Source organism: Loxodonta africana, chromosome 1 (assembly GCF_030014295.1).
Source record: "Loxodonta africana isolate mLoxAfr1 chromosome 1, mLoxAfr1.hap2, whole genome shotgun sequence".
NCBI classification, from domain to species: Eukaryota; Metazoa; Chordata; class Mammalia; order Proboscidea; family Elephantidae; genus Loxodonta; species Loxodonta africana.
The window spans coordinates 17,739,839-18,028,196 of NC_087342.1; the positions used below are offsets into that span (position 1 = coordinate 17,739,839).

The 288,358-nt window shown below is 42.5% G+C and overlaps 6 protein-coding genes and 1 long non-coding RNA gene across 13 annotated transcripts in view; 1 reads left to right on the forward strand and 6 right to left on the reverse strand.

Moving 5' to 3' along the window:
* Positions 1-4,214, reverse strand: part of LOC135233020 (uncharacterized) — a 21,540-nt gene extending 17,326 nt beyond the window's left edge. Inside the window, exon 1 of the long non-coding RNA XR_010323725.1 lies at positions 3,467-4,214. This is a non-coding gene — a long non-coding RNA (uncharacterized LOC135233020). The remainder of the gene's footprint in view (positions 1-3,466) is intronic.
* Positions 4,215-42,080: 37,866 nt separating this feature from the next.
* On the reverse strand, positions 42,081-62,083 carry ZDHHC19 (zinc finger DHHC-type palmitoyltransferase 19). Its single transcript, XM_064267146.1, has 8 exons — positions 59,551-62,083; positions 59,072-59,193; positions 58,429-58,568; positions 57,246-57,418; positions 56,498-56,603; positions 49,281-49,366; positions 48,760-48,964; positions 42,081-48,116 (listed from the first exon to the last, which is right to left on the reverse strand). The coding sequence occupies exons 1-8, from the start codon at positions 59,673-59,675 to the stop codon at positions 48,018-48,020; spliced, it is 1,056 nt and encodes a 351-aa protein (XP_064123216.1). The 5' UTR covers positions 59,676-62,083; the 3' UTR covers positions 42,081-48,017.
* Positions 58,597-98,549, forward strand: SLC51A (solute carrier family 51 member A). 3 transcript variants are annotated; one of them, XM_064296164.1, is made up of 10 exons: positions 58,597-60,690; positions 70,487-70,680; positions 71,345-71,439; positions 85,423-85,577; positions 86,640-86,713; positions 87,149-87,307; positions 87,892-88,003; positions 88,271-88,417; positions 89,830-89,935; positions 90,444-91,437. In XM_064296164.1, exons 2-10 carry the CDS (start codon positions 70,643-70,645, stop codon positions 90,578-90,580), a joined length of 1,023 nt encoding a protein of 340 aa, XP_064152234.1. In that variant the 5' UTR covers positions 58,597-60,690; positions 70,487-70,642; the 3' UTR covers positions 90,581-91,437. The 3 variants fall into 3 exon arrangements, with proteins under 3 accessions (XP_064152234.1, XP_064152203.1, XP_064152218.1); XM_064296133.1 differs by having other exon boundaries at positions 87,892-88,417; XM_064296148.1 differs by lacking the exons at positions 89,830-89,935; positions 90,444-91,437 and adding an exon at positions 97,947-98,549 and having other exon boundaries at positions 87,892-88,417.
* On the reverse strand, positions 91,559-150,779 carry PCYT1A (phosphate cytidylyltransferase 1A, choline). Its single transcript, XM_003412947.4, has 9 exons — positions 150,650-150,779; positions 128,750-128,876; positions 110,524-110,623; positions 103,931-104,047; positions 103,150-103,301; positions 100,950-101,028; positions 99,465-99,607; positions 97,275-97,463; positions 91,559-96,291 (listed from the first exon to the last, which is right to left on the reverse strand). The coding sequence occupies exons 2-9, from the start codon at positions 128,864-128,866 to the stop codon at positions 96,085-96,087; spliced, it is 1,104 nt and encodes a 367-aa protein (XP_003412995.1). The 5' UTR covers positions 128,867-128,876; positions 150,650-150,779; the 3' UTR covers positions 91,559-96,084.
* A 2,758-nt stretch (positions 150,780-153,537) lies between these two features.
* DYNLT2B (dynein light chain Tctex-type 2B) lies at positions 153,538-169,403 on the reverse strand. The gene is made up of 5 exons (XM_003412946.3): positions 169,214-169,403; positions 166,111-166,244; positions 159,221-159,290; positions 156,438-156,501; positions 153,538-153,682 (listed from the first exon to the last, which is right to left on the reverse strand). Exons 1-5 carry the CDS (start codon positions 169,324-169,326, stop codon positions 153,635-153,637), a joined length of 429 nt encoding a protein of 142 aa, XP_003412994.1. The 5' UTR covers positions 169,327-169,403; the 3' UTR covers positions 153,538-153,634.
* Positions 169,404-181,472: 12,069 nt separating this feature from the next.
* Positions 181,473-193,293, reverse strand: TM4SF19 (transmembrane 4 L six family member 19). 2 transcript variants are annotated; one of them, XM_023551675.2, is made up of 7 exons: positions 192,879-193,291; positions 188,066-188,173; positions 186,534-186,636; positions 186,093-186,300; positions 185,208-185,285; positions 182,515-182,684; positions 181,473-182,234 (listed from the first exon to the last, which is right to left on the reverse strand). In XM_023551675.2, the coding sequence occupies exons 4-7, from the start codon at positions 186,270-186,272 to the stop codon at positions 182,054-182,056; spliced, it is 609 nt and encodes a 202-aa protein (XP_023407443.1). In that variant the 5' UTR covers positions 186,273-186,300; positions 186,534-186,636; positions 188,066-188,173; positions 192,879-193,291; the 3' UTR covers positions 181,473-182,053. The 2 variants fall into 2 exon arrangements, with proteins under 2 accessions (XP_023407443.1, XP_023407442.1); XM_023551674.2 differs by lacking the exon at positions 186,534-186,636 and having other exon boundaries at positions 192,879-193,293.
* A 12,878-nt stretch (positions 193,294-206,171) lies between these two features.
* Positions 206,172-278,570, reverse strand: UBXN7 (UBX domain protein 7). 4 transcript variants are annotated; one of them, XM_064267296.1, is made up of 13 exons: positions 278,443-278,570; positions 253,329-253,476; positions 250,242-250,309; positions 238,832-238,909; positions 237,780-237,845; positions 236,269-236,381; positions 225,353-225,499; positions 222,739-222,829; positions 221,936-222,063; positions 220,739-220,816; positions 217,078-217,471; positions 216,868-216,947; positions 206,172-213,144 (listed from the first exon to the last, which is right to left on the reverse strand). In XM_064267296.1, the coding sequence occupies exons 1-13, from the start codon at positions 278,513-278,515 to the stop codon at positions 212,983-212,985; spliced, it is 1,626 nt and encodes a 541-aa protein (XP_064123366.1). In that variant the 5' UTR covers positions 278,516-278,570; the 3' UTR covers positions 206,172-212,982. The 4 variants fall into 4 exon arrangements, with proteins under 4 accessions (XP_064123366.1, XP_023407440.1, XP_064123457.1 ...); XM_023551672.2 differs by lacking the exon at positions 238,832-238,909; XM_064267387.1 differs by lacking the exon at positions 220,739-220,816.
* Between the last annotated feature and the right edge of the window lie 9,788 nt (positions 278,571-288,358).

Here is a 288,358-nt window from a genome sequence, read left to right on the forward strand (position 1 = left end):
AAAACTGATCATTAACTTTATATAAAAGGAAAGAGGCCCCGATAAGTAACGCATTACTGAAGAACAAAGTAGGAGGCCTCACATATACCTGATCTCAGAACCTACTACACAATCGTGGCAGTCAGAACAGCCTGGTACTGGTACAACAACAAACACGTAGACCGATGGAACAGAATTGAGAACCTGGATTTAAATCCATCCACCTGTGGTCAGCTAATCTTTGACAAAGGCCCAAAGTTCGTTAAATGGGGGAAAAGGACAGTCTGTTTAACAAATAGTGCTGGAGAAACTCTATATCCATCTGTAAAAAAATAAAACAGGACCCATGCCTCATACTATACAGAAAAACTAATTCAAAATGGATCAAAGGCCTAAATATAAAACCTAAATCTATTAAGATCATGGAAGAAAAATTAGGGACAATGCCAGGGGCCCTAATATATGGCATAAATAAGATACAAACCATAACTAACAATGCAAAAACGCCAGAAGATAAACTAGATAACTACGAGCTCCTAAAAATTAAACACGCTCATCAAAAGACTTCGCCAAGAGTAAAAAGATTACCTACACACTGGGGAGCCCTGGTGGCGCAGTGGTTAAGAGCTCAGGCTGCCAACTAAAAGGTCAGCAGTTCAAATCCACAAGCCGCTCCTTAGAAACCCTATGGGGCAGTTTTACTCCGTCCTATATACGAGTCGGAATCAACTCAACGGGTACAGGCTGGAAAAAAATGTTTGGCTATGACTAAGATGGAAACCCTGGTGGCGTAGTGGTTAATTGCTACAGCTGCTAACCAAAAGGTCGGCAGTTCAAATCTGCCAGGCGCTCCTTGGAAACTCTATGAGGCAGTTCTACTCTGTCCTATAGGGTCGCTATGAGTCGGAATTGACTCGACGGCACTAGGTTTGTTTCTTTGGTTTCATGACTAAGGTGCTGCAACACCGTAACAGTAAAAAGACAAATAAATTTTTTTAATCCAGTTAAAAAATGGGCAAAGGGTATGAACAGACACTTCATCAAAGAAGACATTCAGGCGGCTAACAGACACATGAAGAAATGCTTGCTATTATTAGCCATTGGGAAATGCAAATTAAAACTACAATGAGGTACCATCTCACCCCAACATTACTGGCACTAATAAAAAAAACAGAAAACAAATGTTGGAGAGGTCGTGGTGAGATTGAAACTCTTATGCACTGCTGGTGGGAATGCAAAATGGTACAATCATTTTTGGACAATGATACGGCACTTCCTTAAAAAATTAGAAATACCATACAATCTAGCAATCCCACTCCTAGGAATATATCCTAGAGAAATAAGAGCTGTCACAAATAGACGTATGCACACCCATGTTCATTGCAGCACTATTCACAATAACAAAAGATGGAAACAACCTAGGTGACCATCCACAGATAAATGGATAAACAAATTATAATACATACATACAATGGAATACTACACAATGATAAAGAACAATGATGAATCTGTGAAACATCTCACAACATGGATGACTCTGGAGGGCACTGTGCTGAGTGAAATAAGTCAATTAAAAAAGAACAAATGCTGTATGAGACCACTAGTATAAACACTCAAGAAAATGTTTACACATAGAAAGAAACCATCTTTGATGGTTATAATGGAAAGGATGGGTAGGGAGGAGAAATTATTAAGTAGCTTCTAGGTAAGTGGTAACTTTGGTGAAGGGAAAGACAGTATACATTATAGGGGAAATCAGCACCAAGGCAAAGTCGTAGAAACTTTATAGACACATTCAAACTCCCTGAGGATCCAGTTACTGGGTTGAGGGCTGGGGACTACGGTCTCAGGGAACAGCTAAGTCAATTGGCAAAACATAAAGAAACTGTTCTACACCCAACTTTGGTGAGTAGCATCTGAGGTCTTAAAAGCTTTTGAGCAGCCATCTAATTATGGTGGCACAGGTTCCATCCAGTCTACTGGTCCCATCTAGTCTGGAGCAAAGGAGAATGAAGTAAACCAAAAACACAACGGAAACATTAGTCCAAAGGACTAACGGACCACAAGTACCACAGCCTCCACCAAGCCTGAGCTCAGAACATCTAGACTGTGCCCTGCTACCACCACCGACTGCTCTGACAGGGATCACAATAGAGGGTCCCAGATAGGGAGGGAGAAAAACATAGAACAAAATTCAAATTCACAAAAAAAGACCAGACTTACAGGTCTGACAGAGACCAGAGGAATTCTGAGACTGTGGCCCTTAGACACCCTTTGAACTCAGTACTGTACTGAAGTCACTTCTGAGGTTCACCCTTCAGCCAAAGATGACGCAGGTCTATAAAACAAACAATAACACATGAGGAACGTGCCTCTTAGTGCAATCATGTGAATCAGACCAAACGGGCAACACGTGCCCAGAAGCAAAGACAGAAGGCAGGAAGGGAAAACCTGACGAATGGAAATGGGGAACCTTGGTGGAGAAGTGGAGAGTGTAGACCAATGTCACAAAACAATGCGAATGAATTGTTGAATGAGAAATGAATTTGCTATGTAAACTTTCGCCTTAGGCACAATAAATAAATAAAGGCATTCAAAGTCTTGGGGGTGGGTGGAGGGGAAGTTCCTTATCTTGTGTGATTCAGTCTTGATCCTAAAATCTGAAGTAAAAGATGAATCCCCAAGTCCAATGAAGCACATGAGAGACTTTGTGAAAACACTGGAGAATGGTTTCCTTACGCCAAGGCAGATACCCTGAAGTCCAGCAGGGGACTGTGGCAACATTCCCAAACTTGGCACCTGTAGCCCTGTGCCATGAAGCAAAGACAACACCAACTCTGTGTGAAACTATAGAGCAGGGAAACACACAGTCAGACCTGCTCACATATTTATACTCCTGAACAGCGGGCAACACTACACTCCCTAGGCATCGCCGGTGAGGCGACAGGCCAAGTGTCGCAGTCACCAGCAAGGCAGTCATCCATGGAGGTTGATTAATGAGTTTTTGTTTAAAAAAAAAAAAAAAAAAAGACAAACCCCCACCACCACCCCCCAAAACAACCCACAAGCCTCCACCACCAACCCCAACAAACGAACAAATAAGAAACAAACACAATTCCAAAAAAAGAACAAAACCTGCAGGAGGCAACGAGCCCTGGTGGCGCAGTGGTTAAAAGCGCAGTTGCTAACCAAAAGGTCACCAGTTTGAATCCACCAGCCGCTCTTGGGAAACCCTACGGGGCAATTCTACTCCGTCCTTTAGGGTCACTGTGAGTTGGAATCAACTCGACAGCAATGGGGGGTACGGGTATAAGGAAAACAAAGACTAGAACCGTCGAGGCATTGAAAGAGGAAGTGATGGGGAGGAGAGGGTAGAGCAAAAGAGAGAATGGTAATTTTTTGAATGACTAGACTATGAGGGAGGGATTAAGTGACATGTAAAACACAAAAGACGTGTAAGGCTGAGGATGGTGAGGCTTTGTCTTACGTCCTTTGGGTATGTTATCAGGAGGCACCAGTCCCTGGAGGAGAACATCATCCTTGGTAAAATAGAAGGTCAACGAAAAATAGGAAGACTCTCAACGAGATGGATTAACACAGTGGCTGCAACAATGGGCTCGAGCACAGCAACGGTTGTGTGGATGGTGCAGGACCAGGCACTGCTTCATTCTGTTGTTCAAAGGGTCTCTATGAGCTGGAACTGACTCAACAGGATGTAACAATAACAAAACACAGAAACAAAAAAAGGTGCTATGGGCTTTCAGCAGAGAGTTATATCTTGGTGAGATCAGGAAAGCGTTTCTTGAAACTAGGTGTTGAGGGTAATCTTGACTATTGAAGGCGGTAACCACAAAGAAATTTCCATTACTGAAACCAGAAAGACTGAGAGATGGAAAAGACACATTTTAGGTGGAGTTAGAGGAAGAGCAGAGGCATGGAAGGTTTTTATTTATTTATTTTTTTAACCTGCCTTCTTGATTTTAAATAGTGCAACCATATCTTCAAAGCAGAGTTAACGTAAATATTTTTTAAATGGAGCACTTCAATGCTTTTGGCTGAGGAGGCTCAGAAAGGGCAGATCACAGTGAGACTGAGGCAAGCAGATATGAGGGGCCATAAGAAAACAAGCAGCAACATGAGTGAAACTTGAAAACACGCTAAGTACAAGAAACCAATCACAAAACATCACCGATTACATGACTCCTTTTCTATTCATATCTAGAGAATAGGCAAACCTATAGAGAGGGAAAGTAGATTCGTGGTTACTAGGGCTGTGGGAGATGGGACGGGGCGTGACGGTGAAGGATACAGGTTTATTTTTGAGATAGCGAATACGTTCTAAAGCTGGTGGTCATGGCACAACTGAACATAATCAACGCCATCGAATTGTACATTTTAAATGGGATGTGAGCCATCTCAATAAAGCTGGTTTTAAAAAAAAGAAAATGAACAAAACACTACTCACACACCAAAAAAATTCCCTATGAGGCAGTTCTGCTCCGTCACATGGGGTTGCTATAAGTTGGAATGGACTCGACAGCACTCAACAACAACAACCATAACAAACCATCTCTCTAGGTTTTGCACAACCCGCTGACTTGATGGCAGACCTTCTTTCTCCTTTTATCTAAGAAAACCAAAACACCAAACTGTTGCTGTCAGGTCGATTCTGATTCATAGCAACCCTATAAGACTCTGAGAACGGCCCATAAGGTTTCCAAGGGGTGGCTGGTGGATTAAAACTGCTGACCTTTTGGTTAGCAGCTGAGCCCTTAACCACTGCACTGCCAGGGCTTCTGTACCATCTAAGAGGATAATAAAATGAACTAGGACAGGGTCAAGGGTAAAGCCCTCTGACCCACCACTCAAGTCCACCTGACTTGTTGACACTAATTAGCATTTTCTGGATGTGACTGTCCAATCAGCCATGGAGCAACCAAGCGATATCACTTTTCATCTCCCCTGAGCCCCGGTGGCACAGTGTTAAGCGCTCGGCTGCTAACCAAAAGGTCAGTGGTTCGAACCCACCAGCAGCTCCTTTGGAAAAAGACATGGCAGTCAATTTTTGTAAAGATTTACAGCCTTGGAAACTTGGATTCACAGTTCTACTCTGTCCTGTAGGGTCGCTATGAGTTGGAATCAACTCGACGGCAGTAGGTGGGTCTCTTTTTTGACTTGCAGCCACTGATGAGTAGGTCAGTCAGAAACCTTGCTGAAATCCAGGTGGCCACATGCATACACCCTCCCCTATAAAAAAAAAAAAAAAATTGATCTACTATCTCAGTCTAGAACAGTAGTGCCATCAGGACCTGTGTCTGCCCTCTCCCTCTCCACCTTTGAAAGATCCTGATAGCATCTCTCCCTGGAGGAAGAGGCCAGAACGTCCAGGTTATGGGGCTTGGGGTAGATGGGGGTCGGGGGGGGAGCATAGAGTGGCACGGTTAAGAGCTTGGGCTTTGGAATGAAACAGACCTGTGTGACTTTGGACTAGTTTACTGAACCTCTCTTGAACCCCATTTTCTTCATCTGTAAAATGTGAATAATAAAATCTGTCCTTGGGTGGTGCACATGGTTAACATGCTCGGCCGCTTACTGAAAGAAAGTCCTAAAAACCACTCATTAAAAACTCGGTGGAGCACAGCTCTAGCCTGACACACCTGGGGTCGCCTTGACTCAGAACTGGCTCGAAGCAGCTGGATGGCCTGGTTATCATCCTTCCAAGGATTAAATGACAGACATCACCCTGGTAAAGTCCTTCGCCCCAAGGAAGCAGTAGCTGTTGCTGTCCTGGCTGCTCCCATCGCTGTTGCCTCCCTGGGAATCAGGTCCAACTAGATCTGAGTCAGATCTTCATCTTACCCTGGAGGCAAGTTGCTTTACGCCACCAAACCTCAGTTTCCACATCTGCAAAATGAGGAACCTAACTCTTCTGGTATTGTGAGTGCTGAGCACCCCCAGCACAGAGCCCAGGCACAGAAAACATAATAAATGTTAGCTTCTTTCTCTTCCCTCCTCGGACGAAAGAGGTGATGCTAGTCTGGCAGGACCTGCCCTTAGGAAACTCAGGGTGGCTCCTTCACCTTTGCCCTCTTTTCTATGGCCTTGGGGGGAGGCTTTGAATTTTATTTTAAGCCTGTCTTTAGAGAGATTCTAAATCATTTTTAAAATGGTTATAATTAGTGTATATATATATATATATCTTTGTCCAAAATAGTTATAATTAGCTTATATATATATATGTATATATCTTTGTCCTTCCACCAGTTCTTTAGAGAGACCTCTCAAGTCACTATTTTTATTATCCCCATTTTATCCATGAGGTAACTGCAGTGCAGTTACAGCCCTAAGGCCACACAGTAGCAAGGTTTGGAGCCAGGCCGGTAATTCACACCCTCAAACTCCAAGCTGGAGCCCTGGTGACGAAGTGGTTAAGAGCTCTGCTGCTAACCAAAGGGTTGGCAGTTCGAACCCACCAGCTTCTCTTTGGAAGTAGTTCTCTTTGGGGTAGTTCTACTCCTGGTTAGATACGAGTCAGAATTGATTTGACGGCAATGTGTTTGGTTTTGATTGGAACTCCAAGCTTGGTGCTTTTCCTTTACAAAAAAATTTTTTTTAGATTTAAAAAATAAGTTTAATTACATGAGCAAATGAATTTTCATTAAAATGTTAGAATTATAGATAAATCTGAAGTTTGTCTATTACTTTTAATCCTTGTCTTCTCTCCACCACCCCAGAGGTAACTACTATTTATGGGTTTAATGTGTCTGTTCCAGAACTTTAATTTACATTGCTTTATTTAGTAGAAACCTGTTGTTGCCCAATTAAGATCCGTGCCCTGGAGCAGTTGAGCCAATGAAACGTACTCCAAGTCAGAAAGAGTGAGAAAGTTTATTTAGGAGGTAACAGCAAGGGGGAATCCAGCAGCATCGCAGGCGGTCTCTGTGGAGTCCCAAAAGGCATTTCTACATTAGAGCTTATATATGATTTTTACAAAGGTTAGAGGTGGCTTTGTAGCCAAGAGATGGCATGGCCAGATGGGTTATTCATGACAAGGTAATTAAAAGAGACTCTTTATCAGACTAAAGACGTACATGCTGGACGTCTTAGCAGGGTAAAGATATACATGCCAGACACCTGGGCTCTAATTTTCCGGTGGCGGGGTCGTAAGTCACAGGTAGCCGGACAGAGCAAAACAAAGTCATTAACAAAAGTATGGAGAAAGGAGCAGGCAGAGAAAGGAAAAAAAAAAACAGAGGCTCATCATGGCGTTACTTATGTCAAGCTCTCAGTCACTCATTCTGGATAGGAGAAAACATGCTGGGGGTATTAGGATCACACTGTACAAAATACAATGTATTGTTTTGCGTGTTTTCACATAAATGCATCACGCACTACCCGCGGTTTGGCATCTGGCATTTTTACTTCACAACAGGTTTTGAGAGTTTTCCCTGCTGAAACACGTAAGTCGGATTTGTTCCTTTAGTTCGCTGCATCCCGTTGTTGAGCAATCATCGAACGCACCACACTTGATTTATCCTTCCTGTGTTGATAACCCCGTGCTCTTTCCCGATTTCACACAGCCTGTCCTTGTTGTGGGAGCCTTGGTGGTGCAGTGGTTAAAGTGCTCGGCTGCTAACTGAAGGTTGGTACAGGGGCTCTGTGGGAGAAAGATGTGCAGTCTGATTCCCTAAAGATTACAACCTTGGAAACCCTATGGGGCAGTTCCACTCTGCCTTATAGGGTCGCTATGAATTGGAACTATACTCACTCAAAGGCAACGGGTTGGGTTTGGTTTTTTTTCTCCTTGCTGGGGGGATGGGAGGCCATTAGTGGTTCAGTGGTAGAATTCTCACCTTCCCTTCGGGAGACCAACCAATGTGATTTCCAAACAATGCACCTCCTGTACCAGCCACCACCCGTCTGTCCGTGGAAGCTTGCGTGTTACTATGATGCCGAACAGGTTTCAGTGGAGCTTCCAGACTAAGATGAACTAGGAAGAAAGGCCTGGCAATCTACTTCTGAAAATCAGCCAGTAAAAATCCTATAGATCACAATGGTCTGATCTGCACCTGATCATGGTGATGGCACAGGACCAGGGAGCATTTCATTCTGTCGTGCGTGGGGTCACCATGAGTTGGGGGCAGGTTTAACTTGCTGGAGCCTTGTTGAGGAGTCCCTGAGCTGGCTTTCAGGAAGCCTTCTAGGCTTAGGAACTTCCTCTGGTTGGAGAGACCCCCTCATGAGAAATTCTCACTTTGAAGGTGAGGCCACTGTCAGACCCTGGCTGTCTGGGTTCAAGATCAAGGACTTCCCCCAGGCCACCTGCCTCAGGAGCAGGAAGGGCCCAGCAGAGCCCCAGGAGGAGCCTGGGCTGGTTCTCCCCACCTCCGCTTGCTCTCAGGGCTTCGACTCCACAAGCCCCATTAACAATGAAAGATAAAAGAGAATAAAATAAACACATTAAGTAAGCTAAAGGTCACAGAATAAAATGGCAGCAGTAGAACAATAAAAACAAGTGACTACAGTGCAAACTCAAAAACACTAGGAGACAACCCTTTTCTGACTAGGGCCTCGATCTAAATTGTTGTTGTTGTTAGGTGCCGTTGAGTTGGTTCTGATTCATAGCGATCATACAGGACAGGGTAGAACTGCCCCATAGGCTTTCCAAGGAGCACCTGGTGGATTTGAACTGCTGACCTTTTGGTTAGCAGCTGAGCTGTTAACTACTACGCCACCAGGGTTCCATGATCTAAATTAAAAAAATTAGGGCTTATCAAAAATGAGGCAATGCCTGTGGACAGCCTGAGGCTGGAGGCAGGGAGCATTGCCCTAAGAGAGCAACCCCTCTTTCCTGCAGGGATACTTCATTCCTGACGGAATTGAATCTGGGGTTTTCTTGACCCCTACTCCCAGTTGGCGAAGAATATTGAATATACCATGGGCTGCCAAAAGAACGAACAAATCTGTCTTGGAAGAAGTGCAGCCAGAATGCTCCTTAGAGGGAAGGATGGCGAGACTGCGCCTTACACACTTTGGACAAGTTGTCAGAAGGGATCAGTCCCTGGAGAAGGACATCATGCTTGGCAGAGTACAGGGTCAGTGGAAAAGAGGAAGACCCTCTACGAGGTGGACTGACACAGTGGCTGCAACAATGAGCTCAAGCATAACAACGATCGTAAGGATGGCGCAGGACCGGGCAGTGTTTCGTTCTGTTGTGCATAGGGTCGCTGTGAGTCAGAACCGACTCGACGGCACCTAACAACGACAGCAACACTCCCGGTTAAGGCCTCTCTCCATGGACTCCCAACTTCCTTGCCTAACTTTGAAGACCTAGGCCATCCAGGGTCTTCTTCCAGATCAGGGGCTACACAGTGGAATCGCCTGGGGAAATTTAAAAACAAAAAAACAATCTCCCAGCTCTACTCCTGTGGTTTGCTGAGACATCTTTTGGGCTGAGGAGAAGCCAGGAATTAACACTACACTGATTTGTAGTGTTTGCCAATTTCTGTGGTGTAAATACTCCCACCATGGCTCCCGAAGGTTTAACGACTGCCCACTATATTGAGAAATTAGTAGCTTTTTTCATTTTCAAGAAAATATACACCATGTTTGTTCACTGAAAAATCATAGCTGCTTGAAATTCATTAAGTTATTCATACCAAATAATTTATAAAGCAACTTTCTTAAAACCCTTTCAAAAAGTTTGTAGTAGAAAATATTTAATGTGGGCTGGGGGTGCGTTTTAGAGCCCTGGTGGTGCAGTGCTTAAGCACTTGGCTGCTAACTAAAAGGTCAGCAGTTAAAATCTACCAGCCACTCCTTGGAAACCCTATGGGGCAGTTCTACTCTGTCCTATAGGGTTGCTATGAGTCGGAATAGGATCGAAGGCAACTGGTTGGTTTTTGGTAGGTATGTTTTAATATGTTGGATATGATATGTGTGAGACTTGCAAAAGGAAGTATTTCCAGGACTTCCGGAAGGAGTGTGAGAGGAAGTGGGTCCCGACTATCAGGAGGTTGGTGACCCAGTAACCACAGAAATACTCCTCTGCAGGGTCCTTAGGGGTTCACTGAGCACTTTCATAGGGCAGGTATTGTCACTCCTGTTCCATAAGCAGGGAAACTGAGATTCAGAGAGGTAAAGCAACTTGTCCAAGGTCACACAGCCAGATTTCAGCTCCAGACTTCTGACACCAGAACTAGTTCTCTTTCCAAAACACAGAACAAGGTCCTCCAAGTGGAGTTTGAGGCCTCCAGGCTCAAGTCCAGAACTTCTAAAGATGGGGTGCCTACTCTCTTTGCCCCCTTCTTGACCCTCAGCCAAACCCTGCAGGCACTGACTTGCCAGACCATAGGTTAATCCCACCTGAGCTATGAGCACTCAAGAGGGGAGCCTGTGATCCCTGCAGCCTCCTGGCCACCCAGGAAAAAGCCTTAATTACTCTGACACCCCAACAAGGCTCCCCAGGAGAGGACAGGAGGAGGTGAGGGGAGCCAGGAAAGCTTTCAGACCTGCTGAGGGTTCAGGTGGCATAAGGAGCCATGTGAGGTGTGGCTTAGCACCCTCCAGGCTACTTGGTGCCAGAGCTGCTGATCCCTGGGCAGGCCCACACAGCTGGAGGGCTCCCAGCAGCCAGGTGTTACATAACTTAGGAGGTCAGCTCCTCCATCACCCAGGCTGAGCGGCAGCTTCTGTGGTGAGAGCTTTTCCGCAGGGATGGGGGCCATTCACGCATCCCGCTCCCCAGTGACTCGCCCCCAGGGTCTCCTTACAGCTCACCCCTATCAGTGGCAAAGCTCTAGACCCTCCCAAACTGGGGAGAGGCTGAGCTCCCCACTTTCCTGTGCTGGGAGGGGCTGAGGCCTGCTCAGCCAGAAGTGCAGGAAGGCCCCAGGAGGGGTGAGCCTGGGGAGAGGCAGAGAGAATAAAACCAATGGTTCCCCCAATTGTCACCAGCTACAGGAGGCCGCTCCAATGAGAGGCCAAGGGAGTGTCCCAAAATAGCCCTGGGAGCCGCCTGGGAGTCCTGGTCTCCAATGTCAGACACTGAGAACCCTGTAAAGGCTTGGTTCCCATACCCTCATTGGCACATCCCCTTGGAGGCCAGCTGGGCCATAGCAAGGGAGGAAGAAAGGGCAGGCTCCCTGTGAGCCGACAGGTGTCTGTCCTGTGGCAGCCTCTCCTGTCCCTAAAATTGCACAGGAATTCAGCACCCTCCATCTGGCAAGAGCAGATGGAACTGGGCAGAAGCAGACTGCTTCTAAACAGTGGGTCTCAGCGCTGTGGCTCTTCATATACCAAGAAGACAAAATAAAAGACAAGGTGCCAGGAGGGACTTGTATGATGTGTTTGTATGTATGCTTGTATGTGTGTATGTGTGAGTGATATATGTGTATGTGTGTGCTTGTGTCTGTAAGTATGTTTTTGTAATCTATGTGTGTACATGTATGTGTGTGTCGTGAGTGTGTATATATGGGAGGGTGTGTGTGTGTGCTTGTGTTTGTAAGTGTCATGGATTGAATTGTGTCCCCCAAAAAACATGTGTCAACTTGGTTAGGCCTTGATTCCCAGTCCTTGTGTGGTTGGCCTCCATTTTGTGATTGTAATTTTATGTCAAAGAGGATTAGGGTGGGATTGTAACACCCTTACTAAGGTCGCCTGACCCAGTGTAAAGGGAGTTTCCCTGGGGTGTGGCCTGCACCACTTTTTATGTTAGGAGAGTTAAAAGGAAAGGGAAGCAAGCAGAGTATTGGGGACTTCACACCACCCATAAAGCAGTGCCAGGGGAGGGCACGTCCTTTGGACCCAGGGTCCCTGCGTGGAGAAGCTCCTAGTCTGGGGAAAGACTGATGAGAAGGTTGACAGACAGAGAAAGGCTTCCCCTGGAGCTGACACCCTGAATTTGGACTTTTAGCCTACTTTGCTGTGAGGAAATAAATGCCTGTTTCTTAAAGCCACCTACTTGTGGTATCTCTGTTACAGCAGCACTAGATGACTAAGATAGTATGCTTGTGTTATATATGCGTATGTGTGTGTGCGGTGAGTGCGTATATATGTGTGGTGTGTGTGTGTATGCTTGTGTTTGTGAGTATATTCGTGTGATGTGTGTGTGTGGTGAGTGTATGTATGTGTGTGTAGGTGTATGCGGTGTGTACGTCTGTGTGTATGTATGTGTGTATGCTTGTGTTGTGAGTATGTTTGTGTAATGTATGTGTGTGTATCTGGGCATTTATGTGCCATGAGAAGTGGAGAGCAGACAATGACTCAGAGTGTGTGACTGGAAGGTGATTCAGGGGAGGGGAGAAATCGACGGAATTGGGAAATTGAGGTCAGAATGGATGAGGGAACTGAAAAATGGGAACAAACCTGTGCGGTCAGAGAAAGACAAGGATGGTCTCAAGTTTCCCACGGCACAGGGGAAATGAGGGGGAGGATCCCTGAGAGGCAGCCCACCCTTCGTCCAGGGCTGAGGGCATCTGTTCCCACCAGGAGACACAGCCAAGAAGGGTGAAAGCAGAAGGGAGGACCGTGGAATAAATACGGCTGTGAGTAACAGAAAACTCAACTTGCAGAAATTTAAATAGTGGTTTATTTAACTCACGTAATAAAACATCTGGGAAGTGGACAGGGGCTGGTGCTCAGCAATGTCAGTGTTGGTATCTCTTGCCTTTCCCCAAGGAAATTTGGTTGTTGTCGTTTCAAATATCAGGTACCTTTTCAAAGGAAGAAATGGGACAGAACTGTGTCAGGCAGCCTGTCCTGGGAGCATTCCTTCCACTTAGGTCCTATTAGCCAGAACTGCTCACATGGCTCCCTTAGCCACAAGGGAGACTGGGAAAGCAGAGCACAGGGTTACCATGACTCATGGCATAGGTCTAGCTGGCCACTCTGTTGCCCCAAACAAAATTAGGATTCTTTTAGTAAGGAAGGAATGCCGGGGTGTCACAAATGGTTGAGCAGTCAGCTGCTAACCCAAAGGTTGGCAGTTCAAATCTACCCAGAGGCGCCTTGGAAGAAAGGCCTGGTAATTACTTTCAAAAGATTGCCAAAACCAACCAAACCAAACACACTGCTGTTGAGTTGATTCCAACTCATAGCAGCCCTATAGGACAAAGCAGAACTTCCCTATAGGGTTTCCAAGGCTGTAAATCTTTACCAAAGCAGATTGCCACATCTTTTTCCCATGGAGCAGCTGGTGGGTTCAAACCACCGACGTTTTGCCTAGCAGTCAAGCGGTTAATCACCACCAGGGCTCCTTCCCAAAAGATCACAGCCATTGAAAACCCTATGAAGTACAATCTACTCTGAAACACATGGGGTTGCCATGAGCTGGCATCAACTCAATGGCAATGGGTTTGAGTTTTGGCTTAGTAAGGAAGAAGGGGAAATGGATATGGGGAAGCCAACAGAGCTCCAGAGCTGAGACCTTGGGTAGAGAACATTTTTGGTAAAGGCTAGAATGTTCTTATTTGCACAATTAAGATGATATTCCAAAGTGGAGCTAAAAGGATCTCCAGAATACTGCCAGCTCCCGCTTTCCGAATTAATTAATCTTCATTAATTGTCTCATTTGATCTTCAAAGCAATCTTATGGGGTAGATATTACTACTGTTTCCACACTGCAGATGAGAAAGGAGAGTCTCAGGCAGGTTAAGAAACTTGACCCAGGTCACACAGGCAGTGGGTGGCAGAGCGGGGTGGTTTGTCTCTAGAATCCTCTTTCCACCACATCACGCCTTACAGGAGCACATGTGAGTCAAGATTGGACGGCTCTAATGCAGATATACCTTAGCTTTTTGGTCCTGAACTTTTTGGCTGCTACTTAGAGGAAGTTGTCCCATCCCTTCCTCACTCAGTCACTCATCTTTGGCCCTTTCCCAAGATCAAACCACCAGCAAGGAGGCCTTTGAACACAGGCACATCTGTGTTTTGATCCCATTCTTCTACTTGCCCAAGGTGGTTTGGGACAAGCTACTTTACTCTGTGAAGATTTAAACAGGGATAATGCCTCCTTTGGAAACCCTGGTGGCATAGTGGTTAAGTGCTACGGCTGCTAACCAAGAGTTCAGCAGTTCGAATCCGCCAGGCACTCCTTGGAAACACTATGGGGCAGTTCTACTCTGTTCCATGGGGTCGCTAGGAGTCGGGATCGACTTGACGGCAGTGAGTTTCGTTTGGCTTTGAAATGTCTCCTTTAGGGGTTACCGTGGAGCCCTGGTGGCACAGTGGTTAAGCACTCAGCTGCTAACCAAAAGGTCGGCAGTTCAAATCTACCAGCCACTCCTTGGAAACCCTGTGGGGCAGTTCTACTCTGTCCTATGGGGTTGCTATGAGTAAGAATCAACGCAACGGCAATGGGTTTGATTTTGGGGTTTTAGGGGTGGCTGTCAGATTAAACAGGAGGTAAAAAAGAGTCCTGGTGGTACAACAGTTAAGCGCTCAGCTGCTAACCCAAAAGTTGGTGGTTCAAACCCCCAGCGACTGCATGGAGGAAAGATGTGGTGATCTGTTCCTGTAAAGGCTACAGCCTAGAAAACCCTATGGGGCAATTCTACTCTGTCCTATGGGATCCCCGTGAGTCAGAATTGACTTGACGGCCCCTAATAACAACAATGATGGATTAAAGTACACAGCAGAGTGAGTAAAAACAGGAGGTGTTGGATAAATATCTTTCCTTTCTCAAGACTGGCAACGCGAAATTTCACCTATGGACCAGCCTGGTTTTCTAGAAACCAAGATTGCATCATTTCCTATACACATTTTTCTCATAAAATCCAGCACTTCAAAATCAGAAGCCATCTGTTTTGTTTTGCTTTGCCATTTAAAACATTGACTTGGCTTGAAGTCTTCCGTCATCACTTGACTGACATTTATTGAGCACCTACTAAGAGTGGGGTCTCTGTGGCTGAGACCCCTGGCCCTTGCCTCTGGGAGTTGACTGTCTAGTTGCAGATTGGCACTTGCAGGCAAATAACTAAAACAAGGCAGGGCACAGCCAGAGCTGTGGAATGGAACATTCAAAATGTGGGTACTTCAAACTCCAACTGGGTGCTTTGAGGTTCACTGAGCACTTTCATAGGCCAGGTATTTCACCTGTGGTCTTCTCATTCCTTCCCTCCAGGGCAGTCCTCCGGGCTGTGGGAAGAGGTGCCAGCAGGACCAGCTGGTGGTACAGTGGTTAAAGCGCTAACCAAAATGTCAGTGGTTTGAACCTACCAGCTGCTCCACAGGAGAAAGATGTGGCAGTCTGCTTCGGTAAAGATTTACAGCCTTGGAAGCCCTATGGGGCAGTTCCACTCTGTCTCGTAGGATTGATATGAGTCAGAATTGACTCGACAGCAATGGGGTTTTTGTTTGTTTCTCGTTAAAAAATGATCAACAATTTTAATGACAGCAGAGCTTTAAACCAAATGTGGAGCCCTTCTGAGCCCCAGGCCTATGAGGCGGCACAGGTCCCAAGCCCACGAAGACTCTGGGTCGCCACTCCCTGACCTACTCTGGCCTTCAGTCCCTGCAGAGAGGGTAGTAGCTGACCCCTGGGAGGTGCAAGCACAGGACCGATCCTGGGAAGATGGCCAGCGGCCTCCCCCAAGCTAGTGACCATGTGTCATGCTCCCCACTTCCGCCTGAAGAGTCATCCCTGTCTGGTGAGAGTCACTGGCAGGGAACTGGTTTTTCACGAGCTGGGATGGACGGCAATTTCCCTAGCCTGTGACACAGTTACCCCAGGACAGTCCGAGGGCTGTTGACAATGGCCTGCCCCTCACTGTGTCTTCTGCCTCACCACAAACCATCAGCAGAAGGCTCAGAAGCAAGGAAAAGGAATGGGAGCCACTGTTTGCCAACAATCCCAAAAAAAGGAAGTTTCAGGGACCGGCCCCTGACCCCCGGTTTCAGTCGGGTGCCATGGATAGGAACCAAAATAGGACAAATAATAAATTGTATTGTGCACATAGACATTTACAGTGGGCACCAGCATGAAAGTGAGACACCTAGTGACATCCTTGGGCTGTCAGAGGTCAACAGGGCCATCCCCCTGCCTCCAGCTAGTTCAAGGCAAATGCAGAAAGCTCTGTGATGTGGAGTATGGCTGGGGCGTCAATAATTTGGGATGCTGCCTCGTGGGTCTGTTTGGTAATGCTTGGCTGACATTGCTGCTCTCTGCCTGCTTCTCTGTGGCCCACTTATGACTTATTTTTACCCTCCTGGCTGGGCTCCCTGTTCTCAAGACCATGGAGTCTCCAAAGTCACAGATCAACAACAAAACAAAATCGACGGTAAAGATGACATCTGGGTTATTTTTCTGAGTACTAAAGAAATATTCGTTTAAAATCTTGAATATATAGAAAAGATAAAAAGGTGAAGATGGGAGCAAATGTAGACCATTTCCCAAAAAAACAAACCAGTTGTCAAGTTGATTCTGACTCATGGCGACCCCATGTGTTGCAGAGTAGAACTGCACTCCATAGGATTTTCATGGCTGTAATCTTTCGGAAGCTGATCACCAGGTCTTTCTTCAGAAGCAGGTTTGGGTGGGTTCGAACCACCAATCTTTTGGTTAGTAGCTGAGCACTTAGCCGTTTGCACCATCCAGGGACTCCATAGGCCATATGGAAACTCATAAAATTTACCCAAAAAACTCACTATCCAGAGATAATTGCTGCTAATGACAGCCTACATTTTTTTCTATACTTTGAACATATATGTGCGCATAGACCAATCTATTTGTAATTGATATCGTTTAATAAATACAGCTATACATACTGCTTTTTTACTCAACAAATTATATTTTCCAAATCTCCTGTAACATGACTTTTAATGGCTGACTGGTATTTGATCATATGGGCATAACATAACTTATTCAGCCAGTCTTTAATTACCAAGCACTGAGTTTGCTCAAAGTTTTCCAGTCTTTTATACAATACTGTGATGAGCAGTGTCTTAGTCATCCAGTGCTGCTATAACAGAAATACCACAAGCAGATGGCTTTAAAAAAAAAAAAGAAATCTATTTTCTCACAGTCTAGTAGGCTAGAAGTCCAAGCCCATGTTGTCAGCTCCAGGAGAAGGCTCTCTCTTGCTGTCGACCTTCTCATCAGTTTTCCCCGGACTAGGAGCTTCTCTGGGCAGGAACCCCGGGCCCAAAGGATGCGCTCTGCTCCTGGCACTGCTTTCTTGGTGGTATGAGGTCCCCAGCACTCTGCTTCCCTTTCCTTTTATCTCTTGTAAGATAAAAAGTGGTGCAGGCCACATTCCAGGGAAACCCCCTTTATATTGGCTCTGTGACGTGACCTTAGTAATGGTGTTATAATCAGCTGGGGGTCAGCTGGGGCCACCTTTTGACTCAGCCTAAGTGGCCTCATGCCAACATCCTGGCACTCAGCAGGACCCTGCAACACTTCTCTCCAGGACAGCTGGTCAGATCCCTGTTCTACAGCAATCTCAGAAAACCAGGCCTGAGGCTTACAGTGCAGGCTGCCCCTCAGTGGGTGGGCAGGTGGGTGGGTGGCCTGCTCTCAGTCAGAGAGAGACAGATGAGACCCAGACTTGTGGGGAAGGGGCCCTTCACTGAGCACCAACTGTGTGCCAGCACTGTGCTAGGCACCCACTTGCTCATCTCCCTCAGTCCTCAGATGGTGCCGGGGACTTAGGCGTTAGCGTGGGTTTTTGCTCAGATAAGTACATAACTTCATGAAGGGCCACACCGACAGCAAACAGCAGAGTCAGGACTCCAGCCGAGGTTGGCCATGAAGCAGCTGCAATGTTCTAACTGCACCACGTGTTCCCATGGGCCTCTTCGACACACTTAAGTTTATATAAAAAAGAGATGCATGATTGTATGTTCATATCATAGTAAGGCACAGCGAGCAAGAGAGACGTCAGCCAACTGCTTCAAGAGGTCGCAGGGTGACCCTTTCTAGCTCTAACGCTGAGTCTTGTGAATCCTGGAGTTCTGGTAAAGGTACAGAGTCCAGCCTGAAGGCCAGCAGTCAAGGACCCTGATAAGGACCACAAGGAGGAGGCAACAGCTGTGGGGAAGGGAAGACCACTGTGCTGAGGGCGTTTGAGGACCTGGGTGAGTCTTAACCTCTCTGACCTTAGCTCCTCACCCGTAAAATGGGAAAACCCTTCTCAACCACTTCCAACCACCAACCATTTCCCTTCTTCCCTCTACAGCAAAACCTCTCCAAAGTAGTCTACACGCATCTCCAGTTCCTCTTCTCTGATTATCAATTTCTTTAGTTTGCACTTTACTATGGATTATTTCTTAAATAAAATAACATATAACACACTACGTGTTATTAAAAAAAAAAACAAAAAACCCAAGCCCATTGCCATCGAGTCGACTCCAGCTCATAGCAACTTTAGAGAACAGAGTAGAACTGCCCCATAGAGTTTCCAAGGAGTGGCTGGTGGATTTGAACTGCCGACCTTTTGTTTAGCAGCGATAGCACTTAACCACTACACCACCACGGTTTCCATTATGTGTTATGAAGAATATTAAAACAAACCTGTGCACTTCCCACTCAGCTTCAGAATAGATTACAAATCACACATCCCTCCCCCCCCACCCAAGATGGACCACTCTTCCGAATTTAGTGTGTATCATTTCCTTCCTTTTCATTCAACTTTGTAGTATTTTTGTCTTCTAAATTGTATATAGCAGCCCTGGTGGTGCAACGGCTAAGCGGTTGGCTGCTAACTGAAAGGTCGGTGGTTTGAACCCATCAGCAGCTCTGCAGGAGAAAGATGTGGCATTTGGCTTCTGTAATGATTACAGCCTTGGAAACCCTAGGGGCAGTCCTATTACGTCCGATAGGGCCACTATGAGTTGGAATTGACTTGACAGCAACTCTACATAGGTGTTCCTGGGTGGAGCAAATGGTTAACTTGCTCGGCTGCTACCTGAAAGGTTGGAAGTTGGAGTCTGCCCAGAGGTGCCTTGGAAGAAAGGCCTGGCAATTACCTTCCAAAAAATTAGCCACTGAAATCCCCATGGAGCACAGTTCTACTCTAACACATGAGGAGTTCCCTGGAATCAGAATAGAATGGCAACTGGTTAAACTTGAGACACATGGTATCACATTATATGTGTTCTGCCATTTTTTTTCATTCAAAACTATATTCTTGAAATTCACTCGTTAATGAATGAAGCTGAGATCTATTCATTTTCTTCGTTATGTTCCATTACACGATACACCACAATTTATCCATGTTACTTTGAAAAGCTATATGGCTTTCTTACAGGTTTGTTTGTTTCTGGCATTACAAAAGGTGCTGCCCTGAAGCTCTTGACCCTGTGTGCCCTGAGAGGGGAACTGCCAACTCAGACAAGGGGGCAAAGGCAAGTCTTAACTGAGTAGCAACTAAAAAACAGCAACTAGCGGAGTCATAATACATGAGGCAACATAATGCTAACCATTAGTGATCCTATAGGACAGAGTAGAACTGCCCCGTAGGGTTTCCAAGGAAAGGCTGGTGGATTTGAACTGCTGACCTTTTGGTTAGCAGCCTAGGCTCCTAACCACTGTACCACCAGGGCTACTGGTCTCTAAAGAGCTGGTTCTGATCTACACTCTTGCCAGCAGCCAGGGAGTGTTTCCTCTGCCCCACATTCTTGTCAGCTTCTGACATGGCCTGTCCTTTTTATTTTTGCCTGTGTGGTGGGTGTGAGCTGGTATTTATTTGGGGCTCTCATTTGCATTGTCCTGATTTCCAACGAAGTTAAGCATCTTTTTATATGTCTATTGGCCACATATATTTCCTTTTTGCAAAAAACAAAAACCCTGGGTGCATTTTCCTTGTCCTTTTTCTGATTTCTTTGCAGGTGGTTTTATATATATAGTCTAGATTCTAATCCTGAGTTAGTTATATGTGTTATAGGTATCTTCTCCTATTTTATACTTTTTTGCTTTATTTGTAGTGTCTTGTGATGAACAGATACTTTTCATTTTAATGAATAGAATTTTTTTCATCTTTTTCATAACCATTAGGGCTTGCTTGTTTTTTTTTAAGAAATTCTTTTTACCCCAAGGTCACAGAGATACACTCCCACTCGCCATTCCTCTTTTTCTCCCCCCACAGGGTTTATCAGCCTCAGCACTACTGACTTTTTTTTTTATTGTGCTTTAGATGAAGGTTTACAGAACAAACTAGCTTCTCATTGAACAGTTAGTGCACATACTGCTTTGCGACGTTGGTAACCAACCCCACGACACGTCAACCCTCTCCCCTTCTCAGGCTTGGGTCCCCTATTACCAGCTTTTCTGTTGCCTCACGCCTTCTCATCCTTGTCCCTGGGTTGGTGTGCCCATTTAGTGTCGTTTTGCTTTATGTACCTGTTTAATTTTTGGCTGAAGGGTAAACCACAGGAGTGGCTTCGTTACTGAGCTAAAAGCGTATCTGGGGGCGCTACTCTCGGGGTTTCTCCAGTCTCTGTCAGGCCAGTAAGTCTGGTCTTTTTTGATGAGTTAGAATTTTGTTCTATATTTTTCTCCAGCTCTGTCCGGAACCCTCTATTGTGATCCCTGTCAGAACAGTCAGTGGTGGTAGCCGGGCACCATCTAGTTGTGCTGGACTCAGTCTGGTGGAGCTGTGGTAGTTGTGGTCCATTAGTCCTTTGCACTAATCTTTCCCTTGCTTCTTTGGTTTTCTTCATTCTCTCTTGCTCCAGACAGGGTGAGACCAGCAGAGTATTTTAGATGGCTGTTCACAAGCTTTTAAGACCCCAGACGCCACTCACCGAAGTAGAATGTAGAACATTTTCTTTATAAACTATGATACGCCAATTGAGCTAGATGTTTCCTGAGACCATGGTCCCCACAGGCTTCAACCCAGGGAATTTGGATGTGTCTATGGAGCTTCCATGACCTTGCCTTGGACATGTTGTGCTGGCTTCCCCAGGATCGTGTACTGTCTTACCCTTCACCAATGTTAATACTTAACTATTGTCTAGTTAGCGATTTTCTATCCCCACCCCTCTCCTCCCTTGTAACCATCTGTCATGGATTGAATTCTGTCCCTGCCCCCAAAAAATGTGTATATCAACTTGGTTAGGCCATGATTCCCAGTATTGTGTGGTTGTCCTCCATTTTGTGATTGTAATTTTATGTTAAAGAGGATTAGGGTGGAATTGTAACATCACCCTAACTCAGGTCACCTCCCTGATCCAAAGCAAGGGGAGTTCCCCTGGGGTGTGGCCTGCACCACCTTTTATCTCTTAAGAGAAAAAACGACAGAGAACCAAGCAGAGAGTGGGGGACCTCACACCACCAAGAAGGCAGCACCGGGAGCAGAGGGCATCCTTTGGACCTGGGGTCCCTGCGCCTGAGAAGCTCCTCGACCAGGGGAAGTTTGGATACAAGAAATCTTCCTCCAGAGCTAACAGAGAAAGGCTTCGCCTGGAGCTGACACCCTGAATTTGGACTCATAACCCACTAGGCTGTGAGAGAACAAATTTGTCTTTGTTAAAGCCATCCAGTTGCGGTATTTCTGTTATAGCGGCACTAGATGAATAAGACACCATCAAAGATTGTTTCTTTTTGTGTATAAACCTTTTCATGCGTTTTTAGAGTAATGATCTCATACAATATTTGTCCTTTTGTGATTGACTTATTTCACTCAGGATAATGCCCTCCATATTCACCCATGTTTTGAGATGCTTCGCAGATTCGTCATCGTCCTTTATCATTGGTAGTACTCCATTGTGTGTATGTACCATAGTTTGTTTACCCATTCATCTATTGATGGCGGAAACCCTGGAGGCATAGTGGTTAAGAGCTATGGCTGCTAGCCAAAAAGGTTAGCAGTTCAAATCCACCAGGCGCTCCTTGGAAACTTATGGGGCAGTTCTACTCTGTCCTATAGGGTCATTATGAGTTTGAATTAACTCAACAGCAACAGGTTTTGGGTTTTATTGATGGGCATCCAGGTTGTTTCCCTCTTTTTGTTATTGTGAACAATGCTGCAATGAGCATGGGTGTACATATGTCTATTTGTGGGATTGGGACTGGATTGGGCATGCTGGATCATATGGTATTTCTATTTCTGGCTTTCTAAGGAAGCATCATATCATTTTCCAAAATGGTTGTACCATTTTGCTTTCCCACAAGCAGTGCATAAGAGTTTGAATCTCCCCACAGTCTCTCCAACATTTGTTGTTTCCTGTTTTTTGTGATTTGTGCCCATAATGCAGGGGTAAGATAGTATCTCATTGTGGTTTTGATTTGCATTTCTTTAATGGCTAGAGATCATGAGCATTTCCTCATGTGTCTGTTAGCTGCTTCAATGTCTTCTTTGGTGAAGTGTCTGTTCATTTCCTTTGCCAATTTTTTAATTGAATGATTTGTCTTTTTGTTGTAGAGGTGTTGGATTTTCCTGTAGATTTTAGAGACTAGAGTTTTGTTCATTTGTCATAGCCAAAATTTTTTCCCCAGTCTGTAGGTTCTCTTTTTACTCTTTTGGTGAAGTCTTTTGATGAGTGTAAGTGTTTAATTTTTAGAAGATCCCAGTTATCTTGCTCATCTTCTGGAGTTTGTGTGCTGTTAGTTATGTTTTGTATACTGTTAATGCTGTGTATTAGGGCCTCTGGCATTGATCCTATTTTTTCTTCTTATAGTTTTTGGTTTTATATTTAGGTCTTCTCCATTTTGAATTTGTTTTTGTGTATGGTGTGAGATATGGATCCTGTTTCAATTTTTTTTGCAGATGGACATCCAGTTTTACCAGCACCATTTGTTTAAAAGACTGTCTTTTCCCCATGTGATGGAGTTTGGGCCCTTGTCGAAAGATCAGGTGACCGGACATGGATGGAGTTATATCTGGGTTCTTAATTCTGTTCCATTGGTCAATGTATCTGTCCTTATACAAGTACTAGGCTATTTTGACTACCATGGCTATGTAGTAGGTTTGGAGGTCAGGTGGTTCAAGTTCTCCTATTTTATTCTTCTTCTTCAGTAGTGCTTTACTTATCTGGGGCCTCTTCCCTTTCCACATAAAGTTAATGATTAGTTTTTCTCTCTCTTTAAAGAATGCTGTTGATATTTGGATTGAGATTGCATTGTATTTGTAGATTGCTTTGGGTAGAATTGACATTTTCACAATGTTGAGTCTACCTATCCATGAGTATGGTATGTTGTTGTTCCATTTATGTAGATTTCTTGCAGTAGTGTTTTGTAGTTTTCTTTGTATAGGTCTTTTATATCCCTGATTAGATTTATTCCTAAGTATTTTATTTTTTTTAGGGACTATTATGTTGTCAGGAAGACATGTTGTCAGGAGAGATTAGTCCTTGGAGAAGGACATCATGCTTGGTAAAATAGAGCGTCAGTGAAAAACAGGAAGACCCTCAACTAGATGGATTGACAGCGGCTGCAACAATGGGCTCAAGCATAACAAGGATTGTAAAGATGGCACAGGACCGGGCAGTGTTTTGTTCTGTGGTACATAGGGTAGCTATGAGTCGGAACTGACTTGACCGCACCTAACAACAACAACATTATAACTTGTTGTTTTCCTGATTTCCTTTTCATCATTCTCTTAATTGGTATGTAGGAATCCAACTGATTTTTGTATGTTAATCTTGTATCCTGCTCTCTACTGAATCTTTCTATTAGTTTCTGTAGTTTTCTAGTGGAATCGTTTGGGTTCTGTATGTATAGTATCATATCATCTGCAAATAGGGACAATTTTACTTCTTCAGTACCAGTTTAGTACCCTTTATTTCTTTTTCTTGCCTTATTGCTCTAGCTAGGACTTCCAGCACAATGTTAAATAGGAGTGGTGATAAAGGGCATCCTTGTCTTGTTCCTGTTCTCAAGGAGAATGTTTTCAGCCTTTTTCCATTAAGAATGATGTTGGCTGTTGGTTTTGTATAAAAACCAAAACCTCATTGCGGTTGAGTCAATTCTGACTCATAGCAACTCTATAGGACAGAGTGGAACTGCCCCATAGAGTTTCCAAGGAGGACTTGGTGGATTCAAACTGCCAACCTTTCAGTTGGCAGCAGGAGCACTTAACCACTATGCCACCAGGGTTTCCTGGATTTGTATAGATGTCCTTTATTACGTTGAGGAATTTTCCTTCAATACCTATTTTATTGAGAATTTTAATCAGGAACGGGGTGTTGGACTTTGTCAAATGCCTTTTCTGCGTCAATTGAGATGATCGTGTGATTCTTTTATTTATGCGGTGGATTACGTTGATTGTTTTTCTAATATTGGACAATCCTTGCATACCCTGTATGAATCCCACTGGGTTGTGGTGTATTATTGTTATTTTTTGATATGATGATGAATTCTATTGGCTAGAATTTTGTTGAGAATTTTTGCATCTGTATTCATAAGAGATGTTGGTCTGTAATTTTCTTTTTTGTGGTGTTTTTGCCTGGTTTTTTATCAGGGTTATGCTGGATTCATAGAATGAATTCATTTTCTATGTTCTGAAATACTTTGAGCAGTACCAGTGTACACTCTTCTTCTGAATGTTTGGTAGAATTCCCTAGTGAAGCTATCTGTGCCAGGACTTTTTTTTTTTTTTTTGCATTTTTTTTTTTTTTTTTTAATTACCTTTTCAATCTCTTCTCTTGTTATGGGTCTGTTCAAATTTTCAACATCATTTTGTTTTTATTTGGATAGATAGTGTGTTTCTGGAAATTTGTCCATTTCCTCTAGGCTTTCAAATTTGTTGGAGTATAGTTTTTCATAGTACTCTGTTACGATCCTTTTTATTTCCGTTGTGTCTGTTATAATTTCTTATTTGGGTTATTTGCGTCCTCTCTTGTTTCTCTTTTGTGAATTTGTCCAGTGGTTTGTCGATTTTGTGGATCTTTTCAAAGAACCAAATTTGGTCTTGTTGTTTTTCTATTCTCTATTTCATTTATCTCTGCTCTGATCTTTATTATTCCCCTTCTTCTGGTGGCCTCCTTTTGCTGTTCTATTTGTCCGAGTTGTGTAGTTAATGTTTTGATTTTGTCCCTTTCTTCTTTTTTCATGTGTGCATCTATTGCTATAAATTGACCTTTGAGCCCTGCCTTTGCTGTGTTCCAAAGGTTTTGGTACGATGTGTTTTCATTCTCATTTGATTCTAGGGATTTTTTAATGTCATCTTTGATTTCTTCTATTACTCAGTGGTTTTTAGGCAGGGGCTTATTCAGTTTCACATATTTGATTTTTTTTTCCTTGCTCTTCCTGTTGTTAATTTCTACTTTGACGGTGTTGCAATCAGAGAAGATACTTTGTATTATCTCATTGTTTTAGATTTTGTTGAAGGTTGCTTTGTGGCCTAAGATATGGTCTATTTTGGAGAACATTCCATGTGTGTTGGAAAAGAATGTGTACTTTGCAACTGTTGAGTGGAGTGTTCTATATATATGCCTATGAGGTCAAGTTGGCTGATTGTAGACTTCAGATATTCTGCATCTTTGTTGAGTTTCTTTCTACATGTTCTGTCCTTTACTGTGAGTGGTGTGTTGAAGTCTCCTGCTATTATTGTGGAACTCAGTCTCTCTTTTGAGTGCTGTTAGAGTTTGTTTTATGTATTTTGGAGCCTGTCACATTGGGTGTGTAGATATTCATTACTGTTATGACTTCATGATGGACTGTCCCTCTATTCATTATATAATACCCTTCTTTGTCTTTTATGGTGGATTTTGTTTTAAAGTCTATTTTATCTGAGATTAGTATTGCCACTCCTGCTCTTTTTTGGCAGCTATTTGCTTGATATATATTTTTTCCATCCTTTGATTTTTACAGAAACCCTGGTGGCATAGTGGTTAAGTGCTATGGCTGCTAACCAAAGGGTCGGCAGTTCGAATCCACCAGGCAGTCCTTGGAAACTCTATGGGGCAGTTCTACTCTGTCCTATAGGGTCTCTATGAGTTGGAATCGACTCAATGGCACTGTTTTTTTTTTTTTTTAACAAATTTATGTCTTTTTTTCTAAACTATGTCTCTTGTAGACAGCATATTGATGGACTGTATCTTTTTCTCTGTTCTGTCTCTTTATGGGTGCATTTAGGCCATTTACCTTCAATGTAATTATTGATAGGTGTGAGTTTATTGCTGTCATTTTGTGGTGCTTTGTGTGTGTGTGTGTGTGTGGTGCTGACGTTTTCTCCGTTCCTCTTACTCTCCTGTGCTGAATTCCTTTTGTTTGTGGATTTTTTTTCCATTTCTTTTGTTTTTGTAGATTTTGTGTTTCTTGAGATTTTATGTTTTTCTACTTATTTTGATAAGTAGGTTTGTTAACTTTCTTTGTGGTTACCTTGAAATTTATCCTTTTCTTCCTAACTTCGAACCAGTCTTGTATCACTTGGTATTGCCTTGCCTTCCTCTCCATTGGAAAGTTTTATACCTACACTGTTAATTTCCTCTTTTATTGTTCTGACATTGTCATTTAGAGATTAACCTCTCTGGCTCCCTGTTGCAAATTTAGTTTTCATTAATCCTAGAGAGTTCATTACTTAGGCTGGTATCTGGCTGATGCAGTCTGTGTCCTAGATTCAGGCTGTTGTCTGATGTTGTTTGTTCTTTAACCGAAGGACTCCCTTTAATAAGCCTTGTAAGTTTGGTTTGGTTTTTACATATTCCCTTATTTTCTGTTTATAGGGGTATGTCTTAACTTCACCATCATATTTGAGTGAGAGTTTTGCAGGATATATTATTCTTGTTTGGCTTTTTTTTTTTTTTTTCCCCAAGGTTTTATATATGTCACCCCATTGCCTTCTTGCCTGCATGGTTTCTGCCAAGTAATCAGAGATTAGTCTTATTGTTTCCCCTCTATATATGACTTCATTTTTCTTGAGCTGCCCTCAGGATTCTTTCTTTGTCTTTGGTTTTAGTGAGTGTGATTATGATATGCTTTGGTGATTTTCTTTTGGGATCTATCCTACATAGGGTCCATTGAGCTTCTTAGCTGGCCAACTTTTCATCTTTCATGATATCAGGGAATTTTTATGTCAGCAATTCTTCAATGATCCTCTCTGTGTTTCCCATTTTCTCCTCCATCCTGGAACTTCGATCACTCACAAATTTTTGCTTTTGATTGTACCCCACATCGTTCTCAGGTTTTCTTCATTCTTTTCTCTGATTTTTCTTTAAACAAAGTGGTATCCAAGGATTTATTTTCAATTTTGCTAATCCTGTCTTCCATTGTTTCAAACCTGCTCCTCAAACCTTCTATGACACTGTCCATCTCTGATATCTTGTTGTTTATCTTTAGATTTCTAATTGCTGTTTTTGTATGATTTCTAGTTATGAATTTATTTGACTTTTTGTTCCTGCATTATTTTCCTTAATTCTTCCATTGTTTTGTCTGTCTTTTCCATGATTTTGTCCATTTTTTTCCTTATATTTGTCTTCTTTTTCCTTCAACTCCTGGGTAACTCTGAATATTAGAGATTTGAATTCCCTGGCAGGTAGCTCCAGTGTCTTTTTTCTACTGGAAGGTCATCTGGTGTTTTATTTTGGATGCCTACTGGAACCATCTTGTCCTTTTTTTTTTTTAATGTTTTGATATTTTCTGCTGTGTTTGGGACATTCAGTAGTTATTTTCTTCATTAATTGATTGTAGATTTATTTGTTTCATCCTGCTCTTTTGTTTTATTTGGTTATGTCCGAGCAGATGGGCTGGGCATTCTTTGTTGTTTGCTCGTCTATGGGCACAATACTTCTCACCATCTTTTCCAATGGGCAGGGCCAGTCGCTCAGGTATGGTGCAGCAGGGTAGGTTCTGCAGAAGGGGAGGAGCTGGGATGGGTCATTTGTAGCACATACTGGAGCTGGCAGGGAGGGGCTGGGGGTCAGTGCAGGGCAGGTTCTGGTACATCATACTTGTGCTGCTCAGGGGTGAGATGCTTAGCACATGGTGCAGATAGGCAGAAGGAAGGGAGGAGATTGTGATGTGTGGAGCTAAGTGGGTGTGGGAAAGAAGAGAAAGAGGAGAGAGAAACAGTAGCAAAAAAAAAAAGTGCTGAGGGAGCCAACCATTGAAATGGCACAGACGCGGGGAAGCCGTGTGCCAGTGGCTTTCTAGCCAGGTGGTGAAGCACAGCCCATCAAGAAGGGACAGGTATGGCACACGAAGCTAGATTGGCGGGAGAAAGGAAAGGAAGGAAGGGAAAGAGAGATAAGAAACTAGACCAAAAAAGAGAGAGAGAGAGAGAGAAAGGCACACATGGTTAGGTGGTAGGGAGAAAGGAATGGAAGGAAGGTAGAGAGATAAGAAACCAAGTAAAAAAAAAGATACCAGGTGGTTGGGAGGAGGGAAAGGAAGGAGACAAGAAGCCAAGGAAAAAAGGAAGAAAGAAAAAAAAATCCCCAAAGGGAGCCTGCCAGAAGCAGGTTCCCAGCTGAGTGGTGCTGCACAGCCTGTCCAGAAGGAGCAGAGATGGCACACTCCACCAGGTGTTCAGGAGAAGGGGAAGGAAGGAAGGTAGAGAGAGACAAGAAATTGAGAAAGGGAAAGAAGAGAGAGAAAAAATGCTCCAAAGGAGCATTTTGTGTGGTGGCGCAGACCCGGGACGTGGCTCCCCAGCTGTGCAGCACTGCACAGCCTGTCTAGAAGGAGCAGAGATGGCACATGGCACCAGGCGTTCAGGAGAAAAGAAGGGAAGGATGGTAGAGAGAGAAAAGAAATTGAGGAAAGGAAAAAAAAATCCCCAAGGGAGCCCACTGGTTTGGCGGCTCAGACCGGGGAAGGGGCTCCCAAGCCAAGTGGCACTGCACAGCTCATCTAGAAGGGGCACAGATGGCACACAGCACCAGGTATTCAGGAGACAGGAAAAGAAGGAAAGTAGAGAGAGACAAGAAACCAAGAAATTAAGACAACAAAAAGTAAAAAAGAAAAAAAAAAATACCCCCAAGGATCCCACCAGCATGTTGGTATAGACCGGAGAAGTGGTTCCCCAGCCAAGTGGCGCCTCACAGCCTGTTAAGAAGGAGCAGAGATGGCACATGGAGCCAAGTGTTTGAGAGAAAGGAAGGGAAGGAAGTAAGAGAGAGAGAAGAAACCAAAAGAAGCCAAAAAAAAAAAAAAAAGGTAACAACATAAAAAAAAAAAAAAAAGGCACTGAAGGAGCTGGCTGGTATTGGCAGGGCAAATCCAAGTGGCAAGAAGCTTGCGCTCCCCCTCTGCCCAGCTGAGCCCTGCCCAGCTGGGTCCCGCCAGGAAGTGGCAGACCCAAGCAGGGGAAAGAAGGGTGGGGGGTGGGAAAGCATGTAACACTGGTTGCCAGGTTCTCTGTCTCCTGTTGGAAGTCCTTGAAACTGTCTTCCTGTACTCCCTGTACTCCCTGTTTGCCATTCTCGGTGGCTAAGGAGTCCAAGATGGCAAATCTATGCTGTGTTAGCTGATAGGGGACCTCCACTCCATATCTCTTCTCCCTCTCTGTTCTCTCAGTTTCTTATTCCATTTGGTGCTTGGTTGAACACATTTCACTCTTAGGGTTCCAGAATTGATGTCTGTCTCTGTTTTACTTAGTTTTTCAGGTCTTTGCTGTGGAGGGATGGCACAGCACTTCTGTCTATGGCGCCATGTTGGCTTCACCTCCCTCCCATACTCCCTTCTTAAGAGTTTATATTCTGCCTGTCAAATCATTCATGGGCCTAGAATTGATTTTTTTTTTTCTTATAGTGGTGAAAATATACACGACAAAAATATACAGCAATTCAACAATTTCTACATGTATAACTCAGTGACATTGATTACATTCTTCAGGTTGTGCAGCCATTCTTTTAATCCTTTTCGAGATTATTCCACCACTATTAACGTACACACAATGCACCCTAAGCAAAAACTCCCTCTTTCCCCCTCCGTGCCCTCTCCTCCCATATCCACTAATGAACTTTGCTGTCTATACATTTGCTTATTTCATGTAAATGAGATCATACAGTATTTGTCCTTTTGTGACTGACTTTTCTTGTGGCATAATGTTTTCAAGGTTCATCCATGTTGCAGTATGCATCAGAACTTCACTCCTCTTTATGGCTGAGTAACATTCTATTGTATGAATATACTACATTTTGTTTATCCATTCATCAGTTGATGGATTTTTTGGTTGTTTCCACCTTTTGGGTATTGTGAATAGTGCTGCAATGAACACTGGTGTCCATGCATCTGTTCACATCTCTGCTTTCAAGTCTCTTGGGTATATACTTAAGAGTGGAATCCTGGGTCACATGCTAGTTCTATATTCAACTTTTTGAGGACCTGCCAAGCTGTCTTCACAGTGGCTATACCATGGAGTTGATTTTTGAGACCGAGGCGGATTAACCAGTAATCAAGGTATGCACACGTTAAACTGTGTTTACTTAGCAATCTGTGGTGCACAATTTCACATGGGTTTCACTGTCCGTGTTTGAGACTGTTGCATAGCAGGGATCTAAAATGCAGACGATCACCTGCCCTGCTTTTCTCACTGGGTAATTGTGGAGATGAGAAGGGAAAACATGTGTGAAAGAGCTTTGAGAACTGTGGGACAAGGTACAAATAAGGATGTGTGTGATGCTAGTTTGATGAGGTTTAGAAAGCCATTTAAGAGAAGGCAGCCTTGGCCCTTGATAATAAATTTGCAGCAGGTTATACTGCCCACAGGTCAGGCACAAACACAGCCTCCACTCTCCCATGAGGCTGGAGAACCCGGCCGAAAGGACAAGCTGACCGGTGTGTGGGCTTTGGCAAGAGAGTAAGTTCCAGTAAAACAGCTCAGTTGGTCTCCACACAACCTACACTGCACACCTTCTTCACCACTTCACATTAGCAAACGAGGTTTCAAATATAGCCATGAGTCATCGAGAAAAGATTAAATTACACTCAGAAAATTCTGTTAACCAAAGTGCGTGAGTAAGGAGATACAGAAAGGCATCAAAAAAAGCAAGTCTGAGTGCTCCTGGGGAGCTGCAGAACCCACCTTCACAGACTCAAAGACTCTTCCCAGCTCCTGCTGAGCCAAGAGGGGCAGCAATGCTAAAGATACACCTATGACGCCTGTGACAAAAGGTCCCCAGCAGCCCAAGACACCACTAGAGAACCCAGAGAGGTGCAGGCCCAACTTAAGGAAGCTGAAGGAGCAGATCTGAGGAGGTGGGGCTGCATTACTGAGGGCTGCTTAGAGGCCCAAGGCTGGCAGCCAGAGGGCAGCAGGGTGAACAGGCCTATCACGGATTAAGCCACTCCTAAAAGCCAAGGAATCCCCGGGGTGGCTAAACTACTAACCTAAAGGTTGGTGTTTTGAACCCACCCAGTGGCACCCTAGAAGAAAGACCTGGCAATCTGCTTCCCTCATAATTGTTATTGTTAGCTCCTGTCAAATGGGGCCCTGCCTCACAGCAACCCCGTGTGTCACAGAGTAGAACCATCCTGTAGGATTTTCTTGGCTATAATCTTTACAGAAGCAGCTCACCAGGCCTTTCTTCCACACAGCTGCTAGATGAGTTTGAACTGCCAACCTTTAGGCTAGTGGCCAATCGTAAACTCCCTGCTCCACCTAGTTCTACTCTAACACACAGGGCTGCTGGGAGCAGGAATCGACTAGATTACAATGAGCTTGGTGTTTTTTGTTTTTGAGAGTCAAGGCAAAGGTGTAGGTGGAAGTTGACAGAAGGTGATATTGTTCGTACTCCTTGAAGCACACCCTGGCTAGGGGCCAGAGCTCCGGCAAGCTCCCTGGCCAAGTGTCTGCTACACCGGCCTGTGATCCTGGATGACGTCATTGAGTTCCAGGATGTCAGCCCTGGGAGGGGAGGGAAGGTATCCAAGGGGTTCAAGGAAGCATTTGGGCCTAATGAATATATTCAGTATCTCGATTGCAGTGGTGGTTTCACAGGTATATACATATCTCAAAACTTAATAAAATAGTACATTTTAAATATGTGCAATTTATTGTATCTCAACTATATCTCAATAAAGAGGTTAAGCATTATAAAACAGTGTGATGACAATTCTTATTATATACAGATGTTGATATAAGCAGAAAGAAGAAAGACTGGAAGGATGTCCCCCAAAACGTTAAGAGTGGTTAGTTCCGAATCGCAAGATTACAGACGATTTCCATTTTTCTTCTTTGTGTTTTTCTGTACTTTAAAAAAAATTCCAGAATAAACATGTTTTACTTTTGGATTTAGGAAAAAAAATTTTATTTCAAAATAAGAGCAATCTCTGAGACTCAGGGACCTTGTGAAAATCGTCGGGAGTAGAGCTCAAGGCCTTGGCACATGGTGGGCACTCAGTACAACGAAGGTAAAATAACTGCCAGCCCCGGAATAAATTGACAAGGCCAAATCTTAGCTCTGCCACTTGTTTGCTGAGTGGCCTTGAGCTAGTTACTTAACCTCTTGGTGCCTCAGTTTCCCTCATTACAATATGGAGCCGACTGAGGCAGCCCCTGAAGGTGGCTGAATGAGTCAATAGCCAATACAGGTGACTCGTAATGTTCCCGGCAGAGTAAAGACCTGGTAATAGCTGCTACCCCCAGCCCGACTTAGCTTTAGGTATTAAAAGAATAGAATTGACGTAAGTAAAAACAAAACAAAACCTGTTGCCATCAAGCCACCCTATAGGACAGAGTAGAACTGCCCCACAGGGTTTCCAAGGAGCCGCTGGTGGATTTGAACTGCCAACCTTTTGGTTACCAGCCAAGCTCTTAACTACTGTGCCAGCAGGGCTCCTGACTTAAGTAATGCCATGCTTAATTTGTTTTAAGATAAAAATAGAGGTGAGTAATCTCTGAAACAGAAAGCCAGTTTCTGGAATTGAAGATTTTTGAGGTTTCTCTTGCCAGGCACCGGAAATCTTTATCTGTCAAACAACTGTAACTACCATCTGCCCCTCCACCCCACCCCTCCCATAAGTGTTCCCCTTCCGCTCCTCCTGCACACGCACACACACACACACACACACACACATACACGCACACACACGCCTCATCCTCCCTGACGCTCTAACATGAGTTATCCCAGCTGAGCTCACACTTCTCCGGCAGCTGCTTCTCTGGGGATAGAGACCGCAGCTCACACTTTCTTCTCTTCTGTGTTCCTTTCCTGCAGACCAACCCCGCCAACTTCCGTCCCCCTCCCCCATGCCCAGGCCAGTCTTTCTCTTGGCCTCCTCTCCAGGCGTCCTGATGTTATCCTTAACTACCTTAATCAAGTGACCTGGGCAGCTCACCTCACTTCCCTGGGCTCAGGTTCCTCATCTGTCTCATGGGGCTGATACGCCCCTGTACCACCTGGCTCATGGGGCTGTCAAGAGGGTCCAGTTGAGACTGGAGCTAAATGTGCTTTGTAACTTATGCCTGAAGCCTCACACCACAAGTGAGACCAAATTTTTTCCTCACTTGGCACCAGTCCCCCAGGAAACAGAAACCCCTGACACCCACCCTTCCACCTAAAGGTGGGATCCAGCCTCTTGGAATGGTCATGTTACCTCATTGTGACTACACTTATGATCAGTCATCTTGAAAGTCGAGTCAACCCCAACTCACCGCAACGTCATGTGTGACAGAGTAGAACTGTGCTCTATAGGATTGTCAGTGGCTGATTTTTCTAAGTAGATTGCCAAGCCTTTCTTCCGAGACACCTCTGGGTATGCTCAAACCTCCAGCCTTTTGGTTCACAGCCAAGCATGTTAACTGTTGACCTACTCAGGGACTTCAATAGTACTGAAATCTTCTACTGACCATTTAACCTTTCACAGCTCCCCCTTCTCCCCCTCAGGGGACTCCGAGTTCCTCGAGGCCAAGGCCACCTCATTCATCTTTAGTTCACCACCCTTCTTTTCCCCCACACCTGGCTTGTTCATAATCTTCGCGCCTTACTTGTTTGCTAGTTTTATTTAAACCGGTGTTTATGTCTCTGGCAACCACAGGCGTGAAATGCAGCTATTAAACTTTACAAGTGGCAATAGAACAAAGGCAGAGGGACAGGTTAGCAACGGATCACTCCAAAGGTAAAGACACACCCAGAGGCTTTCAAAGGGATCCGATCTGAGGTGGCTGCTTGAGTAGGAAGGCCACCTGACTCGCCATCACTCAAGGAGTGTATGTGTGTGGGGCGGGGGGGGGGCCATTGAACCAAGGACTGGGTCTGTGTAGATGGGTGTGGATGTATTTGTAGGGTTTATAACTTTCCTTTGACTCAAATTCTTTTTATCTATCACCAGATTAGGTGTTAGAGGCCTTTTGGAGACCAATTCCAGGCCGGACCAGCAGTTAAAAAAACTTCTGGATGTGAGTTAATGAAGACCCCCATGATGGTCCAGCCTGGCAGGCTTCTGCCTGTTCCTTGTCTCTGCCTGGTTCTCCTTCTGGTCATTCCCCCTCCCTAATCCTCAGCCACTAAGAGTTATCAATGCATCTTGATTGCACGTTTGATCAATTTCAGACTGCAGAAGTTGGTAAAAATCTTCCATCTCTTCATCTTTGGCATTAATGATTGGTGCATAAATTAGACTAACAGTTGTATTATCAGGAGGGACCAGTCCCTGAAGAAGGACATCGTGCTTGGTAAGGTCAGTGAAAAAGAGGAAGACCCTCAACGAGATGGATTGACACAATGGCTGCAACATTGGGTTCAAGCATAACAACAATTGTGAGGATGGTGCAAGACCAGGCAGTGTTTCCTTCTGTTGTACATAGGGTTGCTATGAGTCAGAAGAGACTCGATGACACCTAACAATAACCACAGTCCCCAATCAGTCTCACTATCTGCCCTGCCATGGGTGTGAGATCAGCCGGTCTGATGAAACTGTTTCTGGTCGGAGGGGAAGCCCCTGCCCGGCACAGCTCACCATCAGGGAGGAGAATGAACTGGTGCCAGTCCAGGGCTCTGCAGCACCTGGCTCAGTGGTCCTGGGGGATGCCCTGTCCAGGCCCCACCGCCCCACTGAGGATCAGCTGATGCCATTGATTAACTGGTGACCCTGGGTGACTTGCCTCACCTCCCTGGCAGGCCCCTGCCTCTTTAAAGGAGACAATAACACCTACTCTCCCAAGACTGTTGTGAGCATTCGGGGGAAAACAGCATTTCCCAAATGCTGGTCATTCAATTTCCTGTCACAATCGTTGCCATCTCTGCATAGATGGCATCACCAGCAATATTTATTACTTGGTGTTCATCGCTAGATCAACTTTAAATCATAGCACTTTGTAAAAAACGCTTGGCTGAAGAGCACAGAGCACATGCGATAGGTTAATACACACTATCTCTCTCATTCCTTTTTTGGTTTTACTGTGGTAAAACACATACAACCCAACATTTGCCAACATTTTTTACTTTTACTATTCAGTGATTTTTTTTTTTTTTTTATTCAGTGATATTGGTTACAGTCATGTGGTTCAGCTGTCACCCTTCTCCATGTCCACATTATTCCACCACCACTAACAGAAATTCAGCGCTTTCTAAGCAAAGCCTCCCACACCCTCCTCTCTCTTACCCCCGGTAACCATAATCAACTTTGATCTCTATACGTTTGCCTATTCCATATAAATGGAATCATACAATATTTGTCCTTTTGTGGCTGTCTTACTTCACTCAGCATAATGTTTTCAAGATTCATCCACGCTGTAGCATGTACCAGAACTTCACTGATAGTGACTCTATAGGACAGAGTAGAACTGCCCCATCGAGCTTCCAAGCACAACCTGGTGGATTTGAACTCCCAACCTTTTGGTTAGCAACCGCAGCACTTAACCACTACGCCACCAGCGTTTCCCCATTGTACATACGTACCACATTTTGTTCACTTGTTCATCTGTTGACGGACACTTGGGCTGTTTCCACTTTTTGGGTTTTGAGAATAATGCTGCAATGAACATTGGTGTACAAGTTTCTGTTTGTGTTCCTACTTTCAATTCCCAGAATTAAGATTGTGCTGATATATATGGTAGCCCTGTTTAACGAATCTCATTCCTTTTAATTGATCCATATTTTTAAACTCCTGTCTCTAAATCCTTCAATTCTTGGTCAGGCCAGGCCTCTTTTGAGCTAGCTATCTTCTCTTCAAACACTTATTAAAATACATGCATGTTGTTGTTATTAAGTACAGTCAATTTTCAACTCATAGCAACTCCACGTGACAGAGTAGAACTGCCGCACCGGGTTTTCTAGGCCGTAATCTTTATGGGAGCAGATTGCCAGGTCTTTCTTCTGTGGAGCTGCTGGGTGGGTTAGAACCGCCAACCATGCAGTTAGCAGCTTAACACTTAATCTTAGCTTCTTCAAATACATACGTAACTATTAAAATATAAAGCCCCCTGGGGAAGGGGCTTGCCCAGCAGTTGCAGCAAGCTTTGGGAGACCCTGCCAAACAAATGGGCCAGCCCCAGGTAGGTGTGCAGAGGCTATAGGCCATGGGGAAATCTCCATTCTGGGGGGAGTCAGACTGGGAGACAAAGGGACACAGAGGACAAAGGTCAAGAGAGAAGCCCTTGGGGCGTAATTGTGAAGTGAGGTGTCCGCTTACCCTGGAAGTCCCACCTTCGTGCCAGTCTCAGCGCATGGCAGTCAGTGTAATGGATTGAATCGTCTCCCCCCAAAAATATGTGTTAACTTGGTTAGGCCATGATTCCCAGTATTGTGTGGTTGTCCTCCATTTTGTGATTGTAATTTTATGTTAAGAGGATTAGGGTGGGACTGTAACACTACCTTCACTCAGGTCATCTCCCTGATCCAAGGAGTTTCCCAGGGGTGTGGCCTGCACCACCTTTAATCTCTCAAGAGATAAAAAGGAAAGGGAAGCAAGCAGACAGTTGGGGACCTCATACCATCAAGAAAGCAGCATGAGGAGCAGAGCGCATCCTTTGGACACGGGGTCCCTGTGCCTGAGAAGCTCCTCGACCAGGGGAAGATTGAGGACAAGGACCTTCCTCCAGAGCCGACAGAGAAAGAAAGCCTTCCCCTGGAGCCAACGTCCTGAATTTGCACTTGTAACCTACTCAAAAACTTTGAGAAAATTAATTTCTCTTTGTTAAAGCCATCCACCTGTGGTATTTCTGTTATGGTAGTCCTAGATAACTAAGACAGTCACCTCCTGCCAGTTGGTGCCTGAGAACGAGTATTGAGGAGGCTGAGACCAGACAAGGAGAACCAGAGCCCCAGAGCTGTAGGGACAGGCAGGGCTGACTCCATGAGCTCAGAGCAGTGTGGCCTGACGGGGATTTAAGGATTTGGTACTGGAATTTTACCTCTTCAAGAACAGATCAGTTAAGAGGTGCAACGGGGCCTGCCAATAATAATAACACCCTTCATTGTGCTCCAGGGTCCTGGTGGTGCAGGGTTTAAGGGCTTGGCTGCTAACCAAAAGGTCAGCAATTTGAGTCCACCAACCGCTCCCTGGAAACTCTGGGGCAGTTCTACTCTGTCCTCTAGGGTCACTATGAGTTGGAATCGACTCGGCAGCGACGGGTTTTAGCCACATACAAAATGCTAGTGGTGAGGGCAGGAGTGGGGTCTGACGTGGCTGTGACCAGCAGCTAGAAATCCCCCTCAGTCCTTGGGACAGCAGGCTGGACTCTGGCTGCATTTAACTTCAATGCGAGAGAGCTGGTTCCAACCCCGGAGCTACCACTTGCTAGCTGTGTGACTGGGCAAGGTACTTGACCTTTCTGAGCCTGTTTCCTCATCTGTGAGATGGGAATGATCGTACCTGCCCTCCAGGGATGCTGTGAAGAATCAATGAGCTAACACAAATATAACAACTCACAAGCACAGCACCTGGCACATGGAAGGGGGTAAGGAGGGTGCCCAGTACGTGTTATTTCCCCACCTCACTGGTTTCCTCGCTTCCCCTGACTGAAGCTTCAGGGCAATCCAAGACTGTGGAGCGGCAGCTCTGGCCACAGCTCCCTTTATTCCTGGCCCAGGCTGCAGCTGGAGGGCGGAGAAGGCTTTTCATAATTCAAAACAAGTATGAAGAGATGAGAGGAGTGATTCTAATTTGAGATCAGAACCTGGCAGCTGGTCAGCCCACAGGCGGTCACTACCTGCCATCAGTGGAGCCCGCCAGGTGAGGGGCTGCAGTTGCTCTAAGGGACCCCCCGCGGCCTATAGTGGGGGTGGTCACAGCTCCCCAGGGCAAAGCAGAACCGCCCGGGTCATGCCAATGACAGTCCCTAAGCCCTCTGTTCCATATGTTCCCATGTAACATCCGAGCCGGAAAGAGCCATCAATCTGCTTTTTTATTTTTAATAATTCATTTTATTTTGTTGTTGTTGAGGATATACACAGCAGGACATACACCAATTCAACAATTTCTACATGTACAATTCGGTGACATTGATTAAAATCTTCGAGTTGTCCAGCCATTCTCATCCTCCTTCTCTGAGTTGTTCCTCCCTCATTAACATATACTCGCTGCCCCATGAGTTTCCTATCTAATCTTTCCAGCTGCTGTTGTCCATTTGATCCCATGTAGATAGACCTTAAATGAGCATAACGCTCAAGGCAGACCTTCTTTACTAGTTAAGCTACACTGCTGTTTGGTTTAAAGAAGACTGCAGGGGATATTTTTGGCTTAAGGTTTAAAGATGATCTCACACAACAGTTACGGGGTTCATCCAGCTTTCTTGGCTCCAGGTCATAAATCTTCTGGTTCCACACTCTCATTCCACAGATGAGGAAACAGGCCCAGAGAAGGGAAGGGCCTTTCACAGTCACACAGGAAGTCTGGGGAACAGCTGGCTCTGGAAACCAGGGCTCCTAACACCCAGAACAGCAGCTAGAATCCCCCTAATGAGGAAACATCCACCCAGCCACCACGAACATTTGATGAATTTGTTTCCAGTCTCTTAAAAATACATATATGTGATTTAAGAATAATATTTATACTGTACGTGAACATAATATTTTGAAAAATTAATTTCATTATCTCCTGGATACATTGTGGACACTCAGCGTTTGTTCTTATTCTCACTATCCCAGTGAGGCCTCAGGCTTTTTATCAGCTCCTTCCTGGAGGACGGCAATAAGCTCTTGATTGGTTCCCCACGTCTGGATGCACCAGCACCCAGCGCCCTCCCTTCCTATCTCCACCTAGTCCACCATGGCCACCAAAGCGGAGACCAAGGGGGCAAGGAGGGCAAACAAGGCTGCTCAGAGGATTCCTGCAATCCTCTCCTCTTGGGTCAGTAGTAGCTTTGGCATACCCTTTGGACGCAATGAGTTGGAATTGACTCAAAGGCAACAGGTTGGGAAGCCCCAGGCTCCCTAGGCCCTCTGCTCCCCATACTCCGCCTCTGGTGGTCTGCTCAGCGGCTCCCTCATACTCTTGAGGAGTCATTAGCAAGTGCTACTCTTACTCAGTGGATTGCTGTTGTTGTTTTATTTTGGTAAAAATACACACGGCAGAACATACTTCCAGTTCAACAATTTCTACACGGACAGTTCAATAACACGGGTTACATTCTTCACACCGTGTCCCCATTCTCGCTGTCTCTTACCCATATTGCCCATTGACTTAGGCTCCCTGCCCCATAAACTTCTCATCTATGCACTAAGAGTTCCTGTTGAGAATCTGCTCTCCTATAGATAATTCCTTAAAAGAGTGCAAAGCTCACATCAAAAATTCTTTACTAATTCAACTCAACTGTTGTTTCAAAACGCCTCTGGGGAATAATTTCAGTTCACGGTTTGAAGATTTTCTCAGGGTAATAGATTCAGGGGTTCCTCCAACCTCAATAGGTCCAGTAAGTCTGGATTCTGTAAGAAATTGAAATTGAGTGGGCTGTTTTTGACTCTGCTTTTTCTCTTCTTTCCTGCCAATGGTGGGACTTAGAAAGGCTTCAAGCTTCCTACGGGTCTCGGGATCCCCAAGGGAATAATTCACTCATGAAAAATAATGGCACAGAGCCTGGGGAACTAGTGAGGCCCAGGGGCTGGAGATGGAGGCTTGGCAGGGCACAGCACTGCTGAAGTTAAGGGCATGAGTGAGCTCTCCAAGAGGTGGGCATGCCCCCAAAGATGGCACTGGAAGATTTCCTGGGAGGAGGTGAGAAGAAGAGTCAGAGAGCATCAAGAGGTAGGAAGAGAGTCGGGAGTGTGTCTGATTCCTGAGGCCAAGGGCAAAGAGAGCACATTTTCAAGAAAGTGTGCCAATGCAGCTGTGGACCAACAAGATGTGACCCCGTTTCTTGAGGTGGGTGTACATAAACCGTCCCTGGGACCAAGCTTGGGGCTCAGAATGTTCCAGAGACCCTTAGTCTGGAGCTGGTGCTGAGAAAACCTACCAGTGAGACTGGAATGGTCAGGAGATCAGAGCCTAGGAGGTGTGGGTCTTCCACCAAACCCCAGGGACAAATACCCAAGACCCCACTGAGCAGAAACAGGATGGGACGGAAACCAAACAAATTGCTCCTTTAAAGTCACCTGAAATCCGTGTTTCAGGAATGTTTGATTCTGGCTTCTCTTTCCTGTCGCAGGATATTTAAAGAAAACAATTCTTTGAAAGCTCCAACTCCAAAGCAAAGAGCCCTCTGTGTGCCTACTTCTGGTCTCAGCTTCGAGAACAAACCTCCTTTACTCTGGTCTGGATCATGCCCAAGGTAGCCAGAGCCTCCTGGTCAAACTGGGCAGCAGCCCAAGGCCCTACCGATGCATCAGGTTGAGCTGAGCACAGCCAGACCTTGAAGCCGCCCAGAGGCCTCCGCTTCAAGGCACCCTGAGGCTGGGGCTATGGCGGCTGATGGATCACGTTGCCAGCTGGGAGCTGAGGAAGCCCAGCCTGCCCCAAACCCAAGGCCAGTACTTGGCAGGGAACAGAGACAGCTGAGAAGATTACCCAGGGCAAGAGATCCAGGTTTAGTCTGCCTGAGATTTAAATGAGGTGCCCCATCTTCAGATCCCTGGGTAACTTGCACTCAACTACTAACCTAAAGGTTGGTGGTTCGAACCTACCCAGCAGTGTCACAGAAAAATGGCCTGGCAATCTGCTTATGTAAAGATTACAAAAGAAAACCTTACGGACCAGTTTTACCCTGTAATACATGGGATTGCTGTGAGACGGAATGGACCCGACAGCAACAGGTTTGGTTATTTATTTATGTATTTTCTCGGTTGTCTCCATCCTCAGTCTTGGCCATTTCTAAATGGAAAACAGATCTAAACCCAGAGCCTGCAAAAAGGTCAGGGTGCAAAGAGGGGAACTGGAAATAAAAGGGGAACTACTGCACCAGGGTCCCCACACCTGGGTGTTCCCCTGACCCCCCCCATTGCTCCCTGTATAACACCGCCCCCCCTCCACCTCGCCCCAGTCCTGGCTGTCACAAGGACGGGATAGCCCACAGAGCAGCTCCCCATCAGGTCTGTCTGATCCGACAACCACAGTGGGAGGAGGACTGGGCACGGGTTTTAATTCTCATTCTGCAGATGAGGAAGCAGTAGTTCTGAGAAGTTAGAGGGCTTGTCCAGGGCCACACAGCCAGGAAGCAGCAGAGCCAGCTTTCCAGCCAGATCGCCTGACGTCCAGCCTATGTTCTTTCCACAGCATCTTGCTGCCCCGGCCAGGAAAGGGAAGGCAGGTGGCACCTTTCCATTTCTGTCCATGGATGAACAGGTATCTGGAAACTACTTGCTGGGGGAACTTCCCAGCCCAGACGGCCAAGTGTCCCGCCCAGGGGTCAATACTCATGTGTGGTGACCTCATGCCCCCCTGCTAGTAAGGTCCACTCTGACTTGGGTTCAGCCAAATGACCCTAGCAGGTCATGGAATAAGCCTTGCCCAAGGTCCTGCCCACGTCAAGGCTTGTTCTCAGACCAGGGATCCTCCTCCCGGGTCACTAAGTCATGGGCTCCCAGGAGGTTAGCACAGGAGTAGCCCTGAGGCTACTCCAGGAAATCCCACCTTTCAGATAAACAGACCCCTGCAGACTGCCCAGGGTCACACCCACAAAAGTAATAGCAGCACCTTCCTCACTAGGTTGCTTAGAGGATTTAAACGATATAATACAAGTAAAGCACTTAGCTCAATGCCTGGCACATAGGTGGTACTCAAACTGATACTGCTATTGTCATTGTTATTATTTTGCCCACTGTTGCCAAGTTACTAGGCCACCAGAAGAGTCCCCCCCCCCCCCCCCGCTTACAGTCCAGGCCTCTGACCCACATGTAGTCTCACAAGGCTGAGCAGTCAGGAGCTCTGGGACCCACCCTTGGTGTGGCTTTTAGTTAGCTGTGTGAGGCTGCTTATCCCCCGGGGCCTCGATTTTCTTGTCATTGAGAAATAAGGGAAGTGGCTAGACATTCAGTAAAAAAGGCCCTTCCAATTTGGGATTCTCCTATTTCAGCAGCAAAACTACCCCAACCAGAAGGCAGTGGGGAACGTGGATGCCTGGCTAGGAGGAGGAAGCCACAGGCAGATGCAGACAAAGGCGCCCTGTGCAGGCCTTGCCTCTAGCCTAGCGGAAAGTTCTGTGTGTCTCTACACCTGGATCCAGAGCCTTCCAAAAATCATAGTTGAAAGTTATTACTTGAACGTTGTTGGAGAGCTGACTTTGCATTCTTGGAGGCTGTAGTCCAGGAAAAGTGGAAAAGAGAGTGTTGAGAGAGAGAGCAGGAGGGAGCATGAAAGAGAACGAATGGAAAGAGGAGGAGGAGGAGGAAGAGGGAGACAGAGGAGAGGGAGAGTGGAAAGGTGAGGAGAGAGGCAAGGACAGACAGACACGTGAGAGAGGCCACGGTGAGACAGGAAGCAAGGAGGACGGGAGGCCACGGCTCAAGCAGGGTGCAGAATCACCGAAGCCGGGACACTCGGCCTGGCCACAAAACAGAAGCAACACAGTGGTTTCTTGACAGGAAACTCCCTCCCTGGTGCTGAAGTGCAGAGCCGTTAGGTGGTCATCTTACTGCTCCCTTGAAGAACTCAACATCAGTTAATTTTCTGTAAAACAATACCACGAACCTCCCCCATGTAGCAGCACCCTTCACCTTTGCCACCAGCCACGAAGGGAACCCACTCCAGGCTGGGCAGGAGCAGGCAGCAGTTGTGGTGGTAACTGGCATCCCAGGCACTGAGCAGATCGCAGCGCCCTGACGCATGGATCCCTTCAATTATGACGTAATGATAATCACTACTGTTGCCCTAGCACCTACTATGTGCCAGTCCTTGCGCCAAGCTCTTCACATGCATGTATAACTAATCTTCATAACTACGCCATGAGATTCCATCACTAATCTCATTTTACAGTTGGGGAAACCAGACAGCCTGGCCTTAGAGCCCACATCTTAACCACAACACCCTACTGAAGTAAAATGATAACTACTGGTAGAGGCAAAGTGGAATGGCCACGGGCTAAAGGGGTTTAGGTTCTACTCCTTCGAGGCGGTGTGCCCTTGGAGAAGTTATTTATTTGCTCAGGGCTGGCTTCCTCATTTCTAAAACGAGGATAATAACAGTAACAACTTCATAGTGTTGGTGTGAGGACTAAATGAGATAATACGGACCACTTAACAAAGATGGGCAGTGCTTCACTGGGGTTTTGTTACCCAGTACAGGGGCCAGAAGCCCAGAGAGGTGAGGGTCAGCTCTCCTGGTAGGCATTCAGCCCTGGGCCTGCTTCCCTCAGCCACTTAACGCATGCTAAGAATTAAAGAGAAGGGATTTGGGTGCTGACAGCGTCTGGGTGCCAGGCAAGGTGTTGGTGTCAGGGAGGTGCTGTACCCTGTGAGGCATTAGGATTCTAGGCCCTGGATGCTCAGGGAAGCTTCCCCTGTCTCCTACTGCTCCTGCTTTGCCAAACCCTCAGCCCAAGAAGGAAAACCAAAGGCCCCCCTTGGGTGGGGCGGCACGACAGGGCAGGGCAGGGCAGGGCCAAGCGGCTGGGCGTCACTATCGCTCCCAGCTGGACAGAGTTAAGCCCAGCCACCTTGTTATCGGTTCCCCAGGCCCTGTGTGAAATGTAGTGCCTGGCACCACAGCGGGGCAGGACACTGGGCCCTTCCCAGGAGGGGCAGCCTGGGGAAACGGAGCTCCCGCCAGGCGTGCTACCTCTGTGCCATCCTAGGCAATTAGTTCCCTCTCTGGGCCTCTGGGATGGAGGGGAAGTTGACCCCAGAGTTCCTTCCAGCTCTAAAAAGGGAGGACCCTGTGATCACCTGTGAGGTGCTTGTGATCATCACTCCCCTTTACGGATGAGGAGATGGAGGCAGAGCAAAGGGAGTGACCTGCTCCAATTGCTGAATTAGCTGGTGGCTGAGCCGAGAGTGACACCCAGGTCTCCTGACTCTCAGGCCACTGCTCTTCCCACCCCACGTGCCCTGACCTTCTGGAGGGCCCATGGAGGGAAGGTCTAGAGGTGGGGGGCTGGAGAGGCTGGGGACCTCTCAGAGGGCCTCCAGACATGTGAGAACCTGGCAGCCCTGCAGGGTGGGGGGGTCTCCCTTTGGGTCTGGCCCAGCAGAAGGCAAGGGTGGCAGGGCTTCTGGGGGTATGGAGAGCTGGCCTCACAACCAGGCCCTGATAACACCCCTGCCCTTATCAGTGGGCCAGGGACTGGGTGGGGTGCATCTGAGCATCAAGGGCAGGTTCACTAGAAATGGGGAGGAGGCAGAAAGAGAAGGTGGGTGCAGCCCATCTGAGGCTCCTGGCCTGGCAGGAAAGAAGACCCGAGAGGAGCCCAAAGCTTAGGGGTGGGCTAGTCCCACTCACCCATCCTACAACAGAGAGCCTGATCCAACAGACTTTCCGAAAGAAATCCTAGCCATCCCAGGTGGGGTAGGGGGGTAGGGTGGGCAGGGGGAAAGGATCTAAATCCCAGAGCTGGAGGTCTTTGCCTCTGGAGAAGTCACTGCCTCCTCTGAGAAGCTGAGGAAAGATGTCCTCACCCAGTGGGGAAGCAGAGGTCCAGGGTATCATGGGGAGATGACTCACAAGTGGTTTAGGATGAGGGAGGTACCTGCCGGAGGCATGTGAATTTCCTGCATACCTTGAAGCAGAGCTCCAGTAAGTGCAGTCCGGTGATCCAGCCGGCCTGCCTCTGAAACAGGCCAGGCAGCAGTGGCAGAGTGGGGAGAGGCTGCTCCAGACACTGGGGCTTGGCCTCCTCAGCCCCCTGTGGAGCTGGGACCCCCGTACAGGGGCTGCTCCCCACCCAGCCAGTGCCATGAACATCCTCCTCACCAGGATTCACATCTAGGCTTGGCCCAGTTCCTGGGTCCCCTTTCCTGTGTGAGCCAGGCCCAGATTGCCCCAAGGACTCCCTGGTGGGCACCCCACTCTGCTGCCTCTCCTAACTGCTGGGCAGCCTGGACCAAGCTGTGCCCTCCTGGATGCATACAGACCAGAGACACAAACAGTTTACACACACACATATATATATATATGCACACATATACAATTCACACAAATATACATATATACATAGGCACAGATATACAGTTCACACACATACATATACACACATACATACAGTTCACACATACACATATATACATATGCACACATATAGAGTTCACACTCAAACATATACATACACACATATACATATGACACATACACAGTTCACACTTAGACATATGCACACACACATACATACATACGCACACATACAGAGTTCACACTCATACATATGCACAACATATACAGGTCACACACATATACATATATACATATGCACACATATGCAGTTCACACACATACATACACACAGAGTTTACACTCACATACATACATATGCACACATGTATAGTTCACAAATATGCATATATACATATACATATAGAGTTCACAGTCATACATATATACATATGCACACATACATGACACATACAGTTCACACTCACATATACATACATACATATGCACACATACACAGTTCACACAATATAATATGCACACATAGAGTTCACATATGTACATACATATGCACATATAGAGTTCATACTCATACATATATACATATGCACACATATACAGTTCGCACATATACACATATACGTATGCACACATAGCTCACACACATATACATATATAATATGCACGCATATAGAGTTCACACTCATATACATATGCACACATGTACAGTTCATACTCATATACATATTCACACAAGCACACATACACGCGTATACACGTGCACGCATACACACGCATACACGTGCATGCATACACACGTATACATGTGCACGCATATGCAGTCCACATTCACATACCCACGTGGGCTCAGGGCTCAAAGAGACTCATCTCCCTGCCCAACCCCACCCCCGCACAGCCGTGAGTGGCCGGCTGCCCAGACAGATGGAGGCTGCCTCAGCTTTACATGTGAATGTAAACTCCTGAATGTTCACGCGCAGCCACCACTGTCCGTCAGCGGAGGCCTGCGTGCTGCCATGATGCTGAACAGACTTCAGTGGAGCTTCCAGACTAAGACGCACTAGGAAGAAAGGCCTGGTGATCTACTTCCAAAAACCAGCCAGTGAAAACCCAACGGATCACAAGGGTCTGATCGGAAACCCATTATGGGGATGGCACAGGACTGGGCATCATTTTGTTCTGTTGTGCACACAGTCACCACGAGCTGGGGGTGATGGGGGGACTTGGCAGCAGGTAACAGCAGAGTATGTTTAGTGTGGCCACAGAAGCCACTTACACAAGGCCAGAGCGGGTTGCTGCCTTCTCCTGTGCGAACGAGTACCCTAATGCCCTGCCCAGAACCCAAGGGTTTCTGAGTTAAGCAGGGACAGGGCTGAGAAAAGGCTCGAACCCCCAGGGAGCTGGGACCAGGGAGACACTGGGACCAAGGTAAAGAGGAGTTAGTTGGAGTTCCTGGGGTTGAACAAAGAGCTGAGCCAGGAGCCCAGAGAGCCAAGAGCCAGAGAGGGCCGGTGAGGCTGGGGCCTGGACAGGGAAGGGCCTCCAGAGACAAGAGGCCAGCCTCAGTGGAAGGGAGGACTGGAGAGGACACGTCCTGCATCTTAGGTGATCACCTCCTGAGGCTGGGCTGACAGCCCCACCCCCCACCCATGAGCTTATTCCCAACCCACACAAGCATGTATGCGTGCAGACAGGCACACAAACAGACATGCCCACCTCCACAAGCCTCCAGGGGATCTTCATCTTTCCATTTCCTCCTACATCACACGCCCTGATTCCACCCGGACGTAATGGCGGCGGGCAGGAAACTGGTTTGCACCAACCCTGACCTCCTAAGGCAGCAGCTCTGAAGCTTCAGAGGGGCGGTATCATATGGGGCCCTTGATAAAAATTCAGATCCCAGCTCTAACCCCAGCCCAAGATTCTGATTCAGTGGTCTGGGGTCGGCCCAGGCAATTCTGGGCTGGTGGTCCTTGGAGAAACTCTGGGTGGTCTGTCAGCTTCGTGTTGGAGGAAATAATCCTTTTGTTCATTGTATGTCTGCCGTGTGCCAGGTGCTCTGCTCAATCCATCTCATTTCATCTTCTGACGACCTTCCCATCCCCAAGGTCACATGCTGGCCACTAGCAAGCCATGGTTTGGCGTGGTCCCTCACCCACCCCTGTCCCCTAGGGTCTGCAGACTCACAAGGCTGGACCCAACACAGGGACAGGACCAGCACCTGACTCCCCACCAAGAGGGAAAGACCAGAATGACACAAGGTTAAGAGGCTCAGGAAAGATGCCAGGTTGGACTATGAAGGAGAACAGCGCCCCCCCCCCCCAACTCCCCACTAACACAATGACGCAGCCCCAGCCCAGCCAGGAGGCTCCAGGGGAGGTGGGCTGGACCAGGCTAGGATGGTGACTTCCCAGGCAGTGGGCGCCCCCTGCAGTCAAACAAGGGTGCAGCAGGACAGGAGGCCCAGTCTTTGCTCAAAGCTGACGTCCCTGATGTTGGTGGGCTTTTTCTTCCCTCATCTCCAGTCCTTGATGGGAGGTGGACTAGGCCAGCCTACGTGGTTATTATTGTTGCCTCATTTTAAGGACCAAGAGAAATGTTAAGTGACTTGCCAGAGCTTATGCTGGGTCTTCACTCTTCCCCCCCCCCCGGAGGTCTTTGTCCGGCCCCTCAGAGCCTGCCCCACCTCCTAGCACCCAGGACAGACATGCTCAGCAGGACACTGAAGGAGGCAGGCAAAGGGTGTTTAATGGGCACTGGGGGCGTGTCTTGGCACTCCCTCCAGGGGAGTGGGCATCTCCACACACTCGGGTCTCAAGAGGTGAGGCTCTCCTTGCAGGTGCTCCTGGAAACGCAGGGTATGAAGATGTGAGAGGGAGGCCGACCCTAGTGTGGGGGCCTCCTGCAGCAAGGGCACCACTGGGCTGGCGTGGAGCTAAATACAGACAGGGATGGAGGCTTGCCCCATGCCCCACCCCACAGCTCAAAGCCCACCCGCTGGGGAGCGAGAAACCCCCAACCTCCTCGCCAGCAGGGCAAAGGGAGTGGGCTGGTGCTGTGGAAGGTCGCTGTAAGGGGGCTGGGGGTTGTGGGTACCCACCCCCACCTCACTCCTAATGCCCCACTTCCTTATGTTCCATACATCGAGCTTCAGAGTAAAAGTTCACTTAAATAAAGGAATCCCTCCACCTAAAATTACAAACTACCAGACTGGTCTTGCCTCCTCATTAATAACTGAAGAAACTGAGGCCCAGAAAGGGAAAGCAATTGGCTCACAGCCTTTCCCCTTTGTGTCTTCAGGCATCCCGAGGGTATTCTGGAGGCCTGTGACACTGCTTCCAGCACCCGTTCAAGTCTAAAACCTCCTTCCCCCAAGCTCTGGGTGCTCCAGCTTCAGGGCCAGCTCACCTTCTGGGGGCTTCCCCCAGTACTTACACAATCTGCAGACGCCCTCTCCTGACACACACACACACACACACACCCCTTACCTCCTGGAGAGCTGAAGCCTCTCCACTCCCTGGGAGCCCCTTGCCTGGTATGTAGAGGCTCCGAGGTTGGGGCTGGGGGCTAGGCCCAGGCCCAGGGAGGACTGGGGAACTGGGCTCAGAGGGGCACGTCAAAGAGTGCACATTCTGCAGGGGCACCCAGTCATGCCGCACCACTCTCTGTAGCCAGACGGCCTCGGCCATGTACCTGGGGAGCAACAGGCCAGATGCAGGGAGCCACAGCCCTCCCGGCCTGGCCACTCACTGTCCCCTTCAGCTTGGAGAACATGCAGCCTGGAGCTTAATCTTATAGGGAGTCAAGGCCAGTCACATCTTGGCTGGCGTGCTCTCCACCCCATTCTTTGGGGAAAAGGACTCAAAGAGGCAAGTGGGGTGGCTCCAGGAGGCTCCCACATGCTCTGGAGAAAACCCCAAAGGAGCAGGACAATGTGCCAAGGGGCTAGAGGTGATGACCCAGGCTTACCCCACCCCACCAGCTCCAGGACCCCAGTTTGCCAACTCACTTGGGTCCCAACGGTGCACAGATCGTTAAATACCAGTTGCTGGCACAGCCCTGGTCAAAGGGGTTGTATCCCTGCAGATATCGGCACTGGAGGGGGAGGACAGGAAGAGGGGCTCAGAGCCGGCAGGACTGAGCAAGCCATTGACCCTTTCTGAGCCAGTCATCCCTGCCCAGGGCTGCAGCAAGATGGGGGGTGGGGGCAGGGGAATGGACAGGGAAGGACCTGAGAGTGAGCTGAGGCCTCCTCTTTCTCAGCTTCCAGGCAGAGCAAGCCACTTCTGAGTTCTCCAAATGAACCCCAACACTGCACCCACCTCTTCTGCTTCTCAATCCCCGCCCCCCCGTTATAGATTCAATTGTGTTCCCCCAAAAGATACGTTGAAATCCTAACCCCTGGTACCTGTGAATGTGACCTTGTTTGGAAATAGGGATCTCTGAAGATGTTATCAGTTAACATGAGGTTATACTGGGGTGGGGGGGTCCCAATCCAACAGGAGTGGTGTCCTTATAAAAGAGGAGAAGCGACAGAGAGAGGCAGAGGGAAGAACACCATGTGAGGACAGGCAGAGATGGAGTTACGCAGCAGCTACAAGTAAAGGAATGCCTGGGGCAACTGGAAGCCTGGAGAGACAAGGAAGGATCTTCCCCTAGAGCGTTCAGAGAGAGCATGGCCCTGCCAACACCCTAACTTCAGGCTCCTAGACTCCAGAATGGTGAGACAAAAAATTCCTGTTGTGTTAAGCCACGCAATTCGTCGTACTTTGATATGACAACCCTAGGAAACTAAGACAGCCTCCCCTCATCTTGTCTCCTCTTACACAGTGCCCCCGCCCGCCCCCGTCCCCACAGGCCCCACACATCTTCCTGCTACCTCCTTCCAGACACACTTTCAGGTCTTCCACTTGCTGCCGAACTGCTCCAAGGACAGTTCCACGCCCCTTCTGCACTTTTCCACCTCTCATTTTTTCCCTGACTCGTGCCTTTGCTGAATTTGGCTATCTGGAAGAATAGTTGTGGGAGAGGCCTGATCATATTTCCCTAACTAAAATCAGATTAAAAAAAAAACCTGTTGCTGTCAAGTTGATTCTGACTTATAGGTTGCCCTGGAAAATCTGGACTGAAGGCCCCGAGCACACAACGCAGTAAAGGTCAAGCCCCAAGGTCAAGCCCTCCCCTAATCTGCAGCCAAGACGCTGTTGATCAGGCTGTCCTCCTCCCCACCTCCACACCCTCCATCTGTCCACTTCGCCTCCTTCCTGAGCCCCTCTTCCTCCCCAGTGCAGACCAAGCCTCACCCCACTTCAAGAGCCTTAGCTATAAAATGTTGTCAATGGCCAAAAGTGGCCCAGGAGCACTTCTGTTCACCACCAACTCTCCTGTGCCCCATGCCCCTGTGACAAAGACTGTGATCTTCAACGGTATTCTCCACCGAAAAGAACCAGGACTCCATGTAGGGGAGCTGACCCTGTGACTAGGGGAGGAAAATCCAAATGGCTTCAGAATATCCCATTTTTGCTGAAAAGCAACGCTAACCACAGTCATGTGTGGGTTCGGCCTACTTCCTAAGGTCTTTAAAGCATTTAGGAGAAGCTGGTAGTCTATTCATGGTTTCAGTTCAATGTTTACAAGAGGTTGATTATGTTTGCAATGAGAATTTTTTAATTTAGGGAAATAAATTTTTGATTTCTCAGTTGTATATGGAAAACGTTGCTTGTCCAATGCTTAAAGGAATGATAGGTGTTTTAAAAATGTATAAGAACTGACCAAAATATAGAGTACCTTCCTTTCCACACATGGTACCTCTCAAATGGGAACAGAATCCAACAGCTCCGAAGCTTCCAGACCATCCTCTCTTGCCAGCTCCAGTCCTGAGCCTCCTGCTCCAATTCTATACCTCAAATGTCCTCACGCTCCACAGGACCAAAACCAAAGTGGACATCTCCACCTAGGTCCCTGCTGCCTCCTCACCAACCTCTCATCTCCTGAGGCATCAGGGCGCCAGCCTTTTCTTTCTCCTTCTCCCCCAAACCATTATAGGTTCATTTGTTTGTTACTTCACTCATTTATTTAGAAATATTTTGGGGCCTCAACAATGTTCCAGGTACCACACTGGGAACTGAGGACACAACCAGTGGTGTCACTAGGGGAGTGTGGGGGTGTGGCCACACTGGGTGACAGTTTGAGGGGGTGACACCAAAATGACTATCAAATTTTTGTGCAGTGTTTCAGCAGAAATTTATTATTTTTTATAAAAATATCCCGTAGTTAGTTATAATGATTAAAAAAAAAAACATTTTTCATAAGTCCAACTTATATGCATCAACATACCAGTTTACATCTAACAATATCTACGCTAATTTGCTTTTTAAACCTTCTTATGCACCCTGGTCAGAGCTGCCATTATTACCCAATTACAATAATGCTTAGAATCACGTGGCTTTGTCTGCACATGCTACAAGCACGTGCTGTTGTTTTCAGTTGCTGCTGGTATTTTTACAGTTACTGGTTTTGTCAAATTTTCTGGTGTTTTAGCTACAATATTGTGGTAATTAGCATTTCTGGACCTAGATCAATAACTTTTTTGAGAATAAAGTGGTAACTAAAGGAAATGAAAGGGAAAAATCAAAAAATATTAGTACAACAAAAATTACTAAAGATTCTATATGGTCTGGGACAGGAGGAGGTCCGTGGGGGGGGGGGTGACACCATGAGTTACCACACTGGGTGACACCAGCCCTAGTGACACCCCTGACACAGCCTCAAACACCATCGTTGTTGTTATTGTTGGGTGCTGTCGAGTTGACTTTTGACTCACTGTGACTCCATGTGACAGAGTGGAACTGCCCCACAGGGTTTTCTAGGCTGTTATTTTTATGGGAGCAGATTGCCAGGACTTCCTCCCACGGAGCTGCTGGGTGGGTTTGAACCATCAACCTTTCGGTTAGCAGCCAAGTGCTTAACTGTTTCGCCACCAGGGCTCCTTTCAAACAATAGAGCCAGTCTTAAATTTCTGGGTAGTGAGGGCACCTACCACACAGGGTCCTACGTACTGTGGGGGTGCTCAGGGCAGCACAGAGGCAGATCAAGTGAAAAGAACGGGTGGTCCAGGACAGGACTCTGAGGTACAGGCAGAGGAGCAGCAGCCCAGGGAAGCAGAGAGCGCTGAGCTCCGAGAGGATGGGGAAGACGGTGGGCTCAGTTTCATATGCTGTTGTGTGCACCCCAGAAAGATTAGGTATGAGGACCGCCACAGGCTGTGGCCGCTTGGTGAGCGCTGCAACACTGTGACAGTAAGGACAGGCCAGCCTGGGGTGGCTCGAGGACAGTGAAGAACAGACATAGTGAACACAGCAACTCTTTCAGGAACTATGGCATGATTGCACTGGAAAGGAGAGTACAATAGGTGGGATGGAGGCCGGTGACATTAAGAGAGTTTTGCTTTGCTTTTAAGATATGAGAGATATGACCATGTATAATTGATGATAGATAGGAGTGGTAATAACAACAACAACAATATATACGGCACTTACTTGTACCAGTCACTATTCTATGCGTCTTACACATATTAACCCATCCTGTCCCATTTTACAGATGGGGAAACTGAGTCCCAGGGCAGTTAAGTAACATACCCAAGATCTCTGCTGGTAAGTTGTAGAGCTGTGATCTGAACTTATGTGGTCTGGCTCCAGAGCCCTTGCTATCAACCACTCAGCAAGCAGCTTCAGCAGTAGAGTTCAGGGGAGGAAGGAGGGAATGGAGGTTGTGGTATGTGAAGAATGCCTGAAATGGGGATTGCAGGTAATGGGTAAGAGTCCTGCCTAGTGAATCATGGAGTGCAGACCATATTTAGGTCCCTCGAAGCTGGAGATCTTGGATTGGGGGGCACCATTCTGATCAGTGGAGGGAGGCCAGGCCTCCAAACTGATCTGGGGTTGGGAGAACCACAGAATCTGTGAAGGGGCAGTGCTGCCGAGGAGAGGCTGAGACAATGGGTTGAGTCTGGAGAGAGAAGGGCATGCAGGCCACAGGTGGTTGATGAGTAAAGTCTGAGCAGAGGGGTCACAAGTGGGCTGGGAACCAAAGATGAGTGGTGGCTGGAAGGATGGGAGGAGCTGGGCAAAGAAGGCTCCTCTGTTCTTTCAGGTTTCTCAATGTCTCCAGCTCCCCCCTCATTAATGCTGCCCACTAGTCTTCCTTATACAGCCTTTAGTCATGTCATTGACCTGCTCAATCTCATGGCAAGGATATCCACTCTTTCCACTCCTACTCAACATTGTACTGGAGGTCCAGCACAGTGTAATTGACATAAGAAAAAGAAATAAAGCCATACGAATTGGAAAGGAAGAAGTGAAACCATCCATATTCATAGATGACATGATTACCTGCATAGATAACTCCAAGGAATCAACAAAAAAAGCTACTAGAATAAGTGAGTTTAGCAAGATCAATATACAAAAATCCGCTGTATTTTTAATAAGTGGAACTTGAAATAAAAGTACTAAAAATATGAAATACTTAGATATAAATCTAACAAAATATATGCAACATCTATATACTAAAAACAGCACAGCGCTGATGACATAAATCAATGAAGACCTAAATAAATGAAGAGGTATACCATGTTTATGGATCCAAAGCCTCAATACCGTTCAAATGCCAATTCTCCCCAAGCTGATCTACAGGTTTGATTCAATACCAGTGAAAACTCCAACAGATTTTTTAATAGAAATTGACAATCTGATTCTAAAATTTATATGGAAAAGCAAATGAAGTGTAATAGCTAAAAGAACTTTGCGGGAAAAGAAACAAAGTTGAAAAACTCACATTACCTGATTTCAAGACTTACTATATAAAGCTGTAGTAATCAATACAGCATGGTATTGGCGAACGAGTAGAAAACTCCACACGTATATGGTAAATTCATTTTTGATAACCGTGCAAAGTCAACTCAATGGAGGAATGACAGTCTTTTCAACAAATGGTGCTGAAAGAATCCATATGCCAAAAAAAAAAAAAAAAAATCTTGACCCATACTTTGCACCATACACAAAATTTAACTCTGAACGAATCATAGACCTAAAAGTAAAAATCTAAAACTATAAAACTTAAAGGAGAACATCTTTGTGATCTTGGGTTAACCAAAGTTTTCTTAGTTACAACAGCAAAAGTATGACCCAGAAAAAAAAAAATTGATAAATTTTACTTCATCAAAATTAAAAGCTTCTGCTCTTCTGAAGACACTCTTAAGAAAACGAAATGATAAACTATAGACTGAAAGAAAATATTTGCAAGACACACATCGATATTCAGACTATAAAAAGAACTCTTAAAATTCAATAATAAGAAAACAGCCCCCCTTTTTTTTAATGGGCAAAAGACTGAAACAGACACTTTATCAAAGATACAAAGACGGCAAATAAGAACATGAAAAGATGCTCAACATCTTTATCCATTAGGAAAATGCAAATGAAACCAACAGACATTACTGCACACCTATCAGAATGGCTAAAATTAAAACAAAACAAACCCTGACAATGCCAAGCATTGGGGACAGGGTGCAGACCCATTGCTGTCAAGTTGATTCCATAGGGATTCCAAGACTGTAATCTTTACGGAAGCAGGCTGCCACATCTTTCTCTTATGGGTGGGTTTGAATCATCAGCCTCTAAGTTAACAGCTGAGCACTTAATCACTGCACCACCAGGGCTCCTTTGAAGATGTCAAACAACTGGAATTCTCATACATTGCTGGTGGGAATGCAAAATGATACAGCCAATTGGGAAGACAATTTGGCAGTTTCTTATAAAGGTAAACATATACTTACCACATGATCCAGCAATGTCAATCCTAGGTATTTACTCAAGAGAAATGAAAACTAGTGTTCACGTGCCTGTAAAAAACCAAACCAGCTGACATCGAGTCGATTCCCAGCCGTTACAGAGTAGAACCGTACGTACATAGTGTTTTCAATAGCTGTGGTCTTTCAGAAGTAGATCACCAGGCCTTTCTTGTGAGGTGCTGAACCATAACTGGGCCACGCAAGGACTCCTCCACATGCCCGTACACGAATGTTTATAGAGTGTCATTTGACAAAACTGGAAACAACCCAAGCATCCTTCGACTGGCGAATGGATAAGCAAGCTGTGGTCTATCCATACAACGCACTACTACTCAGCAATAAAAAAGAACGAACTTACCCAATACAGGCAACAAGGTGAATGAATCTTAACTGTACTATGCTAGTGAAGGAAGCCAGATTCAAAAGCTGTGATTCCATTTCTATGACACTCTGGAAAGAGAAAAACTACAGGGACAGGAAAGAAATCAATGGTTGCCAGAGAATGCGGGTAGGTGGAGGAGTTGACTCCAAAGGGGCAGAGGGATTTTCCTGGGATGGTGGAACTGTTCTATAAATCTTGTTTATGATGGTGGTTACCAGAGTGTGTACGTTTGTCAGAACTCATAAAACTATGCACTAAAAAAGGGGGAATTTTACTGTATGTAAATTATACCTCAATAAACCCGACGTTAAAAAAAATCCTACCAGGGCTGGGAGGTTTCCACTGCACCGAGACTGCATTGTCCTTCTGCCTGTCAGGGTTTTTCTAATCCGGCCAACCCCAAGCAGCCTTCTTGATTTCCCGCGCCCCAGTCTCCTCCATAGAGCCATTTCCTCACTCTCCCATCAGCGCTGCACAGACCTTCAGGCTTCCCTGCCTTTCTGCAAGCTGTGCCCCTCCCGTGCAATGCCCTCCCTTTGCCTTCTGCCCTCCAAAACCGCTCAGTGACACGTCCTACCCTTACCCTGCGGTCCTCACTGAACTCTCAATTCCTCCTAGGAGCTGGTGCTACACAACTGAGCACAGGCCGCCCTCTCAGAGCGCTCACCGGTGTCCGGCGGGTGCTACTCTGCTGTCACGTTCCTTATCACCACGAGGGCAGGATGCAGCCTTACTCACCTCGTGCCCATCCCTCAAAACTGCACACGGGGGCCCACCGGAGCACCAGCGACAGAGGCGCGACCACTGACCTCCAGAAGGAGGCGAGGTCTGAGCTGAACCTTACCAGACGGGTCTGGAAGGACTAAGGAGGCACCTTGAAGGCGGCCAGGCCACCATCGGGGACAAGGAGTAGAGGACGAGCGGAGAGTGCGAGGAGGCGCTAGGTGACTGGCTACCCACAGCCCAGGGTCGTAGCGCCCCGCTCGGCCCCGCGTACCTTGCCCTCGTAGGAGCGCTCGGCCGTGCTCACCGACATCGCCTGGATCAGCAGCAGCAGGAAGAGCGGCACCAGGAGGCCCGTGGCGGGTACAGCCACCACGATGCTGCGCGCGGGCGGGTTAAGGAGCCGCTCACCCTGTCCTGGGCCTGCCCTGGGCCCCGCCTCCTCACATTCGGCCCCGCCCCAACTCCGCTCCGCCCCGCCCGGCCCCCAACATCGCCCCGCCCCGCCCTCACCATCGCCCCGCCCCGCCCTCGCCCCAACATCACACCGCCTCGACCTTGCCCAACCTCCAAGATCGCCCCGCCCAGAACTCGCCCCAACATTGCCCCGCCCCACCCCACCCCGCCCCGACCTCACCCCCCAAATCGCCCCGCCCTCGACATTGCCCCGCCCCGCCCTCACCCCAACATCACCCCGTTCCGCCCCCAACTCGCTCCGCCCCGATCTCACCCCACCCTGACCCCGCCCACAATTAGCCCCGTCCTGCCCTGTGCTGTCACCCGTCTGTCCACGACCCCGCTAGATTCTAAACTCTTCACAGCTCTTCCTACCCCTAATCTCGCCCACCTCCCTGGCCCCACCTATCCTTACCTCATCCCAGATCGGTCCCGCCAAGCGTCTCTTCTCCCTGACCCCGCCCATCATTAGCCCCGCCCCCGAGACACCTCTCTTAGCCCCGCCCCTTGTTGTCCTCGCCCCCCTCATGGCTTCTCCGTAGAGTCTTGCGGTCTTGGACGGATACGCGATGGCTTTGTCTATGGAGAAGGGCAGGTGGGTCGTGCGTACCAGGTAGACGAGGCAGGTAACCAGCATGGCACCCGAAAAGAGGCATAGGGACAGCACGAGCAGCATGAAGAGGCGGAAGTTACGGTGGCCGATGCAGTTATTGACCCACTTGCAGTGGTGGTCAAAGTCCTGGGGGCGAGGAGGGCAGGGCAGGCCTAAGGAACTGTCCTCTGGCCTCGAGAACCCGTTGTCTGGCCCAACCCTCTGTGTCCCCCAAACTGAGGCCTTCTGCGGGCCCCCTAACCAAAAAAAAAAAATTAGTTGCCATCGAATTGATTCTGACTTATAGCGACCCTATAGGACAGAGTAGAACTACCCACACGGTTTCCAAGGAGTGGCTGGTGGATTGGAAGTACCAGCCTTTTGGTTAGCAGCCATAGCTCTTAACCAGGCTCCGTAGGCTACCTCAAACCTGCCCTTGGCCTCACTCACTGGCTCCCACAACCCAGGGAGAAACTGAGCCATAAAGTCACTGAGGCTGGCATTTTCATGGTTAGAGCTCTGTGGCTTACAAGGTCAGCCTTCACTAGGCCTTTTAGAGAAAGGCCCGTCCGGTCTCCTGTGAGACACAGCCTGGCGTAACTTTGGGCAGAACATAGAACATCTCCGGGCCTCTGTTTCCTCATCCATTAGATGAAGGTAATAATAACACCTTTCCCCAGCCAGCCTCTCAGGGTTGTAAGGACCAGTTAAGACAATGCATTTATAAACCCTTGGGGGCTATGACACAGGAAAGACAAGCACTCAGAACCCACGAGTTGGTCTGGCCTGGACCCTCAGAGAACAGGCAGAGCTCTCCAGGCTGGCCTGCAGCCAGTCCCTCCCCTGAGGGCCTTGGGTATCTACTGTCAAGGAGCCTTGGAGCAGGGCAGTGGCTGCTTTCCTCCCCTGGCCTGACCAGCATAGATGTGGATGCCCCTGGGCATATCAGCACCTGTGTGGGCAAGGCCAGCCTCACAGGCCAATTGCAGCCGTCCTGGAGGCAGTGACCACACGGGTGACCCAGAGTAGCTGAGAGCTACTGCCACCCTTGGCCTTGAGCAGTCCTGAAGACGATTCCACACCTGACCCCGGCCCCTGGGCGAGTGGGGCTCTTGGCCCTGGCCAGGTGCTGTGGGGGCAGGAGAGTGGGTGCTCACCTCCACACAGATGTTGCACCAGGGGCAGTGGTAGGTTCGGGGCGGGCGGTGGAAACAGCACTTCCGGCACCACTGCAGGCGGAAGGCCCTGTGGTTCACCCACACCACGTGCACCATCATGGGGCCCTGATCGTCAGAGCCTGCAGCGAGGAGAGGATTGGGGGCAGGGTGGGGGGTGCAGCAGACCCTGAGATCACCCGTTCGGCTGCCAGGGGGTTGGGGGGGAGAGGGCAGGGGAATCCCTAGTTGCCATTGAGCAAGTTGTCCAAGCTCAGAGAGGCAGGCAATCAGAGAGGGGGTGGCGTTCCAGGAACTCTGAGGCCGTTGGAACTGTGGTTGATGCTCTGAGGTGTGCGAAGAGGGAAGCAGGAAGAGAACAGAGTGGTTGCATCAAGCTGGCTTCCCTCCCTGGCTGGGCCTCACCCTCCCCTCCAAAGCAGCTAGAAAACTCCAGAATCCTAGTTTTTCTACACCTCAGTGACTTGGGAAATGAAATGCCAGGAGCCAGGCCAGAAAATGAGGATGTAGGGTTATGGGTCCTGAGGCCCCAGCAGGGAGATAGGAGAGCAGGTGAGGATCTGTCCCTGCCAGGCACCAGCCCCTCTGGCGCCACCTCCTTCTCCCCAGGGGACCAAAGCCTCACCTCGATGTAAGATGCCGGGGTCTGAAAAGTTGAGTGAAATGAGACTGAAGAAGGTGAGAACAAAGAGGAGGCCTGTGATGACGGGAAAGGCCCACTCCCCATTCTGGGCCAGCCACCTGCAACTGAGACCAGAGCCTGATTCAGCCCTGATCTAGAGCCACCTGAAGCTCCCCCAGTGCTCAGTATTCCAGGGTCAGGACCCACGGACTATCTTAAGGCCTGCTCTAAAAACCCAGGCTGATGACAGACCCAGAGAGGCTCTGCCAAATGTCACCAGCATTACGAGCCAACTGCAGCTCCCCAGATGTGCCAGGCACTCTATACCACTGTGCCTTTGCACATTCTGTTCCCATGGCCCAAACATCCTCGCTCCCTGACTCCTGACCCCCTGTTCCGCACTTGCCCTGCCCCTGTACTATAATGGTGTTTTCCTTTCTGTCTTTCTGTAAGAAATCTGTCAGCCTATGTGGGAGACTCACGGGAATGCGAAGAAAAGGCCACCGAAAAAGACCAGCAGCACTACATTGAAGGCGGCAAACAGGCTCGGGAGGATCCAGGGAAGCGGGGCCTGTGGTGGGGGCCGGGGCTCCTGCAAGATTGGCATGGCTGGGTCTCCTGTGTCCCCAGGGGAGAACTGAGCCACCCCAAGGCGCCTTCCCCCCTGCTGGCTCCCAGAGCCCCATGGCCACAGCGGCCTTGGAAGCCACAGCCCAGGGTGGAAGGAAAGAAGCCCCACTGTGACATCACAGAAGCCAAGGCGAATGGGGGTCAGGGGCCCTCAGCAGAGCTGTCTGCAGTCTACTCTGGCTGCATCATGGGTCCACCACTTCCACCTGCAAACCCACCCTTCCCCCGTACGTGCTGGGGACTGAGAAACTCCACCTCTGTGAGGGTGGCTTTGAGACTTAGAAATTAGAGAAACAGCGGAAGAAGGTTGGTAGCTCCAACCACCCTTTCAGGCCCAGTGCTAATCGAAGCAAACCGTGCTCATTGCCCACTCCATCTCCGTTTTCTCCTTTTGTTACAAAATCCCACTTGGGCGGCGGGGACCAGCAATCTACTCGGTTAAGTAACTTCCCTACTTCCTTCGTTTCCAGGTTGGTTTCATGATACAATTTTGGTCAGTGAGATGTAAGTGGATGTCCTTGAGGGTTTCTAGAAGAGCTTTGTCTTCCTGATAAAAGGGAAGAAGACACAGTTGACATAGCCCTATGCCTTCTTCCTGTCTTGAACCTAGACGTGCTGGCTGGGGGGTGCCGCCTTGGTTCCGTTAGGCAAGAAGTTAACTTGCAGCCAGACAGAGCTTGATGGCAGAACTGAGTAGCTGCGCCAGCCCTGGACAGCCCAGCTCTGAGCTGCTTATGTGAGAAAATAACTGGGTTTTCTGTGACAAGGCACTGACAATTGTCATTTGTTTTGACCCCTGACCATCTGAACCCTCTGTGTTTGGAGGAGTTCCCACATCATAAGCCTCAATGACCATTTCCTCATTCCACTTGGAGCTGAAAATGCCAGATTTTTTGTGTTCTCAGCCTCCTTTGCCACAAGCGCACAGGCCCATGACCCTGGCACCACCAGTCAGAGAAACCCATGCCAAACCTCATCTCAGGAGCCGTGAGGTAAGAGGAGGGGTCTTTCTTGGGTAGAGGCCATAGAGATGGCTGGGAAGTTGAGTCCTGGAGCAGAAGTGGCTTCAGGGCTGGAGGCAGCTGCCGCCGCAGTCAAGTTCTTGCACAGAAGTGGCCCGCCAGCAGCTGAGGCTCTAAGTCCTTGGTGGTCACGGTGTTTCTCATCAGCTCCAGCACTCCAGCACTCACAACCATTCTATGAGCCTCTCGGTATCTTTTGAATAACCTCTTTTTCTGCTTGACCAGCCAGGGTCTTCTTCAGCTTCACCAGAGAACCCTGACTGATGAGTCATTCCTTTCCCCTCCATGAAAGTTTCTGATCCTCTCCATTCCCCACCCAATTAAATTCCAGAACACTTTCTTTCTGCCTTTCTTATGACCTCTGTCTACCGCATAATTGCAATAGAGTGTGCTGACGGGTCCAAGAAGAGATCGAGGGGATGATGGTGATCACTGGGTACAGTGTGACCCCCACAACTATTAAAGCAAAGGAGAACCTCCAAAGAGAAGGGCTAAAGCCCTGTTGTTCCCCAAGAGGGCGCTGTTGAGGCAGGGAGCCCGTGGCTCCAGGGGAGACCACATGCTGCTGAGGTCCACATCACTATTTAGTTGAGAATTTGAAATAGAGCTTGACTCCTTCATTTTCTTGCATTTCTTCATCCTTTTTTTTTTTTTACCTTGGGTGATTTTTATCTTATTGGACCTTCGTTTTTTGTGACAAGCTGCTTCAACCATTTTCTACAAGTGAACATGTAGGTATAAATAAAATCCTAAAATAAACGTGCCCTGTGACCACCTAAACTCAGATACAACTTGAAATAAAACTTTGATACGTGCTGGTGATTAATGTTTTAAAACCCTTTTAATCCCTTACAGAGTTCTGCTCTCAAGGTCTCCACAGGATTAAGCATGCACTATTTCAGACCTGCGACCAGGGTCCGAATGGGGAGTTTTGGTTTTGTTTTTAATTTTATCGTGTGCTTTAGGTGAAAGTTTACAGCCCAAATTAGTTCCTCATTCAAAAATTTATACACGAATTGTTTTGTGACATTGGTTGCAATCTCCACAAGGTGTCAGCACTCTCCCCCTTACCCTTTACACCCTGGGTTCCCCAGTTCCACTTGCCCGGTTTTCCTTTGTCTTTGCTTTTGGGCAGGTGTTGCCCATTTGATCTCCTATACTTGATTGAACTAAGAAGCATGTTCCTCGCATGTGTTATTGTTTGTTTTATAGGCCTGTCTAATCTTTGGCTGCAAGGTGGGCTTCAGAAGTGGCTTCAGTTCTGGATTAGCAAGGTATCCGGGGGCCATGGTCTCAGGGATCCTCCAGTCTCTGTTAGACCAATAAGCCTGGTCTTTTTTTGTGAATTCGCCAACTGGGGTATACCAACTGCAAGGATTTTCAGAGTTCCTGGTTGTCAAAGTCTAATGCCCATTTTGAAGGGCACCTATCTATTTGATTTGGCGATATCTTGCCATCCAAAATGATAGCTTGGAGAGGCAGTTTGGGCAAGAGAACTAGGTGTCATCAAGGTTTGGGTTCACACCAGCCCCCTGCTGTATATATGCATGGCCATTTAAAATACCTGTTTATTAAAATATAGTAAAATTATTCTTTTAAGTTTATGTATAATAGAAAGGAGAGAATTTGTATCTTGATAAATGACCTTTGAATAAGTCTGTTTTCATCATGAAGCTGTAAAAAGTTATTACCTGCTTTCTGCCTATTCTGTCTGATGGTAGAGCTATTGTCTCATCTGACCTGAATAGATCTGGGGTCTATGCACTTACGTGCTTTTTTGCTGTTTTTGAAAATGTTATTAATGTCACTGAATTTTGCATGTAACATTTTTTGAAATGCCAATTTTTTGTTTTGTATATATGTACATATATATATGTATGTATATACCCATTGCCATCGAGTCAATTCTGACCCATAGTGACCCTATGCAACAAAGTAGAACTGCCCCATAGAGTTTCCAGGGAGTGCTGGTGGATTCAAACTGCTGCCCTTTTGGTTAGCAGACAAGCTCTTAACCACTATGCCACTATATACTTGACCAAAAAAACCAAACCAGCTGCCGTCGAGTTGATTCCGACTCATAGCGACCCTATAATGACCCTATAGGACAGAGTAGAACTGCCCCATATAGTTTCCAAGGAGCGCCTGGTGGATTCGAGCTGCTGACCTCTTGGTTAGCAGCCATAGCACTTAACCACTACACCACCAGGGTTTCCCCACTATATACATATATATATATATATTCACCACAATAAAAATGAATAAAATTTTATAACCATAGATAAGCAAATGAATGAGATTCCTTACTTCTAGAAGAACGGAGAAGGCCAAATGTTTGTTATGTTATCTTCTGCTGTGCTGTGTAAAGGTTGCTATTAGCGATACGGTTAATGCTGTGACCATTGCTTACTCTCAGCACTTGTACTCACCTGACCACTCTTTTTTTTTTTTTTAATTAATTTTTATTAAGCTTCAAGTGAACATTTACCATTCCAATCAGTCTGTCACATGTAGGTTTACATACATCTTACTCCCTTCTCCCACTTGCTCTCCCCCTATTGAGTCAGCCCTTTCAGTCTCTCATTTCGTGCCAATTTTGCCATCTTCCCTCTCTCTCTATCCTCCCATCCCCCCTCCAGTCAAGAGTTGCCAACACACTCTCCAGTGTCCACCTGATTTAATTAGCTCACTCTTCATCAGTATCTCTCTCCCCCCCACTGACCAGTCCTTTTCATGCCTGATGAGTTGTCTTCGGGGATGGTTCCTGTCCTGTGCCATCAGAAGGTCTGGGGAGCATTGCCTCCGGGATTCCTGTAGTCGCAGTCATACCATTAAGTATGGTCTTTTTATGAGAATTTGGGGTCTGTATCCCATTGGTCTCCTGCTCCCTCAGGAGTTGTCTGTTGTGCTCCCTGACAGGGCAGACATCGATTGTGGCCGGGCACCAACTAGTTCTTCTGGTCTCAGGATAATGTAGGTCTCTGGTTCATGTGGCCCTTTCTGTCTCTTGGGTTCTTAGTTGTCGTGTGACCTTGGTGTTCTTCCTTTGCCTTTGCTCCAGGTGGGTTGAGACCAATTGATGTATCTTAGATGGCCGCTTGTTGGCATTTAGGACCCCAGACGCCACATTTCAAAGTGGGATGCAGAATGTTTTCATAATAGAATTATTTTGCCCATTGACTTAGAAGTCCCCTCAAACCATGTTCCCCAGACCCCAGCCCCTGGTCCGCTGACCTTTGAAGCTTTCATTTTATCCCGGAAACCTCTTTGCTTTTAGCCCAGTCCAATTAGGCTGACCTTCCTTGTATTGAGTGTTGTTTTTCCCTTCACCCACAGCAGTTCTTATCTACTGATTGATCAGTAAAAAACCCTCTCCCTCCCTCCCTCCCTCCCCACTTTGTAACCACAAAAGTATGTGTTCTTCTCCGTTTTTTCTATTTCTCAAGATCTTATAATAGTGGTCTTATACAATATTTGTCCTTTTGCCTCTGACTCATTTCACTCAGCATAGTGCCTTCCAGATTCCTCCATGTTATGAAATGTTTCAGAGATTCGTCACTGTTCTTTATCGATGCGTAGTATTCCATTGTGTGAATATACCACAATTTATTTACCCATTCATCTGTTGACGGACATCTTGGTTGCTTCCAGCTTTTTCCTATTGTAAACAGAGCTGCAATAAACATGGGTGTGCATATATCTGTTTGTGTGAAGGCTCTTGTATCTCTAGGGTATTGACCACTCTTTTTGATGTTGCTGTTTTCTGAGACAGGGACCCAAATTTAGCTTCTGGTGGTTACCGATAATCCCTGGCGTTCCTTGGCTTGTGGCAGGGTAGTTCCAATCTCTGCCTCCATTGTCACATGGCATTTTCCCTCGGGTCTCTGTCTCTCTGTCCAAGCTTCCGTTTTTTTATAAGACACCATCTTAATCCGGTAGGGCCTCATTTTAACTTGATTACATCTTTAAAGACCCTATTTCCAAATAAGATCCCGTTCACAGGTTCCAGATGAACATGAATTTTGGGGCAACACTATTTAACAGGTGTTTTCCACCGTCTTAGTCATCTAGTGCTGTTATAAAAGAAATACCACAAGTGGATGGCTTTAACGAAGAGAAGTTTATTTCCTCACAGTAAAGTAGGCTTAAAGTCCAAATTCAGGGTGTCAGTTCCAGGGGATGGCTTTCTCTCTGTGTTGGCATTCTCATCAGTCTTCCCTTGGACTAGGAGCTTCTCCACGCAGGAACCCTGGGTCCAAAGGATGCAATCTGCTCCCAGTACTGCTTTCTTGGTGGTATGAGGTCTCCTCCCATCCTGCTAGCTTCCCTTTCCTTTTATCTCTTGAGAGATAAAACGTGGTGCAGGCCACACCCCAGAGAAACTCCCTTTACTTTGGATCAGGGATGTTAAGTGGGTAAGGGTGTTACAATCCCACCCTAATCTTCTTTAACATAAAATTACAATCGTGATATGGAGGACTACAACACAATACTGGAAATCATGCCTAACCAAGTTGACAGATTTTTTTTTTAATAATTTTTATTGTGCTTTAAGTGAAAGTTTACAGATCAAGTCAGTCTGTCACATATAAGCTTATATACACCTTACTCCATACTCCCACTTACTCTCCCCCTAATGAGTCAGCCCGCTCCCTTCTTCCAGTCTCTGCTTCTGTGACAATTTTGCCAGTTTCTAACCCTCTCCACCCTCCTATCTCCCCTCCAGACAAGAGATGCCAACACAGTCTCAAGTGTCCACCTGATACAGGTAGCTCACTCTTCATCAGCATCTCCCTCCAACCCATTGTCCAGTCCCTTCCATGTCTGATGAGTTGTCTTCGGGAATGGTTCCTGTCCTGGGTCAACAGAAGGTTTGGGGACCCTGACCGCCGGGATTCTTCTAGTCTCAGGTTGACAGATATTTTGGGGGGACACAATTCAATCCATGACAACCATCATAAATAATAATGAAATAGAGATACTTGAAAATATATTTTTGCCTGCATCTCTGATTATTTCCTTAGAATAGATTTCTAATGATTGGATTTTGGCTCAATGGATATGAATATTTAACACATCTTTTGCATATTTTGCAAAATGCTTTCCAGAAAGTTTGCCCAAGTTTAATACCTATTATGAGCATACCCACATTATAATACTAGCAGTATAATTAAGTATGAATTTAAATAATTTCCAACTTTATAGGTGACAAATGATACCTTGATCTTTTAACTTATGCCTCTTAAAATTACATGTGAAATATTTTTACATCTTATAGGCCATCTGGAGCCCTGGCAGTGTAGCAGTTGAGAGCTTGGCTGCTAACCAAAAGGTCGGTGGTTCAAATCCAGCAGCTGCTCCTTGAATACCCTATGGGGCAGTTCTACTCTATCCTATAGGGTTGCTATGAGTCAGAATCAGCTAGATGGCAATGGGTTTTCTTTTGTTTTTTTCATAGGCCATTCTATTTATTTTTTTAATAGTATTTTATTGTGCTTTCAGTAAAGGTTTACACAGCAGTTTGGATGGATTCCCATTCAACAATTTCTACACAAGTTATTCAGTGACATCGGTTACATTCTTCACAATGGGTGAACATTCTCATTATTCCGTTCTGGTTGTCCCGTTTCCACTAATCTAGTTTGTCTGCCCCCTTACATTCTCATCTTTGTTTTAAAGCAGTTGTTGATGGTTTGGTCTCTAGTTCTCTTAAGATTCCTTAACAGTTAAAGAAGTGTGTTTAGGCACAGCAGTATTGATTTTGTGAAAGATACCATGAGAAACAAAACAATGACTTCCCTTGGGCTTTCCACATCAAAGATCCCAATACATAATTTTATTAATTTGGTGTTGTTGTTGAGAACATACACAGCAAAACATACACCAATTCAACAGTTTCTACGTGTACAATTCAATAGCACTGATTACATTGTTCGAGTTGTGCAACCATTCTCACTCGCCTTTTCCAAGTTGTTCCTCCCCCACTAACATAAACTTGCTGCCCCCCGAGTTCCTATCTAATCTTTCAAGTTGCCGTTGTCAATTTGATCCCATATAGATACTGAAAGAGCACAGTGCTTAGTCTGCCTTAGAAGAAGTACAGCCAGAATGCTGCTTAGAAGCCAGGATGACGAGACCTTGTCTCACACACTTTGGACGTGTTGTCAGGAGGGATCAGGCCCTAGAGAAGGACCTCATGCTTGGTGAAGTAAAGGGTCAGCAAAAAGCAGGAAGACCCTCAAAGAAATGGATTGCCACGGTAGCTGCAACGATGGGCTCAAGCATAACAACGATTGTGATGATGGCACAGGACCGGACAGTGTTTGTCCTGTTGTACATGGGGTCACTATGAGTCGGAATCGACTTGACAGCAATGGATTTGGTTTTGGGGTTTTAGAATGGCTATAATAATAAAAAAAGTTGGCGGCGATAACAAGTGTTGGCAAGGATGTGGAGAAACTGGAACTCTCATCCATTGTTGATGAGGATGTAAAATGGAGCAGCAGCTGTGGAAAACAGTGTGGCAGTTCCTCAAAATGCTCAACATAGAGTCACCATATGACCCAGCAATTCCACTCAGGTACCGTATTTTTTTGCAGTAATGCGCCCATGTAAATAACACACCCACATACATATAACATGCATAGTGTGCCTAGGGAAAATAATGTGAAAGGGGGTTGCATGGTTGGCAAAGAGCATATAACGTGCGTTATTTGCACAAAATACGGTATAAACCCAAGAGAACTGAAAACACGTTCGCACAAAAACTTGTACACAAATGTTCCTAGCAGCATGACTCATACTAGGCAAAAAGTGGAAACAACCCAAATGTTCACCAACTGATGAACAGATAAACAGAAGTGGTATATACATACAGTGGAATATTATTCAACCATGAAAAGGAATGAAGTACTGATACATCCTATAACATGGCTGAACCTTGAAAACATTATGCTAAGTGAAAGCAGCCAGACATAAAAGGCCACATATTATATGGATTCATTTATCTGAAATGTCCAGAACCAGCAAATCTACAGAGACAGAAGGTAGATTAGTGGTTCCCAGGGCATGGGGGTCTGGGGAAATTAGGAGGTATGAGGTTTCTTTTTGGGTCATAAAATATTCTGGAATTAGGTAGTGGCGATGGTTGTACAACATTTTGAATATACTAAAAACCACTGAATTGTATACTTTCAAATAATTAAACTGCTGAATTTTGTGTTGTGAATTTTATCTCAATAAGAACCTTTTAAAAGAAGAGAGAATGGCCTCCGGGTATCAAATAATTGAGGATCCCTGGGGAGAATTGATGAAACCCCTGTTTTGGGGGGTTTTTTGATTTTCAAAATGACCCTTACATGGAGAAAGCCCAAATTGAAGTGACAGATGTTGTATCATTTTATCATATAATCTTATGGGGAAAATTAGGCCAAAAAAAAAAAAAAGAATAACACTTGATTCATTCTTCTTGGTTCTAAACTTCAGTGCATTTCAGCTAGCAGTTTCTTGGTCTCCTAGTTCCAAAATTGCCAGGAGAATAATCTGATTGGCTGGTCTAGCTCACCTTCTCTTGCCAAGTCTTAGCTATGGATAGGCTGGCTTGAGTCAGGGGATTGATGGGCAGAGCTCTGGTGGCACAGTGGTTAAAGAGCTCGGCTGCTAACCAAAAGGTCAGCAGTTTGAATCCACCAGCCGCTGCTTGGAAACCCTATGGGGCAGTTCTACTCTGTCCTGTAGGGTTGCAATGAGTCAGAATTGACTTGATGACAATAGGTTTGGGTTTTTGGTTAACCCATGGGCAATACAGTATCACACTATATAGAATATAGTCATGTAGTGGCTTTGGGTGAGGTAGAAATGCCCAGCAGTGCTCAAGCCTCCGTTCTCACCCTCACCCTGCTGGTTCTTCCCCCCTCAGTCTATCCACCCTGAGGATTGTCCACTCTCTTCTGTGGCCTCCCAGCCTCTGCTGCCCAGCTGCAGAAACCCTGAGTCTTGGCCCAGCTGCCTTCCCCTCCTAACTCCCTCCTGCTCTTCAAGCCTCCTCTTCTTCCTCCCGCCCCTCGCTTCTGTCCTGAAGAAGCTCTGAGAACATCCTCAGCACCCTGTTACCGGTTCTGGGGAGTCTAAGGTTCAGGACTTTGGGCAATTAAGCTCCAGGCCTTAGACTGGGCTAGAGACGAATGACCCAGGGAATGCTCCTGTGGAAATGGTTTGAGGAAGCTGAGTCAGTCTGTGTCTTTGTCAAGGTTGAGCTGAGGTAATTGGCCTCTGAGGGGTCAGTGCCCTTGCTTTCCTTTTTGTGCCCTTAGCTCCGCCTTAGCAACCCTGCCCTCCCCACCCACCTGCTGACTCCCGTTGCATTTGGGCTGGCAATTGGGCTTCTAAGGCTCCTGGTTCATTGCATTGTCCCGTCCTGAAAATTTGTACTTAAAGAGGAAGGTAAAACTGGGAGAGGCAACGACTTGACCCTTGGCAGGTATTTTGCGGTGTTTTGGGACAAGATTAGGGAAGCTTTCTGGTACGACATCGGTAACCACTTCCTCTGCTTGTATCTACTCACCAGCCCAGGGCAGGAAGCCTCCACTGCCCTCCCAGAATGGACCCTCTCGACCATCTCATGAGTTCATTTCTCACTCTCTAAAATCTTCACCTGAACTGCAACAGAGCCCCTGACACAGTCCCTTCTGCCTCTCTCCATGCCCTTCCTGGCTACCTAACCTGGTTTCTTAGCCTCACTAAGCCAGAGTTTCCTCATCTGTAAAATGGGAATAAAGATAGTACTTGCCTTATTATGTAGGAAGCCCTGATGGCGTATTGGTTAAGAGCTATGGCTACTAACCAAAAGTTCGGCAGTTCAAATCCACCAGGTGCTCCCTGGAAACCATATGCGGCAGTTCCACTCTGTCCTATAGGGTCACTATGAGTTGCAGTCGACTTTACAGCAACATGTTTACCTTATATGAGGGGTTATAAAGTTTAAATGAGATAAATATACTGTATTTCCTACAGTACCTGGCACACCATCAGTGCTCAGTAGACATGAGCTGCTACTGTTGCTGCAATTTTATTATTTTATCAATCATGCAGCCAAATGCTAAGGTACCCTTAGTATGTGCCAGGAACCTCGGGGTCTGTAGTGCATGTGTTCGGACTCAAAGAGGTTTAAATCTACTTGGAGAGAGGAGCAAAACTACCAACCAATGAAATAGTTGTAATCTGGCAAAATCTGTCAAAATGCTCAGAACTCACACCCTGCAACTCTGCCTCCGAAATACAGTCTCTCCTTTGCGACTCTTCAGGCCCAGCTGCTTGGCTAGATAAGCCCATCCACAAGATGTGAGGGTCTGGCCTTTGGGGAACCCCTCTGGGCCTCCTCTGGCCTTTCCAGCCAGTCCTCTCTTCTACACCAAGCCAACACCAGACACAGCCCAGGACTGGCCCTGAGTCTCATCTCCAGGGGCCAAGGGCGGTGCCCCAGCCAGGTTCTCTGGGGTTGCTGACCTGGGCACAACCGGGGGAGGAGCGAGGACTTCGTCCTCACCCTAATCCAGCGCCGGAAGAGTTTTGTCTTGGGTGCAACCGCCCTAGAAGGGGGTATATGGGATGGGGCGGGCGGGGCAAGGGGTAGCCAAAGGCATTTGTCCCAGGCCTGGCGGCAGGAGGGGCCGCGCCTAGGGACGGGGAGGAGTCAGGAACCCGGGACCTCAGCCAGCTGAGAGGATCAAATTCCTTTGGTGTGAACTCTGAGACAGAAACTTGTCAGTGCTAGAGACCCGAGGAGGGAAAGAGCCAGAGGGGAAGACTGGCCAGTCCACCTGCCTGCAGCCGTCCCCCGGGAAAGGCAGGAGCTGCTCACTCAGCCGGCACCGCCACCCTGCCCGCCCCCTGGCTCCTCTGAGCCTGCCCAGAGAGGGAGAACATGGAGCCAGAAAGGACACACATAAAGCTCGACCCCAGGTGAGTGAGGGCGCTGGGGCCCCGGGCCAGGAGCCAGTTGCTAAGGGACAGGGGCACCCATGCTCTGGCCTGTCCCCACCTCCCTCCCAGAGCCTTTGGCTCCCAGCATCCAGAATGAGACCAATGGAAGATGGTCTGGCTGGCTGTCCCCTAGGCCTTCAGGTACACGGTGGGGTTGGGCCAGCGTGACATCTCACTCAGGGCCTCACCTTTGCTCTTCAAACTGTGGAGAGAAAGATCCCAGAGGTGGGGTGTTTGGAGGGCTTTCCCAGGGGGAGCCGGTCCATGGCTCCCAAGCCAAGCACAGGGCCGTAGACCAGCTAGGGAGCAATCCCGGGTGCTAAGGGCCCACTGCCAGGGAAGCCTGGCTCTGGGACCCTGCTCTTTCTCCCCAGCCAGCCCCTGGGCTGCTGCCCCATGGGAGTGGAGAGAATTGACTGTGGGCTATTTGGCCACCTCAGCCAGACCTGCCCCTGGCCTAAGTGGTAGCCTGCCTAACCACTGGCCTGAGCCCCAGCCTGTCTCTAACAGGGCCCTGAGGGGGAATGGACAAGTCCTCTGAAGCCAGGAATGTTTGAGTGTCAGTAACTCATGTGCCTTCTGCCAATCCACTCTCTACTCCCCAGGCTTCACAATTCTGAACACAATTCCGCTATCTCCCCAGGTACACGGCAGACCTTCTGGAGGTACTGAAAACCAATTACAGCATCTCCCCTGCCTGCTTCTCTCTCCCCCCCACTGCAGCCCAGCTCCTGAGAGGTGAGTCAGGGGCACTGCACAAAGGAACTGAAAGGAGGAGCCGTGAGTTCCAGACAGAAGTAAGAACAGCTCCAGGGAGCCCAGTCCTGAGGTTGGCCAGCCTGGAGAACCCAGGAGGATGCTGACCCAGTGTCCTTCATGGCTAAGGCTTTGGGCAAGAGCAACTCCTCAAGGAGTCAGTAGCCAAAAGGGGGCCAGGACAACCTAGCCCAGGAGATGAACCCACATGTTGGGTCTTCACAAGCCCCAGCTTAGAAGCCTATTCGAATAAGGGAGACTGCAGCCTGAAGCATTTAACAGACTCCAGGGCCCTCCACAGAGTAAACCCACCTCTCAAGATGGTACCTAAATGATCCAGGCCCCACAGGGCACTCCACAACAGCCATCTTGGGAAAAGGCCTATATCATTCTAGCATGGCGATGTTTTATGAATAATGTTCTTAAAACTTAGATGAAGCTCTAAAAATGTTCTTACGGTGTTGGCCAACCAGATCCTATTACTGAATTGCTTTTGGTTTAAGTTGTTTTCTCCAGTGAGAAGACTAAGATCAGACTCGATTTATTCTGTGGGCACCTAGAACATTGACAGTCCAATGGTCCTAGCATCTTTGTAGCAGATTGGGTTCACGTCTTTTGTTTTCTAACTGCGAGGTTCAGTACCACTGAGATGTGACGGGTAGGAGTTTGTGTCTCTGTGACATCCTTCATGCGCTTCCCAGATTCCTTCCTGATGTTGTTACCTCACGGAATAGATGCTCTCTGAGCAATAGTCCTGGCCAGTGTGCATTAGGAGGCAGATGTGGGCCCTGTCCTTGGGTTATGTTCAGGCTCATTCCAGATACTCCAGTCCAGAGGGATTGTTGACTGCCAGAGAGTGTCCACAGATGCCCTGCGGTCTTTGTGGGTTAGGAACAGTAGGCAGCTGCTACACCTGGCCCCAGAAACCTCCTGTTCAGAGAGTGCAGCTGGTGGTACACGTCTTCCCTTATACCAGTGGTCCTCCTTGAGGGGCGATTTTGTCCCCCAGGGGCATTTGGCAATGTCTGGTTGCTACAACTGGGAAGGGGTAGTAGCATCTAGTGGGTAGAGGCCAGGGATGCTGCTAAACATCCTACAAAGCACAGGGCAGCCCCCCACAACAAAGTATTTTCCGGCTAAGGTATCAGTATTTCTGAGGTTGAAAAACCTGGCCTTACGCCGTGAAAGTTGCACTCGTGTTGCTTTACTGCAAAATGTGCAAATAAAAGCACAAGTGTTCAAAGTGGGGAGACCGTTATGGGTCTTGGAGTCGGCGGACCTTGTTGCAGGTGGAGCTATTAGAGTGGGTAGGGCCTGGAGGGTAGGGAGGGGAGGGTGGGCACTCCTGGGGTGGGGCTGGAGATAGACCGAGTGGGAGGGTTCCCCCAGACAGTGAGGGCTAGATCTGGCCAGATTCAAGGTTTCTGGGTTGGGGGAGAGCAGGGCACAATTGAGTGGGCTGGGCAGGTAAGGTGGGGTCAGGCAGAGAAGTTGTGCTTTATCCCCCAGACTCAAGAAGCCAGTGAGGGCTGTGAAGTTGGGAGGGGCTGGATGGAAGTAGTCCTTCAGGACCATTAATCAGTAATCAGGATAGACTGCAGGGAAGATGAGCCTTGAGAAGCAAGGGTATAAATTAAAGGTAATTGCCCCAGTCCAGGACAAGGGACTAGTGTCTGAGCCAGGGCAGTGACAGGGAAAGGGAAGGAAGGGGTAGAAAACAGAGGCATCCAAAGAAAAAGCAGGTGGGATGTGGTAAACATCTAGACATGCTCAGTGAACGAAAAATAGATGCTCATGAGGACTCTGAGGATTTGGTTAATGGTGAGGACATGGACAGAAACAGGAGAAGGGGAGTCTGTTGGAGGAGGTGGTGAAAGCCCTTCCCCTCTTCATTTCTAAACTGCTGTTCCGTAAGATAAATGGTATTTAGGAAAGAGCTATTCTGGTGATGTGATTGTGATCAAAATTTCTACAGGGTTTTTTTTTTTTTTTAATGGATTAATCCAGAGATTTACATAAGAGTGAAGGGCTGAGAAAAACCAAGACAATTTTGAAAAAATGTAAAGAAAGAACCTGCCCTACCAGAGATTAGGGCTCTAACAAGGGCATAGCAATTAAAGGTGTGTGGTAATAAAGGCAAATCAAACCAAAGCCATTGCCATTGAGTCAATTTTGACTCATAGCGATCTTATAGGACAGAGTAGAATGCTGGTGGGTTTGAACTGCTGACCTTTCGGTTAGCAGGCAAGCGCTTAACTACTGTGCCACCAAGGCTCCTCAATAAAGGCAAAGGTCCTGACAGATAGAAAAATGGAACAGAATGGGGGCTCAGAAATACAGCCATGCCTACCTGGGGACTTGGTGTATGTAAAAGATGCTATACCCATCTGTGGGGGCAGGATGGGCTATCTAAAATATAGTGCTGGAGAATTGCCTATCCCTATGGCAAATAAATCAATATGAAAATAGCTCCAAAGTATCTTTCCAGATAGAATAAATACCTAAATGTAAAATGTAGACATTTTTACAAAAGAAAATACAGAAAGATATCTTTATGATTGAGAGTAGAGAATAGTTTCTGAAATAAAACACAAGAAAGCACAACGATGATGGAAAAGATTTGACTACATAAAAACAAAACGAAAACCAAAAACTTCTGTTCAACAAAAAACAGAGTTAGATGTCAAACCACAGACTAGGAGAAGATAGTTTTGAACTGCTAACCAACAAAGGATTAGTAGACAGTATAAGAAAAACGACCCAATAAAAATTGAGTAAAATATATGAACAGGCAGTTCATAGAAGAGGAAATACAAATGGCTGCTAAATACATATTAGACAATGAATTATCATTTTACTACTCTCATATTGGCAAAAATTACCACCTGGTGATACCAAGTATTAGTGAGCTTGCTGTGAAACATGAGCTGTCATAGACTGATGGGAGTAGAAACTGGCATAGCCACTTTGGGTCATAACTAGATAATATCTATGAAACCGAAGATTCTGATCTCCTACAACCCAGCGATCCCAATTCTAGATTAGGCCCTGGAGGAACTCTCCTGTAGGTGCCAAGAAGACATGTCCAAGAAGCTTTATTACAGCATTTGTCTGTCATAATTAAAATAATAAAAGTCATGAAAACAGTTGTTATGGATTGAATTGTGTCCCCCCAAAATATGTGTTGTAAATCCTAACCTCTATGCCTGTGGTTATAATCCCATTTGAGAATAGGTTGTCTTTGTTATGTTAATGAAGCAGGATTTATGTAGGGTGTATCTTGAGTCAATCTCTTATGAGATATAAAAGAGAGTCAACAAGCGAGCAGAGAGAGAGATGGGATCAGATAGATGCCAAGACACATGGAGCTGTCTAAGGAACCAGGAAACAGAAGCTGAAGAGACAAGGACCTTCCTCCAGAGCCGACAGAGAGAGAAAGACGTCCCCTAGAGCTGGCGCCCTGAATTCAGACTTCTAGCCTCCCAAACTGTGAGAAAATAAATTTCTCTTTGTTAAAGCCACCCACTTGTGGCATTTCTGTTATAGCAGCACTAGATAACTAAGACAACAATGTTGCGTGGAAAAAGCATGATGCCATTTATATAGTTTTTTTTTTTTTTTAAATGAAAAGCAATACTCTATGTTGAGTATATACATATTTTGTAAAAAAAATTGGTAGCTACCCATGGAGAGTGAGGTAGGGAAGGGAAAAGTATCCTGAAGTTTCACCGTTGCCGTTGAGTTGGTTCCGACTCATGGTGACCCTATAGAACAGAGTAGAACAGCCCTATAGGGTTTTCAAGGAGAGCCTGGTGAATTTGAACTGCTGACCTTTTGGTTATCAGCCATAGCTTTTAACCACTATGCTACCAGGGTTTCCTGAAGTTACACAGAGGCTTAAAATATGTCTATAATGATTTATCTTCATAAAAATAACTTTTGAAGCAAAATTGGCAGTATCTTAACACATTAAAATGAGTTATAAATATATTAATGTTTGCTCTATTATTCTCCTATAGTTTTGAAATATTCTGTAATTTATAAAATAACTATAAAAAGTAGTTTATGAGAGTTCATGATGAAATGTTAGGTAAAAAAATAAAATACAAAATTTTATGTAGTAGTTGTGATTGCAGTGATAAAATACATGTGCCCTTTAACCAGGATTTTTTTTTTTATTAACTTTTATTAAGCTTCAAGTGAACGTTTACAAATCCAATCAGTCTGTCACATATAAGTTTACATACATCTTACTCCGTACTCCCACTTGCTCTCCCCCTATTGAGTCAGCCCTTTCAGTCTCTCCTTTCGTGACAATTTTGCTAGCTTCCCTCTCTCTCTATCCTCCCATCCCCCCTCCAGACAAGAGATGCCAACACACTCTCCAGTGTCCACCTGATATAATTAGCTCACTCTTCATCAGCATCTCTCTCCAACCCACTGACCAGTCCCTTTCATGTCTGATGAGTTGTCTTCGGGGATGGTTCCTGTCCTGTGCCAACAGAAGGTCTGGGGACCATGGCCGCCGGGATTCCTCTAGTCTCAGTCAGACCATTAAGTATGGTCTTTTTATGAGAATTTGGGGTCTGCATCCCACTGATCTCCTGCTCCCTCAGGAGTTCTCTGTTGTGCTCCCTGTCAGGGCAGTCATCGATTGTGGCCAGGCACCAACTAGTTCTTCTGGTCTCAGGATGATGTAGGTCTCTGGTTCATGTGCCCCTTTCTGTCTCTTGGGCTCTTAGTTGTCGTGTGACCTTCGTGTTCTTCATTTTCCTTTGCTCCAGGTGGGTTGAGACCAATTGATGCATCTTAGATGGCCGCTTGTTAGCATTTAAGACCCCAGACGCCACATTTCAAAGTGGGATGCAGAATGTTTTCATAATAGAATTATTTTGCCAATTGACTTAGAAGTCCCCTTAAACCATGTTCCCCAGACCCCCGCCCTTGCTCCGCTGACCTTTGAAGCATTCATTTTATTCCGGAAACTTCTTTGCTTTTGGTCCAGTCCAATTGAGCTGACCTTCCATGTATTGAGTGTTGTCCTTCCCTTCACCTAAAGCAGTTCTTATCTACTGATTAATCAATAAAAAACCCTCTCCCTCCCTCCCTTCCTCCCCTCCTCGTAACCACAAAAGTATGTGTTCTTCTCAGTTTTTACTATTTCTCAAGATCTTATAATAGTGGTCTTATACAATATTTGTCCTTTTGCCTCTGACTAATTTCGCTCAGCATAATGCCTTCCAGGTTCCTCCATGTTATGAAATGTTTCAGAGATTCGTCACTGTTCTTTATCGATGCGTAGTATTCCATTGTGTGAATATACCACAATTTATTTACCCATTCATCCGTTGATGGACACCTTGGTTGCTTCCAGCTTTTTGCTATTGTAAACAGAGCTGCAATAAACATGGGTGTGCATATATCTGTTTGTGTGAAGGCTCTTGTTTTTCTAGGGTATATTCCGAGGAGTGGGATTTCTGGGTTGTATGGTAGTTCTATTTCTAACTGTTTAAGATAACGCCAGATAGATTTCCAAAGTGGTTGTACCATTTTACATTCCCACCAGCAGTGTATAAGAGTTCCAATCTCTCCGCAGCCTCTCCAACATTTATTATTTTGTGTTTTTTGGATTAATGCCAGCCTTGTTGGTGTGAGATGGAATCTCATCGTAGTTTTAATTTGCATTTCTCTAATGGCTAATGATCGAGAGCATTTTCTCATGTATCTGTTAGCTGCCTGAATATCTTCTTTAGTGAAGTGTGTGTTCATATCCTTTGCCCACTTTTTGATTGGGTTGTTTGTCTTTTTGTGGTTGAGTGTTGACAGAATCATGTAGATTTTAGAGATCAGGCGCTGGTCGGAGATGTCATAGCTGAAAATTCTTTCCCAGTCTGTAGGTGGTCTTTTTACTCTTTTGGTGAAGTCTTTAGATGAGCATAGGTGTTTGATTTTTAGGAGCTCCCAGTTATCGGGTTTCTCTTCATCATTTTTGGTAATGTTTTGTATTCTGTTTATGCCTTGTATTAGGGCTGCTAGGGTTGTCCCTATTTTTTCTTCCATGATCTTTATCGTTTTAGTCTTTATGTTTAGGTCTTTGATCCACTTGGAGTTAGTTTTTGTGCATGGTGTGAGGTATGGGTCCTGTTTCATTTTTTTGCAAATGGATATCCAGTTATGCCAGCACCATTTGTTAAAAAGACTATCTTTTCCCCAATTAACTGACACTGGTCCTTTGTCAAATATCAGCTGCTCATACGTGGATGGATTTATATCTGGGTTCTCAATTCTGTTCCATTGGTCTATGTGCCTGTTGTTGTACCAGTACCAGGCTGTTTTGACTACTGTGGCTGTATAATAGCTTCTGAAATCAGGTAGAGTGAGGCCTCCCACTTTCTTCTCTTTTTCAGTAATGCTTTGCTTATCCGGGGGTTCTTTCCCTTCCATATGAAATTGGTGATTTGTTTCTCTATCACCTTAAAATATGACATTGGAATTTGGATCGGAAGTGCATTATATGTATAGATGGCTTTTGGTAGAATAGACATTTTTGCTATGTTAAGTCTTCCTATCCATGAGCAAAGTATGTTTTTCCACTTAAGTATGTCCTTTTGAATTTCTTGTAGTAGAGCTTTGTAGTTTTCTTTGTATAGGTCTTTTACATCCTTGGTAAGATTTATTCCTAAGTATCTTATCTTCTTGGTGGCTACTGTGAATGGTATTGATTTGGTTGTTTCCTCTTCGGTGTTCTTTTTGTTGATGTAGAGGAATCCAAGTGATTTTTGTATGTTTATTTTATAACCTGAGACTCTGCCAAACTCTTCTATTAGTTTCAGTAGTTTTCTGGAGGATTCCTTAGGGTTTTCTGTGTATAAGATCATGTCATCTGCAAATAGTGATAACTTTCCTTCCTCCTTGCCAATCCGGATACCTTTTATTTCTTTGTCTAGCCTAATTGCCCTGGCTAGGACTTCAAGCACGATGTTGAATAAGAGCGGTGATAAAGGGCGTCCTTGTCTGGTTCCCATTCTCAAGGGAAATGCTTTCAGGTTCTCTCCATTTAGAGTGATATTGGCTGTTGGCTTTGCATAGATGCCCTTTATTATGTTGAGGAATTTTCCTTCAATTCCTGTTTTGGTAAGAGTTTTTATCATAAATGGGTGTTGGACTTTGTCAAATGCCTTTTCTGCATCAATTGATAAGATCATGTGGTTTTTGTCTTTTGTTTTATTTATGTGATGGATTACATTAATGGTTTTTCTGATATTAAACCAGCCTTGCATGCCTGGTATAAATCCCACTTGATCAGGGTGAATTATTTTTTTGATGTGTTGTTGGATTCTATTGGCTAGAATTTTGTTGAGGATTTTTGCATCTATGTTCATGAGGGATATAGGTCTATAATTTTCTTTTTTTGTAATGTCTTCACCTGGTTTTGGTATCAGGGAGATGGTGGCTTCATAGAATGAGTTGAGTAGTGTTCCGTCATTTTCTATGCTTTGAAATACCTTCAGTAGTAGTGGTGTTAACTCTTCTCTGAAAGTTTGGTAGAACTCTGCAGTGAAGCCGTCCGGGCCAGGGCTTTTTTTTGTTGGGAGTTTTTTGATTACCGTTTCAATCTCTTTTTTTGTTATGGGTCTATTTAGTTGTTCTACTTCTGAATGTGTTAGTTTAGGTAGGTAGTGTTTTTCCAGGAATTCATAACCAGGATATTTTTTAAAATTACTTTTTTTTGTCGAGCAAACACTACATGCTAGGTGCTGTGCAAGGAGCCCTGGTGGCATAGTGGTTAAGCGCTCAGCTGGTCGCTGGTTTGAACCCACCAGCCGCTCCATGGGAGAAAAATGTGGCAGTCTGCTTGCATAAAGATTACAGCCTTGGAAGCCCTATGGGGGCAGTTCTACTCTGCTCTATAGGGTTGCTATGAGTTGGAATCCACTCCACGGCATAGTATTTGGTTTGGGTTTAGGTGCTGGTCATTTAATGAGAGGATAAGTAATTTATCCAAGGTCATAGAGCAAACAGTAAATGGCATTTTACGTTGAACTCAGGTGTCTCTGACTCCAAAGCCTATGCCCTTAGCCTCCATGCAAGCCAATATGCAAAAAAGAAAATGATTTTTGGTTAGGAATCTGGGATTATGGGAGATTATTTACTCTTTTTTTTTCCAAATTTTATTTAATATCTTTATCTTTTCTAAATTGAGGTGAAATCCACATAATGTAAATTCAACTATTTTAAAGTGAGCAATTCAGTGATGCTTAGTATATTCACAGCGTTGTGTAACTACCACCTCACCTAGTTCCAAGGTATTTTCATCGCCACGAAATAAAAACCCTTACCCAGTAAGCAATTTTCGTCATTTCTCCCTCCCGCCAGCCCCTGGCAATCACCAATCGACTTTCTGTCTCTATGGATTTACCATCCTGGATACTTTATAGAAATGGAATCATATGATATGTGACATTTTGTGTCTGGCATCCTTCACTTCATCATGTTTTTGAGATCCATCCATGTGTCAGTATGTCAGTCCTTTTTCTGGCTGGATAATATTTTATTATATCCATCACATTTTGCTTACCCATTCATCCGTTGATGGACATTTTGGTTCTTTCCATTTTTTTTTTTTTTGTTATTATGAATAGTGCTACTATGCATATTCGTGTACAATCATTTGCTTAGGTATGTGTCTTCAATTCCTTTGAGTATATACCTAGGAATGGAATTCCCGGGTCATATGGTAACTCTGAAGTCCTGGTGGCACCGTGGTTAAGAGCTACAGTGAGCTACAGTTGCTAACCAAAAGGTTGGCACTTCAAATCCACCAGCTGCTCCTTGGAAGCCTTATGGGGCAGTTCTACTCTGTCCTACAGGGTGGCTATGAGTCAGAATCCATTCCACGGCAATGGTTTTTTGGGGGTATGGTAATTCTATGCTAAACTTTTTGATGAACCCCCAAACTGTTTTCCACCCTTATATGGTTTACGTTGTTTAAGAAAGAAATGTTTGCTATTCCAGAAACAGTTGGGAAATATGTATTCGTTGCTAAAGGCATATTTGCTAGCCATTGTATTCAAAATGGCTAGTAGCCAAGCATGTCCCAAAGTGTGCTTCTTGGAATATTAATCCCAAAAGGTGCTCCATGAAAACAGAGTTCTACAGAGAATTTTTGGGAATGCTGTATTCTATAACCTCCTTCTGTAAATTTACAATTAAAGTAATCTGTAAATTAGCAGATTAAAGATTTGGTATACTCTGTAGGAAAGAAACATGTTTAACTTTAAGTCATTCCAAAAATCCTTTGACCCTACAGCACTTTTGTCCCGTAATATCTATTAAGATACACTTCAGAAAAAAATGAGTTAGACTGGAAAAATAAGGAGGCGGGTGATCTCCTAAATGAGTTTGATAAGAGCAGTGGTATCAGGCTACAGATGCTAAGGAATTTTTCTCTACCTTTCTTAGCTTTTACACCATGTAAATGGATACAAGAGCCTATAGGTGCTGTGAGTAGGAGAAAGAACCAAAGCCAGCAGTTACAAGAAAATTTGCAGCCAGTTCTGTATTGGGTGGTCAGAATATCCTCCCTCCTACCCCCTTTATAAACGTAAACAACCTTTTAGGATTGCATTTGATTGTTTTATCACTCCTCATTCCTTCCATATCTTCATCAGTGTGCGTGATGGTTAAGAGCATGGACTTAGCGTCAGGAACCCCTGGGTTTAAATTCCAGCTCCGTCTCTTCCAGGTTTTGACCATGGGCAAGGTGCTTAATTCTCTCACCCCCATTTCCTAAAAAAAGCCTGAAAAGTGAGGATGATAATAGGAGCTCTACAGGTTCTTTCTTTCATTCAACAAGTAGTTACAGGGCAGTTACAGTTCCAGGCGGTTGGAGATAGTCCAGAGGACAAGACTAACCAAGTCCCTACCTTTGTGGAGTTTATATTACATGGGAGAAACATACCGAAAAAACAAGTAAATAAATATTATATAAACAAGTTATTATTATAAACAAGTATACCAAACCAAAAGAGCTGAACAAAAGATTTCAAAGGGTGGCTTGAGAAGACAAAGTAAAGAATTATAATGAAATGTGCAAAGACCTGGAGTTAGACGACCAAAAGGGAAGAACATGCTCAGCTCATTTCACAAGCTGAAAGAACTGAAGAAAAAAGTCAAGCCTCAAGTTGCAATTTTGAAGGATTCTGTGGGCAAAATATTGAAAAAACACGGGAAGCACCAAAAGAAGGTGAAAGGAATACACGGAGTCACTGAACCAAAAATAATTGGTCAACGTTCAACCATTTCAGGAGGTAGCATATGATCTAGAACCGATGGTATTGAAGGAAGAAGTCCAAGCTGCATGAAGGCATTGGCGAAAAACAAGGCTCCAGTAATTGAGATGTTTCAACAAACAGATGCAGCACTGGATGTGCTCAATTGTCAATGCCAAGAAATTTGGAAGACAGGTATCTGGCCAACTGACTGAAAGAGATCCATATTTGTGTCCATTCCAAAGAAAGGTGATCCAACAGAATTTAGAAATTATCAAACAATATCATTAATATCACATTCAATTAAAATTTTGCTGAAGATAATTCTAAAACGGTTGCAGCAGTACATCGACAGTGAACTGCCAGAAATTCAAGCTGGATTTAGAAGAAGATGTGAAATGAGGGATATCATTGCTGATGTCAGATGGATTTTGGCTGAAAGCAGAGAATACAAGAAAGATGTTTACCTGTGTTTTATTGACTATGCAAAGGCATTTGCCTCTGTGGATCATAACAAATTATGGACAACACTGTGAAGAATGGGAATTTCAGAATACTTAATTGTCCTCATGAAGAACCTGTACATAGACCAAGAGGCAGTCGTTGGGACAGAACAAGGGGATACCCCGTGCTTTAAAATCAGGAAAGGTGTGCATCAGGTTTGTATCCTTTCACCATACTCATTCAGTTTGTATGCTGAGCAAATAATCCAAGAAGCTGGATTATATGAAGAAGAACAGGACATCAGGATTGGAGGAAGACGCGTTAACAACCTTTGATATGCAGTTGACACAGCCTTCCTTGCTCAAAGTGAAGAGGACTTGAAGCACTTACTGATAACGATCAAAGCCTATAGACTTCAGTATGGATTGCACCTCAACATAAAGAAAACAAAAATCCTCACAACTGGACCAATAAGCAACATCATGATAAACAGAAAATATTGAAGTTGTCAAGGATTTCATTTTACCTGGATCCACAATCAATGCCCGTGGAGGTAGCAGTCAAGAAATCAAAGGACATATTGCATTGGCAAATCTGCTGCAAAAGACCTCTTTAAAGTGTCACAATGCAAAGATATCACTTTGAGGACTAAGGTGTGCCTGACCGAAGCCATATGTCTTGGTCATCTAGTACTGCTATAACAGAGATACCACAAGAGGGTGGCTTTAACAAAGAGAAGTTTATTCTCTCACAGTCCAGTAGACTACAAGTCTGAATTCAGGGCGCTGGCTCTAGGGGAAGGCTTTCTCTCTCTGTTGACTCTGGAGGAATGTCCTTGTCATTAGTTTTCCCTTGGTCTAGGAGCATCTCAGCACAGGAACCTCAGGTCTAAAGGACCTGCTCTGCTCCTGGCACTGCTTTCTTGGTATGAGGTCCCTGTGTCTCCCTGCTTGCTTCTGTCTGTTATACCTCAAAAGAGATTGGCTTAAGACACTATCTAATCTAGTAGATCTCATCAAAATAACTGCCACAGATCCATCTCATTACATCAGTGATAAGATTTACAACACATAGGGAAATCACATCAGATGACAAAATGGTAGACAATCACACAATACTAAGAATCATGGCCCAACCAAGTTGACACATATTTTGGGGGGACACAATTCAATCCATGACACTGTGTTATTTTCAATCGCCTCATATGTATGCAAAAGCTGGATAATGAATAAGGAAGACCGAAGAAGAATTGGCACCTTTGAATTATGGCGTTGGTGAAGAATATTGAATATACATACCATGGACTGCCGAATGAATGAACAAATCTGTCTTGGAAGAACAGCCAGAATGCTCCTTAGAAGCGAGAATGGCGAGACTACTTTGGACATGTTATCAGGAGGGATCGGTCCTGGATTTAAGTCCCTGACCAAAACAAAATGTCATCATGTTGTTTTACTTGTCTCTGACTACTAGGCAGGTTGAATATTTTCCCACATATCCTGAACTTTGTTAATATTTTCCCATTTATCTGCGAGTGCCTCATGTTTTGTTATCAATTTTCTTCTATAATAAGGATATTAAACTTGAGTGAACATTTACTAAAAATATTTTCCCCCAGTCTGCTTGCTGCCTAATTTAAAAATTTTTATATCAGATTTGACCATTTTCTCTTTATGATTTCTTATAGTACTTCTAAGCTTAGAAAGGTCTTCCCTCTCCAGAGTTTTCATGGAAATACTTTTTTTCCTATTTTCTCATTTGGTTTTTTAACTTACCTGTTCCCCCCCCACCCCCCCATTTTCCCTGTTTGGTTTTTAAATACTTCTCTTTAACCTTTAACCCATCTGGAATTATTTGGATATATGGCAGGCTTTATGTGTATCACCATGATGGTTTGAAATATGCAGTGCATTTTGGTTGCGTAAGTGTAGGATTGTGTAAAAAATCCTCTGTATTGTTTATATGTTTTAAACATTTTAAGGAGTAAAAGGTAAGCCCCTTGTTTAAAAAAAAAAAAGGATTGCAACCAGTTTCTAATGTTAAAAACTTGCAGGGCTTGCTGGAGCAGTATCTGGAGAGATAACTAACAGAGAGTCAACAGAGCTAAATAGTAGCAGCAATGCGGAGCCAGAAATTTAGTCACCCAGACAGCTGTATCCTAAGTGGAGGTGAGGTGGAGGGAGGGACAACTAGGAGGAAAGAGAAAAATAGCATAGTCCTATCTTTCATGGTCTGTGATAGGAAGGAAAAGTTTACCACTGAATTCAGACGTCCAGATTGGGAGCTGAAATCCAGCAATCGCGAGCCCTCTGGATTAGTCATAAGACCTAACTGTGGCCAGAGGTAAAGTGCCTCCTTTGGATAAAGCAGAGAGAAAAACATGTGCCCTAAAATAAGAGCAGCCAGGGTAAATGTGATATTTTTTGACAGATTCATGTTCATCCTGATTGCTCCTTGTGGTGCCACTAGGAATGACAGACCTAGCGGAAAACAGCACTGTCGTTGGTCTCCTTTCTCCTTGTTTTGGTTTCTCTGAGCTGCCCTCATGCTGCCGGGTCACCAGACAAGGGCAGGTTTCCCCCTACATTGTTCATTGACGATGGACTGGGCTCTGGCCGTCTTCTCCCCGCCGTTAGGAGGTGGAGAGAGTCCAATGACTAGGGAAAACGCTCAGACAAGTGAGCCCGGGGGCTCGGTCACTAAGAACACCAAGCCCTTTGTGTAAAAGTGATTGTTGCATTAGTAAACCCCATGTTCAGAAACACATATTGTATGACTGTGTTAACTTTTTCTGTTAACAATGATGATGCCCAAGGAGCTTCACCTGTGTTTGTCCAAGTGTTATCTGTTTTCGTTATAATTGTTAATTGACCCATGCTTGCTAGTGTGACACCTGACACTGGAGGTATAAGAGTGAATGGGCCTTGCTGACCTCTTCGTTCAAAAATCTTACTAAGTATGTAAAATCTTGTTTGATACTTATATCCTGGTTCAGGTAGGCCTTGCCTTACCTAGAATTATCTGGTCTAGTCTCCAATCCATGCAGAAGAATGACTATTTCCTAGCCACATGTTGGGTACACTAGGTCTGAGAAATAGTCATGCGTTGGCATGGACCACAGCCTAGATCAGATCATTCTAGGCTTGGCAAGGCAATTTAGGTCCAAGTGGTGGTGAGCAAGGGAGCCACATCTTCTCCCCTTGGTCTTGGTCTTGAGCTCACTGTAATCTGTCCTCTTCTTCTACTCCAGCATTGGGCCCTACGGAAATTGCTGTCACAGCCATCATGACCATGCTTGCCATGTGCTCTGTCATCATCTTCCTGGAGGATGCTGTCTACCTGTATAAGAACACCCGTTGTCCCATCAAGAGGAAGACTCTGCTCTGGAGTAGCTCTGCACCCACGGTGAGGGCCCTGCACCTGCCCTTTGGGAGGGACTGGAGAGGAGGCAAGGATCAGTTTGAGAATTCCTCTGAACTCAACAAACCCTGGCGGCATAATGGTTAAGAGCTACGGCTGCTAACCAAAAGGTCGGCAGTTTGAATCCACCAGGAGCTCCTTGGAAACCCTATGGGTGCAGTTCTACTCTGCCCTCTTGGGTCCCTATGAATTGGAATTGACTCAATGGGCAATGGTGTTTGGGTCTGAACTCAACAATTCAAGTCAGCAAAGGGTTGCCTGTCTCTCCTACCTCAGGGTGGGGATTTGTAATCTGATCTCATTTGCAATTAGGAACCAATGCTTGGAAGGCCAACAGGCAGCTAGGTGCACTGTTCTAAGGTCCTGCAGAGATAGCTAGAGAGCCTGCTCACCCACCAGCAGCCCCACACTCCTCACCACTCCCCCACCGCATCATTGCTGTTTAAGCCTTCTTCCTGTACAGGCAGGCAGTAGTTCCTCAGAGTATAGGAGGGAAAGAATTTCTTCCCCACAGGGTCATACTACCCTTACGCTTTTTAAAACGCACTCCCATGGCCATTAGATAGGTCTTTGGTTTGCTCCTGGGACATAATATTAGATTTCTGTTTCCTTGTAGTGAACTCTGTGTGTCTGTTTGGGCTGGAGAGTAGAGCCCTTGAAGTCCTTTCCTGCCAGATGACATCTGCCTGGGCCATCTCAATCCATCAGAGAGGCTCTATTAACATGGGACTAATAAAAAGAAGGGGTTGAACATTGATCCATTTTACTCCTAAGGATAAACTTACCTACTTCTTCCCAGGTACAGCAGAGAGTCTTCAAAAGAGCCCATGACTCAAGGGGACTTACTACCTCTCTCCCTAGACACAGAGGAACTGGCAGCTGAACTTTAAAATAAACTGATTTCATTATTTTTCCAGCTGACAACTTTTAAGTAATGGTGTGTTAATGTTTAGGTTTTGCTTCCTTGAGCCCTTGCCACAAAAGGTTCAAGAGGGTGAGCACAAAGTCTCCTCCCTTCCCTAATGGCTTTTGTTCCTCTCCAAGCAGGTTGTGACTGTGCTCTGCTGCTTTGGTCTCTGGATCCCTCGTTCCCTCATGCTCGTGGAAATGGCCATCGCCTCGTGAGTGTTCTGCCCAGCCCCCATCTTTGGGCTGGGTATCTCCTAGGGTCCCCTTGTGTTGCACACTTACTCTGGACTCCACAGTCCACGTGTTCTCCTATACCCTATCCTTTCCTTCAGTCCCCGCAAATCAGCTGATCATGGATCTAGCCCTTCCCAACTTGTGCTAATCTGGGTCTCTTGAGTTTCTAGCTCTGTTCAGGGAATGCCTTATTCTGGCCCATTTCTCAGTCACCTCTTTGTTCTCACAGTCTGAAACCCCCCTCCTTCCCACCCAGCCTCCTGGCCCCGTCCTCTTTCACTCCTCTGAGTGTCCTCCTGTCTTCCCCTTAGTAAGCCCCAGCCTCCCCACTCCTTTGCAGCAAAGGGGTGTCCCCTCAGCTGGCTGACACATCCCTTCTATATACTTTGTCTCACTGCCCCCCCTCACCCAAGGTTTTATGCAGTATGCTTTTACCTGCTGATGATGGTCATGGTGGAAGGCTTTGGTGGGAAGGAGGCAGTACTGAGGACACTGAAGGACACCCCAATGAGGATCCACACGGGGCCCTGCTGCTGCTGCTGCCTCTGCTGCCCACCCCTCATACTCACCAGGTAAGGTGGGAGGGAGGGGCATTACTGAGGAACAGATCAGCCTCTTCCTGTATTCCCCTATGAGCCTCTTCCACTCTCAGCTCTGCTTCAGAACTCTTGGAATTAGGCTTGTATGGAACAATGGCAAGGTGGACATCCCACAGCCAGAACCCTCCTCCTGAATTTCTGCCTCAGTGGGAGAAAAGACACACATAGGGCCCCCAAGCCCTAGGGAAGAGGGGAGCAGAGGAAGGAGAACTTTGAAGTTCCTATCACTTCAGCTCACTGCCTCCTGCAAACCATAGCCACACAGAGCTAATTAGACTTGGGGCCATTTACTTGCCTCTTCTGCCCTTTTTGGTTAATGAGGCTGGGGTCAACAGTCTGGATAGTTTTGCTTAAAAGGTAGCATCTGGTGGATAAGTGGGAAGTGAGGAGGGTTCTCAATGCTCTCAACATTCTGGCTTCTTCTTGTGTCCCCATCCACTTAATTGTTTTTGTCTATGACAGCAACCAAGCCTTAGCCCAGAAGCCCAGGGGAGCTGTGAGGTCTTTTTGGGGGTGGGTCGTTTGTGGGTCCACGTTGCTAATCCTCTTCCCCTCAGGAAGACACTTCGGCTGCTAATGTTGGGCCCATTCCAGTATGCCTTCCTCAGGATAACACTGATCATGGTGGGCCTGTTTCTCATCCCTGATGGCATCTTCGACCCAGCAGATGTAAGCCAGGAGTACGGGGTAGCAAAGTCCAAGCCTCATTTAGTACCCTTGAGCTCTAGAAGGAATAGCCAGAGACAGTGTTCCCTGACACAGGGCCCCAGGGACAGGATGGCTGTGGATAGTAGGGACTTGGGGGCTCTGGTAGGGAGGAGACATCAGTGGGTGAAGGCTTTGAGGCTTTCCTACTACCTTTCCCACCACGGGGGAGGAGAAGTAGAAAGAGAAACGCTCGCCTCACTCCCTGACTACTTTCTGGTCTGCCACCAGATTTCTGAGAAGAGCGCAGCTCTCTGGATCAGTACTTTCCTCGCTGTGTCTACCCTGTTGGCTCTCTGGGCCCTGTCCATCCTTTTCCGTCAAGCCAGGCTGCACCTGGGTGAGCAGAACATAGGAGCCAAATTTGGTTTATTCCAGGTAACTAATTATTCATGGTTGGTTAATAATAGAGCTGCAAATGATTACGGTTGGGAGGTTTTAGGAATCTTAAGCCTTAGGTTTCCCATGAGATTAGGAAAATGACTCCTGTACCTTTCCAGTTTTTGCCTCTCCTTGCACTGTCAGACTTTCTGCAGTTCTTCTACTCTTGTTTTTTCCCTTTTCATTTCTACCCATTATTTCCTAAAACCCTATAAGCATCACCACGAGCAGCAGCATTATCATAGACGCCATTATTAATATCTACACCATGTGCAAGGCACTTTTCATACATTTTCACACTAACCCTAGGAGTCATTTGTTATTATTCCTAGTTTACAAATGAGGAAACTGAGATTCAGGGGTGTTATGGGGCTTGTTCACAGGCACATAACATATGTGGCTAGAATTTAAACCCATGTCTGACTCCCAAAATCGTGTTCCTTCTTCTCATTGCACTCTCTTCCCCTTCGTAACTCTTGTGAAAATTCTTTCAAAGGCATGTTTTTTCACTTTCTACATCTTCTATTCTCTAAGCCCAAAGATGTCTTGTCCATAAATGCAATGACTTCTGAGTCAATCTTGTTTTCCTTCTCTGTCTATTCTTCCTGTCTCCTTCTCCTACTCCCAAGGCGTAATTAATACTTTGCACTGCACAAAGTGACTTTATATACATTCTCATTGATCTAAACAGATGCCTCTCAAATGTGAATTTCCGGGGATGTAATAGGTAGAATTGAAGGGGCTACAGAAGACAGAGAAAAGTCCCTGAAATGGAGCCAGGGACTGAAGGGACAGAAAATACCTGGGCCCCAGAAACACTTAGGAGTGGGGCCAAAGAGTAAAAGCCAGGTGATTGCTGAGACTGGTGATCATGATCATGGTGATTATTGTGGGGAAGCCTGGACAGGCCGAACCCACCCTGAGGAACCTGATGCTTCAAGGAAAGCGCACTCAGGGAAGACGGTGCTGAGATAAGTGATGCTCCAGGGCCTCTGGACAGAGATTTTTTAAAGGGCCCTTTAATGGTTGACTGTCTGTTCTTCCAGGAGCAGGAACCACTCGTTCTTGTGCCAGGTGGAATTACTCTTCTCCCATCAGCCCCCTTTTTCATCCATTTAAGTGCTCATTAGAGGCCATGGCTGAAGCAGGAAATACACACGAATCCCAATCAGTTTTTGTTGTTTCTTGTCAGCAACTCTAATATTGAGTCAAAGATGCGATTGTAATTTGATTAAAGATTAATATCCATAAAGTTTTAATCAGGTGGGCATCTTGGTCCCTGTGGAGCTGCCCAGATCTAACGGTCAGCCAAGTCTTCACAGTGAGAAGGACAAGGCAGAGCAGAGGACAGCTGGCCTCATCGCGAATGGCAGGTTCCACCCCAGCTCCGCCCTTTCTCTGATCTGCAGGTGCTCTTCATCCTGACTGCCCTGCAGCCCGCCATTTTCTCAATCTTGGCCAACGGTGGGCATATTGCTTGTTCGCCTCCCTTTTCCTCTAAAATCAGGTCTCAAGGTGAGCACACAGGAGCTCCTATCCCATTCTGGGGTGGGTGGGGAGGAGCAGGGAAGAGAGGACCTTAGACAGAGGTTGGGCCAACCTGACTTCTGCTAAAATATTCACAAAGAGGATCCCTGAGAAATCTCAGCAGAAGCTTCAGGGAGACTATGACTCTACCTCTCTGATCACATAGAGGAGAGCTGCAACCCCAAAGCTTGAGACCAATCCTAATGGCCAACCAAGGGAGCCATGGGCTCAGTCCTCAGCTGTTGGGAGAGGAATGGGTGTGGTTAGAAAGCAGGAGGTTATGCTGATAAAACAGTAAGAAATGGGCTCAGATCTCAGAAGGCGGAGAGCCTGGTTCTAGTTCTACCACTGGCTTGCATTGTTTCTCATGACGACTTCATATCTCTAGGTCCTGGTTTGGGGATAAACTGTTGTTCAACTTACATGCCAGGGCTGCTAGCGGGACACCACTTTGTATCTTAGTGTAACCTCCATTATGTTTCACCTCGCACGACAGTGATGAACTGCCACCTCCTCATGCTGGAGAGTTTTCTAATAACTGTGCTGACACGAATATACTACCGGAGGAAAGACGACAAAGTCGGGTATGAACCTTTCTCTTCTCAAGGCCTGGATTTGAACCTCAAAGCCTGAGGCAGATGGCACGGACAATGGAAGAGACACAGTACTCATTAGGAGGGCACACAATTTCTTCACTGTCCCTCAACCCTGACCAAATGGGGAAGGGTCCCCACTGTCAGCAGAAGCTGACAGATTACAGTTGACTGTACAGATGAAGGCGAATTATGCAATGGGATGACATTGTTTTGGATCTTCCTTGGGGAAGGTATTTTAAGTTTTGTAATAAACAAACAGCATGGAGTCTGAAAATCTCTAACTGGGTACATCACCTCTGTGGGTGCAACTATTAGCCCTTCAAGCTAGGTCACAATGAGCTTTCCTTACCAAACGAAAGGAGGAAGAGTGTATGGTGGTGTGTCTGATATAAGGACAGGAGAACCCAGTCAGGCAAACAGTACCAGCCCAAAGTCCCGGAGACATCAGGCTTCTGGAGAACAGGTGAAAGCTGTTCTTGCTCTTTACAAATGTGTCATGAGGGCACAGGTGACATTAAGCCTGGGAGATCTGGATCAGGCTCCCTTTGCCAGGCAATGGCTTTTTGAGTTCTCTGTGCCAAGCTGCAAAAGGATTCCCTGGTAATACAGTCATGGAGCCTGATTTTGAGGAGGGAAATTAGGATATAAAAGCAAAGGAATTACGAACAAAGGTAAAAGCCCGAAATTCACAGAATATATCGTCCACAGGTATACCAGGTCAAAAACCACAGGAAATGGGACGTTATCATTTATTTGGCTAAATGGTAAAAGGAAAATTACAAAAAAAAAATCAAACCAAACCCACTGACATCGAGCTGATTCTGACTCAGAGCAGCAACCCTACAGGACAGGGCAGAACCACCCCATAGGATTTCCCAGACTGTAATCTTTAGAGAAGCAGACCGCCACATCTTTCTCCCGTGGAGCAGCTGGTGGGTTCGAACAGCCGACCTGTCGGTTGGCAGCTGAGCACTTTAACCACAGCACCACAAGGACACCTTAAAAGCCAAAATAACGCTAAGTTAGTAACACTCAGACAGGAAAGACAATCTACCGAACACTAATGAAGGACAACTTTCCCGTGACTGGCACTGGTGGTGAGGCTAACAGTCGTGCCAAGGCTGGCATTTCTTTCCCAGACGCTCTTCTCCGAATCCTCAACCAACAACACATCAAGTCTCTGTTCAAAACAGTCAGCGCCTCCCAGAGAAGAAGGGTGGGGAAAGCCACTTCAAAGGAACACAACCCCAGTCATCCCAGTTTAGCACTTAATTTTAAATCCGGTGCTTTTGTTTTCTACCCCAATCTGAGTACTAATATAAAACTTTGGCAGACAAAAAAATCCTCCTTTTTACTTTTTAAGAAAATTAACATTTAACAGTTTAATCTCAAGAACATGTTCTACTTCTTTATTTGGAAAAATAGAAGGAAGGGATTACTCTTCATCCCATGACCATCTATTCTATGAGAGAAAACAAGAGCAATCATTGTTATGACTTTGAGAAATATAACCTTTAAAAATACTTACATTGATGAGCTTAAAAAAAATACCCTTAGTTACAAAAATTGTTAAAGGAAGTTCTTTCTACCTATGGGTTTATCTCCTGGTGAGAGTGCATGCTGACAGAAAATTTCGAAGCTATGGCTTTTCGGGAATTAAAGGAAAGCAGCCAAATATAATTGATTTGGACAGATTTTAGATAAAGGACCTGGAACAGGATTAAAAAGGCAATGAGCTCCAGAAAAAGTCACCCACAGATTAAGATAACCCAGAAACAGAACAAAAGCGCTGTGAAGAACCACTGTGCAGGAAATTTCCAGAACAATTTAACTCAAGTGCTGCCCAAGAAGTTATCAGTGATCAAAAAGGCCAAAATGTTTTTTCGACCTACCTTATATTTTTTTCTCCTCTTCAGGATTTCCAATTTCCTCTCATCCCCAACCTTCTTACCCAATCCTCCCAAAAATGACGGTCTTTGGCTCTAGCTATCAGACAGCTGCAGCAGTACAAACTATCCACTTGTAGTCCCCTAACGTTTCGACCTCTATTCTTCAGGACTCCTGAGTCTATTGTATGAAAAGACCAAAATTTCTGGCCAGCCCACCAGGAAGAAACTGCTGAAATGGCCCCTCCTCGCCACCAGCTCCAGGGCTTGTCTCCAGCCTCTTTTTAGCTTGTGGCTCTGAGGCCTATCCACTTTTAAGGCCATCGCTGCCATATTTGCCTCACTCGAGCTGACTGCTTTCTTGTGTGGGACTCAGAGAAACAGTTCCACAGCCTCAAGCATTAATATTTGCAGATTTATAGATCACAGGCGTGGCAGTAGTGTGCAGACCTCTAACCTCATTTAAATTAGGTACATATGATCAAATAATGCCATTATTCCTACAGCTTCCTCTACCCATCCATCCTTGTCCGGCACCAAGGATCATATTTTTCCCAAGGAATCTAACATGCCACACCATAAAAATTTTTGCTTTCAGTGAAAATTATTTGAAAATATTTTAGTGTCAGGAGATGGGGGCAGCAGAGGCTCACCAGGAGGGCAGGGCAGTCTTCTGGGAGCATGTGCACAGGTGGCCCTAAAGTCATCCTCCAAGGGCAGGGCACACCCAAAGAAGCCTGCTGACAGAGCAGAGACCTGGCTTGAGAGGAGTGACTACAGGGAGGAAAAGCACATGACGGGGATCTCCCTTTTCAAACACTTGGGCAACACGTACACTTTGAGGGCAGAGCAGGTGGGCTTCAGCAGTGACTTCACTGCCTTTCTACACCAGGGAGAAGCAGACAGACGGAAATAGGCAGACTTCCCAAAGAGGAAAGCCCAAAGCAGAAAAGTTAAAATATGCAATCCCAGTGAAGCCAGATAATATGGGAAAATACGAACTGTTTCAAAGACAGGAGTCCAGGTCAGAGCACATGTGAACCAGGTTTGACCGTAAAAGAGCGCTTCATGGGAAAAGTTAGAAATGTGGTTTTCATAGACCGTCAGGACAAGAGGTTCCCCCACTCTGTTCCTTTACTTTGCCGTGCTCTGCCCCTCTGGGTGATCTGAGCTTTAAGAACCTAGGCAGCTCTGCTGTGTGGGCAGGTGGTGATTCTAGCCTCTGACCCCCAGGCAGAGGAGCAGGTTTTACCAGAAAGTGTTCAGGGAGGAGGCTATGGGATGCTCACAGCCCTAGCAGAAGGGCAAGATAAAAGGTGGTTTTCTTAGCTGAAAACACTAGAACTCCACCCCCACAAGGGGTATTTATGAGTGATGGGGGGTGGGGTCTGCACATAAGGAAATTTTCCCCTGAACCCAGCTACGGAGTACTGATGGTTACCGAGCCCAGCTACGGCAGTACTGATGGTTACTGAGCCCAGCTACGGCAGTACTGATGGTTACCGAGCCCAGCTACGGGAGTACTGATGGTTACCGAGCCCAGCTCCGGGAGTACTGATGGTTGCCGAGCCCAGCTACAGCAGTACTGATGGTTACCGAGCCCAGCTCCGGGAGTAATGATGGTTACCGAGCCCAGCTCCGGCAGTACTGATGGTTACCGAGCCCAGCTACGGCAGTACTGATGGTTACCGAGCCCAGCTCCGGGAGTACTGATGGTTACCGAGCCCAGCTCCGGGAGTACTGATGGTTACCGAGCCCAGCTACGGCAGTACTGATGGTTACCGAGCCCAGCTCCGGGAGTACTGATGGTTACCGAGCCCAGCTCCGGGAGTACTGATGGTTACCGAGCCCAGCTACAGGAGTACTGATGGTTACCGAGCCCAGCTCCGGGAGTACTGTTGGTTACCGAGCCCAGCTCCGGGAGTACTGATGGTTACCGAGCCCAGCTCCGGGAGTACTGATGGTTGCCGAGCCCAGCTCCGGGAGTACTGATGGTTATTGAGCCCAGCTCCGGGAGTACTGATGGTTACCGAGCCCAGCTCCGGGAGTACTGATGGTTATTGAGCCCAGCTCCGGGAGTACTGATGGTTACCGAGCCCAGCTCCGGGAGTACTGATGGTTATTGAGCCCAGCTCCGGGAGTACTGATGGTTACCGAGCCCAGCTACGGCAGTACTGATGGTTACTGAGCCCAGCCATGTGATTACTGGTTACTGAGCCCAGCTCCGGGAGTACTGACTGTTGGTGATCTGCGAGGTCAGGTAGCTGAGGAGATAGGATGCTGGAGGGTTAAAAATGAACTCCTGCTCAACAGCACAGTGTTAAGTAAGCATCAGCATTCTTTGCTGCAAAATTCAAGTGGCCAGTCCCCCTGAGCAACCTAACAGGACAAGTGGAACCACAATGACCAGGCAAACGGGAGCAAATGTGAGGGAGAGAACCAACTTCCGTAATGTGGGCCTACACTTTGTGGCCTGTTGGAGGGGTTGTGGAGGGAGTCCCTGCCCGCTGCCGCGCTCTCTCAGAGGAAAAGAAACTCTCCGTGGAGCACTGGTTCCCATGAAGAACGTTCTTAAAAGGGGATGAGGTCAAGATAAGTCTGTTGCTTTAGAAAAGGAAGTGTTTCCTTCTGGGTGTGCCTCTTTGTTCTGCGCAAACCTCTCTCAATATGGCTATGAGCAAGATGAATTAACAGACTATGGGCAAACTGCAGACATTTGCAGAGTATCCTCTGTAAAAGGTTAGATAACGGCAATGAAATGAGAGTAGTGAGGCCAGGAACTTACTCCCAGTAGGAAATTAATCTAAACTTTCTGTAGGATTAAGTATGCTCCCACTCTCCTCCTCAATTAACGGTAACCTAAAAGTGCTCGGAAAGATAGATAAGGGCTCCCGGATAACTGGGTAGCAGAGTTTTCTGAGAAAATGAACACAGCAGGAAAACCAGAGTTGATGCCACGTGGCCATACCATCCCCATCAGTGTCTTCATGGACCCCATTGTGTCCAATAAGAAACTCCTCAGGGAGTAAGGAAAGTTAGGCTCAGGTCTCCTTCTTCCCACAGCCACACTGACACATGTGCCAGCAATATGTTTAGGGGATTTTTGACTGCAATCACTCGGCTTTTTGTTTTTAAGGAAATCAAAATTATGATATCCCCCCCCAAAACCACCCATCAGCATGGCTCATTGCTTGAAGGATTTGGCAAGTCAGTTTGCTTCAGAACAGAAGGCAAACACTACAGTGTCAGGAAGAAAGGCCTCTGGGGCATCACACCACTTTCTTCTTCTGCCTCCTCCTCAGGGGCAAAATATTAGTTCTACTTACTACATTTGAAAGACTAATTTTTTAAAAAATTGATAAAAATGACAATTTCCCTGTCAAGATCACATGAACACAAATAGTAAATCAAAGTCCTTGGGGAGGGTAGATGGGTGCAGAATAGGCTTCTAAGGTGCAGTCGGCCTCCTTGGTGTGGACGACTGATGACTCTTGGAGGTTGGGCTGTTGGTTCCCCCATCCCAGGTCCTCTTGCCCCAGTACTCTTTCCTCTGTAGCTATTCTTGGGTTTAGTGTTGGGATCACAATTTGGAATTCAACAGAGAGCTTCTGAAGGTGATGAAACAGAGGGAGAAGAGGGGAGAAGCGATGGAAAATCAGTCCTCTTCATCCTCACTGATATCATAGGCTGTCGCCTTGTGCCTGGACAGGTTTGCTGGGGAGGAAGGTGGGGAAGTCTTGCCAGAGAAGGGCCATCGGAAAGAGGGGGAGGGGGACCGTTCCCGGGTAGGGCTGCTGCTGGGACTCTGCTTTGGACTGATGGCCTGTAGCATCCGGCCTTTTCCCTCTTTCAGCATATGTTTCTGAGGAGACCAAAAGGAAGAGTTAGAAGAAAGCCATGAATTCTACTAACCCACCACTGGAAGATCTGAGGCTTAACTTACCATGAGTGCCCCTGCAATGTCAAAAATGACCCAATAAGCCAGAGGAGGGACATGGCTATAGTTCTAAGCACTTTCCTCCCTAAAGTGGGCTGTGCTATACTACTTACTTAAGGGTTCCCACCTGCCACCCAGTCACCAAATCCTGGACTTCTACATCAAAGGAATTATTAGAAAGCTACTTAGTCTGTAGTCAGGGTTCCAGGTAAAAACAAAGGAATTGACTCAGACAAAAGGGTACCTATCCCAGTGTAAATTCTCTGAAAAGGAAATTCCGTGCTCTCCCAGAATAATCTAGTATCCAAAGGGAACCCCGATGGCACAGTGGTTAAGGACTCAGCTGCTAGCCAAAAGGTCAGCAGTTTGAATGCACCAGCCGACCTTTGGAAAACCTATGGGGCAGTTCTACTCTGTCCTATAGGGTTGCTATGAGACAGAATCGACTCGACTGCAATAGGTTTTTAGCATCCAAAGACCTTCATAGGCAGATCCTTCTTGATATCTAACCTAGGGCTCACTTGCTGAATAGCATACACCTTTATTTGGTTTGAAAATACAGTTGTTTGTAGTGGAGGCAGCTTTCTTTCTACTATTCTGTATTCTTTCCTTTCCTCCTATCTAAAACTACAAGGTATACGCAGGCTGGCTAAGGCTACTTGCTTATCTTGTCACCAGATTTGGAGGCTGATATAGAGCTGGAAAAACGATTTAGGCGAGTGTGCAACCCCTTTCTGTAAAGATTTTAAAGAGCTTTAGGGGGACAGCTGAAATACGGTTCTGCCCAGATATGAGGAACAGGTTAGATAAGTTCCTGATGCCGATGTCCTTTCCTGTTCAAGAACTCTATGACTCTCTCCATAGCTCAGAAATGCCCTGAATTATCCGGCAGGGAAGAACATACATACCAGTGCTCCTTCTGGACCGAACATTTCCAGGAAACTTCCAATGAATTCTCGGGATTTCTCTTCCCATTTCTGAATGAGGTCAATGCTTTTTTCCTCCACCTTCTGAACAAATTCTTTTGACTTTTCTTCCACGTCTTTCACTTTCTTCTTTACTTTGTCAACCCGCTCCTGCAAGTGGTATTTCTTCTCCTAGGCAAATAAATAACTGTTTGAGAAATAATACTCATCTTGACCTTTCCTACCAAAAAGGAAAGAAATAAAAACATGGCTCAAGCGCTCTACTGACACTTGGTCCAGTCTTTAAAATTTCACCTTGCTTTAATCTATCTACACTTCTTTAGCATACTAACAGATCTGATAGGCTCTGGAGGTCATCTTATAGAAAAGCGTGATACAACTAATATTGTGGGAGCCCAGGACTAAACTAAATATGCAGGGTAGGCCTGGTACAGGCATGCAGTCAATTGAAGTCAGTTTTCTTAAGACAAAGCAGAAGCTTGGAACATAAGCCTGTCCAACATGACCCAAACCCCACTCTAGATGGAGACGTATAGGTAGCAATGAGATCACCGCACGATATTGCCAAGAAGAAGCCAGCTACAATAGGATGAAAATGGAATTACTGGACTTTCATATTACTTATTTTATTTATTTATTTATTTATTGCACTAGATTCCCCCCCGCCCCACCTTTATCAACAGCCATGGAAGCAGCAGTCAAGAAATCAAAAGATGCACTGCATTGGGTTAATCTGCTGCAAAGGACCTCTTTAAAGTGCTGAAGAGCAAACATGTCACCTTGAAGACTAAGGTGCACCTGACCCAAGCCATGGTATTTTCAATCATATCATATGCATGTGAAAGCTGGACAATGAATAAGGAAGACCAAAGAGGAATTGATGCCTTTGAATTGTGGTGTTGGCAAAGAATATTGAATATACCACGGACTGCCAAAAGAACGAACAAATCTGTCTTAGAAGAAGTACAACCAGAATGCCCCTTAGAAGCAAGGATGGTGAGACTGTGTCTTACATACTTTGGACATGTTGTCAGGAGGAAACAGTCCCTGGAGAAGGACACCATGCTTGGCAGACTACAGGGTCAGAGGAAAAGAGGAAGACCCTCAAGGAGGTGGACTGACACAGTGGCTGCAACAATGGGCTCAAGCATAACAACGATTGTGAGGATGGCGCAGGACCGGGCAGTGTTTCGTTCTGTTGTGCAGAGGGTCGCTATGAGTTGGAGCCAACTCGATGGCACCTAACAACAACAAACAGCATTCTATGGTTTTAGAAGAGCTGGGGTTTATTTTGTTGGTTTGTTGCCTTTTTTTTTTTTTTTTTTTGGTATGTGGAGGTCCACTTGCTCATTTGCAAAATGAAGATGATACTCTCTGTTCCTAAAGATAAGGAAATATGGTATGAACGTTCTGGGAAGAAAATGTTTAGTCAAATAAGAAGTATTTTCACAATTTGCAGGTCATAAAGGGGAAAAGGAATAAGTTTAAGGTTTTTAAACACCTGAGTCTTACGGAAAAGTAGATAACAGCAGCTGGGTTTTATGTGAGTAGATAAATCATATTTAAATGAAACTATTTTGCTTATTCTTATAGCATCATTCACAGAGCTGGGAGCAGGTGAGGGTGCATGGTGAACTGCTTACATAGGAGATTTTGTCAGCAGTTTATCTTCTAAATCAACTTTGCTGAGGTACACTTTATATACAAAATGCATTATGGTTTGTTTTTAAAAGGTAGTATCGAGCTTTCATAAATGAAATTTAAAACTTAGGTCCATGTACCCTGAGAAATTGCATGCAAAATGCTGTGTGTAACTATATATACAGGGAGAAGAGACATAGCTTTCATCAGATTTTCAAAAAACCAGCCAATCAAAAAAGGTTAAGAGCTACTTTTTTAAATGTATTTGATATTAACGTGGCCCTAGGGAAGTTAAGCATTCTTATTTAATTGGCTGTGTTTCCTTATATCAATGTGTTGATACTACACCATAAGGGCAGAAACTGCCTCTGGTTTATTCTCTTCATAAAGAGCTTAGCATAGTGTTACCTGCAAGGGGGCATTTACTGAGCTTTTAGGAGTGATAATTACACCTGACTGAAAAAAGCCAATCAACCCAGGTGGAGGGGTCCTGTAGGGCCAGGAAAACCTGGGATGACGGCTGGAACTCACGTTGATAAAGCTGACATTGAGCTCCTTAGCCGTATAGCCCCTCTGTAGATTCCGTCTGGCGTACACGTCATAGTCCCGCACGATTCGGGTGATGATGTCTGACGTGGAGATACCTTCTGTCCTCTGTGTCGGAGCAAACATGCCTAACACAAGAATACATGCACAGACAGACAAACACTGTGAACTCAGCTTAGGCAGCAGGACTAGATGGAAACTGGAAACAACATTCCTTTCCTCAAAAGCAGAAGTGACGTCTGCAGATACTGACATAAAGAAGGAGGACTGAATAAAAGGCTAGGGAAAAAGAAAGGAGGACTGAATAAAAGGCTAGGGAAAAAGAAAGGAGGACTGAATAAAAGGCTAGGGAAAAAGAAAGGAGGACTGAATAAAAGGCTAGGGAAATAGAGAGGAGGACTGAATAAAAGGCTAGGGAAAAAGAGAGGAGGACTGAATAAAAGGCTAGAGAAAAAGAGAGGAGGACTGAATAAAAGGCTAGGGAAAAAGAGAGGAGGACTGAATAAAAGGCTAGGGAAAAAGAGAGGAGGACTGAATAAAAGGCTAGGGAAAAAGAGAGGAGGACTGAATAAAAGGCTAGGGAAAAAGAGAGCAGGATTGAATAAAAGGCTAGGGGAAAAAAAAGGAGGATTGAATAAAAGCCTAGGGAAAAAGAAAGGAGGACTGAATAAAAGGCTAGGGAAAAAGAGAGGAGGACTGAATAAAAGGCTAGGGAAAAAGAGAGGAGGACTGAATAAAAGGCTAGGGAAGAAGAGAGAAGGACTGAAAAAAGGCTAGGGAAAAAGAGAGGACGACTGAAAAAAGGCTAGGGAAAAAGAGAGGAGGACTGAATAAAAGGCTAGGGAAAAAGAGAGGAGGACTGAATAAAAGGCTAGGGAAAAAGAGAGGAGGACTGAATAAAAGGCTAGGGAAAAAGAGAGGAGGACTGAATAAAAGGCTAGGGAAAAAGAGAGGAGGACTGAATAAAACGCTAGGGAAAAAGAAAGGAGGGCTGAATAATACGCTAGGGAAAAAGAAAGGAGGACTGAATAAAAGGCTAGGGAAAAAGAAAGGAGGACTGAATAAAAGGCTAGGGAAAAAGAAAGGAGGACCAAATAAAATGCTAGGGAAAAAGGAGGACCAAATAAACGGCTAGGGAAAAAGAAAGGAGGACTGAATAAAAGGCTAGGGAAAAAGAAAGGAGAAGCTATAAGGCTCTATTACTGAGAGAGAGAGGGAAAAAAAGAAAAAAAAGGACTGGGAATAGGTTTCTTGAAATGAAAAGAAATATCAAAGTAGATGCTCTTAGACAACTGGGAATTGACAGACGTCAGTGCTATGCTCAGCCTTACCTCTTACCTGGAGTGTGACCTGAAAGAGGACGCTGAATTTCTCAGTACACAACTTTCCTCTGTGAGGTAGTAATATGGTAGAATTTCTGTAGCTGTTCACGAGGCCCCATAAAGTGAGGCTGCACACTGACTGACTCACCTGCCTCCTTGATGTGTTTATAAACATCATCGCTCCCAGCAGAAGAATAAGGGATGTCATCATGCGCTACAAAATCAATCTGAAAATGAGGAAACATCATTTAAAACCCAGGATAACCACCATTCAGAACAAGCCAGTGAATATTACCAGGCCCAGAAAAAGCACAATATGCAGAGGTCAGGCCTCAAATACACTTTTCTTCCTCTGTATCTCCCTTTACTTTGCTCCTAAATTCCATAACTCGTTCACAAATCACTCAACCTGGTTACTTCAGGATCATAAATGTGAAGTTAGCCTGTTTTCTTTTCAGCTATTTCTCCTGGCCTAGCGAAGTGCTACACTCCCACTGTATACCAGTCACCGCGCTCTGGTCAGGAGGGCGAGCGGATTTGCTGAGCTAGTTAGTTAGTGGGCAGGACCTAGGAAAGAAGACAGGAAACCTCCCCACCCTCCTGGGCCTCTAAGGATTGGTCAAATGAGGGTTTCTAAAAGTATGAGAGAGGTCACTTCCTTGTTCAACTGGTTTCTCTCTCAGTCAAAGATGGGTGGGAAACTAAAAACGGCAACCAAAAGCCGGTTTACTGCAATAGATAACATCCAAATTCCCAAGAAATGTAAAATCCAAAGCCACGACAGAACTTCAGGTCTGATGATCTTTCATTTTGCTATTGTAAGTATGCCCTGCAAGGGTGAGGAGAGGTGACAGGGCACTGGGGACAATCACCTTTCTGAGAGACATGCTATACCTCACTTACTCCTTCCTGAAGAGACCTAACGTAACTGTTCATGCCACCACACCCAACTCCCAGAAGTCACTGTAGTGTGCAGCATGCTCGTTGGGACTGTGTCAGGGACTCTGAGCTAACGTCTCAATTTCCCATAATGACTTGTTAGGGATCCATAGGCACCAAAGTAAAAATAAGAATGGGGGCATGTACCACTCCTGTTTGAGGATATACTGCTAACCAGGAGAAAAGCTTAGAAGTTCCTTCAGCCTCAGTCTTCTGTCTGGGGCCTGCCTGAAAATCATCTTACTCACCCCTTTTGGTACTACTGGCTACTAAGTGCTGGCAGAGAAAAGTTAGAGAGCTAGAATGCTGCGGCTGGCTGTCACTGAGTTGATTTCATAGTGACCCCATGTGACAGAGTAGAACCGCCCCATAGGCTTTCCCAGGCGGTAATCTTTATGGGAGCAGATCACCAGGTCTTTCTCCTGCAGGGCCAATGAGTGGGTTCAAACCACCAACCTTTCAGTTAGCAGCCAAGCACTTAACTGATGTGCCATCAGGGCTCCTTAGAGAACGGTAAGTCTGTCCTAATCCTAAATAGGTTTAACTAACACACCTAGTTTCAGGCCTGTCTTAAAGATTGCTTTAAAAGCACCTTGGCTACCTTTATTCTTTCCTGCCTCATTGAACAATTCACCTGCAACATTCTATACTCCTATAGAAAAGTGAATGAAATGCTTGCTGGTTCCTTAAGCTTGAGGCCATCCAACCTGGCATGATTAATCCTTCTCATCTTTAATACCTAACATTTGTAGGAAACCTGTTGTTTTAAGGTAGGAGAATTAAAAAGAGGTAAGGGGTTTTAATAATACTAGCTCGCTAGTAAAAGTGAGGAACATTCCTGGTTTTTGATCCCACACAACTTCGAGCCCAAAACCAAAAGCCCTCACTCAAACTAAATTTAAGTCAATATAAGAAAGGTCAATGTTTATCTGTCTTATCTCCTGGAATGTGAACCTCTTGAAAGCACGGCTGGGGCTACGTATATTCTAAAGACACTGGGATGCTATGAGGGTCCACACAAATATAATGGGGCGGGCAGGGGGGAGGGTGAGAATCACATAACTGAAGAGTTCAATTCCTAGCCCTGCTATGATGTGACTACAGCAGGTTATTTGGTCTCTCTGGGACTTGTTTCTCATCCATAAAATGGGAATAATAACTACTCCACAGGGTTATAGGGGAGGGGGGTAATGAAATACAATGGATATAAAAGTGCTTGTAAACCATTAAACCCCATATAAATGTCAGAGGTGACTATTAGCAGTAATATCGCCGTCATCTCCTCTATATGAAACTACATGGAAGGTAAAGGTGAAGGAGAGCTAGTGGAAAACTAGTCCAAACGCCAGAAACCTTCAGAAATGAGATGATTCTGGAACAAGGAATGGGACATGTGCCCAGCTTCTTACCCGGTGTTCTGCCAGAAACTCAGGTGTCAGGGTCCAGGGGGCATTCCTCACCACCTCATCCACATAGCGGCAGTGCTGCACTGCGTCGTAGCGCTCATTCTCATTCATCACTGTGAAGCCTTTGAAGTTGTGTGTCAGCTCATCACTGCAGACTGAATTCACCGCATCATAAAGTTCTAAGTCAAGGTCCCCTTTGCTTAACTACTCCCCAGACACCAACCTCTCCCACCTTCTCCCACTTCCTAGGACTGCAACAATCCTCCCCACCTGGAAAGGAATGTTCTGGATGTAGCTCAGCCCGGGGAACAATGTTTTTCCTAATCCAAGATATACCTTCAGGAGCAGTACTCACTAAATAGCATGTTCATACTTTGGAGGAGAAATGGTACAACAGGGCACCGAGATTTTGAGTTTGTAATGAACCTGGTGTATATTTATGCAACAATTAAATTATCCTAAGTGGGAAACTGAAATCTAGAGCCAATGTTGTTCTTAAATAGGCAACAGGAGTCGGCATTGCTCCCATGACTGGGGAAACTCAGTTAAAAAGCAGTGAGATAAATACTGGGTATCTCAGGCCAAGGAGGCCTAAACCAATGGCCTCTCCAGGTGAGGGTGCTGGCATCTCATATATTTCATGCTATAGACAGGCTGTACTGCACCACTCCCTTAAAAACAGAACCAAGGGTCAATGCACCTGGGTTATAAAGACAGGTGAGAAAAAGACTCCTATCAGCTTTTTCTGGACAGACGGCACCTAAAGTCTCAGATGTTTTCTTACCTCCCACAATGAGGTATGTATTAGGGAAAAGGTTCTTTGCTTGCATCAGAGCTCGGGCATGACCAGAGTGAAATAAGTCAAAGATTCCATCTGCATAAACTCTCACAGGCCGGTCATCTAAATCCAAGAGAAAGGTTTTATTATATAAGTACATTTATTTAACACCTCATATGTGACAAATGGAAATGGCACTGTGTGACTATTCCATCTCCGTATGCACCTCTATTAAGATGCTCTCTGGGTATTCACTCTAACCTAGGGGTGGACTGCAGTGGTGAGGAACAACATCACAAACTTCCTTGGATAGAGACCCTCCTGACGTCATCTTCACTAACTCCATTTATTAGCCTGGTTGTCCCAAAGTGCTCAGGTAACTGGATTTCATGAATGCTTTTTCTGAAAGTTATTTTAGAACTGAAAGGGGAGAATAATACAACAGATACACCCTGAACTTCATAATCCTCACCTTCAGTTTATGTGTAAACTGCCTGCCATAATCTGGCTGTTGCTCTCTCTTTTTTTTTTTTAACGTTTTATTGTCGTTTAGGCAAAAGTTCACAGGGCAGATTAGTTTCTCATTCAACAATTTATACACAACTTGTTTCGTGACATTGGTTGCAAACCCCTGAACGTGTCAGCACTCCCCCCTTCCTCCCTGGGTTCCTGTGTCCACTTGCCCCGCTTTCGTGCCCCTGTCTTCCTTCTGAACTCTGTTTTTGGGCAAATGCTGCCCTTTAGGTCTCGTATAGTTGATTGTTCTGAGGTGTACATCCCTCACGGGTGTTAAACTGTTCACTTTATAGGTCTGTCTATTGTATGGCACTAATGTGATCTCCGGGGGTGATTTCAGTTACAAGTTTGAAGGGTATCTAAGGGCCATAGTCTCGGGGGTTCTACTAGTCTCTATCAGACCAGAAAGTCTGGTCTTATTTATGAGTCTGAATATTGTTTTACATTTCTGTCCCACTCTGCCCATGACCTACTATCATGGTCCCGGTCAGAGTGGTCAGTTGCTCTCTCATTTTCAGGCTGCCTTGATTACTAATGACTAATGCTCTGCTTTGAAGATAAATCTCTCTACTATTGCACAAAGAGTAAGGGGTGATATAAAAGGATAGAGATTGAAAAAGAGGGAGCATAAGTAGCTAAGTGGACTAGTTATCAATTTATTGCTTCTCAGCTCCAAATTCACCCTTCAATACCTGCTCTGTGATAACAAATGAAACTCCTTTAAGCATTTCTCCTCTTATAGTGAGCATGATGTTAAGCTTTCACAGTAGAGGGTGATATACTATGTATTTAAAAATCAAATACAAATATTTTAGAACTTTTCATTGTAACTTTTCCTCCCTTGGCCCCCCATTAATGAGAATAAGAGAGAACCAGTTGTCAACTTATTTTTAGTGGTGGTGGCCTATCGAAGAGAAGCTAGGAAATGATTTCTTGGGGTACAAGACTAGTTCCAAAGTCAAACACATGAAGAATGAACTTGGTATAACAGATCGTCATGTTTCCAATGATATCTCTGAAGAGTCCCACTAACTTATTTCCACTGAGGGAGCAAAGGAAGAGCTGTTTCGCTGTAGCGGCAGAAAACAACAGCTGTAGCAGTTACGTCAGCCTAGGAAGGAAGGGTTACAGCCTCATCAGATACACCATACTTGGGGTAGCGTAAGACCCAGCTCCCTCCTGTCTTGAGGACAGTGAGTTAGGGAGGAAGAAATTGCTTCTCAGGAGGTTTATGGGCTTCTGTTTTCAGGTACCTTTATCCACAAACAAGTAGCTTTTAAACCAAGAAGTCATATATTGCTGACAGAAATATAAATTGGTACGGCTTCTAAGAAGGGCAATTAAGTAATATCTGTCAAAAGACAAATGACAAATGCTCATACCATTTGACCCAGCAGTTCTAATTCTAGGAATTTATCTCACAGAGATACTTGTAAATAGGTACCAGTCATTCATTGCAGCATTATTTGTAACAGCAAAACTTTGAAAACAACCTAAATTTCAATGCAAAACTGGTTAGATATATCATGATAACAGCCACTAAAAGGGTGGGGAATAGATAAACTATTTGCTTGGATATCCATAAGAAACTTAACGCTGGTTGCCTCTAAGAGGGCTACTGGGTGGCTTTGAGACAGGGAAGACGGGAAGAGATCTCATTCTATCCATCTCCATTTATACATGATAAATGGAGAAAAGATTGAAGTCATCAAGGATTTCATTTTACTTGGATCCACAATCAATACCCATGGAAGCCACAGTCAAGAAATCAAACTAATTGTGTCAGGCAAATATCTACAAAAGACCTCTTTGAAGTGTTCAAAAGCAAAGATGCCACTTTACAGACTACGGTGCACCTGACCCAAGCCATGGTGTTTTCAGTTGCCACATATGCATGTGAAAGCTGAACAATGAATAAGAAAGACCGAAGAAGAATTGACACCTTTAAGTTGTAGTGTTGGCAAAGAATATAGAATATTCCATCGACTGCCAAGAGAACAAACAGATCTATCTTGGAAGAAGTACGGCCAGGATGCTCCTTAGAAGCAAGGATGACGAGACTTCATCTCACATACTTTGGACATGTTATCAGAAGGAACCAGCCCCTAGAGAAGGACATCATGCTTGGTAAAGTAGAGGGTCAGCAAAAAAGGAGACCTTCAACGAGATGGACTGACACAGTGGCTACAGTAGTGGGCTCAAGCATAACAACAATTGTGAGAACGGTGCAGGACTAGGCAGTGCTTCGTTCTGTTGTACATAGAATCGCTCTGAGTTGGAACAGACTCAATGGCACCTAACAACAACATACATTTTCTTATACTTTTTGAATGTTCAACCATGGGAATGCCTGAATTTTATGATTCAGGAAATAAAATTAAAAATAAGATACACCAATACAATGAAAAACTGAGAACCAGTATAATGGATTTGAGAGTCAGAAAAGATCTCAGTCTAACCTTGCCAACCGACCCCCTGCCTATGTGATATAACCTCTTCCAGGCTGTTTCCCCATCTATAAAACAAAACAAAACCTGAGTAGTATAATCCTCCTACAGACCCTAGAAATCATGACTATAAAGTTACTAACATACTTCCATTTTTCCTAGACAAGTCCGGGGTGGGGGGAGGGCTGGCTATGATCTCCCTTTACTTGATTCTAAAAGACAAAGGATAGAACATAAAAACTACGAATATTTTGTTATTGTTTCCTTGCTATTAGACAGGGTACAGCAAGGGCAAAGGGAAGTTAGGAGGATTTAGCTCAGGGAACACGTTCCTGGATGGTGGCAATAGCACAGAATTCTGTTGACTGAGTGACTGTCAGTAAAGGTACTCATCCCTGGTAGGCCCAGTGTGTCACTGAACCCTCTCTGACCAACCCCAGATGTGTCTCCTCAGCGTCCCCAACCCTTTAACCCAACATCTTAATTCCTTACCACTTAACCCTAAATCTTTGGCAAACCCAAAACCAAAACCCGCTGCCGTTGAGTTGATTCCGACTCATAGTCACCCTATAGGACAGAGCAAAACTGCCCCATAATTTCCAAAGAGAGCCTGGTGGATTTGAACTGTTGACCTTTTGGTTGGCCAAGCTGGTATATTAACCAAATGGCCAGAAGGGGTCACTGTTGAACCAGGAAGTCTGGGACAGAAAGCAAGAGGAAGCCATTCTCTCACCAAGTGGCTACTGGCCAGGATGCTATGTCCCCGGTTTAGGCCTGTTGTCTCAGGGTATTATTACTAGTGATACCTTTTCAGTCTCAAATACCCTGATTTGGATTATAAATTATATAGTCATAGCACTGATGGCTAAGTAACCAGACGTCCTCCTTTAGGCAGAACAGATCTGGGTTTCAATTAATTTTCTCTTTTGGTATATCTTCTCAAATACCTGAAACATTTTATCCCTAACAGTTTATCCCTTCAGTTTCCCTTTTTTCTTCCTTTCTCATAGTGAAGCATATTGCCACCACCCCCCACCCCATTTTAGCCTGGGTAGAGTCTTCTCCTAGATTACACAAACTTCCCTCTTTGAATCCCTTAACCTCCTTAGTGAAAACCTGAAAGGACTGTCCTCTCCTACCAGTTGTTGTTATTAGCTGCCGCTGAGTCGATTCTGACCCACGGCGATCCCACGTGTGGACAGTACAACTGCTCTATAGGGTTTTCAAGGCCGTGACCTTCCGGAAGCAGATCACCAGGGCTGTTTTCCGAGGCACTTCTGGGTACATTCAAACCACCAACTTTTCAGCCCGTAGTGGAGTGCTTAACCATTTGCACTGCCCAGAAACTCCTACCACTAACTAAAAATCCACCACCTATGAAATGCGTGGATTCTTTATTGGTTTAGTCCTTGTCCTGCATTGGCATGAAGACAGTCAGTTATTTAGTACTTAACATAAAACAGAACAGAGAGACTGAGATGCAGGGGAAAAATCAGGGATCAAAGTAGACCAGCAAACTTTAGCAACTTCTTTGCAACTCTATTCCACCTGAAACTCAATTGTCTTGCCAGTGGCCTTATTGTTTATAACTATTGTCTCTAAAGAGTAGACCACTCCAGGGTGAAAAGAGCACAGGGCTGGAAAGACTTAGGTTTTAGCTCCAATTGTATCGCTAATTATCTATTTTACTGTATGGGAACCTTCACTTCTCAGATTCTAGGGACCTTAATTTTCTCATGTATGTAATGAAGAGACTATAAAGTAGATAATCACAAAGGTTACATAACCTTGTAAAATTCTATTATTATAAAGTTAAATTTTTTTTTTTTAGATTTATTAATTAGTGCTTTTTGGTTATAAGCTTCAGAACTTGGGAACTGTACACGTTATTTTCAACTTCTATGTACCACAAATTTCAGCAGTTCAAATCCACCAGTTGTGCCTTAGAAACCCTATGGGGCAGTTCTACACTGTCCTACAGGGTCCTATACGTTGGAATTGACTCCATGGCAATAGGTTTGGTTTTTGGTTTATGTACCACAAAAGGTCTGAGGATAAATGAGCAACAAGCTGGGTAAGAGAACTAATATAATCATATACCTGAGTGAGGTAATGAATTGTAAATGTGTGTCATTAGAGAGTACGTGAAAGTTGTCTTCAACAGGCTCTACTATCACATGTCTGAATGTGACTCTTAAACTGTCTGTTGGTATTTTGAAACTTGATCTGCCACTATCACACCGTTACATTCAGCCTCTGTGTTTCCAGACCTGTCCTTGTCATCATTTTATCCTGCTCTACTAGCCTGCCTATTACTCAAGTAAGAAGAGCCAAACCCAAAAATCACATCATGACTAGAAGGGCTGTGATCAACACATGCTATTCTACACTCTTTTGTAAAAGGAATGCATTCTCTGGAATTAACCGCTGTTTCTGAGGACCCCAAACCATAATCCATATAGCCAAGAGGACTTGGGATTCCTAGCCCGACATGGTCCAGCATTCATTTCTATGTACACTTCACTAGTCCTCAGTTACAACAGAGCAAACACTAATACAATTAAAAGGTAGCCACAGATATTCCCTATACACTGAAAATGTGCCAATTTGCACCTGTAACTGCCTTTTATTCTCCAGTGCTTGTCTGAGTCAAAACCCAGCACTACATTTATGGAATAGAGAAAACACTTACCACAGTAGTCAGAGCTGAAACAGGATTGGAAAAAAAGAGGAAGATTGAAGAATTTATAGAGAAGTAAGGCAGCTGCCCGTAGGATTTTGTTATCATAGCCAATACTCATGGAAGTTTCTATTTATTTTTTTAGCCACTGCCATCAAGTTGATTCTGACTCAGCAATCCTATAGGACAGAGTAAAACTGCCCCATAAGGTTTTCAAGGCTGTAAACCTTTCTCCCGCCGAGCAGCTGGCAGGTTTGAACCGACCTTTTAGTTGGTAGCTGAGTGCTTTAACCACTGTGCCACCAGGGCTCCTTTCTATTTATAATGATCCCTAAAGCCAACTTCCCCAGATTGGGAGGGCATCTAGAATACATACTAATAATTTATGTGGTTAAAAAACTGCTACCTGATGATATAAACTAAGTATACAAATAAGAGTATGGGCTTTAAAAATAATAAAGCGAGTCTTAAAAAAAGACTCAGGAAATTACAGTATCAATAAAGATAAAATTTAGTGATAAGCAACTCCTACCTTGGGATTTATCTGTCTGTCCTCTGCCAATCAGGTGCATCAGAGCTAGGGCACTGACCGACAGAATCTGAGAAGATTGCGGAGACAATTTTCCAGGCTATTAAAAATGTCATAGACTGATGTATTTCTGGACCTTTATAAAAAATGGACAAGATTATAGCCCAGCTCAGCTTAATATCTTGTCTCTGATCTACTGTATCTCATAGCTATAGCAAAACCCCAAGAAGCAAGTATGTAATAATAAAAAGAAAAGAAAAATGTATGGAGTAGAGTTATCCTCCGAATAGCAAGGGAGATGGGAGGAGCACCCTCCCCAACTTGCCTTGGCAGGTAAAATGAGGAAATATGGACAGGAGGTATACATTTGGTAAAGAAATACAATCATATGCTAAAGGTAATAGTAAAACAACAGGCATTTACTTACAAGGAGTCCCTCTGGTGGCTTCTTCCATAGTTACCCTGACATAGGGCTTACTAAAGTCAACTTCGATTTCATCAGAAAAAGGAGCTGGCTCCCGTAAACCCTTAAGGAGAGGAAGGAAAAGGAAAACAAAGTTAAATTTAATGGCATACACTAAAATACTCAAAATATGGCACCTTTAAAGAATAATCAGTTATTCAACACGCTGGGATTAAAATTACCATAAAACTTCGTAACATGAAGAAAAGAAGAAAAATATGTATTTTAAAATTGTAAATAAAAGTTGCAACCTTTTTTAAAATGGGTAAATCATGGCATGAGACATAAAGACCTTGCTGGTGATTTCAGGGTGATCTGGCTGGGAGCCTAAGCATAGTCCCACTTACTCGTTCCAGGGTGACGGCTCCTCTGCGTCACGTGAAGAAACCGCCACCGTTCATAAGGGCGTTTCTATGCTGCTTCAACTAGGGAACTGGGAAGGCAAATGGCTCCTGTGTGCTTTATTAAGTACAACTCACACTGTGACATGTTTTACATCGTAAATATGTTCTAATGCTCGTAACCCTACCATGAGGCAAGTAGTACTGTAGTATCCTCGATTTAAAGATGAGGAAAATGAGGCTCAAAAAGTTACGTGAATTGTACACAATTACGAAGAAACAAGGCTGTAGTGAGAATGGAGGTATGCTATCCCCTCTACACGTGGCCTCGCTTAGGAGTTTTTGTTACATGTGCCCAGAAGCATTTTGTTCCATTTGATGCTATTTGAATGAGACTGTTTTCTTAATTTTGTTTGGGCTATTCATTGCTAGTATACAGAAATACAATTGATTTGTATGTGTGTAATTGCAATTGATTTTTGTGTAGCGATCTTATGTCTTGTGACTTTACTAAACTTCATTAGTCCTAGTAGTTTATTTTTTGTAGATGCCTTAGGATTTTCTACATGAGATCATATTGTCTATGAATAAAGACATTTTTATTTCTTCCTTTCCAATCTGGATGCTTTTGGTTTCCCTTCCCTGCCCCACCCCTCCTTGTTGCACTGGCTAGAATCTTTAACACAATAGAAGTGGCAAGGGCAGACATCTTTCCATTATTTCTCATCTTAGGGCAGAAGCATTCAACTTTTCACCACTAAATGTGATGCTGGCCATAGGTTTTTCATAGATGTCATTTAACAGGCTGAGGAATCTCCCTTGCCTTTCTAAGAATTTTTCCATTTCATCTAAATTATCAAATTTGTTGGCATGAAGTTTTTAATGGATTGAATTATGTACCCCCAAAAGAGATGTTGAAGTCCTAATCCCTGCACCTGTGAATGTGACCTTGTTTGGAAATAGGTTCTTTGAAGGTGTCACCAGTTAACAAGGTTAACCAGGTCATATGGGAATAGGGTGGATCCCAATCCCTTCTGAGCGGTGTCTTATAAAAGATGTGAAGACAGCACGCACAGGGGGACGATGCCATGTGCAGACACCTCTACAAGCCAAGCAAATTTCAGACACACTTGGGATACCAGAAACCGGAATAGACAAGGAAGGCTCTTCCCCTAGAGCGAGCAGAGGGAGCATGGCCCTGCCAATGCCCTGAACTTGGACTCCTAATGCACAGAAATTTCTGTTCTTGAAAGCCACCACTGTGTGTTATTTTGTTATAGCAGCCCTAGGGAACTAAAACAGACTTGTTCACAATATTCCCTTATAATCCTTTTAATTTCTGAAGGGTCTATAGCGATGTTCACTTAGAATTTTAAATTCTACAACAGGTCACATCATGATAGGGCTAACAAAGATAAAACTGCGTTCTCATTTTGTTTTGTTTTTCAGTTAAGGTTAGATTTTTTTTAGTTAGGCCTTAAAATTAAAACATACCTGTTTTTTAAAAATCATATAAATTTAGTTTAAGATATACTAAAGCCATAAGATAAGCAAAAACAAACTCATTTTTAGGATATATAGAAAATTCTTTAGAACACTTTTTAAAAAGAAATAACAATAGGCCATGAACCCAAATGTGCAATTTTGTTACTAGAGATTTCCCTACAGATTAAACTGTTTATACACTAGAAGTACTCAACGAGATGTTTGACAGTAATTTTGTGTTCCTAAAAATTACATGCTTATTCACAAAATAATATTCTATGATTCCACCTATATAAAGGTTAAAAACAGGCAAAACTCTGATGATAGAAGTCAGAGGACAAAGAAGAAATTCAGGGAAGAAAATACTGACTACAAGAGGGTGTGAGGGAGCCTTCTGGGTACTGCGGGCTACATGGATATACACATATGTAAACATTTATGGAGTTCCAAACTTAATGTTTGTGCATTTTACTATACGTAAGATGTACCTCAAGAAACAAATGGGATTTGACCAAAAAAATGAAGTACTGATACATGGTACACTATGGACGAACTTTGAAAACAGTATGCTTAGTAAAAGAAGCCAGAAACAAAACACCACATATTTTATGATTCCATTTGTATGAAAATGCCCAGAATAAGCAAATCTGTACACATAGAAAGTAGATTAGTAGTTGCCTTGGGCTGGGAGTGCTGGGAGGAAATGAGGAGTGGCTGCTAACGGGCACAGAGTTTTGTTCTGGAGTGATGAAAATACTGTGGTACCTTTAAAACGACTTGTTGATGTTGTTAGTTGCTGTCAAGTTGATTCCAACTTTAGTGACCCTATAAGCTGGAATCAACTCAAGTGACCCTTATGTGTGCAGAACAGAACTGCTACATAGGGTATTCAAGGCTATAACCCTGTGGAAGCAGATAGCCGAGCCTGTCTTCCAAGATGCCTCTGAGTGAGTTTGAATTGCTAACCTTTTGGCTAGTAGTCAAGCGCTTAACCATTTGCATCACTCAGTCACCTTAACAGGGATAGAGAAGTTGAAAAAAAAAGTTGATTCCTAGATAACAAATTTGAGTTTGAGATAATGTCAGATCATTGAAGAAATGTGGGGAAAAAAAGGTGGTAACATTATACTCATAAAGGTAAGTGCTGAAGATGACAAAATTTTTTAAAGAGATAATTCCAACGTTATGGGATTAGTTTTCTTGGTTTGAAGACCTAGGGTCATAGTCCTGTGGGACAATTCATTCAGTCAATTGGCATAATATAGTTGGTAAAGTTTATGTTCTACATCCTAGTTTGGTGAGTAGTGTCTGAGGTCTTAAAAATTTACCAGCAGCTATCAAAGGTACAACTATCAGTCTCTGTTCATCTGGAGCAAAAGAGAAAGAAGAAAATCTGAGACTCAGAGAAGGAACTGGACTATAAGACAATTGTCTCCATGAACCATGGAGATCAGAAGACCTAGATGGTGGCCAGCTACCGCGGCTGAACATTCTGATCTGGGTCACAGTAGATGGATTCTGATAGAAAGGGAGAAAAATGTGAAACAGAATTTCAAATTCTCAAAGAATCCAGACTTACTGGAACCATTGAGACTACAGGAATCTCCAGACCTTTGCCCTGAGATACTCTTTAAACCTTGAACCGAAACTACCCCCCGAAGTCACCTTTTAACTAAATAGCAGGTTAGCTCAAAAAGTAAAGAATGTCACCCTTGAGTACTGTACTCTTCTAAAAAATTATCTATATGAGACCAAATGGCCAACAATTACTCTAAAGCACAGATGAGAAGGTTGGGGGGCAGTGAGACTAAGTTAATGGGAATGGAACATTTAGAACGGAAATAATGAGAATGTTGACACAATGTGAAGAATGTAACCAGTGTCACTGAACGTTATGTGTTGAAATTGTTGAATAGGAACCTGTTTTGCTGTGTATACTTACATCCAAAATACAATAAAATATTTTTAAAAAGCAAAAATAAAGGATTGACAAAAAAATTCTGAGAAGAGCTCATATTGGAGGGTTGGCCGAACACTTAAAGAGAACTCTGATAAGGGTGTGTCACAGAGATCAAGGAATAACTTCAAAGATTATCATAATTGTTAAATGTTCCAAGAAAATGAGAACGGAGAAAAGTCCTTGAATGTGGAAATTCAGCAGTGCTTTTAAGGAAATTGGAAGTCAAGGAAATAGATGAGCAATAATCCCTCATTAGAGATGTTTGGCAATAAAGTGAATGAGAAAAACAGAAAGGTAGCTAGAAGGGATAGAAGGATCAGTGTTTTTTTTTTTTTTTTTTTAATGGAGAGATCAGTGGTGGTTTTTTTTTTTTTAATGGAGAGATCTGTACATGTCCAAGACAGGAAAAAGAGCCAAAGAGATTGAAAACACCAGGGGAGGAAAAACAGATAATTGAGGAGCAAAAGGCTAGTGGAATGGTAGGGAACGGCCTCAAGGAGAGTAAGGGGGAAGTGTTAGCCCTTGAAATGAGAGGATCACATTTTTCCGAAAGCAGAAGAAAGGAAGGATTATGAAAAGGAGGATGTTGGGTGAAAAGGAGTGAAAGTATAGAAATATATCTGCCGCCCTCAGCTTTTTCAATATAGTAAAGAAGGAAGTATATTCTATTGTGTATGTTTTCAACAACAACAAAAATAAAAGAGATTATTAAAAAAGAAGTGAAGTTACCTGTGAAGAATGGGGAGGTTGAAATGAGAATGAAAGCTCATTCCAAGAAAGCAGAAAATATTTGGAATAGCTGTCGTGGGAAATGTATTAGAGCATCTGCAAATGGTCAATGGAACTACTAAGCACTATATTCAGCCAAGATCAAACTAGAAACTTTAATCTTTAAATGGCCAACAGGCCTAGGAAGAGAAACAAAGAATTAACAGAAACTGCAAGAGAGCTAGGATTAGGCCCTGGTGAACGGAAAGGAGGCAGAAGAGGGGAGTAAAGAATTAAGAAGACAACAGATCTCAGATGTTCTAAGGGCAGTTAAAAGTGGCTAACTATGGCATAGAAACAGAGGTCAGGCAACTTTTCTGTAAAAGGCTGCTGTTGTTGTTAGTTGCCTTCCAGTTGAGTCTGACTCATGGGTGACCCCATGTGTGCAGAGTAGAACTACTCTAAAGGATTCTCAAGGCTGTGACCTTTCGGAAGCAGATCACCAGACCTATTTTCTGAGGAGCCTCTGGATGGGGCTTGAACTGCCAACCTTTTGGCTGATAGTCCAGAGCTTAACTGTTTGGGCCACCCAGGGCTAGATAGGAGATATTTTAGGCTTTACAGGCCATATGGTCTCTGTTATAACGACTCAACTCTGCCACTGTAGGGTGAAAGTAGACATGGACAATAGGTAAATAAACAAGTATGGCTACGTTCCAATAAAACTTTATTTACAAAAGTAGGTGACAGTCAAGAAAGGAGAGACTGAAAGGGCTGACTCAATAGGGGGAGAGCAAGTGGGAGGAGGGAGTGAGATGTATGTAAACTAATATGTGACAGACTGATTGGATTTGTAAACGTTTACTTGAAGCTTAATAAAAGTTATAAAAAAAAAAAAAAAAGTAGGTGACAGCCCAGATTTCCTCCATGGGCTGGCAGTAGTTTACCAACCCTTGGTATATAAGCAGAATAGAATAGAGTGTAACCACAAGATAAAAACCAGACGAAAGGTGGGACTAGAACAATAGTTCGTGGAGGCAGAGAAATAAGAATTGCTAACAATAGAGAATTGTTAAGAGGGTATAGTCAGGGAAAGAGCATTTCAACTTTAAGGTGAAGGGTGTAGCTTTGCTGATGTGAAATTAATAAATTAATGTTGGACATTAGCCTATTTTAATAATTAATAAAATATCCTTATATTTCCTCTTTATGGGTGAGTCTATAATTATCACCAAGAGTTGATTTTTATTTCTTATTACAAACTATATACTATTTGCAGAAGTTTTAAAAAACACAATTAAGGAGAAAAAACAAAAATCATTTGTAATCACATTAATGCAAAATAATTACATTTTAAACATATGGACTATACCTTTCTAGACTTTTTCCTCTCAGACTTACTTCCTAAGGGAATAAAGGTCTTTTTCCTAAAAGGGATTACACTGCTTTGTAACCTTCTTTTTCACAGTATATAGTGTGAGCATCAAGATATATACAGTATATATCCATCCACACCATTATTTTGTTGTTGTTCTTAGGTGCTACCAAGTCGGTTCCAATTCATAGCGACCCTGTGTACAATAGAACAAAAATACTGCTTGGTCCTGCACCATTCTCACAACTGTTGTTATGTTTGGGCCCATCATTGCAGCCACTGTGTCAATCCAGCTCCTTGAGGGTCTTCCTCTTTTTTACTGACCTTACCAAGCATGATGCCCTTCTCCAGGGACAGGTCTCTCCTGATAATGTCCAAAGTATGTGAGATGAAGTCTCACCATCCTCGCCAAGGAGTACTCTGGCTGTACTTCTTCCAAGATAGACTTGTTCGTTTCTCTGGCGCTCCATAGTATATTCAGCATTCTTCGCCAACACCATAATTCAAAGGCATCAATTCTTTGCTCTTTCTTTTTCATTGTCCAGCTTTCGCATGCATATGACACGACTGAAAATACCACTGTCATGGGTTGAATTGTGTCCTTCCCAAAGTGTCTGTCAACTTGGCTGGGTCATGATTTCCAGTACTGTGTGACTGTCCACCATTTTGTCATCTGATGAGATTTTCCTATGTGCTGTAAATCCTGTCTCTTCGATGTTAATGAGATGGGATTGGCGGCAGTTATGCAGACTCAATCTACAAAATTAATCTACAATTTAAGCCAATCTCTTTTGAGATATAAAAGAGAGAAGTGAACAGTGTCTGGGGGACCTCATACCACCAAGGAAGCAGAGCCAGTGGCATGCATCCTTTGGACCTGGGATCCCTGTGCTGAAAAGCTCCTTAACCAGGGAAGACTGATAACAAGGACCTTCCCCCAGAGCCAACACAGAGAGAAAGCCTTCGCCTGGAACTGGCACCCTGGATTCAGAGTTCTAGCCTCCTAGACTGTAGGAGAATAAATTTTTCTTTGTTAAAGCCATCTACTTGTGGTATTTCTGTTACAGCAGCACTAGGTAACTTAGTCCTCAAAGTGACATCTTTGCTTTTGAACACCTGAAGGTCTTTGGCAGTAGATTTGCCCATGCACTACATCATTTGATTTCCTGACTGCTGCTTCCATGGCTGTTGATTGTGGATCCAAGTAAAACGAAATCCTTGACAACTTCAATATTTTCTCCACTTATCATGACGTTGCTTTTTAGTCCAGTCGGGAGGATTTTTTTTTTTTTAATGTTGAAGTATAATCCATTCGAAGGCTGTAGTCTTTGGTCTTCATCAGTACGTGCTTCAAGTCCTCTTCACTTTCAGCAAGCAAGGTTGTGTTATCTGCATAACGCAGGTTGTTAATGAGCCTTCCTCCAGTCCTGATGCTTGTTCTTTTTCACATAGTCCAGCTTCTCAGATTATTAGCTCAGCATACAGATTGAATAAGTATGGTGAAAGGACACAATGCTGATGCACAGCTTTCCTGATTTTAAACCACGTAGTATCCCCTTGTTCTGTTCCAATGACTACCTCTTGTTCTATGTTCACGTTCTGCATGAGCACAATTAAGTGTTCTGAAATTCCCATTCTTCAATATTATTCATAATTTGTTATAATCCATACAGTCAAATGCCTTTGCACAGTCGACAGAACACAGGTAAACACCTTTCTGGCATTCTCTACTTTCAGCCAGGATCCATCTGATGTCAACAATGATGTCCCTCATTTCATGTCCTCTTCTGAATCTAGGCGAATTTCGGCAGTTCCTTGTCGATGTGCTACTGCCATTTTAAATGGTTTTATGTTTGCATACACCAAAATTGGAAACCCTGGTGGCATAGTGGTTAAGTGCTACGGCTGCTAACCAAGAGGTCAGCAGTTTGAATCCAGCAGGTGCTCCTTGGAAACTCTAATCAGGCAGTTCCCTGTCCTACAGGGTTGCTATGAGTCGAAATCGACTCAGTGGAAGTGGGTTTGGTTTTGGTTTTATACCAAAACTAATTTAACTCGTTCTCTATTATTGGGCAATTAAGTTGTTTCCAGCTTTCTAAATAAAATACTGTGTCTACAAATACCCCAACTCTATGCACTTGTCCTATTGTTCTCCTATGATAAAAACCCAGAAGTGGAACTGTTGAGTCTACAGGCATTGTACGTATTTATAACTCTTAGTAAATGCTGCTCCCCAGGAAGGTTACAGTATACAAAGTTTCTTTTTTTAATTTTTAAATACTTCAAGCATAGAGAAAAGTATAATGACAAGCAAGTACTTAACAGTCGATTTGCCACAGCTTAACACTGTTAATATATAGGGTTTTTGGAAAGGATATAATTCACACAACAAAATTAATCATTTTGAAGTGTACAATTCCATGGTTTTTAGTATATTTACAAGGTTGTTCAACCATGAGCACTATCTAATTTCAGAACATTTTCATCACCCCAAAAAGAAACCCCATACCCATTAAGACGTCATTCCCCATTCTGCCCTCTTCCCACCTGCCCCAGTGGGTTTTAACTTCTTCTGTGGTGTCCAGTATTGCAGCCACTAGACACACGTGGCTATTTAAATTTTAAGTAATAAATGGAAACAACCCAATGTCCATCAGTGAATGGAGAGATAAACAAAATGTGGTATATCCAGACAATGGAATATTATTCAGCCATAAAAAAGGAATGAAGCACTGATACAAGCTACAACACGGATGAACCTTGAAAATATGCTGAGTAAAAGAACCCAGACACAAAAGGCCACATATTATACGATTCCACTTATATGAAATGTCCAGAATATAGGTAAATCTACAGAGACAGAATGCAAGTTAGTGATTGCCAAAGTGTGGAGGGGAGGGGAGAATGGGGAATGACTGTTTAATGGTACAGGGTTTCTTTTGGGGGTAATGAAAATGTTCTGAAATTAGGTAGTGGTGAGGGTTGTACTGTACTGTGAATATACTATAAATCACTGAATTGTACATCCTAAAATGATTAAAATGGTGAATGTCATGTTATGTGAATTTTATCGCAATTAAAAAACACACACACAAAGCATTCTATCCTTCGTAACTCTGTTTCTTCAATCTTCCTCCCACACTGTTCATGTTCCAAGGCAGAGGGCCGATGCAGCTGTCGTTTCTGGCAAGGGCTCATGCTGAATCAATTCCTCCTAAGTGTACAGAAAGAAACCTAAGGTTCTGCAGCTACGACAGATCAGTGAAATATTTCCTTAGGGTTGCCTCTAGTTAGAATGGTAGTATTTTTTAAAACAACCTTCAAGTCTATTCTCAGAAACCGAAGTTCCTACCTATGTTCTCCTAAAATGCACTTTCTTCCTTTAACTACAAGGAAATCCTACGGTATTGCTTTCAAGACTCTTGAACACCTGACAGTGAAGTATAGTGAAAGGGTTTAGGATTTGAAAAACTTACATCTGAATCCCAGCTCTATCACTTAGTAACTGTGGAATTACAGCAAGCTTCTCAAGCTTTTATTTTCATCTTCTGGAAGATGCAAGATAATAATACCTACTCCACAAGGTTACCGTGGGGATTAAGTAAAATGGCATATGCAAAGGAACTAGCACAGTGTTTCACACATAGTAAGTACTCAACAAGTTTAGTTCACCATCAACAACATCACCTCATTTCCTCTTCCATTCTATGGAACAAAGGGTTTATTATGCTAACAAAATTAACTAATTTTTACTAATCTAAGATGTTAGTTTCTAAATGCCATATAAAATTTATAAATCTATGTATCTAAAATTATAATTAACACTGACAATCATGATCCCCCAAATTATGAATTATCTTCTAAATGCAATGCTGTTTGCAAAACAAATTTTCCTGATTACTTTCATATACATTAACTCATTGATCCTCAAAATTCCAGTGAAATAACTCAAAATTCCAGTGAAATAGAAGAGATTTGGTGTCCTTACTAATTAAGAAATGGAGACAACTCAAATAAATGAGGCTAGAACTCAGTACTGGTTCCCCAGTATTCCTTCTACTCTCCAAGGATTCTTAAACATTTTTCAGGAAAAAGTTCCAGAAGGCCACAGAGAAACACTTCTCTTTCACCCAAACATTCTGTGCAAAAAGTAACGGCTGCTCCTGGGATCCAAAATTATTCCAATGTTGCCAGGGGAAAGGTCTACAGAGTCAAGAGGAATACCATGTGGTGTGAGAAGGAATAAGATACTGAGCAGAAAGATTCCACTCCCTGAGAATCTAGGAAGGAAGGAAGGAAGGGCGGGGCGGAGGAAGTGAGAGAAAGAAAGAAATGAAAACTAACAATTCTCCCTGACCTCCTCTTACTGCTATTTCAATGTATATAAATAATGAGTTCATTTATCGAACTACTATTTGGATGTCTCATTGGCCTTCTCCTAAACTGAACCTATATTAAACTCATTGTCTTACTCCTAAACCAATCTCCCTCCTGTATTTCTTATCTCAGTAAAACACATCTCATCTACACAATCTACCCAAGGCTGAAACCTAGGAGTCATCTTTAACACCTCTCACCCTCTACATCCTAGTGATCTCCGAGACCTAGTTTACCTCCTAAAACATTTTAAAACTATCTCATCCTCTCTGTATCTACTGTCATATTTTAGGCCCTCATCACCTCCAACCTGCATTAGTACAACAATCTCACAACTAGTCTCTCCACCTTCTGTCTCTCCCTGTTTCAATCCATGCTTTCCAAAGCTACCAAAAGGGCCTTTTTAAATTATAAATCTGACCACATCACCCATAGGATAAAGTCCAAACCCTTAGCACAGCATACAAGATCCTTCATGATCAGGTCCTTGCTTACTTCATCTACTGCAGATCCTTATCATGAACTTTAAGCTTCAGCAATTATTACCAGCAGTTTGCTAAACTTTAGTACTACTATTTTACACTTCTGAACTTGTACTTCTATCTCTTGTCCATTTCTTGAATTGCCATTTATCCTTCAAAGTTCAACTCAGAAATAATCTCCGTGGAGCTTTTCTAAAACCACTGCCCCACCACTCTCTCTCGTCAAAATAAATTACTTCCTCCTCAAGACAGCCACTGGACCTCTAACGTCCTTCTATTTGGCGTATTTTCATACTGTGCCTTAATTATTTACTGCTTGTCTGTTTCCCCTATTTGTCTGTGAGCTTTTTGTAAATTTTTTTGTTATCTTTTTGAATGTACTGTTAGAAACATCTCTATCAGTAAATTCTTTATACTTACAGACAAAAGAGTTCTGGCCATAAAGTTATTCCTTAATTTTTCCTTCTTAATTCTTTTCTCTCTCTTTGATCCTATTCATCCTGACCCACCACCCCAGCTACCTAATACTTGGTGATCCTTTCTATTTCTCTTCCACCTTTCAGGGAAAGCACTTTTATAAAGCTAATGAGCTCCAAGGCCTATACAGCTCTACATTATGCTCACATCTCTCAAAGGGACGATCTTGTTCATCTTTATATTCCCAGCACCTACTGCCTTGTTGGCATATTGCAATTATGTGATAAAATCTTGTCTGCTCAACCCAAATGCCCAATGACTGATGAATGTTGTTGTTAGGTGCCATCGAGTTGGTTCTGACTCATAGCGACCCTACACACAACAGAACGAAACACTGCCCGGTCCTAAGCCATCCTTACAATCGTTGTTATGGTTGAGCTCATTGTTGCAGCCACTGTGTCAATCCACTTCCTTGAGGGTCTTCCTCTTTTCCGCTGACCCTGGACTCTGCATGATGTCCTTCTGCAGGGACCGATCCCTCCTGACAACATGTCCAAAGTATGTAAGATGCAGTCTCGCCATCCTTGCCCCTAAGGAGCATTCTGGCCACACTTCTTCCAAGCAGTCCATGGTATATTCAACATTCTTCGCCAACACCACAATTCAAAGGCATCAGTTCTTCTTCGGTCTTCCTTATTCATTGTCCAGCTTTCACATGCATATGATGCAATCGAAAATACCATGGCTTCAATCAGGCACACCTTAGTCTTCAAGGTGACATCTTTGCTCTTCAACACTTTAAAGAGGTCCTTTGCAGCAGATTTACCCAATCCAATGCATCTTTTGATTTCTTGACTGCTGCTTCCATGGCTGTTGATTGTGAATCCAAGTAAAATGAAATCCTTGACAACTTCAGTCTTTTCTCCATTTATCATGATGTTGCTCATTGGTCCAGTTGTGAGGATTTTTGTGTTCTTTATGTTGAGGTGCAATCCGTACTGAAGGCTGTGGTCTTTGATCTTCATTAGTAAGTGCTTCAAGTCCTCTTCACTTTCAGCAAGCAAGGTTGTGTCATCTGCATAAGGCAGGTTGTTAATGAGTCTTCCTCCAATCCTGATGCCCTGTTCTTCTTCATATAGTCCAGCTTCTCATATTATTTGCTCAGCATACAGATTGAATAGGTATGGTGAAAGAATACAACCCTGACGCACACCTTTCCTGACTTTAAACCAATCAGTATCCCCTTGTTCTGTCCCAACAACTGCCTCTTGATCTATGTAGAGGTTCCTCATGAGCCCAATTAAGTGTTCTGGAATTCCCATCCTTCACAATGTTATCCATAATTTGTTATGATCCACACAGTCAAATGCCTTTGCATAGTCAATAAAACACAGGTAAGCATCCTTCTGGTATTCTCTGCTTTCAGCCAGGGTTCATCTGACATCAGCAATGATATCCCTGCTTCCATGTCCTCTTCTGAAACCAGCCTGAATTTCTGGCAGTTCCCTGTCGATATACTGCTGCAGCCACTTTTGAATGATCTTCAGCAGAATTTTGCTTGCGTGTGATATTAATGATATTGTTCTATAATTTCCACATTCGGTTGGATCACCTTTCTTGGGAATAGGCATAAATATGGATCTCTTCCAGGCAGTTGGCCAGGAAGCTGTCTTCCATATTTCTTGGCATAGATGAGTGAGCACCTCCAGCGCTGCATCTGTTTGTTGAAACATCTCAATTGATATTCCATCAATTCCTGGAGCGTTGTTTTTCGCCAGTGCCTTCAGAGCAGCTTGGACTTCTTCCTTCAATACCATCGGTTCCTGATCATATGCCACCTCTTGAAATGGTTGAATATCAACTAATTCTTTTTGGTAGAATGACTCTGTGTATTCCTTCCATTTTCTTTTGATGCTTTCTGCGTCGTTTAATATTTTCCCCGTAGACGGATGAATGGGTAAATAAAATGTGGTATATCCATACAATAGAATGTTATTTGGCAATAAAAAGTAATGAAGTACATGCTACAACATGGATAGATCTTGATATTATGCTAAGCGAAGAAACCAGACACAAAAGACCACATGTTGTATGACTGCATTTGCCTATGATATCCAGAATAGGCAAATCTGGAGAGATAGAAAGTGGGTTAGTGGTTTCCAGGGTCTGGGGAGGTGGAGGGGGAAATGGGGAGGAGTGACTGCTAATAAGCGTGGGGTTTCTTTGGGGGTGACAAAAATGTTTTAAAATTGATTGTGGTGAATGGTTGCACAGCTCTGTGAATACACTAAAAACTATTGAATTGTACACTTTAAAAGAGTGAAATATGATTGATTACATCTAAATAAAGCTGTTAGAAAAAATCTTGTTTGTTTTTGCTGCAGAGTTTACAGGGGCTCAGAGATAGCAAGTACAGGTCCCTCCTATTGGGTGAATGAGTCTTTGACCACTTGCCCAGGCTAAAGAGCCAGTCTGTACCAGGGAGGAATGTGAAAAGGGAAGCAATTCACTGATTTGTGAACATGAAGCAAAGACATTTAAAGCATTAAGATTCATCAGATTCTAAGGACCAAGAAAGTTAAGTCTTCTACACACAACAGAGCCCACTCCACTAAGGAGATTGGCCTCCTTTGCTCTACAACTAGCTATAGTGATTGGCAGAGAGTATTGCCTACTTAGCTATAACTTGTCCCTACTCCAGGTGAGATTGTTGAATTGGTGCCCACCACCATTTCTTTGATCTGAATTCTCTAAAAAACATTCATAAATTAACCATGTTCTGTTTTGTTGACTGGTAAGGCACTCTTCAAGTCTCTCTCTCAGCCAACTTCTGAGGTTACTTGCTGTGGTATGTGAAATAATGGACCCCCAAAAGACGTCCGTGTTCTAATCACCAGAGCCTGTGAATACGTTAGCTTACATGGCAAGAGGGTTATCCAGGTGGGCCTCATGTAATCACAGGGCTGGATTATCCAGGTGGGCCCCATGTAATCACAAGGCTCATATAAGTGGTGAAAGAGGGAGGCAAGAAAGTTAGAGTCAGAGATAGAGATGTGATAACAGAGGCAGAGGTCACAGTGATACAGCTATTGGCTGGAGGCCACCAGCCAAGGCATTTGGGCAGCTTCCAGACGCTGGAAAAGGCAAAAAACCAGATTCTCCCCTAGAGTCTTTAGAAGGCTCTGCTGACACCTTGATTTTAGACCCATTTGGGGCTTCTGACCTCCATAACTGGAAAATAATAAATTTGTGTTGTGTTAAGCCACTAAATTTGTGGTAATTTGTTACAGCACCAAAAGAAAACTAATAAAATTGTCCTCACCAATATCATCAATAGCAGGCCTGGAGGCAAATGCCGCCTATTTGTGGAGTCATGTTGCTTTTATTGCTTAAGACGGAGTATTGGTTTGGAACAACTATTAATTGTCTCTGAGCAAAAATGTTTTTCTCTTTGGGCTAGGAACCTCCAGAGCTAAAAAAAACTGAACCTGTTGTGACTGAGTCAATTCTGACTCTAGAGAACAAGAGTAGAACTGCCCAATAGGGTTTCTGGTTGGTGGATTCGAACTGCCAACCTTTTGGTTAGCAGCCATAGCTCACCATAGCTCTTAACCACTGCGCCTTCAGAATCAGCCCAGTGGAAACTGCAGTTTCGTCAATGGCTAAGGAATATAAGACTTAAATATTTGGACTTACACAAAAATACAAAAATAGTAGTAATAAAGACATTAATTGAAAGGAGGCTGGTGAATGAAAGCTAAATTGGCACAAGACAGCAATATCAATTACATGCCACATTTACACAGCGTAGTTGGAAGTGATAAGCCCTAAGAAGAATAAGAGGAAAGAGAAACAAGATCCAAAGTTGAAGACTCCTAACCGGTCTCCCCAGAATGATTAAAGAGCGACTAACAGACACAACGATGAGCTCAAACACAGCAATGATTGTGAGGATGGTGCAGGACCGGGCAGTGTTTCATTCTGTTGTACGCAGGGTCACTATGAGTTGGAACTGACTTGAGGGCACCTAACAACAATAATGGATACAACACAAAATCTGGTCATTTCACTGGGGGGAAAAAGATGACCAAAGAAAGGGAAAACAGGGAGGCTTGAACTTAAAACAGTGGTTATAAAGAAATTAATTGACAATAATATTCATTTTAATTAACCTTTAAAATGATTATTTTTACAGTCTTATTAAAATTCTAAGAGAAAAAGACTAATAATAGTGGGGCTTGCAAACATTTTTGTACTTATTTTCCAGATGGTTTTATCTTAATAAGCTATACATTTTTATAGACAGGCATAGGTCCCCCCACCCCAGTGCCATCGAGTCGATTCCGACTTATAGTGACCCTATAGGACAGAGTAGAACTGCCCCATACACATAGGTAGAAAAATATTAAACACAAATACAGATGCACTTTTGGTGTGGATTTTTGTTTGTTTTGGGTGGTATTATGGGTTGAATTGTGTTCCCTCCAAAATATATGCTGAAATCCTAACTTGTAAATATGACCCTGTTTGGAAATAGGAGTTTTCTTTTGTTATGTTAATGAGGTCATGCCAGAGTAGGGTGGGTCCTCTAAAACACTTCTGAGTTATAAAAAGAGCAGAAGAGACAGAGATACACACAGGGGGAAGAAATATGCCAAGTAAATACCAAGGAATGTCAAAGGACACCAGGGGAGACCAGGGAACTCTCAGGGCTACCAACAAGGAAGGACCCTCCCCTAGAGCTGATACTCTAATTGGGATTTCTAGCCTCTAAAACTGAGAAAATAAATTCCTGTTCTTCAAAGCCACCCACTTGTGTTATATTCTGTTCCACAGCGTTAGGTAACTAAGATAGATGGCTTTGTGTTTGTTTTAGTGTTGTTAAACAATAGAACTTCATGAATGTCTTTCTTCAGCAAAATAACTTCATTGGTGTTTACATGGCCATAATGGCTATTATCATTCCTGTGTTTAATATCTTTGAATATTAAAAATTGTCTATTCTGTAAACAGAATTTTGCTATTCTATAAATTCCTATGACCTGTATCTTTACTCTTAACACTGAAGCAAATCTGGAATGCTAAGAAATAATACAGGAGAGTGTGATATAATTTGAAGCTGCTACTTTTACCAACAAATACCTATTTTACTCTCATCAGCCTCAGAGCCTTGCTGAGACCTCCCTACAAGCTGTCTTTATTTTGAGAAACAATGATCACATTAATTTATGATTCATTTATTACATTCTTTGCCATTTTTATTCCAGGATGTCGTACTTGCTCACTGGTTACTTTTGAACAATTACTGCCATAAGCCAAAAAAGGAAATAGAACACAACAAGCCAACCAAGGGAATGCTTGTCAGACACGGGTATAAAAAATAAGAAAGAGCAAATAAAAATTCTGGCAGAATGTAGCCAATCTCTAAAGAAAACTACGACTTTCTAGGTTGGCAGTGACAGATGCTATGGCACATCTCCATAAGCAATTTTTTGGTGGCCGCTGCTTACTCCTAGATCTAACTGCTTCTCTCTCTTTCGCAATGCAAAGCAGGTGTATTGTTTTTGTTTGTTTTTAATAAATTTTCACTTTTGAATAATTTTAGATTTACAGAAAGGTTTCAAAGATAGTACAGAGTTCCCCTATGCCCTCCACCCAGCATCGCCTAACGTTAACCACTTGCATAATCACGTACATTTGTGAAAACTGAGAAAATGATATTGGTACGGCTATTAACTAAAGCCCGGACTCCATTTAGATTTCACCAGCGTCTTAGTTTCCTAGTGCTGCTGTAACACAAATACCACAAGTAGGTGGTTTTAAAGAACAGAAATTTATTTTCTCACAGTTCTGGAGGGTGAAAGTCCAGATCAGGGTCTTCGGTGTGTGATTCTTTGTTGGTAGCCCTGGATGTTTCTTGCTTCCTTGGTGACCCTCACATGGTATTTGTCTTCCTCAGTACATGGTTGCATCTAGGCTGCTCTTTATATAACTCAGAAGTGATTAGGTTTAGAATTTAGTCCTCATGTCTCCTAGTTTCCTCCAATCTGTGACAGCTTCTTAGTCTTTGTTTTACATGATCTGTATAGTTTTAAAAAGTACTGGTCAGGTATTTTTAGAATATCCCTCAATTTGGGCTGGTCTGATGCTTTCCCACAATCAGAATGGGCTGTATTGTCTTTTAAAAAATTCTAGGCATTACCAGTAACACATGGCATAAAATAGTATCCTTAAAACAGAAGATTTATTTTTGCGATGAGTCATTAGGAAAAAAAACTCTGTGAGGAATAAAACACAGCCAATCATTTAAAATATCTATGAATTACTTACGGAAAAAGATCAAAATGAGAGTCTGGCAGAATCTCACTAACGGTTAATATAAAGAAAAAACAGAGAAAAACAATTCTGTCACTGGGATTCTGAAACCTGGATTTCGTAATAATACTGTATATCAATATAACTTCAATTGTGTAAGTGTTCTTTGACACGTTTTTCAGAGAAGGGTACAAAGCTGCGACGAGATGGCAGTTTGGAATTGAATCTTTCATCTAAGACTTGGCAGTAGTTACAAAGTACAAAGATAATGTCCCAGCGATAAAGAAGCATAAGGCTGGCAGTAATGGAAAAAGGTACTTGCCTAAGATATACCCAGCAATAGCGTGAAGGAAAGCCATGGTGAGAAAAGGTGGTAAGACACAGAAGACTAAACACCATGGGATGATACCAAGATCAGATCATTTCCTGGTGCCCCAATTTCTCTATTTCATCAGTTTGAATTTATTTGCTCTCTAGCCTGATACACATACAACCTCCAAACTTTCCTAACATTCTTTTTCCAACTCAACGTAAAGCTCCTACAACTTAGCTGCAAGTCATAACCTGGTAAGAAAGCACAAGATTTCCAACAACTGTGAAAACACACTTACAATTCATTCTTTCCATTATTTAAGAAGACTTGTAACACTGACATCATCAACATTATATCAGTTTCTACCCTCTCTCCGTGAGGTTAAGTGTCCAACAGAGAAATCTCTTCTTTACTTACAAATCCAAGACGTGGCACTTTTGAAGGAAATCCATCTTCCTCTGTTGCGCCATTGGGCCCGGTTGCCTCTTTCCTCCTCTTCCTTGCATTCACTTTGGCTGAACTCTGTGCATCCATCTTCTTTCAACTGATCATAGAAAATGGAAAAAAAAAAAAGTTCTTTCTCACTGGGGTGGAAAAAAGTTGTCACTGGTATTTCAGAGATGTTAACATTGATACTCTCAGCAAAACATCAACTCCACAGCACACCATTTGTTAAGATGAGCAAATTGCGTCTGGCAAAAACACAGGCTCTAGGAGAAGCTTCACAAAACACAGGCTCTAGGAGAAACACTGAAACGCCTCTCTGTGGAACAATGGCTACAACTAACCACCTGACCTGGGAAATTATTCCCCTAAACAATCTAGCCTGTATACTAACTACTAATTTCATATCCTGACTGCATGTAAAACACTGGAATAACTTGGCAGAGAAATTAAGCTATACAGATTTTACCACTGTCCCTACACATAATTCCTGGGAAGCCTGGAGGTATGACAGGTACAAGGAAATGTAAAAGATATGACTGTGGTAGAAAGGTAGAAAGAGGACCTTTTTAAAAGGACTGGTAAATACAATTTGCACTTAAACATTCTACCCTAACATTTTTATGAAATAATTTATTTTTTTGCGGTTGTTGTTGAAAATACACATGAGACATACACCAATTCTACAATTTTTACATCTACAATTCAGTGACATTCATTATATTCGATTTGTACAACCATTCTCATCTTCTTTTTCCAAATTGTTGCTCCCCATCAACATAAACTCACTGTTCCTAAGCTTTCTACCTAACCTTTCAAGTTGCTATTATCAAATTGATCCCATATAGATAGTTCTCTAAAAGGGTACAACATTCAAGGCAGACATTCTTTAGTAATTAGGCTAAACTATCGTTTGGTTTAAAGAAGACTTCAGGGGATATTTTTGGTTTAAGTTTTAAAGGTTATCTCAAGACAATAGTTTCAGGGGTTCATCTAGCCTCAAAGGTTCCAGAAAGAGAATTTGAAATTCTCTTCCACATTTTAGCCCTTTTGATCAGGATTCTTCTATAGAATCCTTGATCAAAACATTCAGTATTCTTAGTAGTAATGCTCAAAAGAAGCCTAAATAAGTTTGCAATACTATGTGTTGCAAATAATCTCTCAAATTTAGAAACTTTAAGATTTAAGACAGTACATGCATGCTCTGATTTGTGGCACACACATAATAAAAATCTATTTTCACATATGGGATAATTACCTATAGAAAGATTATCTCACATTGAGAAAAAATAGCTCATCCTGAGAAGAAATCAAATATTCATTAACTAGTAGATATCTATAATCTTAATATATCTTTCCCTTGTTTCTCTCTATTCCATCTCTTACATGTTGTTTCATTCCTTTAATACAAAAGAAATGCAATATATGGTCCCTGCATCCCCAGTTCAATTTTCCCCGTGGCTTTCTCATTTTCTTCTCACCTTCCTCTGGGTACCTGGCTCCCTCTACTCCTTCATGGCCTCTACATTACTCCCTATGCTTTACTCTATCTTCATCCCTTCCAATCCTGGGTATTCTCTAATCTACCATCACCAAAGTGCTTATCCTAATAGCTACACTGGGCTGGTCATTATAAAGATGGAGCAATAGCAAATACCTCAGATACCTGTAGCACATTACTGAGGTAGCCGAGCATGGGCAAAGCACATATTTAAGGAGGCACCAAAGTAAAATCTCAAGTAATAAGGCAAAAAGTGACTGGCTTATTAGAGAAATGCAAATCAAAACCACAATGAGATACCATCTCACCCTGGCGTTATTGGCACGCATCAAAAAACCAGAAAATAACAAATGTTGGAGAGGCTTCAGGGAGATCGGAACTTTTATGCACTGCTGGTGGGAATGCAAAATGACACAACCATTTTGGAAAACGATATGGCACTTCCTTAGAAAGTTAGAAATAGAAATACCATACGATCCAGCAATCCCACTCCCAGGAATATATCCTAGAGAAATAAGAGTCATCATACAAATAGGCATATGCACGCCCACGTTCACTGTAGCATTGTTCACAATAGCAAAAAGATGGAAACAACCTAGATGTCCATCAACAGAAGAATGGATAAACTGTGGTACATACACACAATGGAGTACTACACAACGATAAAGAATAATGATGAATCTGTGAAGCATCTCATAACATGGATCAACCTGGAGGGCATTATGTTGAGTGAAATAAGTCAATCACAAAAGGACAAACATTGTATGAGACCATTACTGTAAAAACTCATGAAAGGGTTTACATACAAAAAGAAACAATCTTTGATGCTTACGCGGGAGGGGAGGGGTGAGGATGAAAAATACTAAATAGACAATAGATAAGTAGAAACTCTGGTGAAGGGTAAGACAGTATACAATACTGGGGGAGCCAGCACAACCTGTACAAACCAAGATCATGGACGCTCCACAGACACGTCCAAACTCCCTGAGGGACCAAATTGCTGGGCTGAGGGCTGTGGGGACCATGGTCTCAGGGAACATCTAGCTCAATTTGCATAACAGAGTTCATAAAGAAAATGTTCTACATTCTACTTTGGTGAGTAGCGCCTGGGATCTTAAAAGCCTGTGAGCAGCCATCTAGGATACTCCACTAGTCTTACCCCTTCGGGAGCAAGGAATAATGAAGAAAACTAAAGATACAAGGAAAAGATAAGTCCAAAGGACTAATGGGCCACATCTACCAAGGCCTCCACCAGACTGGGTCCAGTACAACTAGATGGTGCCTTGCTACCACTGAGTGCTATGACAGGGATAGAGGGTCCTGGACAGAGCTGGAGAAAAATGTAGAACAAAATTCTAACCCAAAAAGAAAGACCAGACTTGCCGACCTGACAGAAACTGGAGAAGCTCCGAGACTATGGCCCCCAGACACTCTTTCAACTCAGTAATGAAGTCACTCCTTAGGTTCACCCTTCAGCCAAAGGCTGGATAGGCCCATAAAACAAAACAAGACTAAAGGGGCACACCAGCCCTGGGGCAAGGTCTAGGAGGCAGGAGGGGACAGGAAAGCTGGTAATAGGGAACCCAAGGTTGAGAAGGGAGAGTGTTGACATGCGGTGGGGTTGTTAACCAATGCCATAAAACAATATGTGTACTAACTGTTTAATGAGAAACGAGTTTGTTCTGTAGATCTTTATCTAAAGTACAATAAAAAAAAAAAAAAAACGGTGACTGGCTTTAAGACATCTGTTGCCAACAAATCCGCCAGGCGCACAATGCAGAAAATGAATTCAGATTCAAGTTCAATATCAAACATCTTCTACTAATTCATTCAATATTTACTATATCTGTCAAGTACCACGTACCAGCGAAATACTTTCAAAAACGTTTTTTTTTCTCATTCTTAAAAAATGTGCTCTTGGCTAACAGATACATAGGAAATGCTCACAATCATTAGCTATTACAGAAATGCAAGTCAAAACTACAATGAAATACTATCTCACTCCAGCAAGGCTGGCATTAATCCAAAAAACACAAAATAATAAATGTTGGAGAGGCTGTGGAGAGACTGGAACACTTATACGCTGCTGGTGGGAATGTGAAATGGTACAACCACTTTGGAAATTGACCTGGCACTCCCTTAAAAAACTAGAAATAGAACTACCATACGATCCAGAAATCCCACTCCCTGGAATATATCGTAGAGAAATAAGAGCCTTCACAAGAATAGATATATGCACACCCATGTTCACTGCAGCACTGTTTACAATAGCAAAAAGATGGAAACAACCAAGATGCCCATCAATAGATGAATGGATAAACAAATTATGGTATATTCACATGATGGAATACTATGAAACGATAAAGAACAACGATGAATCCGTGAAGCATCTCATAACATGGAGGAATCTGGAGACATCATGCTGAGTGAAATTAGACAGTCACAAAACGACAAATATTGTATGAGACCACTATTATAAGAACTCAAGAAAAAGTTTAAACACAGAAGAAAATATTCTTTGATGGTTACAAGGTTGGGGAGTGATGGAGAGGAGTATTCACTAATTAAATAGTAGACAAGAACTATTTTAGGTGAAGAGAAGGACAACACACAATACAGGACAGGTCAGCACAACTGGACTAAACCAAAAGCAAAGACGTTTCCTGAATACAACCAAACACTTCAAAGGCCAGAGTAGCAGGGACGGGAGTCTGGGGACCATGGTTTCAGGGGACATCTAGGTCAACTGGCGTAACAAAGTGTATTAAGAAAATGCTCTGCATCCCACTTTGGTAAGTGACGTCTGGGGTCTTAAAACACTAGCAAGCAGCCATCTAAGATGCATCAGTTGGCCTCAACCCACCTGGAGCACAGGAGAATGAAGAACACCAAAGACACAAGGTAAATATGAGCCCAAGAGACAGAAAGGGCCACATAAACCAGAGACTACATCCGCCTGAGACCAGAAGAACCAGGTGGTGCCTAGCTACCACACATGACTGCCCTGACAGGGAACACAACAGAGAATCCCTGATTGAGCAGGAGAACAGTGGGATGCAGATCTCAGATTCTCCTAAGAAGACCAGACTCAGTGGTCTGGCTGAGGCTAGGCCCTCCGTTAGTCCAAGGCTGGAACTATTCCCGATGCCAACTCTTCAAACAGGGATTGGAGTGGACTATAAGACAGAAAATGACACTGGTGAGGAGTGAGCTTCTTGGCTCAAGTAGACACATGAGACTATGTGGTCAGCTCCTGTCTGGAGGGGAGATGAGAAGGCAGAGGGTGACAGGAGCTGGCTGAATGGACACGGGGAATACAGGGTGGAGAGAAGAAGTGTGCTGTCTCATTGGGGGAGAGCAACCAGCAGTACATAGCAAGGTGTGTATAAGGTTTTGTATGAAAGGCTGACTTGATTTGTAAACTTTCACTTAAAGCACAATAAAAAAAGGAAAAAAAAATGTGCCTTTGGTATCCTCATCTGTAAAATGAAAAGTCCAAATTTAGTTATCTCTTTTTCCCCACCAGCATCAAAGTCACAACAGATCTAAAGGTCTTTGTTTCCATTTACTGATCTGCTTACATCGATCCCCAGAATAGGGCTAAGTAAGAACATTACAAGTAAAGGAGGAACAAACCTCGATGCCAACATCAAGTACATAAAGTGGTACTACAAATGGTGACAGTATCTGGATGAGGCTACAGTCACTAATAAAAGACTAGACTTCACAGAACATGAAGAATGTAACCAGTGTTACTGAACTGTACATGCAGAAATTGTTGAATGGGTATATGTTTGGCTGTGTATATTTCCACCAATAATAATAATTAGATGAAATAAAGTGACAATGAAATTGAAGGAGAGAAAAAAAAAAAGATCAGACTTTAAATGTGCTCAATATCACACTGACCTTTTCAGGTAGGAGAGACATACACAAACACATTATAACAGAGGGCTATTTGAAAATGAAGGTATTGTATCTTAATTCCTAAATTATGCAAGATAAAAATACTTTTGGCCAAAAAAAAAAAAAAAATGCCTATTCCATAAGGGAGGTGCTGCTTCTTCTAACCTAATCTCATGCTAATAAGCTATCTTCAAATTGGAATACTGTACAGTATCCTTGAAAGTTACCCAGTCTGAATCAGTTTCTTTTTTTTTTTATGTAGAATAATGTCAATCACTTTTATTTAAAGTCAAGGATACTTAATGAACATCTACTACATATGAACCCTCTATTACATCATACTTTTGGTTTCATTAGCTTGAATGACTGTCTGCACACCTTTACTGTAATAGAAATTAATTTACAACTTCATATTGGACAAGGCACTTTAAAGATCTTAGATTGAAAACTCCTAAATGGCAGGGATCTCACTGCAATTTTCTTTCTACAGGTCCTGGTATAGTGCCACATACAATCAGGTAAATTGTTCTTCCCCCATCTTTATAAATATTCATTTTTTCTTGAGAAATATTAGATTACAGTTTTGTGCAATACTATATGCTGAGGGCGAGGCACAAGCTAATTTGAGTGGCATTGTTATCCCTAGTAAAATGACAGGCAGGCCTGGTTTGTCTGTAACAAGACTTCCACTCTCCCTTAGCAGCATCTCACTTGCTCAAGTGTTTTCCAGTCCCCCCACCCGCAGGCCGCGTCTCATTCTTCTCAATTAAGTAATGCTTCCTACCCTTACGTAGGACTGATAATGAAGGTGGTTAGTCAGTTAGGCATGGGATGCTGTTTATCCAAGGTAGTTACATTTTAAAAGGGAACTTTCTGCTACCTACCCAGAAAGAAACTCACAAGCAGTCAGATGCTCTTAACTCTGTGACCAGGTAAATTCCAGAGTCATACCTCCACAAAATGTGTCTCTGTAAAATCCTTTATGATACACAACGGCAGCTTCCAGGGTGTGGCTCTCAACTCTGAAAGCTCCGTAGAGTTCAGAGACCACTCCACCGGGTCAGTCCTACGAAAATTGTGGAGGAAGTGTAGCATATTTTGAAAATGCCCTTCCGCTTCCTTTGTCAGTACTCATTTCCTCCTTCCCTTTTTAGTCTTAGCTCCTTAAGTTTGATGAGTACCCAACTATTCAAAAAATATATTTATTACTGTGTCATTTAGCAGAGAGCTTCTAGCAACTAGCTATCACAGAAAAGTCCTGAATATTCAATATTACATGCTTAGATGTTGGTTTGTATTACCCCTCCAACTTCCTGCAGGGGTATTTGCTTTTTTCTTGAGGAATGGTATTGATACAAGTAATTTAATTTCTTGATAATGATGAGATTATAGGCTTCAGCCAGAAACTGGGGCACAGGGAAATCTTAATGATTAACTGCCATCTCTGCCCAAAATACAATACCTATTGCCACCAAGTTGATTCCGACTCTTAGTGACCCTACAGGACAGAGTAGAACTGCGCCATAGGGTTCCCAAGGCAGTCATCTTTATAGAAGCAGACTGTTACATCTTTCTCCTGAGGAGTGGCGACTAGGTTTAAACCACCGACCTTCTGGTTAGCGGCCACATGTTTAACCACCGTGCTACCAGTGCTCCTTCTTTTAAAATATGATATAGGGAGAGGTGGAAGAAAAATTCTCAGAACAGAGGTGAAAAACAAATGTCAGATAGAATGGGGACATTCTTGTCTGCCTCACTGCCTCTCATACACATAAACGAGATGTTCACTACACAACGGTAGTTGTGCCCTTCTTTCCTCCAGCTAAATTCCAAGTGGCAATGTGACAAGATCTATAGCAAACCTGCCCTCATTCTTAGAGACTGAAGGTGACACCCTATGAGTCATGGCTAAGTGTTTATTAAACTGACATGAAAAAAATGTCAGTCAACAGTGAAAGATGAGCACCACCCAGAAACCTTCTTTCATCACAAATGTAAATTAAAATGGAAGAAGGGCACTGACATTTTATACTAAGTTTTTCCAGTAATGATGATCAGTAGCTATTCTTCACTACTGTTATTATTCTTTCAAAATATCCAGGGGTCAGTACCACTACTCCCACCTCACTGGTCTGAGAGGCCTGCTAAGAATGTCTAACCAAATCCATTAGCGAGCCTCTAATCTGCATATCTTAGGACTCTGCCATCAGTATCTGTAAAAGTTTCAAGATAGACCAGAAGATCTAGATGGTGCCTGGCTACCACCAAAGACCACCCTAACCGGGAACATGGTAGAGTCTCTGACAGAGCAGGAGAAAAGTGGGGTACAGAACTCAAATTCTAGTAAAAGGACCAGACTTAATGGTCTGACTAAGACTGGAGGAACCTTGGAAGACAAGGCCCCTGTACTCTGTTAGCCCAGAACTAAAACCATTCCCAAGGCCAACTCTTTGGACAATGGACATAAAATGGACTGCAGGACATAAAATGATACTTGTGAAGAGTGTGCTTCTTAGCTCAAGTAGATACATGAGACTATGAGGGCAGCTCCTGTCCGGAGGCAAGATGAGAAGCCAGAAAGGGACAGGAGCTGGCTGAATGGACATGGGAAATCCAGGGTGGTGCTAGGGTCACATAGCAAAGTATGTATAAATTTTTGCATGAGAAACTAACTTGAGCTGTGAACTTTCACTTAAAGCACAATAAAAAAAAATCGTCAAATAAAAAAAGGTCTGGGGGGGAGGGAGGGAGGGTGGGAGAGGGGTATTCACTAATTACATAGTAGATAAGAACTACTTTAGGTGAAGGGAAAGACAGACAATACAGGGGAGGTCAGCATAACTAGACTAAACCAAAAGCAAGGAAGTTTCCTGAATACAACCGAACGCTTCAAAGGCCACAGTATCAGGGGCGGGGGTCTGGGGACCATGGTTTCAGGGGACACCCAGGTCAACTAGCATAATAGAATCTACTAAGAAAACATTCTGCATTCCACTTTGGTGAGTGATGTCCGGGGTCTTAAACATTAGCAAGCGGCCATCTAAGAGGCATCAATGACTCTCAACCCACCTGGACCAAAGGAGAATGAAGAACACCAAGGACACAAGGTAATTACGAGCCCAGGAGACAGAAAGGGCCACATGAACCAGAGATTATATCATCTTGAGACCAGAAGAACTAGATGGTGCCCGGCTACAACAGATGACTGCCCTGACAGGAAACACAACAGAGAACCTCTGAGGGAGCAAGAAAGCAGTGGGATGCAGACCCCAAATTCTCATAAAAAGGCCAGACTTAATGGTCTGACTGAGACTAGAAGGACCCCGGAGCTCAGGGCCCCCAAACCTTCTGCTGGTCAAGGACAGGAACCATTCCCAAAGCCAACTCATCAGACATGGATTGGACCGGACAATGGGTTGAAGAGGGATGTTGATAAGGAGTGAACTACTTGGGTCAGGTGGACACTTGAGACTACGTTGGCATCTCCTGTCTGGAGGGGAGATGGATCAGGTGGACACTTGAGACTACGTTGGCATCTCCTGTCTGGAGGGGAGATGGGAGGGTAGGGGGGTTAAGCTGGCAAAATAGTCACAAAAAGAGAGAGTGGAAGGAGGGAGCGGGCTGTCTCACTGGGGGGAGAGTAATTGGGAGTATGTAGTAAGGTGTATGTAAGTTTTTATGTGAGAGACTGACTTGATTTGTAATCTTTCACTTGAAGCACAATAAAAATTATTAAAAAAAAAAAAAATCCTCTACCACAATTTCCTGAATAGGCCTCCATATAAGGTTGTCTTGTGGGGTCTCCTGAAACTAATTCCCTCTCCTTCCTAAACTCTCTGAATCAGTACGTATATTCCAGGAAGTATGTCTTTAGTAATTTAAGAATCTTGCAAAGAAATAAGATGAGAACAGCGGCAGAAATCACAGCAAGGGCTGTCATTTTTTGAATATTTACTGTGTGCCAGGCACTTTATATATACTATCTTAATTTAACCCTTATACCTGAGAAACAGGTATTATTAGCCACAATTCGCAAAAGAGGAACCAAGAATCAGGGAGGTTAAGCAACCTGCCTAAGAGATTACACAGCTTGTAAGTGGGAGAGCCAGGATTTAAACCCGGGGCGGCGGGGGGCGGGGGGGGGGAGCGGAGAAAACAGTTGCCATCAAGTCCATTCCAACCCATGGTAATCCCATATGTTTCAGAGTAGAACTGCACTCCACGGGGTTTTCAGAGCTGCGATCCTTCAGAAGTAGATCACTAGGCCTTTCTTCCAAGGCATGTGTGGGTGGTTTCAAACCACCAACCTTTCAGTTAGTAGCCCAGCCAGGATTTAAACCCACACCTGTCTAATTCCAAGGACATTACTGCTCTATTTTGCTGTCTCCCAGAGATCCAAGGTTTTTAAAAACACGCTAAGTCTCATCATCATTACTGCTGCTTCCTTCTGTCGGGAGTATTTTCTCCGTGGCATGGGCTCCTAAAGTTTTTGCAGACTATGCAAGGCCAGCATAACTGAGCAGTAGAATAAAAGGTCACAGTTATTTAAAGGTAAACGAAGTCCTAAGACCATGACTCAGAGGCTGCCTGATCTGTCAGCTGTACAGAGCTTTCCTTCTAGGTGGCTATGCTAGGATTTACTGAAAAGCTTTCAGCTTAAGCAATGAAGAAACAATTCTTGTATCTCTGCTCCTCCTCTTCCAACATTACACATAGGTGGTATTTTAAAGGCACCTATACTTTCCATTCATGATACAAAACAGAGTTTTCAGGGTCCTTGTATCCTATAAAAAGTGCCCTAGTGGTACAGAGGAGCGCTGGTGGTGCAGCAATTAAAGCACTCAGCTGCAAACCAAAAGGTCAGCGGTCCAAACCCATCAGCTGCTCTGTAGGAGAAATATACGGCAGCCTGCCTCTGTAAAGATTTACAGCCTTGGGAACCCTATAGGGCAATTCTAATCTGATCTATAGGGTCACTATGAGTTGGAATCAACTTGACAGCAACAGGTTTGGTTTTGGTTTGGTGGTGCAGTACTTAAGTGCTCGATTAATCAAAATGTTGGTGGCTTAAACCCACCAGCTGCTCCTTGGAAACCCTATGGGGCAGTTTTACTTTGTCCTACAGAGTCGCTAAGAATCAAGTCGCTAAGGATCAAAATCGACACCGTGGCAGTTTTGTTTTTGAATGCTTAATAGAGAAATCCCTGGTGATGCAGCAGTTAAGTGCTCAGCTGCTAACCAAACGGCTGTCCATTTGAATCCGCCTAGCGGCACTGAGGGAGAAAGACCTGGCTATCTGCTCCCGTAAAGATTACAGCCTAGAAAATCCTGTATCAGCACCTAACAACAACAACAATGCTTAATAGGAAAATACTTAACACATCCAAAAACATGGTTATGGAAACTTCTCAGGTCTTTCCTGTTGGTGTGTGTGTGTGTACTATATTTTGTTACGGCTTTACTGAAGTATAATTGACTCAAGATAAACTGCACATATTTAAAGTGTACAATTTAGTAAGTTTTAACATACGTACACATCTACGAAATCATCATCACAAGAAAATGAACATACCCATCACCGTCACATTTCCTAGTACCACTTTGTAACCCATTTCTTCCCGCCCCAAGACACTGCTTTGCTTTGTAAGAGTTCCTCCTTCTTAAAGCAATGCACCATCTTGTCATATGATACAATTTAACCAGCAGAACACATGGTGAGCATCATCAGACTAGAGAGAAGCAATGGTTCTCTCTTCCAAGGGTTAAAATACCATGGAAGCTATTTTAAAGCCAAATGATGCTGACGGGGGGCAGGGAAACTAGAGTACTGGAAAGGGAACAAACAGAACACAATTAAAGAGAAGGTAGACACATTGTGATAAATATAACTAATGTCACTGAACAATTTGTGTGGAAATTGTCAAATGGGAACCTAACTTGATGTGTAAATTTTCACCAAAAACTCAATAAAATATTTTTTAAAAATATATTACAATGGGGACTCAGGGTAAGAGAAAGGAGTTGTCTGACTAGCTATTAAAGCTGAAGTAAAATTCACAAACATAGAAACGGGCCAAATATGTTACAAGCCCTGTTACACCTAACAGTAATACTAATATACTTTACCTGTATTTCAGTTGAGTACATACATTCAACAAAATCTCTCCATCTGCTTTACAGAAACACCACTAACCAAGTGTCTAGGGCAGTGTTTCTCAAGTTTTTTTAGCCCATGCTCCATTTTGAGAAATGAAAAAACTTAAAACCTTACCCTGCAAGCACAGTGTAATGATTAACAGAACAGGCCCTAAAATCAGATTAAAATCAGATTATCTCAGTACAAATCCAAGTCATGAGAACTCGGACAAATTAACCTCTCCAAGCCTTACCTGCATCACCTATCAAATGAAGCCTAAATGTGATAATCTACATAAAGCCTTAGCTCAGTGCCTGGTACACAGTAAGTACTTGGGCTCTCAATAAATATTGGCTACTATTATTATTCAGGGAACCCTGATGGCACAGTGGTTAACCATTCAGCTGCTAACCAAAAGGTCAGCAGTTCAAATTCACCAGCCGCTCCTTGGAAACCCTATGGGGCAGCTCTACTCTGTCCTGTAGGGTCGCTATGAGTCGGAATCAACTTGACAGCAAAGGGCTTTTTTTTTTTTTTAATTATTATTATTTAGTAGTAGTTGTCATCACCTGCCTTAAAGTCTGTCTTCTGTGTATCCTGTATATCCAAACAGAGTTTGTCAAGTTTTTTTGCAATGATTTCTATTATTAGAATATATGGTTTTAATGTAAATAAATGGTAAAATATGAAATACGCTTCTTCAAAGTCCCATCTCTCCAATCCCCACCCCTACTCCCACTTAAGAATCACTGTTCTAGATATATGCATACCCAAGTTCACTGCAGCACTGTTTACAACAGCAAAAAGATGGAAGCAACCAAGGTGCCCATCAATGGATGAATGGATAAATTATGGTATATTCACACAATGGAATACTATGCATCGGTAAAGAACAATGATGAATCCGTGAAACATCTCTTAACATGGAGGAATCTGGAAGGCATTATGCTGAGTGAAATTAGTCAGCTGCAAAAGGACAAATATTGTATGAGACCACTATTATAAGAACTCAAGAAAAAGTTTAAACACAGAAGAAAATATTCTTTAATGGTTACAAGGGTGGGAGGAAGGGAGGGGGTATTCACTAATTAGGTAGTAGACAAGAACTATTTTAGGTGAAGGGAAAGACAACACACAGTACAGGAGCGGTCAGCACAACTGGACTAAACCAAAAGCAAAGAAGTTTCCTTAATACAACCGAACGCTTCAAAGGCCAGAGTAACAGGGGCGGGGGTCTGGGGACCATGGTTTCAGGCGACATCTAGGTCAACTGGCATAATAGAATCTACTAAGAAAACATTCTGCATTCCACTTTGGTGAGTGGCATCTGGGGTCTTAAATGCTAGCAAGCAGCCATCTAAGATGTATCTATTGGTCTCAAACCACCTGGAGCAAAAGAGAACGAAGAACACCAAAGAGACAAGGCAATTATGAGCCCAAGACACAGAAAAAAACAAACCAAACCCATTGCCATTGGGTCGATTCTGACTCATAGCGACCCTATAGGACAGAGTACAACTGCCCCATAGAGTCTCCAAGGAGCGCCTGGCAGATTTGAACTGCCGACCTTTAAGTTAGCAGCCGTAGCACTTAACCACTACAGCACCAGGGTTTCTAAGAGATAGAAAGGGTCACATAAATCATAGACATCAGCCTAAGACCAGAAGAACTAGACGGTGCCCGGCTACAATCAATCATTGCCCTGACAGGGAACACAACAGAGAATCCTTGATGGAGTAGGAAAGCAGTGGGATGCAGACCTCAAATTCTCGTAAAAAGACCAGACTTAACGGTCTGACTGAGACTAGAAGGACCCCAGAGGTCATGGTCCCCAGACCTTCTGTTAGCCCAAGACTAGTGAGGAGTGAGCTTCTTGGCTCAAGTAGACACATGAGACTATATGGGCAGCTCCCGTCTGGAGGGGAGATGAGAAGGCACAGGGAGACAGAAGCTGGCTGAATGGACACGGGGATACAGGGTGGAGAGACGCAGTGTGCTGTCTCATTGGTGGGGAGTAATTAGGAGCACACAGCAAGGTGTACATAAATTTTTTTATGAGAGACTGACTCGATCTGTAAACTTTCACTTGAAGCACAATAAGGAAAAAAAAATCACTGTTCTAGTTATAACTCTTCTAGAGCTTTATGTTAAGCTATGATGAAGAAAGAATCATTACAACTAATAATAATAACAGCACTTATATAATATATATGCCAGAACACTTTAAAAAGTATGGTTTTTATATCTTTATCCAAGTCACTGCTGAAAATGGCAACCAGAAAGACATACCATATATTAATGTGACATACCACTAGAACTCTTTCTGCTTATTAACATAAATACTCTTTACATTATTAGTATAATGTAAAACATAATAGAGTTTATTTTTAGAAAACAGATTATAAAATATATTTACAACTTCTGATGATTAGAGTGTTCAACCAGCTGTAAATCCATTCATCATACTACCATACAACCCATATTTTTCCACCAAAGATTATGATAATAATAGTGATTATAATAATTATTATGGCTGACATTTATATAGTACTTACTGTCTGCCAAGAAATGATTAGCATTTTACATATACTAAATCATTTAGTCCTCACTACAATCCCCTACAGTGAGTAATACTATTATTTCTATTTTACAGATGAGGAAATTTAGGCACAGCTAGGTTAAATGACTCAACCAAGGTCACACACCTAGCACAGAGCAAAAACAGAATTGGTACCCAGGCAGCCTGGTTCTAGGGTCTGTGCTCTGAACCACAACACTATATTGCCCAGCATATAAAACAGTCATACACTAATTTGATCAAACTGACTTATTGTACTCTGCCTACATGCTACACTGTGCCAGGCCGGGATTTAATTTCTTCTTGCATAAGGACAGGGCTCCCTTCCCACTGGGCATATCACTGGTAAATTATTCAGGAACTCCGGGGGCTTGTTTTAGTCTGAGACAGAGCAGAGAGGGCACTAGGCCAAGAATCGTATCATAGGAGCTGAGGCTGAATTCTAGCTCTTCCCAGTACCTTAACTCTGTTGTTGTTGTTAGCTGCCATTGAGTTGGTCCCCGACTCACAGCGACCTCATGCACAGTAAGAACAAAACGCTACCCAGTCTTGTGCCATCCCCCTGATCAGCTGCAGATCGAATGGTTGTGATCCACAGGGTTTTCACTGGCTTATTTCTGGAAGTAGATTTCTTCCTAGCCTGTCTTAGTGGAAGCTCCACTGAAACTTGTTCAGAATCACCGCAACATGCAAGCCTTCGTTGACAGATGGATGATGGATACGCGTGAGGCACACTGGACAGGAGTTCTACCACTGAACCACCAACGCCCACACCACCTTTACATTCACAATTACCCAGCAACCACCTGAATACCTCTAACAGTGAGGAACAATATTTCTCAGCCTGTCCATTTATGATAACTGCATTTTTGTAATCAATCACCTTGGCAATCAACCAGCACCATTCAAGTCATGGTACAATGATAGCCCTGGAAATGGAGGTGGCTCTAAATATCAACATTCAAGGAGGCAAAACATACAGAGGCTGCCTTATTATCACTGTCCAGTGGGTGATGGGGTTGGGAAGTGATGGCACCTCCTTAGACCCCATATAATAGGAGGTCCAAACGGGGGTGGGGAGAGTGGGTAATTGCCTAACACTTTTTCGATGGATCCTGGCTTCTAGCCATTGCACATTAATTAAGCTGAGCTGAGTCAGAATGAAAAGTAGTTGGAGATAGAACACATTAACCCTACTAGGTTTGACCAAGACTTCATGTTTCCTTAGTGGTTTATCCTCCAGAAAAGTTTGTCAAAAGAGCTATAACAAGATTGACAAACGGGGGAGCTGGCAGCCACAATGCAACGTTTATGAGGCCAGGTCTCTCCAACTGCTGCCTATTCCGTCCTTATCTTAGTCACTCAAATTCCGCGTTCCAGCACAAGTTCTAAATATGGACGTAACTGCCCACACCTCCACCCCACTGCCTGCTTAGTAAGAGCACTAACAGGTGTTTCCAAAGTGCTCTCAAGATACAGAATGAAGTATCCGTGCCTATGATTTTTACTCAGATTCACAAAATCTGGCTACCTTTCTGCTGACTCACTTCCCTGTACACTGCTTGCCTTGTTCTTCAATGTTCCAATAGACGCCTGTTTGGATGCATCAACTTTGCTGCTAAGGAAGTACAGAGAAGATGTGGAAAACGTGGGGGCAGGTGAAGGGATACTGAGGATAGATCTAGTCAAGTGTTTTTCCAATATTAATACCCCAACGGAGACAAAATCTGGGCTCTGACACGCACATGCCTGTGTCCTAAAAATGAAAAGCTCCTACAAATGCAGTTTTAGGTACCGCCACCCAAGACCCGCTTCTCTACTTCCCTATTCCTAGTAGTCTAGCAAGAACCCCAGGATGGAAGAGAGGTATACTTTGCTTCCTAAACCATGTGGTAACCTAAATAGTAGCAAACTGCAATCACATATACTCCTCTAGTTTCCAAAATCTAATTCACACTTGCCTGGTTACTACAGGGAGCAATCTGCAAAAAGGGGAGACATGGATGGATGTCATGGGTTGAATTGTGTCCCCCAAAATATGTCAACTTAGCTTGGCCATGAGTCCCAGTATTGTGTGCCTGTCCACCGTTTTACGTGATTTCCTTATGTGTTGTAAATCCTATCACTACGATGTAATAAGATGGATTAGCAGCAATTCTTCATAAAACCAAGCAATAGTTTAGCCTAACTGCTAAAGAATGTCTGCCTTGAGCATTGTACTCTTTTAAGAACTATCTTTATGGGATCAAATGGACAACAGCAACTTAGGGAACGTAGGAGGCAGTGAGTTTATGTTAATAAGGGAAGAACAACTCGGACAAGGAGGCTGAGAATGGTTGCACAACTTGAAGCATGTGATCAACGTCACTGAATTGTACATGTAGAAATTGTTGAACTGGTGTATATTCTCATCACCACAACAAAAATAAAATAAATTATAAAAAAAATAATTTGGTGATAAATCCTACTTAGGTTATGCAAATGATTCTAAAGTGCTAGGAGTAAGGTTATTTCAAGAAATGGTACTGTAACTTTCTAATACCGGATTACTACAGCTTACATAACTAGCCCATTTATATCACCACACTAAACCAAGTAAGTTCGAAGAGCCCAATTTAAGAATTTCTAAAGGTAAAGGCAAATTTCACAACTTGACCTGTACTGACGGATCAGTATTTTAAACCAGGGCTCAACATTTAAGGCCCAATTGCCACATCAAAGATTTTGGCTCTGAACTTGATCTCTTCCTTCTAATTTCTTTAGAGAAACCCTTATTCAAGAAACATTAAGTGCGCACGTACTCTGTGCCAGACCTTGGGTCAGGCACTGGAGCAACATATAGCTTATTCTTGGCCCTGGCCACACAGTAGGATATTTCAGGAAAAAGATTATCCGAAAACACACAAGGGACACTTGCAATAGTTCTTACAGTCGAACAGTTTTACTCTGCCACTATTCCATTAGAAGACTCCATAAGTAAACCCTGTGTTTAGATTCTGCTATGCCTAGATTAGGCTAAGGAATTTATATCTCTAAGGTGGGCTCTATGGTGTGAATTCAGAGAGACTGAATTTGGATAGATAAAAAAGATTTTTTCCTTTATTTTCAGTAGCTGACAAATTCAGCATTTCCTTCAATTATGAACATAGGCCACAAAAGTAATATAGCAAAGTTTTTGACTCCGTCACCAACAGAAATCATGGATATTTTCATATCAAATACACATTACAGTTGTTGCAAATGTCTTGAAATATTGCTTAAAACCATTACCATTTAAAAATGATTGTGGTTGTAAGATCCACTGATAGATCATATTATCTACTATGTTAATAAAAAGCACATATAGTGATAGATCACTCATTGAAAAATATTTTCATAACTATACAATATAATTGGTTTCCTTTATAATTCTATGTATTTTATTTTGCATATAAAAAGTTATTCCACAAAATTTCACCAGACTGTCAAAGGGGTCTACAGCAAAAAAAAAAAAAAAGATTAAGAACCCCTCTTTTAGGGTCAAAAAATAGACAAAGATACTCATATCTAAGGTAATTCTCCATGGATTAAAAATTCTGTCTTCTGTGAAGTGCCATATACTCATTTTATCTCTAGTATACAGCAAAGACCGTATGTCGCTATTTTTAGCAGCCCTCACTCCAAAACTTCAAAACTGGTTTGCAAAAGTTGTAAATGTAATATACCAGCCTACCAGATCCATGATTCCCAGGCCTACTGGCAGTCATCCTAGTCTAAACATAGAAAACATCAAAGTAATATAACTTTTAACTTGTGACTACCAAAGAGTTGCCAAAACAAAGAAGAGGGAAAGAGGGAAGGGGGGGAACCCACTCCTGTCAAGTCGATTCCGACTCATAGTGACCTTATAGGATAGAGTAGAAATGCCCCATAGGGTTTCCAAGCAGCGGCTGGTGGATTTCAACTGTAGACCTTTTGGTTGGCAGCCAAGCTCTTAACCATTGTGTCATTACGAAAGAGTTACCAAAAGAGAGAAAGAAGGAAAAGGGGGAAAAAAGACCCCACAAAAAGTCTTCTATACATCTAATCTAGTTTACAAACAGTAAAATATAGGCAACTCAATTATCTATGTTAATGAGATGATGTATATTAACGAACCCAACACAGCACCAAATATATATAAGAGACTCACAATTTCTCTTCTTCTTGAGTGAAGCACTGGCATATACTGAGAAATAGAGTATGTAAAAATGAATATTCCTTGAATTTATTGACCAAACTGTAGAAGTGAGCTGGCATTTAACTTTTGCCACAAATCATTCATACAGCAATTAACAAATCACCCTTGAAACACATGTCCAGATACCTAACAGTAGTTCTGTGAAAAGAGAAGTTTATGACTAGAAAGAAGTTGTGAACAGAAAGGTTTAATCTTAGGAAACAGAACGTCAACGAACTGTCTGAAGTCACCGGGAAGATAAGCAGGAAGGTTGCACCTAGAGCCCTGATTTCGCCTTTCTCTCCTTTCTAAGCCATACTGTTTTTCTAACATGACTGATGCAGTGACAATATAAAAGATGCAAAACCGGCCACAATCTTGGGCAAAAAGGAACTCTCACAAACCAGTGATGACTGGGAATACTCTAACTTTAGGCTTCCTCCAACCTGAAAAAAAAATCCAAAAACAAGACAATGACTTTCAAAAAAATTTATTCTTTCCAGTATCTTTCAGGGTAACACAAACTTTGGTCTAAGAGAAGCCTATTACTATTTGATTCGGGGGGGGGGAATTATTTCTTTTAGTAGTAAGGTCAGAAGATCTGGCTTTAGATCAGACTTACAAAAATAGTTGGAAAGAAAAGTACAATGCCTGTGTAAGAAAACTGCTATTATTAGTAGATATTTTATCATTATTCGTCATAAGGAGTAATATCAAAGGTTTTAATTGTATCCAATTTTTATGCTTGCTTTTTCTGTGAGCACTTCATAAATTAATTCTCATTGGCACTTATAACATGTCTAGGAGAAGCTATCCTACTTAACAGCTCCCTGGAGGAATCCATGGATGGGATCATACGGTTTACAAACCCCATGAAACTGTATACAAAATGTGGTGAGTATGCACGTATTTCAGATTTTCAAAGGGTTCTTTCAGCTGAAGAACAGTTACCTCTGCCATGGTTAGGAAATCTAAAACAAGGGAAAGCAATAATCCTTCGCATGGTCACAGAGTGAGTCAATGTTAACATCAGATAAAGTAACCTGCAACTCCTGAATCCAAGGCTCTATCTGAATAGATCACACTCCTTAAGAGATCACATATCCAGAGAGAAAGTTCGAAGAAAAACAAAACCCCACCTTTTGTGGGAGGAGAACTCACAGGCTAAGTGAAGGAGTAGGGAGGGAGGTCATTCTTTGTCAATCAGGCCATCGTGCTGGTTTCTGAAGGAATTTTGCAAAGCAGACTAGCTCTAAAAGAATCATTCCATTCAGCAAACACAAAGGCAGCAGTCTCCAAGCCTGAGTGTCTTCTCTTCTATAGTCACTTACCTTGAAGCACATTCTGTTCTAGAAAGAATCTCTTCAGTAACTATTTTTAGTTATATAAACCGTAATCCACGTAAACATTTAATGTTCTAGGAAAAAGTTTAACTAGCCATTTTTGTTCTAAACAAAGACTATCCCCCACCATTCCCAGCTCATTCCCTTTCCAGGACCTTTAAAACTCTCTTCCCCTATCACAAAGTATATACATGTGTAGGGGGTAGAAGCTATTACTATCTGATAACTGTTAGGTTATCAGAAACCCTCATGGAGTAGTGGTTAAGAGCTCCGACTGCTAACTAAAAGGTCAACAGTTCAAATGTACCACGCGTTCCTTGGAAACCCTATGGGACAGTTCTCTGTCCTATAGGGTCGCTATGAGTCAGAATCAACTCAATGGCAGTGGGTTTGGTTTTTCGGTTTTATTAGGTTAAAAGTTAGAAGTTAAAATGACCCCGAGTTTCTCTTAGCTCTTTTCAAAAAGCATTGAGTGGCACAATGTAGCAGGGCCTTCTACAAAGGGTTATCAGAGTGAAGGAGGTAGTAAAGGTCACTTTAGTTCATCTTATCTGTATGGCTAACGGCCCTCGGGAAAGGGGATGAGTAGGAAATAAAACCAGCAGCTAAAAACATCATTTGAATTATCCTAGCTGGGTATCATTCCCAGTACACCAGTGCACAAATCACTGAGATGGATAATGAAATACATTAAAGCCTCTACCATGTGGCATTCTAGTCGCCATAGTTGATGTTCCCAGGGTCATCCCTTTGTCCACCTTTCTCCCCCATGATGGTCAACATCCATTTACCACTATTACTGTACCACACCCCATTCTCAATTAATACCTTTTTACTTACAATTCTCTGTACTTAGAGAATCAATGAATATCAAGATTGAAAAGGACACTAAAGGTCATAATCTCCCTCACTTTCATTTTATTCTTGGTTGAATGTTTTTGGTCTCTATCTCCTGTTCCCTTTCCAAGCCTTGTTCTCACCCCTCTCAAAGCTTCCCTTTCCTCAACATCAATTCCTAGCAGCTTCTCCTACGACAAATCTCTAACTGCCTCTATAAATATCACTGTCCCTATTTCAATATAAATTCTTGTTCTCCCAACTGAGACCGAGTTGCCGCTTCAGTGATAACTAATCACCTCAATTGCATTCAGGAAGCCTTCTCCAGTTGAGTCAATCTGATAGAACCTGAGCCCTGGCCAGGGACCCAGCCTTCCCAATATCACCTGTGTACTTCCCAACGGTCTCCTACCCACAGAATCATTACATTTTAGACCTGAAAGAACATTCCAAAATAACCTGGTCCAATGTTGTCCAAACCTTTTTTTTTTTTTACTAGATTTTATACCATAGATTTTGAAATGTATGAACTCCATTTTACTTCATAAACTCATACGCACCCATAACTGAAACAAAAGTTTCATAAAACCACACTTACTCTTGCTATGTCAACACACTGATAATTTCTGTTCTATTTTATTCCATTTGTTTAAAAATGTCAGGTGCCACCCACTACATTGACCGCCCAACCCAATAACAGGATGGGGCTATAGTTTGGAAAACATTAATCCAGTCAAAACTTCTCATTGGCTGATGAAGAAGCTTTAACTCAGCGGTGAGACAAGTTTTCCAGCCACAACAAGTTCCTCCATGAAATTAAACTCACGTCTGACAAGTCACAGACTGGTGTTCTTTCCACTACAGACCTTTTCTGCCCAGTTACGGCCACTGAGTCACACCCCATGCCCGATCATAACCCCCAAAGCACCATCCCCAGACACTGACCCCACACTCTTCTTGAAGTCAGACCCTCAAGGTCACTGCCTCCGGAGCAGAGTCCTATCCCGGCCGCTGCTTCATGTTCCCTTAGGTCAGAGTCACCAGCCAGTGACTCGAAGCCATTGCCCCTCGGTCACAGTCCCCTTGCAGTCATTGCCTCTCACTCCTCGGTCACAGTCCCCTCAGTCTCTGCCTCACGCTCTCCGGGGTTAGAGTCCCCTTGCATTCACTGCCCGCCGACAGCAACACCTCGGTCACAGTCGCCTCGCTGTCCCTGCCCCTCGGTCACAGTCGCCTCGCAGTCCCTGCCTCACGCTCCCCTCGCTGTCATTCGCTGACCCACTCTTGCCTCAGTAACAGTCCCCTCGTGGTCCCAGCCCCACAGCCTCTCCTCGCAGAGTCGCAAGGATATGCATACAACGGATCCTCCCTCACCTGCAGCTCAGCTCGCCCAGCGCCCCTGTCCCGTCAGATTTTGGTCGGCTGCCGCGTCACCGACATGGGAAGTTGAAGAGGTTGCGGAGAGACGCCCGGGAAAGGCGCTGACGGAACAGCGGGCCGGAAGTCCCGCCTACTGCCCGCCCCCTTGTCAATCCGACCACGATTTTTCCCTGAAAACTACGACCCCTGACACAGTAGTTCCGCCTCCCCAGAGGCCCTAGGGATGAAGTGGCTGAGCAAAAAAAACCACCAGAGGCTACAGGACAAATGATTAAGGATCAGTCTCCACCGGAACCACAGTATGCAGTGAAGACGCCTCCTCCTAGTGGGACACGGATGTGAACTTTTGTACGTGTTCGCTGGCAGTTTGTCAAGAAGTGGTAACCAGAGACTCCCTTCTTGTGCCCCGCGAGAGGCTAGGTCCGTCTTGGTCCTTCTCCGCTGTATCCCCAGCGCCTAGCGAAGCGCCAGCCACTCGCACGGGGGCTTTCGCTGTGCAGATGGCCGAGACGCTTTTCCTAAAGACCTGCTGTCGTCTGTCATTGCTTCACCACAGCGCCAGCTGTTACCTACTTGATGATGTAAAGAGAATTCACATCCACTAACCAAGTCCTCTAAAAATCTGTGGCTGGCCCAAACCCTTGTTCTTCCTGTTGTTATTTCAGACCCAGGTTGGCTCAAAAAAAAAACATGACTCTCTAGGAATCAACTGGAGAGCAACTGTGGTTCAGCGGTAAAATCCTCACATTCCATGCAAAAAAAATTAATTCATGGTTTGATTCTGGGCATCTCAACAGCAGCCACCACCCTGTCAGTGTAGTGTTGCTAACAGGTTTAAGCAGACCTTCCAGACTACAAGAGACTAGAAAGAAAGGCCTGGCAATCTGCTTCTGAAAAACAGCCAGTGAAAACGCTGTGGATCACAACAATCTGACTTGGCTGTGCATGGGGTCACCACGAGTCAGAGTGGCAGCTAACAGGAATCAAGTGAGGGTTAGTTGAGCAGGACTGGATTCAAGGGAGGCCATGGGAAGAAAACCACAGGCAACAGGGTGTCTGGTGAGGAGAAACTTTTTCTTTTGCTAGGATGAAACTTTGGAGGGGTTCCTTTTAATTCTGTAGATGTAAGGCAAGTAGGTACCCAATGGTATAAAGAAGAATGTAAACAGACTTTTTAATTTTTGGAGGGGGAGGTCTAGATGTTTGACTTGAAAGTGGCTGAGAAGAATGAGGGTGGATGTGATGGTCAATGTCATGTGTCACCTATGATTCTAGTGGTTTGGCAGATACTGCACCGGGTGCTCTTTCATAATGTACTGTAATGTGATCACCTTCCGTGATGTGATCAGCCAATCAGTTCAAAGAGGAGTTTCCTTAGGGATGTGGCCTACCTAAAGTACATAAATGGATGTTCTGACAAAGCTAACTCTCTCAGCCCTGTCAGCTGACCTCTGGTTCCTGGGATATATGAGTGCAGAAGTCTCCAGCCTGCTGCCTCACCTGCAGATTTTGGGTTCACCAGCCCCCGCAATACCGTGAACTAGCAGAGGTCTCCAGCCTGCTGCCTGACCTATAGATTAGGGACTTCCAGCACCCACAATTGCATAAGCCATTTCCTTGAAGTAAATCTCTCTATATTTATATATATACATCTCACTGGTTTTGCTCCTCTAGAGAACCCAGGCTAAAAGAGTAGGTAAGCTTGTGCAGCTGCCCAGGAGCATCCAGGGAGAAAAAAGATTTAAATTCCGACCTTTTCCTTTTTGAGTTTCAAATAATTGTTTGAACACGGCTGATAGACTGAGGTGGCCCACATAAGGTCAGGTAGCTGGAGAAAATAACAGGGACTCTAAGGGGAAAGTGGAGCCCTGGTGCCACAGTGGTTAAGAGTTCAGGCTGCTAACCAAAAGACTGGCAGTTCGAATCCACCAGCCGCTCCTTGGAAACCTTATGGGGCAATTCTACTCCGTCCTATAGGGTTGCTATGAGTCGGAATCGCCTTGACGGCACACAACAACAAGGGGAAAGTTACTTTAAAGACAGTAGGAGTCTATAGTAGCCAACATAGGAACTTAAGAAGAGTCTTAAAGGGGGCCTAATTTCGTACACAGGAGCCCCGGTGGCACGGTGGTTAAGTGCTCCACCACTAACCGAAAGGTTGGCAGTTCAAACCCACCAGCTGCTCCTTGGGAGAAAGATGTGGCAGTCTGCTTCCGTAAAGATTTAGAGCCTTGGAAACCCTATGGGGCACTTCTACTCTATCCTATAGGGTCACTATGAGTTGGAATCAACACATTGGCAATGGGTTTGGTTTAGTTTAATTTCGTGCACAACTTGGGACCTCTGAGACCCTGATGCTCTGGACAAACCCTACAAAAAAAGAGATGGGCGTTTAAACTAATAAGCTGTGTAAGGCGTAAGCTAAGCAAAAACACTGCAATGAGAGAGAAAGACAACAGTTCAAAATACAGGGGAAAAAAAAGCTATGCACAAATTCGTCTCAGTGTTATTTATAAGAGTGAAAAATTAGAAATAAGTAGTCCCTCAATGAGGAAATGGCAAAAATAACCAGTGGTATAACCTAATGGAATAAGTGAAACTATTAAATTACACTTAATGAAAATCATAGTGCAAATAAAATGATGTAAAAACTGTTTATGACAGTACAAGAAGTGAAAAAAATCAGGGTACAAAATTGTATATTATTTTTTAAACCCTACAAATAAAAAAGCACTAATAGAAAATACACCAAAATATTTACAGCTGGTTATGTTTGGGCACGTGAATTACAGATTTTCCCCTTTTTTCTCTACTTTCCACATGTAACAAGAACACATTACAACAAAATCAAAACATTAAAAATAGAACACCTAACAGCTTGCCAGACTGCCAGCTTATCTTTATTTCGTCAAGATATTGAACAACAGAAAAAGGTTCATATTTCTTCATGGTCGTATCTTTTCCCAGCTTTTCAAGGATTCAATAGTAGAAACAGCCAAATGCCGCAACAACACAGAATAAACTGTCCTAAAAAAACAAAACAAAACACACACATAAGCACAAATCCTTTGGTACTAATAAGGGAATAAGGAGAAGCACAGGCAATTTAAATTAACACCATCCCAGAGCTTTACCCATTTTAAATAATGAATACCCTTTCCTTAAAAAAAAAAAATGTTTCTGGTGGAGACCTATAAAGCTGCTTGCCTGAGGGTAACTATAAAACTGTTTGCTAAAAGGGTAGGGTAAAAATTAGACTTTTTGAATACAGAATTAAAATGTAAACTAATAAGTGTTATGTAACGCATACTCACGAAATCATTATTTTTCTTGATTTGTCTTAGAAATAAAATAATGTATGAAATGCGTTGAGCTTCTTGGAGTAAAAGCATTACCCAACTCAAGGAAATACATTATCACAGACAACAAAACCACATCCTGTCATAAATTCTGGATAGGGGCAAATGGTCTCTGGGTGTTTGTTCTTAATTGATAAAATTCACTTGTCCATCTTTGAGCTCAGAATCTCAAAATGCTTTCCAGATCCCAGTTAAACCTGTTAAAATACTTTTTAGGTATTTATTACAGGAGCTCCGCCAGCCTCAGCAACTCCGGACCCACCAACCTCAGCTCCAGCCGGGGAGTGACAGGAGAAAAATAATCTGAGCTCAAATACCTGATCATTAGACAAAAGTAAAACTGAGTGGTTAGCTCAGCTCCCTGTCTCCTCGTGGGGACAATCCTGAGCTGTGTTCCACATCCATGGTATCTGTGGTAAAAGGCCTATTTTGTTTTGTTATGCCCAGTCTCTCATGGCCTGATACTTTTGTAAAATACAATACAAATTAAGTACTAGGGAAATGAAATGAAAAAAGAACCAAACAAAATACAGCCCCAACTTTTCATTATTAGATTCACTGGGGATAAAATTACTTCGTCGAATTGCTATAAAATTTCCTAAACCCTTACACTCAATTTATGTACTTTTATGTACATGGACCTGTCACAAATAGTTACTAGAAGGACACTGGTCTGTGGACCACCCTTTGGGTATAAACTGTTCTCCAGTGCCTCCCAGAATTCTCCAGCGGGACCGCACCCCAGTTACCCACAGCAATAATCTGTTCAATAGCGTATGCTTTTCCCTTTCCTGTCTCATTTCTAGTGCTTCCTGGGATCTTCTCCCAAATACGCAAAGTGCTTTAATCTCTGAAAATGAAATCCTATAAATACCCATCTCAACAAACTGGACTAAAGATAGACTGTCAGCAACCTAAACCTGAAAAATTATTTTTAGCCACCTCCCCCACCAATTCTGTGTTCTAAAACCCAATCCTGATAATCCTGATTAGAGTAATAACTGATAACTCAAGGTCTTAATTACATATTTGAGTATTGTCTACCCTCACAAACTCTCTGAAGGCATAAACCACGTCTGTCTGAATCACTTTATCCCTAGCACCTTGAAAACAGAGGCTGGAATGTAATCAAAACCAAAAACCAAACCCATTCCTGTTGACTCGATTCCGACTCACAGCAGCCCTATAAGACAGAGTAGAACTGCCCCATAGAGTTTCCAAGGATTCGAACTGCCGACCGTTTGGTTAGCAGACGTAGCTCTTAACCACTACACCACCAGGGTTTCCGGCATGTAAGAGGAGCTCAGAATTATTTGCTGAAAGAATGAATTGTATAAAGGCCCAGAAATGTGTATTTTTAACTCCAAGACGTAGAAAAGCCATCACTTCAGCATGATCCTTGCCCCAAAGAGAGCTGAGAAATGAAGATTTGCATGGTACTTCCCCCTGTTCAGCCCCTGATCCACAGGGTGGCTGAGCATAAAGCGAAACTTTGGTAGGACCAAAGGATTTTAGACTTAAACAATACCTGAAGATCATCTAAACAATCCACTTCCAAACCTGCCTGTACAGGAGAATCATGGGGGAACTTTTTAAAAATTCAGATTCACTGATTGGCTTATTTGACCAGAATCCACCTAAGTAGGGCCCTAGCATCTGCATTTTAAACAAGTCTCACAGATTATTTCACAGATTAGGCAGCCATAGCCAGTCTTTGGGGAGATCTACTTCAGCTTCCTAATGTATCTAATGCAATCTGAGACCCCAGAACGTCCAATGACTTCCCTAAAGTCATTCAGTTAGAAAGGGACAGAGCTAGAAATGGAATCCTCTCCACCAGTTCACTCGATCCAGCTTCTTTTCATCTCTGTTTGAATTCTGATACTACTAATTCACAACTTGGAGCATGTGGGGAGAGGATGGGATCATTTCTGAGAGAAAGTATAAAGAAACAACACATGATTAAAATATATAATACACTGTGGCAATATCTTGCCAATGTCTCAATGAAACCTCTTTCTCAAGATTCCTCTTTATTTTTGCTCCGTTTTGAGAAATGGCTTTGAGATAAAGTGGATGAATTTTATTTCTGAAAGAAAAATCAACTTTCCTCATGGAATCCCTGCCACCCAAATTTCTTTGCACCTTAGCCAAGTGCCATATGTCTATTAGCTCCAAACGATAATATGCTATTCCCAAATTCAGACCCGTGAAGATTTACATCCTCTCTACACACAGGTCTCCCTAAGTTGCTGCTTTAGTAACACAAAAAAGCAAAGGTAAAATCATCTTGCCCAGAAAGAGTCTTAAAACAAACATCTAAGACTAAAGTGTCTTTACATCTTAATAAACACTAGGTAATTTATCTGAAATGCCCACATTTCCTTAGAAAGGTTAAAAAAAAAGATTCCAAATAAACTTACATTCATGAAAACATCATGAATGTAGTTGTCCGTGTCAGCATCCCAGAAGCAGCGAGCAGCCATGCTAAAAAAGCCAAAGGAGAAGACGAGTCATCAACAACATAACAAGGATCTGAACTACACGTATGTGTCACGAGCAAAAGTTTCCCTTTATATGTTCTTACTAGTAAGCAACAAAGCTTGGCTTTGAACCCAGGCAGTTCAAGCCCATAAAGATATGTACATATACCACATTACATTGGTTCATTTTTTAAGTTTCTTTGTTTTATTTTATATAGAAGAGCTCCCCTCAGCCTAACATTTCACATATTCTTAATCAAGAAAGTTCTACCTGTTTCCAAGCTGCAGTCGCAACAATATGAAATGCAGTTACTTAATTGATCAATCAACACGTATTTATTTAGCAACTACCATAGGTCCAGAAAGATTAAATCTGGCCCCCCAATTTAGTTACTGAAAAAGTATTAACACACATCAGAAGAATAATTTAGAGTTGATGCTATATTTAAAAAAAGAGGAGAGGAAGAGAAGAGAGATAAAAGAAGAAGGAAAAATGATAGATTAAAAGAAATTGAGGAGACATATCAGCCAAATGCAATGTGTGGACTTTGTATGGGTCCTAATTTTAGCCAACAAATTGTAAAATATACATATATATATATATATATACACACACACACATTTATGCACACATACATTATATATATACACACATATACACACTATATATACATCAGATATGACACAACTGGGGGATATCTGAACACTAAGTGGATATTTTATTACATTAATGATTGACAATATTTTAGATGTGATAATGATATTATGTTAAAAAGAGTCCTTAAAAAATTTGGAAAGGAAGTAGTAATGGCTGCACACCACGGTGACTGTAATTAATGTCACTTAATTGCACGTGCAAAAATGGTTCAAACTGCAAATATTTTGAGGTATATATATATCATCACAATAAAAAAAAAAAGTCCTTATCTTTTATCAACACATATTCTTGCATTTGCAGACAAAATAGTAGGATGGGTGGAACTGGTTTCAAAATCTGGTAAGGGCAGGGAGAGTAGGTGAGGGTGTAAATCAAACAACATCCTATGTGCTGATGACTACCAAAGCTAAGTGATAAAGACAAAAGAGTTCTTTAGTCCCTTCATTTTCAGATGTGTTTGGAATTTTAGATAATAAAAGTTAAAAAAAAATAGAAAGGACTTTTATGCCATGCTTTTGAGTCTGTCGAAAGTACATTTAACAAAGTTCAATTGGTTTACTAAAAAAAAAAAAAAAAAACGTTGCTGTCAAGTCATTTCTGACTCATAGAGACCATATAGGATAGAGTATAACTCCCCCACAGGGCTTCCAAAGGAGCAGCTGGGGGATTCGAAATGCCAACATTCTGATTAGCAGCTGAGCTGTTAACCAGTGCACCTTGGTTTAAGGAGTTTATAGTTGACAGGGTTTGAAATAAGAAACTCTATAGAGTTTATCGAGAGAGAGTGAATTCAGGAAGATTGGTCTAGTATGCAAGAAGAATTGTAAAGGAGAGAGCTCAGAGTCAGGAAATGCTGGCATCCAGATTACAGTGCATGCAAGCAAAGAGAGAGTAATGGTTAAATAAGATAAAAGATGGCACCAGGATTTTAAGCTAGAGTCAATGGAGGCTTGGTAATACTCTGAGAGACAGGGAAATTAAAACAAGAGGCTGATTTAAGGAGAAGGAAGGGAAAAGAAGCTATTTGAGCATGTTGAATCTGAAGTGACAAAATAGTAAAGTATTTCTTAATCTCTTCATGGTGAGGAAATTTCCTGAAGCCTTTTGACCACATGGCAGAGGAAGCTCTGGTGAAAAGAGTGCTATGCAGGGAGTCAGAAGACTGAGCTCTATTAGTGGCCCTGAAACTGAGCAGATATACAGTTCTGGAAAAATCATGCTGGATCTCATAAGCGTCATCTATAAAATAAGTGTACTGGACACCAGAGAACTCTTTTCAGATGTAACATTCTATAGTGAAAATATCCACAAGGCATTTTTAAAATCAATTCAACAAATATTTTAGTACTTTCTTGAAAAATACTGTGTGAGCATTGACTACAAAGGGAAAGAGGGGATTAACACTTGGGCACAGGAAAAGACAGGAAATCCAGATTTTGAACACACCAACACAGGAATGACAGTTTGAGGTCACGAGAATGAATGAGCTCATTGAAAGAGCGTCATGAAGAGCAGACGGAAAAGAACTGAGCCTTGAAGAAAGCTCACAGCTGGGGAGGCCGAAGATAAAGAGCCAGTGAAGGAAAGAGAACGAGCAGTTAAACAGGAGGAGAAATGTTAGATAAGTGACATCAGGGCCAAAAAAAAAAGAATCAATTTTAAGAAATAAAAGTCAAGGCCAAGAACAAAACCCAAGAAAGGGCAACTGGATTTGCTAATAAGTAGATCTCAGATAACTTTAAAGAAATTTAGGATAGTGGTAGGACCCAAAATAGGCCACAATGAATATAGGAGGAAACATATATACATAAACCCATACTGCCTATGGGAGCATATATACATAAACCCTAAAAGATTTATCAGCCTACAGATACCATGGAAGTTTAGTTACCCCATGAAGTTCACCCGACTGCCAGACCTTACTGTTCAGTACCAGGATCTCTTCGGCTCACAGCTGTCCTTTCCTTGCACTCTCGCAAAGACACAATCTTGTTGAATTATCAAGAGGTCGAATACCTAATAAGAAGCATATATGAAAAAACAAGAAGAACAGCCAGCTACTCACAATACTCCTTCACCTCTTTGTTCGCCAATCACTACTTGCACCACCATTTTATATCGGTCAAATCCCATTTCTAGAAAGAAAAATTAGGAAAGTATGTAGTAAAATTTTTGATTGATGGCAAATCTTCCCAGAAACAGACACAAACATTTAGCCTACAAGCTCTTGTTGAGTATGGTCGTAAGCTTGGGTGTCAGAGAGACTTGAGGACAAATCCTAATGGTAAACTTAACTAAGTATGTAACCTTAGACAAGTTGTTTAACTTTTCAGTTTAAGTACCCCTCCCTCATGTGTTAAATGAGAATATCATTACCTACCCTCTTGGGAGCATTGTGAGCTTATATAAAATATAGTAATATATGAAGCATCTGAAACAGTGCTGATACATTGAGTCTCTCAACAAACCTTAGCTTCCTTTTTTTTCTCCTACTCTAACTCAGGTACTGAGCTAGGCCCTCAAGATACAGATACAAATAAGACACTCTTCTTGCCTTAAAGAGCTCATAGTAGTTGAGAAGGCAGATGTGAAAAATAAGGTGAAAATGCAATATAATAATAATCTAAGAAAGGCCTGTATATAGTAAGTACCTCAGGAGCACAGGGCTGGGGGATTTCCCTTTGTCAAAGCGGTGAGAAAGGATGATCAGGAAAGACTTCTTGGATGATGTGATAAATGAGCTGAGTCTTTGTGGTGTTATGGATCATTTTTGTGTGGCCTTTCTAGCCATGGTCTTGTAACTCCCACCCAAGCACAAATAAGGCAGTTGTGGCCCACCAAAGGGATTGGTCAGTTCTGTCTTAAAAGACAGCCAATTCCAGAGCAGAGAGAGGATCCCACCATCACCAAAGAAGAGAAGCCAGCACCTCTTTTGGACCGGGGTCCCTCCACTGAGAAACTCTTGGAACCAGGAGACTGAGAGAGAGAGCTGTAGCACTGAAGATGGAGAGAAGCAGTAGCAGAGACCAGCAGCGGGAGAGGGCACTGTGGCCTTCCCAGCCCATGGAGCAAGAAAGCCGAGTGCCTTTGGACAGCAGGCTTGCTGGCAGTATAGGGTGCCTCTAGGCACTTGGCAGAGCTAGGTGTGCTGACCCATGAGCTTCTTCGGCCGAAGCTTACTGGCAGAGTGGGCACTTACTGGCAGACTTAAAAGAGCTTTGTTAACAATTGCCCGAGCAGAGGCCAGACAGAGGCGTGCTTGCAGCACAGCTAAGAAGAAGCTGTCCCGATGGAAGAACTGTATCCTGAGTGTTCCCGAGCCTGAATTGTAACTGTTACTTCCCTAATAAACCCCATAATCATGAGTATTGTCTGTGAGTTCTGTGTGGCCACTGCAATGAATTATTGTGCCCCGCACAGATATAAAGAGTGCCGTGGGAGGGACGAATGGTGTCAGAATTGGTAAAGATGGAGGAGACAGGAGGCATGGCTGACCTCCGCCCCATAGGAATCACCTCGGGCTGCTGATTTTGAATCTCTTCCCCCCTGGTGCACTTAGTCGAGGTCACATACCACCCCTGCACCACTTTTACGGTCTTGAAGGAGGAGTGGGAATTTACCAGGTTGATGATGTCTCTCCATCCTATGAGAGGAAATAGCACATACAAACGCATGAGAGCATGGAATCTTCGGGAAACTATAAGCTGTTCTGTGAAGTAGCCAAGAAAAAGAAACGTAAGATTCCAGCATACACTGGGATGGCCCGGCACAACTCAGCTGCTCGCCTCAGAAACTATACTGCTAAAGCAGCTAAATTCTGAAAATTCTCACTAACACCAAATCTGGAGAGAAAGAAACTCGGTGAGCATCCTTATCTTTCCCCTTTCCTAAGCAGTCAAAAAAGATGATGTGAAACGGGCAAAGCTGAAACAGAGCCAACTCTCCTTGATGAAGGTAAGGCCCCGGGACCATACAGTGGATTGGGCAAACCATCTGAGAACTATGAGTGCCCGCCCATGTGGAACACGGACCCTAATTCAGGGTACTGAGCAAAATCTCAAAAGAAGGCCAAGTCTAAGTTACTTCTTAAAAAACAGTGTACACGGTTCAGCTAAACTTTCTCCTCTCCCTACCCAGTTCTTAAGGCTATAGAAACATGGCTAGAATACCCAGCCCTCAAACAACAGTTCTGAGGGAAAAATAAAACAGTCTCAAATACAATGGAAGGAGAGTCAAGAAATCATCGATACTGTATCAGAGCAACTATGAAGTATGGACAGAGAAAATCCAAAAGAAGCTGAACGGAAATACATAAAGATACAACATCAATAACGAAAGGACAAACAAAAGGATTAACAAGAAGGATACTGTATAAAAGACAAAAAACTCAACCTGGAAGAAAATATAATCAAGGAACAGAGATTTCCTCGCAATTGATTCATAATACAGGTAGTCCCCACCTTTCCACGTATCTGAGTTAGGGCAAACCACACTTAGGGTCGTCTGTGCTGTTGTTTGTTTTTTAATACATCTTAATACTAAAAAAAAAAAAAAAATTTTTTTTTTTAATACTAAGTACAATGTCGCAGCTTGTAATTTGCTGCTGTTATCATCCACAGATGTAATGTTTCCAATCCCCAGAGACACGTAAAGATTGGATTTATAAAGGTACAGACAAAAAAAGGCAATAGTAATGAAAACCAAAAAAAAAACAAACAAGGTATTCAACTTATGTCAGAACCGACTCACGCTGTAATCTCCGTGGGAGTGGAACTGTCATTAAGTCGGGGACTACCCGTATAGGGTGTAAACTTATAAATTCAGCAATAAGAGCTCAGCAATCAGATTATAAAACAAAAGAGATGAAAACGAAGACTGCAGCCCGAGGAAACACACTGAATACCCATAAAATACCATCGCAGAACTAATAAGTTCAAAAAGGCACGAAACAGAACATACACAAATGAAACCTGAATTGCTGGCTTAAGATAATCACAAGTAAATATCAATAAAAAAAGGAAGAAACTATGGCAAAGAGAAGCTAATAGATATAGAAGGCAAAGATAATTCGAAATAATATTTGGTGTTATGAAGAAGAGAATCCAACAAATGAAACAGGAAATGTATTGAGAGATATAAGAAAATTTTCCCTGACATGAACAGAAAAATTAAACCTGCAGATTGAAAGACAGAAAATGCTAAACCCCAAGCCACACCCTAGAAAAGCTCCTGAGTGAACATCAAGGTCAAGGACAGGATCCTTTGAGCGAGGAACATCACACTGGCCTCAGGTTCTGCCACCTGTTGCCATCGAGTTGATTTTGACCTGTACCAGCCCTACAGGACAGAGTAGAACTGCCCTATAGGGTTTCCAAGGAGCAGCTGGTAGATTTGAACTGCTGACCTTTTGGTTAGCAGACAAGCTCGTAACCACTGCGCCAGGATAGATTTTGCTACAGTAACATGCGATGCCACAAAACAATGAACGAAAGTCTACAGGGTTTTCAAGAAAATACATTATTACCTCACAATATTATATTCATTTTAGTTTATTCTAGTTTAAAGGCAGAAGACAGATATTCTCAAACATGAATGAACCCAGAGAATATAACATTTATGAGCCCTTCCTGGAAAAACTCAACAGAATCTCATCACACAAGAATTGAACCAAAATAAAGAACTCAGCAACGGAAATGACATGGTAAAAAGGACTAAATGGTCAGCAATAATTCCATTTAAATACGGAATGGATACTATATGGCTATGGGAAATAGATCCACAGCACCCCCTTGTTATTAACGCATTTATCAGTATATAAACACAGAAGAGAGGTCTGGTATGATGTTCATCTAATAACGATTATTTGTGGGTGGTGGCATTTGGGATGATTTTTCTAACTATTTATTTTTCTACGCTGTTTAAATTCTTTATAATAGGCATGTATCTTTTTATACAAAAAAAATTAAAAGTGAATTTTCATAAATAAGTCTAAAAACAAAAATATTAACATCCCTATCATTGTTGTGTGCCATTGAGTTGACTCTGAATCACGGTGGCCCTATAGGACAGAGTAGAACTGCCCCATGGGGTCCCCTAGGCTGTAATCTTTACAGGAGCAGATCGCCAGGTCTTTTCTTCTGTGGAGCAGCTGGTGGGCTCAAACTGTCAGTCTTTTGGTTAGCAGCCTAGCACTTAACCATTGCACCACCAGGGCTGCTGTTAACATACTAAAAAAAAAAAAAAAAAACAATCCAAACCAGTTGCCACTGAGTCTATTCTGACTCATACCAACCCTATAGGTCTGAGTAGAACTGCCCCATAGGGTTTCCAAGGAGCAGCTAGTGGATTTGAACTGCCAACCTGTTGGTGAGCAGCTGAGCTCTTAACTACTGTGCCACCAGGGCTCCTGTTAATATACTAACCCATTGCGGTCAAGTCAATTCTGACTCATAGCAACCCTAAGGGACAGAGTAGAACTGCCCTACAGAGTTTCCAAGGAGCGCCTAGTGGATCCAAACCGCTGACCTTTTGGTTAGTAGCCATAGCACTTACCCACTACGCCACCAGGGTTTCTGTTAATATACTAACATTAGTTAATTCTGGGTGACAGAAATACATAGGTTGCTATTTTCTTCTTTGTACTTTTCTACATTTTTTAATTTCTAAAAATTAAACAAATTTAGAAAAAGAAGAAAATATACCAAAATATTAAATAGTAACTATCTTTGGGTAATAGAATTTTAGATAATTTTTTTAAAATTTATTTTTCTGTATTGCCCAGGTTTATTACAATGAGCATGTATTACCTCTACAAAGACATTCCTTCCCCCCAAAAATATTATCTTTAAGAAAGGATATAGAGAAGAGCAGCCAAGACAGCGGAGTAGTAAGACGCTTCCTGGGGCCCCTCTTACAACAAAGACTCGAAAAAACAAGTGAATCAATTGTTTATGACAATCTAGGAGCCCTGAACAGCAAAGGCAAAGTTGAGGAATTGGATTGAGCCGCAGGGGGAAGGAGAGACAGTTCAGAAGCAGCGAGGAGCTGCCAGACCTGACCTGGCAGGAACCAGCACCGTGAAGGCTGGATAGGCTGACGTGTGCGGTGAGGTAAACAGTGGTGCTCCACGTATTGGGAGAGACTGAGCGGCAGAGAGTACACTCCACCCTCCAGAATCATCAAGAAGCGCTGCTCAGTCGGCAAAAGATAAGTATGTGTGTCTAACCTACTGCATGGATCAAAAAACACCCCGTTTGGGAAGAGACTCTCTCCCATTTACTTGTCCTCCCCACTCTGCACCAGGTCCCGGGCTCACTTCAGTGATTACCGCTTCCCCTGGACCAGAAGTAGGACCCATCACATGTCCTGAGCCATTCTCTCAGTTTTGAAGAGGGAACAAATTAACAAACAGGAAAAAATAATCTGCCAGTACCCCTATGCCGCGAAGTCAGGGCAGGCACAGCCCCTTTTGCCTAGGCACAGGCATAAGGGGTCCATGGACTTAGAATGCCTTTCACCCCTGCAGAGACCTGTGTGGGCCCATTTCAACAGCACAGGCCCTCATTAGCACAGCACAACAGGGTATATACCTGAAGCCTAATTTCAACTATACCAGCTATACGGTGGAGTGGCAGGTTCGTGACATTTGACACCGCCCTGCCCATTAAGCAGGGTCCTCACCTACCCATACCAGGGGCCTGAGGACTGGTGGCTCCACCCATGCCACCCAGCCACCCATGACAAGGGTTCAAAAATAAGTGCTGCCTCCCAGTCCTTACAGCCAACAGCATTGGGAGCCCATAGTCCAGCTGCAAAACCCACCCACCTCTGTGCTCCAAGGAACAGGGACACGCTTTCCTCTCAGACATTCAGGGGCAGCCATCAGCTCCCTGCCTTGCTCAGTGCATGAACCCCTACTGCAGCCAGATACCTGTGCCTACTCCAATCACCCCTGCCTGTCTAGGACTGTAGGTGAGAGCCTGTACCACACACTTGGTGGCCAAACTACCTGGACATCTGAGCTGAATCCATACAAGAAAAGTAAACGGACTCCTGGGTTCACATACCTAGTAACAGCTCGAACCACCTGATGACAGAGCCTGAGAGCTTCAAAGGCGCCAATAATCAAACTAGCTCACACAAGCACCCTATGTGGGCGTATCAAAACAAAACAAGAAGCTAGGACACAGTAAGCAAACAGAAAATAAATAAATAACTTATTGATGGCTCGGAGACAACAGTCAGTATCAAATTACATAAAGAGGCAGACCATGAGAGCTTCAGCAAGGGCCCAGAACAAAGAATCACAAAATCTTCCAAAGGAAGAGAAATTCTTGGAATTACCAGAGGTAGAATTCAAAAGATTAATATACGGAGCTCTTCAAGAGATCAGGAAGGAGATCAGGCAAAAGGCAGAAGAAAGGATACAGAAAAGTTTTCAGATGGTATAACATTATTAACAAGAGAGAGGCAGGGGAGGGGGAGAAAGACAGAGCAGGGTAGAAAAGGCACAAGATATGTTCTGCGGATGTAGGTCTGGCAGGAGTAGAAGGTTCAGTAAGGCAAATAGTCAAGGATTCCGCTGGAGAAACGGACTGGGGTCAGACTGTGAGGGTTCTGAATGTCAGGCTAGGAATTGGAAGCTTGGTGAGAAAAACAAACAAGAATGATGGGGTCAAGGAGCCCCTATACCTCCCGGCCTTTCTGAATAGGAGGCTTTCTTTGACATTGGTTCCCTACTGTGTTTTATTTCACATCTTTACTCTTTCTCACAGTCTGAAAAAACCTGTATGAGCAAAAGTCACCAAATAATTATAGAAGACTAGACATTGAAGAGAGCCATTTGTCTTTAATACAGTCCACAGCTTAAGTACCTTGTTAAGACAGGGAGAGACATAACGGGTAAAACGGAGTGTGTGAAGGAAACAAGTCATTTCTAATGATCGCCACAATTACCTTTTAATTTATCCTTAATGGTTTCTGATAACTGTTTTGTGAGCTGAGGCATTTCTTCTGGAAAATACTCCACACTTGCCAGTTCCTCCTTGAGCAGCGCATGGATACAGTCTTTAACCACAGAGGGTCTGAACCTAAAGAATACAATTTGAGAACATCTAATTAGGACTCCAAAACCCCAAGTTCTTCTTCCCACGTCAACTTCCCCCAGCTTTTTGTAATTAGTACCACTTAGTCCTGGGCGGCACAGTTTGCGCTCAACTGTTAACCTACAGGTTGGCAGTTCAAACTCACCCAGCAGCAACGCAGAAGGGCCTGGCAATCTGCTTCCCTAAAGATTATAGCCAAGAAAACCCTGTGGGACAGTTCCACTCGGTAACACATGCGGCGGCCATGGGTTACAGTCCACCTGACAGCAACAGATTTTGTTTTGTTTTTTTACCATTTAATCCTTGTTTTATGAATTTTTTTATTATAAAAGTTATATAATCAAATTAAGAAAACAAGTTGTATTCCTAATGTATATCTCCAGTCTGGACCTCTGCTCTGAACTTCCGACCACATATTCTAACATATAGTCCATCTAGATGTCTAATAAGCAACTCAAAACATCCAACACTGAGCCTCTGATATTCTCCTCTCCAAAACTACATCCTCCCTCAGTCTTCCCCATTTCAGCCAACAACAACTCCATTCCTCCAGCTGCTCAAGCCAAAAACCTTGAGGTCAGTCTTGTTGCCTCTTTCTCTTATAGCCCACATCCACCTCATAAACAAATCCTGTCAGTTCTACCCTCAAAATCATCTAAAATTCAACCACTTCTCACCATCCCACCGCCACCACCTTGCTCCAAGGTACCATGCCTCTTTGGTGGATTACAATGGCCTCCTAACAAGCCTTATCTGCCTTCACCCCCACATCCCGTTCGCAACACAGAAACCAGACTGATCCTGTTAAGATATATGTTAATTCATAAACCCCTATACTCAAAACACTCCACATATTTCCCATCTCACTCAGAGTAAAAGCCAAAGTCCTCACTGTGACTGGCAGGGTCCCATATGATGTACTCTAACCCCCAAACTTATGTATTCCCACCCCCCAAACTCTCTACTACTTTCCCCCTACTTCTCTCCACTCAGTTCTCAGTTCTTTCTACTGACTTTCCCTATGTTCTCTGACCACACCAGGTACACAGACCTTAGTCCCTCTGTACCTGCTGCTTCCTCTTTCTGCAATGCTCCTCCTCCCTATACATGCATGGCTAGCTCCCTCACTTCTTTCAAGTCTTTATTCAAAAGTCATCTTCCCTGGCCATCCTCTCTAAAACCTCCAACCACCCCCTACCATCACCTTCCCATACCTTCCTTCCTAGCACTTGTTACTATCTGATACACTATATAGTTCACTTACATATTTATCTTGTTTGTTGTCCTTCTACTCTGTTAGAACACAAGCTCCAGAAGGGCAGGGAATTTTGTGTTTTATTCATTGCCATGTCCCCATTACCTAGAACAGGGCCCAGCATATAGCGGACAATAATGAAAAGATTACTGAATAAACAAAGATAGGCAAAGAAAAAGGTCAGCTCTCATTTCACCACTCCAGCAATACCATTAGCATTTTTACTGTATTGGTCATATATTACAATATTAGAATCCTTTTCTGGGCTACATATTCTATCAGTTGATTTGTCTATCATATCCCAGGTAACCAAAATATTTTAAGTTTTGAGCTTATAATGAGGTTTAATATTTGGTCATACTGGTGTTCCTCATTCCTTTTTTTTAAATTGTTGTAAATATACATATAACACAACACTTGCCACGTCAACATTTTTTACATGTACCATTGAGTGAAACCAGTTATATCCCTCGAGTGACACCAGTTATATCCCCTCATTACCTTTTAACAGTATTTCCTTTGCTCTATTGCCAGCTTATTCTCACATGTAATATAAATTGTGTATTAACAAGCATACTGTGTTTAGAAATCCCTGTTAAGCTTTTTCCCATAAAATGTTAATGTCTTCTTCATACGAATCACACATAATCTCAAAGGATTATTCCTACATAACACACCCTTGTTGTTAATCTTGTTCTGCATTGTCTTACAACAGAAACACGACTGAACCTCATTCTGGGCATTCAGAATCTTTTACCAAGATACCTGAACGTACCTTTTCTGTGCCCATTTCACCCACGGGAAAACTGCTGCCTGAAATCTTATCACAGTACAACCAGAGCTGCTGGCTTCCAGTACTCACCATGCCATTGGATTCAGCAAACAATCTCGTTTCAAACAATAGATGGGGGTTGAGAAGTCTTTTTTTTTTTTTTTTTTTATCTTTTTCTCGCAGAAAGACGAAGTTAGTGATGGATCCTACAGCCCTAGCGGACTGTCCTCTGCACCAGACTGTGCGCCTTAATTCTGGGCCTGGCTAGGACTTTATACGTACAGGCCTGTGCCCTGCAGAGGAGTATGCACATTCTGACATACGTGTGCACACGGTAACCCTCCAAACGAGGCTGAAGAGCATTCGATGCAAGCCTCTGCTTTCCCGCCTCTCTATTCCATCCATCTCCTCGGCCTGTGCCCACGCCCTGGATCTCCTAACCAAAACCCAAACCAATCTCATGGCCATCAAGTCCATTCCAGCTCATAGTGAATCTACAGGACAGGGTAGAACTATCCCATAGGGTTTCCAAGACTATAAATCTTTACGGAAGCAGACTGCCACAGCGTTCTTCCCGGGAGCAGCTGATGGGTTCCAACTGCAGAGCTTCTGGTTAGCAGCCGAGCGCTTTAACCACGGCGCACCAGGGCTCCTGGGTCCCCTGGAGCCATCCATCCCACTGCGCCACCCTAAGGGGCTCCCGGCGCCCTAACACTGCAGCAGCGAGTCCGGTCCTCTGCTGCCCCCTACAGCTGGAGGCCCAGAAGAGTCGGGATGCTGGAGAAGGGCCGTCTCCCCACCTCCCGCCCTCCCGCCCCGCCGGGCCTCCGCCGGCTCTCGGCTCCCGACGCCCCACCTGGGCCAGGTCGGCCCGCCCGCCCCGGCACTCCCGCAGGTCACGCCAGCCACATCCCGTCCACTACGCGCCTTTGCTGGAAACTGGGTCGCAGAATGTAGGTGTTCTCGGGCTCCCCTGAGCTCTTCTCCGTTTCAGGCGCCCCGTCGCCCACAGAAAAGGACAGCCCGGTCGACCTGGCCATGGCCAGGGCTTCTTGACCCAGGCGTGGGACGGCCTGCCGGGCTGCAGCACGGAGCTGGGAAACCGTCGCCAGGGCGACAGGCCCGCCCTTAGCCCTCACGTGACGCAGCCGCGCGCTCCCCGCGGAGCAGCCCCACCCCCGTCTGCAGGCGCGCCCCGCCCACTCCCGCGCCCACTCCCGCGCCTGCGCACTCGCTGCTGGGCGGGACGCGGCGGCGCTGGAGCGGAAGTTTAGTCCAAGCTTGGTCTATGGCTGCTAGGTCTGTAAATTACTTCCAGTATCCCTTATTAACCACGCTACAGGCTCTGAAAATAGACGTGGAGCAAAAGGTTCACAGGGGTAACCTGACCAAGGATGAAGAGCTAGGGAGCGGCAGAGCACTGACTAATCAAACGGTCTTCAAGGCAGTGGAATCCCTACGGGGGTGCGACGATGTGGACCGCACCGCGTGACCCTGTCTGAGGGGTGACACCAAAACGACAGTCTATAAAATTTTTGGGCAGTGCTTTAACAGGAATTTATTTTTATGAAAATATCCCTTTATTTAGTTATAACAAAAACATAAAGGCCAGTTTACATATATCAATATACCTACAAAGCTAAAAATATGGTAATTTAATTTTTGAACCTTCTAATGCACAGTCAAGAAATCAAACAACTATTGCATTGGGCAAATCTGCTGCAAAAAAGTCTTTAAGGTGTTAAAAAGCAAACGTGTCACTTTGAGGACTAAGGTGTGTCAGACCCAAAAAGCCATAGTACTTTCAATTGCCTTAGGTGCATGCGAAAGCTGGACAATGAATAAGGAAGACTGAAGAAAAATTGACCTCTCTGAATCATGATGTTGGCAAAGAACATTGAATATACCATGGACTTCCTGAAGAACGAATAAATCTGTCTTGGAAGAAGTACAGCCAGAATGTTCCTTAGAATCAAGGATGGCAAGACTTCCTCTCGTGTACTTTGGACATGTTATCAGGAGGGACCAGTCCCTGGAGAAGGACATCATGCTTGGTAAAGTAGAGGGTCGGTGAAAAAGAGGAAGACCTCAAGGAGATGGACTGACACAGTGGCTGCAACAGTGGGCTCAAGCATAACAACAATTGTGTGGATGACACAGGACCAGGCAGTGTTTTGTTCTGTTGTACACAGGGTTGCTGTGAGTCAGAACGGAGTCCACAGCACCTAACAACAATGCATTCAGGTCAGAGCTGTCATTAGTATCCAATTACAATGACGCTTAGTATCATGTCGTTTCGTCTGCAAGCCCTACAAGCACACACTGTTGTTTTCAGTTGCTGTCAATATTTTCTATAGCTGCTGATTTTGCCAAATTTTCTGGTGTTTTAGCTACAACACATGTTTCCTCTCCAAGAGTAGAGCGTTTTTATGAAACCTTTTGTAAGCCGAAATGGCACAAAGCGAAAAAGCAATTCACATTCATCTACATGGCAAAAAATTTTGAACATTCCCAGATCCAAATAATAACCTACCAAATCATACCAAGTAACGCATTAAACCGTTATGAGCTCTCTAAGGTTTTTCTAATACCTGAGGACACATCTTGCTAACGGATGCATAAAATAGATGGAGATAAAACACAGATGCTCACAGACACAGTTTAAAGCTATGGCAACTTGATCCTGAGATGCTGAGTGTAGCTCCAGAAGGAGCTTGGCGATGCCACCTTCACTGCTCCGGTGCGAACTTCCTTTTTAACAAAAACAAAGTATTGCCGTCAAGTTGATTCTGACTCATAGCAACTCTGCTGGACAGAGTAGAACTGCTCCATAGGGCTTTCAAGGAGCGCCTGGTGGTTTCAAACTTTTGGTTAGGAGTCTTAGCTCTTAACCACTACGCCACCAGGGTTTCCACGTTTTTAATAAAAATTAATAGACATCTGTAAAACAGGAAACCCTGGTGGTGTAGTGGTTAAGTGCTACAGCTGCTAACCAAAGGGTCAGCAGTTCAAATCCGCCAGGCGCTCCTTGGTAACTCTATGGGGGCTGTTCTACTCTATCCTATAGGGTCGCTATGAGTCGGAATCGATGGGTTTTGGTTTCTGTAAAACAAGTGCTGAGTGCTGTTTCCATTTTTCACCTTTTATCATAAAAGCGAAAATACTCTTTGGGTTTCTTTCAGTTATCAACAACAGGTACCAATGTAGGTCTTTTGTAAAAGTGAAGTGGTGTAAAGTAAACTTTCGAAAAGCAGGGGATACCTGCATTGTGATAATTAGCATGGGGGTGACACCATGAGTTACCGCACTGCGTGATACCAACCCTAGTGACGTCACTGCTTCAAGAGTAAGAATGGTTGCGCAGCTCAAAGAATGTAATCAATGTCACTGAATTGTACATGTAGAAATTGTTGAATTGGTTATATTCTGTGTATGTTCTTGGCAACAACAAAAATAAATTTTTAAAAAGTCTTTAAACTGTGGCCCGCAGGCCAGATCAAACCTTTCACCTATTTTTGTACAACCTACAATCTAAAAACAGTTTTTTTTAATATCCTTAACTTTTTTTAATCAAGAGTATTTTGTGACACTTGAAAATTATATGAGATTAAAATGTTAATATCCATAAATACAGTTTCATTGGCTCTCCTTTAGGTATTGTCTATCGCTGGTTTTGCCCTAAAACGACAGAGTTGAGTAATTGCAATAGAAATTGTTTGGCCTGCAAACCCTAAAATATTTACTGTCTGGCCCTTTACAGAAAAAATTTGCAGACCTCTGGCGTAATCCATTACTGGCAGATTGTTGTACCTCGTGCAAAATCAGAAAACAGATTTAGGATTAGGGTGCAAACCCTGCTTACAAGTACCAATCCCTGTTGCTGCTTTTGAAAGCTGTAGTATCCTGGCCTCTGTCAGCTTCAAAAACTAAGAACTTCCCCTAATATCCATCCAAGCTTCCTTTTGGTAACATTGGGTTAAGTTCTAAAACTTGCTTCTGTATGATGCAAAAGGGATTGTTGTTGTTGTTGTTGTTAGGTGCTGTCGAGTCGGTTCCGACTCGTAGCGCCCCTATGCACAACAGAATGAAACACTGCCCGGTCCCGCGCCATCCTTACAATTGTTGTTATGCTCGAGCTCATTGTTGCAGCCACTCTGTCAATCCACCTTGTTGAGGGTCTTCCTCTTTTCCACTGGCCCTGTACTCTGCCAAGCATGATGTCCTTCTGCAGGGACTGATCCCTCCTGACAACATGTCCAAAGTATGTAAGACACAGTCTCGCCATCCTTGCTTCTAAGGAGCATTCTGGCTGCACTTCTTCCAAGACAGATTTGTTCATTCTTTTGGCAGTCCATGGTATATTCGATATTCTTTGCCAACATCACAATTCAAATGTGTCAACTTTTCTTTGGTCTTCCTTATTCATTGTCCAGCTTTCACATGCATATGATGTGATTGAAAATACCATGGCTTGGGTCAGGCGCATCTAAGTCTTCAGGGTGACATTTTTGCTCTTCAACACTTTGAAGAGGTCCTTTGCAGCAGATTTCCCCAATGCAATCCGTCTTTTGATTTCTTGACTGCTGCATCCATGGCTGTTGATTATGGATCCAAGTGAAATGAAATCCTTGACAACTTCAATCTTTTCTCCGTTTATCATGATGTTGCTCATTGGTCCAGTTGTGAGGATTTTTGTTTTCGTTATGTTAAGGTGTAATCCATACTGAAGGCTGTGGTCTTTGATCTTCTTCAGTAAGTGCTTCAAGTCCTCTTCACTTTCAGCAAGCAAGGTTTTGTCATCTGCATAATGCAGGTTGTTAATGAGTCTTCCTCCAATCCTGATGCCCCGTTCTTCATATAGTCCAGCTTCTCGGATTATTTGTTCAGCATACAGATTAAATAGGTATGGTGAAAGAATACAGCCCTGATGCACACCTTTCCTGACTTTAAACCAATCGGTATCCCCTTGTTCTGTCCGAACAACTGCCTCTTGATCTATGCAAAGGTTCCTCATGAGCACAATTAAGTGTTCTGGAATTCCCATTCTTCGCAGTGTTATCCATAGTTTGTTATGATCCACGCAGTCGAATGCCTTTGCATAATCAATAAAACACAGGTAAACATCCTTCTGGTATTCTCTGCTTTCAGCCAGGATCCATCTGACATCAGCAATGATATCCCTGGTTCCACGTCCTCTTCTGAAACCGGCCTGAATTTCTGGCAGTTCCCATGTGTCTGTCAGTTTGTCGTACTGTGGGGGCTTGTGTGTTGCTGTGATGCTGGAAGCTGTGCCACTGGTATTCAGATACCAGCAGGGTCACCCATGGAGGACAGGTTTCAGCTGAGCTTCCAGACTAGGAAGAAGGACCCGGCAGTCTACTTCTGAAAAGCATTAGCCAGTGAAAGCCTTATGAATAGCAAAGGGGGTACATTCTATAAAAGTACACCTTTGCAAGCTCCAGTCATTTTGCTATTCCAGATTTGGTTTACAAAGTGCCTTCTTGATAAATCAGTTAAAAACAGTTGATGTGGAGTTGATTCCAACTTACCACAATTCAATGTATGTTAGAGTAGAACTGTGCTCCATGGGGTTTTCAATGGCTGATTTTTCAGCGTAGATGGCCAGGCCTTCTGAGGTGCCTCTGGGGACTGGAACCGCTGAACTTTTGGTTAGCAGCAGCGTCTTAACCGTTTGCACCACCCAGGGACTCCAGCCTTCTCCCAGCCTCCAATAAACTCCCTCCAACCTCACCTCCCCTAGTCCACCCTTCACACTGCCTCCGAAGTGTCTTTTCTTTGTCGCTACTGTGCTTGAAAATCTTTCAATGGTTACTTATGACTGTTTGCACACATTGACATTCCTTTAAAAAATAAGACCCTTCGTGATCTGGCTGGGGAGCCGAGCCTTCCTCCAGGCACTGGTTAGCAGACTAGGGTCTGTGCAGGGGCCACAGGCCCAGGTGTGCTGCCTGCACCAGCCCAGTGCTGCCTCAACCGCTGTCTGTGGCTGTCCCTCGGCCGTAGTAGCACCAGCCGCATCTCTGGCTGGGGTTGTGCGTCCACACACTGCCCTGGTCCTGCCTGGCACAGGGATCGAACATCTCCTAGGGGCAGATAGTGTGTTTTCTCCTTACTGTTTCACCAGTCATAAGAAAACATATCCCCAGGACCTTGACTTTGCCTCAGCGTTTATGATTTCTTCAACCCTGCTTCTCCCACCCTATTCACTGCAGTCCAGTGGAAAATGTGAAAGATTTGGTGACTAAAGCAATTCAACAAACATTTTATTATGCCATCTGTACTAGGAGTGGAAGATACAAAAATAAATACAGCCCAGGCCCCGTCCTAAAGAGTTAACAGGTTTGGTTGGGGAGACCTTGAACTAAACTAAGTTATTACTAAATAGAGGTGCCACTTGCTATAACGGAGCCCTGGTGGCGCAGTGGTTAAGAGCTCAGATGCTAACCCAAAGGTCAGCAGTTCAAATCCACCAGCTGGTCCTTGGAAACCCTGTGGGGCAGTTCTACTCTGTTCTATAGGGTTATTATGAGTCGGAATCAACTGGACGGTACATAACAACATCAACAACTGGCTATAACAGAGTGGGCCCAAGTTGCTATGGGAACAGAAGGGAAGCACTGAATTGTATACTTAAATTATACAATCACGTGAAGGTATTGACCAATGAAACAGAGTTGAGATACGTTAGTAAAAACTGTGATGTTTAAAGGTTCTTTACCTCTGCAATTTTCCTAAGAGCAGGGCTTGCCTTTTTGTCAAATTAAAAAAAAAAAAATCGAAACAATCTCAAACTTACAGAAAAGTTGCAAGTACAGTACAAAGAAGCCCTTTTTTCCCTGAACCGTGGAGAAAGGGATGGGGAATGACCCACAGTACAGTACAGTTATGGGTTGAATTGTGTCCTCCTAAAATGTGTATCAACTTGGCTAGGCCATGATTCCCAGTATTGTGTGATTGTCTACCATTTAATCATCTAATGTGATTTTTCTATGTGTTGTAAATCCTAACCTGTATGATGTTAATGAGGCAGGATTAGAGGCAGTTATGTTAATGAGGCAGGACTCGATCTACAGGATTAGGCTGTATTTTGAGTCAAACTCTTTTGAGATATAAAAGAGAGAAAGGAGCAGAGAGGATAGGGACCTCATTACCAAGCAAGAAGAGCCAGCATAAGAGTGCGTCCTTTGGATTCAGGGTTCCTCCACTGGGGACCTCCTAGACCAGGGGAAGATTGATGACCAGGACCTTCCCCCAGAGTTGTTAGAGAAAGAAAGCCTTCCCCTGGGGCTGGCATCCTGAATTTTGACTTCTAAACTCCTAAACCGTGAGAGAATAAATTTCCTTTTGTTAAGGCCATCCAGTTATGGTATTTCTGTTATAGCAGCACTAGGTAACTAAGACATCCTGGTATGAGAAAATGTTGCTAAGCGCATCACCCCCAAGACTTTCATGCATTTCCTGCAAATGAGGACATTGGAATAAAACCATCAAAATCAGGAAATTAACGCTAATGCATTACTACCGTCTACTCCTCAGGCCCATTCAGAGTTCTCCAATTGTCCCGATTAGTTCATAACAAATGCACCCAGTTTGTGAGCATGCGTTGCACCCAGTTGTCCTATCTCTGCAGTCTCCTTCAATCTGGAACAGTTCCTCCGTCTTTCATTGACTTTCATGACCTTGATGCGGGTAAAGATTACAGGCCAGTTATTTTGTAGACCAACCAGTTGCCATTACGCCATCTCTGATTCATGGCGACCACATGTGTGTCAGAGTAGAACTGTGCTCCACAGGGTTTTCAATGGCTGATTTTTTGGAGGTAGATCACTAAGCCTTTCTTCCGAGGTTCCTTTGGATGGACTCAAACCTCCAACTTTTCGGTTAGTGGCCAAGCATATTAACTGTTTGCACCACGCAGGGACTCCTTGTCAAAATTAGATTCATGATATCTATCTTTGGCAGGAATATCAAAGCAGTGGGTCTGTGTTCTGCTGATCGCATCAGGTTCTTCACAATGTGAATCTGTCTCATCACCCATAAGCTTACCATTGATGGCTTGATTAAGGTGGTGTCTGCCAGCCTTCTCCACCATAAAATTACCCTTCTCTCTTTGTGACTAATAAGATTGTTATGGGGAGATATTTTAAGACTACATAAATATCCCATTCCTTTAATTTACTTATTTCTATCACATGGGCTCATGGATTCCTATATTATTCACTAGACTATGATGCATTGTTATTCTTCTTTACAGAAGCAGGCAGCCACATCTTTCTCCTGCGGAATGGCTGGTGAGTTCAAACAGCTGACCTTTCAGTTAGCAGCCCGAGTCCTTTAACCACTGCGCCACCAGGGCTCCCTGATGTTCACAATAAATAACATCATCCCAGATTTAGCCAGTGGGATTCTGTGTCCTTTTGAAATGGACTCATTGTTCTTTGAATACGTTCTTGTTTTTTGGCCCAACAAGACGTTCCAAGCTCATCTTGTACTTCTTCTGCCCAGAGCCTGGAAATACTCATTTACCCAAAGAACTCTGGTTGCTTGGAATGGAAAATGATATTTAGAAACTAAGATCTGGACACGTGGTGAACTAGGGAATAAATGGTATGCATGCATGTGAATATATGTACTATGTGTATAAGCATGTACATATTTACATCTATATTCACATATATACGTATATATATATATATACGTATATACGTATATATATGGAGCCCTGGTGGTGCAGTGGTTAAGAGCTTGGTTGCTAACCAAAAGGCCAGCAGTTTGAAACCACCAGCTGCTCCTTGGAAACGCTATGGGGCAGTTCTACTCTGTCCTATGGGGTCACTGTGAGTCAGAATGGACTTGATGGCACACAACAACACGCACACACAGCCATGAGTTCACACTGATACCTCCAATTGAAACGCAACAACACAAGGTTCATTCTAGCTTTCTCTCTTTCCATATTTATAATTCCTTTCTCTGATAATGAGAACCCTGGCTCCCATTGTCCAGAGTATATTGACTTACCTGATCAATTCTCCTGTAACTAACCAACCTCCCCTGCTGCCGCTGCTCTCCTCCCAACATGTATGGATGCCTCCTTCAATGCACATTGGCTCTAACACCCTCTCCCGGCCATGGCTGCTGCTCCCTCTCCATAGAAACCCGCTCAGTCCTCTCAGGCATGCTCTGCATCTGGCTGCCCCCCACATGGGCACCTTCCTCACCCCGTTTGGGTTCTGACAGCCTGTGCTGGATCACCCCACTACGTGGGCATCCTGTGCCCCTGCTCAGGCTCCAACTTCCTGGGCTGACCGCTCTGTGTAGACCGCCCTCCTCACCCCTCCCTGTGCCCCGCCCCCTCTGCCCTCCTCCCCATGGATGCCCTTCTTACCTGGTCAGGGCCTGAAACCAGCTCTGGGCTGTCAAGGCTCTCCCCTCATTTGGACCCATCTAATGGCTTTTGGGGTGAGTTGTTGGGGAAATGGAAGGGGACAGAGGAGGAGATAGAGGAAGGGAAGAAGGGGTCACAGTAGGCCTTCAGTGTTTGCTGCTCATTCAAAGAAAAGATACGAGATTAAAGAATAAGGAGAAAGGCAAAAAGTTTGAGAAAGTTTGGAGCTTTCCTTCTATGCCTCAGCCTACCCAGCTGGACTCACGCACTCTTCCCTTCTTTTTTATGTATTTCCCCGATTTGACCCCATGGGGTGGGGGGTAACAGAGGTCTTATTTTTGGCATTGGCGGTGCGCAGACACAAGGGGAGGTGAACAATGATTCATTAGATTTTCCTGAGAGAAGCCAGCCCATTTCCCCAGTCCCTCTCTTCTTTACTAAGTTTTTATTATGCTGGATACTTCAGTACAGATGCCCCCACAGACCAGGGGCCTGGGAGTAGAGCTGTAAAGACCTCCAGAAGTAATAGGGCCAAGGAAACAGGCCTCGGAGGAAAGGGGCAGAGGGTGGAAGGAGCAGCCACTGGAACGTACCTGCCCACGAGCAGGGACCATGACTTACAATAGCTTGAATCATCGGTGCCTGTGCCTGCAAAGTGCATTTGCACAGTAAACACCCACCAAATTGGCATCCCCTCCTCCACCTGCCCACCCTGGCATGACCCAGGCTTTGCCGAGGATGAGAGGACTGGTGTTATCCTGCCCACCCTGGCATGACCCAGGCTTTGACGAGGATGAGAGGACTGGTGTTGTCTGGTGTGAATGGGGAGTGGAGGGCTTTGACAAACAGGCACCAGGGACCACAGGGAATAGAGAATGGAGAAGGGAAGTGAAATGGCGGAATGAGTGTGGAAAGGACAGGGAAATTCCCACAGCCAGCCCACATCTGTTGGGGGATAACAGGCTTTCCAGTAGTAGGTCAGTGCATGCCAAAGAGTAGTGGAGTTCAACTGCCTTCAGGGAAAATTAGCTTCTGTGGCAGCCCTGAACACTGAACCACAGCACTGCACATTATGTCCATGAGAAATGCCCTATAAGCTCTAAAAATCTGAGCTCAAAAGAGAAAGCCGAGGGACAACCTGTTCCAAAGATGAAGACTACTTTTTTCTCAGCAGGATTATGAACAAGGCAACATTGTCATTACATGGTGACATTCCAGAAGGTTCACACAAGGCAAGGGACAGCTTTTGTTCTTAATAAAATATTTACCTAACACTGTCCTGATGAAACAGATTGATGCTAGCCCCTCTGCCCAAAACCCTGCTTGGAAGCCAAGTCGAGACCCAGTTGTAGCTTTGTTTGAGGAGAAAAAACCAAGGTGCCAGCCCATTCCAAGTATGAGGGTGGTCTGGGGATGTAGGTAGAAGAAACAAGATGCATGCGCCTTCTGGAATTCCAACAGCCAGGCATGGAGGGCCTTGTGGCCTATGGTAGAATGAATGCAGAACTTTCCCTTCTCTCCTCAACCCATTGGCTCTCCAAGGTGCTTCTCTTCCCCCACCACCACCAGGGCCTTAAACTGAATTGTGAAGGCAGAAGGCGAATGAGCTGCTCCAGCAGATAAGAGACTCTCCAGCAGACAGGAACACTGCACCCCTCACACGGGAGGATTGCACTTCAGAGTTGGAGAAGGTACCATAGCTTCACTCCCAAACTTCCATTTTTGACCTTGCACTCTGAGATCTAGGAGCGCCTGCAAACTACCGTATGAGAATCCACCCAAAACACGCAGAATCCAAAGAAGAGAACAATCGGCCTAGTTAAGGCAAGGTTTGAGGACATTGTGTCTTGAAATCCAGTTGTGGAGTTTAGAATTTAACTTAACCCAAAGTAATTTGGTCTTTACCCTTGTTTCCTGAGAGGTAACTCTAAACCCTTGGAATTTCCTGAGGATTGAGGTGCTTTTATTATCTAAGGCCTCCAGGCTACACCTAATGAGCGGGGGCTGGCCTGGCCAGAAAGGCCACCACCTTGACCTAATATCAGCTGACCTCATGGTTGACTGAATCATGCCCACACAATGAGGCTCAGTAAAGGATCTGGACACAGAAGCTTTGTGTTGGAACCCTCCCAGACCTTGTCCTGTGCATCTCTTCGTTTGTATCCTTTTTCCCTATAATAAAGCTGTAATCCTAAATATGACACTTTTTTGTGAGTTTTGTGAGTTGTTCTAGCAAATTATTGAACCCAAAGGAGCAATGGGAGCCAGCAGATCAGAACTGAGGGGAGCTGGGTGTTATGAAGGGGTAAGAGGAACCTCTGACTTCGTAGCCAGCAGGATAGAAGTGACGGAGCCCTGATGGGTCCTCCAAGCTTGTAGCTGTCATTCCGAAGAAGTCTTGGTAAAACTCCAAATTTGTAGCCAGCAAGTCAGAAGTGAGGGTGCTGTGCAGACTCCCCAACTTGTGGCTAGTGTCTGAAGTCTCCGGCAGCCCTGGCAGCCTGGAGGACTGTGTCCTTTGACATGTGAGTTCTGACTTAGCTCTGGGTGGTTAGGGTCAGAGGAAGAAGTGCTGCATGGGCGGTTGGTGTCAGAACTGAACAGAGAAGTGGGAAGTGGGGATCCGTTATGACCCTCCTAGTTGGTGTCAGGAAAAAGTGGACTTGATTGATCCTCACACTAGGAGGGACCAGTCCCGGGAGAAGGACATTATGTTTGATAAAGTAGGGGGTTGGCAAAAAAGAGGAAGACCCTCAACGAGATGGATTGACACAGTCGCTGCAACAACGGGCTCAAGCGTAACAACGATTGTGAGGATGGCACGGAACTGGGCAGTGTTTTGTTCTGTTGTGTGTAGAGTCTCTTTGAGTCAGAACCAACTCCGTGGCACCTAACAACAACAACAACACACCTGTAAAGTTCTACAATAACATCATTTGGAGGTTCCTCAACAGATGGAAGCAGCTCCAGGCAAGAGAGAGTCAGCTCTACCCTCAGCTGTCTGTGATGCCAAGGACTGGCCTCTCTCACTTTGGTATCCAAGTTGGGCTGAGCTAAGATGGTGATCGTGGACCTGGTGTGTGTGCGTGTGTGTGTGCATGTGTGTGCATGTGCATATATGTGTGTATGCCTAACATGTCCAAAACTAGATATAAATTATGTTTAAATGCTCCATTAGTTGTACGAAGGTGTCAGTATCTCTCCCCTGCAGAAGGAGCTTCTGTGAATCTGGCACATTCCAGCCATGACCCTGAGACTAATTCAACCAACAGGGAAATATGAGACCGACACAGGCAATGTCCCTGGATGCTGTATGTAGGTACACAGTGGGGTGCCTGGACTTCAGGGCTCCCTGCCTGCTCAGTAGACTGCGCTTCTTTCTGTACCTGACCTGGGTAAGCCTGTTGGGCCAGTAGGCCCTGGGAGGAAAGGGTGAAACGGTGTTTGGAGGGACCTGACGGATCCGCTGCTTCAAGGCTTCTGTTACCTCTGTGTTATCATTGCACACTGTGTTGGCCTCTAACACAGCCCTTACCATATGACATTCACCTTATCAGTAGATGTGTTTGTCTCCCTAGCCTGACCATGAGCTCTTCAAGGGCAGGGCAGGGCCCAAGGGCAAGACCACACCTTGGTTATTTTTCGATCCTCACCATACACAGCAGTGCAAGGCACACAGTGGGTAAAAACCAAAAAAAAAAAAAAAAAAAAAAACCCATTGCCATCAAGTCGATTCTGACTCATAGCGACCCTATAGGACAGAGTAGAACTGCCCTATAGAGTTCCCAAGGACTGCCTGGTGGATTCGAACTGCCAACCTTTCGGTTAGCAGCCATAGCACTTAACCACTACGCCACCAGGGTTTCCACAGAGTGGGTACTCAGTACATATTTGTAGAACTCTACCGAACACTGATGAAGAGAACTCTGACAAACTTGAATCCAGAAGACAGTGGTTTGGGTACTGACTTGACATTGACCTAGCTGCGTGCTTTGGGGCAGCAAGTTCATTATCCTCTAGGAACCTCAAGTTCTCGATCTGTAATACATTGTCAGTTTTATGGGGTTGCTGAGGGGCTACAATGAGATCATAGGTGGAGGATATTTTATGGACTGTAAGTTTCTATGCAATAATAAAAGTTAATCATTTCTTCTATTATATATCATCTTGCAGTTTATAATGTGATTTAAAATGCATTCAACAATGTGCAAAGAGTTATTGTTATTATTACTACCCATTGCCATTGAGTCAATTTCAGCTCATAAGGGAAGTTTGTTTATAATTCACACCCACGACTTGCAGAAAGGATTTAAGGCAGTTTATGATAAAAACACCCACACATGAAATGGCATTATCCATCACTCTTCACAGAGGCTGCAGAAAAGGCCCAGGAAGCTGTTGATGAAATGAACGACCACCAGGAGAATCTGAAGGAAGCTGAGGCAGAGAAGGACGGAGAAGAAAGACACGTGCCAAACAACAGCTTTAGAAGGCTCCAGGCAGACGGAGTTCCAGAGCAAATGGTCATGCAAATAATTCCTATCCCAAAATATAAGGAGACCAGGGGTTGGGGGTGAGTAAGAAAAGCCAAACAAACAAACCCAGTAGAAAGCCAGGGCCTCCCCCAGCTCAGGCAACCGGACTGGACTCCTGATGGTGACCCTTCATTATCAATTTCCAATTTGCAATGTTCTGAGCCTCAGGGGAGCGAGATGCTAAAATGTGTGATCAAAAGGAGGTTGTAGTTCACCTGTGTGCCTTTCTGTCACTCTCTTTCTCTCTCTGAAAAGACTGCAAATCCAAGTCTCCATCCATTTACCTATTATGCAGGTCTTTGAATGGGTAACCATACTTCCAAGCTTGTGTCTGGTTGAAGGACGAGACATCAAACATGCAAAAAGGACCATCTTTCAGGGCTACTCCAGAAGTGATAAAGCAAATCAGGGCTCCAAACAAAGCCAGGCCACTTGACAACAGTGAAGTCAGCATCTGCCAAGGGAGAAAAAAAAAACAGTGGGTCTGAGATGAGATGGTGATTAGGTGACTTGCTGGACAATCTGGACAAGGCTAAATTCTCTGGTGCTCAGGCTTTCTCTCATCCTATCACATCGGGATAATCCTACCGACAACACCTCCTTTAATGCATAACCAAGATGGGGTGGTTGATGAAGGGTAGAGCCAAGAAGGAGTGAGAGAGAAAGGACTGAGAAGGAGGAAACATGGGCACTTGGATCTGGATGTCCCTGACTTGGCAGGCTCTTTGAAGCTGCTCAGCAGGCATCAAAAACCTTTTCACTTACACCATATGACCTGCGATCCTAATCTTAGGTATATACCCAGAAGAAGTGAAGGCAGGAATGCAAACAGAAACCCGTACACCAATGTTCATTGCAGCACTTTACACAACAGCCAAAAGGCAGAAACAACTGAAATGTCCATCAACAGAGAAGTGGACAAACAAAATGTGGTAATAGATACAGTGGAATAGTATGCAGCCATAAAGAGAAATGAAGTCCTGATGCATGCCACAACATAGATGAACCCTGGAAATGTTACGCCGAGTGAAATAAGTCAGTTGCAAAATGACAAATACTATATGATCTCGCTTACATGAAATAAGCAAATATATAGAAACCAAAGATTATTAGTGGTTACCAGGGGTGAAAGGGAGGAGGGAGGGGGAGTTTTTGTAGAGTTTATGTTAATGGTGGTGGAATGTTTTGGATGAGGATAGCGACTGGTAATGGTGGCGCAATTTGAAAAATGAAATCAATGTCATTGAGTTGTAAATGTGTACATTGTGTTGAAGGATGTTTTCACCACAATAAAAAGAGAGAGAGAGAAACACCTTTACACTCAGACTGCAGTCATTCAGGTTCTGAGTTAAAGGGCCGGATTAGTTACTGCATACCAAACCCGTTGCCACTGAGTCGAGTCCAACTCATAGCGACCCCGTAGAAGAGAGTAGAACTGCCCCATAGGGTTTCCAAGGAGCACCTGGTAGATTTGAACTGCTGACCGTCCGGTTAGCAGCCGAACTCTTAACCACTATGCCACCAGGGCTCCACAAAAAAAAAATAATTCTTCTAAGGAAATCTGTGTTTTCAAAAGTTCAAGCTTTCATCCTCGATTCCTCTCTTTCTCAAATCAAACATAAGAGAGAGGAAGGAAGTGGGAGGGAGGGCAGGACGGAAGAAAAAGAGGATGGATAGATGGGAGGAAGGAAGGAAGGATTACAGTCCAACTCTGAAAAGCCTCCAGTTCTGTAATTGCACTTTTCCAATCAAGAGTTTGGTTGTTAGCCTGTGCTCCACCCATTTCCTCCCAACAGATTAACAACAGGTTTCTTTTCTTGGCAGGACTCTAGGTTGATTCCAAACTGGCTTCTTTCTTAGCGCACTAGATTTTTTTCTCCCTCCCAAAGAACACGTATTTCAAAAATTTGAATAAAACACTCAAATAGGTTTTTACACAGAATCGTAATCATTTGCCCACTGATGTCAAGCTGCCTTGAAGCCTAAGAAGGGCCAGAGAAAGACGCATATAGTAAGTTTCGACTCAAAGTTAAAAGATTCAAGATTACTTATCTTCTAATTCAAGCCTAGCGCCCCAGTTCTCAAAATGTGGTCCCTCTGTCAGCAACACTGGAATCACCTGGGAAATTCTTAGAGATGCAAAATCTCCGGTCCCCTCCAGACCTACTGAATCAGAAACTTTGGGGGTGGGGCCCAACAATCTGTGTTTTAACAAACGCTCCAGGGGATTCTAAAGTTTGAGAACCATTTGCCTAGGGGAAAACCAGACAGGACCGAGAACAGCTAGTGAATGAAATGTGTAGGTGTTTATATTTAATTCTTTAACATATAACTCTGAGTCAGTGGGGTTCCCAATATGTGGGTGCAGCTATCATAAAAGGTTGAAGAGTTACTGTAATGAGGCCACACCTTCACGAGTTTGAGGCTGAATAATCAATACATCTTATACGTATATGTACTGAGGTTTTTCAAATTTAGATGCAGCTGTAATTAATAAAATGTGAATGCATTCTGGGCCTCGGTTTCATTATTTGTAAAATGGAGGGGGCTGACTAGACTCTAGTCACTAGACGACGCCTAGAGAACCTTCCAGCTCTAAGAAAATCTGAAGAGTCAGGAAATATGGTATCAGTGATACATGATTACAATGTACAAAACATGTCCATATTTTTCAACTTCCTAAAAATAATAATAACACAGCTCCTCACATTTGTATAAAATTTACATTTGTGTAAATGTTTATGGGTCACTAAGCACGTACTTTCCCCTGAATTGATCCTGTTGACTCCCATTTTACATATGTGGACTTGAAGGCTTGGAAGGTTAAGCAACTTGCCCAAGGGCTTAACGATATTCAGTGGCGTGGTAAAGACCTGCCCTCAAGAACCAAGACGGAAATTCTTTCTTACCACTCTGCCTCTAGAATATAGAACGTGGAGACATTCTAGGTATTAGAATAGTGAAAGCTGGTGCTTACACTTCGGCAGGGCCTACTCTTACTGAAGCAGCCGTATCTCCAGCCCATCAAGGAGATGAGGATAGCCGCAGTGAGTACCTGGGAGAGGACAGAAGAATGTTAAGAAGTTGAGTAATTTAGGTTTCTTGCTGTGCTGCAGCCCTGGTAGCGCAGTGGTTAATAGCTTGGTTGCTAACCAAAAGGTCACCAGTTTAAGTCCACCAGCCGCTCCTTGGAAACCCTATGGGGCAGTTCTCCTCCGTCCTATAGGTTCCTCTGTCCTATAGTCGAAACTGACTTGATGGCAAGGGTTTGGTTTTGGCTGAGCTGCAGCCCAAAGCTTATTCAGTTGTTGAAATGGAGTAGTTAGACACTTCACACGAACTCAATTGTCCTATATTTCCCAGAGGATTTAACTTTTGACTGTCAGGACCCAATTTTGGGTGACTAGCCTGATCTGACAAGGAGCCCTGGTGGTGCAGCAGTTAAAGCACTCAGATGCGAACCAAAACGTTTGTGGTTCAAACACACCAGCTGCTCCGCGGGAGACAGGTGTGGTAGTCTACTCCCATAAAAATTACAGCCTTGGAAACCCTATGAGGCAGGGTTCTATTTTGTCCTATAGGGTCACTAAGAGTTGGAATTGACTCGACAGCAACGGGATTAGCCTGATCTGACAGTGGATAGAAATGTTCACACCTAGTCTGCCTAGTCTCCAAGCTAAAATCCAGCAACACTTGACAAGTCTTCCTATAGTGTCCTATCCCTTGGAGCTTCTATGGACCCAAGACCAGATTGTTAGATCAAACTTCTTTGCAGGGAATCAAAACAATGTTTCCCCGCCTCCTCTCTGCTTCCCCGGGGGGCACTTTGGGAGTTCACACACAGGGAACTCCAGACACTTACCATGAGGCCTCCTCCCCAGAACCCAGAGCCTAACATGGCATGCCTGCCAACAAGGCCCCTCAACAAGTAGGTGACATCCCAGTTAGGAAAAAGGAGCGCCATGTTGGCCCCAGCAGCAAACAGGGCGGTAGTCCCAAGGGTCAGCCCCAGGATTTGAGAGCAGGTCCGTGAGCATGCCATCACGCGGGCAGAGGACAGGGTTCTGGAACTGATAGAAGGGGAGAGTCACGGTAGTACTGATCCTGGGAACATGGAATGGGGGAACCTCAGTAATATAGGGTGGGATGGGAGAAACAGACCACAGAAATTGTTAACTCCCACGGTCAGATCAAGGTAATTCTGCTCCTTATAAAGCTTCCCTCAATAAATAGGGTTTAATTGCTCTATTCTCTGACATCCCCTCCCACAAACTCTCCCCATCCCATCACATTTTGATTATACCTCTATTACAGCCAATGATTATTTTTATTTGCTAAAGAAATTTTGAAAGGTGCCATCATGATGTCCACTGTCATTGCTTCTATTCAACATTGTACCGGATACCCTATCCAGTAGAATTAGAAAAGAAGGAGAAACAAAAGCCATACAGGTTGAAAAAAAAATAACATCATCATTAGTCACAGATAACATGATCATCTATGTAGAACATCCTAAGAAATCTATCAAAAAGTTACTAGAATTATAGGTAAGTTTAGCAAGGTTGCAGGATAAAATATTAATTTACAAACATTCATTTGTATTTCTGTAACAAGCAATGACAAATTGAAATTAAAAACAACACCACTTACAGTAACATAAAACTGTAAGATACGTAAGGAAAATTTAACAAAATACATGCAAGACCTGTACATTAAAAAAATTACTAAATATTGCTGAGAGAAAATAAAGAAGACCCAAGTAAATGGAGAGATATATACCATGTTTGAGGATTGGAAGATTCAATATTGTTAAGGTGTCAGTTCTTTTAAAATTGACGCATAGATTCAATACAATCTCAGTCAAAGTGTTAGTAGGGTTTTGTTGTAGAAATCGATAAGCTGAATCTAAATATATGTGGAAATGAGAAGGGCCTAGATTAACCAAAAAATTATGGAAAAGAAAAGAACGAAGTTGGAGGACTTACACCATGTGATTTCAAGACTTATTATAAAGCTACAGTAATCAAGACAGTGAAGTAATGGTGTAAAGACATATAGACCATTGGGACAGAATAGAGAGCTCAGAAATAGATCCAACATATATGATCAAATGATTTTTTTTAAAGATGGTAGTTCAGTTTTCACTGAACTGAATATGATAGTCTTTTCAACAAATCATTCGGGAACAATCCGTATCCAAAACAAAAAATTTACCTCGACTATTCACATCATATTCAAAAACTAACTTGAAATGGATCATAGACCTAAACTTAATAAAATTTCAGGAAGAAAACATAGGAGAACATCTTTGGGACCATGGGTTAGGCAAAGATTTCTTAGATAAAATACAAAAAGCATAACCCACAAAAAATAAAAAAATTGGACCTCCTCAAAATTAAAATTTTTCTCTTTGAAATAATACATCATTAAGAAAATGAAAAGGCAAACCTCAGACTGGTAGAAAAATTCACAATACATATAACTGAAAAAGGACTTGTATGTAGGCTATATAAAGAACACTTAAATCTCTATAAAACTCTATAAAAAAAAAAGGCAAATGATTTAAACAGACACTTCATCTCACCTCACAAAAGAAGATGTATAGGTGACCACTAGGAACATGAAAAAATGCTCAATATTATAGGAGAATGCAAATTAAAACCACAAGGAGATATTGCTACACACTCACTGGAATTGTTACAATGAAAAAATCAGACTATACCATGCGTTGATGGAGCAACTGAAACTCTCATACATTGCTGGTGGGAATACAGATGGTACAATCGCTTTGTACCATACCATGGCAATTTCGTATAAAGTTAAATATATACTTACCAAATCATTCAGTAATTCCACTTCGATGTATTTATCCAAGAGAAATGGAAATACGTGTCCACACAAAGACTAGTACTTGAATGTTCATAGCAGCTTTATTCATAATAACTAAAAATTAGAAATAACCCAAATGTTGATTAATAGGTGAATAGATAAACTGTGGTATATCCATAACTGAACACTACCACTACACAATCACAAAGAATAAACTACTGACACATGCAACAATATGGATGAATCTCAAAAGCATTATGCTAAGTGAAAGAAGAGAGTCAGTGCAACTGGACCAAAGCAAAAGTATAGAAGTTCCCTAGACACATCCGAATACTTTGAGCGACCAAGTAGCTGGGGCTAGGGGCTGGGGACCATAGTCTTGGGGGACATCTAGGTCAATTGGCATAACATAGTTCGTGAAGAAAATGTTCTACATCCCATTTTGGTGAATAGTGTCTGGGGTCTTAAAAGTTTGTGAGCAGCCATCTAAGATACATCTATTGGTCCCATCCCATCTGGAGCAAAGATGAATGAAAAAACCAGACACAAGGAAAATATTAGCCCAAAGGACTAAAGGACCACAGGAGCCTAAGGTTCCACCAGCCTGAGACCAGAAGAACTGGATGGTGCCCTGCGACCACCACCAACTGCTCTGCAGGCATGACAAAGGGAGAGAAAAATATAGAAGAGAATTCAAATTTATGAAAAAAGACTAGAATTATTGGTCTGACAGAAACTTGAGGAACCCCTGAGACAATGGCCCCGGACACTCCGCTAACCCAGAACTGAAACCATTCTTGAAGCCTGCTTTTCAGACAAAGATTAGACAGGCCTATAAAACAAACTAACACATGTGAGGAACCTGTTTCTTAATTCAATCAAATATAGGAGACCAGATGGGCAGCTCCTGTCCAAAAGTCAGATGAGAAGGCAGGAAGGACAGGAACTGGATGAATGGACCAAGGGAACCTGGGGTGGAAAGGGAGAGCATGCTGCCATACTGTGGGGACTGCAACCAATGTCACAAAACAATATGTGTATAAATTTTTTAAAGAGAAATTAACCTGAGCTGTAAACTTTCACCTAAAGCACACACACACAAAGAAGACAGAAACCCAAAAGATACTCACTATATGATTCTGTTTCTAGAAAAGGCAAAACTATAGTAACAGAAAGCATACCAGTGGTTGCCAGGAGCTGAGAATGGAAAAGGGTATCAATATACTGAACACAAAGAAACTTTTCAGGTTAAGGAAACATTCTATACCCAGATTCCGGTAAAGAAGCCCTCACTGCTAACCTCATAACAGAAAGGTTGGGGTTCAAACTCACTCAGATGCTCAGCAGGAAAAAAGACCAGGCAATGTACTCCTGTAAAGATTACAGCCTAGAAAGCCCTATGGGGCAGTCACGTTGGGCCGCTATGAGCTGACAATTGACTTGATGGCACCAACAACGATGACAAGATTCTGGTAGTGAATACCCAACTGTACGTTTTTGACAAAACTCATCAAACTGTACTCTTAAAAATGGGTGAATGTTAATTACACTTCAATAAAGCTGATTAAGGAAACCCTGGTGGCGTAGTGGTTAAGAGCTACAGCAGCTAACAAAAAGGTCGGGAGTTCGAATCCACCAGGCACTCCTTTGAATCCCTTCGGGGCAGTTCTACTCTGTTCTACAGGGTCGCTATGAGTCAGAATCAACTCAGTGACATCGGGTTTTTGGTTAAAGCTGATTAAAAATTAAAACGACATGTCTAGATAAATTATAAAATGCTTCCTCCACTCCTTTTCCTATGCCCCTTACCCTCTTTTATATGTTCACTGATATATGAACTGTTTTTTAAATTAAAATAGGACTAATAGTATTTACGTAGACTCATGTCACCTAAAATCTGAAAAAAATCTGAACCTGAAAAAAATCAGGGCCAGGACATCCCCAGGATATGGCCTGTTCCCACTTTGTAGTCCAGTTACCTGTATATCCAATTTTAAGGCCGTGAGCTCCTTGAAAACAGGAATCTTGACATTCCCCTATAACACATGGCTTTGCACATAATCAGAAAATATGTATGTGTGTGTCTATGTTATCTATCTATACGGAGTCCTGGTGGCACAGTGGTTAAGAGCCCAGCTGCTTACCAAAATGTTGGCAGCTCAAATCCATCAGCCGCTCCTTGGAAACCCTGTGGGGCAGTTCTACTCTGTCCTATAGGGTTGCTAAGAGTCGGAATTGACAGCTATGGGTTTTGGTTTGGTTTTATATATATAGTGGAGTCGTGGTGGCCCTGTGGTTAAGAGCCTGGCTGCTAACCAAAAGGTCAGCAATTCGAATCCATCAGCCTCTCCTTTGACACCATATGGGGCAGTTCTACTCTGTCCTGTAGGGTTGCTGTGAGTTGGAACCGACTCCATAGCAACTTTGTATTTGTACTTGTAAATACAACCAGTTCTTTAAAAAAGGTGATTACCAGTAATACCATTGAAGCCCAGGTGTGTCCTCCCCAATTCTACCATCTTCCCGGCCTCCACCCCAGAAACAACTATCCTAGATTTTGGTTTTATCATACCTTTTTTAAAAAACCGTTTTTCAATTTTAGAACTCAATTCAAAAACAAAAACCTTGATTTTGTAATGTTTTCTATTAGTTCGGAATGTAGTTTAGGGTAAAGAAATTGGTGCTAGGCACAACACTGACCAGGCCGCTTGGTTTAGGGGTGTGCTCTGGTTGCCTCTCTCTGTGTTTTTGTGTCTCTCCGTCTCTATCTGTCTCTGTCTCTCTCCACAGCCCTTGGTGACCTTTGCTTCTCCTAATCTCATTCTTCAATTCACCTCCTTCCCCTCCCCCAACAGGGAACTTCCTGCTGTAATCTTGTTCTAGTGTGACCAGTACCCTTCACTGTGTGCCCTCTCCACAGAGTATTTGCCCTGTGAGCCCTGTTTTTCACAGTGAATAAAACAACTACCCCTGGTGTGAGGAAGTTCAGGTCTTGGTTGTGGGAGGTGGGCGGGGGGAGGCGAGTCTGAAGGAACAGTGGCCCTAACTGCTGGGCCACAGGGGCCAGGAGGAAAGGGTGGGATCAGGGAGCAGGACAGATATCTTGACTCTCCCGTGCCTCCTCCCCCAGCTGGGCCACCGCAGGAGCCCGTCTCTGAAGCAGGCTTCCAACACGAACTGCCTCCGCTGCTGTGAGAGAAGCCAGCCCTGCTGGTGGGAGACGTGGGCCAACAGCACTGTCGTGGTGCAGGTCTCTTGTGTGTTTCTGGGTTGGGGTAAGGACGCTAATGTGCTCCCTTCCTAGACGGCTGACATTATGTTAGAGGCCAAAGGAAGGATGGGTGTGTGGTTAGGCTTTCAAGCATGCGTTCTAAACCCATGGCCGGAAGACCTTTTGTTCAGGGAAAAAGTCACACCACCTATGAGAAAGATTGTGCTAGATACAGTTCCCCAAAATAAACTCCCACGACAATCTCTTTTATGGGAAACTTTTCTTATCGGGGAAGTCTTAAAAGGGACCCTAAAAATTATGGACTTGCAGAGGGAAAACTCAGGCCTTGAGTGTGGCTCTTGGTAGGTGGAATTCAGAGTCCTAGAGTCCCACGAATCTTAAAACTGAAAGCGCTTACTGTGTTGTCCTATGGAGGAGGACTGCGGCTTGGTTTGAATTTTATTTCTCTCTGACTTTGTTCCCCTAGAAATCACAACATTCTGGGAAACGCTCCCCCCAAAATGAGAGCCAAGAGATGAGCAAAGAGTTTGGCTAATTTGATTGTCTGCAGGGACAAGTAGGATCATCAGGCAAAACCTTAAAGCCTGGCTTTAGGAAAGGCTGGGTTCTAACTTTCCATCCTAGTTGGCTGAACGCATCATTGGCTAAATGCCTGGGCCACAATATGAGTGATCAGCTAAATCATATGAAGAAGACACTGCACGTTCTCTCTGTGTCTATCTACCTCACCTATCACCTAAAAAAATAAAAACCTGCCGCCGCGAAGTCGATTCCGACTGATAGAGACCCTATAGGACAGAGCAGAACTGCCCCATGGGGTTTTCAAGGAGCGCCCGGTGGATTTACACTGCCAACCTTTTGGATAGCAGCCAAACTCTTCACCACTATGCCACCAGGGTTTCCCACCCATCACCTAGACAACCTTTTCTGCCCGAGTGCCCAGGTGCTGCAAACTGTTAATGCTCTTGGCTGCTAACCAAAAGGTTGGAGGTTCAAGTCCACCCAGAGGCAAGTTGGAAGGAAGGCCTGATGATCTACTTTTGAAAAATCAGTCCTTGGAAACCCTATGGGGCACAGTTCTGCTCTGACACACATGGGGTCACCGTGAGTTGTAATCGACTCAACAGCGACTGGTTTTGATTTACCGTGCTGATAGGTGGCGATACAGTGATCAGTCAGATACGGTTCCTTCTCTTGAGGAATTAAATTCTAGTGGGGCCACTGACTGGTCAGTAAGCAATTATAACCAAGGGTGATAAATGCCAAGCAAATTGTCCAAGTGAAGGTATGAGGCAAGCACAAGGAAGAACACGTAACCTTGTCCTGCAGGAGCAAGGTAAGGCCCCCTACAGGAAGTGCTGTCTAAGCAAAAATCTGACTGATGACAAGGAACAGTGTTACAGGCATGTGCAAAGGCCTAACGTTGACAGAATGACCAACAATGAGAGGTTAAATGAATAGCCTGAGGTCACACAGCTTATAAGTAACAAAGCCCAGGCTTGTTAGAGTTAGAAGGTTGTGCTCTTAACTGCTAGGCCATGCTGCTCCCTGGCCATCACCTCGCTGGACACTTTCATCTCTGCTTACCTGCATCCAGTAGCAAAAATCAGGGTGGGAGAGAAAGAACCTGGAGAAGGGCTTCCTCTTCAGAGTGGACCTTCGCTCTTGTACGCTCAGCTAGGACTCCTGCAGGGCCTGAGCCAACGTTTGTCTTTCAGGGTTCTCTCCAGGAGGATCAGGGAGAGTCTGTGTATATGTAGAGATCACCCAGACGAGTGTGTGTGTCTGTTTCCACATGAGCGCTCTCCCACACTCCTCCCCACAGGCATCCCTTGAGGAACTTCCTCTCTGGAAAGCGCTCTCCTGATGGCCACCCTCATTTTCATGTGATCCTAAGGAAGGAAACAAGAGGCGTGAGCTTCATGAGCTAAAACGTCTTTAATGAGTCAGAAGATATACCCATAAGAAACAAACACCACACCCTCATTTCTTCTACAAGCACCAAGACTTTTCCACACACCAGCTGTCTTGGTTATCTAGTGCTGCTATAACAGAAATACCACAAGTGGATGGGTTTAACAAAGAGAAGTTTATTTTCTCACAGTCTGGTAGGCTAGAAGTCCAAATCCAGAGCACCAGCTCCAAGGGAAGGCTTTCTCTCCCTGTCAGTTCTGGGGGAAGGTCCTTGTCATCAGTCTTCCCTTGGTCTAGGAGCTTCTCTGCACAGCGACCCTGGGTCCAAAGGATGCACTCTACTCCTGGCACTGCTGTCTTGGTGGTGTGAGGTTCCCCTGTCTCTCTGCTCTCTTCTCTTCTTTATAATCAGAAGAGATTAACATAACAGGCAATCTAATTTTATAAATTGAGTCCTGCATCGTTAACATAACTGCCACTAGTCCCATCTCATTAACATCACAGAGGTAGGATTTATAACACAGGAAAATCACATCAGATGACAAAATGGTGGCAGTCACACAATACTGGGAATCATGGCCTAGCCAAATTGATAAAACATTTTTGGGGGACACAATTTAATCCATAACACCAGTTGACCATATCCTCATCTGTTTTACTGATGGCAGGATTTGGGGCTGCCATTTGGATTTTGAAAGAACAGCATGGAGCAGAGCAGCTACCATTTTTTCCTTTTGACCCTCTCTACTTTGCCCTTAGCTGACTGGATATGTTGCATAGTTGCGGCATTAGCCTTCTGGCTTTTTGTGCAAGCCCCAGGCCACGATCATCTTGTACCACAGTCACACCAAACTGGTGAGCATTTTGTGATGCTCTGCATGGGAGATGTGTGACCCACCTTTGGACAAGCTCCTATTCGAGATCCAGTTCAAACATCCCTAGGGTTGTTCCCTAGTTTCTGCACTCAGGAGTTAGCCCCTTCTTTCTCTATGCTCCCATTGCATTTAATTATTTTTTTAAAAAGTTACGTATTACATTACGTACACACAGTAAGATGCACGACTCTTAATTATACAACCTGATGAGTTTTTACATGCACACTCATGTAATCACCACACAGATCAAGATATAGGACATTTCCATAGCAGAGGCATACAATGGAATACTGCTCAGCCAGAAAGAGAAATGAAGTCCTGATACATGTTACAATATAGATGGAGCTTGAAGACATTATGCTGAGTGAAATAGGTCAACCACAAAAGGACAAATATTGTACGACTTCACTTATATAAAAAGACAAGAACAAGCAAATGTATAGACACCAAAGTTTTTTTTAGGAGTTACAAGGGATGGGAGGGATGGGGGAATGGAGGAGCTATTGCTTATGGAGCACTGAGTTTCTGTTTATAGTGATGGCAAAATTCACATTGAAGGCTCAGGGCTGCACAGCCAATTAATGTAATTGAAGTTAATAAGTTGTACACCTGTAAAAAATTGAATTGGCAAATGCTGTGTGGTATGTATATTTACATCTACAAAAGAGCAGCTGTTGAGCCTGCTTATGTTCAACCAAACACCTCGTAGGATTTGGTTCCTTGATTTGGAGGCTGAGGGTCATTGTTTCATGGGAAATGCTAGGTAATTGGCCTAATATTCTGTTTAGTGCTTCTATTCTACCTCCTAGTTCATTGCATAGTGCCTGGGGTCTTAAAATCTTGCAAGTGGTCACCCAAGTTACAACAATTGGTCTCTATTTGGCTGGAGCAGCAGAGAAAGGAGGAGAGGCAGCAATAGGAATTCATAACTGATTGCCTCCAGGAACAACTGCCTCCTTTGCCATGAGACCAGAAGAACTGGATGGTGCCCAGCTACCATTACTAAATGTCTTGATCAAAGATTCTATAGAAGAACCCTGATCAAAAGGGGGAAAATGCCCAAAAGAATTTCAAATTTTCATGGAATTCAGTCTTTCTGGAGCCACTGAGACTGGATGAACCCATGAAACTATTGCCCAGAGATAATCTTTAAACCTTAAACCAAAAATATCCCCTGAAGTCTTCTTTAAACCAAGCGATAGTTTGGCTTAATTAGTAAAGAATGTCTGCCTTGAACGCTGTGCTTCAAGAACCCTCTATATGGGATCAAATTGACAACAGCAACTTGAAAGGTTAGACAGGAAGCTTAGAAGGCAGTGCATTTATATTAATAGGGAGGAACAATCTGGAAAGGGAGGGGGAGAATGGTTGTAGAACTTGAAGAATGTAATCAATGTCACTTTATTGTATCTGTAGAAACTGTTGAATTGGTGTCTGTTCTGTTGTGTATTTTTCAACAATAACAATAAAATAAATTATTTAAAAAAAAAAAAGATATAGGGCATTTCCAACTCCCCAGAAGGCTCTCTTGCTTCCTCTTTTACCATTACCTCCATCTCCAGTGTTAACTTCAATTTTGGCTTTTATGATCATTGATTAGTTTTTGCATGTTCTTGAAATTTAAATAAATGGAATCATACAGTATGTACTCTTTTGTGTCTGGCTTTCTTTGCTCAACATTATATCAGCAATATTCATCTACCATGTTATATAATTCATTCTTTTTTATTGCTAAATAGTATCCCATTGTATGACTATGTTATGATCTATTACACAATTGATGGACATTTAGTTGATCTCCAATTTTTGTGTATTATGAATAATGCTGCTATGAATGATCTTATACATATCTTTTGGAGGATCTATGCACTCATTTTTTAAGAGACTTTACCTAGAAGGGAAACTCTGGTGGTGTAGTGGTTAAGTGCTATGGCTGCTAACCAAACGGTTGGCAGTTCGAATCCACCAGGCACTCCTTAGAAACTCTGTGGGGCAGTTCTACTCTGTCCTATAGGGTTGCTACGAGTTGGAATCAGCTCGACAGCAATGGGTTGGGGTTTTTTTTTTTTTTGGTTATATCTAGAAGTGGGATTGCTGGGTGATAGGGTAGGTACATAGTTAATTTTGGTAGATATTGCCAAACCTGTTGCCACTGAGTCCATTCTGACTCATAGCAACCCTATGGGACAAAGTAGAACTGCCCCACAGCGTTTCCAAGGCTGTAAATCTTTACAGAAGCAGACTGCCACATCTTTCTCCCACGGAGAGGCTAGTAGGTTCAAATCATCAAGCTTTCAATTAGCAGCTAAACATTTAACCACTGCACCACCAGGGCTCCTTTATTGCCAAACAGTTTCCCAAAATGTTCCACCAACTTACACTCCCACCAACAGTGTATGAGAGTTCCAGTTACTCCATATTCTCAGACACATTTTCAATTTTAGGCATTGTGGTGGGCGCTTAGTGATAACTCACTGTGGTTTTAATTTCTATTTTCCTGACGAGTAATGAATTTCAGCAACTTTTCACATACTTGCTGGTCTTTTGAAGGTCCTTTTTGGTGAAGTGCCTATTCAAGTCTTTTGCTCATTTTTTTAAATTAGTCATTTGTATTTTTCTTATAGGATTTAGGAATTCTTTATAATTCCAGATAGAAGTCCTTTTGTCAGATACATATATCATGAAAATGTTTTCTCCCAGTATGTGGTTTGCCTTTTCACTCTCTTAGCGATGTCTTCAGATGAAGAGAAGTTCTTGATTTTAATTAAGCCCCATTTATCAATCTTTTGGAGCCCCGATTAAGTGATACGGCTTGCAAACCAAAAGGTCAGCAGTTTGAATCCACTAGCTGCCTCTTGGAAACCTATTGGGCAGTTCTATCCTGTTCTATAGGGTCGCTATGAGTCAGAATTGACTTGATGCCAATGTTTTTTTTAAATCTCTTTTATTTTATGGTCAGGGCTTTTTGCATCCTGTTTAAGAAATCTTTTCTCACTTCCCACTGCATTTTTACTTACCTATTATTTATATGCCTCTTTCCCCCACAACTGTGAGATAGTATCCTTGAGGGCAGAGGCTGTATCTTATTCACTCTGCATACACATAAGCTAGCATACAGAGCTTTGAATGTGGTAGGACTTCAAGAATCCCTGGTTAATGAATTTACTCACCAGATGAAGTAGCACATATAGTCTCTGTGCACAGGTAGAACCAAAGAAAAATACTGAGAAAATCTTTGGCATATATATATGAGGAGTGATAATTATACCCATTGCCGTCGAGTTGGTTCTGATTCATAGTGATCCTATAGGACAGAGTAGAACTACCCCATGGAGTTTCCAAGGAGCATCTCGTGAATTTGAACTGCTAACCTTTTGGTTAGCTGCCATAGCTCTTAACCACTATGCCACCAGGGTTTCCATGTGATAGTTATAGTAGTGATTATTACAGTTTAATCCTTCTAAGCTGCCAATGGAGTGTTTCTATGCATCAATCTCTATGTATGTAGGTGTACATACGTCTCAAATTAAAGCTGGAAAACAACTATTGAAAAGTTTATTAAAAAGGATCCAGTTTCCATTTTCCATTGTAAAGAGTAAGCATTTAGAGCTTAAATGAATTATTGTGTCTTCCCAGAGAACTGAATTTTGACTGAAGATATCAGGCTGAGGACTCACAGATCTTTCCAGGAAGAAACAGTTATCCAGTTCAAAATGTACATTTACAAACTATCTCATTGGATCCTTACAACAGGCCCAAAAACTCACTGACATCGAGTCAATTCCAACTCATAGTGACCCTACAGTGTCAACAGGGTAGAACTGTCCCATAGGGTTTCCAAGGAGCACCTGGTGGATTCAAACTGCTGACCTTTTGGTTAGCAGCCATAGCTCATAACCACCACACCACCAGGGTTTCCAACAGACGTAAAGTAGTAAACTAAATATTTGGTTAGCCTCATTATGCAGATAGGGATTATAGCCTATAGGCGTTTGATCTGCTCTTAGTAACTCAGTGAGTGAAGTGAGAGGGGTAGGGAAATGATCCTAGGTCTTTTGATTCTACTTTCCTTCCAGTACAGCACATTGACGCTTGAGATCTTTTCTTTTTTCCAGCCCAGATTCTGACCATCTTAAGGTATTTCTTCTTGGAGGCAACACTGTGGTGCTTTGGTGCCTGAGAGACCTGGGTCTCCATGCTACAAATACCTATCAGCTGTGTTAACTTTGGTAGTTTACAGAGTTCCAGTAATAATCTGAACCTCAGTTTCTCTTTTGTAAAATGATGCCTACCTATCTCACAAGTTTATTGCAAAATGCCTAGGGTAGTTCAGTTCTTTCTTTCTGTTATTGGATCTCAGCTTAGCAAAAGAGTTTTAGATGCAGTCTGTTAGAACATCTCATAGGGAGGTAAGAATGTTTGGCGGTTGATTGCTAGACACCACCTGGATTTTCTGAAGACAACCCTGTTCCCAACCCAATGGCTTATCTAACAGCTTGCACCCTCATATGGATATCATTAAAATGGTGCTTGTGGGGCAAAGGAAAATGCCGGAATTTGGCTTTAATCATTGAAAGTGACAAATGTACTGTGAGGCTGATGATGGTCTTTGCTCCTTAGGGTAAATTGTGACAATTAATTCAATGATTAACCTTATGAATACGACGCTCCTTTTAGAAACCTATATATTTGTGATAAACAGTTTTACTAAGGCCAGCTTTAGGACAAGTTCTTCACTTCCCTGTGGTAGGCCCTTAATGGTAACAGTGCCCTGGTCCTGGCCATGTAAGAAAGAAACCGTTAGCATTTTATAGAATGTATTAGTTTTCTTAGAATTTGTCTCTACTGGAGACACAGTTACTAGTTATCACTTTGTTGGTGACATTTCTAAAGACGGCACAAATTAAGAGCGTGGCCTGAGGTAGAATAATAATTTCCCTAATGTTAAAAAAGCTTCGTAAGGCTGAAAGGCTTGGGAGAATAGGAGAGACAGATGTTCCATTGTGGGGATACTGTGGGGTCTGGAAGTGGAATAGAGGAAATTGAGCAAGGAATAGAGGAAATTGAGAAAATGGAATTGACTTGTGGGAGGCAAAGGGAAAAGATGATACAGCCAGACAATTGGGCAGCTGTTTTCCAGTCTTCCCTAGATAAGAGTGACAGACTAACCACCCTCCTGTGGGTGGGCTCACGACCTCAATTGACAGCTGACAAAACAAGAGAGCACATTCCCTTTATTGGAAAAAAAAAAAATCTTCCTTTTTTTTTCTCCCCCTTCCAATTAAAAAAAAATTGGAAGGGGGAGAAAAAAAAAGGAAGATAGATGTTGAAAGAGCTGCCAGTTATACAATTCCACGGAAGAGGAAGTTCTTTTTTTCCTTCCTTTTTCTTCATTACTATAAAAATATTGCAAACTTTAACCCACTCAGATTAGGCTTCCATCTCTACCACCACACTGAAACTACTCTTGATCTCCAACAACTTGTTTCTAAATCTAATGGACACTGTCCTGTTCACTTAATCTCTAGGCAGCAATAAACATAGCTGGCCGCTCTGCCGTTCTTGAACATTCTCATTCCTGGGCCCCTTGACACTCCACCATGGTGTTCTGTCTCTCAGAGGCTGCGCCTCCTTGACAAGGCCTTGAATAAGCAAACCTTACAACAGGCTGCTTGGCATGACAGAAATGATTAATCCTAAACCTAAACTGAAGTTCCATTTTGAATTAAGCTGCAGCTAGGTTTGAAGCCTACCGCTGCAGCTCTAAAAGACAATTTGGCACTCCCTGAGGGACTGAATTACTGGGCTAAGGGCTATGAAGACTATGGTCTCGAGGAACATCTAGCTCAATTGCCATAACATAGTTTATAAAGAAAATGTTCTACATTCTATTTTGGTGAGTAGCATCTGGGATCTGGGGTCTTAAAAGCTTGTGAATGGCCATTTAAGATACTCCACTGGTCTCACCCTGTCTGCAAAGAATGAAGAAAACCAAAGACATAAAGGAAAGATTAGTCCAAGGGACTAATGGATCACAACTACCATGGCCTGCACGTCTGCGTCCAGTACAACTAGATGGTACCTGGCTACCACCACCAACTGCTCTGACACGGATCACAAAAGAGGTTCCTGGACTGAGTTGAAGAAAAATGTAGAACAAAATTCTAAATCACACACACACACAAAAGACCAGACTTACTGGTCTGACAGAGACTGGAGGAACTCCAAGGGCATGGCCCCTGGACACCGTTTTAGCTCAGTAATGAAGTCACTACTGAGATTCACCTTTCAGCCAAAGATTAGATAGGCCGATAAAACAAAATGAGACTAAATGGGCACACCAGCCCAGGGGCAAGGACTAGAAGCAGGAGGGGACAGGAAAGCTGGTAATAAGGAACCCAAGGCTGAGAAGGCGAGAGTGTTGATATGTTGTCGAGTTGGCAACCAACGTCACAAAACAATATGTGTATTGTTCATGAGAAACTAGTTTGCTCTGTAAACTTTCATCTAAAGCACACACACACAAAAGACAATTTGGCTTCCTGTGAAAGTTTTGACTGATCCAGGCCTTAAAACAAACAAACAAATAACCCACTGCCGGTGAGTCGATTCCAACTCATGGTGACCCTATAGGACAGAGTAGAACTGCTCCATAGAGTTTCCAAGGAGTGCCTGGTGGATTCGAACTGCCGACCTTTTTGGTTAGCAGCTGTAGCTCTTAACAACTACGCCACCAGGGTTTCCATCCAGGACTTAGTTTCTGTAAATCATCTTGCTATGTTAACTGCTCTCAGGCAATGCATCCAGGAAACGCCTAGGCGCTCACTCACTCCCTTCTAGCTAGATGTCCGATGTTGACATTTCAGGACTTCAGGTTGAAGCTGATCTAATTTTTGCTCCTTCCTAAACAAATGGTCCACTTTTACATTTCAAGGACTTCAGCTAGAGTTGACTCAGCCTACAATCAATCACCAAGCCCCCACATCAAGAATGCTTACACGGCTTTCATTAGAAATACTGCTTAGTAAATTTGTTTTAGGAAATAGGAGATCGATATTAGAGATGTTTGTAGCTTGACAATCCCTTGTAAATTTTTCCTTCCTTCTCCTGTACCCCACTTGGTGTGAAACCATTTGTCTTTATTGCTCTGCCTAATAAATACTTCACTGTTCTCCCTGCAAGTTAGCTCACGCTGCAGCCTTGAGTGCCCCTGTCTTTCCTTTTTGCGAAACATTTTTTTATTCCTTCAATAAAACTCTTTTAATTCTAGCAGAGCTTAAGTCTGGTGATTCCCTACAACAGCCTCATTACGTTGCTGACCCCTGAACTGGGTTCTGGGCACTCTAACTCTCCCTAGGTGAAGGGTAAGAAATAAGAGCTGAATCACGTAACGGCTCATGACGTCCTGGTAAGGAGCTTGGGTGTTATTCTGAGTGCAGTGAGAAGTCATCAAGTGGAGTGTGGATTGGATGGGAGCAAGAGTAAAGGCTACTGCAATGCCAAGGTAAGAAATGGAAGTTCCCTGGACTAGAGTACCTGTAAAAATGGCGTGTGGATGGCTTCTGACTTCCTCTAACTTCATGAGGGGGGACAATCATCAGCATCAGCCCAAGACTGATCCCTATAAGGTAAAGGTCAGACGTATCTCCTCTCGCCAACATTTTTACCAATTCTGACACCAGTCATCCTTCCCACAGCTCTATTTCTCTGCTGAGTTTGATAATTTGTTGCAACGGCCACACAGAACTCACAGACAATACTCACGATTATGCGGTTTATTGGTGGTACAGTAGTTAAAAGTGCTCAGCTGCCAACCAAAAGGTCAGTGATTTGAACCCAGCAGCTGCTCTGTGGGAGAAAGATATGGCAGTCTGCTTCTATAAAGATTTACAGCCTTGGAAACCCTATGGGGCAGTTCTCTGTCCTATAGGGTCACTATTAGTCAGAATTGACTCAGTGACAGTGGATTTGGTTTTTTGGTTTGTAACAATTTTCAATTCAGGATCAGGAATGACTTGGGATACATATCTTCCATCAAGACTATTTCTTCTCAGCTATGACTGCAGCCAGGCCTCTCTCTGGCCCCTGCCCTGCTTGGACAAGTGTTACAAAGCTCTTTAGCTCTCCCAATAAGTGCTTGGGAGCAGTCCACTCCACCAGTAAGCCTTAGCTTGAAGGTGTTCAGCTCTTTCTTGCTCTGTAGGTTGGGGGCCTAGCTCCACCAAGTACCCAGAAGCATCCCACTCTGCCAGGAAGCCTCCTGTCCAAAGGCACTCAGGTCTCTTGCTGAGTGGGTCAGCACTCCCACTGTAGGCACCTTGTTCCATGGGCTGAGAAGCCCACTGCACCATCTCATGCCTGTCTCCTGGTCCCCTTGCCACCATTTCTCTGCCACTGCTTCTCACCATCTCGTGCAGTCTCTCTGTTACAGCTGTGTCCTGGATCTAGGGGGCTCTCAGCACAGGGACACATATTGCACTGTCAATATAAAGCAGCTGGGTGCCACACCGCAAGAATACTCAGTTTAGTACAGGCAAAACCATAGGATCATCAACTGAGAGGTCCTCATTTTAGAAAAGTACTTGTCTATAGACGTGTATCTACAGATTTATCACACCCAGCTAAAATTTCTCGTTTTAGAGTCATTTTTTCTTTCCTTTACAACCCCACATCCAATAGCTATTTTTTTTTTTTACTGTACTTAGATGAAGGTGTACAGAATTAGCTTCTCATTAAACAGTACACATACCATCTTATGACATTAACAACCCCGTGTCAACACTCTCCTTCCTCAGCCTTGCGTTCCCTATTACCAGCTTTCCTGTCCCTGCCTGCCTTCTAGTCCTTGCCCCTGGCCTGGCGTGCACCTTTAGTCTCGTTTATGGGCCTGTTTAATCTTTGGATGAAGGGTGAACCTGTGAGCTAAAAGGGTGTCTGGGGGCCCTACTCTCGGAGTTTCTCTAGTCTCTGCCACACCAGTAAGACTGATTTTTTGTTAGAATTTTGTTCTACATTTGTCTCCAGCTGTCCGGGGCCCTCTATTGTGAACCCTGTCACAGCAGTCAGTGGTGGTAGCTAGGCATCGTCTAGTTGTGCTGAACTCAGGTCTGGTGGAGGCCGTGACAGTTGTGATCCATTAGTCCTTTGGACTAATCTTTGCAATAGGAAGTCTTTTAAGATTTACCTTCAAAATGCATCTCTATTTATACACACCTTCCAGTTCCATTCCCCTACTCTAGTCCAGACGACTTCCACTTCTTACCTTGATTATTGCAATAGCTTCTATCTTTGCTCTCATCCAATCCATTCCCCACTTAATGGCTTCTTATTGCACTCAGAATAATATCCAAGCTCCTCACCAGGGCCTAATAAGCTTTCATATGATCAGGCTTAGTCCTTTTGTACTCCTCCCTTTGCTTGCTACAGGCCAAATACATTGGCCTTCTCTCAGTATCTCAACTGCTTCAAAAACTTCCCTGCTCTCTGGCCTTCACATTTGTTGCCCTGCTTGGAACAGGTTTCCTCCCACTCTTAGCATGACCACTGCTTTATCCTTCCGGTCTCAGCCTAAACATAAACTCAACATTGTATTTAAACCAGGCTTCTCAATTGGCTCCTTTACTTTTTTTTTTCTTCATAGCATTTGAATCAAATCTTTATTTTCCATTTATGTTTGTTGTATATTATTTCTAACTAGAAAGACCCTTAAGTGCAGGGGTGGTCTGTTTTGCTCACCATGATATCCCTATTATTTGGCACATAGTGAGGCTAGTTAAGGCTAAGAATAGATAGTCTGCGGCTGGTGAAATGAGACAGATATCCTATCAGCCTCGTTTAGGTAGGGTGCCCATCCTTTGATCAATCCTTGTGGCCAGGCAGACAAGGTCTTGAAAGAAGATGGCAAGTCCCATCAGAATGTTGCTGGAACATGGTGGTAAAGAATGGTTCCACAAGAGGAGTAGGACCAACTTGGTCAATGGGTCAACTGTGAACTGGGCGGATATCCCGGGTTCTATCTACTATACGATATAATCACATCTCCTGGCTTTTCTCCCATTAATTTACTAATCCCTTTTTTTCTTCACTTTTGTCTTTAAACGGAGTCCTTAATTAGTCATAGTTGGAAACGCTGGTGGCATCCTGGTTAAGTGCTACGGCTGTTAACCAAGAGGTTGGCAGTTTGAATCCACCAGGTGCTCCTTGGAAACTCTACGGGTCAGTTCTACTCTATCCTATAGGGTTGCTATGAGTTGGAATCAACTCGATGGCAATGGGTTTTTTAACTAGTCATTAGTCATGATTGCTGGTCTAAAAGACTAGATGCTTGAATTGTCCAAATACGTCAGTTATAGAATCTTACTTTCCTAGAAAGGCTAGGAAATGTTTTCATGACAATTCAGTCAATATTTATAGAGTGCTTACCATAAATGTTCAACATACAGTACTAAGAGCAAAAAAAAAAGCGAGTAAACAGTACTCTTGACAATGGGGCTACAAACTAACCTTTGTCAATAAATACCGCAGTGTCCTTAATGTGACATTACGAGGGCCGGCTTTACCTTTACCTGAAATGAGTCTTGGCTTGCAAAAATAACACAAGAAAACTAATACTGAAAAGTTTTTGTTTTTATTTCCAAGATCAAATATTACAACAGGACATTTACATGTATTTATAAAAAAATGCAGCAGTTGAATTTATAGATCAGAGGTTTCCTTGAGTTTGGTCCCTCTCTCAGCACAGTGAGCTGATGTCTTCAAAAGACTTATCGTCCCACTCCCCTCCCTCCCCCACCCCAGTTGTCCCACCCCCTCCCCCCCCGAAATTCAAGTTGCAGTTATCAATATAAAGCAACTGGGTACAACACAGCAAGAGTATTCACAATTTGGTACAGCCAAAACTAGAGGATTACCAACGGAGACGTCCTCATTTTAGAAAGTATTTACCTATAGACTATGAGTATCTATAGATATACCACACCCAGTTATCTAAGATTTCCCTGGTTTTAGAGCAAGTGGAAGTTCCAATGAGTCTTAGCCAGCAGTTACAGCTCTGCTTTACCTAATGGCATGTTCTCCTCCTGTAAGTTTAGATTTTCTACCGCCTCCATGTGCCTTCAAATTTAAGGCTTTCCCTAGCACCTTTATTTTCACTTACTATATATACAGGAGGGTCTCTAGTATGTCTTAAACAAAAAAATTTAGTGGGTGGTCTAGTTGCCCCTTGCTCACCGGTCCCAAAGCCTTCTTCCCACTTTTGGGAAGAGCTGCAGAAACAAACGGTATCTCCTAGCACCGTGGGATTAAAGGCCCAGAAAACTGAGACTTCTGTGTGCACCTTAGGGAGCACTTGCCAGAAACACTACAATAGGAGCATTGTCTCCGTCCGTTAACTTCTTGGATTCCGTAACAGCTAGCTACCTTACAGAAGAAACTTAGAGCCTGTCCTGCGTGAAGAATGCAAATCTCAGTAAGACCACCACTTTGTCCAGAATAAGCTGAGTACACAAACACCCCCAGGGAATCTCTAAATACTGTTAGGAACTGCTTGAGAAATACTTGAAAGCAAATACCCCAAGTTGACTTCACTCAGATCCCTAACCCACCCCACCTCCCTATCCCCAAACAAATTTCATTCCTTGATTAACCCCTCTGAAGAAGATGGGCAGTGAGGTTTGGGAAATGACATGAAAAATGTTTAAAAACACAATTAGTGAAGACATGCCAGAATGGGGTGTCCCGGATGGTTTTAAACGCATTGTTCAACCTGAACGCATACAAAGCACGCACAGAAGCTACAGACACTACTGAGGGTTTCTATGGGACAATCAATACCTACTTGAAAGAGGACTTTGTTTTGTAAAGGGTTAAAAAAAATAAAAAGACACCAGATGCTTAGAATTTGTTAACTGTCAAAAGGAAAACTGTTCTTCAAAAAAAAAAAACAAAAAAAAAACAGACTCTTAAAGGCGTGAAGAAAATCGTGTCTAACAGATTCATGCCAAAGCCTGGGTGAAAGCCCCTCGAAGCCTAAGCATCATGTCATATGTCAGCATCTGTTGGGATTCACTCCTCTATATCTAAGACTAGAGGATCATCTCATAGCTTTACTGCTTCCCAACAGGTTTCCAAACTTAGGAGGGCAAACCTAGGAGAGTACCAAGGCCCAGGTCCCAAAATGGGTAAGATAAACAGTCCCCATTACAAGCTTGCTACTCATCAGCTGAAAAGTGGAGATCACATGCTACTTTCTCTCTAATTAGCAAGTAAAACAGGCTTTTCTAGTGCCAATGGTCACTCCATGTGAGGCTTAACTTACAGGGCAGTAAATTATCAAAAAGTGATTATTAAGGGCATATGATTAGTGTCATAAACCTACTTATATTTGAAATCACACCATTTCATGTACTGAGTTTCCACTATCAAGAATGCCAAAGCTTTGAAAAAGCACACTATGAAATCATTTTGTTGGAAACAGCAAGATATCCAACTGGGCGTCACATTCCAGTGTCACAAACTTGAAATGGAGCCTGGTGATCTGCACTATAAAGCCAGCCACCTTGGTGGAGAAAAAAGCCAAATGGCAGGGAATGGTTCTGGATAAAGAATCTCTCCCTTAACAGCTCAAATTCCCATACTGGGTCTAGAAAAAAGCAAATAAAACATCTTAAGTAAGGGAGAATTCAATTCCAGGTCACCATTTACCTAACAATTTGAAATGCTTCCCATTTATTTACCATGTAACAACTTCTTTTGATAGAGATAAAAAAATAGTACTTACTATGTTCAGTTCAGCTTAACTGTTCTTCCTATTTGAAAACTCAAGTGACTTTATGAGGGATATAAAATCGCAGGGCATTTTGATCTCTAGAGAGGGAGTATATCACAAAAATTTGCTGTTTGTTGCTACAGAATTAAGTACAAGGCCACTTCCCATGTATATTAAATGAGTATGTGGTCGTTCTTAGGCAAAATACTACCATTGGTATTTGCATCTGTAATCCTACAAGTAAATCTGTTTGTTTTTTTTTAAAAAATACCTCATTATAGAGATGTTAAATTATGTAAGATGTTAAATTATGTACGTAAGATAGTTCATATACTGGATCTCCCAAGTTTACTTTTAGATCATATGGCTAAGAAGGGTCTGTCCCCAAATTTATCACATTTATGAGAATGACTGAGATGAGGAGCAGCACAATAGTATTCTGTAGGCCAAAAGAAGGGAGAGGGTTGTCATGAAGCTCGACATTTTCTATTTGAAATAAGAGAATTCTCCTTAAGTGAGAGAAAATGAGCTATAAGGATGTTTGCCTCAAATTCTTTCCTTGTATACTAATTTATATACAAAAAAAGTTTAATTTAACATATTAAGACTTAAAATGGACTTTCTTAAACAGGAAATTACTTTAAAAACTATGATTAATTCTCAGGAAATGGATGTCAAAATTTAAGAATAGAGAACTGAGAAGTCAAAGAAAAAGGAAGATTCAAAGATTTTCTAATTAAGGGTCCAACCATCACATCCAATAACCTAACCACATTGAGTTTAGTTCATGGGAAAACTACCAAAGCTATCATATTCTCTGTAAACACTACTAATTCTAAGCTGTAACAGGACTGATACAAAAGTGAGTCCAAGGCCGAAATAACCATCACTGAAATGCCAAATCTCCACAGGGCAGGAGATACCAACATACTGGTATCGTATTCTCTGTTGGTGATTTTCAGTCCTAGAGGACGAACATTCTTGCCACTACTTTAAGATATGTACCATGTCATTCTAAGGTTTTCATGGCAAGACAATAACTGAAATGCTAAGCAAGGCAGACCAATGTAGCTGAATATTCATAATATACTATCTTTAAGTAGCCTATTCATCAAGTCTTACATTATTGGAAAATTCAGAAGGGTTGGTTCCTCTTATCCTCATTTGGTTTTACACAAGACCTTATTTACTAATCTAGCAATATGCATCCCATGATTTACTACTGAGTAGTTAAATGAAAGAGGGCCAGAAAAATAAAGAAAAAAAGAGTCACACGATGGAGATATACTCTAAGAGATAAGAAGTATTTTAAAAGTCAGGTTCATTAAAAAGTTGTTTCTGCTAAAACCAAGTGTGAATTCTACAACTTACACAAATCGACGATTGCTCAGCCAGCAAAGTGCTTTCTTTAACCACAAAGGTAAAATAAAATTTAACTCCAGTGTCACTGGAATATTTGATTCTCACTAATGAAATTTTAGTAATACCCTGATTAGGACCACAGCATTAAATTTTAAAAATTAATGGTGTTTAAAAGATCTAGAAATAACTATTATTTTCTCCATTTTGGAGATTGCAGTCATCACAGTGAGGTTAGATCAAGTCATGGGGCAAATGATACCTATCTCGACGTAGGAAAAAAGCAAATGAACTGATTAACAAGTACATTTTTAGTTAGCCTAGGGTCGCTATGAGTCGGAATCGACTCGACGGCAGTGGGTTTGGTTTTTTTGGTTAGGGATAACATATAACAAAGGGGAGAGACTAGAGGCATAAAATTTCAGAGTGGAGAAGGACTTCAGAGACAATCTAATTCAGTGGTCTATAACCCATGGGTCCCCAGAATTTCTGCAAGGGGTCTCCAATTCCAGACGCACATTTACATTTTCTCCGTCTACGAAACTGATGATATAATACCTAACCCCATACTTCCCCACCCCTGCCAATTTTTGAAATCACAAGTCCTTTTACTTGAAAAGACTGAGAACTATTGATCTAGTCCAATTCTCTCATTTTCAGAGAAGGAACCTGAGACTCAGAGAAGAGAGACCTGCCAAGATAACAGTGACATAGCAGCAGAACCGTTACGCAAGTGCACTTATGCCAACAAATGGTGCCCTTTCCATATATCACATATGTATTTAATTTGCATCTGGATAGAGAAATTAAACCTTTCCTTCATTTTTCAGTTGCTAGTACCTCCCTCTGATATTTTCGCTGAGTGTCCAAGTGAGATCTCTGCTGGCTAAGAATCTTTAGTCCTGGGATCAATAACTCTTTCCTACTGGGGTCCTTGGTACACCCTATGTCTAGCAGTTACGAAAGGTGAGGCTAATGAAGATAGGTGAGTTAAAAGAAAACCTGAGCTGTAGTGTTTGCCACCTTTCACTCATTTCTTTGAGAAGACCGTCCTAACTAAAACCTACACTATTCTCTCCCCTTTTGAAACTTCCATTGTAATTATAGTTCAGTCAGAAAAGTAAGCATTAACATGTTCTCAGACTATCTTATATGTGGTACATCTCCCCAATTGGATAAAATAGGCAAAACCAGACCTTTTATTTCAAAAATTGTCTAATGTTGATTAAGGACTCAATAAATAACTGTTGATTTACAAAGCCAAGGAATTATAATTTTGCCACAAATTTGAAAAAAACATCCACATAGAAGGATCAATAATCTGGTATGGACGGGACACAGAAGACAACTGTATCTTTTCCTAAAAATGGTATAAAAAATTGATAAAATCGATTATCTTTTCCATTTATTCTTGGCAAATAATGCCACAGTTATTTCCCTTCCACATTATCATCAGAGCATCATTTTTCTTTTTTTTTTAAAAAGCAATAAATAATTCAGCCCTCGAAATAATGGCATAAGAAAGAATTTATAGGCAACTGGAGGAGGGGGTAGATGCCACAAGCTCTATCTCAACTCTTCCCCTACCATTAAGGAAATGAAAGCAAATGATAATTTACATAGACAAACAAGACAATCTTTTGAGTAAACTGACGCCCCTGTTGTAGGAGAATACAGCACGGTAGAGTGACCTCCCCTTACTAGCTGTGACGCTCTGGACCAATTCTCGTGAGCCTTAACTTTCTTCCTTATCTACAAAATGAGAAAAATATACCTTTTGTAGGGTTCTCAGAGAGATTAAGGGAGATAATGCACACGAAGTACTTAGCACATGCTGGTCACTCAAAATTAGCTCCCTCTCTTTCCCTCACTGGGCACTATTCTTCTCTTGGGTGGCTCCTTCTTAAAACAGATTTTAAAAAGTACTCTCCTTACTTTCTCCCCATTAGTTTTCATTTCATTTCCCTGTATTTGTCCCCTTGTCACTCTCCAAGTCTATCTTGTTCTTTTCCTCCGCACCTTTTAAACACTCTTTCAGACTGTTCCCAAAACCTACAAGGAACAGCTTTTTAAAAAACTAATCTTACTGAACTCTTTAATCTATTCAATAAAACCTCTCCCCCAAAGAGCAAAGGAACTTGTAGAGGAAGTAAGACAAACTGGAGGAAGCATACTCTCTAAGTGGATTAAGTTATACTCTTCCCATGTATAATCTATAGCCTCTTCCCCTATAGGCCTCTACATTAACCCCAGGATAATTACACTCCTGTCATGAAATAAAATAAAATCTTGTACACCTCATACTTTAAACTCCCTAGTTATGCCTAAGTTGGATGAATGTCCTAAGTCCTATTTCTCTGATACGCTTATTTAAATCACTTTATATGTACTTGGTCATCTCATAATAATCCAACTTGAAACAGTCACTTTGGTTTTCTCATAAATGGATATGCCACGGCTGAGCTTATCAAAATGAACTACATGTTGTTATTAAAGAACATGTCTTCTTAGGCTGTCTGGATGTATTTTATAAACAGAAGCTAGTAGTTGAGAGAATGAAACAAAGCCCTATAGGGAAAACTCTAAACTTCACTTTTTTGACAGATTTGGGCTTTAGCTGTGGCTTTGCTGAGAGTGGAGATGGGTGCTATCACAGCACCAAAGCTGAGCATACCCTCATTTCTTACCTGGGCCTCCCTGAATTTTTAGATTTCCGACCCTGGTTCCTGTCTACCACCAACAATTTTCTTACTCCCAAATGTACCTTTGATAGTATATAGCTCTATTCTTCAGGCAGCAAGTATGTTATTCAAGGTCAGATATAAATGAAGAATTACCATGAAAACCATGTTTCCTCAATAAATCAGAAACTGCTAGTTAAGCCTCAAGAGCCTATGGGGGAAAAAAATCAAAGTGGTATTACTCAGTCACCAATCTAAAGAGAGAACTTTGACTCAAGGTAAAAATGAAACTGTAATTATATAAATATATTTATAAATATTTATACAATTATATACTTATACATAAGCACTTACACAGACTTAGAAAAAAATGTAAGAACATTAATTCATAAGGACTCACTGAAGAATAAACAGAATTTTCCATGATTTCCTAGAGGAGATACACAACTCATTCTTTAGGGAGGGTCCCTCAAAATCCAACCATTAGAAACCATATTCTGTAACTGTGTTCTAGCAACAGATAAGCCACTTTTTGTTGCCGAGAGAGTGATCTTAAAGTACATGGGAACCTACTAAAGGTCTCTGAGCAACAGCAGTTTATACCAAGTAGAAGAATCCATCTAAACCCCCAACTGACACAATAGGTCCATTTTATATCATGGTTTTAATAAGTTAAAGTCCTGATTTTGCCACCAGAATCACTATTACCCCTTCCAAGGACTCTAAGGCTCAAAATGAGAGCCGAGCACACAGTGAAGCTGATCAGTAAACGGGAGTATACGGATTCAAGATGGCCTCTTCTAAATATTGAAAAAAACCAACTACAATTTGAATGTGGCTTTTGCTGGCAGAAAAAATCTACATTTGAAGATTACTGGTAATTCCTTCCCCCACCCCCCTTTTTAGTAAATGTGGTTTTATGAATTGTGTTTAAAGGTCTTACCCTTAGAGAGGCTTTCAAGTTTTGACACCTTTTGCAACAAAACAGCATGAGGATTTAAGCTCATTTAGTCACCAGAGCCTTTTAGAAACTCTTCCAACCAGGGGTCAAAATGAATCATTATTTCTAACCAAAGTAACTTGGTCAGCAACTCTCAGCTGCATCTTTTTCTTTTTCCCCTGGGACATACGTAAGTATGCCCTAATGCACATAGGACAATCAGTAACCACAGTGGTTACAATTATAAGCCATTTTACTGCATGATTATCGAAGAACTGCCTTCCTTTAAATCACTGGTGGACCCAAACAATGGAGAGGCCAAAAGAACTAATACGCTGTACTGGCAAAACCAGCAAGCACCTTCCGACCCCAGTCACCACAATTTGCTCAATAAATGTCTGTCCCAGGGCTGGCAGGATCAATGTACTTCAGAGTAGTAATGAAAGAAGCTGTCTCAGGTTAGGACGTTAAAAGTCACCCTACAACACTCACCCTACACTTAACACTCATTTTACCAATAACACATATCATGGAAATCATTTTTGGAGTTGGGAAGACAAGGGAATCTTTTGAATAAGATTTTTAAACGTGATAAACAATAATTATAAGGGATGCTTTTTCCATGTAAACAAAAGCCTGAATGCTTTGTTACATATTTCCTACATGAAACACCAGACAAAACATGTGTCAGAGAATTTCTTCTTCCTAATGACAAATAGAGACTCATGAAAAAGGGAGGTGGCCCTTATCCTGAATCGAGCCATTCCTTAGCCAAAGGAGTCTGAGGAGCCATGTCATCATCTGATCCCCAAAAAGCGCCATGTAAGAGATCACTTCACGGAACTCACATTTCCTGTTGCCAGTACTAGGAGACATCTTAGCCTTACACTTCCATTTGGTCACCAGAGTAGGTAAGAAAGAAAGACAGAAACAAAGAATGAACAGTAGAAAAAAGAAGAAAATAGAGGACAGAGAAAGAAAAAAAAGAAGAAGATGATTACAGGAGAGAATGGGAAATAAAACTGAGAGAAGGCAGGTGACTTGCTTGCCCAACTGTGGCTCTGTGGTCCTATGAGCCAAAATGCATACTCAGTAACATAGTATCTCACAGGGAAAGGGAAAAAAGGGGTAAGCTGAGAGAGGTCAGGCTATGGTGTTAATTTCTTTCCTGTACAAAGACAGTCTCTTGAGGACAAAGGCCTGCCTCTTGTAAAGTAATGTCATAGTCCAGGTGAGACAGTTTCCTTCGAGGGAAGTTGGTGAGAAGTTCAAAACGTTCATTTGGATATCCTTTAGACTGGACATGCTTCACCAAAGCCTATGAAAAACAGGAGAAAGACAAAGCTGTTAGATGGAAATAAAGGAAAAAGCATATTAATGAATCAAATATATCATTCATTTTTATCAAATCAGATGAGATATACATTTTAAGTTATTTTACTTTTTGGAAGGGCCAACAAAATTCTTTGGACGGGAGATAATAAACATGTATCTAATGATTTAGGGCCACTAAGTGACTACACAGAAACCCTGGTAGTGGAATGGTTAAGATCTACGACAGCAGTTCGAATCTACCAGGCGCTCCTTGGAAAACCTGTGGGGCGATTCTACTCTGTGCTACAGGGTCCCTGTGAGTTGGAATCAACTTGATGGCAACATGTTTGGTTTACGGTTTTTAAGCGATTACTGAAATATGCAGGGTTATTACTAACTCTAAATAAACAACTCAATGGCTCTTTAGGAAATTATCATCCTCATTTTTAAACTTTTTAACAGTTTTGCTTCTTTCTTATTATCAGGGAAGATACAGCCTTCATCCTACCCACGGCCAATCTTGCTGCCTATGCACTGGATCCCTTTTGTTCTTGCCTTTTCAGAAACTCCGCACTATGGACTATCCCCTCCTTTACAACAAGTGTCTCCAACATCTTCCTCTCTACAGATGCTTCCCATCAAACTTAAATATGCCCAGGTTCTCTTTCAATCCTCTTTCCCTCTCTGATTATTGCCCACTCTCCCTGCCTGCTTAACCAGTAAACTTCTTAAAAAGGTGGTCTATAGTTAGTTGCTCTCGCCATTGTCTCACCTCCCAGGCCCTTCCAAACACTAGGCCAGGGAAACAGTGTGGGTGTCATCATCATCATCACCATCAGCAGCAGCAGCCAGACCCTTTCATTCCAGCCGCACAGTGTTCTAGAGCTAGCCTGATCATCTCCACACACTAATGGCCAAGTATAAATAAGCTAAGCCAGCCAGACTCGAGAAAATCAGAGCAAGTCCACGAGAGCCAAAATATGACCTGAATTTAGAGACCATCTCAAGAATAGATTTGACGTGCTGAAACCTAGTGACTGAAGCCCAGACGAGTTGTGGAATGACATCAAGGACATCATCCATGAAGGAAGGAAGAGGTCATTTAAAAGACAGGAAAGAAGAAAAAGACCAAGATGGATGTCAGAGGAGACTCTGAAACTTGCTCTTGAACGTCGAGCAGCTAAAGCAAAAGGAAGAATTGATGAAGTAAATGAACTGAACAGAAGATTTCAAAGGGCGGCCCAAGAAGACAAAGTAAAGTATTATGATGACATGTGCAAAGCGCTGGAGACGGAAAACCAAAAGGGAAGAACACGCTCTGCGTTTCTCAAGCTGAAAGAACTGAAGAAAAAATTCAAGCCTCGAGTTGCAATAGTGAAGGATTCTTTGGGGAAAATATTAAATGACGCAGGAAGCATCAAAAGAAGATGGAAGGAATACACAGAGTCATTCTACCAAAAAGAATTAGTCGATGTTCAACCATTTCAAGAGGTGGCATATGATCAGGAACTGACGGTACTGAAGGAAGAAGTCCAAGCTGCTCTGAAGGCACTGGTGAAAAACAAGGCTCCAGGAATTGATGGAGTATCAACTGAGATGTTTCAACAAACAGATGCAGTGCTGGAGGTGCTCACTCGTCTATGCCAAGATTACGAAGTCAGCTTCCCGGCCAACTGACTGGAAGAGATCCATATTTATGTCTATTCCCAAGAAAGGTGATCCAACCGAATGTTGAAATTATAGAACAATATCATTAATATCACACGCAAGCAAATTTTGCTGAAGATCATTCAAAAATGGCTGCAGCAGTGTATCGACAGGGAACTGCCAGAAATTCAGGCTGGTTTCAGAAGAGGATGTGGAACCAGGGATATCATTGCTGATGTCAGATGGATCCTGGCTGAAGGCAGAGAATATCAGAAGGATGTTTACCTGTGTTTTATTGACTATGCAAAGGCATTCGACTGTGTGGATTATAATAAATTATGGATAACATTGTGAAGAATGGGAATTCCAGAACACTTAATTGTGCTCATGAGGAACCTTTACATAGATCAAGAGGCAGTTTTCAGACAGAACAAGGGGATACTGAGTGGTTTAAAGTCAGGAAAGGTGTGCAACAGGGTTGTATTCTCTCACTATACCTATTCAATCTGTATTCTGAGCAAATAATCCGAGAGAAGCTGGACTACATGAAGAAGAACGGGGCATGAGGATTGGAGGAAGACTCATTAACAACCTGTGTTATGCAGATGACACCATCTTGCTTACTGAAAGTGAAGAGGACTTGAAGCAATTACTAATGAAGATCAAAGACCACAGCCTTCAGTATGGATTGCACCTCAACATAAACGAAACAACAATCCTCACAACTGGACCAATGAGCAACATCATAATAAACGGAGAAAAGATTGAAGTTGTCAAGGATTTCATTTTACTTGGATCCACAATTAAGAGCCATGGAAGCAGCAGTCAAGAAATCAAAAGACGGATTGCATTAGGCAAATCTGCTGCAAAGGACCTCTTTAAAGTGTTGAAGAGCAAAGATGTCACCTTGAAGACTAAGGTGCCTGACCCAAGCCATGGTATTTTCAATTGCATCATATGCATGTGAAAAGCTGGACAATGAATAAGGAAGACCGAAGAAGAATTGAGGCCTTTGAATTGTGGTGCTGGCAAAGAATATTGAATATACCCTGGACTGCCAAAAGAGCAAACAAATCTGTCTTAGAAGTAGTACAGCCAGAATGCTCCTTAGAAGCAAGAATGGCAAGACTGTGTCTTACATACTTTGGACACGTTGTCAGGAGGGATCAGTCCCTGGAGAAAGACATCATGTTTGGCAGAGTACAGGGTCAGTGGAAAAGAGAAGACCCTCAAGGAGGTGGACTGACACAGTGGCTGCAACAATGAGCTCAAGCATAACAATGATTGTAAGGATGGCTCAGGACCAGGCAGAGTTTTGTTCTGTTGTGCATAGGGTCGCTACGAGTCAGAACCGACTCGACAGCACCTAACAACAACAACACAAGAAGCCAGACTCATATCTTTCCCAAGGGTTGAAAGATACACAGAGGAAAGGTCTGTCAATATGGACTTTTTTATACCGTGCTTTAAGTGAAAGTTTACAGTTCAAGTTAGTTTCTCATACAAAAATTTATACACACATTGTTATGTGACCCTAGCTGCTCTCCCTATAATGTGACAGCACACTCCTCCTTTTCATCCCGTCAGCTATGGACTTTAGATGAAAAGTCCTCAGCATCACCGTGATGGACCACGTGCAAAGAAGGTGTAAACAAAAGCCATCGTATACAGCAAGGAGGATGTAATGGAGCAGAGAATCACAAAGGGGAAAGCAAGTGGGCACAATGAGAGAAACACACAGAGAAACAGCCCTGGTTCTTAACCAGCTACCAGGAAACTAGGGGCCCCACTACAGTTTTCAAATAACCTCACTTCCTTTTTTCCAGGGGCTTCTATTCCATGTAATCATAGAGCAGAAAAGCATTGATGGAACAGCCCTACGTGACTTGACTCTTGCCTAAGACAATCTGGAGAGAGAAAGTAGTCAGAATTAAGGTTCACCACAGTTAGGTTTCCAGTTAGAGGTCAGGCTGAATACCTAACACCTATTCCAAAGGACCATCAAGCAACACTCGCCGGGCTTACTCCCATTAATTAGTTCCTCTGCTTCGTGCAAAAGCTCCCAATTAGATATACTTACTAGCAGTTTAGCTTGCTCTGGAAGAGTGATCTGTTCCCTTTTTCCATCTGGATACCGCAACATCAGCTGTGCTTTTGGTCCTATAGGAAAAGTTAAAAAAAAAAAAAAAAAAACCACAGATACCAGGAGCTTAGTACAGAAGACTAATTTAAATAGATAAGACTAATATAAATAAAGTTTTAAGGAAAGTAAGTTTAGAATGTAACTCACCATTTATATCTACCCCCTCCACTATTCCATCTGATTTCTCAGGTGACAGCTCCAATATTTCTGAATCCACACCTGGTAACCCTTGGTGGTTTGTGGCTATTCCAGGATCAGTCCTGGCTGGGGGCTCGGTTAGTGGCCTTCTGTTCTCCTCTTTCCTATGCCCCAAATCTTTGTGGGGAGACTTTCTGGATTTGGCAAGATTTTCTACCTCCTCTTCTTCATCGGAGCCACAAACCGATATGAACTCCTCACTGCCAGAAAAAAGTTCAGATTCAGATTCTTCATCTGAGCGGCTATCCTGTTTTGTCTGTGTAGAATCAAAATGTGTCTCTTGCAAGGAGGCTCTGATGGCAGCTTCTAGCTGGCTGTCTTCACTTGCATCTATAAGGCTCTCCTGGCAGATGCAGTTATAAAACAGGTGGAAAGAAGGAAAAAAAAACAACAAAAAACAAAACAAAACAAAAACAGTTAAACCAAAATATAGTTAATCGAGTCAAACAGGGCATAAGAAACACAATAGTCACGTTGCCACTATTATTTCTGCCAATGATTCCGTATAGAAAACCACTCAGTTAAAAATTTCATTTACCAGTTTTCCCTTGGAGTTAGAAAAAATTTGCGATCTGAAGCTAAAGCAGTACTTAGACAGAAATTATAGAATTAAACATTTATATTAGAAAAGAAAGTTCTCAAATTAATGACCAAGTGTTCACCTTAAAACAAGAAGCACGACCCATCTAGTAGAAAATTGAACTCAAATGAAGCAGAAGGAAAATAACCAAAAAACAAAAGACAGAAATCAATGATCTAGAAAACAAATACAACAGAGAAAAATCAATGAAAACAAAAGCTGGTTCATTAAGATCAATAAAAGAGATAAGGCTTTAGCGAGATGATCCAGAAAACAGAAGAGGAGCCACAAATGACGGTAACAGGGTGAGAGGCAGGATATCACTAGTCCCTACAGTCAGTAAAGGGATAAGAAAGGAGTACAATTAACAACTTTATGCCAACGTATCTGACATCTTAGCTGAAACAGAGACACCAAATAATCCTATTATCTATTCATGAAATCAAAGGCCCAGGTAACTTCACTGGTGAATTTCAACAAACATTAAGGAAGAAATAATTCTATATAAGCTCTTCCAGAAAACAGAGAGGATGAAACACTCACAATTCATTGTGAGGCCAGTACAACCCTGGTAGCAAAACCAGACAGGGACATTACAAGATACTACAAGAAAAACAAAACGAAACACAAAAAAACCCCTACAGATCAATATCCTTCATGAACATAGACAAAAAAATTCCTAACAAAATTTTTGCAAATCAAACCTAATGAAATTTTAAGAAGTAATGTATCATAACCAAGTGAAATTTAGCCCAGAGATGTAAGGTTGGTTTAACATTCAAAATTCAATCAATGTAAATCCACTAAAAAGGAAAACCATATCATCACCTCAATAGATGTAAAAAAGCATGACAAAATCCACTCATGATAAAAACTGAGCACACTAGGAACAAAGGAAACTTCCTCAGGTGATAGAGTATATCTTTGAAAAACAGCTAACTTCAACTTTAACGGTAAAAGGCTGAAGGCTTTCACCCCAACCATCAGAAACAAAGATGTCTAACCTCATTACTTCAACATTGTACTAGAGATCCTAGCCAATGCAGCAAGGCAAGGGAAAAAAAGAAGGCAGACAGATTGGAAAGGAAGTCAAACAGTCATTATTTGGTGGCGACATGACCATCTATGTGGAAAATTCTAAGGAATCTACAAAAAAAGTTACTAAAATAAGTGAGTTTAGCAAGGCTGCAATTGTATTTCTATAGACTAGCAACAATCAGAAATTGAAATGAAGATAACATTTACAATAGTACCAAAACATATGAAACTTAGAGATAAGTCTAACAAAAAGATGTGAAACATCTATACATGAAAGACTACAAAACACTGCTGAGAGAAATTAAAAGCTTAAGTAAATGGACAGATATATACCATGTTCATGAATCAGAAGATTCAATATTAAGATGTCAATTCTCCCCAAAGTGATCCAGAGTCAATGCAGCCCCATCAAAGTCCCTGTAGCTTTTTTTGTAGAAAGTGACAAGCTGATTCTAAAATGTACATGAAAATGCAAAGGACCTAAAATAACCAAGACAACTCCAAAAAAAAAAACAAAGTTGGAAGATTTACACATGTGATTTAAAGATTTATTATTAAGCTACAGTAACCAAGACAGTAAAATACCGGTGTAATGAAAAACGTATCCGTTACTGGAAGAGAAAAAAGTTCACAAATAGGCCCATACATATATGATGAATTAATTTTTTTATTTTTATTTTTCGATGAATTTGTTTTTGACAAAGGTGTGAAGGCAATTCAATGGCAGAAAAGATAATCTTTTCAACAAATTATGTTAGAACAAGTGGATAGCCATATGCCAAAAAAAGAAAAAAAAATTTCAAGCCTGCCCTAACACCATATACAAAAATTAATTTGAAGTGGATCATAGCCATAAGTAGATAAAAAGATTTAAAATGAAACAAAAAAACAACACAACAGGACAACATCTTAGAGTAGACCAAGGTTTCTTAAGTAGGATACAAAAAGCACTAACTATAAAAAAACTTTTTTGATAAATTGGATTTTATACAAATTTAAAAATTTGCCCTTCAAGAAAACTTGTAACTCAGTAAGACAAACAACCCAACAAAAAAATCAGCCAGCAATCTGAATAGACACTTAACCAAAAGAGATACACAGCTGGCAAAAAAGCACATGAAAAGAAGCTCAATATCATTAATCATTTGGGGAATGCAAATTAAAACCACAATGAGGTACCACTAAACACCTAACGTTGAATGTCTAACACTGAAAAATCAACCACATCAAGTTCTGGTGAAGGATGTGAAAGGATGAAAACTCTCATACACTACAGGTGGGCCTGTAATACGGTCCAACCACTATGGAAAACAATTCAGTAGTTTCTTAGAAAGTTAATCATCTATCACAACACCCAGCCATTACACTCCTAGAGATTTACGCAAGAGAAATGAACTATACGAAGCCTTGGGCACAAATGTTCAAAGCAGCTTTATCTGTAATAGCTCCAAGATAGAAACAACTCAAATGTTTATCAGCAGAAAAATGGATAAATTGTGGTATAGCTACACAATTAAACATTACTCAGTCAGTAACAAACTAGTGATATACATAACAACATGAATGAATGTTAAAATAATTACAGAGGGGAAGAAGAAAGCATCTGAGGGTGATGGTTATTTTCATTATCTTGGCTGTGACAGTTTCATGGGCATATACATGTATCGAAACTTGTCAAATTGTAAACTTTAAATGTGTTCAGTCTATTGCACATCAATTATACCTCAATAAAGTAATAAGATTTTAAACAAAATAAATGTAAGGCTAATGTGCCCACATGACATGCAAAGACTTAGATGGACTATAGGTAACGACAGTGTACCACTTAGGTTCACTTTAAACAATGACACTATGGCAGACACTGCTAGGTTCCTGACCAACATCCACCCTTCTTTGCTTCCTTACTAACGTAACTTAAATTGTGTTTACGTAAGAAAACACATCCAGCTAAAACAAGCAGAACACTATCTGTGGCTGTCTGGGAATGTTTACCTTTGTGATATAGGCACCACTCTCTCTCCCTCCTTGTCCATGCTTGGAATGTAGACATGATACCTGGTAGTGCAGCAGCTACATTGTGAGCATGAGGACAAAAGCCAAAATTAAGGATGGAGGGGAAAAAAAAGAGGAGGAACCTGGTTCCTTGAGGACAGCCACAGGAGTCAAGCCATAGATCGCCTGCCTCTGGACTTCTTGTTGAGAAAAACAAACCCCTTTCTTGTTCGACCCATTATTTGTTAGCGTTTCTTTTGTACACAGCTGGTGAAATTTATGACATTCAGAGTTTGGTATCGGAAATTGGGTCTGAGGTACCAGTCACCCAAATCAACCCTGTACAGTCACTCCAATTTCATGGTTCCACTCTTTCCCACTGAAGTGCCTTAACTTTTATAATAGGCCTGATGAGGCTGTGAAATCTGTTGCAATTCAGCAACTCACAGACTCTGGGTTTTCATATCAGCCTTATGACTATTAAAGAAACTTAAAAAAAAAAATGTTTTATAAAAGAATTCTATGCCACCCCTTGGCAAGCATCCAAAGCCTTTCAACAAATAGGTACTTTTTTCTACATGATTACAGGTGATAACTTAAGAAGCCATTTCATCATTGTGTGATAGACTGCCAAAGTCACGTTCTTTTTTTTTTTCGAAGTCACATTCTTTAAAACTAATTTTATCCTCACTGACATCAAACCGGTCTAAGTAATAGCATACTGTAGAAACTAAGTACCTCAAATAATCTCTGGAAGGGCTAGAGAGCCAAGCCCTAAAGCCACATAGCTAGTAGTAATGCACAACTATACCATGAGAACTGTTCTAGCAAAAATACCAATTCCACTGCTACTTGGAACTGGGTACCAGAAGCTTTGCTGCTGCTGCCCCCGAAGACATGGATGCTTCTGCAACCAGGCTTGCCAGATCAGTTCTGCTTATTCTTACATATTCACAGTGTTTATTTCTAAATCTAGGTCTTAAGTCATATGGGTCTTATGATTTCACTGAGAAGACAGAACTCTTTTGTGAGAAATTATCAAAATATAAGGAGGGTGTCTAAGATGTATAGCCACAAATAATAATTGCCCAATATTTATATGACTAGTTTTACCATCTTAACTCAAACATTTTACATAAAATGCTTAAGTACAGTTATACTTAAAATTGCCCATCACCACTCCATAGTCATACTTACTGAACGGGCACATTTTTTGGGAGGACTGCTAGAGAGTCCATCCAGTTGCCCATGTTCACCCAGGAATCCTGTCACTTGGTCCAAGAAAGAAGAGACATCTAACTGGTGCCACTCTACTAGCTTCTGACCTGAAGATTGAAACCCAGCAGGAAAAAAAAAACAAATCAAAACCCTTTCTGAGCCTTGTTATTCATTAAGTATTTCTCTCAGCACATGCATCATTAAAATTGTGAATACTATCATCCCCCGCCTCTCACCAGCTTAAGTTACACAGTGTCTCCATAACCTAGAAGACCATTATAACCCACCTAAGGGATTCCCAGCCATCGTTTTGAGGCAAATACCTTACTTGCTGATATCACTTATTGCCATTTAGGAAGAAGAGATCCAAAAAACGCCTGATCTATAGAAAATTCAATCAATTAATAATAAAACCAACTCTACCTTGTTTCTTAGTTGAGGTTATAACCAGTAACGGAATGATCTTAAATTTTAATGATAAAAAACCTAAGGGGATCCCTTATAAAATGATGAGAAAAATGAACATACCAGTTATTTTTTGAAATAACAGAACTGCTCAAATATAAAGTATCACTCTCTCTCAAAGTTGCCAGAAACGAACTTCCTAAATACACACTTCAGCAGATGTTTAAATAATGATGAATGTAAAGTACATGAACAAGAACCCATCACCTCAGTTATTATGAACAATTCTGAGATTGGGTCCAGTCAAGTATTAAGGATCGATTATTTAGGTAACTGAAAGACAAATGATAAAGGCTGTAAACCGGTATCAATCTTACCTGTCCGTGGGTCCAAGATGGAAACGTAGGGGAAATCCCCTAGCTTATAAAACTGTATGTATCTCTGACCTTCCTCACTGTCATGATAAACCTATAAATCATTAACATAAAAAAAGTCAGCCTCTAAAAAAACATATCAACTATATCTTTGTCATACCCCAATAGCAATTAATTCTCCAAACATGCCTTTAGTATATGTTTTAAGATCTCATTCTTACATTTCAGAAAAAATGAGCCCCGGTAGCACAGTGGTTGAAGTGCCCAACTGCTAACCTAAAGGTCAGTGGTTCGAAACCACTAGCAGCTCTGCGGAAGAAGGATGTGGCATTATTTCCAGAGATTTTCAGCCTTGGAAATCCTAACGGGGTTGCCATGGAATCTACTCAACATTAGTGGGTTTGGTTTTTTGTTTTTTCATTCTGGTGTGAAGTCCCTCAACTTCCTGTCCTCCACCCCTTCTGGAAACTCCGTAAACATATGAATCCATTCCATCTCCCCCGCCAGTTCAGAAGATGTGTTACTTTGTGTTCAAGTGTCTCTGTCTACCTATGCTCTTGATTCCATCTATTCCTATCTCCTTTCATGACGTTCTGGCATCGATTATTCCCTCCCTCACCTCTCTTTTAGCCTGTTCTCTACTAGCTACCCCACATCATCTTAGCCTACAAACACACTCAAACAGCTCCCTTCCTTTAAAAAGATCCCCTCTAATTTCCCCTCCTTCTCTAACTTTCTCTTTCCTTTTTCGACTTAGTTCTTAAAAGAGCTGTCTGTATTCCACGTCTCCACATCAGCCATTTCCTCAGAAGTTCTAATCTTGCTCTTGTTTGCATCATTCTGGTAAACAGCTCTCACAAAACCACAATGATTTTCCAACCAGTAATTCCACAGATAGATATTTTTAATCGTTATATTTTTGTACCTCTCTGCACAAGCTGACACTATCAACTACTTTCCCTTTTCTTGAAACAGCCCAGGATTCCATGATAACCAAGATCTTCTTTTTCTTCCCTGTACCATTCTAACCCTTCTTTCTCAAAGTCCTTAATATGTTCTCCTTCTCTAACTACACTTTAAATGCTGGTATACTCCTGGATACTTTCTTCAGCTTTCTCTTCTCCCTCCGTCTTATAAAAACTGTAGACCAGAACTGCTAGGTTCACATCAGCATCTCCACAAGGATGTCCAGAATCACTTTCAAATTCATCATCTTGCTCCTCAAACTTGTCTTCCTTCCATAGTCTCCGTTTTAGCGACAGCACCAATTTTTTTTTTCCTTACACAGTAAATAAGTCAGTCCAGTTGTACTTCTCCTAAGTATCTCTCTCACCAATCTCACCTATCCACAATCAATTCTGAACACTTCCACCCAAATCTGATCGCTCTTCCTTGTACCTAAGACACTCCTGTAGCCATCCAATGTTTTAAAACAAAGCCCAAGCTTCTCAGTGGCACTATATCTCTCAACAGCCTGGTATCATTTAACCACTTTCACTGCCCCAAAGAGACGGTTTAATTTTTGAGTCTCTAACATTTATATACTTGATTCTCTGCCAGGAATGCCAATTCTTTTTTACCTACCTGGCAAACTTCTGTTCATCTTTCAAGCCCAATGCAAATGTCAGCTCCCCAGGGAACTAATCCTTGACTCACTCCAAGAAATAACTCCTGACTCTCAACCACATGCATCTTAATAAATCACACTATATTAAGGTTATAAGCTCGAGTTGCCTAGCACAGTGTTAGGCACAGAGAAGATGCTTAATCAATATGTGATGAATAAAAGCAAAGGAATTTTACTATTCAGAAAAAATCATATTGAATCTAGAAGTCCATAAAACACACAATTTAGTAACATTAACAGCACATCCTGTAGTGAGAAAAAAATTAAGTTCATTCCAAAGTTCCCTTTTTTAAAAAATCATTTTTCATTAAAAAAACAAAAAATTAAGAGCAATGTCATCTAATCTTACCTTGATAATTCACAGAAAAATAAAGTGGAGCCAGCAAGATTAAGTGGCATGTCCAAGGACATATAGTTAAACAGTATCAAAACTCAAAAGTCTTAGCCAAATTTTTTTTTTAAATTACACCTACACTGTACAATATGGTAGCACGTAGCCACACATGGCTATTGAAGCACTTGAAATGTGGCCAGTACTGATTGAGATGTACTGTAAATGTAAAATACATGCCAGATTTTGAAGAGTTAAAACAAACAAACAAAAAGGCATCTGGCTAATATTAATTACATGGTGAAATGATATCCTGGATATATCGATTTAAAGAAAATATATTACTAATTATTTTCACCTGTTTACTTTTTTTAATGTGGCCACTAGAAAATTTAAAATTATAACAGTACAGCTCCATCTTCTACCTTAAACTCTTCTGGGTATGAATATTATATGCCTTGGTTCTCTTTTTTCCCCACCTCATCTTGGGAGCTCTTCATTGCTGCTCTTTCTCGTCTTTACTATTTCAGCCACTGTGGGTGGTTTTATTTTTTTCTATGTCATAATTTAACTTAGGTATCAATTATTTTTTTCCCATTTCTAACCCAACTCTTCCTTCCAACCTCCCACATTGTAGAAAATTTCACTCTTCCTCCCACCTGCCAGAAAATGAAATGTTCCCGGATAATATTCTTCACAGCTTCATTGCTCCATACATCTCGGTTGAGGCACTGGCATGCAAAGTCTTGCACATTCTGAATGTTTATCATCAGCCACTTATTCTGCATCTGGCCACACTCTTTGGCCTGTAAGAGTAAAGTCACACATTTATTAGAAATAACTTGTACCTAGTGACTGACTGTGTTTCAGAATTCGGAAGCTGTCCTCTTTTCATATACATGCTGTTTTTCTTCAAGTATGACACCTAGAGTTTTATGTATATTCCCACGACTTACATTTAATTTGCATATGTACATATTAATTATACTATTTTCAAGCATTTCTCAAATTCAAATGAACTGTTTTCAAATTATTTCTCAATTATTTAAAAAAAAAAACAAAAAAACAGTTGCTGCTGAGTCAACTCTCTTTTATCCACCATTTTTTTCCCTGAATACAATAATTTTATTCTGTTTTGTATTAGTGCCAAAATGTCAGTTCTTACAATCACGATGCATCTTGAAACAACACGAGCATGTACAGAGATGAGTACAGGGCCGCTATGGGATGGAAATGACTCAATGGCAATGGTATACAAGCACAAGAAGCCCCGGTGGCACAGTGGTTAAAGACCTCGCCCGCTAATTGAAAAGTCCATGGTTCAAACCCACCACCCGCTCTGCAGGAGAACGATGTAACAACCTGCTTCCATAAAGATTTACAGTTGTGAAACTCCGTGGGGCAGTTCTACTCTGTCCTATAGGGTTGCTATGAGTCAGAATCGACTCGACAGCAATGGGTCTGGGTTTTCTTTTTTAAATTTTTATTACACTTTAAGTGAAAGTTTACAAATCAAGTCAGTCTCTCATACAAAAATTTATATATACCTTGCTATGTACTCCTAATTGCTCTTCCCCTAATGAGACAGCCCGGTCCTTCCCTCCACTCTCGTTTCGTGTCCATTCCACCAGCTTCCAACCCCCTCTATCCTCTCATCTCCCCTCTAGCCAGAAGTAGCCTCAAGTGTCTACTTGATCTAAGAAGCTCATTCTTCACCAGCATCTTTTTCTATCCCATTGTCCAGTCCAATCCCTGTCTGAAGAGTTGGCTTTGGGAATGGTTCCTGTCCTGGGCTAACAGAAGGTCTGGGGACCGTGACCACTGGGGTCCTTCTAGTCTCAGTCAGACCATTAAGCCTGGTCTTTTTACGAGAATTTGAGGTCTGCATCCCACTGCTCTCCTGCTCCCTCAGGGATTCTCTGTTGTGTTCTCTATCTGGGCAGTCATCGGTTGTAACTGGGCACCATCTACTTCTTCTGATCTCAGGCTGATGTAGTCTCTGGTTTACATGGCCCTTTCTGTCTCTTTCCACCATTGTTGTAATAGAATTTTTAATGTATGTTTAAACATCTTTATCTGAAAAAGAGTCTACAAACTTAAGGTTAACAAGTCACATAATTCTCATAAGTCTCTTCCAATCCCTATAAACACACACAACTTTCCTTTAATAGCTGTAGCCAGCATGTATATATTACTTTATGTTGTTTTATTTTCCACTGCATCATTTTCTACACATACTTCCAAATATATCCATCTGCGCCGGATTCCTCTATACAAATATATTGCTCTTCAAATTATTTCTTGGTTATTTAAAAACAAACAAACAAAAAAGGAAACCCTGGTGGTGTAGTGGTTAAGTGCTATGGCTGCTAACCACGGGGTCAACAGTTCGAACCCACCAGGTGCTCCTTGGAAACTCTATGGGGCTGTTCTAGTTCTACTCTGTTCTACAGGGTCGCTATGAATTGGAATCTACTCGATGGCAGTGGGTTTTTGTTTTATTAAAAAAAAAAAGTTGCTGCTGAATCTATTCTGACTTATGGTGACCCCATGTGTGTCAGAGTAGAACTTTGCTTCCATAGGGTTTCAATGGCTGGTTTCTTGGAAGTAGACAGCCAAGCCTTTATTCTGAGGTACCTCTGGGTAGACCTGAACCTCCAACCACTCAGTTAGCAGCCAAGCCCATTTAACTGTTTGTACCACCCAGGGCCTCCTTCTCAATTATTAGCCAGGTGCAATTTTATACAATCACCTTAAACATTTTAGTAAAAACTCCTGGAGATTTTTTGTATCTTAGGGTTGTTTTTGTAGGAATAGATATCAAAAAACAGGATTATAGAATAAAAAAAAAAGATTATAGAATCAAAGGACATTTGAGAATGATTTCCACAAGACTCCCCCGTTCACAGCATACAAACATTCATCATGAGTGAGTACTTTCTGCCTAGACAGTTTCTCATTACCATCAACGCCTAAGAAATGTTGCTGAATGGGGAAAAAATGGCAGAGGAGCAAATGAGCAAACACTACCTCAAACCTTTACAGACAGGAAATGACATGAAAGCCATAATTTTGAATAATTTTGTCCTGGAACAATATTCTTTTCCAAAGTAGTTTGATACTGGAAAATCTTAAGAATCAATGAAAGAACATAAATCACTTTGGAGATACTAGAAAACATAACATTACGAATTGGAAGCTGTCAAACAATGAAATGTTTGAAGATCAATATCCCAGGTAATACCAATGGAGTGGTATTGGCCATACTGAATCCAATAATCATATGTTCTATTATGCCAGTGTGATGGCAATATTATATGTCAACTTGGTTATTAGGTATGATTCTCAGTGGTTTGGTATACACTATGTAATCACCTTCCATTTTGTGATCTAATATGAACAGTCAATCAGTTTTAAGAGGTGTTGCCTTGGGGGTCTGGTATGTATGTTCTGAAACTCACTCTTTTTTCTCAACCCTGCACTCTTCTCGTCGTGTGGTTCTTGGGACATAACCCTGCGTAAGTCTCTGGCCTGCCGCCTGACCTGTAGGTTTTGGGTTCACCAGCCCCTGCAACCATGTGATCCATCAAAGGTCTTCAGCCTGTTGCCTGACCCACGGGTTTGGGACTTGCCAGCCTCACAACTACGTGAGCCAGTTCCTCACATCCGTGTGGACCATTTCCTTGAAATAAATTTGTCTCTATATGTATCTATATATGCTTCACTGACTTTGTGCCTCTAGAGAACCCAGACTAAGAAAGGAGGAAACCACAAACTGAAGAGGAACAAATGTTGCATTCATTGTCAAAAACACTTCAAGGTCTATCCTGAAGTATAACACTGTAAGTGATCAATAATCAATGCCCATGGAAGCAGCAGTCAAGAAATCAAATGACGTATTGCACTGGGCAAATTTCATGCAGGAGACCTCACCTCTTTAAAGTGTTAAAAAACAAAGATGTCATTTTGATGACTATGGTACACCTGACCCAAGCCACAGTATTTTCAATTGCTTCATATGTATGTGAAAGTTTGACAATGAAAAAGGAAGACGGAAGAAGAATTGGTATGTTTGAATTGTAGTGCTGGTAAAGAATACTGAATATACCATGGGCTGCCAGAAGAATGAACAAATCTATCCTGGAGGAAGTACAACCAGAACGCTCCTTAGAAGTAAGGGTGGTGAGACTTTGTCTTCCTTACTTTGGGCACATCCTCAAGAAAGACCAATCACTAGAAAAGGAAACATCATGTTTTTGGTAAAGCAAAGGGTCAGTGAAAAAGAGAGAGATGCTTAATGAGTTGGATTGGCACAGTGCCTGCAACAATGGGCTTAATCGGAGCAACAACTGTGGGCATGGTGCAGGACCGTGCAACATTTGGTTCTGTTATACATAAGGTTGCTATGAGTTGGAGGTGACTCGATGGCACCTAATTTTCTGTTTTAAGAAAATTTATACAATCTTACAAATACTATTATTGTATTTTTTATATGAATCCCCCAGATGATATTATTTTCTAATATTTACTTACTGGTTCCATAGATGAAAACCCAAGTTCAAAAAGAAGTATCCCTAACTGGTCAAGGACTTATTTTAAAGTATATAAATATACTTGCTCCTAGGAAGTAACAGTGTTTCAATTATTGACTTCACTATAGCACACGTATAGGCTTTAATAAAGGGGTGATGAGTGAATAAATAAACTGCCTTAGCTGAAGAAAAACATTAGCCCAGATTTAAAAATGGAGAGTTCTTTGTTTTTTAAAATGCATCCATTCACATTCATCTTTCATTAATTCAGATTCATTCATTCAACAAAACTTATTGAGGAAATACCATGTTTCAGGTACAGTTATAGATGTTGGAGTTACAGTAGTTACCAAAACACAAAAATCCCTGCCCTCATGAAGCTTACACCAGTGAGAAGCCTTATACCAGCAAAAGAAACTCTGAAATGGTACTATCCACACTGAAGACACTATTAAGATATTACTGCTACATTTCACCAAAGAGAATATTCAAGTGGTCAACGAGCACATGAAAAATGCTCAACGTTATTAGCTGTCAGGGAGATGCAAATCAAAACCACAAGACACCACTTCACTTCCACTAGGATGGCTGAGATAAAAAAGAACAATGGAAAATAACAAATGTTGGTGAGGATCTGGAGAAACTGGAAGTCTCATCCACTGCTGGTGGGAATGTAAAATGGTATAGTCACTGTGGAAAACATTTTGGTGGTTCTCAAAAAGTTAAACACACAACTACCATTGTTGTTGTTGTTGTTGTGTGCTGTTGAGTCAATTCCGACCCACAGTGACCCTACAGGACAGAGTAGAACTGTCCTGTAGGGTTTCCTAGGCTATATTCTTTATGTGAGCAGATTGCCAGGTCTTTTACCCCACAGATTAGCTGGTGAGTTCGAACTGCCAACCTTTCAGTTAGTAGCTGAGTGCTTAACCATTGTGCTACCAGGGCTCCTTGAAAACTAACATATCATCCAATAATTCCACTCTTAAGGCCTGAAAGCAGCAACACGAACAGACACATGTACACCAACGTTCACTGCAGCACTATTATAATAGCCGAAAGGTGGAAACAACCTAAATGTCCATCAATGGATGAATGGATAAACCAGTGTGGTACATACATACAATGGAATACTACTCAGCTATGAAGATAAACGAAGTCCTCATCCACGCTACAACATGAAGAACCTTGAAACCATTACGCTCAGTGAAATACATCAATCACAAAAGGACAAATATTGTATGACTTCTCTTACATGAAATCACAAGAATGGCAAGAAGACCAAAATTTATTAGTGGATATCAGGGGTGGAAGGGAAGGGGAAAAGGGGAGTTCGTGTTTAGTGTTTATGGTGATGGGAAATATGGTAATGATTATTGGTGATGGTTGCACAATATAATTAATGTAACTGATGTCATCAAATTGTATACCTAAAAAATGTTAATTGGCAAATGTTATATATATTTTTACAATAAAAAATAATAAGAATAAAAATAAACAAATAGCAAAAAGAAATTATTGCTAGAAGGGAAGGAAAGCCTCAAAGAAGGCATAACTTCAGACAAAGGAACAATATCTGGAGAGAGTATAAAAGATTCTTAGACAAACTCACAAAGTACAGTAATTACATGAGTCAACGCCTAGAGGTGAGAAGGGGCCACGGGAAAAAAGAGGAACCTTCCCTCTTGGATCTATTAGGTTGTACTGGATCAACATTTAAAAGCCCTTGTGGGAAGACCCAAGGGCAAGCGTGGCTACACCAAATAGACAAGTATATGACAGGGTTTATTTGTAACAAAGGAGAAACAGTGGGAGACCAACATATCTCCCAATCCTAGACAGATACAGATGAAAAATAAAATGTACAATAAACACACACGCATAGTAAAAAGTCAAGAAGGAAGTATGTTAAAATATGCATGGTACTTCTTTATGGAAGGGGAAATAATTATTTTTCCTTACCTGTGTGCTAATGTTTCTATAATTTGTCTAATTTGAATAAAACTAAATGTAAGCTATGAAGTTTATTTAGAAAAGCTGGATATTTGTTACTGAACAGGCTCCATTTTTAGCTAAAATATTTTCACTTGCATTTATATGAAGTCCTTTGTCCACAAGTTTACAGGATAGCAGAGAATGAAGAAAACCTAAGAAATGTCTGCTTGCCCAGGTCAGACTATTTATACTAAGTGCCTTGGTCACACAGCTCAAGCTAGGCAGGTGTTCTTAGCTGTACCAGGAATACACAAAGTCTTTCCAACGTAGTGCCTTTACACTTAGGTTTCATCTGCTGTTTCCCTGGATCGTCCCCTTGTTTGCATTCCCTCATTTCATTCAGGTGTCCACTCAATCTCATCCTCTCAAAAATCTTCCCAGATCTTCCTGTGTAAAACAGTCCTCTCTCCTCACAATTACAAACATGCATCAAATCTAAAAAATCAACCTTGCTTTCAACTTGCCTGTAAAAACATGTGTACCTTAACGGCCCCAAACAGTATTCTCTCTCCTTATCCTATTACAACCCAGAATTTATATATTAGTTGTTGTTTTTGTTTATACATGCATACTTTGTTTTATTGAGCTTCACAGACACTGTGTTCTTTACAAATTGAAGGTTTGTGGCAACCCTGCATCTAACAAGTCTATCGGTGCCATGTTTCCAACAGCAGGTGCTCACTTTCTGTCTCTGTGCCACATTTTGGTAATTCTCACAATATTTCAAACCTTTCCATTATCATTGTATCTGGCATGGTGATCTGTGATTTTGATGTTACTGCTGTAATTGTTTTGAGGGGCCGTGAACCACACCTATTTAAGACAGCAAACTTAATCAATAAATGTTATGTGTTCTGGCTGCTCCACTGACCAGCTATTCCCACCTCTCTCCTTCTCCTCAGGCCTCCCTATTCCCTGAGACACAACAATATTGAAATTAGGTCAGTCAGTAACCCTACAATGGTCTCTAAGTGTTCAGGTGAAAGGAAGAGTCCCATGTCTCTCACTTTAAATCAAAAGCTAGAAATGATTAAGCTTAGTGAGGAAGGCATATTGAAAGCTGGGACAGGTTGAAAGCTAGACCTCTCGCGCCAAACAGCCATGTTGTGAAGGAAAAGGAAAAGTTCTTGAAGGAAATTAAGAAGTGCTGCCCCAGTGAATGCATGAATGGTTAAGAAAGTGAAACAGCCTATTGCTGATATGGAGAAAGCTGTAGTGGTTTAGACAGAAGATCAAGCCAGCCACAACATTCCCTTAAGCCAAAGCCTAATCCGGAGCAAGGCCCTAACTTGCATCAATTCTCTGAAGGCTGAGAGAGGTGAAGGAAGCTGTAGAAGCAAAGTTTGAAGCTAGCGGAGATTGGTTCGCAAGGGTTCAGGAAAGAAGCCGTCTCCATAAGATAGAAGTGCCAGGCGAAGCAGCAGGTGCTGATGTAGCAGCTGCAGCGAGTGACCCTGAAGGTCCAGCTGAGGTAACTGATGAACGCGGCTCCACCAGACGACAGGTTTCAATGCAGACACACAGCCTTATATCGGAAGAAAACGCCGTCTAGGACTGTCAGAGCTGGAGAGGAGAACTGATGCCGGCTTCAGAGCTTCAAGGGACAGGCTGGCTCCCTTGTTAGGGGCTGCTGCGGCTGGGCCTTAAGGGGAAGCCAATGCTGATTTCCTATCTGGAAATCCTGGGGCCTCTGCTCTCCTCTGCTCTGCAAGTGGAACAACAAAGCCTAGAGGACAATACATCTGTTTACAAGATGGCTGACTGAATACTTTAAGCCCACTGTTGAGATCTACTGCTCAGACAAAAAGATTCCTTTCAGAATATTACTGTTCGTTGACAATGCACCTGGTCACCCAAGAGCCCTGACGGAGATATACAAGGAGATTAATGTTGTTTTCATGCCTGCTGGCACAACATCCACCTGGATCAAGTACCTCGATGTTTCAGTGGCCCCTGCATTTAGGTGTGGGCATGCTGCCAAGCTCTGATCAATGACAGGAGTAATGTGTACAGCTTCCAGGTTGTGCCTTAAAAGGCAGAGGGGGTACCCTTCTCAGACTCCTCCTGCCTCCATGCAGACTGGGAAGCAAACATGGGGGTAAGCCGTCTTGAATCATGTGGACAAGGGCAAGCAAGATCTAGGGGATGGCAGAGCAAGACAGAAACAACTATACCTCTAATAACTTTACAGAGCAGAACCATCCTAAGAGCCTATATTTCTACCTTGTTTAAGCCACTGTTCGTTGTTGTTGGTGTTTTTTCAATCTGGTATCTACTACATGCAGTCAAATCTTTATCCCAACAAATATAATCCCCATCACCTAGAACAATGCCTTGCAATAGAAGGCACTTGATAAAATATTTATTCAAAGAACAAGTGAATTAACTAGTCTCTCATTTGGTTAGCATGAGCCAGTCCCCTTGAACAAGATCACTGCTAGCTACACTAAGAAAATCTAGTTTCTAAATCTGTAAAAATGTGGCTCAGATCTACATCTAATATGGTGACTGTAATGGTTAAGGTTATGTATCAACTTGGCTGGGCCATGATTCTCAGCGGTTTGGTAGTCATATGATGGTGTGATCACTTCCATGATGAGATTTGATATTACATGATCATCTCCATGATAGGATCTGCTGAGTGGCCAATCAGTTGAAAAGGAGTTTCCTTGTCCGTGTGGCCTGCATTGAATTTAAGTGGATATTCTGGCAAGGCCTCTAGCTGGTTCTGGATCCTGCAGCTGGCTCCTGTTCATCTGACCTCTGGTTCTTGGGACTTGAGGTAGCCGCTTACCTGCATTCTTGCCCGTCAAACTTTGGGATTCGTGGATCTTCACAGCCTGTAAGCAACAGCCCTGTTCTCTGACATGCTGATCTTGGGTTCGCCAGCCTCTGTGGCTACGTGCATCAGGAGAAGCCTATCCTGATCCACAGACTTGGACGTTCCAGCCTCTAAAACTGTGTGAGCCATTTCCTTGATATAAATCTCTTCCTATACACTTTACTGGTTTTGCTTCTCTAGAGAACCCAGCCTAAAACAGTGACCAAACCTCTGGGCCCTGCCTGAGTAAGCCAGCAGTTGGGCTTCTAATTTTTAATATTCACGTCTCTAAATTCAGTGACTTACTTTGCATACTTCCTTCCTAATTTTTATAAAATGAATGAATTTATCTTGAATCATAATGAAATACCTACCTTTTCTGGGATCGTTTATTGTCATTTTTCTTAATTTATTGTGCTTTAGGTGGAAGTCATTTATGTCATTTAAAGACCTGTAGATGGTAAAGTTTATTACCAGCATGCAAACAATACAGGTCATAGAAAAAAAAAGGTGATATAACTTAAGAAAATGAACCATAGTTCAGAGAACATTATCAAAAGAGATTCGAAATTTCCCTCAATGAACAAGCAACTGAGGAACTGCTTTTTACGAGTCCACAGTAAAATTAAGCTTCGCGTTCCTGCATTAAGTCCTCGGGCAAATCGGCAGTCTAACGAAATTGGAAAACATGTCAAAACAAACTCAGATCCTTTTTTGTCTTTCATTTTACTGCTTTTCTCTCTTGATGGCTGTGTTACCACCAGGACACTAGAAAGGACAGGCAGACAGAATGCCTGGAACTGAAGCTGTCACGTTAAGGCCATGAAAGAAAGATGAAGAAAACTGAGGGGACAGCTAACCTGACATCTTTGAGCTGATAAACAAATATCAACAATTCCCTCAACTCCAGACTGATTATGTGAGAAAAAAAGTAAACCCTTGTTTGACCAAATCACTATGAATTGGGTTTTCTGTTACATGCATCCACACACTTTCAGGCTTTACAATGCAGACAAATGAAATTGAAGAACAAGCTTGCAGTTAAGTTTTTTTTATCTTAAATACTCCATTTAGATTAATATAAGAATATGTCAGAGGGCAATTTTTTAAAACAATCATAATTCATTCTCAAATATGCAGATGGTATTCATAATTTTTACAGTTATTCTTTGGTCTAGTTCTTCCTAACAGATAAGACTTGCATGAAATTTAAGTGATTTACATTTACGGAAATGCTATCTGATTCAAAAGAGCATTAGAATACTAGTCAATACCCAAAAACACACTGTTCGAACACCTCAACAGAAGAGTATTTAAAATCCTAACTGAACTCACTGATTTAACAAATATTGTATTCCTATTAAATACAAGTGACTGGGTCTCCAAGATTATCAACGTGAAAAGAAATATGTTCCTCCTATCCTCATTAAGCTTATAATCTAGCAGAAAATCAAATAAACCTGCTCTGGAAAGTTTTCATTGGCTATAGCTAAGATGGAGCCCTGGTGATGTAGTGGTTAAGAGCTACGACTGCTAACCAAGGGGTCAACAGTTTGAATCCACCAGCTGCTCCTTGGAAACCCTAGGGGGCAATTCTACTCTGTCCTATGGGGTCGCTATGAGTTGGAGTCGACTCGACACAACGGGTTTAGATTTTTTGGTTGTCATAGCTAAGATAAAACCAGAGAGAGAGAGAGAATACTCTTTGCAACTAAATATATTCTTTGAAAACACACTGCTGTTGTTGTTAGGTGCTGTCAGTCAACTCTGACTCTTAGATACTCTAAAGGACAGAACAGAGCTACCCCATAGGGTCTGAACTGCTGACCTTTGGGTCAGCAGCCATAGCTCTTAACACTAGAATTCCCATAAAAATACGGGCAAAAGATACCTACAAACAATTCACAAATGGCGAACACACACACAAACACTGTCTTAGTAGTAATCAAAGATACACAAACTTAAGAAAAAAAAAAAAGATTTTTAAAAAAAGCTATCAAACTGGCAAAGATTCTACAATGATACCACACAAGGCCAATAAAAGGGCTTCCACGCAAGAAGCAATCTTATATACCGCTGTAGAAATCAATTTTAGGTATATCATTTAGTAATACTAAGATGCCAATTCCCTATATGCTGATAACTTATTTTTTTCCTCTTAGGAAGAAAAGAACTGCATTGAAAATACAGGATTCATAGTTAAGGCTTAGAACTTTCAACAACTTACTGTTTCAAAGCTGCCTTTATGCATCAGGTCAATGGGCGGCCGGAACAGATCTGCAAGGGTAGTTAGTTTCTTATCTATTGCTCCTCCATTTCTTAATTCCTGCTCTTGCCGAACTGCAAAACAGGGGGATGAGAAAGGTTCCATCAGCCATACAATAAAACACTGTCATGGATTTCACAATGAAAAAACCTCATATGAACTGAAACAATTACTGCAAAGATCTAATGTTGACACTGAAAAAAAAATCGTGAAGGTAGGAGGGAGTCTTAAGACCTGGAATTCCATATCTAAAGACAAGAACAAACACAGATATCTAAATTCATTAAAAATGGTGTCAACCAATCAAAATCATTTCCTTCAAGTATTCAAAACTAACAGCACAGGAGAATACTTTCATTTCATCTATTTCTGAAAGTGATCCTAATTCCTTTTCTGTTATTTCTAGTTATATTCCCAATTTTTAAAGATTCTGGCAGTGGGAGATGATGATCACTGTGTTGGAAGGGCACAGGATTTCCTGCGTGACCTCAATCACTTTGGGTTCCTATTTAACTCTCTCCGAAGTTACAAGACCTCTCCGTGCCTCAATGAGCTCTCTAGACATCAACTACAAAATCAAGTATAGTCTAAGAGTTTCTCACAGATTCTCTAAACCTGTTTTTTCTTAGAATTCCATTGCTAAATCTCTACTGTGTCCTCAAAAAGTGTAAGGTCAAGATTTTCATTCCAAATTATTCCTCAGAAAGATATAAACCTATTCCAAACAACTTGGAATAATATGGCAAAACGTTAATAGTGGCTGTTTTGGGTGAAGAGTCTTTTTCTTCTTCTGTTTTTCAATCCCCTACAATAACCATTTTCATTGTGGTCATTTCTTCCATTCATATGTATCGGGATCCTGAGGGAAATCATTTTTTTTTTTATTATACTTAGCACTTAAGTGCTCATTCAGAAGCTGATTATGTAAGCTTGTAAATTACCAGGTTTCTCGTATCATCTCCGCCTCCCTTATTATTTTGCTATAACCAAGTAGTGTAGAATTTGGAACAATTTACCTCAAGGGGGAGTTAACAACAATCAAAAGCAGACTGAATTCATACTTCCACATTTTAAATAAGGTGAAATCTTCAAAGTAATGAGGTCTAATATTCAAAAAGCATATACAGCAAAGCAGGATCTTGACCTATAGCGGAATATATGGGCGCTTTCCTACGCTCTCCAGGGCTTTATTTGTTCTGAGAGACAGACAGGCAGACAGACACAGAGAGATAGAAAGAGGGAGAGAGAGAGAGAGAAGTTCCTGGTTGAAGTTTAAAATTACATCTAAGCTCACTTTAAACTCTTCAAATGGAAAATAAAAAGGTCTAATCTTAGAACCTGCAACCGCTCTTTAATTATAAAAGTGCTTCCTTAGGAAGGCATTATCATACTTAGTATGATTATGCTACACTGGAATTACCTACAAGAGGTGAACGATAAAGGCAGTAGTAAAGTGGTTCATAGATACCTACTAGTTTCAGTTTGAAAATCCCGGAAACCATCAAATATTGAACGTGCAGGCCGTCGTCTTTTAGGAGCTTCGGGGAGAAAAAACAGAATTGATTCAAATTCTTAAAACATTAATTTTGAAACTTAAAGTTATCTATACACGTTACTTGTTTTTAAAACAATGATAGATTCATAATGGTGGCCTCCCTCAAAACCAAAAAATTTTAAAATCTTTAAGCCACAGATAATTAACTCAACCATCTTCAGTCCAACTATTTCATCTTACAAATGAGGAAATTAAGGCCCAGTTAAAAGACTGGACCAAACTTTCGTAAAAAAGATGGACTCAAGTATGGGTATTAAAAAGAAGATTTTGAGTAAGACTCCAGATGGAGATGAAGCTACACACACTAACTTAGGTTAGTCTAAGGGATCTGGCCACCCTTTGTTCTAACACTCGAGTAACACTAAGTTCTAAACTATAAGATTTAAAAACTACCTCGTAGTGTGTGGATACACATGTAGTCTTATAAACACCAAAAACATTTTTAATTTTAGGGAAAAAAATTTTCACACAGTTACCTAATGCTTTTTAGTGACAGAAATTCCACTAAAAAGAACCAAGGTCTTCTGATACCCCTATCAAAGTGTCTATCAGCCTATCCTTAAGTATTTTATAGTTAAGATCTAGAATGTAACAATCAAAGCCTTATCTTCCTATATGCATGCATTCTTCAGCTTAGCAAAAAAATTACCATATCATTTATGTACATTTCAATAAGAAAGGACCTTTAACGATCCTTTCAATATGGGTAAGTTATTAAGTTGGCTCATGGCAAGCCTGGCCGGCATGTAACTAGAAGAATGCTCCAAATACCGACTGCAGCAACATCAGACAGAGCATAAAAGCCCTCTATCCCAGGCCAAAGCAACCTTCCCAACAGCCTGAGTTTGCCATTACAGGGTATAATTATTTCTATCCAGGAACTATTGTGCAAAAAGCAAAACAAAACAAACAAAAAAAGGCAGAACCACATTTTAAAAACCTGTTTGTTTAAAATACATCTATACTTACACCATTCATGCACACTTATGTGGGTATCAGTATTTTTTTTTCTGTGCAGAAGCAGAAAAATCTGTTTATTTTGTTGTGCTGTAGGTGAAAGTTTACAGCTCAAGTTAGTTTCTCATTCAAAAGTTTATACACATGCTGTTTTGTGATAGCTGTTGCAATCCCCACAATGTGACAGCACTCTCCCCCTTTCAACCCAGGTACCCTGTGTCCATTCATTCAGTTCCTGCCCCTTCCTGCCATCTTGTCACTGCTTTTGGGCAGGAGTTCCCCATTTGGTCTCGTATGTTTGCCTCAACTAAGAAGCATGCTCCTCACGTGTGTTATTATTTTATATGTCTGTCTAATCTTTGTCTGAAAAGTCTGATTCCAGAGTGAGTTCAGTTCTGAGTTAGCAGTGTCCGGGGGCCATTGTCTCAGGGGTTCCTCCAATCTCTGTCAGACCAGTAAGTCTGGTCTTTTTTTGTGAATTTTAATTTTGTTCTCCATTTATCTCCTGTTCTGTCCAGGACTCTACGTTGTGATCCCTGTCAGAGCAGTAGGTGGTGGTAGCCAAGCACCATCTAGGTCTTTTGGGCACAGCCTGGTGGAGGCTATAGTTAACGTGGCCCTTAGTCCTTTGAGTTAATATTTTCCTTGTGTCTTTGGTTTTCTTCATTCTCCTTTGCTCCAGATGGGATGGGACCAATAGATGTATCTTAGATGGCTGCCTGCAAACTTTTAAGACCCCAGACGCTACTCACCAAAGTGGGATATAGAACATTTCCTTTATGAACTAAGTTATCCCCACTGACCTAGATGTCCCCCGAAACCACAGTCCCTGTCCCTTAGGCCGAGTAACTTGGTCCCTCAAGGTGTTTGGATATGTCTGGGAAACTTTTTTGCCTTTGCCTTAGTCAAGCTGTGCTGTCTTTTCCTTCACCAAAGTTGACACCTGTCCACTGTCTATCTAGTTAGTCGTTTGTTTTACCTCCCTCTCCCTCCCCACCCTCATAACCATCAAAGAATGTTTTTTTCTATGTGTAAATCTTTTCTTGGGTTCTCGTACTAGTGGTCTCATACAATATGTCCTTTTGTGATTGACTTGTTTCACTCAGCATAATGCCCTGCAGATTCATCCATGTTGTGAGATGTTTTGCAGATTCATCATTGTTCTCTATCATTGTGTAGTACTCCATTACATGTACCATAATCTGTCTATCCATTTATCTGTTAATGGTCACTTAGGTTGTTTCCATCTTTTTGCTATTTTGAACAGTGCTGCACTAACATGGGTGTGTGCCTACGTCTATTTGTGTGACAGCTCTATTGCTCTATGATATATTCCTAGGAGTGGGATTGCTAAATCATACTGTATTTCTATTTCCAGCTTTTTAAGGAGGTGCTGTGTTATTTTCCATATTGGCTGTACCATTTTATATTCCCACCAGAAGTACATAAGAGTTCCAATTTCCCTGCAACCTCTCTCTGTATTTTCTGTTATCCCTCCCTGTTCTGGTACCCCGATCACTTGTAGTCTATTTCTTTTGATACAGTCCCACACGATTCTTAGGGTTTCTTCATTTTTTTTTTTTTTAGTTCTTTTATCTGATTTTTCTTCAAATATATTGGTGCCAAGTGCTTTTATCTTCCATCTCACCAAATCTGCTCCTCTTTCTATTGAGTTGTCTAATTCTGTAATTTTATTGTTAATCTTCTGAATTTCTGATTGCTGTCTCTCTACGGATTCTTGCAGCTTATTAAATTTTTCATTATGTTCTTAAATAACCTTTTTAATTTCTTCAACTGCTTTATCTGTGTTTCTTGGCATTTTCTGTGTATTGCCTGATCTCCTTCTTGATCTCATTCCTGATGTCTTGAAGAGTTCTGTATATTAATCTTTAGTATTCTGCATCTGGTAATTCCAGGAAGGCACCTTCATCCAGAAGATCCCTTGACTCTTTGTTCTGAGAGCTTGTTGAAGCAATCATGGTCTGCTTCTTTATGTGATTTGATACTGGCTGTTGTCTCTGAGCCATCTGTAAGTTACTGTATTAGTTTATTTTATGTTTGCTTACTGTATCCTAGCTTCTTACTTTGTTTTGTTTTGATATGCCCAAATAGGTTGCTTGAGTGAGCTTTCTTGATTATTTTCACCTTAGAAGGTCTAAAGTCCTGTCACCAGATGGCTAGAGTTGTTATCAGGTATATCAGCCTAGGAGTCCACTCACCCTTCCTGTATGGATTCAGCTCAGGTGTCCTGGTAGTTGGTCAGCAAATGTGTGGTACAGGCTCTGTCCTACAGTCTTAGAGGGGCAGGGGTGATTGGTGTAGGTACCAGTATCTGGTTGCAGCAGGGAGTCACGCTCTGAACAAGGCAGGGGGCTGACAACCATCCCCCGAGTGTCTGTGAGGTAAGCGTGTCCGTTTCCTAGAGTGCACAGGTGGGTGGGTTCTACCGGCGGACCATGGGCACCCAATGCTTTTGGTTATAAGTATTGGGAGGTACCAGTTATCTTGGATCCCTGTTGCAGGTGGCTGGGTGACCTGAGTGGAGCCACCAGTCCTTGGGTAGGTGAGGACCCTGTTTAATAGGCAAAGCGGTGTCAAACATCAAACACCCACCTCTCCACTGCACAGCTGAAACAGCTGTAGTCTGCCAACAAAGGCCTATTCTTCTGAAATAGGCCCACACAGGTCCACGCAGAGGGGAAAGGTATTCAAAGTCCATGGACCATTTATGCCTGGACAGGAGCCGCTTCTGTTCTGAGCTCCCCAGCTTAGTGGAGCTGGCAGATTATCTTTTCCCCAGTTGTGAATGTATTCCTTCTCCAAGGCCAGGAGAACGGCTCAGGGCACTCAGCAGGGCCTATCTCAGGCCCAGGGAAATTGGCAGCCACTGAAGCCGGCTTGGGGACTGGGATGCAGTAAAATATACGCCAAGTACTTAGCTTTTGTGGAGAGAGCCATTCTTCTCTGGTTTCAGAGGTGTGAGTAGGCTGTGCGGCTGGCTGTTTCTCCCTAAGGAAACTGTGGCTGAACGCTACCACCAGCCCACAGCAGTCGCTCCCAGGAATGATGCCTGAGGGCTCCCGTTGATTCAGGTCCGGCAACTCCTCTCCACTTCTGAACTGTCTGTCCTTCCCCCTGCTGCTCAGTCTGTTTTCTAACTTTGCCTTTGATGTTCAGGTCTACCAGCTTGTCATAAGTATAATCGTCTCACTTGTTTTTTCAGGTCTTTGTTGTAAGAGGGATCATCGGAGGTGTCTGACTACTCTGCCATCTTGGCCCCACCTCCCTCCCCTGCAACTTCTCTAACATTTGTTATTTTCTGTTGTTTTGATTAGTCCCAGTATGGTTAGGGTGAGATGGTATCTCACTGCAGTTTTGATCTGAATTTCTCTAATGGCTACTGATCACTAGCATTTCCTCACGTGTCTGTAAGATGTCTGAATATCTTCTTTACTGAAGTGTCTGTTCATTTCCTTTGCCCCCTTTTTAACTGGATTATTTGTAGCTTTACTGTTGAAGTGTTGAACTACTTCACAGATTTTAGACCTTTGTTGGATATGTCGTAGCCAAAAAATTTTCCTCAGTCTCTAGGTTCTCTGTTCATTCTTTTGGTGATGACTTTTGGTGAGGATAAGTGTTTAATTTTTAGGTGCTTCCAATTATCTAGTTTCTCTTCTGATGTTTGTGCATTTTTAGTTATGGTTTGTATTTTATTTATGCCATGTATTAGGGTCTGTGTATCAGTATTTATGTTAAAGAATCACAGTATTATCTGAGAAAAAAGATTTGAAAAAAAGTTCCTTTCACTCTTAGAACTATTTTTGGTCAAGAGTTCTTATTTCAAGTATATGTGCCTCTAACACATACATACATGTATGTACCAAATAATGCTTTTGTAAAATTAGTTACCCCATACTTTTTAACCATGACAATTAGGAAAGTAAGGGTTCCCTAGAGAAAAAGAAAATTAAGGAAATATTATCATTTACAATAGCATCTAAAGAATAAAATACTCAGGAATAAATTTAACCAGGAAGGTTAAAGACTTGTTTACAGAAAACTATAAATACTGCCAAAAGAAATCAAAGGTCTAAATAAATAGGACATTCTGTGTTAGCAAACTGGAAGGCTCAATAGGGTTAAGGTGTCAATATTACCCAAAGCAACCAGAAACACTATGCAATGCCCATCAAAATTTCAATAGCCTTCTTGACAGAAATGGAAAAGCCAATCCTCCAATTTATATGGAAGGGCAAAGGTCCTTGAAGAGCTAAAGCAATCCTAAAATGGGAGGATTCATGCTCCCTGACTTCGAAACATACTATAAAGTTACAGTAATTAAAACAGCCTGTTACTGGTGTAACAACAGACTTAAAGACCAATGGAACAGAACTGAAAGCTCACAAATAAATTCCATACATATATAGTCAACATACATATATGATCTTGGCTGAAAGCAGAGAATACCAGAAAGATGTTTACCTGTGCTTGACTATGCAGAGGCATTCAACTGTGTGGATCACAGCAAATTATGGATAACACTGCGAAGAACAGGAATTCCAGAACACTTAATTGTGCTCATGTGGAACCTATACATAGACCAAGGGGCGGTTTGTTCCAACAGAACAAGGGGACCCTGCGTGGTTTAAAATCAGGAAAGGTGTGTGTCAGGGTTGTATCCTTTCACCATATTTATTCAATCTGTATGCTGAGCAAATAATCTGAGAAGCTGAACTATATGAAGCACACGGCATCAGGACTGGAGGAAGACTCATTAACAACCTGCAATATGCTGGTGACACAACCTTGCTTGCTGAAAATGAAGAGGACTTGAAGCACTTACTGATGAAGATCAAAGACTAGTCTTCAGTATAGATTACACTCAACATAAAGAAAACAAAAATTCTCACAACTGGACCAATAAGGAGCATCATGATAAACGGAGAAAAGACTGAAATTGTCAAAGATTTCATTTTACTTGGATCCACAATCAACACCCATGGAAGCCGCAGTCAAGAAATCAAAGGACATACTGTATTGGGCAAATCTGCCACAAAAGGCCTCTTCAGTGTTAAAATGCAGAGATGACCCTTTAAGGACAAAGGTGTGCTTGACCTAAGCAATTGCTTCATATGCTCTTGAAAGCTGAACAATGAATAAGGAAGACTGAAGAAGAAATGATACATGTGAATTACAGTGCTGGCAGAGAATACTGAAAGCAGTGCTAGACTACAGGGTTGCTATGTGTCAGAACTAACTCGATGGCAATGGGTTTTGGGATCAGAAGAATGAACAAATCTGTCTGGAAGAAGTACAGCCAGGATGCTCCTTAGAAGTGAGGGTAGCGAGGCTCTGTCTCATGTACTTTGAATGTATTAGGAGGGACCAGTCCCTGTAGAAAGACATCATGCTTGGTAAAGTAGAAGGTCTGTGAAAAACAGGAAGACCCCCAAGGAGATGGACTGATGCAGTGGCTGCAACAACAGGCTCAAACACAGCAGCAACTGTGAGGCTGGCGTAGGACCGGTGGTGTTCCGTTCTGGTGTGCGCAGGGTTGCCATCAGTCAAAACCTACCGGAGGGCACCCGACAACAACACGGTCAACTGAGTATCAACGAGGGTGCTGAATTCACTGAATGGGGAAGGAAGAGTCTCTTCAATAAATGGTGCTGGGAAAATCTGATATCCTCATGCAGAAGGATGAACCAGGATCCAACGCTTACACCAAATAGAAAAATCAATTTAAAATGGATCAGGGGCCTTAATGTGAAAACTAAAACCATAAATTTCACAGAAGAAAATATAGGGATGACAATGTGGAACCTAAGTTTTTGTGATAGGTTATCAGATACCACAACAAAAGCACAAGCAGCAAAAGACAATATAGACAAATGGGGCCTCAGAAAAACTAAATATTTACGTGCATCAAAAGGCGTTATCAAAAAAGTGAAAAGACAGCCTACAGAGGGTTGAAAATCTTTGGGAACCATATATCTGACAAAGGTCTAATATCCAAAATTTGTAAAATACTTCCACAACTCAACAACAACAAAAAGACAAACAACCCAATCAAAAAACAGGCAAAGGACTTGAACACACATCTTACCAAAGACAATGTTCAAGTGGCCAACAAGCACACGTAAAGATGCTCAAAGTCATCAGCCATTCCAAAAACCAAACCCACTGCTGTCGAGTCGTTTCCAATTCATAGTGACCCCACAGAACAGAGCAGAACTGCCCTACAGGGTTTCCAGGGCTGTAGTCTTTACAGAAGCAAACTGCCAGGTCTCTCTCCCATGGAGCAGCTGGTGGGTTCCTACCACTGACCTTTCAGTTAGCAGCTGAGCGCTTTAACCTCTGTGCCACCAGGGCTCTTTTCATTAGCCATTAAACCCGTTGCCGTTTCATTAGCTATTAGGGAGATGCAAATGAAAATCACAATGAGATAACCATCTCATCCCCAACAGAATGGCAACGATCATTAAAAAAAACAGAAAACACCAGGAAGGAGAGGCTGTGGAAACAGAAGCTCTTATCCATTGCGAGTAGAACTGTATGTTGATATGGCCACTGTGGAAAATAGTTTGGTGGTTCCCCAAAAAGTTGAACACGGAACTATTATATGACCCAGCAACTGCATTCTTAGGCATATACTCAAAGACCTGAAAGCAGTGCTGAGAAGAGACGTACGCACACTAATGTTCATTAGAGCACTGTTCACAATAATCAAAAGGTGGAAACAAATGAAATGACCATCAACTGACAAATGGATAAACAAGATGTGGTATATACACACAATGGAATATTACTCAGCCATAAAGAGAAATGAGGTCACAAAAGGATAAATACTGCATGATACCACTTACATAAATAAGCAAATAGATAGAAACCAGAAGTAATTAGTGGTTGCCAGGGGTGGAAGAGACGGCTTTTGCTTAGAGTGTATTGAAGGTATGTTAATGATGGTAGTGTAACTTGGTAAGTGAGAGAGAGAATGGTTGCACAACTTGAAGAATGTAATCAATGCCGCTGAAGCTTACATGCAGAAATTGATGAAATGTTTTGTGGGTTCTTTTATGTTATTTCACCATAAAAACAACCAAAAAAACAGAGACCCAAGGAATCTTGAAAATTCTGCACAAAAAATCACAAACCCATGACCAAATAAACAAAAATGTACATGCTGCTAATTAGGTCCTTTAAAAGCTGTTACTGTTCATTATAAAATATTAACCGAATATATACTAAAAAAAGAAAAAAGCAAGGGTATCTTAGGACAAAACAGAATAGCTGCTCAAGAAAGAACATCATTATAGGAGAGTTAGCAAATAAAAGGCAATTTTCTTCAACTTTTTAAACTGCCAAAGGCAGGCCAATCAACACTCCACTTCTTTCACATTCCCTTCTCCCTCTCCCAATTTTCCCCTTCTCTACTCCGTACTTGATCTCCTGGGTATTCTCACTACTTCCTCTATTGCTAGCCTCTACGTAAGCCCTTTTACTTCTTGGGCTTGTAGCCTGTTCCCATTTGTTACCCCCTTATCTACCCTAAGTCTAACCAAGACCCTCTCCCTCAGGCCGCAACACCTCTAGCCCTAGGACCATTACTCCTGCCTGTCTCTTCAACACGAGGTTCCCTGGCTCTTCCAAGCCACTTGCTACAAGCTAATATGGTCTTCCATACACTCACTCTACTGACTAAATAATAGAAGTGCTGGTCACTAAGGCCAAATAGGCTAAGCTACAAAGATCTAAAAGAGATTCAAAGGATGCTTCGAAGCCAAAAATGGGAGTGGGACAGGTGGAAAAAAAATTTAGTGAGAAGAGTAGCACTGTTTTACAGTTTTCTTTTAAAATTTGGTTTAAGAGAAGACACCTGGCTTCTCAGATCTGCTACGACTGTTAGTTGAAGTATATGAAGAGAATTAAAATTCCACCTCATATTGATGCACAGTTGGAAACAGAAGTAGCTCAGTAGCCTCTTCAGACACTTGTGGATGATCCTTTTTGGTAATACACCAAAACTCAACAAGAGGCAGTTTCTTAAAGGTTAGCTGCAACGTGGAATCTGAAACCTTATCAATTAACTTTCCATATTCTATGCCGTTAAAATTCACTAGTCTATGTGTTACGGAGTTTGTACGATGGCGCCCAATGATCCTTACTGTCTCCTACATTCACATTCTGCTTACGAATTCTATGGACAGGATTTAATATCTTAATTCTATTGAATAAAATGTGCCAGAGGTGATGGGCAGAGGTTACATTCTGGGCTGCACTCTCTGGCCAGCAGCGACACGAGCGAGCTTGGGAGCAGCTCCTCCCCGAGTCAAGTTCTGAGATCACTACACTTCTGGCTGACACCTGGACTGCACCCTTGTGAGAGACCCTGAGCCAAAGGAACCCAGCTAAACCACAATGGGTTCCTGACCCACAGAAACTGAGATAGCAAATGTTTGTTTCAGGCCACCAAGTTTTGGGCAATTTGTTACAGAGCAAGAGATATCTAATTCAGTGTATTTTGTACTCTGAATGGATCTTTTACCTATGTACAAGTTTGTAATATCACACATTTGTCCTTTGAAAATATTTGTTCACTGAGTTATCCAAAGGAAACCCTGGTGGTATAGTGGTTAAGAGCTATGGCTGCTAAACCAGAAGTTTGGCAGTTCGAATCCACCAGGCGCTCCTTGGAAACCCTATGGGGGCAGTTCTACTGTCCTTACAGGGTCACTATGAGTTGGAATCAATTTGATGGCAACAGGTCAGGGAGTTATGCAAATATTTCCAATATTGACCGGTTCATTATACCACATTAAAAAAACTCACATCTGGGAAGTACTGGGAAGCTGTCTCACTCATAATGGTGGCTACGAATTTTCTAAAATTCTAATTTTTGCCTGAAAGCTCACTTCACTGGCCACAAATACAGTCAGCTGTGTGCCCTGAAGTAACAGACTCACTTTGCTCATTTTCAAGTAAATGTCTACCAAATGCCCAAGTCTAAATAACTATCATTTGGTTAGCCATCTTTCAAGTAAAATAGTGTTTCATGAAAAAAGCAGCTAGGTCAGCTCACCAACTGCACAAGTGCTTTTCCGTCATACTTCAGTACATAAAGGTGCTTCATGCATACATCCTATTTCATCACACAGAAGAATATTAAAAAGATGTATACTCAATGGTCAAGATATAATAAAATTTACTGCTCTGACAGGGATGACAATATAGAGCCGCAGACAGATCAAGAGAAAAATGTAGAATAAAATTAAAATTTACAAAAAAGACCAGACTTACTGGTCTGACAGATACTGGGGGAACCCCGAGACTATGGCCTCCGGACACTCTGCTAACTCAGAACTGAAGCCACTTCCAAAGCCCACTTTTCAGACAATGATTAGCCAGGCCTATAAAACGGTAACACACATGAGGAGCGTGCTTCTTAGTTCAATCAAATATATGAGACCAAATGGCAACTCCTGCCCAAAAGCAACGATGAGAAGGCAGGAGGGGACACAAAAAAATAGACAAATGGACATGGGGAACCTGGGGATTGCAACAAGTGTCACAAAACAGTATGTGTATAAACTTCTGAATGAGACACTAACTTGAGCTGTAAACTTTTACCTAAAAGCACAATTAAAAAAGATTTCATAAAATTAGTTTTTTTTTATTGCTTCATTAAGAACACTATTATGGAAGAAAAGCCTGGTGATCTACTTCCCCCCTAAAAAATCAGCCATTGAAAACCCTATGGAGCAGTTCTATTCTGACACATATGAGGTCGCCATGAGTCAGAGTCAACTCAACAGAAATTGTTTATTTTTTTAAAATTACGTGTTGCAAACAAAAAGAAAAAAAAAGAACATTATTCAACAAAACCCTCCGCCCCTCTTAAAACTGTGAGTGTGTGGCAGTGAACTAGAAGCAGTTTGATATCACCGCTCTGATTCAATTAACATACCAGCAGTTTGACTCACCATTACTTTTGAACCATCCGGGCAAATGTCAACACAGTGAAAAAGGCAAAGAGTATCTTAGTATTATTATGAAAACAATATGGCCTTACAGATCCCCTGAAAGGGCATCAGGGACCCCAAACCCCACAAACTGTTGCTTTAAATCAACACTGACTTAAGAAGAAAACAATTCTCCAAAGACCTTTTTCAGATTACAGTAAGGTCTAACTAACAATGATGGTTACAACTGGCTTCCTAACTGTATAAAGTCATTCTCATTCCTCTCCTTAATTATGTCAATCCAGAGATAAAAGGAGGAAAGTAGGGTTTCAAACGGAACTCTTTGTTCAAAAGCAAGATAACACAGAACCTATTTCCTCTAGTTTTCTCCATTCAAAGATCCTACAAGGACATTACTCCTCAGCTCTAAAATCTATTCCTAACACTTATATGGAAAAAAAAATTACGAAAAATGCTTTATTACTTTTGGTATATTAACGGCACAATGACTGGCTGAACTGAACAGTCCAGAAAACACATACACACTTCAGTATTCAGACCTTATAGTTTTCTTCCACCCACCTTTATGTATTTCTGAATATACAGGGTATACTATTTTATTTCATGTTACAATAATATGCCAAACGCGCCTAAAGGTCTATCTTAGAAAAACTCTCAACTAAGGTGCTCTTTCAAATCCAAAGATATTGTTTATTTGATTTTCTTCATCTTTTTCTTATAACTTATTTCTCCTCTATTCCAGTTTACCTAAAAAACTTTGTATAGGTCTCTTGTTCTCAACTTTCAAAATAAACTGTTTTTCTGCACTATTGTGAATACATACAATATACGTTTCCATATCTGTTTGCTTAACCAGGTTAAAACTCTATCTTCTAGTTTTTATAAACGCATTAATGTTTAAATACTTAGTTCACAAAAGGGAAGTCCGTTCTTATTAAACTAAAACTATAAATTTCCTTTAAATCTGATTAAATGCCCCATTCTCCACCATCTTCCCCAAGCACCCCAAATGATATCACAATTCTCTGCATAAGTTAGGGGTTACTATCTCCTCTGTTCAAAATAGAAATAACACTTCTAGAAATTAAAAAAGAGGGCCAGTACAGTATACCAAGATAGTAATGACATGGCAGAATCCAGAAAATGAAAAATAATCTGAGTCTTTTATCTGACAGATTCATTTCCATTACAAGGTAGTAGTTCTTTTTGCTAACTTTCCTCCTTTTGGCCTCCTACAATAAATAACAATTTTTTCAATCTGGTCCACTCATTGGAAGCAGCTAATTGTGCAACTTTTCTGAGTGGAATAAAAAATGTAAGATAAGAAATGACTCTAGAAGTAACAATACCTGAGCAAGCCTCCACGTTTTGCGATAGTTTCATTAAAATCTAATAAACAAAAATAAAGTCAAATAAAGCTAAAGAAAAAAAGGTGAACTTACCACCAAACAGAGGTTCTGGCTCCACCAATATTTCCTGCTTTTGAGGAATTGGGGCACGAACTTCTTCTCTATTTAAAAAAAAAAAAAAAATGGTGAGAAAATACCAAAATGAAAACTCTGTCAACTGTTCTCTTTGTTAGCTATTTATGAATGCATTCTAATTAACAAGTAAAACGAAAAAAAGACTTGGTGACTTTTAGGAACCATGCTAAGTCATAATTTTTTAGATGGTTTTCATGTAGAGATCAACTGGAATAAAGTACTTGGCATAGACAGCTCAAATTTTTTATAAAGAAAGAGAACAGAGAAATAAGAAATATTTCCCTTTCTCTTTCAAGTTCTCTACCTGAAATTCTTTAAGAAAAAAAAAAAAGGACAGGGAATTAAAAAAAAAAAATCTGGCTAAAATGAATAGAAAAATACAGGCTTAATAAATAGAATCAATATTATACCAAGTAATATATAATAAATAAAAAAGATATATTAAAATAAGCTTAAACAAATAGGCAGTGAATTTTATGCCAGTTGTGAAAAAGGCTAACATAGGTATTATCCTGTGTTACTTATTAAATAGACCCTAATATATATATGTATATAAAAAAAAAAGGAAAAAAATTCATTACTCATCTTCTGAAAGCCTACAAACTCTTCAAAGATATCTCTACAGAGTCTACTAATAATTCATCTCTTCTAGTGAAAAATACTCATTTACATATATTGTAAAAATACTGTGTTCCTTCAATTTTTATAGTTTTACCTCAAATATTAAATTCTCTGCTGATTAATGTTCATTGCAAGTAATCCTAACTTCCAAATTTATAATCTCCCTGCTCATAATAAATGTTAATTTAAGTTCACCCTAGCGCTTTCCACACTGAGCTTAATTCCCTGTTTTTGATATCTAAGACTTGGAACTCCAAAACATGCTTTACAAAATAAACAATACATCAACAATTATTAACATCCTGTAAACAAAGAGCTAGTTAAACAAAGAAATCTCCAGTAAGCCAAATGACTGAAGGATAAAATATAATTCAAAATTATGTTAAATTTCCTACTGGATATTAGTCACTGCACACAGAATTTCAATAATCTGAAGGATTATTGAATAATACAAGTGTAAGAGGAAGATAATACAACTGTCACCTCTGCTAATCTTTTCATCAAACAGAAACATGCCCATTAATTATCTTAAGAAAACTAAGACTTTAAAAAGAAAACACCTTTTACTTAAATAATGCATTCCACCATTGGTATAACTCACTTTGCTTTGTGAGTGCATATCTGTGTATGTATTTCTAAAACTAATTCAATTACGCAAAAAAAAAAAAACAAAAAAAAACCACTCTGTGATGAAATAGGTCAATTAGGGCAATGGAGTAAGTAGTATTCCCTATACAGAAAGACTTGATTACTATATATGTAACTGTATTTGTTCTAAGAGTGTTAGCTACCTAACAATGGAAAGACAGGACAATAAAAGGTGACCTGTTAAGAGTGAAAATTACAGTTGAAGAATTAGGAGTCACTATAAAAGGTTAGGGTAAACCCTGGTGACGTAGTGGTTTAGTGCTACGGCTGCTAACCAAAGGGTCAGCAGTTCGAATCTGCCAGGCACTCCTTGGAAACTCTATGGGGCAATTCTACTTTGTCCTATAGGGTCGCTATGAGTCAGAATTGACTCGACAGCACTGGGTTTGGTTTTGGGTTTTTTTGGACCAGATGTTAGGAGTCCTGGTGGCGCACCGGTTAAGAGCTTGGCTGCTAACCAAAAAGTTCGAATCTACCAGCTGCTCCTTGGGAACGTTATGAGGCAGTTCCACTCTGTCCTATGGGGTTGCTATGAGTTGGAATCAACTTGACAGCAATGGGTTTTTGGTTTTTACCAAATGTTAAATAATTACCAATACAAACCTTCTAAGGCAAATTATAATGCAATTATTCAGTAGGAAAAGGCATTCATTTATCAAAACTTTTTTTAAGCACAATTAAGAAAACATGCTTTATACAATAAGGGGACCAATATGCTCCCCAAAATCAATTGTGAATACCTGTTATTCAAGTTTCTGTATGCTAAATCATGTTTTCATATTGATTTTCACTAACAACCTGAGTTATACTGAAGGAGAATGGGATATCACACTTAAAATACATGGCCAACAGGAAAGAAACTTCATAAAATGTTAATAATTCTCTCTGAAGTTCACATTTCATGTGGAAACAGTATTACTTTAGAATCTGGAACTAGATCAACAAAAGAGGCAATTATGTCCTGTGTGTGATTTGGCTGTTTAAATTTATCTCCAGTTTAATAAAAATAAAATCTAAGTCTTTTGCCTATTCTGATTTAAGAAGGTTCTTCTTGTTTAGTACCTCATGTCAGTTAATACTGACAGTCATCAAGGATTGTGAGCATTAAACTCTCATTTTAGGACCTATAAATTTTTATTTCAAAAATCAATGTTTTCCTTTGAATAGAGTTCATCTATAACATTTTCTAAAGACGGTTGGAATTCTGCCCGACAGGTATTTATTTTCCAACTCATATCGGTTATCAAATGTAAAGGGTAAAAACACCATGTCTCTTTGCCACTTACTACTATATCCTATATATTACAGTACCATATGCTGAAGGTGCTTCTAGTGATTAACCAACATGTAACTATTTAAGATATAAAGGATTGAAATTATTTTTCAAAAAAATTTCGTGGCTACTTAAAATTTTCCTGGGACAATGGAGGAAAATCTAGAATTGGGAAATCCGAGCTTTGGGGGGAATTAATTCCATATATGCTACTTAACTGCTGTGTTAGCTTGGGAAAATAGTTATAACTCTGCTTTCTTATCTATAAAATGTGGATAATAATGCCATCCTACATAGGGTTCTTTGGAGAATCAAATAATAGGTGTAACAGTGCTCTATAGAATTTATAGTATATCAGTACAAGTATTTCATTTGTTATTTTTTCAAATGCTTTCAACCTTCAGTTTTTTCAAAAGCAGGGAATTAACCTAACTTTGATAAAAATATAACTTGCTCAATTTAGGCAGGTGGGATGGTCCTAACAATAACAAATAAATTCATACTCTGCATGTGGTCTGACAGTGGAGACACTTGCTGAACTGGTACTGGGCTCTTCAGCGATTCCTCCACCATCCAAAAACATAGTGACCGCCATCTCCAGATTATTGTTGCAGGCTTCAAGCATATGTTTCCCTACACTTTCACTTGCACCTGAAATGGCAGAAAAGACAGAAAAAAAAGTAAAAAAGACACTTTCTTAGCTCATAGTAGAATACAGACTTCTCAAGCAAATTAATAGTACTCTTTCCCCTTTAGAATAAATGGTCTTTTTTTTTTTTAATCCATTAGTTCACTTCTAAATTGTTGGCTGGCTAATGTGAAATACACGGCTAGAAAAGGAGCAGCATTAAAATAGAAGTCTTCCTTCATAATAAAACAAAAATTAAATAAAGCAATTTGCCATTTCTTTAAATAGTCTAAGTATATACTTGCTAATAAACTAAAAAAAAAGATAAAGACCACATTTTAGAAAGTTAGAAATGCTTTCTGTCAGGATGAAGGCATTTCTCTTAGCATTTGTTTCTCTTTGCTAAAAATAAAACTATTTTTAAAATCAATGGAAGAGAAATGAAATGGAGCAATTTTGTCTAAAACAAAACTAAGTCAAAATCCACTAAGAAACTGTCAATTCTCCTCATTTAAAACTGGTCCTATCAGACTTACTCATTTGTAAATAAAGTGAGCAGTTTGCTAGATGCAATGTATACTGGTAAAGCCCTTTAAAACTTTTTCATGCCTGTTGGTACATACAGTGACCATGACAATTTTCCAGCCTTTGGGAGGGCAGGGGTTAGTGGGAAGCTATTGTACCATTGACAGTGCAGCAAAGCAGGGGTCCTTTATGACTGAAACAAACAGGCATATGCCACAAGTTACTGTTTTTACAGGGTACTGTACGAGCTGTCTGAGTTTTGGGGAGTAAAAAAACAGAAATTTTGAAAAATTTTATTTCTTACACGTATGTACCAATAGACCCCAGTGGGGACTCTGGGGTATAATTAGTAGTAGTTCTTATGTACCACTAAACACTTAGGGTGGGCCTGTGGGAGGGGGCAAGTAAACAAATCCATACTATCCACCAAAAATTCAGACACATTCAATGATTCAGTATGCTTCCATTAATGGAAATTAATGGTATCAACAAAAAATTCAAAGCAGAAAATAATCGGGTTACCAAAGGCTTATTAAGAAAACAATTTTACATACATCAAGAAATGTAAAAATACTTGTTCCTTTATGACCCAGTAATTTGGGCCTTTATATGGATTAAATTGTGTTCCCCCAAAAGATATGCTGAAGTCCTAAACCTTAAACCTGTGAAATGTGACCCTGTTTGTAAACAGGAGTTTCCTTTTGTTATGTTAATGAGCCATGCCAGAGTAGAGTGGGTCCTAAAGCTAATCCTTTCTAATTGGTGTCTTATAAAAAGGAAGACAGACAGACAGACAGACACATACGGGGAAATATGTCATGTGAAAATTCATCTACAAGCCAAGGAATGACAAGAAACCCTTGAGACTGCCAGAAGCTAAAATAGACAAGGAACGCTCTTCTCCTACCGTGCACAGAGTACAGCTGGCTGGCACCCTGAATCCAGGCTCCCAGCCTCCAACTGTGAGACAATAAATTTTTGTTCCTTAAAGCTAACTACTTGTGCCATTTTTGTTACAGCAGCTACTAGGTAAATAAGATAGACCACTCGTCAAAAGATAAGGACTTACATAAAATACTACATGCACAATGTGTCCACGTACATATCCAGCATAGTTTTAGGTAATGCTGAAACACTGGAAACAACATACACATCCAATAATATCAGGATGTAAATTATAGTACAGGCAGCCCCTGACTTACAACAGGGTTCCGTTCCGATGACTCCATTATAAGTCGGTTCTGACATAAGTTGAACATCTCTTTTTAAAGTTTTCATTGTTACTGCCTTTTATCTTTATAAATCTGATCTTTGAACATCTTCTGTCATTTCTGAAAGGCAGTTTTACTGGGTATTCCATTCCAAGGTTAACAGTTATTTTGTCTGAGAATATTGAAGGTATTATTCCAATGTCTTATGGCTCTGCTGTTGCTGGTGGAAAATCAGTTGCCAGACTAAAAAAACATTTTTATAGCAATCTGTCATTTCTCTTTGGCCGCTTTTAAGATCCGTCTCTGGTCTTCTACGGTTTCACTCTGATTTGTCAGGGCTGATGTTATTCGTCCTCTTTGGGATTCACTGGGCTTCCTCCACCTATTGACTCATATCACTTCCAAAAAATTCTCAGTCATTTCTCTTGGACCATTGCTTCAGCCCTCCATTCACACTTGTTTCCTCCTGGAACTCCCATTACATGTATGCTCAAGCTCTTCACTCTATCCTTTACGGCCCTACTTTTCTTTCATATGTTTATCATCTCTTTATCTCTCTATGCTAAATTTCTTCAGCACTATCTTCCAGTTGACACATGTCTCTTCAGCTGTGCCTGATATGTTTTTCAGCTGTTCACTGAGCTTTTAATTTCAGGTATGTTTTCACAGCAGAAATTTTTTTCCCCCCTAATCAGCTTGATCGTGTTTTAGAGACCCTCATTTCATACTCACATTTCAATCCTTTCATTTCTTCAAACATATTAATTTAGCTTACTGGAATTACTAAGACAAAACAAACTTTTTACAGTCTCTATGGGTCATTATCTCTTGGTTCTAGTTAAACTGTGTCACGGGTTTTGTGATTTTCTGACTGATCTCATGGGCTTTGGAATTTTAATGTGTTTTTTTTTTTCTTTCCCCTAAAATTTATTTGTTGTTGTTGTTGAGAAAAGGCACAGCAAAACATACATCAATTCAACCACTTCTACATATACAATTTCAGTGACACTGATCACATTCTTTGAGTTGTGTAACCATTCTCAGCCTCCTTTTCTGAGTTGTTCCTTCCCCATTAACATAAACTCACTGCCCCCTAAGGTTCCTATCTAATCTTTCCAGTTGCTGTCGTCCATTTGATTCTACACATATATTTCTTAAAAGAGTATAATTCTCAAGGCAGACATTTGTACTAGTTAAGCTAAACTATGAACATTTGAAATTCTATTCTGCAATTTCCCCCTTTTAATCAGGATTCTTCTATACAATCTTTGATAAAAATGTTCAGTAATAATAATAAAAAAAAAATAGCACGGCATATATTTACAACCACTACCACCAAAAAAAAAAAAAAAAAAGAGTAGCTGCTGATGCTGCTTATGTACAACCAAAAAACCTCATGGGATTTGGTTCCCTGGTTTGGAGGTTTAGGGTCATGGTTTCACGGGACACCCCAGTTAATTGGCCTAATAACACTCTTTAGTGCTTCTGTTCTACTTCCTAGTTCCTTGGGTAGTGCCTGGGGTCTAAAGGCTTGCAAATGGCCATCCAAGGCATAACAACTGGAGGAAGAAGGAGAGTCGGAAAGAGGATGAGGATACAGAACGTGTGGATAATCGCCCCCCTGAATTGCCACAAGAACTGGATGGTGCCCAGCTACCATTACTGAACATTTTGATCAAAGATTCTATAGAAGAATCTTGATCAAAGCGGTGTGTGGGGGAGGGGTGGGGGAATGTAGGACAGAATGTCATATTCTCACGGACCCCAGACTTGCTGGAGTCATGAAGATTGGACGAACCCCTGAAACTACTGCTCTGAGATCATCTTTAAACCTTAAACCAAAAATATCTCTTTAAGTCTTCTTAAAACCAAGCAGTAGCTGAGCTCAATTAGTAAAATATGTCTGCCTTGAGCATTATGCTCTTTTAAGAAATAACTATATGGAATCAAAGCGACAACAGCAACTCAAAAGATTAGATAGGAACCTTAGGTGACGATCAGTTTATGTTAATGGGGGAGGAAAAACTCAGAAAAGCAGGGTAGAAGTGTTGACTCAAAGAACATAATCAATGTCACTGAATTGTACATGCAGAAATGGCTGAATTGGTGTACATTCTTCTGTGTATATTCTCAACAAAATAAAAATTAAAAAAAATCTTCTTGAGGACAATATACTAGGAAAAAAGTTTCTCTAGATGAACTGGTATGCTCATTTTATCAGATGAGAACTATGTAAAAAGTTAAAGAGTCCCAGTGGCACAATGGTTAAGTGCTTGGCCGCTAACCAAAAGGTCAGCGGTTTGAACACACCAGCTGCTCCGTGGGAGAAAAGACCTGGCAATCTGCTCCCATAAAGATTACAGCCAAGAAAACCCTATGAGACAATTCTACTCTGTCACTGAGGGTCATTCTGAGTCAAAATCAACTCAGCGGCACACAACGGCATGTAATAAGTTAACCCTTATCCTTATTTCAGTGGTCTTGTATGTATTTCCGTTGTCGTAAATATCCTCAAATTGTTTTCGGAAGCAAGATATAAACAATAAATAGCATTCAAAATCTTAAAAAAAAAAAAAAAAAAGGCAGCTGGGCACCATCCACTTCTTCTGGTCTCATGGCAAAGGAGGCATTTGTTCATGGGGGCAGTTAGCCACACATTCATTTCTTCTTCCTATTCCTGACTCTCCATCTTCCTCTGTTGCTTCAACTAAAGAGGCCAATTTTTGTGCCTTGGATGGCCAGTTGGAAGCTTTTAAGATCCCAAGCACTATGAAACAAACTAGGAGTAGAAGAGAAGCACTAAACACGTTTTTATGCCAAATAACTGGGATGTCCCATTAACCATGACCCTATACCTCCAAACCAAGGAACCAAATCCCCATAAGGGGTTTGGCTGCACATCAGCAGCCTCTGCAGCTACTTTTTTTTTGGGGGGGGGGGCGGGCAGGACATTGTAATGTCTATCACACAACTTTTGCCAATTCAACTTTTTACAGGAATACAACTTACTTACGGCAATTACAATAATCAGCTATGCAATCCTACCCTTAGCAATGAGAATTGTCCACCACCGCAAACCAGAACTCCGTACTCCATAAGCAATAACCCCGCCTTTCCCCCCGCCCTCTCGTCCCTGGTAACCATTAATAAACTTTGCTCTCTATACACTGCCTTTTTCTCGTCTTTTATATAAGTGGAGGTCATACAATATTTGTTCTTTTGTGACTGACTTATTTCACTCAGCATAATGTCTCAAGCTCCACCCATATTACAGGTCAAGATTTCATTTCTCCTTCTGGCTAAGTAGTATTTCATTGTATGTAAGTACTACATTTTGTTTATCCATTCATCTGCTGATGGGTATTTAGGCTGTTTCTACCTTTCGGCTACTGCGAATTATGCTACAATGAACACTGGTGTACAGAGGTGTACAAGTCTCTGTTTGAGTCTCTGCTTTTAAGTCTTTTTGGATACATACCTAGGAGTGGAATTGCTACTACAAGCTCCTAACTGATCATTTTTCTATCTTCTGCCTTGCTGCTGAGGGTAAGTTCTAAAGTACAAACCTGATTTTATCACCCCTCTGTTTAAAATTCTTTAGTGGTTCTCTAACTCCTCAATTTTCACATATGCATGCAAAAGCTGGACAATGAATAAGGAAGACCGAAGAAGAATTGATGCCTTTTAATTATGGTGCTGGCAAGCAATACTGAATATACCATGGACTGCCAGAAGAACGAACAAATTGTCTTGAAAGAAGTACAGACAGAACGCTCCTTAGAAGCAAAGGATCGTGAGACTTTGTCTCTCATCCTTTGGACATGTAATCAGGAGAGACCACTCTCTAGAAAAGGACATAATGCTTGGTAAAGTGGAGGGTCAGCGAAAAAGAGGAAGACCCTTGAGACGAGATGGTTCAACACAGTAGCTGCAACAATGGGCTCAAGCATAATAAAGATTGTAAGGATGGCGCAGGACTGGGCAGCATTTACTGCTGTTGTACATAGGGTCGTTACGAGTCAGAACCAACTCAAATGCACCTAAAAACACAACTCCTACAGTATAAATTCTAGAGTCCTTATGAGCTGGAAAGTCCTTTGTGATCAGATCTCAGCTTATCTTTCTGGCTTTGCCTCTATTCCCTATTCTATACAATTCGATCTAGCCATAATAAATCACATGCTTGGAATGCCCATATCCTCCTTGTCTATTCCTTCATCTAGTTCTGAATGCTTATCTTTCAAGAATCACCTGAAGTGTTCCTTTGTCAATCTGTGGGCTAAGCACTCCCTAAACCACCTCTCCACTCCCATCCCCATGATGCTCTTCTATTAAATCCATGGATATCTCTGTCATAGCACTTAATACTATGCAGTAAATGTTCCTTTACTTTTCTGGCTTCCCCCGAAAGGTTTACTTTTCTAATTCCCTCCAAAAGAGTTGGCTTACTTTTTTAGCTCCCTCTCCCAGAAAGTCCCCACTTCAATCCCTTGAAGGCAGAGGTCGGTTTTCTTGTCTTGGTATCCCCAGCACCTACCCTAATGTTTGCTAGCTTGTGACAAATATCTAATAAACTGACTTAGAGCTATCTTTTTTTTTTTTTTAATTTTTATTGTACTTTAAGTGAAAGTTTACAAATCAAGTCAGTCTCTCACACAAAAACTTATATACACACCTTGCTATCCACTCCCAACTGCTCTCCCCCTAATGAGACAGCCCGCTCCCTTCCTCCACTCTCTTTTCGTGTCCATTTCGCCAGCTTCTAACCTCCTCTACCCTTCTCATCTCCCCTCCAGACAGGAGATGCCAACATAGTCTCAAGTGTCCACCTGATCCAAGAAGCTGACTTATAGCTATCTTACAGTACTTTAGCTTACAAACTAGTATACCAGGGAGAGAGGCCAGGCCAGACCTCTGCCAAAACGACTGGCACCCTCTATACCTTTTGAATTTTGTTTATGCACATATTATTTATGTTTTCAATGTAATTTAAAAAGCAATGTGGTTACACTGTTGAAATCATAAACAGCAAAAGGGTACTTGGTATAAATGGACTTGAGATAAAATCTGCAGTGACACAAGGCAACTATGAGCCCAAGAGACAGAAAGGACCACATGAACCAGCGACCACATCATCCTGAGACCAGAAGAACTAGATGGTGCCCGGCTACAACCGATGACTGCCCTGACAGGGAACACAACAGAGAACCCCTGAGGGAGCAGGACAGCAGTGGGATGCAGATCCCAAATTCTCATAAGACCAGACTTAATGGTCTGACTGAGACTGGAAGGACCCCGGTGGTCATGGCCCCCAGACCTTCTGTTGGCCCAGGACAGGAACCATTCCCAGAATCAACTCTTCAGATAGGGATTGGACTGGACAATGGGTTGGAGAGGGATGCTGGTGAGGAGTGAGCTTCTTGGATCAGGTGGACACTTGAGACTCTGTTGGCATCCCCTGCCTGGAGGGGAGATGAGAGGGTGGAGGGGGTTAGAAACTGGCGAAATGGACACGAAAAGAGAGAGTGGAGGGAGAGAGAGGGCTGTCTCATTAGGGGGAGAGTAATTGGGAGTGTGTAGCAAGATGTATATGGGCTTTTGTGTGTGAGATTGACTTGATTTGTAAACTTTCACTTAAAGCACAATAAAAATTGTGAAAAAATTTGCAGTGACAGCATCACATACAAATTCAAAAAGTGCTGCATCTCAAACAATGTAAAGAAAAAACAATATGCTCTGGAAATCTGACAGATGATGCAGAGTACCTATAGCTTTGTCAGATATCTAACAAAGATGGGTATCTAAGATGAAAGGAAAAAAAAAACTGAATTATAAAATGTGAGTAGAAAAATGTATTGATATATTGTGAGATTTAATATTAAATCAATAAATAACATATTACAAATAAATATCTGACCATTTCATTTATATCTTTAGAAAATTTCATATTCGTGCTTAGCCAGAAACTGTTTAGGGAAATTGGAAAAATACAGAATTATCTTTTATTCTGGGTTTGCCTTATAGGAGTATATACAGCAATTTAAGGTTCATAGACCAGGGAGGTTTTTTCCTTTAAAAGGGCTTATATATTACTCAAATTTGAGAAACTTTCCTTCAAATTTGAGGCTCTTCTCTCACCTTCAATTGCAACACCCAGTTAGCTAACAAGTCCCATTAAAACAAAAACCAAACCAGTTGCTGTTGAGTCGATTCTGACTCATACAGACTCTGCAGTTCCTGTCAAATTAATAACAATCCTATCCATACACTTTTCTCTATGTCCATTGTTATAGGCCTAGTTCAAGCCCTCGACATCTCTTAGATGAACTGCTACGTCTCCCTGATCTTGGTAGTGCGCCCCCCTTTTGATATACCTTCTATACTGTAAAATAATGGAAATATGATTATCTTCCCTGGTTCAACAGTTCTGCACTGCTGACTGGAATAGTTGCAATCTCTTTCGAGCTGCATACAAGATTTGGTCCTTATTTACCTCTCCAATTTTAAACTCATCTGCTCTCATCTCACTTCCATACCATCCCCTCCAGCCACACTGATTTCTATATGATCTAGGCAGATTCCTTGATTGTACTTCACAATACCACGCCACGGACAGAGTGATGTCAATTCAGTCCACTCATTTTTGCTGACAACACATCAGATACTCATCTTCCTTGTAAGTCCTACACCTTCCCTCTCCCCCTCGTTCTGAAGTTGGTATAAAACCCATCGCCATGAAGTCAATTCCGACTCACAGCAACCCTATAGGACAGAGTAGAACTGACCCATAGGGTTTCCAAGGAGCGGCTGGTGGATTCAAACTGCCAACTTTCGGTTAGCACCACCAGGGCTCCGAAGTAGGTCTAAGAACAGATAAATACCATTCCTTTGGGTTTTATATTCTGTCTTCATCTCTGCTAGCTCTTCTATTTTGCAAACTTTGAAAACTCACTGAACTGACTCAGTTCTCACTTTTCTCATCCCAGTAATCTTTTCTAAAGTTCTGTGTCAAGCTGAACCAAAACACCTGAAGTCCTAGGATATGTAAATTTACATTCTTACCATCAGGAAATACATTAAAAAAAAAATGAAATATCAAAAAAACACAAACGTCAATGCAACTTGCAACTTTTGGGGAGAGACGAAAAGTTCAAATGTCCTAATAGCCAACCTCAAATTAGGTAATTAAACACAAACTCTTGGGACACATATGGCACAAATTTGATGAACAATTTCAAAGACTTATGTGCTTCAATACTCCTATTAATAAAACCTAAGGCTTTGTTTCAGCGCTTTTCCTAATATTTTTACATTTTGTCCAGGTTCATTTTGTTGTATTATTATATTTTAAAATTGCTAATCTGACATGTGCAAAGAGCTGGAGGTGGAAAACCAATAGGGAAGAACACGTTCGGCATTTCTCAAGCCGAAAGAACTGAAGAAAAAATTCAAGCCTCGAGTTGCAATAATGAAGGATTCCACAGGGAAAATATTAAACGACACAGGAAACATCAAAAGAAGATGGAAGGAATACACAGACTCATTACACCAAAAAAAATTAGTTGATATTCAACCATTTCAAGAGGTGGCATATGATCAGGAACTGATGGTACTGAAGGAAGAAGTCCAAGCTGCTCTGAAGGCATTGGCGAAGAACAAGGCTCCAGGAATTGATGGAATATCAACTGAGATGTTTCAACAAACAGATGCAGCGCTGGAGGTGCTCACTCGTCTATGCCAAGAAATACGGAAGACAGCTTCCTGGCCAACTGGCTGGAAGAGGTCCATATTTATGCCTATTCCCAAGAAAGGTGATCCAACCAAATGTGGAAATTATAGAACAATATCATTAATATCACATGCAAGCAAAATTTTGCTGAAGATCATTCAAAAACGGCTGCAGCAGTAAAATCAACAGGGAACTGCCAGAAATTCTGGCCAGCTTCAGAAGAGGACATGGAACCAGGGATATCGTTGCTGATGTCAGGTGGATCCTGGCTGAAAACAGAGAATACCAGAAGGATGTTTACCTGTGTTTTACTGCCTATGCAAAGGCATCCGACTGTGTGGATCATAACAAGCTATGGATAACATTGCGAAGAATGTTCCAGAACACTTAATTGTGCTCATGAGCAACCTTTACATAGATCAAGAGGCAGTTGTTTGGACAGAACAAGGGGATATTGATTGGTTTAAAGTCAGGAAAGGTATGCGTCAGGGTTGTATTCTTTCACCATACCTATTTAATCTGTATGCTGAACAATTAATACGAGAAGCTGGACTATATGAAGAAGAACGGGGCATCAGGATTGGAGGAAGACTCATTAACAACCTGCAATATGCAGGTGACACAACCTTGCTTGCTGAAAGTGAAGAAGACTTGAAGCACTTACTAATGAAGATCAAAGACCACAGCCTTCAGTATGGATTACACCTCAACATAAAGAAAACAAAAATCTTCACAACTGGACCAATGAGCAACATCATGATAAACAGAGAAAAGACTGAAGTTGTCAAGGATTTCATTTTACTTGGATCCACAATCAACAGCCATGGAAGCAGCAGTCAAGAAATCAAAAGACGCAATGCATTGGGCAAATCTGCTGCAAAGGACCTCTTCAAAGTGTTGAAGAGCAAAGATGTCACCCTGAAGACTAAGGTGCGCCTGACCCAAGCCATGGTGTTTTCAATCGCATCATACGCGTGTGAAAGCTGGACGATGAATAAGGAAGACCGAAGAAGAGCTGACGCCTTTGAATTGTGGTGCTGGCAAAGAGTACTGAATATAGCATGGACTGCCAAGAGGACGAACAAATCTGTCTTAGAAGAAGTGCGGCCAGAATCCTCCTCAGAGGCAAGGATGGCAAGACTGTGTCTTACAAACTTTGGACATGTTGTCAGGAGAGATCGGTCCCTGGAGAAGGACGTCATGCTTGGCAGAGTCCAGGGTCAGCGGAAAAGAGGAAGACCCTCAAGAAGGTGGATTGACAGAGTGGCTGCAACAATGAGCCCAAGCATAACAATGATTGTAAGGATGGCACAGGACCGGGCAGTGTTTCATTCTATTGTGCACAGGGTCGCTATGAGTTGGAACCGACTCGACGGCACCTAACAACAGCAACAACATACAAAGCCAACATCATCCTAAATGGAGAGCGTCTGAAAGTATTCCTCTTGAGAACTGGAACCAGACTAGGATGTCCTTTATTACCACTCTTATTCAACATTGTGCTGGAGGTCCTACCCAGAGCAATTATGCTAGAAAAAAAAGGAAGGACATCCAAATTGGTAACGAAGAAGTTAAAGTATCTCTATTTGCAGATGATATGATCGTATACACAGAAAACCCCAAAGAATCCCCAAGAAAACTACTGAAACTAATAGAAGAGTTCAGCAGGATATCAGGATACAAGACAAACATACAAAAATTAGTTGGATTCCTCTACACCAACAAAGAGAATGTCGGAGAGGAAATCACCAAATCAATACCATTTACAATAGCCCACAAGAGGATAAGTAAGCATCATTGAAAAAGAATAACAAAGTGGGAGGCCTCACACTACCTGATTTTAGAACATACTATACCATCACAGTAGACTACAAAGCCTGGTACCACTGTAACAACAGATACATGGACGAACGGAATAGAATTGAGAATCCAGACTTAAATTCATCCATCTATGAGTAGCTGATATTTGACAAAGGTCCAACGTCTGTTAATCGGGGAAAAGACACTCCCTTAAACAAACAGTACTGGCATAACGGGATATCCATCTCCAAAAAAGTAAAACAACACCCATACCTCACACCATGCACAAAAACTAACTCAAAATGGATCAAAGACCTAAATATAAAATCTAAAATGATAAAGATCATGGAAGAAAAAATAGGGACAATGCTAGGAGCCCTAATACATGGTATAAACAGAATACAAAACATAAGTAACGATGCACAAACACCAGAAGAGAGACTAGACAACTGGGAGCTCCCAAAAACCAAACATTCATGCTCATCGAAAGACCTCACCAAGAGTAAAAAGACAACCGGCAGACTCGGAAAAAAATTTTGGCTATGACTAATCGAATCAGCGTCTGATCTCTAAAATCTCTAAGATACTGCAAAATTTCAACCACTAAAAGATAAATAACTCAATTAAAAAATGGGCAAAGTATATGAACAGGCACTGCACCAAAGAAGACATTCAGGTGGCTAACAGATACATAAGGAAATGCTCAGGATCACTAGCCATTAGAGATGCAAACCCAAACTACAATGGGATAACATCTCGCTCCAACGAGGCTACCATTAACCCAGAAAACACAAAATAATCAATGTTGGAGAGGTTGTGGAGAGACTAGAACATTTATACACTCCTGATGGGAAAGCAAAACAGTACGACCACTTTGAAAATCAATCTGGCACTTCCTTAAAAAGCTAGAAATAAAACCACCATACAAGCCAGCAATCCCACTCCTTGGAATGTATCCTAGAGAAATAAGAGCCGTCACACGAATATATAGATATGTACACCCACGTTCACTGCAGCACTGTTCACAATAGCAAAAAGATGGAAACAACCTAAGTGCCCATCAACGGGTGGATGGATAAAAAAATTACGGTATATTCACACAATGAACAATTTGCGAAACATCTCATAACATGGATGAATCTGGAAGGCATTATGCTGAGTGAAATTGGTTGCAAAAGGACAAATATTCTACGAGACCACTATCATAAGAACTCAAGAAAAGGTTTAAACACAGAAGAAAACATTCTTTGATGGTTACGAGGGTGGGAAGGGAGGGAGAGGGGTATTCACTAACTGGACAGTAGACAAGAATTATCTCAGGTGAAGGGAAGGACAACTCGCAATACAGGCGAAGTCAGCACAATTGGACTAAACCAAAAGCTAAGAAGTTTCCTGAATACAAACACTTCGAGGGACAGAGTAGCAGAGGCAGGAGTCTAGGGACCACGGTTTCAGGGGACATCTACGTCAACTGGCATACCAACGTTTATTAAGAAAATGTTCTGCATCCCACTTTGGTGAGTGGCGTCTGGGGTTTTAAAGGCTAGCCAACGGTCATCTACCGGTACCAGTACCCAGTGCCATCAAGTCTATTTCAACTCATAGCGACCCTATGATGAACGGTCATCTAAGATGCATCAGTTGGTCCCAACCCACCTGGAGCAAAGGAGAATGAAGAACACCAACGACAAAAGAAAATATTAGGCCAAGAGACAGGAAGGGCCACATAAACTAAAGACTCCATCAGCCTGAGACCAGAAGAACTAGATGGTGCCTGGCTAACACCAAAGACCGCCCTGACAGGGAACATAACAGAGAGTCCCTGATAGAGCAGGAGAAAAGTGGGGTGCAGAACTCAAATTCTAGTAAAAAGACCAGACTTAAAGGTCTGCTGAGACTGGAGGAACCCCAGAAGACATGGCCTCTGGACTCTGTTAACCCTGAGCTAAAACCATTCCCGAAGCCAACTCTTCAAAGATTAGACTGGACTATAAGACATAAAATGTTACTTGTGAAAAGTGTGCTTCTTAGTTCAAGTAGTTACATGAGACTAAATGGGCAGTTCCTGTCCGGAAGCAAGATGAGAAGGCAGAAAGGGACAGGAGCTGGTTGAATGGACGTGGGAAATCGAGGGTGGAAAGGAGGAGTGTGCTGTTACATTATACGGATAGCAAATAGGGTCATGTAACAAAGTGTGTACAAATTTTTGTATGAGAAACTAACTTGAGCTGTGAGCTTTCACCTAAAGCACAATAAAAAACAAAAAAGAAAATTCACATTAAAGAACTTAGTACAGTTCCTGGCAAACAGTTAACTATTAATAGATATAGATTGTCCCAAGTTATACAGTATTCAAGCTACGCATAAGTGACAAATAAAAATACTGGAAGTATGAAATGTGAATACCTATATATAGCCTATGGAGAACCACATTTTATCAGCCAGTAAAGAGGAAGAGTAATACATCTCACGGTTTTCTCTCTCTTACTCATCTGATACTATGAACATGTGTTTCACTCACGTTAAGCACTCATTAAAAAAAATGCAGGAATACAATGACAAAATGAAAAAACTATTACACTAGGAAAAATGAATGTTACGGATAAAGAATACACGAAAAGGATCTGCTCCAAAGGAATCTGTTAACAGCTAAACAGAATTCCCGTGCGCCTGTAAAGCATCAAGAGCTGACGCAGAGATAGTAGAAAGCTTGACACAAGTATGTTATTGTTAGGTACTGTGGAGTTGATTTTGACTCTACAGCAACCCCACGTGACAGAGTAAAACTGCCCCCACAGGGTTTTCTAGCCTGTAACCTTTACGGAAGTAGATTGCCAAGTCTTTCTCCCATGGAACTTCTGGGTGGGTTCCTACTGCCAACCTTTCAGTTAGCGGTTGGGCACCTAACCATTGTGCCAGCAGGGCTCCTTTGATAAAATTATTGATACACTATTATTCCAAAATCTCCAAAGTCCACAGGACTATGGAACTCAAGATTAATATTTTTTAAAAGGAATTCTACAAGGAAAGACCTTAAGACACAAAAAGAAAAAACTATCACAAAGGAAGTAACAACTGTGATATTTTGAGGAAGATGGTGTCAGCTAATCTCACTTAAGCATTTAACGCTAGAATACATGCTGGAGGCAATATACACCTAAGATGGCTCTGTCATCCCTCTTGACAATTTGTTCGGATGACTTCCATCAACGGAACTTGTCAGGATGGTGACCTGCAATGGCTTCCTCTCCCAAAAGCGTCCCTATATACAAAGATTTTCTCTAAAGGAAGCACATGCTAAATCCTCACAAGACCAAAGAAAGTCGCGTTAGAGAAGCGCCCAAGAAGCAAAGAATATCATTCACTTTCTTACATAAAGCCAACATATGTGACCTGTTTTTGCTTGTGTAATCATTCTTATGTATCACTTGTTCTCACTTAGGGAGGGTATCATTTTAGAAACAGAAGATAATTGAAAGATAATTAAAAATTCCAGTGATTCTCAGTGTCAGGACGTACTAGGGGCATTCGGTAATGTGAAAGACCATTTTTGGTGTTTCCTGACTAGGGGTTAGGAGACGCTACTGGCATTTAGTGGATAGAAGCCAGGGGTGCTGTGGTAGGCTGAAAGCTGCTCCCACATGGTGTGTTCAAAGACAGCTGCTGACACCTTGATTTCAGAATTCTGGCCTCCAGAATTGTGAGACTAAATGTGTACGGTTTTAAGCCAGGTAGTTTGTGGTAATTTGTTAAACAGCAGCTACAGGAAAATTAATACAATTGCTAAACCTTCTGCAAAGGATAGAACACTCCTTTACAACAGTCCTACACAACAAAAAACTGTCCTACCCAAAATGCCAATAACACATCCAATGAGCTAGACAGAGGAATATGAAAAATAAAGGTTAACTGACAGAAAAAAGAGGAAAATTAGAGAGGTCTAAATGACAAAGGAAAGGAATGGTGGTAATCAGATACAGAGAAGCTACAAGTTTCACCTATACATTCAGATGTAAAACAATTTTGATGGGTTAGCTGTAAAGAATTTGGATTTCTATATTACTATATTTAAATAAAGAACATATCTATTTTTTTTTAAAGCTAATAAGAAAAGTTTGCAAACATAAACTATTTGCAAAGCTTGTTTAAATGAGGTTATTTTGAAGTCTCAATATGAAGACAGCGACAGGGTATCTTAATCTAACCCAGAAATCTACAATCTCCAGCAGGAGCCCCGCTTTACTTTTTCTTACCACATGTACTCTTTTTCTCTATTTATTCCTTGATCTTTTCTTCCTTCTATTTTAAGCCTGCAAATGGCACCAAAGGGCATTACTTAACCCAGTTTGTGGCACACAATTCATGAGTAGCCATTTCCTTGCTGCTATCCCTAGTTCACAACCTCGGTCCATTCATTCTCTGGCTGAAAGGCGAGAATACCAGAAAAATGTTTACCTGTGTTTTATTGACTATGCGAACCCAATTGACTGTGTGGATCATGACAAAGTATGGATAACACTGGGAAGAATGGGAATTCTAGAACCCTTAACTGTGCTCATGAGGAAACTATATGTAGATCAAGAGGCAGTTGTTTGAACAGAACAAAGGGATACTGCGTTGTTTAAAGTCAGGAAAGGTGTACCGTAGGACTGTATCCTTTCACCATACTTATTTGATCTGTATGCTAAGCAAATAATCCGAGAAGCTGGACTATACGAAGAAGAACGGGGCATCAGGATTGGAGGAAGACTCATTAACAACCCGTGTTATGCAGAAGACATACCTTGCTTCCTGAAAGTGAAGAGGACTTGAAGCACTTACTGAAGAAGATCAAAGACCACAGCCTTCAGTATGGATTACACCTCAACATAAAGAAAACAAAAATCCTCACAACTGGACCAATAAGCAACATCATGATAAATGGAGAAAAGATTGAAGTTGTTGTCAAGGATTTCATTTTACTCAGATCCACGATCAACGTCCATGGAAGCAGCAGTCAAGAAATCAAAAGACACATTGCATTGGGTAAATCTGCCGCAAAAGACCTCTTTGAAGTGTTGAAAAGCAAAGATGTCACCTTGAAGACTAAGCTGCTCCTGACCCAAGCCATAGTGTTTTCAATCACCTCATATGCATGTGAAAGCAGGACAATGAATAAGGATGATAGAAGAATGGACGCCTCTGAATCGTGGTGTTGGCGAAGAATGTTGAACATACCAACATATGGACTGCCAAAAGAATGAACAAATCTGTCTTGGAAGAAGTACAATCAGAAAGCACCTTAGAAGCAGGGATGATGAGACCACATCTCACACACTATGGACATGTTGTCAGGAGGCGTCAGTCCCTGAAGAAGGACGTCATGCTTGGTAAAGTAGAGGGACAGTGAAAAAGAGGAAGGCCCTCCACGAGATGGACTGACATAGTGGCTGCAACAACGGGCTCAAGCATGACAACAATTATGAGGATGGCGCAGGACTGGGCAGGGTTTTGTTCTGTTGTACACAGGGTCACTATGAGTTGGAAATGTCTCCACGGCACCTAACAACAACTCCATTAATGACAAGATAGGAAATAGTCTAAAACTATAATGCAGCCCATGTCTCCACCACAGCCAAATGGAAGAATGAGGAGATTGCAAACTTTAATAGTCTTTTATGCCTATTCTCTACACTGCTTTCAGTGCCAAAAGAAGGACCATCTCTTCTCTACCTACCATCAAGGAACCAAAGTACAGCAGTCAACACATGTTAATACTGGTGAAGGGAAAGGCAATACACAATATGGGAGAAGTCAGCACAACATGACCAAGGCAAGAGAGGACACTGAGAGGAATGCAAGAATAAAGGGCAACTATATTAACTAGACAATCCTGCAACAAGAGTATCAAAAAACAGTAATATATGAATGGATACACAGGCAGATAGATAGGCCAAGAGGTGTGGGAGGGTATAAGGGAACACACCACTGGCAGATACAGCTTTGGTGGTGAATACTTCTATATACACAACAACGGTAGGTGCTCCTCATATATTAATACAGACAACAGAGCACATAACGGGCACGGTCAGGGAAACCTCTTAGCCATAACCAAACCCCTTGCAGGAGGAAGTTCCTAAACTCAAAGGGAAAGAACCAGAGACTCAGGAGACATCTACATCAACTGGCACAACATATTTCATAAAAGCAATGTTCTGCATCCTACTTTGTTAAGTAGCATCTGGAGTCTTAAAAGCTTGTGAGCGGCAATCTAAGATACTATTGGTTTCTCACCGCTTAGAGCAAAGCAGAGTGAAGAAAACCAAAGACTCAAGGGAGCAATCTGTCCAAAGAACTAATGGACCACATGAACCACAGCCTACACGGCCCTGAGATCAGAACTAAATGGTGCCTGGCTACCACTACCAACTGCTCTGACTGGGATCACAGCAGAGGGCCCTGGACAGGGCAGGAGAAAAATGTAGAACAGAAAATCAAACTCACAAAAAAGACCACACTTACTGGTCTGACAGAGACTGGAGGAACCTCCGATACTATGGTCTTAAGACACCCTTCTGACCTGGAACTTAAGCCATTCCCAGAGATCACACTCCAGCCACAGAACAGACAAGCCCATAAAATAAACATTAACATCTGAGAGGAACGTACTCCTTAGAATAATCAATTATGAGATCAAAAGGGCAATATTTGCCCAAAAGCTAAGATGAGAAGGCAGGAAGGGGTAGAAAATCAGGATAAAAGGAAACAGGGAAACCAGGGCAGAAATAGGGAGAGTGCTGACACACTGTGGGGATTGAAACCAAGGCCATGAAACACTTCATGTACCAACTACCAAATGGGAATCTAATTTGCTCTGTAAACTTTCCACAAATGTACAATTAAAAAAAGTATACCAGTCACAAAGATTTTAAAAAACAAAGCAAAACAAAACCTCTTCAGATGCCTTTTCACCCCAAAAGGAGGGATCACGGACATGATAGGGACACAAAGAGGTTACTTTTTGATGCTACACTTCCCCCGGCAAGGTAAGCCAGACTATCCACCAGAGGAAATAGGAGTGGGAATAAGGTGAATTTTTCACCACCTCATCAGTCTCCACCCTGAAGCTTTTAAGCATTCAAGAAGAGAAAACATTAAAAATTAAAATTAAATGCAGAAAACTAAATTTAGTACATACAAGGGGAATAAAATGATTAAGTCAGGGGGTGGATAAACAAAGCTAGTATTTGTTGGATCAACTAAAGGAAACTGTAGTGGGAAAAGCAGTGATACGGTGGAAAATATATGAGCCTGAAGAGTAAAGACACTAGATTCTAGTTTCTAATCTGTTCTGCCATGACCTAGACCAGTGTTACATCCAAACTGTGGTCCTGAGACCACACAAACTACCTATTACTGGTCCAAGGCAAGTAAAAACAGAAATTCCAGTGTAAGCATTTAGTAACTTTTATAGCAATTTGATAGTTTTATGTTTGACTCTAATAATTAAAAGTTGGAGCGTGAAAGGAGATTTATGGATGGCAATTTAGTCACCAGGGAAATTAAACCACAATGAGATACCATTACATACCTACTAGAATAGCTTTAAAAAAGTTATAATACCAAATGCTGACCAGAATGCAGAGCAACTGGAGCTCTCATCCACTGCTGATGGGAATGCAAAATGGCGTAGCCACCCTGGAAAACAGTTTGGCAGACTCTTATAAATTTAAACATATACCTATCATATGATCCAGTAATTCCATTCCTAGGTATTTATCCAAAAGAAATGAAAACTTATAATCACACACCTGTACATCAATGTTGTTGGCAGCTTTATTTATAATCTCAAAAAAATGGAAACACCCCTAGTGCCCTTCATGTGAGATAAATGAATGAACTGTAGTACTGGGTATAGCCATACAATAGTGTCCTATTCTCCAATAAAAAGGAAGGAACTACTACTGATGCAGCTACTACCTCTAGGACTGAGGTAGTTCATAAAGAGTGAGCTAGAAACCTGAAAAAGCAACTCCTCCCCAAAGCTGAGATTTAGACCTCATTGGAGACTGAGTGGCTCCCAGAGGAACATCAATATACCAGAGTTGAAGAGGAGCCCTGGTGGTACAGTGCTTAAGCATTAGGCTGCTAACCAAAAGGTCAGTAGTTTGAATCCACCAGCCACCCTCGGAAACCCTATGGGACAGTTCTACTCTGTCCTGCAGGGCCACTATGAGTCAGAATCAACTTGGCTGCAATGAGTTTTGTTTTTTTTTTTACTGATACCACAACGACATGAATAAATCTCAAATGCAGTATGTTAAGTGAAAGAAACCTCAAAAGGCTACATACTGTATGAATCCATTTGTATGACGTTCTGGAAAAGGCAAAGCAATAGACAAAAAACAGATTAGTCTACAGATGGGGAGAGGTTGACTACAAAGAGCAGGAGGGATTATTGAGGGTGATGGCACAGTTCTGCATTTGACTGGGTGGTGGTGTGCACTTATCAAAACTTACATAAATATATGCTAAGAAGGGTATATTTACTCTATGTAAATTATACTGCAACTTCTAAAGAATTTGGACTTGTATTTTGTCTTATTTTTATTTCATTTCTTCAAGTAATTAGCTTTTATTGTATTTTACAATAGTATTGGTCTATGCAGATTGCAATTTTTTTTAGAGGTCCTTTCCTACAAATGGAGCCCTGGTGGCGCAGTGGTTAAGAATTCATCTGCTAACCAAAAGGTCAGCAGTTCAAATCCACCAGCCACTCCTTGGAAACCCTGTGGGGCAGTTTTACTCTCCCATAGGGCTACTATGAGTTGGAATCAACTCGATGGCAACAGCCTTGGTTTTCAGGTTCCTACAAATATGCTTGCGAGGCAGTGACCTAGACATATAACCCTAAGTCACTTTACTTCTCTGGGTCTCCATTTTCCCGTTTTTATAACTCAGGAATGGGTCAAGACGGTTTTTAAGATTATCTTCCAGTCCTCAAAAAAAAAAAAAAAAAAAAGAGGCTATTCAGTTCTGATTCCCTAATAGTGCCTACCTAAGGAGCCCTGGTGGTGCAGTGATTAAATGCTTGGTTGCTAACCAAAAGGTAGTTTGAACTTAACCAGTGGCACCACAGGAGAAAGATGTGACAGTCTGCTTCTGCGAAGATTTACAGCCTTGGAAACCCTATGGGGCACTTCTACTTTGTCCTATAGGGTCTCTATGACTTGGAACTGACTGGACAACAACGGGCTTGGTTTTTTGGGGGTATATTTGAGATATCACTCTATCCCTGACGTTTGAGGTACCATCACTCTCTCTTGGTTTTCCTCCTACATCTTTGGTTTCTCTTTAGTCTTCTCTGCACTTTATTATTTTGCAGTTCCTCAGATATTGGTGTTCCTTTAGCTTTGTGTCCTGAAGCCTATTCTTTTTTTTTTTACAGTAAACTCTACCCTGCAAGATGTCATTCACTTTTACAGCTTCAAACACCATAAACATAACTTCTGAGATCTCATTCTTCATGCTAGACTCAATACTCATTTGTTTGTTGACAAGCTCCATTTGGAAGTCCCACCGGCAGCAATTCCACTTACCCAAAATAGAACTAATCATCTTCTCCCTGTACCTCTTGTATCCCTTTATCTTTATAAATTACAACTAAATGTCCAAAATAGAATTCCTAACCTTCATTTTGACTCCTCCAACTTCTTCCCATATCTTTCAGAGTCCACTCCCCTGCCACTAACTTATTTTAGAGCACCAGTATCCTTCTTGGGTTGATGCAAGTCTTCTACTAACCTCTGTACCTACCTCTTCTCTACTATAGCCAATTAGCTCCTTCTAAAAACCTCAAATCTGATTATGTCACTCGCCACTACACTCAGAATACAGCCCAGATTTCTTAATATGGCTTGCAAGGCCTTTATGATCTGGCTCCCTGCTTCTCTCTTTAGTTCCATTTATATGCTCTATTTATTTGGAACTACAATCAGTTCCGTAAACCTACTGTCTCTCCTCTATTACCTGTGTATATGTCTGACCCTCTTTTTTCCAGGCCTTTACACATGTTCCTTCTACCAAAAACAACTCTCCCCAGATAAACTACCCTCCATGTTTTAGCTAAGAAATTATTTCTTCTAGGAAACCTTTCTTGACCTCCTTCTTTTGTGCTCCCCTGATATCTCACCATTCTCCCACTGTGTAACAACGCGTATTTACTTGTATTTCCGTTAAAATTTAATCTTTTTGAAGTCAGAGACCATTTCTTGCTCACAGTAGTATCCCCTCAATCTGAAGCATGTCTAATACATACTAGTCTATCAATAAATGCTAAATTTATTAGTGAAATTCCATTCACAACTCAAGAAATTTATTACCTCCCTTAAACTTCTGCTCAAACTTCATTATCGCCTTTTGAGATAATTCTTAAAATTCTGAAAGTTTTCTTTTGGTGTCTAGAACACTGGAAACCACTTTTTCTGACACAGAACTTAAAAACACATTTTAATACTAACCAGAAACATATAAAATATGAATAGAAATTTACCACAAAGCCAAATAAATACATGCACCAGTTTCTAATTTTTATAATAAATATGCATCCATTCAACAATTTTAGAAAAAAAGATAAAGCTTAGGTATTTTCTACAACTGAGGTGCTATAATTTCGTGAAATATGCTTACGCCTACTATGCACAAAGCATTAAGGAATTCTATAATATCAACCTGTTGTACTCTTCTAAGCCTCCACATTTTGTCCTTACCTTCTGATTTGCCTGTTTATTTTTTACCTATTCTATAATGGTCTCCAGACCCTTCACCTCACGAACTATTCTGATTGTATTTGTACATTTTGTATACGTGTGGCTGGATGTCAGCCCAAGTTAGTGTTAAGGGGATACTATCATGATTCAAAATATTTTTTTAAATTGTTCTTTTGAAATTCCTTTCAGATTCAGCAGCATATTCTTTCATGTTTTGAGAACTGATAAGACTTCTAAAAGTAGCCAACAGTCATTCAAAGTCATGTGTGATGAATATCAAGGGCTATCAAACCAAGTAATATTGTAAAATGGGGTATGACTAAAAAGAACTTATTTTATGTAGCTTTAAACAGCTCTGAAGGCATCAGTGGTGGTGGTACACAGCGTCTTAACATGATTACTTCAAAGAACATCACTTCCTTGGCTACCTGCTTGTCAGAGAGCGCAATCATAGAAAAATGCGTACGGTGTAACGTTAAGTGAAAAATTTAGAATTCTAAATTATGTACAGTACAATCTATAATGCAAAAAATAAGTATGTAAACGAGAATTGGAAGAGACCATAATAAAATAAATAATATTGATATAAGAGTGGAAAATTAGTTTTTTTCCCTTTTTCCAAACTATTTCATGTTTGTCATCTTTTTAATAATTAAAAAAATTTTAAAAATCAGATTCATTCCTTCATACACACGTACTATAGAGAAATTTGTTTTATTTAGTGAGAAATAAGATTTACTAAGAAATCTTTCAATTTTCTATTTCTAAATGCCATTGAATTAGTTGCTTGTATTAGAATGTTGAGCTTCTAGGTAAGTAAACCTTTTCAAAATCAGAGCATAAGCTCTTAAAAAAAAAAAAATTTTTTTTAAGGTCAGCCTAATTCACCCAGCAATGCATAAAAAACAACTACCTTCTTATCATAAACACTACTGTTTACAATATATGTGAAGATAACCCCCAAATTTATTTTTTAGATACATGAAAAGGGGTGGAGGGATCAATCAGGTGTTTCTAATGGTAATCATAACCTCGTTGAAAGAATCTAAAAAAATTATTAATAACAATTCACAATAGATTAGGAACAATCTAAGGTATTTCTGCTTTTGCAGAATTCTAGATACCATTGTCTACTGAGAGAATCCAACCTGATTCAGAAATAGAAACGCCTGTGACCAGGAAACAGGCAGTATAGACTAGCAAACAGAGACAGAATAAAGGCAGTTCAGTGAGTCAGTTCACCTCATCACACTTCAGATTTTGTCTATATCTAACAAAAATGTTCATTACAAGAGATAATGTGAAGTTAAAGCAATAAGTGTTCCTGAGTCCATTTATTTAATTTCAGTTTCTCTGCAGAAAAAACTGAAATTAAATAAGTGTCATATTAAACTACCTCTAAGAAACCTAAAAAAAGGATTATTAATGATACTCTATAACCGATTCACTACAAAGATTTTCCTATATAAACATAATGCAGTACATGTTAACTTATACACATAATTTTCCCCACAAAAGTGGCTTCGGGAGGTAATGGCATTACACCTTTAGTATATTTTAAATTATGAATATGAAAATTATCACTCCATTCCCCACTCCGATTTTATTACAAATTTTACTTTACCAACTTTGACCCACTGCTGCATGCGCAGGAGCTAGATAACAATGCATCAAACATCTAGTTACCGTTGCAGAGTTAAAAAAAAAAATAAAAGGAGCTTTAATTATCCAACGATAACTAGCATACAACCTGTATTGGGTAAAACAATGTAAAATTTTCCTTAGCCAGATCTTGCACGACAAACTCTGAGAAACATTAACAGTGAAAGGATCGTCCGCATTTAACAAAGCATCAGAGAAAGGATCTGCTAGGCGAGAGAACTAACATTCTGACCTCTTTCCAAAATGACAAACTAGAGCTGCAAAATTACACCCCGGCACATGGAGTACTCTCCTCTCAAATCACTCCACAGAGAACTTCATCATTTGCTCCGCCCTCTAATAACTCATGCAAAAAAAGTTCAGCACCATCAGAGAGAAACCAAGACCCAGGGAATTCAGAGAATGGCTTAGGGCCTTTCCCCCAGGCGGTGAGAGGATCTGCGTGTGCCCTTCGCAGGGGTCCAAAAAAAGAAAAACCCAGGCCTAGGGTCTGAGGGATACCGACAGCCAGAGAGAGATTTCCTCTCGGCGAAGTTTCTGCCGCCATCCCTATGTGAGCAGCGGGAGGCCCCGGCGCCATCGCCTCGGTCTTTGGGGTTTTATTATAGGGAGGTGGGAAACGCCAGCCAGGATTCCTCCAGGCCTTCACAATTAAGCTTGTGGAAGGGATCCCCTCATTTTACTCTTAAAACCCCAGTTCCTAAGGTGCTTCTCAGCCGCCCCCTTCCTGGCGGCCGATCTCCCCGGATCCGTGAAGGCGCTGCCGAAGCCACTAGCCTCGCCGTGAAGGCGGGAGGGCCCGAACCAGCCAGGGCCACAGCGATGGCTCCGAGGGGCCCAGCCAGGGGAAGGGCAGGCCAGGGACGGGGGAGAATGACCCGGCCGGGGAGCCGGGAAAGAGGAGCTGAGGGGACGCACTCCGCCCCCGAGCTGGCCGGAGAAGAGAGGAAGATGATGGAGGAGGAGGAGGAGGGCGGTGGCCCGGGTGCGGCCCCCCACTCCTTCCGCCCCCAGGTCCCCGGGCCGGCGGGGACGGATGGGCTCGGCCCACTCGCCGGGACCGGGCTGGCAGGGGTGAAGGGTCCCCCTCCACACTGCGAGGAGACCACGAGCGAGAATGTGGGCAGCGGGGGGGGCCGCCTCCCGCCTGAACCCGGAGACCCCGACGCCGTCGTCGCCTCTTCCTCAGGAGGGAGGACGGGAGCTTTGAGTAAAGCCCGAGGGAGGAATGCATGAAGGCAAAAGAAAGCCCGGGGCAGACCCGCCGCCCGCCCCGGACCCCGCTCTGCACCTTCCGGTAACCGCGTCTCTTACCGGTGATGGCGGTGAACTGCTGAATTAACCCCTTCAGCGCCGAGGACGCGGCGGAGCCCCCGTGGGCAGCCATCTTACCGCCGCCGCCGCTGCCGCCGAACAACAACACAGACACACACGGACCGCCCTCCCCCACCTCGCAGCGCCGTTTGCGCAGGCTCATTGACCATCCCCATGCTCCGCCCCTCCCGGCCCGCTGAGCGGTGAGCGCAGGCGCACTTCCCGACCGGTCCGGGAGCGCTCTCTCTGCTCTCCGGATTGGCTGCTCGGTTGCTGTCTGCTCGCCGCATCCTTCTTGCAGCCCCTGGTGCCTCCCTCTCCAAACTCCAAGGCCAGCCTGGTAGACACGGTATGAGCTCCTGCTTTCCAGAGGAAGATTCGGACTCGCCAGGTAGCAGGTTCCTCGCGATTCAACTTGACAAGCTTTACTGACAGACCCAACTACCGGTGACAGGGTTTTTTGTTGTTGTTTTTTTTTCTTTTTTGCAGCTCCACAACCCCTCTGCTAGGTTTGCTGAAGCTCCCACCAAAATCCAAATCCTATATCATCAACACTGAAGCCACTCGTACAGGTTCTCCAACGTCTAAACTAATTGCTTTCCCTAACCTAGTGCAGCGACCCTATCCAGCAAAATACCAGAACCTTTCATGCCAAGATAGCATGGTGCAGGATTTGACACGTAGCAGGGGTTTTTAAAAAATAATATTTTATTGTGTTTTAGGTGAAAGTTTACAGCAAAGTAGGTTCCCATTTAACAATTTTTATACAGATTGTTTCCTGACATTGGTTACGTTTTTCACAATGTGTCACTATTCTCGTCATTTCCATTCTGTTTGTTCTGTTTCCACTAATCTAGCTTCCCTGCCCCTCCTTATCTTCTCATCCTTGCTTTAGGGTAAATGTTGACCGTTTGATCTCATGTAGTTGATTATTTAAGGGATCACAGTACTCACAGGTGATATTGTTTATTTTATAAGCCTATCTTTTATTTGGAAGTAGCTTCAGTTCCAAGTTCAAAGCATATCTTAGGGAGATAGTCTCAGAGGTTTCTCTAGTCTTTCTTGGTCCAGCAAGTCTGGTGTTTTTTTTTTAGAAATTTGAGTTTTGTTCCACATTTTTCTGCCAACCCACCTGGGATCTTCTATTGTGTCCCTGGTAATAATGGTTGTGGTAGCCAAGCACCATGTAGTTCTGGTCTCAGGCTAGATGAGACCATGGTTCATGTGGGCTAGTTGCTTCTTTGAGTCCTTGGTTTCCTTCATTGTCTTTTGTTCCAAAGAAGTAGAGACCAGTTCATAGTAGGGTATTAATAAATGATTTTTCCGTTGGCTTTCCTTCAATAAATTTGTCTACACATTTTTCCCCTCAGGGTCCCACTTAGTTTCCACATCTGTAAAATAAGGGGGTATCGTTTCTGTAAAAAGAAAATGTATAGGTGTATATACAGCTGAGAGAAAAGAAAATGTATAGAAATGGCACTGCAAAGATGTCCTGAAAACACTGATAATAGTTACCTCTAGAAAGGGGAGCGAGAGGGACAGTGTTGAAAAGGGACTTTGAGTTTATTTTGTATCTTTTATTTTTAAACAAAAAAGAATATTTGTATGTTACTTGTATACTTCTAAATGTTTTTAAATAGAATTATTTGAGTGAGGTGCACTCAGATGTAATGACATCCCACCTAGAGAATAAGGTTAAAGAGCCTCAGTTTAGGTTCTAGCCTTTCCCCTCCCTCATCCAAATATCTTGCATCTTCATAAGAAAATGGCTCAATAAAAGATAGAATGAGTCATCTGGAGAATTCTAAGAAACAGTATGTAAATGTATGCTTGGGGAGAACTGAGAAAGAACCATGTCAAATCAAGGTTAATTATAGGATTGTAGTTTCAGAAAGACAGGATTGGTATAAAAGAAGGTAGATTCCTAATCAAGAATACTCTTGTGCAAAGAAAGGATGTGGGGCATTCTGACAGGCCACACAGACCTGAGAGCAAAACACCTAGAAATGCCACCCAAATCATAACAAGCATTTGTTTAAGTGGGTAGCTTAGATCTCAGAAAAATAGAGGAAATCTCCAGTGGCCAAAAATGAAGAGGGAACAAAATCATTGTGCAATAAGTTTGAGATAATGTTGGGGCTAGAGAGCAGAAAGAGGGGGAGGTTGTATGTCTGATTGAATGGGTTTAAAGGTCACTCGGCAGCAAGACTTGAGGCCTTGTGCCTTCACGAAGTGGGCTAGTTAAACTGAAACTCCCCCTCCCCTTAAAGCTGAAACCTTTGAAGAACTACTTGCTCAATAATAACATAAAAGTTCAGACAAGAAAAAATACACCCTCAGCACTGGGAAGGTACAATAAGCTTGTCTCTCTGCCTCTGGATTCCTGCAGGTGAGCTGTAGCTAAAAATATCAACTCTAAGAATTCCTAACCACAGGCCTGTCCTGAGATGGTTTGGAATTCAAATTTTAATTCCTGCAGGGGCCAGGAACTACCCAAGTTGAAAAATTAGTAGAAAGTGATCCAAGGCTGATAATAACCCCAGGGCAACTGGCAATAGATGATAGAAAATATCTTACAAAAGAATAGCAATTAGTTTGATACAAAATTCTGAAGAGAAGAGCAAAAAATAATGGGATATTATACTTAAACTGCTGAGAAAAAAATAAGGATGGAACTAGAATTCTGTTCACAGTAAATGATTCCTCAAGAGTAAAGATGAAGAAGGCAGAACCAAGATGGCGGACCAGTCAGATACACTAAGCCATCCAGCTGCAACAAAGACCTGAAAAAGCAAAACGGATTGAGACGGTCAATCCTGGAACCCTGAACCTTAAGTGAAGGGATACAATAATGAAGGATAAAACAAAACTAAAAGATTTAAAACAGGAAACTTGTTGTTAGGTGCCATCGAGTCGATTCCAACTCATAGCGACCCTATGTACCACAGAACGAAACACTGCCTGGTCCTGCACTATGCTCACAATGGTTGTTCTGCTTGAGCCCATTGTTACAGCCACTGTGTCAATCCATGTTTTCGGCTGACCTTGTACTTTACCGAGCATAATGTCCTTTTCCAGGGACTGATGCCTCCTGACTACATGTCCAAAGTGTATAAGACACAGTCTCACCATCCCTGCTTCTAAGGAGCATTCTCGTTGTGCTTCTTACAAGACAGATTTGTTCCTTCTTCTGGCAGTCCATGATATATTCAGTATTCTTTTCCAGCACCACAATTCAAAGGCATCAATTCTTCTTCAGTTTTCCTTATTCATCATCCAGCTTTCGCATGCATGTGATGCGATTGAAAATACCATGGCTTGAGTCAGGCACAACTTAGTCTTCAAGGTAACATCTTTGCTTTTCAACACTTTAAAGATGTCTTTTGCAGCAGACGTGCCCAATGCAACGTGTCTCTTGATTTCTTCACTGCTGCTTCCATGGCTGTGGATTGTGGATCCGAGTGAAATGAAATCCTTGACAACTTCATTCTTTTCTCCATTTATCATGATGTTGCTTATTGGTCCAGTTGTGAGGATGTTTGTTTTCTTTATGTTGAGGTGTAATCCATACTGAAGGCTGTGATCTTTGATCATCTTCAAGAAGTGCCTCAAGTCCTCTTCACTTTCAGCAAGAAAGGTTGTGTCATCTGCATATCAAAGGTTGTTAATAAGTCTTCCTCCTGTTGTGTTGCCCCATTCTTCATATAGTCCAGCTTCTCGGATTATATGCTTAACATTCAGATTGAATAGGTGTGGTGAAAGGATACAATCCTAACGCACACCTTTCCTGACTTTACCACAAAGTATCCCCTTGTTCTATCCAAACAACTGCCTCTTGATCTAGGTACAGGATCCTCATGAGCACAATTAAGTGCCCTGGAATTCCCATTCTTTGCAATGTTATCTATAATTCATTATGATCCACACAGTCAAATGCTTTTGCATAGTCAATAAAACACAGGTAAACATCCTTCTGGTATTCTCTGCCTTCAGCCAGGATCCATCTGACATCAGGAATGATATCCCTGGTTCCACGTCCTCTTCTGAATCTTGCCAGAATTGCTGGCAGTTCCCTGTCAATATACTGCTGCAGCCACTTTTGAATGATCTTCAGCAAAATTTTGCTTGCATGTAATATTAGGGATGTTGGATAATTTCTGCATTCGGGTCGCTCACCTTCTTGGGAATAGACATAGATATGGATCTCTTCCAGTCAGTTGGCCAGGTAGCTGTCTTCCAAATTTCTTAGCATAGATGAGTGAGTGCTTCCAGTGCCGCATCCATTTGTTGAAACATCTCAATTGATATTCCATCAATTCCTGGAGCCTTATTTTTTGCCAGTGCCTTCAGTGCAGCTTGGACTTCTTCCATCAGTACCATTGGTTCCTGATCATATACTACCTTTTGAAATGGTTGGACATCGACCAATTCTTTTTGGTATAATGACTCTGTGTATTCCTTTCATCTTCTTTTGGTGCTTCCTGCATCATTCAATATTTTCCCCATAGAATCCTTCACTATTGCAACTTGAGGCTTGAATTTTTTCTTCAGTTCTTTCAGCTTGAGAAATCTGAGCATGTTCTTCTCTTTTGGTTTTCTATCTCCTGCTCTTTGCACATGTCATTATAATACTTTGTCTTCTCGGGCTGCCCTTTGAAATCTCTTGTTCAGGTTCTTTTACTTCATCTTTTCTTCCTTTTGCTTTAGCTGCTCGACATTCAAGAGCAAATTTCAGAGTCTCTTCTGACATGCATTTTGGTCTTTCTTTCCTGTCTTTTTAATGACCTCTTGCTTTCTTCGTGGATGATGTCCTTGATGTCATTCCACAACTCATCTGGTCTTTGGTCATTAGTATTCAACATGTCAAATATATTCTTGAGATAGTTTTTAAATTCAGGTAGGTTATTCTCAAGGTCATACTTTGGTTCTCCTGGACTCGTTCTGGTTTTCCTCAGTTTCAACGTGAACTTGCATGTGAGCAATTGATGATCTCTTCCGCAGTCGGCCCCTGCCCTTGTTCTGACTGACAATACTGCGTTTTTCCATTGTCTCTTTCCACAGATGTAGTCAATTTGATTCCTATGTATTCCATCTGGCCAGGTCACGGTTTATGTTGGTTAAAAAAAGGTATTTGCAATGAAGAAGTTGTTGATCTTGTGAAGTTCTGTCATGTAATCTCCAGCATCATTTCTGTCACCAAGGCCATATTTTCCAACTACCGATCCTTGTTCTTTGCTTCCAACTTTCACATTCCAGTCACTGGTAATTAAACAACCTTTGATATGCAGATGATTGCATATTCAGTCAACTTCAGACTGCAGAAGCTGGTAAAAATCTTCAATTTCTTTATCTTTGGCATTAGTGGTTGCTGCATAAATTTGAATAATAGTCATATTAACTGGTCTTCCTTGTAGATGTATGGATATTATCCTATCACTGACAGCATTGTACCTTAGGATATATCTCGCAATGTTCTTTTTGACGATGAATGCAATGCCATTCCTCTTCAAGTTGTTATTCCTCGCATAGTAGACCATACGATTGTTCGATTCAAAAATGGCCAGTACCAGTCCATTTCAGATCACTAATGCCTAGGATATTGACGTTTATGTGTTCCATTTCATTTTTGATGATTTCCAGTTTTCCTAGATCCATACTTAGTACACTCCACGTTCCAATTATTAATGGATGTTTCCAGCTGTTTCTTCTCATTTTGAGTCATGCCACATCAGCAAATGAAGGTCCCGAAAGCTTGACTCCATCCACATCATTAAGGTCAACTCTGTGAGGAACTAGAGATGTAAGTCTGTAAATGACAACAATGTCAGAATAATAAAAGAGGGAATACACAGCGTAGGTATAAAACTTTCAAAGGGAGAGTTGCATATCAAGTCAAGTTGATATCGAGTAATAAAAGACCGGTTCAAACGTAGGAAGATAAGGGTAAATTTCGAGGTAACCACAAGGAAAGTTAACAGATCTACTCATCAAAATAAAGAAGAAAAATGAAAGTCCAGTAAACATAAAATCTACAATAACAAAATAAACTAAAAGAAATTTCACAAACAAAAGGAACTCAGCATAGGAGAGTAAGGGGAACAAAGAAAATCTCAGCACCACAAAAAAATCACTACAAAATAATGGCAATAAACTCTTACCTATTGACAACCACACTAAATGTAAATGGCTTAACTGCATCCATAAAGAGACAGAGAATGACAGAATGGATATGCTGCCTACAAGAGACACACCTTAGACACAAAGACATAACTATATTAAAAATCAAAGCATGTAAAAAATATATCAAGCAAACAGTGGCCAAAAAAGAGCAGAAGTGGCAATACTAATCTCAGATAAAGTAGACTTTAAGGCAAAACGCTCCTTAAAAGACAAGGAAGGACATTATATAATGATTAAAGAGACAATCCACCATGATAACACAACCGTAATAAATATCTATGTACCCAGCAACACAGCTCCAAAATACATAAAACAAACTCTAACAGCACTAAAAAGAGAAATCAGCGGTTCCACAGCAATAGTAGGAGACTTGAACACACCACTCTTGATAAAGGACAGAACATCTAGAAAGAAACTCAGCAAAGATACAGAAGATCTAAAGGCCATGATCAACGATCTTGACCTCATAGACATATACTGAACACTTCACCCAACAGCAGCAAAGTAGGCATTCTTTTCCAATGTACATGGAATGGTCTCCAGAATAGTCCACATTTTAGGCCACAAAGCAAAATCCAAAACATTGAGATAACACAAAGCATCTTCTCTGATCACAAAGCCATAAAAGTAGAAATTAATTACAGGAAAAGCAAGGAAAAAAAATCAAAACCATGGAAACTGAATAACACCTCACTTAAAAACCACTGGGTAATAGAAGAAATCAAAGATGGAATCAAAACATTTCTAGAATCAAATGATAATGAAAACACATCACACCAAAACCTTTGGGACATAGCAAAGGCAGTGGTCAGAGGTCAATTTATAGCAATAGACACACATCAAAACAGAAGAAAGGGACAAAATCAAAATGTCAGCCCTACAACTCAAACAAATAGAAAGAGAACAGCAAAAGGAAACAGTAAAGATCAGAGCAGAAATAAATGGAATAGAGAATAGAAAAACAATTGAATTAACAGATCCAAAAGCTGGTTCTTTGAAAGGATCAACAAAATCTACAAACATTGGCTAAATTGACAAAAGAAAAACAGGAGAGGAAGTAAATAACCCAAATAAGAAATGAAATGGGGGACATTATAACAGACCCAACTAAAATAAAAAGAATCATAACAGGGTACTATGAAAAACTGTACTCGAACAAATTGGAAAACCTAAAGAAAATGGACAAATTTCTAAAAACACTCTGTGTATTTAAACTAACACAAACTGAGGTAGAAAATCTGAACAGCCCTATAACAAAAAAGAGATTGAAAAGGTAATAAAAAGAACTCCTTCCAAAAAAAATCCTGGCCCAGATGGCTTCACTGGAGAATTCTACCAAACATTCATAGAATAGCTCACGCAAGTATTACTCAAACTATTTCAGAACATAGAAAAGGAAGGGATACTTCTGAATTCATTGTGTGAAGCCAGCAAAACCCTGATACCAAAACTAGGCAAAGACAGCACCAAAAAAAGAGAAAATCATGGACCAATATCTCTCATGAATATAGGTGCCAAAGTTCTCAACAAAATTCTAGCATTATATAAAAAAAAAAAATATATACCACTATAAGTGAGATTCATGCCAGGCATGCAAGGATGGTTCAACATTAGAAAATGAACCAACGTAATCCACCACATAAATAAAAGAATCACATGATCATCTCGATGCAGAAAAGACATTCAATAAACTCCAACATCCATTCCTGATAAAAACTCTCAATAAAATAGGGCTAGAAGGGAAATTCCTCAACCTAATAGACATTAATACAAAACTAACGGCCAACATCATTCTCAACAGAGAGAGGCTGAAAACATTTCCCCTGAGAACAGGAACAAGGCAAGGATGCCCTTTATCACCACTCCTATTTAACATTGTGCTGGAAGTCCTAGCTAGAGCAATAAGGCAAGAAAAAGAAATAAAGGGCGTCCAAATTGGTAAGGAAGAAATAAAACAATCCCTTTTTTTTTTTTGATACTATACATAAAAATACATAGAGAACCCTAAAGACTCCACAAGAACACTACTGAAATTAATAGAAAGATTCAGCAGAGTAGCAGGATACAAAATAAACATACAAAAATCAGTTGGACTCCTATACACCAATAAAGAGAACTAGAAAAAGGAAATCAGGAAAGCAATACCATTTATAATAGTCCCTAAAAAAATGAAACACTTAGGAATAAATCTAACTAGGGAAATAAAAGACATATGTAAAGAAAGCTACAAAACACCACTGCAAGAAACCAAAAGAGACCTACATAAATGGAAAAACATATCATGCTCACAGCTAGGTAGACTCAACATTGTGAAAATGTCAATTCTTCCCAAAGCAATCCACAAATACGAGGCAATCCCGATCCAATACCAACAGCATTCTTGAACGAGATGGAAAAACTAATCATTATATGGAAAGGAAAGAGGCCCTCGATAAGTAAAGCATTTTTGAAGAAGAACAAAGTAGGAGGCCTTGCTCTACCTGACCTCAGAACCTACTATACAGCTACAGTACTCAAAACAGCCTGGTACTGGTATAATGACAGACATATTGACCAATGGAACAGAATCAAGAACCTAGATGTAAATCCAGCTATTTACAGTCACCTGACCTTTGGCAAAGGCTCAAAGACCATTAAATGGGGAAAAGATAGCCTTTTAAATAAATAGTGCTGGCAAAACTGGATGTAAAACTGGATCTGTAAAAAAAATTAGACAGGACACATACCTAACACCGTACACAAAACTAATTCAAAATGGATCAAAGACCTAAATATAAAACCAAAAACTATAAAGTTCGTAGAAGAAAAATAGGGTCAACACCCAGGGATCACAATAGAGAGTCCCAGACAGAGCTGGAGAAAAATGTAGAACAAAATTCAAACTCACAAAAAAGACCAGACTTACTGGTCTAGCAGAGACCCGAGACACCCCAAGAGTATGACCCCTGGACACTCTTTTAACTCAGTACCGAAGTCACTCCTGATGTTCACCCTTCACCCAAAGGTGAGACAGGCCCATAAAATAAACAAATAACACAAATAATTCCACCATGTATACCAGATTAAAAGGGCACACCAGCCTAGGGTCAAGGACGAGAAGGCAGGAGGGGACAAGAAGCTAGATGAATGGAAATGGGGAACCCAAGTTGAGAAGGGGAGAGTGTTGACATGTCCCAGGGTAGGCAACCAATGTCACAAGACAATACGTATTAATTGTTTAATGAGAAACTAATTTGTTCTGTAAACCACCTACATCGCAATAAAAAAAAATAGGGTCAATGCTAGGGCCCCTAATATGTGGCATAAATAGGATACAAATCATATCTAACAATACACAAATGCAAGAAGATAAGATACATAACGGGAGTCTTCTAAAAATTAAACACTTATGCTCATCAAAAGACTTCACCGGAAGAGTAAAAAGACAGAGACTGGGAAAAAAGTTTTAGCTATGACATAATCTGACAAAGGTCTAATCTCTAAAATCTATAGGAAAATCCAACACCTCTGCAACAAAAAGAAAAATAATCCAATTAAAAAATGGGCAAAGGATATGAACAGACACTTCACCAAAGAAGACATTCAGGTGGCTAACAGATACATGAGGAAATGCTCACGATCATTGTGACCCTTTGGTAGCCCAAGACTAGAACCATTCCCAACGCCAACTCTTCAGATAAAGATCAGTCTGGACTATAAGATAAAATGATACTGGTGAGGAGTGTGCTTCTTAGCT

What these genes read in the sequence shown, in the direction of transcription:
- UBXN7 (XM_064267296.1), bottom strand. Translation starts at nt 278,515, where the DNA reads ATGGCTGCCCACGGGGGCTCCGCCGCGTCCTCGGCGCTGAAGGGGTTA. An exon ending in GCAGTTCACCGCCATCACCG is followed by an intron (nt 253,477 to 278,442) that starts GTAAGAGACGCG and finishes CTGCCATTTCAG; the next exon opens with GTGCAAGTGAAAGTGTAGGG. An exon ending in GCCAGAACCTCTGTTTGGTG is followed by an intron (nt 238,910 to 250,241) that starts GTAAGTTCACCT and finishes TTTCACCTACAG; the next exon opens with CACAACAAAATAAACAGATT.
- PCYT1A (XM_003412947.4), bottom strand. Translation starts at nt 128,866, where the DNA reads ATGGATGCACAGAGTTCAGCCAAAGTGAATGCAAGGAAGAGGAGGAAA. An exon ending in TAAACACATCAAGGAGGCAG is followed by an intron (nt 99,608 to 100,949) that starts GTGAGTCAGTCA and finishes TTCTTGTGTTAG; the next exon opens with GCATGTTTGCTCCGACACAG. An exon ending in TCGGTCCAGAAGGAGCACTG is followed by an intron (nt 96,292 to 97,274) that starts GTATGTATGTTC and finishes TGGTCTCCTCAG; the next exon opens with AAACATATGCTGAAAGAGGG.
- DYNLT2B (XM_003412946.3), bottom strand. Translation starts at nt 169,326, where the DNA reads ATGGCCAGGTCGACCGGGCTGTCCTTTTCTGTGGGCGACGGGGCGCCT. An exon ending in CGACCCAGTTTCCAGCAAAG is followed by an intron (nt 166,245 to 169,213) that starts GCGCGTAGTGGA and finishes TGTATTCTTTAG; the next exon opens with GTTCAGACCCTCTGTGGTTA. An exon ending in CATTAAGGATAAATTAAAAG is followed by an intron (nt 159,291 to 166,110) that starts GTAATTGTGGCG and finishes TTTTCTTTCTAG; the next exon opens with AAATGGGATTTGACCGATAT.
- SLC51A (XM_064296133.1), top strand. Translation starts at nt 70,643, where the DNA reads ATGGAGCCAGAAAGGACACACATAAAGCTCGACCCCAG. An exon ending in TGCAGCCCAGCTCCTGAGAG is followed by an intron (nt 71,440 to 85,422) that starts GTGAGTCAGGGG and finishes CTTCTACTCCAG; the next exon opens with CATTGGGCCCTACGGAAATT. An exon ending in GGAGTAGCTCTGCACCCACG is followed by an intron (nt 85,578 to 86,639) that starts GTGAGGGCCCTG and finishes CTCTCCAAGCAG; the next exon opens with GTTGTGACTGTGCTCTGCTG.
- ZDHHC19 (XM_064267146.1), bottom strand. Translation starts at nt 59,675, where the DNA reads ATGCCAATCTTGCAGGAGCCCCGGCCCCCACCACAGGCCCCGCTTCCC. An exon ending in CCCCGGCATCTTACATCGAG is followed by an intron (nt 58,569 to 59,071) that starts GTGAGGCTTTGG and finishes TCCTCGCTGCAG; the next exon opens with GCTCTGACGATCAGGGCCCC. An exon ending in GGTGCAACATCTGTGTGGAG is followed by an intron (nt 57,419 to 58,428) that starts GTGAGCACCCAC and finishes CCTCGCCCCCAG; the next exon opens with GACTTTGACCACCACTGCAA.
- TM4SF19 (XM_023551674.2), bottom strand. An exon ending in TCTGGGGAGGAGGCCTCATG is followed by an intron (nt 185,286 to 186,092) that starts GTAAGTGTCTGG and finishes GTCCTCTCCCAG; the next exon opens with GTACTCACTGCGGCTATCCT. An exon ending in TTCAAAGACCTGCATAATAG is followed by an intron (nt 182,235 to 182,514) that starts GTAAATGGATGG and finishes ATTTTGGGATAG; the next exon opens with GAATTATTTGCATGACCATT.